We start from the raw sequence: 232,515 nt of genomic DNA on the forward strand, positions 1-232,515 counted from the left end.
AGTGTTGACATTAGGAATCTCAATCTATGTATAGTAGGATCTCGATTATTCGACACAGTTTCAGGGTTATTTGTTTCAACCACTATTCAACCGATCTATTTCAAAATTTACAGGGCCAGAACTAGGTAGCCCTAGTAACCTAACCCCTAACTTTGGTGCAAAACGGTTGAATAGGGGCTGGTAAATAGCCTCAAAAGTGTGGCGAATAATCGAGGTAGTACATGGATTGAAATTCCTAATATCAAAACTGCGGATGCACATCAATTTCTAATGGTTTTGACATTTGGAACTGAACAATCCTGTCAGACTTCCATGACATTTGAGGTAGCGAGAAGCGAAGGGGTGTAAGTGACATTTTCAATAGAGTATGTATGTCTCTAAAATGGATTCTGCATTGCAAAATATACAAACTGCATAATGAAGTTCGGCGTAGAGCTTTCATGGGTAGACTTTCTATTGGACTGCGACGAGCTTCACCATCCAGTTTGTATATTTAGCTGTGCAGAATCCATTTTTGAGACATCCATACTTTATTGCAAATATCGCTTACACCCCTTTGCTTCTCGCCGCCTCATTTCGAGAACGCCCCCCTTCCAATTCACATGAAGGGTGTGAAAAAGACGTGATTTACACGTGGAAATCACGTAAAAAAGACGTGATTTACACGTCATTTCTATGACGTGTAAAAGACGTCATAAAAATCACGTCATATTCTATGACGTGTAAAAGACGTCATAAAAATCACGTCATATTCCCGGACATTTCCACGTGGGAAAAGACGTGTAAATTACGTCATGTTCGGTGTATTTTACGGTGTTTTACACCAAAAAAACCACGTCTTTTCGACGTCGGTGTGCCGCTTGGGATCTTGATCAAAGTTTTGTTCCGAATTTTCAAGAGTTCATGATTCTGTCGTTGATAATGCAATTTAATAAAATAATTGAATTTAGCGAATTAAGTTAAGAGTTTACACAATTATCACATAGTCACTTCACATCTAATACACAGCTACTTCACAATAATAAAACTTTACTAAATATAGTGTCGTCATTTTTCGATTTTTGAAATTTAAAGTAATTAAATGTGACTTTTGCCCCTCTGTGAGCAAACGTACCATATTTTTTTCTTAATAATAATTAATTTGATAAAAAATTAAAATAATAAAAAGCAAGCAGCAATGTCATGTACACCACGTCAAGGAGTTTGATAGGGTGATATTTTCTCAATTAAAATCTTGCATTCCAGGTGCCATTTTCCTATGTCCGTGCTGTAATACCAGGTTTTCATTTACTGTTAAACGATTATCTTGACCGTTATGTAGGGCATAGTTACTGTGCACGTGTCAGGAGAGCATTCACATTACTAATGAAAACAATTAATAAAAACAATCACATGCATTGTGGAACATTTAGACGGAAAAAGGGAAATTTTGATGTTCTGGGGATTTTATGCTGCTTCAGGTTGGCAACATTGATCGGACTTTTTGCGATCTCGAAATACCATCTCGAAATTGCTAATTGCTTATCGTCAAAACAAACACATGCATGTTGTAATTGAATGTTCCCTTAAGCCTACCATTTACTGAAACAAAACATTTTTTTCTTCTCTGTCAATCAGGTGCTGTTACCTAAGGAGAAATAGCAGAACTAACTCTTGCTTTGCATCCACTATTAAAAAAAAAAAAAAAAAAAAAAAAAAAAAATCGCCATCTTCAGGATTAATACGAATTTTAATAAGGGATATGTTTGATGACATCCACATAGATGTCACTAGTAAGCAATTGGTTAATATTGAAACCGGAAGTGAAAGTCCATTTTTACCACTTCCTGTTTCAGTAGAGAGATTCGAGTGGAGATGGAATATATTCTTCGGTCATTTAATTGATTGCACAAAACCACTTATCGTTATCAATTATCGATTTTACTCTACAGCGATCAACGTTAAAACCGGAAGTGGTGTTTTTTGCTACTTCCGGTGTGAATAGAAGGTTATGGGAGAAGATAATACATATTTTTAGAACTGTCTCTCGCTGTTCCTTATCGTTTTTGCTCTATATTGTAGGGATGGCCAAAATCAGATGCTTAATTGATTACAGAAATCCGCTTCTCGCTGTCTATTACCTCGCTATTTATTCTAGAGATCAACGTTAAAACCGTTAAGAGGTTGATTTCTGATACTTCCGGTTTGACAAAGAGTATTTTGAGATGCTTAATCGATTGCAGGAGATCACTTCTTGCTATATACTACCATTTCTGTTTTATAGTCATCAACTTTACATGAGATACATAAACTTAGGCCAACTTCACATTGCCTCTACTTTCAAATTGCGATTCAAAATCCAAAACAATCGCTTGTTTGAAAAAATATAAATTTAGAGAAAAAATAAAGATTGATTTGAGTTTTGAATTGAAATTTGAAAGTGGGGGCTAACGTAAAGTTGGCCACTAACTTTATTTTGTATTATAAATATATCTTTACTTAAAAAAAAAAAAAAAAAAACTATTTTTCCTCAAAATAATTCCCGACGTCGAGATGTGGCTCCCCCATCGCCCAGTTCTTCGTAACTGCAGTCAGCCACTGGTCCTCCAGGTTGGGGGTTGTGTGGGCCGATCACCCGGCATTTAAAACCTGCGATCGAGCAAAGTACAAAGACAAGCCTCTGATGCAATGTGACCACCGCTAATACTTTCATACTAGATCTAGTACCTTTTATAATATTTTAGTGTTCTAGTACGTTCACGAAACATATCTATTACTTTTCTCTTCCTCTTCTTTTCTCATAAATACATTTGGGAGAGAAAAAGGAATATGATGAAAATTTAGCAATATACGAACATTTCACTGTTGAAACATTCTTCAGCTACAGATTTTGCTACTTCTGTTCAGTTAATCGATTTAGCAAAATCTTCTAGAGATGCATAAATATTTCCAGTGCTTTTTTTGTGAGTGAGCCCCCCCCCTATAAATATGTGAATTGCATATTAAATAACTATACACTGAACACTATATTATTTTAAACACTGAAGTGAGGCTATAAGTTAAGTGATAAATTAACACAAATCTTAAATAATTTTGGGACCTACGAGAACAACTGGGACTTCTGTTACAATGATGGATAACTACAGCTGTTCGCTTCGTAGAGAAATACGTATAGTGAGGCGAGTTTTAACTTTTGATTTTCATATTAAGGGTGTCGAGAGGAAACAGATCAATTTCTATCGATTTTGTGCTATAACTTATAGTTCATTCTATTGGGGAAAAATAGGAGGTACAAAAGTGTCAAAGAACGAAGAGTCAAAACTAACAAATTACTACAGTGGCCTAAACAATATTAAATATTTGATGATCCGTTTAAACGGTAGGCTATTAAGGAATTAAAATTTGAAGCCCATTTTATGATAAGCTACTTCTTTTTTTCTCCCGACATCCTCTATATTTATCGTACTTGTGTTACTTTAGTGGCTTTACAGTGAGTTCTAATGCGACAATTAAGCTGGGATCCCGCCTAGATTTTTAGTTTGGGGTTGTTAAGTCAAAATTAGAAGGGTGTAGGTGGTTTGCACGGTTTGTATCTAATTTTTACAGTAAAAAAAAAAAAAATAATAATAATAATAATAATAAATAAAGCTGGGAGTTCTTTCAAGAAGGTGGAAGTTATTTCCCCACCCACAGGGGAAGAGGAGCTGCCTGAATTCTAATAAGATATTAATATCATAAAATGTCATAAATAGGGTAAAACGGAAGCAGATAAAATTTTTGTACTCCCCCCCCCCCAGATCTAGTGCCTTTTTCTTCATAAGTTAGTACGAAATATTTTATCTGCTTCAGCAAAATTGTCGTCGGTAACATTCGTAGGATCCATGGTAAGGGACAGGAACAATTGTGACAGGGGTGACACGCCACCCCACAGAAAAAAAAAAAAAAACAGGACCCACTTCACGCAAGCGTATGCAACACACTAACTGGCCTTGTATTGAAAAGAGAGTCGCAAGGTAGCCTGGTCACAAAAACATAGCAGTAAAAGAGTAAAAATTAAACACTAGACTGGGGTTACACGTCACCCCTATTACCATCGTAAGGTTAAAATGACAAAAAGACTGAAACTACGTTTATCGAAGTTTGGTGACTTATCTCGTGTTTCAACAATTGAAAGTGAACATGTATTTTTAAAAAAATAAATTGTCCGGTATCTATATCAACAAATATTACAGAAGTTTTACATGAAGAAGGCTGAATGGTAAGCTTGAGATTCATAATTAGTTCTCTCAAATTATTTTAGTTGATATTTTTCTTCTCAATCTTAAAATTATATGTACAGGTATATTAAAACCCGTATATGGATTATGGAGAATAAAAATGTAACTTAATCAAAATACCAGATTGTTTAAAAAATGTTGACACTAATTGACCGAATTTGAAATCCCTTTTCAATATCAAGACTACAGGAGAGGAATCTATTGCTTAAAGTTGTATCCGAATAAAATTCAATTTTATCTTAGATTTAGTAGCTGTATTGGAATCGAACTAGGGCCGTGTGAGTAGAGACGGCTTCATTAGTGTCCCACGTGTCAATATGGCTGCCAATGTCCTGCAGTAGTTATCTTTCTTCTAAATATAGGCTGTCTTAGAGACCCTGTAGGGAGGTTATGTCGTAATGTAGGAGGATCCAAGGAATTAATTTCTCTTTGGTGACTTGTCATAGCAGGTCATGAACTTCCCCATGCCATAAGCGTCGGTGGACAATCGATGGCAGTGTTGCCACACTTGGTACAATTGTACCAAATTCAGCCCTTTTTGTCATTCATCAGTCCGTTGATACCACGCTGGCATTTTCAGCCCCTTTTGTAAAAAAGTTGGAACAATTCTGCAAAATTCAGTACCATTTAACAAATACTTGTCACATTTTCAAAAGTGTGAGTAAGACTTTTCGAACATCTCACGTTACTCATACTCTGTGTTGAACTCTTAAAAAATGTTGTTGGATATCCATTCTGTAACGTTGCACCGCGTAAAGCTACGAACTTTGTGTGGAAAATTCGTATTCGAACTATACCAGGAAACAAATGACGCTACATGGGCGTATAATATGTTGTGATGTCTTTCAGGGAAGGTTCTAGGACCCTGGACCGGTTTTACAGTTTTACAAATGTCAGTTTACTTATATATTCTTATTACAGTCTATTATCCTTCTTCGGTCGTGAAATAAGCAAGAATAAGGTGCAATGTTTACACACGAACTCGGAGATGATTGATTTGTTGTTGATGATTGATTGCTCGATATATATATATATATATATATATATATATATATATATATATATATATATATATATATATATATATATATATATATATAAGTATATATATATATATATATATATATATATATATATATATATATATATATATATATATATATATATATATATATACTTCCTACGTGTGCGAGAAAAGTTTCATCTACTTCCACGGTTGTTCGGGGTCCTCTTATTTGGATGTTTTTAAAAATTAATTTTTAAAAAGAGCACTTTCTTGATTTAGACTCTTGGAAGAGGGGCGGGGGAGAATGTTGTAGAACTTCACTTCGTTTAGTTTCGTGTTACAGAGAAACGTATTATACTGCTATAAAAATAATGAATTCAGCCCTTTTAGTTTCAACTTGGTACCATTTTTCAGCCCACTCCAGAGCTGCGACTGTGGCAACACTGATCGATGGTCAACTAGCGACATTTCCCCAAAAATTGGCGGCCCCGCAGCGACGATCTGCGATGACTACACTTCCATTTTGAAAATTATACCACCAACTGCTCACCAGCGGCAGAGACGCGACATAACGCCAATGAATCACAAAATTACTCCCCCAAAATACGTCAAATAGCTTATATGCGTGCGAACCACCGACCTTACGATTACTAGCCTCGTGTTCTTCCGACTTCACCGATGAAGAAAACACTGCTTATAGAAGGATAAATCCTTGAAATCGTTTTAATTTGGTTAATTAGAGTGCTCTAACTGTGTATATTCGACGATAACCGTTTCGGGTCAGATAAAATGCATTCGCCATGTAATTTTATAACAAAATAACACGCGTCTATTTACTTTATTTCATAGTTCTCCCACATTCACTTTCTAATGATCAACGACAGTTGTCATCTAAATTCATACAATTATACGCATTCCTTTAAAGATTTTTCACTTAATGATGTAGAGGCAGCGTTATCTTGACCCCCGGAGCTCACTTTAGGAACAATTCGTCAGGAAAAAAATAATATATAATAATAACCGCATGCAAATGACTGGCGATATTTCGTGTTGGCCCCTTCGCGATTCTCCGCGACGAATCGAAAGAGCGCGGACCAAAATGAAGTCCTCGCTGCTACACGATGCTAGCTTCAACATCCCGACTCTAGATATGTGTTTCGACTCGACGAAACCCTGCCCTCAGTGGCACATTCGCGGCAATCCTTCGACCCGTCGTTATATCGACGATCGACATTTACTGTCGAGTGGGCCACTGGGTGTTGGCAACATTTACAGCTGGAGTTGTTGAGACACGTGCATACAGTTTGGTGGTTATTTTAATCATTACATACGTATTTTTAAATATCTTGGTCAATATGGCTGCGTCTGTAAAATTTTTACTGGTGCGTATGTCATATGACATAGGGGAGAGTGAGGACATTGGAACACGGGGCACATAGGTACAAGGTAGATATTTTTCCACTGTGAAGAGGTAAATGGACAACAGTTTGCTGTTGGCAACATTGGTGACAAAGGAACATCGTGAGGTACAGTTGATGGGTGGACACAGCGTTCTCTTTTCTGTACCAAAAAAAAAAAAAAGATTTCTTAGAGCAAAAGTAAGATTTCACTTATGTTTTTGTAAGCTTGTATTTATAATAAGCACTGGATTTTTGAAAACTTATGTATGTTGCATGAAAATGCAATTCTTTTCAAATAATTTCATTTATGTTCAATTGCCTTGCGTGGAATAATTTTTCAGTTATAGGAATTAATGATTCTGAAGTTTGGTTGGGGCACATTAGTACACATACATGTCGGGTAGATTGGAACGGACCGATGTGCCCCCATTGCTCTGTACCAATCTACCCCTTCCATTTGTAGTTATACGGGTAGACTATTCTTTGTGCATTTTCCATGTATTGCAGTTTTCATTATGATTAACATCAAGTAGAAAAAGTTATTAATAATATAGGCTATCTCTTGTGTAATCGCTTGATTTCCGTAATCAAAACATAAAAATAAATTAACCAAAATAATATGGAAAATTTTCCTGTTATTATTTTCCGACATTCCGGAACTATAGGTACAGCCGATAGGTACACAAACTTTCGAATGGAAAATTATTTAACCATTTAGGAGCCTTGATAGCAAAAATGTAAAGATACTTTTCCCCAGGTCATAACATGCGAGTGATTTTAATAGGCACATGTCTAACAAAATCAACCTCAAATATATATTTGTATATGGACGCTAAAATTCAGCATGTAGTAAGCGTCATATTTATTCAACTTTCAGCAACCTATTTGAAAGTTATTCTGCGAAGTTCTTGAAACTTTACTATTATAAAGGTAACCAAGAAAGTTCTATCGCTTTTTGTGGAGGTATGTGTTCAATTGGCCCTCACACCGTGAGTTGAATGCGAATGGAGATAAGGCGAAGGTCAGTTGTTGATGTGGATATGCCAACATACTACCTGATTGTGGCAGTTCACTTACACAGTGAACTTGCGGAAGGACAGAGTAAACATGGGACCTCCACAAAGTGTCCTAAGGTCGGGTATGGTGTACGAGTTCAAACTGGGGTCAAACGCCTCTGTAGCAAGGGAGAAGATATGCCAGGCCTTTTGTGAGAGTGTCGTGACAGTGCAACGGCGGTTTAACAAGTTTAAAAACGGTGACGAAACACTAGAAAACGCACCACATACCAGAAGACCAACATATGTACAAATGACGATCTTCATACTGCAATTAAGGCAAATAGTGGCCAGACATGTGAGGAACTGAAACTACAATTTAATGTGAGTGAAGAAACCGTTCGACAGCAACTCTATAAACTTGGGAAGCACTACAAGTTGACTCGATGGGTTCCATATGATTGGATCCGAGCCAGAATGCAACCCGAGCAGATACCTGTGTTTCTTTGCTGTCTTGTCTGAGGATGGAGGAATTTCTGGAAGGGTATTAACATATAATGAGAAGTGGGTTCTGTATGAAGCTCCATGGCACCGTCATCATTGGTTAACATCCCATGAACCTGTTCAAAACAGCCAAAACCAGCACAGCACTTTGGTCCTCCTGTGTGTTTCGTGGAATGCTCGTAGCATCGTGCATCGCGACAGCTATCAGCTTGTCAGAGCATCAATGCAACTGTGTACTGTGAGCAGTTGGTTTGTATTCAAGAACAACTCAAAACTTTAGAGCTAGCACATCTGTATCGCAAAGGGGTCCTCCTGTTACAGGACAACGCTAAGCCCCACATGGCTAGGATGACCCGGGGCACCATTTTATGCCTTTTACGAAAAACACTACTGCATCATCCATACTCCCCGGACATTGCACCATCCGAATACCATCTGTTCTACCGCGATGGAATCCATGGCCTTCCAGAGCGTTGGCAGAAGGTCGTCGATGCTAATGGGACTGTTTGTGATCTTCCTGGTACGGCTTAGGTAACATATCGAAGTTCTAAGGTTATGGGTGAAAAAGCGACAGAACTTTCTTGGTTATGTTTATAATAACAAAGCTTCGCCTCCTTTGGAAACAAGGGGACGCTCGAACCAAAATTATAACATCTTTTCCAGTTAGTAGTTGAGGTATGAAAGATTTCAAAATTTTGTAAACTGTAGGTAGTCCTTGGATTATTTACATTTATTTTTCCTTATAGAGGCAGAATCTTATTTATAGTACATTTTTATTTGGTCTAGGAATTAATTCGTGCGGTTGGTACGCACACATTGAAGCTGTAGTACAAACACAAAATACATAAATACCTTAAGAAAAATATTGTCCATCGCTAGCCACCACTTTCGCCCATCTGTCAGGCAATGTACGGATTCCGTGGCGAAAGAAGTCCTCATCCTTGGAAGCGATCCAGTCAGAGACCCATGTTTCGATATCTTCTGAAGAAGTAAACCGCTGTCCAATCAAATCGTTGTTCATGCAATCGAACAAGTAGTAGTCCGAAGGAGCAACGTCTGGTGAATACGGCGGGTGGGGTAAAACTTCCCATCCGACATTTTCTAAATAGGTTTTGACCGGTTTTGCGACATGTGGGCGAGCGTTATCATGTTGAACAATAAGTTTATCATGTCTGTTCTCCCATTCTGGTCGTGTTCTGGCCAGAGCTTGCTTCAAACGCATTAATTGTCGTCGATAACGTTCTCCATTCATAGTTTCACCCGGTTGCAGCAGCTCATAGTACACCACACCTTTCATATCCCACCATATGCACAGCATAACCTTTGCACAGTGAATATCTCGTTTTGGTTGTGATGGACCTGGTTCACCTGGTTTCACCCAGGCCTTTTTTCGTTTAGGGTTCTCGTAATGGATCCACTTCTCATCACCCGTAATAATTCGATGCAGAAACCCCTTTCTGCTCTGTCGTTGAAGCAGCAATTCGCAAATGTTTTTTCGTCTTTCAACGTCTCTGTCTTTCAATTCATGTAGAACCCAATGTGACATCTTTTGAATCATTCCCATGGCTTTCAAGGGTTTGGAGACTGTTGTTTGATCAACGTCTAATTGTAACATGCTTGGCTTCTAGTGAATTCTATAAATTCAACGGAGGCCAGCACAAGGATTATTAATAGATATCGTGGGAAATATAATACTAATTTTAAAGCAACAATTTTATTAACATGGAAAGTATATGCTTTTTATACACGTTAAACAAGTAGTGAAAATGTAACGAAGAACAACAAGTAATATAAATATTCAATATCGAAATCGTAATTTAAATACGGTATCTTTTATATACTCTAAACCATTAATTTCGTAAAGTCTCAAGACAAATAACAAGTTTAATACTTTTAATTGTGAGCACAAATGATTAGTTTGCATAAGGCCTCGTGGCAGGTTAAATTTCGAAGGTTAATATAGACCAAATATATTTTTCCATGAGACCTAAATATGCCGGGATGATACCTAAAGACTTCCTTTTCCATTTACATATAGTCTAAATAAAATTGAAGTATTACATTTTTATAGATTAAATCCTTTCAATAGAAGTAACTTAAATATGTCATTACTCCTTACCTGCGAAATCCAAAGTGAGGCAAATTCGTAACGGCCCGGTTTAGTTCTCTACCGAGTACCGAGATTGCCCACCAGATGGTAGCTCACTTCAGACATAGGCCTGTCAATTATAGACTATCTCTCCCTCTATGTAGTTTTTATCCTTTGCGCTCTTACAAAATGTTCTTATACAAAATATATATAAAATATACATTTATTGGGACTATTACGTTACATAATATATCCTACCCCTCTCTCTATATAGGATACTAACCTTACTACAAAAGGAATAGTCCACAATAAATGGAATATGAATTGTTGACCAAAAATTTCCTACTTACAGTTTTCCAGAATCTTATAATAAACTACTCTCTTACATATTACATCTTATTGCCATGCCTGCTTTACAAAGTATTAGGAGGATATGGAATACTTCTCTCTGCAAAGAAAAAATAATAAACCCACAAAAATATCTAACAATGATTACAAGATAACATATACATATTAAGATTCATTATTATCAACATAAGGTTTAACATGATTTATATGTCTCTTAATGATAACATTAGGTTGATCACATTTTCTTAACCAAAGGGTGTTTAACGTAGGTTTATTAATGACCTCAAATGGCCCATAAAATAAGGGGGATAATTTAGGAGTATAATGTTTAAGTAATGAAGCCTTTTGAAACTTCCTAACCAATACCTTCTGACCTTCCGAATAATTACTAGGTTCTCTATTTTTATTATAACATTTCTCCTTTCTACGCCAGGCTTTATCAATGTTGATGATGACTCTCCTCAACCTTTCTTCTTTATCCGGCGCCTTAGTTAACTCGTCGAAGTCTATTTCCCACAACACGTCCAAAGGTGTATAAAGTTTTCTCCCAAGAAACAATTCAGATGGCTCGTATCCCGTACTCTCACTCTTACTGATGTTTAAGGTGAATTGGATTCTGTCCAACAGTTCAGCCCAATTATTTTGATGTTCATTACAATAAACACGGAGCATGTTCTTAAGCACTCTGTTCACTCTTTCACAAAGGTTACTGCTAGGATTGTACGGAGCTGTCCTCACATCCTGGATACCTAAACTAAAGAGAAATTGTTTCATGTGATGACTACAGAACACCTGAGCACGATCATGAATGATTTTCTGAGGCTGTCCAACTAACATGAACAACTTCATTAAGTGTTTGCATATAACCTTGGAATTCAAGGAACGCAAAGGTTGAAGCATGACGAATCGTGATGCTGCGTCAGTAATAACGAGGATATGACGATAAGGTCCAGAATTTGGAAGCTGGCCAACAGTGTCTAAATACCAGCTGTTATTTGGCGTAGTAACTTTCCTACTATAGTAAACTCCTTGTTTTTTTCTGTTGGTGTCCTTACAGAGTTGACATCGCTGACATCCTTTCACGTATTCTCTGACGTCACGGTATAAGGTCTTCCAGGTACATCTGGAGGCTATCTTCGCTATCGTCTTGGAATATCCAGCGTGAAATCCGCCCATCTCATCACAGTGAAAATATTTCATAATAGGATACACCATTTCCTTAGGGATGACTATCCTCCAACCATGGTTTCTTCTGCCTCGGGTCTTCTTCATTAAGATTCCGTCCTTAAGACAGTATTCATCCGCCCTTTGACCTCGCCGCACTTCTTGGATAATATTCCGTACTTCAGGATCTTCCATTTGATGTTCTTTTAACGGTTTGTTAAACAAGGGTGAACTCCAAAAATTGGCGAAACTAAGGTTGACTGGTTTCCCTTCAAATTCTTCAATTTCATTAACTGAAGGATCATTAGTATAGAATTCCACACCATTGTTCGTGCGCGAAATAAAATCAGATAAAAAGTTCTGCTTACTGCGGAGATAAACAACCTTGAAGGAATATTTAGATAGTTTTTCAATTAATGTACCATACTTACGTTGACGCTTATGATTCCGTAACAACCACGTGACTGATGAATTATCACAAAAAACAGTAAATGGTTTTATAAGATACATTTCAAATTTTTCGATAGCTAGGAGAAGAGAACGTAGTTCAAGTTCATATATGCTTTTAGACCAATCTACTGATGAAATATTCTTAGAGAAAAATGATACGGGTCTAAGAAGGCCATCATCATCATATTGAGAAAGTATAGCGGAATGTTTCTTGTAAGTACTATCCACATGAATGACAAAGGATTTATTCATGTCTGGTAATTGTAATACAGCATGTTCAACAAATGCTTGCTTAATATTATTATAGGCTTCATCTTCCCTCTCACCCCAGTGAAATTTAATTTTATTGGATCTTAAGCGGTGAAGAGGTTCCATGATTTCCGCATAATCTTTCACGTATTTTCGGAAATAATTAAAAAACCCACAGATACGATTTACACCTTTCTTATTTTTGGGCTTAGGTAATTTAAGAATTGTGTCAATCCTATCCGGATCAATTCTAGTTTCTCCCGCTTCAAATTCATAACCTAGGAATTTGATTTTAGTTTGGAAGAGTTGTGTTTTCCTTTTTGAAACTGTAATTCCCCATTTTCGAAAACGTTCAAGAATTTCCTCTAATACTTTTTTATAGGTTTCAATATCTGAGGCATGAATAAGGAAATCATCTTGAAAAATTTCAAGATTTTTACCTACTAAATCCCCAAAGATTTTGTACATGAAACTAGTAAGAACATATGGGCTCAAACGAAATCCCATTGGGAGAACTAAATGTTCTAATAAACGGTTAGGTGTACAAAATGTAGTATATTTTCTACTACTCTCAGAGATAGAGAACTGATAGAAACTTTGCTTTATATCTAATCTTCCGAAGATGGTATCCTTTCCTAAATTCGCTATAGTAGCTTCTACATGCGGGGATGGATAACTGTTAACCCTTACTTTCTTATTGATTTCAGAATATGCTATCACAAGTCTAGGAGTACCGTCCTTATTGTGAACTAAAAAGCACGGAGACGAATAAGGAGAGAAATCGACCTCACGAACCACTCCCTTGTCAATAAGCTGATTTATATAATCATCAAGAGCTTTAAGTTTAGGGCCTGTAATTTGATATGGGGGGAGACGTACTGGAGTTTCATCCTCCATTTCTATTTCATAAGTGAACCCTTTTATTGTCCCTAGTTGTTCAGTGATAACATCACTATATTTCTCACAAAGATTTTCAACATAACATGGTAAATCTGGGTATTGTTCTACAAGTTTAACTGAAAGAGAGGAAGTATTATCAAAATTACAATTGTCAGAATCACATTCATCATATATGTCATTAATGCTATTCGTTTTATTATGATAATAAACAAGGTATTCACTACCTGGTTTCTTTGTTGTGGCCTGGTCCTCCGGTCCACCGGAATCTGCTGCCAGAAAGGTACAGTGCTGTTTCTGCCGGGCACTTTGTTTATTTGTTTTTGGTTTCCAGTGTCCTTCCCGTACGATCCTTTGTCCATTACGCCTCTCTCTAGAGTGACTCCGGACCGCATCGGAGACGCTGGAATGAGATATAGGACGAGTAGTTTCCATTGGAGACAAATAATCCCTCCAAAATAGAGGAACAGTAAGATTCTTCTGTTCAATTATAAATTGTTTGGCACTCAATTTGATATCAGCTTTCCATTTTAAAAGAAAGTTATTTCCTAACAGCAAATCAAAATGTGGAGAGTTTATGATGTAAAATGTTTCACTGAATTCACAACCTTGAATTGAAAATTTAATTTCTGTGTTTTCATGAAGTTCAACCAAATGACCATCAACAGTGGTAGTCACTAATTCTGCTGAAGTAGGGTTTATAGGAACACGACACATAATTTGATGTAAATATTTTCTGCTTATCAAATTGATACTAGAAGCTGTGTCCAATAAACAAGAGTTTGTGATGCCCGCAATTAGTACTATGATGTATAATATTTGTTTATCACGCTGCATATTAATTAGTGTTTTTGAAGGTGGCACTGAGGTACGCATAATTTTTCCACTAACACAGAACCGCTGAGTATGTCCATAACCAGCACATTTATAGCATCTAATAAGATTACGTTTTTCATTTTGCAAGCCAGAAACTTGTTTTTGAATTTTAGAATGATTTTGTGTTTCTTCAAAAATGTTCGGTATATTTATAGCAGGTGGCATTGTTTTAAGTGACATATAATCTCTTTGATATTTAACAAAATGATCGTAAGTTTGCGCTATGGTCAACAATTCAGAAACTGAAGATGGTATGGCTTCCCCAAAACAATTTTGGTATATTTCTGGTAAAACCAGACTGGTTACAATATTACAAAATATTTGTTCAGTGTATGTCATACCCAGAACATTGGCAACACTGATTTTCTCTTGGAAAAATGTTCCAAGTTCTTCCCCATCATTCATTAATCGGTAGAAGAATTTTCGTACATATTGTGTGCGACCTACTGTGGATATATATTTACATAGCAAATTAGTACAAATTTCCTCCCAATCATTACAACGTGTAAGGAAAGAATGAAAGGTTCTGTTAAATTCACCCCTAGTTTGGGTTAAACTTGCTACCAAAATAGCTTCTAATTCCAAGTCATACCTCCTTATAAGCTCATCTAACCTAACCAGAAAGATGAAACAAGAATGGCTATCTGTGCCATCTACTATAGGTAATGACTTAATTTGCTGTTCCAATGAACGGAAAACACTTTGCCCTAGTAATTTATCAAAGTTACATTGAATAGCAGGACGTGCCATATTTGGCTGCATTAAATTCATCTGTGCCAATGAAGACGGCATTCTACTTTCATTATACTGTTTACACTGCGTTTCATTTTCATTCCTATAGGACACAGTTCGTTCATTTTTCATGAACTGATCCTGCCTACCCTGTACATTGGGAGTACCTTTATTATTGTGTTTTGAAAAATAAATGTTACGCTGATGTATATCTGTGCCTTGTCCAAGATTATTTTGGCCTACAGACTGTACATTCACTCCGCGTCGCATCGGAACCTTAGTCCAAGATACCTTTGATTGGCCTACATAAGGTTTACCTGCACCACTAATATTGCCACAACGTGGACATGGGTACCTAATTGTCTGTGAAAAATGTTCACTATTAAAGGGCTCACACGGAGCTTGTACATTTTGTTCAGAACAGTATTGTTCTCTAAAGGAGTGTGCATTTAATTCTGCACCATATAACCCACTGGCTGTGTGTGCAGTTTGTTCAGCACGAAATGGCTCCCATGAACCTCGTGCATTCAACTCAACATTAAGTGGCTCTCTAAAAACCTGGGCGTTTGGGTAACCCACACCAACTTCATTTTCAGTTTCAACAGTTTGATTAAATTCACCTTTATCACTTTCATTACTTTCAGTAAAATCTTCATTATCCGAGAAAGAAATTAAATTATGTTCACTCATGTTTTACACTTGATAAATCTCTAAGGTGCTCACAACTTTCAATATTTTTTTTTTTCTCCCACACGATATCTCATCAAGAAGACAGCTGTAATTTTTATGCTTGCCCACTTGATGGACTTTGGATTTCGCAGCCTTAAAAATTATGTAACATGCTTGGCTTCTAGTGAATTCTATAAATTCAACGGAGGCCAGCACAAGGATTATTAATAGATATCGTGGGAAATATAATACTAATTTTAAAGCAACAATTTTATTAACATGGAAAGTATATGCTTTTTATACACGTTAAACAAGTAGTGAAAATGTAACGAAGAACAACAAGTAATATAAATATTCAATATCGAAATCGTAATTTAAATACGGTATCTTTTATATACTCTAAACCATTAATTTCGTAAAGTCTCAAGACAAATAACAAGTTTAATACTTTTAATTGTGAGCACAAATGATTAGTTTGCATAAGGCCTCGTGGCAGGTTAAATTTCGAAGGTTAATATAGACCAAATATATTTTTCCATGAGACCTAAATATGCCGGGATGATACCTAAAGACTTCCTTTTCCATTTACATATAGTCTAAATAAAATTGAAGTATTACATTTTTATAGATTAAATCCTTTCAATAGAAGTAACTTAAATATGTCATTACTCCTTACCTGCGAAATCCAAAGTGAGGCAAATTCGTAACGGCCCGGTTTAGTTCTCTACCGAGTACCGAGATTGCCCACCAGATGGTAGCTCACTTCAGACATAGGCCTGTCAATTATAGACTATCTCTCCCTCTATGTAGTTTTTATCCTTTGCGCTCTTACAAAATGTTCTTATACAAAATATATATAAAATATACATTTATTGGGACTATTACGTTACATAATGCAGCTGCAAGTTGTTCCTGCGTTTGACACGAATCCTGCTCGAACAATGCTGTCAATTCTTCGTCTTGAATTTTTTTTGGCTGTCCAGCTCGCTCTTGGTCTGCCAAGCCGAAATCACCACTTCTAAACCGTGCAAACCACTTCTGACACGTTCGCTCAGCTAGAGCATGGTCACCATACACTTCCACCAAAATACGATGACTTTCAGTCGCACTTTTCTGCATGTTAAAGTAATGCAGCAGGACACCCCGCAAAAACACTTTATCAGGCACAAATTGCGCCATGTTCACTTAACTACAAACTGGTGTTGTTGACGCTTTAATCCACTGTCCTATACTACGAACGATACGCGATGACAGGGGTTTGCAACACATGTGTGGATACACGGAACTGTGGAACGCTCCGTTCGTTGCGCCATCTCTTGTCCACCCGCACGAATTAATTCCTAGACCAAATATCTTTGTAAATAGTTTGCGAAAGTTTTAAATTTTTTGAGAACACAAGCAAGCATTGGACTTTTTATTTTTTAAAAATACTTTGTAACAGGTAGAAGTAGATCTATTGAATTACTAAAGATTCTGACAAATCTTCACATTCTTTTTATGAAACATGTTTTTATTTTTGCTGCTGTACGCCCTTAAATCTATTGTTAAAATACTTGAGTTTTTGGAAGTTTAATTGAATATTATATTTTAAAATATTTAATGAAAAAAAAAACGTTATCTCTATTATCAAAAATGTCTGTGTGATATTTCACTTTGCTCGTACTAATCTGCCCCAAGCCAGTACCAATCTGCTTCCACATGGGGAAGATTGGTACAGAATGCAGACCTTTCGTCAGATAGGACATTAGTAGAAACAATATTGTATATTGTAAATGTAGCTAAAGAATCACAATTTAAGTAGGAAAAAAAATCATGTTTCTCAAGCTGACGATATGTTCTAAAATCTCGGGTAAGTAAAAATCGTACCAACGTCCCCCCCCCCTCTCCCCTAGCTACTATTTCAGTAACGTCATTCGAAAAAATATGGTTACATTGTTTTATAGCACGGCCAACAAGAGATGGTCTCTGACGTTTCTTACCACATGCGGTGGGACATTGCAGCCCCTACTTTGATACCAGTCTTACCAACCACGATCACTCTGTCTTATACCATTAATTAAATTGCCATTGCACCGAAAAAAACCTTGACACGCGAGTAGTGGTAATGTCACTGCGAGCTGTCAGAGACGTTCTCTTACTGGACGCACTATAACCAGTACGAATGGCAACATGGCATTTTAAAATCTCTCGGCAGCATGATCTCGTTTGTAAAATCAGAATGATGTCGTTGGAAAACATTGTGTATGCATGGACAACATGTACACGTAAAATTAAGTTAAAAATTATAATAAGTTACGTTATGCAAGTGCGAGCGATTGGACAGGAAAAAAAGATAAAAATCAAAAACTTAATTTATATTAATCATATACTCACCCAGCTGTATGCACGTAGATCTACTCATTATGGTGACTGTATCCAAGGGCGCCCATGTTGTGGTTTCCAAGGGGGGCAAGTATAGGCGACGTTTCAAAAATAGTTTCAGATTTTGCTGTAACTAATGTAAAAATTTTATTGGATTTTTGATATTCTTAAGCACGATTTCCTCTAGGGGGGGCGAGCGCCCCACCTTGTCCCCCTTTGGCGCCCTTGACTGTATCTCAACTGAACTTTTTTAAGATTTTGACACAGGGGCTGTGTTAGGAATTAGGACAGATATGCTATCACTTCATCATCTTGGGTCTTCACATCCCTCTTGTTTGCCTGTGCTTTTCCTGGCCAATGTTGTAACATTACTCTTGGGGATAGTTTAAAGTTTGTTCTCGCCAGACTAGTTAATGATACTTGCACTTGTGATTATGTAATTCAAGATGGCGTCCATACAAGGAAAGGCACAGTGCGTGTTATCGTTTCCGAAATTATGATCTGACGTTTCGGTCTAAAGAAAGTTCCAAATAGCATATCCCAGCAAAGACAAGTATCAAGGTATGAAGAAAGTTTCAAACAGTTTATGGAAAACTATCTCAGTACTGAGGCGGATCTAAAAGGCAAAAAGTGGGGGGGAGAGCCAGAGCCCAGACTATGATAGGTGTACCATGAGTTTACTATAAACTTTGAAAAATATATACAATACCTTAAATTACATTAATTATTCAAAAAAAACTTGGGGGCCTATGCCTCCAGCCTCGGGCTATAGCCGCCACTGCCTCAGTAGAGTCAGGTATCAAGGGATAGTAGGAAAAGTTCAGAGCTCCGGGAAGTGTGTTAAATTTGCCACGCGGTGGAAAAACAATCGAGGAACAATCCAATTCAGATACTGTAAAAGGAAGGCGGAACAGAGTCCAATGAAATTTCTTGAACGAAGATCCTTGGAACTCGGAAATCTGAGGTCAACGTTAGACAAGATCATATGGGAAAACCTTCCTCAAAAGAGACAATTATCGAGGGACAGTAGGAAAAGTTCAGGACTACCGGAAGTGTGCTATATTTGCCAGGCAATGAAAAAACAGGAGCAAGTGAGATCCAATTTAGAGAATGCAAGAGAAAAGCATGGAACAGAGTCCAATGAAATCGCTCAAACGTAGATCCCTGGAATTGGGAAAGCTAAGATGAACATTACACAAGATCGTAAGCAAGAAGGTGAAGGCCGGAAGTGAAGGCCCTACAAGTTAAAATTTGCACATGATTTGATAGACGAAGACTGTGATGTGCAAAATGGAATTTTGTTAAGGTGATGCTTATCTATTTACAAGGTGATTGTGACTTTTTGTTTCGAATTATGTTCTCAGATGAGGCTATGTTTTTTTTTATTATTATTATTATTCCGGGAAAATCAAAGGGATGCAACTGCCGAATTTAGGGTTGAACTCGTACTATCTTTAAAATCAAATTTAAAAAATCACAACTTACTACTAATTATTATTAGAATTATTCCGGTTGCAAAAAATCTACAATGCTTAAAAAAATCTTATTTGTACAAAAGTGGCTGTAAAAATTTTGAAGCATTAGTTTGTTCCTTATTTTTAAAGTATGTACCCTAAAGTTTCACGATTGAATTCATAAAAGCAACACTGTTTTTTTTTTGTTTTTTTTAAATGCAAGAATGGATTACTCTTTTCAGTTTGCAAAGTTCTCCAATTTATATATTTTTTTAAATCAACAATTACAAACCTAAAATAAGTAAACGCAACAATACTTTCAATTCTTACATTACCATAAAAACAATAACTGAACTAACTCTTCAACGAAAAGGATAATGCATGGTGAGTGTTAATTCAACTCTATCAAATATTTAAATTTTCCTATCTTCTAGATGATTTCAGAGGTAAAATTTAAATTTGGCGGTACTAGATATTGTGATATAGCTATAACAACTCCGTCAGAATGCATGCCTAAAAAATTTAGTGTTCAAAAATTGCGGAACTGCTCCGAAAATTGCGGAGTTTTGGAGTATCTGCCAGCTCTTAATTTGGCAACCTTGCTATACCGTGATTCGCTATTTCGATGTTTACTTTTTTTCGGTAAATTTCAATTTTAAGCAGATCGAGTATAAATTGAATCACTTTGCCACGTACTGCTTGACATGCTGTTGCTATATGGTTAGAATTCTATTGTAAACCTTAGCACAACAGCACTTAACTTGTTAATTATTTAAAATCTTCGATACACTATAACAGTTAAGTTATTGAAACAGCTCATCAAACTACAATGATATCATTTGATACGCTGTCTATCAACTTATACCATCTACACAGACACACACACAATAATTAGGAGTGTTATATTGAACTATAAAGGTAACCAAGGAAGTTCTGTCGCTTTTTGTGGAGGTCTGTATTCAATTCGCCCTCACAACGTGACTTGAATGCGAATGGAGATAAGGCGAAGGTCAGTTGTTGGTGTGAGTATATACAACATACTACTTGGTTGTTGGAGTTCAGTTACACTGTGAACTTTTATAACGACAGAGTGAACATGGGACCTCCACAGAGCGTCATAAGGGCGGGTATGATGTAGGAGTTCAAACTGGGGTCACACGCGGCTGCAGCGGTGCGAATGATATGCCAGGCCTTTGGTGAGAGTGTCGTGGCTAAGCGGACAGTGCGGCGGTGGTTTAACATGTTTAAGGACGGTGAAGAAACACTCAAAGACACCACGTGCCGGAAGACCAACACATGTACAAATTAAGATCTTCAGGCACAGGCCTGCAATTAGAGGGGGACCAGGGGGAACCTATCCCCCTAAACTTTTCATGGCCCCTCCAGACCTCAATCCAAAATACTATTATTAATACAAAAATTACAATTTAGATATTTGTAAGAGAATATTTAATGACTTGGCCCTCCCTATCTTATTCATGTCCCCCAAACTTCTGTGTCTGGTTGCGAGCCTGTTCAGGCAGCAATTGAGGTGAACAGTGGCCAGACATGTGAGGAACTGTGACTACAATTCAGTGTGAGTGGAGAAATCATTTGGCAGCACCTCCATCAACTTGGGAAGCACTACAAGTTGGGGCGATGGGTCCCACATAATTTGACTCCGGATCAGAAGGCAACGCGAGCAGACACCTGTGTTTCTTTGCTGTCTCGTCTGAGGAAGGAGCCATTTCTGGACAGGGTATTGACACGTGATGAGAAGTAGGTCCTGTATAAAGCTCCATGGCCCCGTCATCATTGGTTAGCATTCCATGAACCGGTTTCTAAACAGCCGAAACCAGCACTGCACCAGAAGAAGATTCTCCTGTGTGTTTGGCGGACTACTCGTAGCATCGTGTATCGGGAACTTCTACCAGCTGATCAGAGCGTCAATGCAACGTGTACTATCATCAGTTTAGCCGCGTTCAAGAAAAACTAAAAACTCTGGAGCCAGCTCTTCTGAATCACAAAGGGGTCCTCCTGTTACATTACAACACTAAGCCTCACGTGGCTAGGATGACCCGGGACATAATTCTACGCTTTTGATGGGAAACTATTGCATCCACCATACTACCCGGACGTTACACCGTCCGATTATTATCTGTTTCATTCCTTGGACAATCACCTTAGAGGACGCCAGTTCAAATCCCTAGTAGAGGTGCAAAATGAACTTGATACCACGCCCACCAAGTTCTACCGCGATGGAATCCATGGCCTTCCATAACGTTGGCAGGAGGTCGTCGATGCTGATGAGGACTATTTTTGATCTTCCAGATACGTCTTAGGTGGCATATCGTTGTTCGAAGGTGGTGGGTGATAAAGCGACAGAACTTTCTTGTTTACCTTTATAGCATCTATACGCGATTTTTTAAAACCAAAAACTAGTAAATCCAAAATCCAAGTGCTTTAACGAAAAATCATTCACCATAAATCTTGGACATGTAAAGAATTTCGAAGATCAATGAAAGCTTATTTCGAAAAAGTTATAATTTCAGTTTAAGTGACCTGCGATAAATGCTCCAGTGGGTGATATATTGGAACGGTTGCCAGAGACAGAGGGGGAGGGGACAGCACATGTTCTTTTATGAGATCTCTACAGAGTAAAATCAAATAATGTATTGTTTCCTTTGCCACCAAAACAGACGTAATAATCCTACTTGCGTAAAGAATTGGTATATTCTTTCGATAGCAAGTGCACAACATTGCTATAAGAACAAAATTCTAACATTAAATGAGCGTGTTTGTGACTTCATTTTAAAATATCATAAAATGATTACGTTCTAGCTGAAATTGGTTTACATCGCTGTATGCAAAATGTTAATTTAATCGGGAACAAGAGCTGCTTCTCCCCAGGCCCGTATCCAGGGGTGTCTAGGGGGCCGGGCCCCGTAAATTTTTGTTGACCCACTCTAAAATTTTCACGGTAGGCTTGCAAATGGACTATAATATGGTGATGCAATATAATATTATTGAATGGCCCCTCCCTAACTTTACCCAATGTCCCAGCCAATTTGTCTTCCTCTTCTTAATAATAGAAAAAAAATGTTCTTTTCTCCCCCCACCATTTCTAACACCCTGTCATTCGTTTCCTGCTTGACCCAACTAATTCTTTCCATTCTCCTCCACATCCACATTTCGAAAGCCTTCAGTCGTTTCTCATCCTTCTTGGGTAATGTCCATGTTTCTGACCCATACAGCACAATGCTCCACATGAAGAATTATATAAGTCTTTTTCTCAACTCTTTATTCAAGGTCCCACAAAATGGTCTTTTCTTTCTCTCAAAGGTTTGTTTCGCCATTCCTATCCTTGCTTTTATTTCACGTTCAAACTTATATTATCACTTATAATATTATCCAGGTATTGAAAACTAGTCACTTGTTCTATTTTTTTTCGTCCTCTTTCTGTATTTAACATCGACCCATTCGTTTTAATCACCATGGCTTTTGTCTTTCTAACATTTGTTTTCATCCCATATTCTTCACAGCCCTTCCTCACATTCTCTAACATCTTATTGATTTTTCCTTCAGATTTTGAAACAAGCACCATATCGTTTGCAAACCGTATACACTTAATCATTGAACCTCTCTTTTTCACGTGAACTAAATTGAGACGTCATACACTTTCAAAAGCATTTCTTAACAATATCCAAAACGATGGGAACCAGTCTATTATCACTTATAGTACGGTATATTATAAGCATAGATAAAATTGCACAGTGAAATTACGACAGTACTCTTCGATTTTGAAATAGGTGCAAAAGGTGAGAGAGAGGAGAGCTCTCTAACATTTGTATTCGCTTCAAGAAGAAAATGAAAATAACTCCCAAAATAAATCAATTGGAGAAAGCGCTACTAGAAAGCAAACTTCGTATTTCTTTTTTTTTTTTTTTTTTTATTATTAACTACACTGAGTTATCTTTCCCAACACTACTTCATATATTACTAACGGTTTATTCTTGTAGTCTGAAATATTTTATTATTAATTGTGTTTTAATACTTGTTTCTTTGTTCTTCGTTACAGATCCTCTGATACATGAAGTAATCTGACAAATAGATAGTAATCTTGCACGTTCTGGTTCCTTTTTTTGTCTGCCACAACCTGTTTGAGACCATGGGGTCTCGTGCGATGTCACGGCAGCATTTTTGGTGAGTTATTTCTTGTCAAACAAAACTAGAATAACTTCTATTTATCAAAGTAGATGAGAAATTTAAAGGAAAATGCGACACAGCCACTAGAATCCATCACCCAATCGCTTAACTTCACCTCCCTACGGAGACGGAGTCAATGATAGAGCGTTCAGCTATAGTTGGAGGATTCTCTGGATCGATTCCAGGCAGTGTGAGTTTCTGGTGGACAACGTTATGAGTTTTCTCAAAGTTTTCCATCATCCATCTCCTTTAATATAAAATGCAAAATGGTGGAACGCTGAAAGTTTAATTTCTTTTCCATTTTCCTACGTTGCCAAGTTCTCTCAAGTAGCTGAACTAGGATTTCTTATTTCAGTTTTACCTCACGCATTTCAGCCAACCATCAAGCTCAGCACTCAGGAAAGACTAGAAGGAATGCTCCCATAACTCGTTTTTGTACAACAACTTTTGATGGAAACTGATTCAATAATGGACTAAAAGAAAATATGGACTAAAAGATTTATCCCTTTTAATATTTGTTGCAGTCGAGAATACATGTGGCAAACTTGTATAATTCAGTGACTAGCTGTTCTGCATTTTTCTCTAAATTATGTTTGTTATATAGAAAGGATCACTCGAAGATCACGCACCCTGTCAAAAGAAAATAACAATGTTTTATTTTAGGGTTAGTAGAGTTTTAAATAAAAACTAGAACACTTCCTGTGTATGATTACACTAAAGAAAACAAATTAGTTGTTCCACGTTGTGATTCTACTGTAACTTCCAAACTATGAGAATTCAGCACTGAAACCGGAAATAGATAGCTCACGTCAGAGACTGAACCTATTCTTGCGATTTATTATTACACTCATGTGCAGAAGTTAATAATGTGGCTGCAGGATATATCGTACGAAGAAAACGAAAAACCAGTTGTATATTGGTGAAAGATGGAATTCCTAATGGTAATAGACTGAAAACAGAGTAAGAAAAGCCACATAATGGACAACAGGAACGAAACTGCACAGGCGCATGAAAATCAGTAAATATACGCATATGATACTAAACGAAAAAAAAAAATAGACTTACATGCAGGGACATAAATAGTGTGTGTGATCTCGCAGTGCAAAACTTGCTGCACAACATAATTACATGCTGATGTCAGGGTTACCAATACGTGGTTGGGGATGATTTCCCGTTGTTGGGTTAGTGCCTTCTTGGGCTTGTGAATGAATCTTAGAGCGACGTGAAATTCGCCTATCAAGCGTGTCCCACGTAAGTCTGGTGATCGACTGAATCAATCGAATCATCTAATATCGTGAGTCTCAAAATACTCATATGTTATTCCAGCTCAATGAGAATATACATTATTATCCTTTAGAACGAAATCATGGTCAACTGTACCCCGAAACAGACTAACATACTATGTCCAAGATTCATCCCAATCACGTGGGAAGACATGCAGGGGTGTGCAAGACTCTAGGATGATCCACCTCACACTATGGTTCCTCCATAGGTTCAAGGAAGCGTATTTCATTCTCTCCCCAGATGAATTCACATCGAGAATCAACTGGGATTCATTTGTGAACCGGACATGACTCCATTATTCCTGGATTCATGATTCTATTATTACTCCATGGTGCTGGATGTTCACTACATCAATTCAAATACGCTCTTCTTTGCAGTAGGGCCAATGAAACACGCCTTGCTGGTCGTGTGGCATACAGGTGAACCTCAGCTAGCAATCTGTACGCTGTAAACCTTGAAACGGTAATATCTGTAGCAGTTGCAAGATCCCTACCGAGATCTGAAGCGGTGCTATGTCTATTTCGCCTGGTTGTTAGACATAATAAACGCTTCTCTTGAGTAGTGGTACTTCTTGGATAGCCTCATCCGCCTTGACGAGAGATGTTTCATCCACAATCGTCAGTAGAACCTTAAGATGATATTTGGTGGGACACCAAGTTCACGCAACACTTGAAACTGGGTCTGACCTTCTTCAGTTGTGCCACGATTCTTCCACTTATATTATCAATATGATTTCTTTGCACCATTCTCCCAATACATGCATTAGCAATAAGGTCAACATTACGGCTGTGTGCATGCTGTATATGTCGGGAACGGTGTGTAGCAGTCAATAACTCATCTTGGGATAAATTCAACGAATTTACTACTCTTTTCAACAACAGTTTTATGCAATTCCACAGTATTTTATAGTTGTGCATATGAGTGTATATAGGAGCCAGTACTAAACTCGTAACTTGTGTTAAAGTTTACTACCTACGGCTTCAGAAGAAAAATAGCAACTGACATTAAGCTTATTCTTACAACGCTGAATCCATAAAAAGCAAATGTTTGCTATTTCTTGCCGTTTTTGGTTTACGGTGATCTATATTCAAATCGGAAGTGGTAGTAATTTCTACTATTTCCGCTTGCAATAGAGCAAGCTTCCTCAATCTGTTTCATATCACGGCGTCCTCTTTTGCGACATCCTCTTGCTAGCGACACCTATAAGTTCAAGGTAACCAAAAACAATCTTGTCACTTCTGACATCTCATTTGATAAACGTTCACAAAGAGGAAAAGAAGTTAGTTACGAGGCGGAAAAGCGATGAGAATTTAGTGTAACTAGTGACCTGGCTCACCTATTAGGTAGTTGAGCGCACAGAGCTCATTCAGTATTGAGGAGAAATACCGGTACAGAAATAGCTCGTTCAGGGTTGTTTGCTGTATGGCTTTAACGAGGTCTTGTCAATAGCCGCATCGAGCAGTTGAATTCGCCAGGTATTTAGAGATGATGCCATGAACGAACGCACCGTCAGGCATTGAATCCAAACGTACAGGTTGGGAGATCTGAATCTTTGTGATGAACTCTGCGGTGGGCGATCACAAGTGTTGGATGACAAGGCTCTAAATGCAGCCATAGACAAGGAAAGCAGTTAGACATCTAGTGAATTTGTCGAACGTTCCTAGGTTTCCAAGGAAAAGAAAGTCATACTTCATCTGCACCGCAAAGGAAAGCGCACAAGTTGAGCAAGTATGTGCCCCATACATTGTCAACAGCCAACAAGGAACAACGAGTGACAACCTCCTTGTCGTTGCTGTCTCGGTATTGCAAAACACCCATATTTAGTCGAGTGCTCACGAGTCATGAAAAATGGCTGCAGTATGACGAAAAGTAGGTCCACTATGACACTTCCTAACGTACAAGACATTGATGGTAACGACGTGACCCTGTGCTTGTCTCTTTCCATTTCTTGCTGTCTCTTATTAGTCTTGCTCTATAGGGATGAATATTGAAACCGAAAGAAGTCTTGAATTTCTACCATTTCCGGTATTACTAGAGAGATAAGGATGGAGATAGAATCTATCTTGGGACGCTGAATTTATTGCAGGAAACCACTTCTTGATATATCTTCCTCTTTTCCCTCTACGGTGATCAACATTAAACCCGCCACATATTATTGGGACGCTGAATGGATTCCAGAAAACCGCTTCTTGTTATACCATACAGATTCTAATTTGATACCTGTCGACAGCTAACCAAAAAGACGAACGGACGCAGCCGTTCTGTACCACTTAGGGTCACCAACTCTGAAAAATAAAGTTACCAGCACCCGTTCATAATCCCCAAAAGAGTTAAAGAATAATTGTATTTTAAATCTTGAAACGTATTGTTGAGTCTGACAAAAATACCGGTTTGCCGGTAACATAAGGGCTAGTTGGCAACTCTACTTCCCATATTTATGCAGGCTAGATTTTCCGACACGTGCACTAAACTAGTTTAAGTATGCATTACTTATCGGTACTGAAGCAGGCTCAAACTTTCCTTCATAAAAATATTTTCAACTGCCTCCAACTGTAGTGCTAATACACAAAAGGTATTGAAAGTTAAACTTAATGGAATGGAACTTAACAGAAATAAATTAGGAAATTTCTTGCTGACGAAATACAAAATACAGGGATTGCATCCGGGAAACGCGGGTGTTTGTTAACAGTTACTGGACTGTAAAAGAAAATTAAGAATTAAACACTCAAAACATAATTTAATGTAGTGCAAACTAAAAAAATTCTTGAGTAGAATCCCTTTGTGAGTAAAGTCCTAAATCTACCCCTTCCTTAAATTCAATTTTTACTTCACTCGAAGTGGAACATGCGGCTTCACAGTGTTTCTACTTATTTGCCGAGCACGAGTTCCCTCACTTTTCCCGGTTTGCAAAACAAATTAATTTATTTTATAAACTATTCCCTACCAAATAGCGTGGTAAGTAGCAAAGAGAAATGCATTTTGAGAAGTAAAAATCCGTGCTTTAAATTATCTTCAATTTCCAGGTTTCTTGAACTTTCCGTGAAATTCCTAGACTTTTTCAGGCTTTCTACGTTGGTGGGAACCCTGAAGTAACCGATGGAACTGGTTGAACATGAAAAATTACCCTATGCCACATTGTACAACTATTAATGAAATATTAACTTAGAAAATGTTAACAAAAGCGCCTGAGTTCATTTTAAGGAAATTGAATCTTAGGGTTTAGTAAATTAATGTAGGGTTTTATTTCGGGAGTAGTAAGCCTAGTAAATATTTTATTTAACAGGTGTTCGAATCTAACACTGACAACCTCCACACCATAAGGAAAGAACTGATGATTTATACTCCACAAGCAGGGGCGGATCCAGGGGGAGCGATCGATCGGGGCGATCGCCCCCCAGAAGAGAAAACTTTATTATATATATATATATATATATATATATATATATATATATATATATATATATATATATATATATATATATATATATATATATATATACATCCCAAAGTTTGGAGCCCTTAAAAGTAGCAGTATAGCAACCCCCCCAGAAGTCGGTCCTGGATCCGCCCCTGTCCACGAGAAAGTCTGACTGATACGTTTATGCACAAAAGTCTATAACCTACTCGAAAACTTGGAAAACTGGAATTCTGTGGACTTTCTAACCCCTCCCCTCAAAAAAAAAAAACTTTTAAGTTTGTAATTTCGATCCGAACAAGTTTCAACATGCAAATGGAAAAGTACCTGATTTACGAGATAGCAAACATCTATCTGCAATGCCAAAAATGCTGATGTTTGGAATCGGTGTGCTGCCTGCACATTATCCAATTGAATGTATGATACGCCATCTGATCAAGAATAACCTTCATAACCTATAGCGCGGAGGTTGATTTAATTTGTAACCTGTAATCATTCCTCTTTAATTTAATTTCATTGAGTAAATTGATATTGAAATGATATTGATATGATATTGAAAGATATTGAAATGATGTCCTACTTAATGACCCAATATAATTATCTTCCTTCGTCACCATCGCTGACAGATATTCTTGTTTTCTTTTGAGAAATTTTAAACAACATAATTTCATAGTATATATATCGAAAAATTTAAAAAATAGTGATTCTTTCTGTAGTTTCAATTTGTTTAAGTATTATTTTAAAGATCTTAAGAAATCTCTCTTTCTAAACAGGCAACCAGAGGCATCACTTATTGGATAAAAGTGTTCCCTCGAGATAAGTGTTCTGCTTAATTGAAGACCAGCTTCAACCACCAGACAACATTTCTACTGAACTAGTTCTTACCTTTCACTGAAGAAGCTTTCCTCCGTAGGGACTGAAATATTATATAATGTGAATGGAGAAAGAAGAAAATGGTTTCAATATCAAATCAAAATGCACTATCTTTTATTCAGTCTAGTTGACCAAGTGTGAAAAAAGCAGATATGAACCATAATAACCGAACTATAGTGTTCCACATGATACAGTGTCGCACCTAAATATGATATGGATTACTGACCAAAGTGTTCATGAATATGATATTCAGCAAAGACAGTTAAATGTATTTTTCACACTTACATTTTACCAGTGATTCTGTACTGTCTGTCATGCAGATTGAAACTTATGGAGCAATATTTCTGGTTTTGAGAAATTTGTCAAACTTATTTCATGTCTGCAATATGTTACTCACTATTGAAAAGCTACAAATCGCTTTAGATGGCTTCAGATAAGGACTGAATCACATTGCGAATAGCAAACCTATTATTTGTTTAACATTTGTAATCAACTAACTTGCATTTCTAGTGTTTTACTTCCAAGAAATAACCAAAACTCAGTTAAGTGTTTTGCCTTTGGAATCAAAACGATCACACATGATGCTGAAGATCAACAAGAGGACTATGGAGCGTCACAGTCCAAATGGTTGCAATGTGGATTCTACATAAACAAAGATACTTTTGTGTACATATTTTCCATTAACATTTTATGGATTACCATTTCGAGTAATTTTACATTGTCATCCAGATGAAGGCACTTCAAAATAAGACAACTCTTTTAAAACTTGGCACAGAAAATATGCAAACAAGTACACAAACATATATCCAGGACGTTTGAAATATGGATCTTCCTTGTGATAAGCAGCAAATTACTACTGGTAGCCGAGATGATGTCACATATGCTGAGTACAACGTATTTGCTCTCATCAAATCATCTGAAACTTCACGACTGTCTTCTCTTCTGGATTGTAGCAGATATTAGAAATGGTGTCATCACGTACTCTGACAATGTATATATGTTGAAAAAAGAAAGAAAAACAAAAAGAAAAGAAAAGACAAATTAATAAAAATCGGGGGAAGCTTTAATTAAGTGGGGTGGCTGGATCAATAGATGGATGGGGTATGTCTACCACCAATCTTCCGTGGATCTCTAGGAAGATTGGTGGTGACTGGATGGGCAGGCAGGGGAGTAGACTGGCGGACAGGACGGGTGTTTGGGCCGCTGGGCAGACGGTCCGGAAAGGGGGAGACGGGCAGACGGATGGGTTGAGGGGGCCTTGGAAGAAGGGAGGATGGGGGTGTGGGTGTTTGGCTTGACGGCCGGATATACACAACATATACACGTACGCACATCCAAACGCCTACACTCCTCATCACCACACACACAGATGCGGCGAGGGACCACGCGCAGCGATCCAGATGGGTAAGTATGTAGCATTTACAGACTTGTACACAATGGCTGACCATCTTCGGATAATTCCTCTGCTTGCTTCAAATGGGTGTTCAATATGTCTTCGCCCGCCTTTCTCTATATCCAACAATCTTTACTTCTTCATAATATATCTCTCTATCATAACAATCATTGGTTACGCAACCTACGTTTGTTCTATTATTTCTTCTTTCACACACTATGATAACAAGTACTCGCTTCTCTGATCAATATTGTTTGTTTCCTTTTCCACAGTTCCATTAGGGCATCTCTCTATCAGAATGTAGAATAGAGTGAAGAAATGAAGCAAAAAATATCACTGTTAACCATATTGCATATTCTACTAGAATGTTGTGCTGGGAGAACGTGCTATCAGGTAAAAGTTTAGATAGTATCCAGGTATGAGGAAATATTGAATAGTGGACATGTCCCACGGACAAAATCACTCGAAAGAACCCAATGAATACAATGGCTGTAATGTAAAATAGCAGAACGAGGAAGATAAGTGGGATGAAGGGGAGGTGAAAGGGTGGAGACAGTGTGGTGAAATAAATAAACAAAAAATATAAATAAATAAATTAAATAAAGAAATAAATTACTTAAATAGATAAGGTATAGTAGATAAGAAATATAAATAAAAAGTTAAATAAATAAATAAATAATTTAATTAATTAATCATTACCCTTCCCTCCACCATCACCATCATCATCATCATCATCATAACCCAAATCACCGACCACACGTCTCCAGTTTCCTTCCACCCGAATCTTTTATCTTTTTGCAGTATTTCATATTACAGTCGTTGTATCTACCGGCGTCTCTAGTGATTTTGTGAGTGCCATGCCTTAATTTTTAATGTTTTCTCTTCCCTTAATATCTACTCAAGACTTTTGACCTCAATACACATCCTTTCATACTAATCTTCTAGCAGAAGATTCAATATGGTGATAGTGACACTCGACTGGACTTTTGTGTAGTATTCTCCATTTTCTTGGGTCTTGGATACACTTTGGATGACGAGATTCTCAATCTTGAAAGCTAAATCCTTTATTCCTTCTGTGTGTTTTTGTTGATAAGGATCACGTACAGTACTTTTATGTCAACAGATTGCACACAAACATCATTCAACACAGAGGTGGCTCGTGAGGAAAGTCACACTGCTATAAGTTAATTTTATCGCTTGAGACTAAAAGAATAAAAGTACTAATTATTAATTGTTGTATACTACAATTAGTACTTAAAAAGATTTCTTCTTTTACTTTCAAGGGAAAAAGCGTTATTTTTAGCGGTGTAACTTTCCTCACGAACGCCTCTGTTCTCACATCCACAAACAGTTAGTGTTTCTTTTTCAGTTCTTTTGACGAAGAAGAAAGAAGAAGAAGCCTTACCACGACATATTATCTGTCTGTCTTGTTGGGCGCTTGTGCTTCTGTCTGACCTGACGCTGGGGTTCTTGATATCTGTCCTGAAGCCTGAATCCTAAATGTTGATCCCGACCTGATGCCCTCTGTGCCCTTATACCCGTCCCGAAGCCAGCCTTCTCCTCTGCCTGCTTTCCCCCCATCTATCTATTCTTTCAGCCACCCCACAAAGCTGGGTAATAAAAAAAAAGTTGTTTCGTTTTATTTCTTGATGTTCTGTTGCAAACATATTTGAGACTTATAAAATGCTGAATGGAGTACATTTAATGTGGAATAGTATCTAATGTTGACTTTTAGCTTCTGCAGTGATTCCTTCCATTTAACTAATATCTCATCTATTTTGTTTCTGAATTTGTGTTGTTTTTCCCTCAGTCCATGTTTACAAGGTGAAATCTTTAATTAATAGGCAGATTTACTAAAAATGATACAAAATTTACCATTTTTCTTTTGCTTGTTTATTCATAAGTGAAAGGAGATAATGAAATGCAACTTACCACAATCATAGATAATGTTATTCTATAACAAAAAAATATGAATCTGCAGAATTTTCAGTGTTGGCATCCACAGAAATTACAGTGTTGCCAGAATTAAATTTCCCCCATAATTTAAGTTAAAGCGTGGAATGAACTCAACTGCATTTGATTACGTATCATGTGGTTTTGGTATGCTGTGAACTACTTTTAAATAGTAGTAGTATTTATTTTGGAACCAACAAAATAGTTTTAACATACAATTATTAAAATTAAATAATAATGTTATTTAAAAAGTAGTTAACAGGATTCCAAGACAACATGATACGTAATCAAATGCAGTTGAATTCGTTCCTCTAGTCGCTGCCTTTCTATGGATGGCAACACTGAAAATTCTTCAAGTGCATATTTTTTGTTGTAGAATAACATTATCTATCATTGCGTTATTGTATAATGTAGAATAACATTATCCTTTCACTTATGAAAACATGCAAAAGAAAAATAATAAATCAGGCTCTTAAACCTCCTACGATTATGCTCTTTCCTCTAAAGGAAACGGATGAAAAGTGAAAGTGAATGATTATGGATGATTCACTCTTCAATTTCCATAATGATTTCCCTGACTTTCCAGAATCCATTACCAAAGTAAACTTTCTCTGATCTGCGATGCCGCCACAAACACTATTATTTACGGTTAGATATTTTTTAAAAGAAAAAAAGCCTGAATGATCTTCATAGCCATCCAATGGTCTTTTTATATTTTAAATATAATATAAGCTTCCTTTTAAAGTCTTTATTGTATTATTTTTAAGTCTTTTGACATAAAACTAACTATAAACATTACCATAAGCAATCGATGCATCTTCTAGGATTTCTGTACAGATTAACAAAAATACGGAACCTCTCTTCCTTAGCAACTTTCTACAAAGCAACAATTTCTCCTAAGACGGAATACTGTTCACCTATCAGCTCCTACAAACGTATCTCGCTTAAAGTCAGTTCTAAACTTCTTACTTGCAATAGTACGCTTTAGAGTACCTCGCACACGTGTGATGAACTGTTACAAACAGTAAATATTCAACTAACTGACACTCGTCATAAAATCAGTGATCTCAAATATCTGTACAAACTCACACATGGTCAACTCAAATCAGAAACACTACTGTATTTCCGAATTCTATACAGATAAACATGTAACACACATGTTTTTCATATAGCACGATCTAGACTGTCAATTGTTCAATGTTCTCTGTTCCACAACTTAAGAACGAAATGTCAGATACATCCACAGATTTATTTAATTTTGAAGCTACATATAACTCTGCACTACGACGTCATCTTAATGGATATCTATTGTCAACCTTTTTTCATTACTTAGATATTGATTATTATTATTATTATTTTATGTTGTTATCTCTTAGATACTGTAAATGGTGTTCAGCTGTATCTGGGATTATGTTCGTAAATAAATACATAAATAAAATAAATCAAACTTTCTATATTAGGAGTACAATAAAACATGTACTAAACTATAATCTTCTACGAACAATATTTTCAATATTTTGGTATTCTGAATACAATCATAAACATAAACAAAAAGCATATATGAGGTGCGACACCAAAAGGACTGGATTGTAACTCTATTACTAAAAATAATTAACGTAATGCATATTGTTACCATACCTCCCCTACCTAGTACAGTGGACTGGACTCACCTGGCCTAGCCATTCGAGAGATAAGCGACAAAGAGTGAACACATGCGTTAATGCGTTGACGTTAAATAACGAGCGTGAAGGCCCACAAGGTCCTATCCGTACAGCAATTTTTGGCTCGAAAAAACATTGCAGTGCTAGAGCACCCGTCGTACTCGCCTGATTTGGCACCCTGTGATTTTTTTCTTCCGAAAATCAAATCTGAACTGAAAGGAGCACATTTTACCTCCGTTAATGAGGTTAGAAAAAATTGGAAAACGTATTAAAGTCTCTTACAGGACATGACTTCCAGGAATGTTACATACAATGGCAGCAGCGAATGAAGAAGTGTGTTGTAGCAGAAGGAGACTACTTTGAAGGTGACACCATCGACAGGAACCAATAATGTAAGTACTCTGTATTATTACTTCCGTCCGTTTGTGTGTGCGTGTCGCACCTCGTACATCGTAATTTAGCCTATCTCTGTCCACAACCAACAAATTTGTTTTCTTTTTCTGTAGCATTTGATTTTTTTAATTAACTTGCTATTGTTCTTTCAAAGCTTGAAGTTTTAACCATTTGGCGTTCCTCAAGCTTCTTTTTGAATCCTCCTTCATTCTTTGAAGTATTCTTCGTTTCTTATAAGAGCAGCTTTAATGTTTGTTAATATTTATTAATTTATTTATTTAACAATCACCAGATACAGCTAAGAGGCCATTTTATACTAGATATCCAACAACAACAATAACAATGGAAAGGATTTGGGAAGGTATCGGCCAGGGCTTGTTTAGTAGGTACCATCCCGGCATTTGCCTGATAGGACTGAGAGAGACCCTGGAAAACCTCAGTCAGGATGGTCGACAGCGGGATTCGAACCCACGACCTCCCGAATGCGAAGCCAACGCTCTACCACTTGAGCATATTACTTAAGTAATAGTTTCTTTGGAATATTTTCGAGAAATATGATTGCATTTTCCACTGTCCTCGGAGCAAATAGACTATGTTGATATAAATTTTCTATAAATATACAATTATTTATAAAAAAACTACCATCCAGATCTTGTAACCAAAACTGGTGGAAACAATGAGCTAAAAGTGAACCAGTTATTACTACTAAAGCTGTGAACATGGTACAACTACAAAATATAATAGTGTAATATTAAATGTACAGTCAGCAACAAAAGTACCTTCCGTTTGGTAAAATTTATTTTGGAAATAACGGTGGTAGGCCAGAACGAACGTGGTATGGCTGGAATGTACAGAAAATTACATCCTTTTTAATTTACTGAAAGCTGTACTCAAATTGTCTTTCATTCTGAAGCAGTGTTTCTTCCAGACATGTTTTGGGGGCACACTGTCCCCCAGGGAGCTCTGAGAGTGCCTTCCGGAAGGAGACCAAATTATTATGTCTATAATATAATAATAAATAGAATAGTACAAGTAGTGCCACTCCGGAATACTATGTGTGCTCCCCAGAACATTGTTTCTGAAAGAAACACTGTTCTGAAGTTATTTACGAAACTAATTTCCTCAAACGGAAAGAACTTTTGTCACTGAGTGTACAAGTCAACTTGCATATTCAGTTTTCATTATAAATGCTGATTATTGCATAAGTAGTTTGTAAATTTTTAAAAAACCTCTTACTCATAGGCCTACGTGAAATATAACAATTTTTCTGATTCTCAATATATTTTAAATCATTTCCCGGGCTTTCGTTAATTTTCAAGTTCAGTGTGAACCTATTAATAGAATGAGAATGTGGAAGGAAACAGGAGAAGCCCGAGAATGCCCATGAGATGATGATGTCCACCAGTGGCGTAGGGAAGGGGGGGCGGAGGGGCCGCCCCCCCCCCCAAAGAGGTCCGACAATGTACTGTGGTACTTTGGTGTTTGTAATTTTTTTATATATTTTTATGTTTATATATTTTTTTGTTTGTAATTTTTCTATATGTACCTATAACAGCACTTGCCCCCCCCCCCAAACACACATCCTGGCTACGCTACTGATGTCCACCACTAACTTACATGGGCTATGAAAGAACCAGGGTTCAAGCACTACGAGAGTTAAGTACTCTAGCACTTGAGCCATTGTGCCCCACTACAACAAGGATGTAGTTTACACTAGAGAACAAGTCTCATTATCTCTGTTGTTTACATAGGATGAATATTAGCTAGCATGTGTGACTGAATATATGTGTAATTGAGTCAAAATTATATACGTCACTAAGGTGATACCTTTTTTTGTGTTTGACAGATAGCACCGAAACATATAAGCAAGCTGTAAATGAAGCGAGAAAGCAGTATACATCGGCAAAACTCGAATCGTCTGTTAATAAGTATAAATAAGCTTGGAATGTAATTAATACTATAGTTAAGAGTAATCGGGAGTGCGCTTACTCCCCCCCCCCACCCCATCCACAAGATTTTAGTAAATACTTCGTGAACTCTGTAGATGAGATACACAATAATATTGACAAACCTGATGTAACGGCAGTGAATCTCATGGAACGATCTGTAAATCGTATACAGGATAATTTTGTATTCAGAAATATATCACCCCAAGCAGTTCTCAACATTGTAAATAACTTTTAAGTGTTCAAATAGTACTGATCTTTACGGATTGTCGAGTAATGTAATTAAAAAAGTTATTGATTGTATTGTTCTATCGCTTTCCCATTGCATTAACCAATGTCTAACACAGAGAATCTTCCCCGAAGTTTTAAAATTATCACAAGTTGTGCCTGTCTATAAAAAGGGGCCCGAAAATTGTACATCTAGTTATCGACCATTTTTTTTTTTTTTTTTTTTTTTTTTTTTTTTGTACCAGTCTTCTCAAAAATTCTTGAAACTGTGATACATATGCAGTTATGTGATTATCTTGATAAGCATAACGTAAGTTTGGTTTTGTAACGGGTAGATCTACTGTTGGAACGATCGGTTCTTTAGTAAAGAAGGTTATTAGAGGCTTTGAAAACAAGGATTTTGTTCAGGCAACATTCTAACTGCTTGTGGCAGTTCCGTTTCAACGTGAACTTGTGTAAGGACAGAGTAAATATGGAACCTCCACAAAGCGTCATAAGGGCGTGTATGTTGTACGAGCTCAAACTTGGGTCAAACGCCACTGCAGTGGGGCGGAAGATATCTCAGGCCTTTGGTGAGGGTGTCGTGATTACGCAGACAGTGCAAGAGTGATTTAGAAAGTTTAAGGACGGTGACAAAACACTCACGATAGACGCACCACGTGCCGGAAAACCAACACATGTACAAAATGAAGATCTTCAGGTAGCAATTGAAGTGAACAGTGGAGAGACATGTGAGGAACTGAGGCTAACATTCAATGTGAGTGGAGAAACCATTCGGCAGCACCTACATCAACTTGGGAAGCACTACAATTTGAGGCGATGGGTACCACATGAATTGACTCCGGGCCAGAAGGCTACGCGAGCAGACACCTGTGTTTCTTTGCTGTCTCGTCTGCGGAAGGAGCCATATCTGGACAGGATGTTGACATGTGATGAGAAGTGGGTCCTGTACGAAGCTTCACGGCATCATCATCATTGGTTAAAATACCATGAACCGGTTCCAAAACGGCTGAAACCAGCAATACAGCAGAAAGTCCTCATGTGTGTTTGGTGGACTGCTCGCGACATCGTGCATCGGGAACTGCTACCGGCTGGTCAGAGCAGAACATTAATACGACTGTGTACTGTCAGCAGTTCAGCCGTATTCAAGAAAAGCGCAAAACACTTCTCCCGTTACTGGACAACGATAAGCCCCACATGGCTAGAATGACCTGGGACACCATCCTACACCTTGGATGGGAAAGACTATTGCATCCACCATACTCCCCGGACATTGCACCGTCCGATTCGCCTGTTCCATTCCTTGGACACTCACCTTAGAGAACTCCAGTTCAACTCCGTAGTAGAGGTACAAAATGCACTTGATACATTCTTCGCTTCACGGCAAACCAAGTTCTACCGCGAAGGAATCCATGTCCATCCCGAACGTTGGCAGAAGGTCGTTGATACTGATGGGTACTATTTTTGATCTTCCAGGTACGTCTTCGGTGACATATCGATGCTCTAAGATGATAGGACAAAAAGCGACAGAACTTTCTTCGTTAATTTTATACATACTATATAAAACTACTGTATAAGTTCTAGTATCTCGAGTTCGGAAAGTCGGAATGTCAAAATTCCTTTAGATTCGTGTTCGTTGTGGTCTACTTTACAATATATATAAAAATCAGGTTTGGTCCAGTTTGCTTCCATGATCACTATGTTCGAATATCTCGAGTTCCGACATTCGAAATGTTAAATTTCCTTCAGATTCGTGTTCCTCGTAGTCTAATTTACAAAATATATGAAAATCAGGTGGGGTCCAGTTTGCTTCCCTGCAGCCGAAAAGTACATTGGAAGTGTCATCAAAGAACTAAAAAAGAAAAAAAAGTGCGAAGGATCCCAGATCAGTATTTGTAAAAAACAAGTTCACATCAGTACTTACGGTTTAGAACCCCCCACTTTTCTGATTTTAAAATATTGCAAGCCTAATTTAGCTGTGACTTGTACAACCATCGAACTATCCCTTTCGCACAGTGCTGCATATATTACCATAATAGTCTTGGAGCAAATAAAAAAGTTAAAACACAGACATAAGTCAATACAATTGTCTTGATCGATAGATGCTTTCACAATTGTAAAAAGGTGTAATTAAAAACATCAAACATTTGTAACGTAATAGTCCCAATAAATGTTTCTGTGTTTATTTTTGTATAAGAAATATTTTGTAAGAGCACAGTGATTAAAACTCTGCACAGAGAGAGAGATAATCTAATATATGCTGACCTGTGTCTGAAGTGTGCTGCTAGCTGGTGGGCAATTACGGTACTAGAGCCGGAGCTAAACCGTGCAATGCCGATTAGCACTCACTTTGGATTTAGCAGGTAAGACATAGGGTTAGGAATAATATCCTCGTCTAATTTAGGTCTAAATTTATATAATGTTATAACTAAATTCCTTTTGTAATACAATGTTAATGGGAAAGGAAGTTCCATGGTACCATTCTGGCATAAAAAGGCCTCATTTCAAAATATATATATATATATATATATATATATATATATATATATATATATATATATATATATATATATATATATATATATATATATATATATATATATATATTTAGTGTTATTAACCTTCCAAATTGTTAACCTGTCACGAGGCCATTTACATATGAATCATTCGTGCTCACCTCCTAGGCTATTTCAAGTGTTATTTCTAGTATTAAGTATAAAGGAAATTTATGTAAATTAATTATGGTTAAGAATTATTCGAAGGATACGCGTTATCTAAATTATTCTTTTACTTGTTAATAAACTTGTTGATTTTTCAATTTCATATTATACTTCACACGATATATACTATATGACCTGTGCTGGCTACCGTCAAATTTATAAAATTTACTAGAAGCCATGCATGTTACAACTCGTCACTGGCGATGGATGTTCCTGGGTGCACAACCTTCCGCAGTGAGAAATTCAATGACAACCCTTCTGTTTCAACCGGACATCACCACTGGATGTCATGGATAGCTCAATTACTCTTGAACGAGAAGAGATAGCAAGGTGAAACAAGTGACATTCTGTAGCTTAAACATCAGTACATTAATGATAAACAGTTCAGAATGTTTGCAGTACTATTGGCCAAGTAATGGACTTTGAGGCATTACTTTCTAAATCACCCTCGTATTTAAAGTTTTGTGGTTGATCTTAATTTTGGTCTATGTCTCATCAACTATACTACATACACTCGTTTTGCGATTGTTATAATGAGGAGCTTCAACAGAATCAGTCTCACTTTGACAGGAGCAGAGGTTTTCGTTCAGTATCAATTTTTAGGTTTACAAAATAATTTTCCTCATTTTTTTTTTTTTTTTCGAAAACTACGCATGAGTTTTTACACTGCCGCATTATCATTTTACTCTACTTAGTAACATCTACTGATTAGCATGTCACATCTTTGGACATTTTCCGCCCATTAGTTACAGAATTTAAGAGAGAGACCTACATCTCTGAACATTTACTCGTACTGCTGAGGTAAGAATTTTGTTATCTATTTATATAAAAATGAAAGTGACTGAGACTTCTCTTGAACCACCCGACCAATCTCGATCACATTTTCAACATAAATGAGTTTCGGGCCTGTGATGGTTTTTATCATTTCACTTTGACGGTGCAACTTAGGGGAGGGGGGAAAGAGGCCGAGATACTTAAAAATGATCGAAAACGACCCATATTAGTGTCGAATCAATAGGTTTCGAGCTCGCTAACATGAGCAGTCATACTTCCGATGCCGTTTAAATTCAAATTCAGTCCCGCAACTTGGTAGAGGGAGAGAGATATGAAAATGACCGATATTAATGCCGAATCCATAGTTTTCGGGGTCGCTCAGATGTACGGTGATACTTCCAATATCGTTTAAATCCAAATTCAGCCCCGCAACTTGGGGGAGGAGGAAAATACGTAAGAATGATCGAAAATGACTGATATTTGTGTCGATTTTTAGTTTCTAGGGTCGCTGAGGCGAATAGTGACACTTCTGATGACGTTTAAATCCAAATTCAGTCCTTTCTGTCGAAACTGAAACTTATTCTCCGGGGTATTCTGCTAATAGTTACTAAAGTAAATTAAAGTCACTTGTTAAAAATTAAATGTACATTCATTAACAAAGTTCATATACATATATTTCATTAAGTAGTTTCTCACAATACAAATCATCAAGGTTTTCTTCCAAAAATATTATTGTATATTTTGATCACTATTTCTATACACGCAAAATAATTTGCAACAACAATGGAAACATGAAACAAAATTTCATATACAGTCACACGACCACCTGAAGGCATTTCCAATTTAGAATCTTATTACAGAGATAAGTGTAAGGATGAAGAAATATATGGCCGTTACTTTATAGAATATTATTTACAAAATACATTCTCAAAATAACACTTCATTTGATAATTGTGTGCATAACAAATGTAGCGTTAGGTAAAAATTACTAAAAATAACCAGTTTTTCAATTTTAAAACCTTTATAATAACGATACTTCTGTAAGATAGCTACCCATACATATATATACGTGGTTCTTGCATTGTCTTGTACTTGTATTTATTTTTTAATTAAGTTGCTATTTACTAAATATAAAATGAACTGTTATTTATTAGTTCAAACACTAACATTGCGATAGTATGAAGCACTGACTTCCCATATTACTACAACCACGCTTGGTGTTTTAAAATTGTTTTAAGTAAGTTTTCATTTCTCTGAGTGCGATGTCTTAGTCAACATTTCATCACAACGTACTTTAGATAACAGCTTGAAAAACCGTCATGTGCACAAGCGTAAAAACTACACAAATGAGATAGATAATTCAACAGGGTGTCCCACATAGTTAATCATCTCTAGTTAAATTGCTTGTGGGTGACAACACTGTCTCGAAAGTTGGCTACACTGCATTTTATACTAGTGTCCATTCTCTTTGTTTAGCGTTACTATTATGTATTCACTGTTAGTTCATTGTTGCTTTAAGGTGTTACCTGAATCTTGTGCGTGAAGTGTACCAGTTTTATGTGGGACACCCTGCATTATTAACATCAGACTTACGAAAACTGCTTTACTATTTTTATTTTCTTAATCCGAACTGTATCTGAGCGTACAATGGTTCAACTCACGAGGCTTCATTAACAAACTTTCAAACACATGGTGTTTATTAGTGACGTTTTTATTACTGTTCATTACTATTGCCAAATAACAGTTATAATTTGTCGAAAACTTCAGTTGTTTGTTAAGAAAATAATTATATAAGTTTCTCAGAGACCTACGAAGAAATAGACCATGAATTATTTATTACTAGCCATCCGCTTAATTATGAAATTTATCGAAGTTGTCAGAAAGTGATATGTCAGGCAAATCGTACATTTTTCTCCCCGCCCCCTCCCCTTACTCACAGCATCAATATAAAAGTTTAATAAATATTTCTTGAAAAGAGAATCTGCTGAAATGATGTTAAAAATTCATAAAACCTTTTCCTCTGGGTTTTCTAGGAAAGAAATCTTAGTATGCTCACTTGGAGAAATATTCAGTTAAATATTTAGACAGCGAAGTAATTGGTATTTAACACAGGAAATACAACAATAAAGTAAAATATACTACCATATATATTTTATAAGCTCTTATTTATAGAAAAGGTAATCCATATTTTATATCACTATGAGAGAAATATTAGAATTTGTGTATCTGTGACGCTATCTTTTTTTTTTCCTTCTGTGACGCTATCCTTTTTTTTTCTTTTTCTTTCTTGATGAAGAAAAGGTGAAATTATGGAATATCTAATGTCAATACTTGGAAACATGTAAAGTAGTAACGTAACAATCTCATAAAAGTTCTTCGCTAACAAGGCTATGCTAGAGGAATTTTATGCTAGTGGCTAATAAACAACATTCTCTCCATTTTACACATAAAAAAATATAATACAAATAACCTTTATCACCATACCAACAGTTCAGTAAGCTTCTACATACAACAAATATTAAAAACTATTTAAGATATATATATGTATATATATATAACTTAGATCAAAATACATCTCATAAAGAAAACAAACGAATGCAGCTTTTGTCAGCATATAGATATTCTCAAGAGCCTGACATACCAAAAATACAAAATTTACCATTTTCTTTTGCTTGTTTGTCAGAAGTGAAAGGAGATAATGAAATGCAACTTACCACAATCATAGATAATGTTAATTCTACAACAAAAAATATGAACCTGAAGAATTTTCAGTGTTGCTACAAATAACATTTCCCCCAAAATCTGTTAAGGTAGTGACTAGAGGAACGAACTCAATTGCACTTGGTTACGTATCATGTTGTATTGGAATCCTGCGAACTACTTTTTAAAATAACATTATTATTTAATTTTAATAACTATGTTAAAAGTATTTCGTTTACTACAAATTAAATACACCTATTATTTAAAAAGTAGTTTACAGGATTCCAAGACAACACGATATGTAACCAAATGCAGTTTAGTTCGTTCCTCCAGTCGCTACCTTAACCGATTTGGCGAGAAATGTTATTCTGGCAACACTGTAATTTCTATGGATGACAACATTGAAAATTCTTCAGGGTCATATTTTCTGCTGTAGAATAACATTATCTATGATTGTGGTAAGTTGCATTTCATTATCTCCTTTCACTTATGAAAAACAAGCAAAAAAACTATATTTTTTTTTAAATATTATTTTTAGTATGTCAGGCTCTTAATAGTTTTGCGACAACAGTTAGGCAATAACTTTAGAGATAAAAAAAAAAGCTGTTAAACAGTGTAGTAAATTCACTTTATCTGTAATATAAAATCACATTTATCACTCGTTAACATAGTTCTTTTAAAAAATATTCATTTTCTCTGATGCTGTCTCTTCAGTTTTTAATTCAAAAAATAAAGAAATAAGTGATCCCAGTTGAAATAGCTTAGTACACATTTTTTCACTACTGTCTTGTTTTCTTCTCTTTTTTATCACAAATGCAAATGCACTGAATACAGCATACACTTAAATGATTGTCCAGCAATAAGTGCACGTGAACTTTATTTTGCATTTTTGCGAACACCTTATCTGTAGTATTTCTGCTGACAGACTGCATTCAACTCCAGACATCAGCCGAATATCTCTTTTGGGCCTCCATCTTCTTCACGTAGGCCTGGGCTTCTGATTCCGTCATTTTGCCTTCTTCTTGGGCAATGCTTAAGATAATATTATGAACGTCTCTAGCCATGTTGCGGGCATCTCTGAAAAAATAACACGAAATATTATTGACCCCATATTTGATTCTATATTGATAAAAAGCAATTAAGAACAAAACATTCAATGTTTCGTATGAAGTAATACACTCTGCGTAAAGAAAAGAGACTAGAATCTTTACAAACAAACACACAAAAACTCATCAGAACATCAGCTGAGTTGAATGGATAAATAATAAGAAAATATTGTGAAAAGCATGGGAGAGAAGGACAATATGGAAGACTGTTTATCATTACCTGCAAATCAACTTCGGTATTGCAACAGACCCGCAACCAGCCACAGAGGTTTGGAAAGGAAGGGGGGGGGGGGCAAGTTATTAAAAATTATTTTACAAATAGCTAAATTGTGTTTTTTGTATTAATAATAGCATTTTGTGTTAAGATCTGAAGGGGCTACGAAAGGTTTAGGGAGGGGTAGCAGCCCCCCAGCCCCCTCTGGTTGCGGGCTGTATTGCAATAGCTGTTAATTTGAATATATATATATATATATATATATATATATATATATATATATATATACATTTCTAAAATGGACATGACAAGCGTTCTGCGATAAATTTCCTAAAATTCATCCGATTTTCCTGAAATTCTGTGAGTGTTTTCTTTGAGAATTTGTCAATAGGTCTACTGCTTGGAGCTGAAATCGGCTAAGAATATGGGGAGACAAAAGGAATGAAATGAAATCTGAGCTTAACGTCCTACGATTATGCCTGTTAACTAAGGGAGACTGTCATTAAAGCAAGTGAATAATGAAAGAATTGGTGGAATGAGAAAGTGGGAGGAAACGGAAGTACACGAGAAAACCTACAAGCATGATGTCCACCACTTGTCTGGGGATCGAACCACGGACCCCATACCCCAGAGGTAAGCGTTCTACCACTGAGCCACCCGTACCCCATTGGGAGACAAGAGGAGTATATTTAGCTTACTTAGAAAATCATATGATATATATGTGTAAATTACTAAGTATCTAGGTAACTTGAGTAAAACGTTATTCAATTTAATGGAATATGACGTATATTTATACCATATATGATTTGAGCATTATTATTTGTGTAACCGCAAGTTAGACAAAAACTATTTTTTAAAAAAAGAAAAAAACAGTAAATATAAACAATTAGAACTTTTAATTAACAATGATTTTATCATGTAGTGCAGCGTTTCCCAACCTTTTTCAACTTGCGGCCCACTACAGGTGTAACTTGAATTCTCTCGGCACACTTATGTAGATATTATTATTATTATTATTATTATTATTATTATTATTATTATTATTATTATTATTATTATTATTATTATTATTTGTATCTATAAAATACCGTGGTAATTTATTTCTGTGATTACTGATCTCCCCACAGAGAAGGAAGCCCGATGACTGGTTTTCGCTAAATTATTACGCTTATTTTTCATTCTAATTTAAAAATAGGAAACAATTGCAATGAGATATAAGACTCAGGTTTTTAAAAATACACTTTCTTTTTCGAAAACTGTATCCAACTTTTCACTAAGAAGGAAGATCACTAAATAACGAACGAACAAACAAACCTCTTTTACTTTTAAAACACATTTGTATGCATGTTTGCTTTGTCGAAAAGATTAAATGATATTACGGAACAGTCTGCAACAATAAAGAAGCAATAATAGTCATAATAATGATAACAAATACTATTTTCAACATTTAAAATGCACAGAAAAGTAACCGAGTATGAAAATTAAAATTGTAGATTCATAGTAGAGGTTCATAGTAATGTGAAATACAAATACACATTTTCTCCTATGCTTTGCAATTTGATTACCATGAATTAATAATTTTATTTCGATTTCCTCGCGGCACACCAGCGGACCATTCGCGGCACACCGGTTGGGAAACGCTGCTGTAGTGTATATAAAGCCAGGCTTGGAGAAACAACAAGTCTTCTTAAAAATTACACTTTACATAATTTCACGTCGCTTTGAGTTAAATTGTCGATTTCTTCTCCCATTTTTCTTGATTGATTTTAACCAGGTTTGAATTTTTGCAACTAGGAGCTTGTTGTTCTACAGTTATATATTTCTTTCTTTTATATATAAGAACTTTATACTCAATTGTTTTAACTTTTTTTTTCTACTGTACACACAAATAGAAATGATCACCATTACAAAGTTACTCACCCGCAAACATACAAGTGTCCGTTATTCTCACCAATCAATTGCCACACTTCCTTGCTATTTTGCTTCAGCAAATGAGTAACGTATACCTTCTCTGGCTGGTCTCTTGAGAATGCCACGTGCATCTGAAATTAGAAAGAAGAATGAGTACTGTTCTGTGTTAACACAATTCATTCTTAAATCCCATCTTCCCCGATCCCTGCCAGAATTATTCTTTAGACCCAATATAGTGCTCTATTATTTTTACAACAGTTCAGATATGTCATTAATTTTGTAGATATATGTTAATTTTACGCATTCTGCCCTAGTAATTTCAAAACTATGAACATTAGATTATGGTATATTTTAAATCAATAAATGGTTCTGGTTCATATTTATGTAAGTAACAAACTGAAAATGACAAATTACAACAAAGAGAAACAATTCTTCTATTATTAATTCGCAATAAATAGTATTAATTGGGTCTGTAAGACATAAGGATCTTCATACACACACACACATTCATCATATACTGAAGTAGTTCTAAATGGTTCTTACAGTTAATGCATCCTTCCATAACGACTAGAACTGACTAAAAGGTTAGCACTTCGCTTCTTCTGAAATCAACTTGCGTACATTCTTTAAAACTTTCATAGCGCAGTTGTTCCTCGGTAAGAGTAATAAAGGAAAACCTATTATTAACAAATTCAACCCGCTTAGTTGCTGATATCTGTTTGTGAACGAAAAACCCTGTTCCTAATTGGTGATCTTTATTTCCTTTCCCGTAAAAGAACGTAAAATTTCCGGACTTCACAGTTCCATTTCCTTCCCACCTAACTTCCTGAATTCCTACTAGATCCATCCTGTATTTCTCTAACTCACTCGTTACGAATTTTAACGCGCCTGCCCTGTAACGACTTTTAATATTCCATGTTCCAAATCTCATGTCCATTTTCTTTTGCTGATATCGTGCCAAGTTATCAGTCCTGGTCCGATGTTTCTGTATATGTTTCTGAACAAGTGACTTTTTTACAAGATGAGGTTGTTAGCCCACGCCAACCCCCACGCTGGAAGACCATTACTTGTAGTCTGCCCGCGACTGCTTATTCACTATATTCGGAACTAACCCCTATATCTAGAGGCTTTCTCCTCGACCCGCAACCTGAGGACGCGCCATGCCATGGTGACAGGAACTCACGTTACATGGAGCTGAGATACTTAAACATTTTTTTTTCTTTTAGAAGATAGAGGGAAGATGTTGGGTAAAAAAACAAAAGGATGGAAAATTGTTATAATAAATCGTAATTTAAAATAAATAAATACGACAAATTTGTAGTGAAATACATAAAATTGTTTTGGTGTAATTACCTTAATTTAAAGTGATTTATTAAATAGATTGTTATTATATATTATAGATTCGGTTGAATGAAGTTAAATTACAATGTTCTTTGCACTTTGTTTATATTGTGCATCCTGTTTGTCCAATAATTTAGCCCGCATTCATAGGAATAGAATCAACTCCTATAGTATTCGCGCCGAGTCATAAAGCTTGACCTAGATCTATCGATTTCACCACCCAATAAAACGCGAGGGTGTGTTCCAGTCATCAACCCCCACCCATCAAATTTTGTCAGTGTCTTCTCTCGCGCTACACGGAAAACATCTCCCGAGAATACAGTGTTGTCGGATTGGCGCCAAGTTCCGTTTTGTTAATTGTTTTTTCTTTTTTATTATTGCGTTATATTTTCGTTGTTACTATTCGTGTTATTGTTACCGTTTTAGAATAATTGTTACAGTGGTTATTGTTGTGCAGTGTTATTATTGGTAAGTTTTAAATGCTTTTTTAAATACTTATTTTCTATCTCTTCAAAGTTTGGCAACATTGTTGGTGAATTTCAGCTGTTTGACGTTTCCCCAAGTGTGCGCTTGGGAAGCGGCTCCACGAATTGTACCGAAGTTTTCCGATGCATCAGAGCTCAAATAAAATATTGCTGGGATTGGTTTAGAGCCCAAGCTTCACGACTAGAGGAAGTACTATAGTATGTTCAAAATGAAAAGCTACGAATAGACTCACCAATGCCTATCATTCTGAAGATACAAAACAACATTACATTTGAAACACCTACTTGCAGTCGGAAGATTTAATTTTCTTACCTTGAGAACGCCTTTTTCTACGTATTCATTCAATTCCTCTTCGTAAATGAAATCTTCAGCCTTCTTTCGACATCCGAAGTACAAAATAGTATCTCCCACTGGTTTACCTGAAAAACAGTATACACAAATATGAGAAAATTGAAGAAAAAAATTATTTTTCTTACGTTACATCCTTAATAGACACGAATTTTTTCGGTCTTCAGATTTTCAGTATACATAATCTGGAAGAGAAATTTGATTTATATATGACTAACACATTTTTGATTTTACAAAAAAGGATAATTTGGGAAAAACGAGCATTCTTTCTTTCAAAAGTTGGACATTTTATTCAGAGATTTTTACTACACGAGCATTGTTAACGCTTCATGTATTGTAAACAACAATGAACTGTATAAGAATAAACCACACAAATCATCCCATGCGCCATCCAAAAAACAAAACTATGAGATTGAGGGAAATGCAAATAATAAAGAAAAATAAAATAGCTCACAGGATAGTAGAACAATGTAAATGGCGACACAGACAGATTTGCACCAGAATAAAAAGCTTTTTCGCTGCAGGAAATGCATTGAGTCGATTTTGAGTTTAACGTCTCTTTCAGCAGCGAGACTATATGAGATAGGACCTATTGACTAACGTGGAATCCGAACCACATGAGCTCTCGCCGGGAATCGCACCTAGGTCTCCCACGCCAAAAGCACGTACATTAATAGCCGCCAAACCATATTTCGGGGTATTTAGCACCCCACTATTTGTGCTTCAGAATTATGCACATGGCGGCCAACGTGTTAACCGTTTAGCCACGAAGGAGCTCGTTGCAAAAAAGGAATGGGATCGAAAATTCTTCTGTTTATGTATACAAGATATTGAACGTACAAATAAAAACTTAAGTACTTAGGTATAAATTCGACACAACTTGATTTACATGTAAAGAGAAAGAGCTTTTAAAATAAAAAGTTATGGGCCACCGCACCAAACTATCTTGCTCCAATTTCTTAAACTGTAGCATAAAACCACGTTATGTTTCAGTAATACTGCAACATTTATTAGTGAAACACGAACAAAATTCGAAGAAACTCACCTAAAAAGTAAACTACACCTTGTGGATATCTTCCTAAGAAGTAATTCACGTAACATACATTATTAACCCCTTCCACTACGATTTATTTTCTGAATTCTGATAAATTGAAGTTATAAAAGTGTATTATAGATGGTTTATTATATAACTTTCAAAACATCAATATAGTAACCCTACGTGATGCTACAATAGTTTAAATTTTATGACGAGTGAAGTTCGTCATTGTGCGATTTGGCACCGGAAGGCCATGACGAGCTAGACTCGTCATTTAAGTGCAAGGGGTTAATGAAATATTTACTTATAGAATATGAACACAATGTACACGTTTTTCAGAAAATACCCCTCCCCCCCACACACACACAAAGAGAAAACTACTCTTTGTGGATTGTTTCATGACAAATAACTCCGTTTCATTAGTACGCACCCACTCAAGTCGTATCGACGATGACATGTGTGGGATGTCGGCTTCAAAGTTCCATATCTAATAGTGTACAATATTCTGTGTGCTCACACCCACTTGTTCTCTGTCTAGTCTTCGAGTGTTATTAATTAAGCTATAATTTACACCATATCATGTTGTACATCCAATCTCAACACTCTACGACGCTTGACGTCTTAATGAGGTGTGGCTGCTCCACGCCTTGTCATTTGATGCTTTTTTTTTTTTTTTTTTTTTTTACACACCTAACTTTGAAAGACACTACATAGTGACCTTTATTATGAACTAATTTTCAGAACATACATTTTATTTCGTACAGTAAACTAAAAGAAGTGCATTTAGTTTTCCCTTTTGCATTTTTCTTTCTTTTACGTTGCAATAGAGTCCTCGTTAACGTTTGAACATCATCCGTGGAAATAGAACCGACAACATACTCTCATGGACTTTGCTTATACGTGACGATAATGCTTCTGCCAATGAGAGTACAAATGACGAAATGAATAAAAATTTGTATGAAACGAGAGGGTTTGCAGATTACTTTTTACGCCTTTACATTTTACTGCTTTCACAAGTTCCGGTGTTCGTACTATGTGTGGTCTTCCTTGCCGCGGCGATCTTTCACAGTTTCAGTCTCAACAAAGCGCTGGATAGTACGGTGGACAAATGTTTTAGTAATTTGCAGCTACTGGAGGGTTTTGAAAATCTTCCCCTGGTGAACACTATCATGGCCACACGATTTTCACACTCACCCCATTTCTCCTTGACACATATAACTGACACCGTTACATGTCTTCAGCTCATCCAGCAATGACTCACGCTTCACGATACCACTCTTGACGTCGCTCGCTTGTACGGGCGGAAGTACAGCCACCTTCAGAAGTTGGGACAGCCCCATTATATTTACAATAGCCACTTCAGTCTTATGTCTTAGTTTTCCCGTTATGAATTTCTCAAGACTTTTATCTGTTATCAACAGTAACTTTCTGGCGATATCGAGTAGATCTATAGAATATTCTGTCCATTGTCTGTTTAAACTAATTCCTTGACAGACACATCCTTAGTCCAGTAGTTCTTAATCGATGTGTCGCGACACACTGGTGTGTCACGCAATCCTGTAAGGAGTGTCGCGAAATTTTAGAATTTAAAAATCATGGAGAATTTAATAATCATTAGTTAAAAATCGAGACAGATTGTACCAGTCAATACCTCCAGCGGTAGCAATACGGTAATGCTCAGTGCTATATAGAGTCATTATAAAAACTAACTGGTTTCGATATTATTATTATTATTATTATTATTATTTACAATAAAAATATCAAACAAGTGTCGCGATGTCCTGGATGTTCAGTGAAATGTGCCGTCAGTCAAAAAAGGTTGAGAACCACTGCCTTAGTCTCCTTTTTATCTTTCTCTATTTTTCTTCTTACATGATTATGAGTATCAGTTCAACATTGGACCATATTTTTTCTATCGACTATTCTTCCTTTAACAGAACTATTACCAGTACATTTGTAACGACATCTTGTTGAGTTGATTTTGAGTTTAACCTCCCGTACAGCAGCGAGGCAATATGAGACGTGGACCTACTGATTAACGTGAAATCCGAACCACATGAGCTCCCGCCGGGAATCGAAACCGGGCCTCCCACGCCAAAGGCGCGTACGCTAACCGCTTAGCCACGGACGAGCTCGTAACGACATCTTGTATTTTCAGTATGGGCAATGTACGATTTTAAAATATGCACTAACCAGTTTGAAGAAGAAGAAAAGAAAAGAGAATCAAAAATTGATTCTAATATGATTTTTTGTGATGAGTTTTTGTCTTTACGTTGTCATAGCAACGTTTTGTAAAATAAACGATGTAATTCAGGAATCATCATAAAGGAATGTACGCATAATAATAAAAGGTGTATACTTCTTTCAATAAGTGTGTGCCACAATAAAAACCAGAAAAGCTAAACGCAGCACAAACTGCTTAAGTGATTTTACTAATCTAATATAGCTATAATTATGACTGAGGACCTGTGTATAACGGAGTTACGTTATACATTTAATTTTGTTGCTTACATACTTGTACACAGGGGTTTGTTTCAAGCTCCTACTTGAATTATTACACCTTTAGTAAACTAATATTTGGAGTCGCCTACCTTCATCCTTGGCAACACCTCTTTCTTGGATAAACCCACGGAATGGAGCAATACCAGTGCCTGGACCAATCATAATGATTGGAGTTTGTGGCCTTGTAGGGAGCCTGCAAAATAATATTAAGAATACAATAAAATAAACTATTTTTCTTTTTTGTACTGCCTCGATGATATTAATCTTTCTTTTACGTTTACTTCAAAATAAAGCATATTTGGCTGAGACAAATAATTAAAGAGCAGCCTATAAAAAATGTACATTTAGAGGATAATCGAAAACGTAATAAATAAATAAATAAATAAATAAATAAAATGACTATTAGCTACTTAAGAGCTAGAAATAGCTCGGAGTTGCAGACAGAAAACGATTAACTTCAAGTTGGGCTAAGAAGAAAAAAAGATCGAAGGTTATTTTCTACGAACTGTATTCCAGATACACATATTTTAAGATTTTTTTTTTTTTATAAGACAGTAACGTAATCAGCTTTAAAATGCAAGCTATTTGTTTCAAATTTCAAATTCTACTAAACTCTTACAGACTTAAAATATTTTCCAAAATTTGAAGGAAATAATGTAAGATAATGGGCTTATAGAAAAAAAATATTATTATTTATAATAATAATAATAGTAATAATAATAATAATAATAATAATAATAATAATAATAATAATAATAATAATAATAAATGCTGTTTTTGTAAGTGTAAATTTACTATAGACCGTTACCAGATTTTTGATGAACCTGTAGGTTAGAGTTTGATGCAACTAAATAACAACTGAAAGCTAATATTTAAAAATACACAAATCAATAAATACAACTAATCCTTATTCACGTTCACAAGTATCAAGAACAACCTACCTGAATTGTGACTTTCGGACGTATATTGGAACGAATGGCTTAATTCCATTGTCTGGTTGCTTCAACGCCAGCCAGCTAGTTGTAACTCCCTTATTGGTGCGTCCTGTAGGTGTTTCATATTTTACCAAAACTGCGGTTATATGGATAGTATTAGGATGAACCTGCAATGGAAATTTATGACACGAAATTAACAAACTGTAATTAACTGAAACAAATAAATAAATTTAACAGAAACAGATATATACATTTGTTATATTGCACCTCAGAATAAGAATATCATAACTCAAATGTGTCAATTTTACACGTAACTTCCTCCTCTCCAAAAAAGACCGTTGTTTCTAAGGACAACTTGATTATTTTTTCTGTTTTTTCGAATTGCAACGTTACTTTAATATGTATAGTATTCTTAAATAAATACGAATTACAATAATTACACATCAAAAATTGATAACTATTTTACAACTGATTTTGAGATACGATTGTCTTATTCTGGGGTGCGCTTTCTTAAGTAATCACTAGTCTTCGCCACACGGTAGCACTTGAGGTACTTCAATCATTTCTGAACTTCTTATGTTTCCTACTGCTAACATTAAAAGAACAGCTAATTGTGAATACTGTGGAAAATCATTTTAAGCACATTTAGATAAGTGCTTTATAACTTTTATTCATTAACCTCTTAAGATCGGTATTTAAATGTTCATGCTTTACTACTTAGGGAGGCATTTAAAACGAAATCATTAAGTTTTACGTCCCACAGCTACACCGGCTAGGCTAAAGGAGGAGATGATGATGAGAAATGAGCGAAATGATGAAATGAAGAAAGTGGGAGGAAACGGGAGAACTCCGAAAATTCCACGCACACGGTGTTTCTCCACCACAAAGTTCACTTGGCGCGAACTGGGATCGAACCAAGGACCCCAGAAAAGCGTTTAAATTGACCTAGCAGCAGTTTTTAACAACATGCTAAACATTTTTTTTTATATATATATATTTAGAAAAGTACTGAAGATAATATGATGGAAGGTTTCTTACACAATGTACAAACCATGTGCAGTCATTAGGAAGGTTTTCCGAACGTACATGGCCGGACAGGGAGAGGAGGTTAAAATATGCGCAGAATTTGAATCTTCACTTTCAATAATGAAAATCTAAGTTTAGTTTTCCGACTAAGCAAGTAAACAAAGATAGAGAGAGCAATAATTACTTCAAAAGCAGTTTTCTCTGATTAAGGACTGAAACACATCCCTTGTCTTCTTGCTATACTTCTGTTATTTTTCCTTCTTTCATACCAATGCAGTTATTCTTTCCAAATTTTATGTTTAATGAATAGTAAACGTTTCCATACGAAGCACGTGCAATTTATAACCAGAATTTTGCAATAGAGTTATTTACAAATGAACGTATTCGTGAAAAGATTGCTGTTTCAAGCAGGAGTGAGTTGAAAATCCTACGTAAGAAGTCTCGAGAGTCAGTAATCACTGTAAGTCCAAAAGTACAGAAATTTGGCTTCTGTTCTTAATATAGGGATCTTGAGTAAACAAAAGTAAGTTTCAATGATTAAATCAAGCGACTGGAATACATATTACCAAATAAAATTAGTAATAATCATTTCTTGGTTTTCTTGGGAAACAATACCGAATATCCATTACTAAAGGACCGCAGAGGTTTGACATATTCAGCAACGGGATCTTCACATACTTAAAGCTTCCGACTTCTGTGGAAATCTTCAATTTAAAAAAAAGAAAATTAGCTTACTAACGGATGTTAAAATCTCTCTGTATACTTTTGAAGTGAGGGCTACCTTGTGTATGCGTTCTTCCCTTTTTGGAATTATGCTTAGTGTAAATGCACTTACCACCAACAGATTTGTACCTATTACTTTTTTTTTTTTTTTTTTTTTTTTTTTTTCAGGTAACTGCAAGTGTTTTTGTCCATTTCTTGACATAATCTTCAGTTTTCTACATACATACACTATCGTACTATCATTTCGCATTAAGTATTCTGCCTTTGGTAGGTCCTGGAACTTTTGTTTTTCTTCTTTCAATTTTAGGTTTGGGTCTGGAAAAGTTTCTTCCACGTTTCTCGATCTTCAGCTTTCTCTTTTAACTCTCAATGTTTTCCTCTATTTTTCAAATCATCAATTCCTACTCCTCGCTTTCCTTCCATCTTTCCTTCTATAGCGGTATGAAAAAGATAATTTCTTTGCAAGATGTGTCCAATCCAATTGGCCTTCCTACGAAGGATGCTGGCTAAAACCTGCCTCTTCTCTCCTATCTGTTTTAAAACATCCTCATTTGTTACTCACTCTCTCTGTCCATTTTCCTGCAACACCACATTTCGAAGCTCTCTAAATATTTCTTCTCTAATTTCCTTAATGTCCAAGTCTCCGAACCATACAGTCCAATGCTCCATATATATACATGAGGGCGGATCCAAGGGGGGGCTAAGGGGCTATAGCCCCCCTTGACGCTCAGGTTTACACTGGATAAAACGGCAAATTATGGTTTAGCTCCTCCCTTGATCATATCCTGGATCCGCCACTGTATATATATATATATATATATATATACTGTATATAAGCGCACTTACACTAAGCTTAATTCCAAAGAAGGGGTAAAATGCAAACACGGGGAGCGCCCCAAAACATACAGCAAGTTATTAAAATATTATGTCAAAATACATCACGTTCTTTAAAAACTGAAGACGATTTACACTGAAGTCGAAGCTTTAAACATGTCAAGATTCTGCTACTGAATATGTTTTAAACTTCTATGGTCCTTAATGATGGTCCTTGAGAACGTGTTCGTAATATTGGATATTATTTCCTTAGAAACACAAATGTTTATTATGTGAAGTTCATTACTTACGTCCGCATGAAACATCGCAATTAACCAATTCATTTAAATGTGAATATTACTGGAGATTTCATTTTAAAATTCTGGATACATATTGAACACACTATGTACAGTTTATATTTCTTAATGTACTTATAGTAACAAGTCTAAGCATTAGAACAAAATAAATTTATGCCTATGTAAATAGAGCTAGAACATTACTAACCTTAGGAGAGGATGAAATGGAGTAGTACCGTGCTTGCAAACGAGGAAGCAATTCACAAAGATGGTCTAATGCTGGTTTACACGACGGAAGATCTTCTAGGATATGGCAGATGTTGCGGTTATCTTTGATTATCCAATCATTGTACAACTTCTTACCTTCCGCACTCGTGCTTGACATTAAACGCAACATCTCTTGTTCCTGCAAAATAAAAATTGAAAGTAAATAAATAAAAATACATACCAGGTTGGAACAAATTACAAATACCATTACAGAAGATATCATGTCTTCTTGTTAAAACAAAAGTCTTCTATATTATTTTTTCATTATTTGGTTTTGTATTTGACAATCCTGAATATTCTCATTTATCAAAAACGTCATTTTAATTTTTTTTTTCCTTTTTTACATTTACCTTACGTCAGTAATTTTCATTAGCAGATGGAAGCTCTCTTGTGTAACAAATACAAGTATTTTACGTATTTAACCCTTTTCGCGTGAAGCATTTCTAGGCTAAATTGTGTTTAAGTTTATAACGTTCGTTCTCCGAAGAAATGCTACTAAAATACAAATGAATTTTTCTTTTTCAAGTTCTCACTGAAGCTGGCACGTCTTTACAATAGAAATGAGCGTATTTCGTTACTATCATTCGTTTCCTTCGTTTATAAGTACTACAATGTTACTTAATGATCTATAAAATATACGAAACCATGCATACTTAGTGAAAATTATCTGGAAATATTAGACTAAGTTCTACCTAAATTTAGATATGTAACAAGTAATATACAAATAAGCGGAACTTTTTCTTTTGAGAGGGATAGGAGTAATGAATGATATTTTCTTATCGGTGACTGACTTAAGAGCCAAATAAAAGGGGTGCTTGCTAAGCTACGTCACGTTTCATCAACATAGTATAAATGAAGATTTTATGAAGAACTCTTTTGTCGTCACGTACACGAAATTCCAACTTTAGACTGAATTTAGCCCTATAATCCTGGATCAATTTCAATCCTAAACAATAAGCACTATTCAAGTTTTAAAGAAATAAAGACTGCAAATTTCACTTAAAGAAACATACGTCGAATGGTAGCAGCTTATTTTTGCTCTAGTCCAGAGATTTTCAATCTGCCAGACAGTGCAAGCCACATTAACGATTTCTTATACTCGAGGGCCAATGAGCTAGAGTGTGCCCTAGACTGCGGTGTTTAGAACTGCTTGTGACCGGGTTTCCATCTGAAGTACTTAATTTCTGACAAGCGCCATGGCAAGAAGCTCTGTGGAGGCTAACTGTAGCCCGCGGGCCATACGCTGAAGACTCCTGCCATAAAATATCTGAGTATTTCTTTCTATGTACAAATTTTCTTCATGATATGTAATAAACCAGTATTTCAATTTCTTACCTTTGGTTCTTTGGTATATTCGATAAGTTCCTTGAGTACGTGAGTTCTTGGATTCGACGTGATGTCTAAGTAATGCATCAAGGCAGTTCGATATGAACAAGGACACGGGAATGGATGCCTCTTACTAGAATCCTCTGTAAATAAAAAAAAAGAAATTGAACGTTCAACTAGAAAGACAAAAACTATATTTTATTTACATTTATTTAGAGTACAAATGTTTGAAGGAAGTTAACCGATAATATCTATATTATTCATTTTAATATTTCTATGTGGACGAATATTACAGAATTTTAAACCTATCTTGTCTTATCCTCACTCGAAAGATAGTGACAATCAGGATCAATATGGTGACACCACAACGGCTTTTTTTTTTTTTTTTTTTTTTGAGGGGGGAATTACACGATTATATTGTGTTTTATATATATATATATATATATATATATACACAGGGCCGGATCCAGAATTCCCTGAGGGAGAGTGCACCAATAACTACCAGTACATTTGAATTAAATTTGAGTTTTTTGAAATGTTTTTAGGCATCCGTGATGTGAATGAGGAATTCATTTGGAAATGCTAAGTGTTTACTCTCGATGAATTCTTTTCCTTCAACCTTCAGAATATTGACAAACTACTGATTTTGCAAAACTCACTACTAGCTTCTCACTTTGGGCAGTGTATATTTACAACGAAGGGGAGTGCACGTGCACCTTTGCACCTCCTAAATCCGACCCTATATATATATATATATATATATATATATATATATATATATATATATATATATATATATATATAAAGTTTCTTGACAGCATCGAAAATTCATCATCATTAATTTAATTTTTAAAAAACAGTAATGTTGCTTATTGTTTTAGAAATCTCGAATTATAGTTTACGAGAGAATTAAAATAAATAAATAAATAAATAAATAAAAGTGCAACACTTACCATCCACATTCGTTAATGTTATCACAGTATCAAGATCCACTCCGAGTAGTTCTCCGATTCTGTTCACCACATTTTCATCATTAATTGGATATACTGCAACGTGGTCACCTGTAACAAGGAAGTTCATTTTAAAGCATTAAATTTAATAATAGTGGTAATGAAAAATTAAGAGAGGATAGAAGACAAAAATTTCAGAGAAAAGTGATTACGTCTATGGTTTATCATACTATTAATATAAAATTGAGTTCATCTATATATTAAAATGCTAGAAAAAGTTTGCTAAAAGCAGGGAATTCGTGTTACTATTCGGTTCAAAATCTCTTGTCGTCGCGAATTCTGTCGAGGAAGTTGAAGCTTAAAATATATAAAACGATAATCATGCCTGTTGTTCTGTATGGTTGCGAAACATGGTCGCTTACTCTGAGGGAAGAACATAGACTGAAAGTATTTGGGAAGAGGATCCTGAGAAGAATATTCGGACCCAAGAGGAACGAGAATGGGGAATGGCGGAAGCTTCATAACGAGGAACTACATAGTTTATACGGTTTACCCAACATTGTTAGGGTCGTGAAGTCTAGGAGGCTTAGGTGGGCAGGTCATGTAGCTAGAATGGAAGAAAGGAGAAACACTTTCAAAGTCTTGACTGGTAGACCCATAGGAAAACGACCATTAGGAAGACCAAGGCGCAGATGGGAGGATAATATTAAGATGGATCTCGCAGAGATAGGAATACAAAGTAGAAACTGGATCCAATTAGCTAAGGATAGAAGTCAGTGGAGAGCTTTTGTGAACGCGGCACTGAACCTCCGGGTTCCATAGGCCATAGAGTTAGTTAGTTAGAAAAAGTTTGTGGCCAATCGTTTCGATCATAATATTTCGAAAACCACAAGTACTAAACACGTGCAGTTTTCGCTGATCCATTCCAAATTTTCTATAGATTTGCCACTTCCCATTCAAATTTTCAAAAAAACTTGTCTTTATTCGACATTTTAGGCGTCGTTTTGGTCCTACTAGTTTAATAATGCAACTAGGTGATACCTTTGTGAAAAGCAACCGGAAGAGGAGCTACATATAGCGGGTTGGTGGATGTTTCTGGCACTTTGCTTTAATCTGAATGACAACACTTACTGCTGGATGCTGGCAACTTTGAAAGCTTGTGGACCTACAATGAGGCGTACTCGGATATGTCATAAGAAAAAATATTTGCATTTGGTATAATCTATTACTTATCCAAACTCCCCCTAACATTCTATATATTAAAATACTACAGCAATTCACTCCCTCTGAGAGTCTTTCTGTGCTTTACTTGCGTTCGTAAAGTGACAGATATAGTGAGAAGTGGAAAGGATATTATGATCTGTGCACTGTATAAATAGAGCAGGTTCAGCTAGTAATTTTTTTTTTTTTTTTTTTTTTTTTTTAAAGAAAGAAAAAAAAAGTACCAAAGACGAAGAATGCTGGAAACTCAACTGGGACAAAATTTACTCGGCAAATGGGAGACAAAGGTTCGAGTCTCCCATCAATCCAGAGTTCAGGTTTTTCTGTTTAATCCCATAATTAATAAAAATTTTTATGGTAACGAAGTTTTCCCACTATACGAAGATAATTTAGAAGTACATCTTTATTCGCACTGTTGTGGTCGTAAAACGGTGGCTCAGTGGCATAGCGCTTATCTCTAGTGTGTGGAGTCTATGGTTCGATCCTCAGTCAAGTAAATTTGTGGCAGAGAACATCGTGTCCGCAGGTTTTCTCGGGATACTTCCGTTTCCTCCCCAATCTCATTCCACCAATTATTTCATCATCATTTATGCACTTGCCTTAATCATTCATTCCTCTTGGCATAAAGGGGCTAAACGTGGGACGTTAAACTGAACGATTTTACTTTCATTTTTTATTATCGTTGTTTACCTGTATCGTAACGTATCCTGGATCCTTCGATATCGAACTCTATATGCATACACGATCTGTCTCCCTTCTTGTGAAGCTCCCTGTTCACCTTCACTGGGGCTAAGTAAGGATTCTTAGCATCGAAAGGCCTGCAAGAAAAATCAACTGTTAAGTTGGTCACAAACTATTAAAAGATAATAATCTATCATGATACAAATACATCTATTTTGTAAAGTGCTCAATTCACAAAATACTACTTCCCACTTTATTATTATAATAATACAATATCTTTTATCTTCATAGAGCTCCCTCGTAGCTATGTGGTTGCCATCCGGGAAAGCTCATGTGGTTCGGATTCCACATTAAGCTGCAGACCCAGTCTCATATAGCCTTGATTCTGAAAACGAGATGCTAAACTCAAAACTAACCAATTAAACATTTTCATGTAAACTCTTAACGGGACGAATAAGTGTTTGAACAAGACGCAAAACTAAAAATGGATCCGAAGTTTGCGATCTTGGCCAATAGTTAGTTTTTGGATCAGGGTCCAAAAATTTTTGAACGGTCCCTAAATCGAGTTTTCGTATTTTCTACGGAATAAACACATCACACTTAGTTAACTGATAGTTTGGGTTTGGCCACACTATATGTGGTTCTTCATATATAAGGTTTACAAAAAAAAAAAGTTTTGATTGAAATATATTGGATGTTTTGATCCAAAAAAGAAGGGAAAAAGGGGAGACTATAGAGGAAGGGGAGCAAGGTGCCCACAGATGAGTTTTAGAGCACAGGTTGTGCCCGTGATATTATTTGGGGGAAGAACGTAATTTTTCATTGGAAATGGTACAATCAAACTGGATAGCTGTAACTTTGGAGGAAATGAAAATGTTATTTAGGGATACAATGCTAAATTTGGGAGGTTGTGTTGAAGGCTTTGAGGGACGGACGAACAATAACCGTTAACAGGATCCTGAAGTTCTACCTTAACTTAGTGCATATTAAATAGTGCGTCAAAAAATGTATATGCACTTTGAACAGTCACAGAAAATTTATTTTCCAACTAATTTATATATTAAGGAAGAAGCAAGCTCACGGGATATTTGTCTTAATGTTATTAAAAAATGATGAAAATCGTACTTACGGTCTCTGGTTCTTGAATGAATGCAATCGTGCCACTTCGCCGGTGTAGACACGATCATTATTAACCTCTGTATGCACTGTGCACTTGTACTGCCGACTGCTGAAATCTTCTCCAATGGCCTCGATGCCGAAGTGTTCACATACTGCTGGCCAGAATTTTTCTTTCCATGTGATGAAGTCATCTTCAATGCTAAAATAAACATATGCAAGTCAGAAGTCAAACTAATCGAAACATGTGAAGTAAAATATAAGATACTTTCTTAGGAAGCTAAACGTGAAAACCTTTTTATGTTAGCATTGAATTATATAAGTTTATTATTCCGACCAAATTAATTCATATTTTTTTTTCAGAGATCGGTGGCTTAGTGGTAGAGCGTTCACCTTTGGTGCATGGAGTCCTTAGATCGATCCCAGCTCGCGCCAAATGAACTCTGTGGTGGACAATCACCGTATGCGTGGGTTTCTTGAGGTTCTCCCGTTTCTTCCCATATTCTTCATTCCACCACTTCCTTCATTTCTCACCATCACAGTCTTCTTTAGCCTAGCTGGCATAATTGTGGGACGTAAAACTTAACGATTTCATTTCATTTCATTTTTATTTATAAATTTTGGTAGAAGCATTAATAAATAAAGTTGTTCGATGAAAGTGAAAATATAGTTCAGCAATAAACAAGAGCCTAGAGCTACAATAAATTCCAAACAATAAAGCGTTGAGTTCCTTAATAACAATTTTATTGTCTTATTGTGATTGGTCTTCGGGCTTACATCACTCAATGAAAGACTCATGATTCTAAGTATAATATAAGAAGATTCTTTTTTAAACAAAATCCTACATCAAGGAATACCAACTAGTTATTAATCATGTGCAAAGAATGACGTACAGTATATAAATATATACGCGGGTGATTCAAAAAGTAATGCCTCAAGCCCACTATTTGGCTAATAGTACTCAAATATTCTGAACTGTTTATCATTAATGCACTGATGTTTAAGCTATAGAATGTCACTTGTTTCATCTTCCTATCTCTTCTCGTTCCAGAGTAATGGAGCAATTCACGGTATCCAGTGGTGACGTTCCGATTAAAACAGCGAGTTGACATTGAATTTCTGATTGCGAAAGGTTGTGCGCCCAGGAACATTCATCGCCGGCGACGAGTCGTGGATACACCATTACGAACCCGGAAATGAAGTGTCAGTTGATGGAGTACCGCCGCATGTCCCTTCCTCTGCCAAAAAATTCAACGATGTCCCATCTGCTGGCAAAGTGTTGACGACATTCTGCCTCATCCTGCCTATAGTCCGGATCTTGCACTCTGCGAATTTTGGCTCTTCGTTAAGGGCCAACGCTGCAGTTGTGACGCGGAGGTGGAAGCAGCAGTTCGGTAATAGTGTCGCTAAGAACCCACCACAATTCTTCGCCGACGGCATGAAAAACCTTGTTTTGCGTTGGCGCAAGTAATGGAGACTGTGTTGAAAAATGATGTCACCATTTGTAGCTGACATTGCTAGCTTTCCACTATTAGCTGTATCGGTGCTATGTGTCAGACACAAATAAAGGTATCACCTTCGAGGCATTACTTTGTGAATCACCCTCGTATATGTCATATGAAAGGTTGATTTGGATAAGGGGGCTACGTAACACTTTCAAAATGCGTTTTATTGAATAAATGATTATGTTTGGATAAGAATTCATATACAGAAAAAGCTTATCAACGTATACATAATGCGCGTGAGACTGTAGCCATATTAATTAAGCAAGAAAACAAAATCTGTAAAAGATGAAACGGAAACTAAAAGCCTCTCGTGTGAAATTTCGAATTAGTTACATAAATCTTATGGAAAACAACCCTACATATAGAAACCAAATGTGTATATATATATATATATATATATATATATATATATATATATAAAGATTTTAAATTGAATATCATATTGTTTTCGAATTCAAACCTAAAATTTCATTTATTTGATTCTGTAATGTGGTAGAGATGCCTAAATGTGGAATATAAGATTTTTCTTATAAAAAAAAACACTCGCTACTACATACATAAATAATTAATACGTATTTTTTCAAATAAAACTAATTTGCTATGTACAGTCCGTAGCAAAAAACCTGTAACATGAGCATGTAAGTTTATTGTGAAATGGTGAAGTCTTTTGCTCCAAAATAAGTACGCAGGGGAGAACGCCGATGTTTCTCCTGGTGTGATTCGTGACACTTAGACGTTATGTTGATTCCCTACTCTGTTAGGCGTAGTTTCACAATAAACTTACATGCTCATGTCGCAGGTTTTTTGCTGCGGACTGTACCATGGGCGCCCGAAGGGCGGACAGGAGCGCTCCCCTGGCTCACGAAAATGTACACGTAATATAGCAACCATGGAGATGGGCAACCCTAGAAAATTTTCTTCGGGCTTTTTGGTATGTACCAATTCCAATTATTTAATCTCTCTCTCTCTCTCTCTCTCTCTCTCTCTAAAAAAAAAAAAAAAAAAAAAAAAAACCTCTTTCCTGGCTATATGGTTTGCGTACGTATCCCTTTCCGCTGGTCTAGTGGTTAGTGCATATGTTTTTACCCACATGGTCCCGAGTTCGACTCTCGGTGGAAGAGCATAAAAACACAATCATTCACTTGGATTAATCGCCCATTTTCTTTAGCTTAAGGGATATAACTGTGGGTCATTAAACTCTAAAAAAAAAAAAAAAATTTTTTTGTTACCGTACGAGTTTTCGGCACTGGAGATCACGTTCAATTCCAGGCAGGAGGTCACATGGTTCGAATCCCAAATTAAGCTATAGGTCCACGTCTCGTACAGCTTCGCTGCTGAAAGAGACGCTAAAACCCCAATACAAGCAACCAAAAAGTTACTTAAGGGTCTTCATCTCGGCGAAATTAAAATACCGCTAATTTTACAGTAATTATGCGATATCTTCAAATAGATAAAAGATAATCGAAATGTGGAACAAGAGCGCCCTAGACAATATTATTTTACATGAGAAACCGTTATCACGGCTCACTTATCTGCTTTCGATTTCGAGCCATTTTGAAAAATCAGCATTTATTTTCGCGTTTCTAAACAGATGAAAACGGAAAGTCACTTGGTGACTTGTGATAACGGTACCTCATGCAAAATAATATTATCTAGGGCGCTCTTGTTCCATATTTCAATTATCTTTTATCTATTTGTAGATATCACATAATTACTGTAAAATTAGCGGTATTTTAATTTCGCCGGGATGAAGACTCTTAAGAGGGGACGAAACTACTTTCCCTACAATTAAATACCAAATTAAATATCTGCAAACACTTACTTAGCATCATCGTCACCAAGTCCAAGTTCATATACTCGCGTTGCTCCAAGTTCTGCCAGTCTTCTATCCACATACTTTCCCATTTCATTGTAATGCTCGTATGTCTTATTTCCTAGGCCAAATACCTAAAATAAATAAACACACAATTTCTTCATATTAATATATAATTTAAAAAATATTAACACGAATTGTAGTAATCTCATGTTATTTCGCTGAATATATTAAACTTGCTTGTAGAGAAATTTTCACTTCCAACAAATTCTTGAATACGTATTTAAAAAGTTTGAAGATTGTATGTAAATGATTATATTTTACTTCTTACGCAAGCTGAAGTTGTGAACAGCAGAAGCTACTATATTTAAGCGCTATTCGGATTTCATCCGAGGCGACGTATATTTCACTTGAGGACTTTATGTATTGTTTTATATACAGTGTGTTTCAAAACAACACCGACATTTGGGTGATTAATAACACCGAGATAAGACGAAACGTATAAACCAACCTGGGTGCATAAATGCTTCCTTTTGGAGTTATAGGCTGCCGAAAATATGAAAGAATGAACTTTAAATGTCCATAGCTCCAAAACTATGAGACCTACCGAAGTCGGGTCAAGATTTCACTTACGAACTAACATGTGCCCTATCCAAAAATTAATGTTTCAGAATTCTAAGATATTCACGCAACAATTTTTATAGAGGGAGTTCGTGAGTACTTCAAATTAAATACCTGTAGCCATATTCCCTCTATAAAAATTGTTGTGTGAGTTTCTTAGGATTCTGAAACACATATTTTTGGATAGCACACATATTAGTTTCTATGTGAAGTCTTGATCCGACTACGGTAGGTTCCATAGTTTTGGGGTTATGGACTTTTATGGGTTCCTTTTTTTGATGTTTTCCGCAGCTTGTAACTCCGAAAGGAAGCATTTTGCACCCAGGTTAGTCTATACTTTTTGTCTTATCTTGGTGTCAAGAGTCACCTCCCAAACGTTGTCGCTTTGTTTTGAAACACCCTGAATATTATATATATATATATATATATATATATATATATATATATATACTATGTGATCAAAAATATCCGGACACCACCTAAAACATACATTTTTCCGTGCATTGTGCTGCCACCTACTGCCAGGTACTCATTATCAGCGACCTCAGTAGTCATTAGACATCGTGAGAAAGCAGAATGGGGCGCTCCGCGGAACTCACGGACTTCGTACGTGGTCAGGTGATTGGGTGTCACTTGTGTCAGACGTCTGTACGCGAGATTTCCACACTCCTAAACATCCCTAGGTCCACTGTGTCTGATGTAATAGTGAACTGGAAACGTGAAGGGACAGTACAGCACAAAAAGCGTGCAGGCTGACCTCGTCTGTTGATTGACAGAGACCCTCGACAGTTGAAGAGAGTCGTAAAGTGTAATAGGCAGACATCTATCCAGACCATCACACAGGAATTCCAAACTGCATCAGGATCCACTCCAAGTACTATGACAGTTACGCGTGAGGTGACAAAACTTGGATTTCATGGTCGAGCGGCTGCTCATAAGCCACACATCACGCAGATAAATGTCAAACGACGCCTCGCTTGGTGTAAGGAGCGTAAACATTTGGCGACTGAACAGTGGAAAAAGTTGTGTGGAGTGACGAATCACGGTACACAATGTGGCGATCCGATGGCAGGGTGTGGGTATGGCGAATGCCCGGTGAACGTCATCTGTCAGCGTGTGTAATGCCAACAGTAAAATTCAGAGGTGGTGGTGTTATGGTGTGGTCGGGTTTTTATTGGAGGGGACTTGCACCCCTTGTTGTTTTGCGTGGCACTCTCACAGCGCAGGCCTACACTGATGTTTTAAGCACCTTCTTGCTTCCGACTGTTGAAGAGCAATTCGGGAATGCTTTCAACACGATCGAGCACCTGTTCATACTGCACGGCCTGTGGCGGAGTGGTTACACGACCATAACATCCCTGTAATGGACTGGCCTGCACAGAGTCCTCACTTGAATCCTATAGAACACCTTTGGGATGTTTTGGAACGCCGACTTCGTGCCCGGCATCACCGACCTACATCGATACCTCTCCTCAGTTCAGCACTCCGTAAAGAATGGGCTGCCATTCCCCAAGAAACCTTCCAGCACCTGATTAAAAGTATGCCTGCGAGAGTGGAAGCTGTCATCAAGGCTAAGAGTGGGCCAACACCATATGAATTCCAGCAGTACCGATGGAGGGCGCCACGAACTTGTAGGTCATTTTCAGCCAGGTGTCCGGATATTTTTGATCAGATAGTATATATATATATATATATATATATATATATATATATATATGCATGCTTCTCGAGTCCATGCTCCACCAAGAGAAAGACCAAGAACAAGGTGAAGGATAATAAGAAACAAATATACGAAAATGCGAACAATCCAGATTACGCTGCCTCAACAATGCACAGGATCCAATGTGGTCGTTTGCTTCTGCGACGATGAATCTGGAAGTTGCTTAATAAATCGAATTAATTACTTTCAGGATTATCTTTTGACGTTTTGGAATTAGTTAATGAGGTACAGCAAAGCCATTTACACAAAGCATTATATAATACTATAAAAACTTGTATAATAATCTTTTTTCTTGTATAATAATCTTTTTTTTCTATCAGATTTAATAAGCATTTGATGACCTTTATCTGGTAGTGCTACCACGGTAAATATATATATATATATATATATATATATATATATTGGATGTATTATTCAACTTTATTATCATATTTTCTTTTGTTCTTTTTTAAATTCCTATTGCCTGGTAAATAAAATTATATAACAATTTTGATTTGAACTTTTTAAATAAAGTTTTAAGTTCTTTTTCTTTTTATTATTATTATGGAAGATTCCTTCATTTCTTTCTTCTGCAGTGAAGATTACATCATTCAATGAAAGTCAATATATTTTGCAAAGTATCTTATATAATATTTTAATGTAAGTATGTTAAATACATTCCTTAGTTGGATGAACAATTACGAATAACACTTGTTTTTTGTGTTCGCTCTTTCACAAATAAAACAATATTGCACATAGTAACGTGTTCATAAACAAAACAGCAAATTTTAAGGATTGTAAATATATATTATTAGATTTTATACTCATTCAATACTATTAGATTTCACTGTTTTGTTCCCGTATTACTTTTTATCGGAGTTTCATGATAGAAGATATTTTACTTCTTTGTAATTTCAAGAAAAAGAAAAGAAAAGAAAAAAGAGCAATTGTAATAAAATTGTTTCACAAGTTCTTCCCAAAAAGGTGTCTACAACATAGTTCTGTGCAGTCAATCTCCGCCTTTCCTTAGCTCACAAAACCTTAATACTCTCAAAAATAAATCTGTATCAAAAGACTGCGTTATTGTGTGTGTTTAATATGATTTAATAAAATTTTACCTGCAAAAATGATCACAACGCAACAAAATATATACTACAATAAATACAGGGTGGCTCAAAAGTAGGTATACATCCCTGCATTGATCAAGTATAACATTCTAGTTTATGGGTTTATTTGCTTCGGCTCTTCCAAGCTTACAATAGAAGTAAAGACACATTAAGAACAAATAATCAAGAAATTAAGTCTACCTGAAGGATAACAATAAGAAATTATATAACTTGCAATAAGGTGATCAGTACAGTACTATATACCTACTTTTGGGCCACCCTGTATATAGTAGGAAAAAAAAAAACATGAAGTTAAATTATGTAATAAATGGTACGTACTGCATAACTAACTCCACTTAAATCACAGTCTCCGTTTTGTAACCACTCATAAAACTCCTGGGCGTTGTCTGTGGGATCTCCTTCGCCATACGTGGCCATACAGAACACAGCCAGTGATTTCGGAATATCTTTCAGATTCGCCAGCTCCTCCTATTTGGTAAAAAGAAAATAGCAATTAACCCACAAACACAAAAAGGAGAAAATATCACAACTGTTTGTATGTTTATTGAATTTAACGTCCCTTTTTGAACACCTAGGTTATATGAAGTGGCGTATTTAGGGGGGGCTTCCGGGCTTAAGCCCCCCCCGAAATCTTACTTACTATAGTAAAGTATATGAAATATCTTGCACAATTTTCAGATTTTCATGCAAAGCCCCCCCAAAACTTAGCAAAGCCCTCCCCGAAACAAAATCGTAAATACGCCACTGGTTATATTAAATGTGGATCTACACTTTTAACGCAAAATACGAACCACCGTAATCCATTGAAAACTCTGCACCAAAGGAAAGAAAATATTGCTGACGCTATATATTTAATTAACCTTATTAACGTTATCAAAATAATTAAGCAAACCATAGTTAAGCAATGATATACAAAGTGTGAAAAATACAGGACTAGACAGATTCCAACCTGCGTTCCCCGGCTCACCGTGGCGAATGGAGATGCCGATTCGAATTTCAGTCCAGTCGTGCATTTTTCATTCTCCATAAATAATAAAAAAATCGCATCAATAGAAGAAGACTAGACATAAAATAGGTTATTTTCTCAATTTATCAAATATAATATAGCTAAGTTAGTTCGTTTTAAATATTATTTTCCGTTTTGAACGTTGAACTACCATTTATCTATGAAATATGTTTTTTTTTTCAATTGTGATTGATGAGTGGAGTTAACTATTCCATTCAGCTGCAATGAGATGTGGACCTACACCTTAAGGTGGGATCCAAATCATATGAGCTCCGGCCGGGAATCGAACCTGAGTTTCCCGCGCCGAAGACGCGTGCGCTATGCATAAAACCATGAGTAAGTTTTGAATTATGATTAATGTCAACGTTAACGAAACATTATCCTCTCATATAAACTTTCAGGAATCAAAATTCTATTCTTTAGTAACTGAGGAATTGAAGTGGGACATTGAAAATATAAATACTGAGTGGGACATTGAAAAAAATGAAAGAAAAAGGAAATCTGATATTATACCATTACATTACGACATGCATAATTGGAGTAAGTATATTTAATAAAATGATCATGAAATACTGTTCCGATACTAGTAATTATCACAAGAATACGAAAACTTCATTGTTATGCATATGAAAATGAAATCCAATCATCACAAGAAAATTACAAAAATCTCTTATCTACTCAGAAAGGTTAACATGAAAGCGAAGTCATTCTACGTGGTAGATGTATGTTCATGCAAACATATTCTACCATAACATGCACTGTTCATCAATGCTTAATTAAACAAAAGAAATCACTTTATATGCAAAAATCTCTACACTGAAACGTATTGCACAGTCATTAGCAAAACATTCACACCCACATTTATGTTCTACTATTCACAAGTTAAGAATGAATGGACCAATTCTTTGATATAAAATCACAGATCAGTCTATGGTAACGAAAACCGTATTCAAAACAGCCCATACGGGGCCGCGGTGGCTCAGTGATAGAAAGTTTACCTCTGGTATATGGGGTCCGTGGTTCGATCCCAGCTCGCGCCAAGAGGGTTTTGTGCTGGACAAACACCGTGTGTGTGGTTTTCTCGGGATTCTCCCGTTTCCTCCTCCTACTTTCCCCATTCTACCATTTCATTCATTTCTCATCACCACCGTTTCCTTTAGCCTAACTTGTATAACTGTGGAACGTAAAACCGAGCAATTTCATTTCAGAATAGTCCATGCATTTCTAAATGACTTGGTAAAGTCACGCACGTCGTACGTGGATATACACACGCTTCTTCGAAGCTAAGCAGTTCAGTGGTAAAAGACTGAAACCCTTTGTGGAAGGCGAATAGTGTGCGCATTTTTAAGATATTGCAATGTAATATTATTCACTTACTTTATCATTTTATGAATATTTAATCTGAACTTACGACAGTTTCCTTTAGCTTCAGGGTTTAAATAATGGTGCGTTAAACTTCAGATTTCATTTCGTTACATTACATAACACAATGTTTACAAAAAAACCACATCTACATAAAATACAAATTTTAATTTACTGCACGTACTACTAAAGCTTCATTTCATCATGTAACAGCATTTCCCATGAAAATCAAAGTACGTGTAAAGAAGCTACAACTCATTACGTTACGTAAGACGAAGGGGAATCCGCTTCTGCTTGTTCTAGGCTCAAGAACACAATGAGTTTTGTTTTCCTTTCTCATTTCTATAGACTGAGTTCAAGGAAAAATGAAAAAGGACGTGAGCACAATTGAGGAAAGTAACTCTCAACAATTATCAAGCTATACTTCCAGGGTATTGGATACTACCAGTGTTGTGAACAGAAGAAGCGAGACCATTTCTAGATGATTCTGGATTCAATATGTCAAAGAAGTACTGTATGTGCATTGCTGATAGGTATGCATGTGTAAACGTCACAAAACAGATAAACAACAATACATACATCTGCAATTTAAGTTTGTATATACAGGGTGTTTCAAAACAACACCGAGACTACGTTTGAGAGGATTCCTGACACAAAGACAGACAAGAAGTATAGACCAACCTGGGTGCACAAATGCTTCCTTTCGGAGTTATAGGCTGCCGACAACATGAAAAGTTAGCTTTAAAGGTTCATAGCTTTAAAACTATGGGGCCTACCGTATTCGGGTCAAGACTTCACTTAGAAATTAACGTGTGTACATCCAAATATTCAAGATTCAGAGTCCTGCGGACCCAATTTTTATAGAGGTAGTCGGTGAGCACTTCAAATTATATACTCGTGGCCAAACTCCCTCCATAAAAATTGGTGCGTGAGCACCTTAGGATTTGTGCACGCAGGCTGGTCTACACTTTTTGTCTATCTTGGTGTCACGAAACACCTCCCAAACGTTGCCGGTGTTGTTTTGAAAAATCCTGTATAGTACATAAATACATAGTTAATACACAATCTGTTTCAGCGGGAAAAAAAGTACCAATTATTATGGGCAACCAACGATATACTTGTTTAGCGCCATATTTTTTTTTTCTTAGCATAAATTGCTCTCAAGTACGTTATTTTGTTTAGCTGGATTTGATGTTTTCATCGATATGATAGTCTTATCTCTGGACAATGTTGAAATTAAACAAAAATTGAAGTTGTTAAGAGCTAACCGAGCTAACGAGTTTTCGCTCTTCCGCAAACTTAAGGATCAGCTTACGGGCCAACGCTACAGTTGTCACGCGGAAAGGGAAGCAGCAGTTTGGCAATGGTGTCACCAGCGACCACCACAATTCTTCGCTGACAACATGAAAAACCTTGTTTCGCGTTAGCGCAAGTGTGTTGCCCGTAATGGGGCCTATGTTGAAAAAGATGCCACCATTTGTAGCTGACATTGCAAACATTCCAATGATCAACTTTATCGGTGCTATCTGTTAAACACAAATAAAGGTATTATCCTGGAATAATTACTTTCTGAATAACCTTCGTAATTAACAATACTGTACACTGTTGTCCTGCTACTGTCATAATGAAAAGGTTTATTATGATTACTGTATATTTCAGTAGCAGGTTCAGCTTAGTTAGATGCCATGGTTATCATACAGCTTAAATTTTAAGATTTTTTTTTTTTTTAAAAGAAAGTTTTTCTCAACTTTTTCTAGCTCAATGAAATTTTCAGTTAACACATGTATCATCTTTGGACATTTTTTCTCATTAACTGTAATAATACTAGAGCCGCGGTGGCTCAGTGGTAGAGCGTTCACCTCTTGTGCATGGAGTCACTGGTTCGATCACACCTCGCGCCAAGTGGACTTTGTGGTGGACAAACACCGTGTTCATGGGTTTTCTCGGGGTTCTCTCATTTCTTCTCACATTCTTCATTCCACTATTTCATTCATTTCTCATCATCACCGTCACCTTTAGCCTAGCTGGCATAAACGTGGGACAAAGATTTTATTTCATTTGCTGTAATAATACTTTAGATTAAATATTTTTATGATTTCTGTATATTCTTTATTTTTCATTCTATACATTCTTTAAATTGGACATATATTCCACTTTCAAGTTTTTTAGATGTAGATATACGTTTCACTTTCAAAACCCATAGAATATATATACAAGCCAAATTGAATTACAAGAAATTTGTTAGAAACCTTAGTAGACGTAAATTTCCCAAGTTTGGACTCAATTCATCTCTTCTATTCCTCTCCTTATTCTTGACACGATTTTAACACCGAACAGTAGGGATGATTCTTAAAGTGCATGTAAAAATAAAGGGGGCCTCTCATTTATAGATGCCAGCACGCGTCCTCCATCTTTCCAATGTACACTTATGTCCAAAATTATTGTCACATATCTAACTGTTTTCTTTTAAGAATATAATTTGATAATGATTTTGCAGGGTACTTTTAATACTGATACTATGTGTATAATCGGGAAATGTATATTTGTGGTAAATTTCATAGGAAAAGAATAAGAAATACGAAATTTAGAATTAGTAAAACAAAATGTTGCTAAATGGACAATAAAATATTTTTTGTTATATTGATCTTATTTACTGCTCTTTTGACATGAAATTTGCCACATACATGTCTTTGCCGATTATACACATACTAACATTATAGGAAATACCGGGCGAATTCGTTATCAAATTATATTCCTACAAAAACATATTTATAGACGTGCGACAATAATTTTGGACATGAGTGTACCTTTATGGAATAACATATTATTCTCCACCACAAACTCATGTGACCTCAGATCGAGCCAAGCAACCCTAGTACCAGAGGTGAGCCAGCGTTTCCCCTTTACGTTTAGTAGTTGATATATTGAAATTCATATATTGGAATTGAGTTAATATCCAATTTGAACACCGATGAACAGGTTTTTATACTTAAAGGAAGTTAGATATCATAAATTATAACTGAAATGACAACAATATGTATCAGAGATGTCAGAAGTATTTTGCACGTGATTCCACCAACTGAAGAAGGTGAGATAGTTCGTTTTGGCTCTCAATAAATAACATGTCGTTTTAAGTCATGTTGCCATGCTGCAAGAATCTTGTAGCTGTCATTAAAAATGCTGCATTCCTATCTTTCTATTTACTGTTTACACTACAATTTTCTGGAAGCAAGCAAATAAGATATCTCCACCCATGGAGCACTCTAGTGAACCTCCTCATTAAAAATTTATTTTAGCGCTCTTCCCCTCCCCGTCCAAAAGAATTCGTCGTTTCGGAAGCGGCGAAACTGTTTTCTTCTTTATATCAGTGGGAGGGCGATAGCAGGTAGCAAGCAAGACGACCCAGAAAGCTGAACATGATTTGACTCTTGCATAAAAAAAAAAAAAAAAAGTTGCATGTTCCTTTCTTATGTTTACATGGAGAAATATTGTAGGCACGCAAGATTTTTTTAATGACAGCTACGAGATTCTTGCAGCATGACAATTTCGCTTTAGATAAGCATCCTTCTCTTTAATCATAGTTACTGATTTTCCTCAAATATCCAGATGAAAATTACGCGTACATATTTTATCTGCGGTAAAAGGGTTTTCTTTTCCTTGTTCCCGCATGAACACAAGAAGAATATTATCAAGACATTATGTACACTCATGCCCAAAATTATTGTCGCATGTCTATAAATGATGATGTTCTAGGAATATAATTTGATAACGAATTCGCCCGGCATTTCTTATGATGTTAGTATCTGTATAATGGGCAAAGACAAGTATCTGGCAAGTTTTATGTCAAAAGCAGTAAATAAGAACAATAAACCGAAAATAAAACTTTGTCAATTTAGCAACATTTTGTTTTACTCATTCTGATTTTCGTATTTATAATTATTTTCCTATGAAATTTACCACAAATATACATTTCCCGATTATAAACATAGTATCAGTATTTAAAGTACCCTGCAAAATCATTATTAAATTATATTCTTACAAGAAGACAGTTATAGATACGCGACAACCATTTTGGACATGAATGTACCTAGTAAATATTTCTAACAGTTCAATTCTTACCTCGCTTTCATATTGCTGTACTATGAAAAGTTTAATACAACGCAAACATCACAGAACGTGTTTATGAAAAGATTTCTTTTTACAAAATGAAACAATTTTACATTAACGAATTTCATGAACACAATTCAGGACATCCAATCGGCTTATGGCATCGATAAAATAAAATCAAGGAATAAAAATTAGTCTCTAAATATTCTACACTAAAGGGGAAAAAGTAAGAGACATTACCATATCACATTCTTCTGGATCTGCTACCATTCCTTTGAGTTTATAGCGAGCACCTTCTTTGGCAAGTCGGCCAGCGAATTCTTCCGCTGTACCCGTTTGACTTCCATAGAAAACCACAAGACTCCTTCCGGAGCTTTTTAATTTATTGATGAAGCTGCTGTCTGATGTGGAACCAATTGGAATCGGACTGAAAAGGAAATACAAATGACAAATTACCAAGTCTGTAAACATGTATTCAGCTGATTTTACAAACAAAAGACTAATTTGTGTAGAACAATAATTTTGCAAAGAAATTTTAAAAAGTATTTGTTAAAGAAAGTACACGCATTTACTTAATCGTGGTAAAAATATAAGGAAGTTAAGTAAATATCCAGCCAAAATTCACGAAAGGGCTTGTAACAAGTAATATTTTCTATGAGAACAGCAAAGTAACTAAGCTAGTTGTCGCGGGTTACATGCGTAGGATCGAAACTGCGTAGCATCGAAACTGCGTACGACCGAAACTGCGTACGATCGAAACTGCGTACGATCGAAACTAAAACCGGCGTAGGATCGAAAACAGATAAGGTCTTATGATCGAACAATAAAAAAACAATTATTTTATAATCACAGAATATTAAGTAATAGTATTTTTTTGAAGTTATATAGGGAAAAATCGGAGTAGGATCAAAACTGTATACGACCGAAACTGCGTAGCGTCGAAACTGCGTAGGATCGAAACTGCGTACGGTCGAAACTGCGTAGCGTCGAAACTGCGTACGATCGAAACTGCGTAGCGTCGAAACTGCGTAGGATCGAAACTGCGTACGATCGAAACTGCGTACGGTCGAAACTGCGTACGATCGAAAGTGCATAGATACGAAACTGAGAAATAAAATAGTGACAAATATAATTAAATAATCATACAGGGGTGTACCCAGGAAGTTTTTCTTGGGGGACTATGACTTATTCAAGAGGACCAAAAAAGCTAAGTCTTGTCTCAGCAGGGAGAAAGGAGAATCCTCCCCCCAAAAGCCACTACTTCTGATCAAGTTGGCAAATTCCTTGTTCAGAAGATTGCCGTTAAGTTCAATTGACTTAGCTTAACATTTTCTTAGTTACCTAGTTGCTGTGAATTGTCACTTCTTTTATAGACTTTGCAGGTGGCACAATCGAAGATTCATGTAATTAGTTCAAGTTTTTGCTAGTTTGGGCTTCGTCCCAAATTTACTAACTTCCAGGGTTGTTTTGTTTAAAACAAAATATTTAAAACAAATGATTAAAACTTTTTTTAAACAATTGATTTTGTTTAAAACAAATTTTGTTTATGTTTTAAACATTTTGTTTTAAACACGTTTATTTTGAAGACTTGTCTTAAACATATGTTTATTTGATTTTTTTTATGTTCGTAAAAAAAAGAAATCTTCCAGAGCAAGAGAACTGTCCAAAAGTGCTCCCCAATCAGAAGACTATTTTCTTCCCATGTGAATGGTTTGATTTCTCGTGGCTACAGCAGGTCAATGTGGTGATCTACAATTTATTTTGTCTCTTTTCCCCCTTATTTTTAACGTATATTGTATTGTTTAAATGCTTCTCAGTTAACTTGCGAGAAAGTGTCGTAGTCGAAGGTTGGACTACTTATAGAACTGATATTAAAAAATAAATAAAATAATTATCACGGAAACAAACTGTTGTGTTGTATTCATTGCGACGTTGAGGTTCTGAAATTAAAATATCGCAAGCATTCGTTTGTACAGCGGGGGACACTTCTAAATGGTACACCCATATGGAGATTTACGGCTAAGGTGTACCATTTAGAACTGTCCCCCGCTGTACAGTACATGTTAGTTCTGTCTCCGTACAACATGGAATCGTTTAACATGGATTATGCGTGAAGAAAAGAAGGACATGATTTGATACAAATTTATTAGAGTAACTCAAACTCAATCAGGTAAGTAAACGATCAAACGAGTTTGTCACAAAACGTGTAAGAAAGAAATGGGTGGTTTAGTTCCAAGAACGAAAATCATTATAAAAAATGCAATGCTTGGTAAAAATGGAAACCCAAACAAATGGTAAAAATGTTGATCCGAAAATTGCTTCTGATGAATCTAACGTCAGTGGTGTGGCTGAGATGCAACTGGAAACTTCAGGTAACAACTAATTTTGTATCAACAATATCTTTTTCATTATATTATGAAAATTTTATTTCGTACCTCTTCCCCACCACAGTTCTAAATTTTCTTTGAAACTTTACAACTTGGCATAGCTTGTATGAAGAGACCAGGTGAGAAACGCAAGGTATGGCAGTCGATCACGTAACTAACCAAGTGTGATACTTATTATAACGTTAGTGCTGAACGTCAAGGTCTGGGACAATTTGATCTCAATTTGTTTGTTTGTATGTATGTACCACGCTACAGGGTGCAATATTCAGTCTTTTAACATTAATTTTTGAGGATAGAGACACGAGGCGTCGGAATTTGCTGTATAGATTTTGACTGCGATCCCACGTAAAATTTCAAAATTAGTGGGTCAGATCCCACTTTAAACAAAAAGCCCTGTCTAATATAGCCTTGCTACTGATGCAAGATGTAATCAATCAAACTAAACAAACTAATTTTATATGTTTCGAACAAACTTGGGTTGCAGGATAAATTTGGCTTCAACTCAACATTTAGAGCACAAGGGACCCAAGTTCATTTTCAGAAAGGTTCACTTTTGCTCAGCAAACGTAATATCTTCGTAGCATAGGGTATGAAATAAATGAAACAAAAACCACGGGAAAGCGTGTGGACTAGAGTTTCATAGGACAACCGCTAGACAAGGGCGTTGACGGAATGGGGAGGAGAGCTAATTTTCCCTTCCCCCTCCTTGCTCATACATTTAAGATATTAACATTATACTTGTATTGTGTATGTTGCAGCGTTGGAATGATTAACAAGTCAAGCTCCGAATGTCATAGTCAATGATGCATAATTACGTTACATAAATGCAGAATGTGTCCAAAAGAATACATCGACGTAAAATGTCATATTTTCACAACCACGAATCCGAGATGAAAGAAAGAAAAACTACCTGAAAAAAAGGAATCTAGAATTTTGTATGATTGCCGCTAGATAGGGGCGTTCGTTTAGAAATCATCCGTCTTCTACCCTGAATTTCAGATTTTTGGGGCAGTAATGCAGATTTAGAAACATTTTGCTTAGCAAAGTCCAACATTTAAAAATTGAAGTCCTTGCACCGAATAAATACGGATTTTGATCATTGGCCGTAAGGAGCTATAGGCCTATATTGCTTTCTTGTATAATTTTTTTACCCAAGGATTTCAAAGGTGGCTCTACTTTCGAGTTTCGGGCCTGCTTAAAATTCAGGAAATTGGACCTAAGCAACTTCCCAGTTTTAATCATCTGTATGTTCTTCGTATTTATTCGGTGTAATTACCTCAGGCTTATTCTGTTGGACTTTGCTTATCAAAAGATTTCTAAAACTGTCTTACCGTCCCCAAAATCTGAAATGCAGGGTGCGGATGAGGGTGGTTGCCCTCCTGTTCCACTGACGCCCTTACTAGCGGCTGTCATATGAAACTATCCCACGCCTTTTCGCATGGTTTTAGTTACATTTGTTTTGGATTCTTGACTGCGAAGTATTATTTTTTGAAATAGAATTCATTTGCTGAGGAAAACTGAAGTTTATTGAAAATGGATTTGGATCTATTGTACTCTGAACGCCCCAAATATTACCTTTCGTCAATAAATTTTTGACTCAAAAAACAACCAATTACATAGACTTGCAGAAAATATAAAGTTAGCACAATATGAAGTGTGCTTCAAACATTACTTTTCGAAAACGTAGCCCTATTATTATAAAATAATTTTATTAGCACCAGTGTTATGAAGTAGTAATCAAATTTTGCAACAAAAATCTCACCCGCCTCCACGAAACGCTAGCTTAGCCCCTAAAGGCATAACTACAAAACTTTTAGAAGCGGTAACTCGAAATGATTTTCTTTATGGTTAAAATAACCGCACAACAGCATTTCTGGTAAAATTCTAGCCCTCATGTAACAGGACACCATTTGCATTTGAAATTTCGAATACTAAGCACAGATGTTCGCCATGATGCTTGATAGCACCATCTGATGTGTCAGACCACTTCCAAGATTCATCATTCTCCCTCAACCCGTTGTCAACGCACAAGGATGGTGAGGACTTTTGTTTTGCCATGTATATTGATAGATTGTGTGAAACCTCTATAGTTGGTAAATTTTAAAATCTACCTTAAAAGCTTACTATATCCAAGAAAATACTTACTGTATGAGAGTCACTGGCAAGAGGGTGTAATAAAAGGGGTCGTTATATGAAATAAGTTGAAAATTACTAATCTATACGGAAATGTTCTGTACCCAACACTGTGTAGTCTTAAAGAGAATAAAATAAATGAAAAGATCGGTTGAAAGAGCAAAAAGTCTTAATAAATACGTGATTACACGATTTTGAAATATGTTTAAAATAATATTTTAAACTGTTCAAAATGTTTAAAACATGTACTTTTACTTTTTTGTGTGTTTTTTAAAACATCTTTAAAACATTTTAAACACTTTTTTCATGTTTTAAACACGCGTTTTGTTCTTTTTTTTTTTTAAAAAAAAACTGTATTTTTTCCAACCCTGCTAACTTTTGACCAAGTTGGAAAATTAGAATGCGTTGCTGCCAATATTTACTTAAAAGACTTCCGTTTCTTTCAATTGACATTTGGATTAGCATTTTCTTACTTACCCAGTTGCTGTGATTTTCAATTTCTTTATGAACTTGGCAATTGGCAAAATTGAATGTTTATATAATCAGTTTAGTTTTAAGTAGGTGGGAATTTGTCGCCAGATACAAAATTTCTCATCCTACGGCCTCGCGCCTCATAAACCTACTAACATACCAAAATTCCTAGTTTTTATTCCGATTTCAATTACGGTACCTAAAATATGAGATTTTGTACATCCAAAAAGTCTATTTAAATTACACAGTTTTTTGTCTCTTTAAAGCTGCTAAAAATGGAAAATATTCACTTTTGGAAATTTTCTATATAGTCCCAGGAGGCTAAAAACTTTGCCAAATTTAATCCTTGTAGTTCTACTGGAAGTGCCTATACTGTAAAAAATCGTTGTATTATTTCAACGACATGCCTATGTGTTAGCACGATTGTGTTAAAATATAACACAAACAAGTGGTTAGAACAACTCACTCTCCGTTTGGAGTTGTGTGTCAAATGCCGCTAGTTGAAATGACACACAGCCTGTGTGTTAACACAAGTGTAGAATCTTCGGTGTTGTTTTCTGCGTGATTGCCATATATGTTGGGTATCTAATTATAAAGGCTTATGAACTGAAGCTACAGGCAAACACAGTAGAAAGAAATACTTAAACAAATCCAAGTATACGCAAAATTTCAAAATACAAACCGCGCGATGTGTTTTCAATTGTTTTACAAAATGTTTCTGAAGAAACCCTAACAGCACAAGATGTGCTAGGCATGTACCATTTTGGTGTTCTAAATTCATCTCCCACATTTGATGCATTTATTGCTTCTTTTTCAAAGCGGTTGTGTACTAGAAGCAACAAACGCATCAACTTTATTAGATGGCAACTGGCGCCGATCATTTGAAAGTGAATATGGAAGAACTACAAAATAAAGTAAATAGACAGTCGTCATTTTGTAATAAAATTAGGTCTACATGGCGAGCAGATTTTATCCCGAACGGTTATCGTCGAATATACGCGGGTTAAAGGAGCACTCTGATTAGCCAAATTCAAAAGACCTTAAGAATTTATCCCTCTACAAGCGACGGTTTACGTGTTATAGGCTGCCAAAAACATGAAAAAAGGAATTTTAAAGGTCCATAGCTCCAAAACTATGGGACCTACCGCAGTCGGGTCAAGACTTAACTTAGGAAGTAGTATGTGCCCTATCCAAAAATGCGTATGTCAGAATCCTGAGGTGCTTCCACAACAATTTTTATAGAGGGAGTTTAACTACGGGCCTATGATATAAAGTATTCTCCAACTACCTCCATAAAAATTGTTGTGGACATCTTAGGTGAATTGAATTTTGGACATCTTAGGTGAACTTTGGACATCTTAGGTGAATTGAATTCTGTATGGAAATGGAAAACATTTCAGTTTTATTTAAATCTTGGAAAAGAAACATTCTCTGTGTGCAAGAGGTTAATCTATACACATGACGATACATCACTCCAAATGTTTTAAACATATTAACTGGCAGAGTATATAGTTATCCTGGGGGCAAGAAAACAAAGGGATTTTTACTGAAATTAAAAATCGTAGTATGGTGGTACGTACCATACGCATGAACTTACTTTGGAGGAGGGGTCCAAATTCAATGCGAAGATAAAGTATTTTCAGATTTGTCAATTTTCGAAGTTTATGTTTATAATTCCGTACCTATACGTCCGAGCGCAAGTGAACTACGTCAGTCAAACATCGGTCCTTACTGAACAAACTTGGGCACAGATCGTTGCAATTGCGTAATTAGGAGGCGCACCATAAATTCGTATTTAGGTTCTAAACATCGTGTGTGTGGGTTTTATCGGGGTTCTCCCGTTTCCTTCCACTTTTTTCATTCCACCATTTCATTCATTTCTCATAATCAGCGTCTACTTTAGCCTAACCGGCATAACCGTAGGACGTGAAACTAAAAGATTTCATTTCATTTCATTTTCGTATTAAGGTTCTAATCCTTGATTTTTCTCACTTTTATATTTACCATAATCTATTAATTTTTAATTACTAGCTTCGTTTATTCAATATCAACATGATACTTTCAGGATATATTAGTGGTGGGCTAAGGTTTATTTGAAGATAGTTGCATCTGTCTCTTAGCAGTATTTCCAGCCATAGAACTATTTATTTCCAGACTTTTTTTGGTAAAAATTTCCTTTTTTCCCTTCTAAAATTTGCCTCTTATTTCCTTCTCTTCTATTGGCTACATTGGAACGAACATACCAGATTCTGGAAGCCTCATCCTTGACTTACACAACGCACTATAAAAAGTTTCACTTGGATAATTGGGGACACTACAATTCCGGTCTTACAGTATACCATATTACATAATTTTAAGGATAATAGTGACTTTCTAGGAAAAATGATATACTTTTTAAAATTACATGCTTAATTTGAGAGATATCATCATGATACTAGCTGAATATATTATTGGTGGGCCAAAGATTACTTTAAAATTGTTTGCTTCTGAGTGGTAGCAATGTTGCCAGCTACAGAAAATGTTAATTGTAATTGTTTGTAAAAAATTTGGGAAGTTTATCCTTTCCCCCCTATTATTTCAGTGTCCTTGGCTATATTCAAACCAACGTACAACTGTCTGGAATCATTCTTGGCCTACAAAACGCACCATAGAGGAGCACGATTGAATAATTAGGGAAGACGGTGAACCACCATGTATGCTGATTTTTGCTTCTGACGCGTAAGAAGTGCCAAAATTTGATGTGTATTATGAGAGAGTTTTTTTCTTTCTCTCTTTGTATGGCAGCCAGCGACTTCAGGTTTTTACTGTACCTTGTCAACATACCAGAAAATTCTTTTTAGGTGACTTGAACCCCTGTGGCTTCGGTGTTCCCAGCTAGAAAAAATCATGAAATTCGGCTAGGGATTTTTTTTTTTTTTTAAATTTCACTCCTACATTTTTTCAATAATCCCTTCCGTTAGCAACACTGCAATCTAACTTACACCAAAAAATAGCCATGTCCCTCTTCTAAAATACAAGACGTAAACGATATCAATCGGGATAACAGTGTTTGGGCAATAAATCATTAACTGAAAGTCTACCAAAAACCCCAAAATCGATTTTGTCCCGAAAGGGTTAATGAGATATGCGCGCCAAAGATTTCGGGCTCTAATTTAACGTGAGCCCCCCCCCCCCCAAAGTTTCTGGGCTGGTCCAGAGAATGAATGGCCTACATAGTACTGTCTACGGGCTGGATAGGCTACCAAATTTCAGCTTTCGTTCTCCCATAGTTAATGTGATATAGGCGCCGAAAATTTGGGGGCTAACTTCACCAGAGCCTCCCAACTTTCTGGGCTAGTCGAGATAAAGATCGATGGGCTAACAAATTTCATCTTTTGGGCCAATATAGTTAATAAGGTGTGAAAATCAAAGTTTTGGGGCGTTAACTTAACGTGAGCCCTTAACTTTTTGGGCAAGTTGAGATAATGAGTGTACCAGGTACTAAACTTCATGGGCCTTCCAACCCATTATTATTTAGCATTTGGGGCACTCAAGGAACACAGATATAGGGTCTCCAAATGTGAAAATGAAAATGCAATCTTTAAGTTTTATGTCCGACTGTCATCCTGGGTAGACTAAAGGAGACGCAGATGATGAGAATAAATGGAATGGTGAAATGAAAGAGTTGTGGGAAAGGGAAACTCCAAGAAAACCCTCACACACGGTGTTTGTTCACCACAAACCCCACTTTGCGCAAGTTGGTATAGAACCAGGGCCCCGCAGCATGTGTGAACCCTCTGCCACTAAGCCACTGCGGCCCGGAAGTCCTCGAGACGAGACACATAGGCGTATACCTAACGTGTAATTTGTTCGTAGCGGGAATTTCTGTTATGGTATAGTTAATTACATACAATGAAAAACCGAAAATGTGATGTGGACAATCGCGAACAAGCAATAAACAATCTGCGTGATTTGTTTTAGATTTCGGAAAATAGGTTCTGCCAGATTTACGCTTATCGACTGTAATCGTTTATTTATTTATTTATTTATTTGGGAGGGAAGCAAAGTATAATACATTTCAGTCATTACACATGCAAAGAGATGTTTTATGGTAATTGTTTTTTGCTGAAATATAACTTCGGTATCTTTTATACGTGTTTAGGAGCTGAGATTATTATCTAATAATTATAATGAAGATACAAGTTTTTTTTTTTTTTTTTTTTTTTTTACGAAGATACAAGTTTTTCACCTTCGTACAACAATTCATGTTTAATAGGCGTATAGAAGGGGCTCATGCCCAAAACATTGGGACTCCATTTCTGGGGCCCCATGTTGGGGGCCCGGTTCCTGACCACCACTGTGCTGAGGGGAATCGGATCTTTCCAACGTCACCATCTGTATGCAACAACTCCATGCTGAAACGAGAAATAGAGTGGACTCAAGCCCAACATTTCGGAACCACATTTTCTGGAGCTTCGAGGCCAGGGCCCAATTTCTGACATTACCGCTTTCGTTAATCGACCCCGACCTTTCAAACGCTAACACTATAGTACAACACCATGTTAAATAGGCAAATAAAAGAGACCTGAACCCAAACTTTTGGGATCTCATTTCTGGAGTCTCAGGTCCCGGAGCTTTCCAACACCACAATATGTATCCAATAACTCCATGCTTAAAAGAAAAATATAATGAAGCCAAGCTCAAAATTTCGGGACACCATTTTTGGACCTTTGAGACAAGGGCCCAATTTCTGACGTTAACACTGTGCTCAGACGACCCGAACATTTAAAAACTTCACCACCCACCCACATACAATTCCATGTTTAATAGGCGTATAGAAAGAACCCGCGCCCAAAACTTCGGGACCCCATTTTTCTGGAGCCTCATGGCTGGGGCCCGGTTTCTGATATCACCACTGTGCTCGGGAGACCCGGACTTTTCCAATGCCACCATCTGCATCCACTAACTCCATGTCTAACACGGCTTCCCCATTGTAGGAGGATTTTGACGAATTTTCTGCAGGTTCTTTACAACTATTTACAACGTTTCAAACTATTCATAAGAAATGAAATTTCAATACATTAGAAACTATGTTCTTTTAAAATGTTCAAAATGGATGACAGCATTGATTTCCAGTAATAGTTGTAAACTTTCGTAATTTTATTCTCTATTTGAATAGTAGTTTAATTTCGAATCTTTTACGGTTAAAAATATTTTTGTGAAATGTAACGGAATACATTGAAATGCTCCTACCCCCGCGGGTACGTGTTCCAATTATAAATCGATTTGAGGTTCAGCGTACAAATGAGAAACTCCCAAAGCGAAGTACAATATTGTAACGTTGTTGACATACATATGAATAACTGGTGATTAGGTCGTTAAGCTGTACATAAAATCATATAAATTTTCATTCATATTACGCAGACAAGTACACACAGAACAGCATATGAATCTTTATCTGACTTTTGTTTCTCTAACTTTCTGATAGCCTTTAGAAATAATATCTTTACAATCGAAATATTCGTTAAACATTATTATTATTATTATCCTTCAATATTCATTATACATCATATTCTTCATTACTTTAAATTCTTCATATTACATAACTATTTTACATTATATTCCGTCGAAGCTGTTTCAAAGTTAGTATTACACTTCTGACATAGTCATCATTACAAATCATAATTGATTCTCAATCCATACGCCTGTAACTTGTCCATCCTACCTGCAGTGTGGATCCTACGCAGTTTCGATCCTACGCAGTTTCGACGCTACGCAGTTTCGACCGTACGCAGTTTCGATCGTACGCAGTTTCGACCGTACGCAGTTTCGATCCTACGCAGTTTCGACGCTACGCAGTTTCGACCGTACGCAGTTTCGATCCTACGCAGTTTAGGTCGTGTGGAGTCCATGAATATAACCCTAATTTATAGCTGCACAGGTTAAACAAATTAAAGAGAGAGAAAAAAAAATATTTTTTGAGCGCATGATTAAAACTTAAATTATTTCAGGGCAACTGCGTAGGATCGAAACTGCGTACGGTCGAAACTGCGTAGCGTCGAAACTGCGTAGCGTCGAAACTGCGTAGCGTCGAAACTGCGTACGATCGAAACAGGTTTTGAGCTGAATTTTTCGATCGTACGCAGTTTCGATGCTACGCAGTTTCGATCCTACGCCGCATTCCCGTTGTCGCCCGGGACAAGAACTCATCTTAGCGCCCCTCTGACCAACCAAACCAAAACGTTCCCTCAAATATTTGCCCAATTTTGCACCCTCCCCTAGTTACGTCACTGCATGATAATAAAATTAATGTGAATGTTTCTTGTGACCGCCATAGTAGAAGTATGGAGAAAACGGTCTAACCACCATTTTCCTCTTATTTTGCAGACTACATGAAATAGACGTCCAGGAAGTGCGAGATGAAAAAATTCACAGTTGCGCAGAGAACGAAAATTATTGAACTTCATTTTACAAACCAGAGGTCAATTGTCTTGACACAAAGAGCGCACTGCCATCAGTTTTGTATCAGGGATGTACCTTCTGAATCAATGATTCGTCGTTTGGTTGGACGTTTAGGAAAGCATGGTTCGGTAGCTGACTTGCTACGATCGGGGATACCATATTCGACAAGAACACACGCAGATGTTGAACAGGTTCGGAGGAGTGTCATAGAAGCACCGGAGGTTTCCGCGAGAAGACAAGCTGGCCACGTAAGATAGAGTCGAACGACACTGCGCCGCATTTTAAACCACGATTTACACTTGTGTGTCTACAAATTGCAACTGGTGCAACAACTACAACAAACAGATTGTGAGCAATGCTCCATGCTTGCTACGCGCATTCAGGAGTTGATTCGTGAGAACGCAGATTTTCTTGACAATTTGATTATGTGACGAAGCACATTTCCATCTCCATGCGTACGTAAACAAAATTGCAGATTTTGACACTACAAGCTATCCACAAACGTTCACCACACCTTGTGACGGTACTGTATGGTGTGGTGGTTACGTCCCAGAGAATCACTGGGTCTTACTTTCGAAGATAGCAATGGTAATGCAGTGACCGTCACCAGTTCTCGATACCGGGCGATGATTCAAAAAGGTTTTGTACCCTGCAGTAGAAAACATGCCAGACGTTTTGTTACAGAAACATGGCGCCACAGTGTACACATCCAGGGATGCAATCGCACTTCTGCGAACCATTTTTGGGCATCAAATTATTTCACGAAATACATTCTTTGACCACCACGATCGCCAGATCTTAAGGAAATCAGACTTTTATCTTTGAGGCGACCTCAAAGAACGGGTATATGCCAATAAACCTCAAACAACACAACAGCTCAAGAAGAACATTCTCACGGAAATCCAAGCGACAACTTCAGCAACTTTTGAGAAGTATAATGACGATCGTTGTAGCAAGAGTTTATGCGTGCGAACTGCATCATGGTGGACTTTTACGCCAAATGTTTTAACACATATTGCTAACGTACGCGAGGAGTTCTGCAGTTTTGAAATCATTTCGTGACTTATGGCATGTATTTACTTTATTATTAAAATTTTCACTTAAATCGCATCATAAATGAATAAAAACTCCTTTTAGAAACATGCGAAAAGAAAGAAAAAAGTAAAATCAAAGATGTGTTTGCGTTAATAAATACATCATGAAATGCAAAACAAATTGAGAAATTGCATACTGATATCTTGATGAAAAATCCCGATGACGTCAGCGGTGTTCATAATTTACCATACAAATATAAAATATGCTGTTCTATCAAGGACAATTATTTCTAGCATCTTGACGCTAAGACGTAAAAAAAAAAAAAGAAAATAAATAAATAAATAAAAAATAAAATAAAATAAGCAATACGATGAGACATTTTCCCTTTTCTTTTTGATTCTTGACAATAAGATTTTACTTATCCTTAAGCACTTGCTTATTTCATTATGGAATTGTTTCACAATAAAAGATAACTGTACTTAATTATTAAAATGCAGTATGACTCACTTAATTTAATTAGATTTATCTGTCAATCAAGTGGAAAAATAGCACGAGATTGGGAGTGCGTGCGTTATACTATAAAGGTCTCTTGTAGCGTCGAATGAAGATTGCTACAGTCTTACAGATATCAACATGGCAAAAAAAAAAAAAAAAAAAAAAAAAAAAAAAAAAAAGACTGTCACTTCCCAATACATAGTGATTTAAAAAAAAGCCAGTGAGAAGTGTCTGTCTACTACCGTATTGCCTTTCATCGGTCACATCGCTGGCAAACTCAGCACAATTCTAGCACAATTTTTGGTATAAGAGTTACTCACAAACCTCCAGTCAACATCAGATCATTACCCAAACCAGTGAAAGATGACTTTCACCTGCGCTCTCCTGGTGTATACCGTATACCATGCGAATGTGGCAGATCATACGATAGGGCAAACTGGACGTAGAATAGAACAACGATGCAAAGAACACAACAGCTACATAAGACTTAAGCAACCCGAAAAGTCAGGACTAGCAAAGCATTGTTTAGAGCTGGGCCACATACCTGATTTTACAAATACCACCATAATAGCCAAGTGCAGCAACGTTTGGGACAGAATAATAAAGAAAGCCACAGCTATCTCACGTGAAAGGAACAGTCTCAATACTACACACTGCCTATCAGAAGAGATTCAATTAGCTGGACAATGCGTGGTTAACTCACAGGGCCCTAACACCATTCTTTCTGATTTTCTAGAGAAGCTTGCTACTTCCAGTGTCGGCTCTTGAGGGAAGTTGTATCACTAAAAATTTAAAATGTATTCTTATAAGCTAAGGGAAGAAAGCGTATACAGGGTGTTTCAAAACAACACCGACAACGTTTGGGAGGTGATTCCTAACACAATTACAGATAAAAAGTATAGACCATCCTGGGTGCACAAATGAATGCTTCCTTTCGGAGTTATGGGCTGCTGAAAACATGAAATAATGAACTTTTAAAATGTCCATAGCTCAAAAACTATGAGAACTACCGTAGCCGGGTCAAGACTTCACTTAGGAAATAGTATGTGTCCTATCCGAATATCCAAGTTTCAGAATCCTGCGATACTTCTGCAACAAATTTATAGAGGTAGTTAGTGAGTACTTCAAATTATATTACGGTAGACAAACTCCCTCTATAAAAATTGCTGCGTGAGTACCTTAGAATTGTGAAACATATATTTTGGAATAGCGCACATAATTCCTAACTGAAGTCTTGACCTGACTACGGTAAGGTCCCATAGTTTTTGTAGCTATGGACCTTTAAAATTCATTTTTCATGTTTTCGACAGCCTATAACTCCGAAAGGAAACACTTGTGCTGCCAGGTTGGTCTATACTTTTTGTCTTATCTTGTGTCAGGAATTACCTCTCACACGGTTGTCAGTGTTGTTTTGAAACATCCTGTGTAATCCACTAATTCTTGTATACAACTCCCTGAAGTTTAACCAAGTTTTTTTTTTTTTTTCTTAGACTGTAGCGATAAAATGTAAATATTTACTGACATAACTTCCCTGAAGAGATGCTACTAAATACTTCATGTTTAACCCTTGCGTAGTACTGTGGGGTCTTTTTGGAACCCCAGAGATATTTAATGCACTATATCTCTTAACTGAACAAGAATATGTACAAGCCTGTTCTTGTACTTTCTCCCCAGTGTATGTTTAATATATTGAACACAAAATGTCGTTTCCTGTTGTTTTACTGTTGTGTATTAAAAAAAAAATGATTGCCACTGAGATAGTAAAAGGACCCCAAGGCAATACCCTGTAAGTAATCAATTATTTTTCTTTCTTTTTTTTTTTTTGTTGTTTCTTCTTACCAAACGAGCAAAATTAGTAGTTTACATAATGCTTATTAAAAGGTAGAAACTACTAATAGTTTTCGAAAATTACTTCATTATGGACATAATAAAGTACTTGTGTATGTAATAATAATAATAATAATAATAATAATAATAATAATAATAATAATAATAAAAGTTCTTACATTACACTACATTGTTTGTGACCTTGTCTCTTTTCTTCTAAGGTTACTGTTTGAAGCAACATATATCTTGAAACCTGCTTATATTTTTGAACAGCTTGTCAATAACAAAGTGGCTACTTTCAAATAGTTGAAGTTCGTTACTTCAAGCAACAATCCGAAGATGATGACATGACGTCACTATTCTGGGTTGTAGTTGCGCCTGTTATCTGGTGGCGAGGTCATAAGTATTCTTTTCTATTTTGGATGACGATGATTGTCAATGATATTGAGGATGACAGTCTGGGTTAGAGTGTAATGCAATACAGTACCAAGGGCGCCCATGTTGTGGTTTCCAAGGGGGAGGGCAAGTAGAAGCGACATTTCAAATATAGTTTCAAATTTTGCTGTAACTTTTCTAAAAATTCAATTGAGTTTTCGATATTCCGAAGTACAATTTCTTCAAGGGTGGCGAGCGCCCCCCTCGTAATGAGCGCCCTTGTACAGTACTGCTTTGAAATGTATCTGTATAAAATTACTGTACGGAACACCAACAATTACTTATTTTTAACTGGGGTCTCAAAGGGACTCCACAGTATGCTATATTTTTCATGGTAATACACAAGGATTAAGTAGCTCACAAATTGCCTCACAAAGTTTTCTCCTCCCTCCAAGCAGGAAACCAAGCGCACTAACCAGTGAAGCACTTTAAACCGGTTACACGGAAGTACCTTACTGCTAGCTAAATAATATTACTGTAGAAATTGGCATAAAAACTTACTGAATTGTATACGATCTTTTGGCGGGATCCTCCTCTTTCTTTTTGCTTCTCAACAACCACCAAGCCCCTACTGCTACTAAGACGAAAAGCAGAATTATGTCTAAAATCCCGAACATAGGTTCTTCCTCTACTGCTGCGTTCTCACCTACGGATTCCACCATTACATCTGCCTCTGGTTCCATCTCTGAAATGAAACATCGTTACGTATTATTAGCACTATTTTAAGGGAGAAGAAATATGCAAGAAAAAAATTACAGAGAAATCGGCGCCCTTGAGTGTATCTCGAGAAAAGTGAAAAAAATGGAGACAAAGCTAATAAACAACAAAGTATACAAATTTTGGAGTTATAAAAACTATGTTTTATTGACAATACTTGATGAGAGGGAATTGGTATATAATGTATACAGGGTTTGGGTCAAAGAAAATAAGCTCAGAAGTCGGTTATTTGGTCTTGGAGTATAACATCCCTTTGAGCATGGAGGCTATACGAGACATGAACCTACAGCTTAACGTGGGAACCGAATCTCACGAGCTCAGACCGAGAATCGAATCCAAGTCTTTCGCACCAATTGCAAGACGACTCCTCGTTAGTTTTCTTGACTAATCTATTACCAGTCGAAGGATTACCAAACACACGGATACGCATAGCTCTAATGTTGCAACCTGGCGCATTTTGACGAAGTTTAGAAGTACAAGGAGATGCAAGTATATTCTAATTATGTATTTAATGTTCTTTGTAAGTTCTCCTGTTAGTGTTGCTCAGGAGACAAGACGAGAAATAAACAATGAAATGAAATGAAATCTTTGAGTTTTACGTCCCACGGTTAGGCTAAAGGAGACTGTGATGATGAGTAATGAATGAAATGGTGGAATGAAGAAAGTGGGAGGAAACGGGAGAACCCCGAGGAGTTCACTTGGTGGGGGCTGGGATCGAACCAGGGACCCCATGCACCAGAGGTGAACGCTCTACCACTGAGCCACCGCGGCCCCAACGAGGAATCAAGTTTTCTCATCTTGACTCATAAATTTTGTAGAAATCTCGACTCGATTCTCAAAAAGCTCTTATCGTATTGTTTCGAAACTTTTATCGTAGTCTTTTGTAAATTTATGTACAAAACTTATACCTTGATATTTTTTTAGTTTCATCTACAAGTTATTAGAATTCTTCCCCATAATGAGAGCTCCAGTATGATATAAAAATTTAAACCATATTTCTTATTGGAGTACAGTGGCGTACTTACGATTTTGTTTCGGGGGGAGGGGGGAGCTTTGGCTGAAAATGTGAAAATTCTGCAAGATATTTCATATACCTTACTATAGTAAGTCGGATTTCGGGGGGGATTAAGTCCGGAAGCCCCCCTTCCTAAATATACCACTGTTGGAGTATATCGTGTAATGGATTTGCGTATCTTTAACAGTAGATAAATACTCTTCATTCTATTCGTACGATCATTTTTATCAACTTGTATTTTTTTTTTTTTTTTTTTTTGCACTATTATGGAGTATGTAACATTAAAACAGTGAGAGTTCAACAACTTAGGTTAACTGATGCTGCCCGCGAGACTCATGAAATTTTTGTCTCGTCTCGAATTTAAAGATATTTCTCGCCTAGACTTTCGTCTCATTTTTGAAATTTCCCGTTTCGTGGGTAACACTATTTCCCGTCACAATACGCTTTGGGGACACATCACGTAAAAATGTACTTTATAAACTTCAGAATGTGCATTATAATATACAAATAGATTGCTTATCAATAGATATGAAACTTTTTCGTTAATGCGATATGTGCGAAACGTTAAAACAAACAAACAAACAAAATGCGTATATGTTTCAGGAAACATCAAACTTTTCGTTTCAGAACCAGAAATTACGTTTATATTATCGCGAACTTTGTGAAATTCGGCATTACTTGTGATAAATGTGAATGAAAACGAAAACTTGGAATTCTTGTTATTCAATGCTAAGCTAATAATAACTAAAAAGTACATTTTCAATATTATTTAACTTAAAGTTGCATTTACGAAAAAAGCTCGGCTAGTTATTTGATCCAAAAACAGTTTCACTTCATAAAGACGTAGACATCAACAAAATTGAGCTGTTGTTTAAATCATTGACTGTGTTTTATGGTGAAAATGTGGTTATCTGTTGGTTGTCTACCCTGAATTTAAAAGTAATGTTATTGAAGTTCTCAATAGTAAGGATAAGGAACTTGACACTGAATCATTGTTAAACAGTTTAAAGAGTTAACTACAGGTCTTTCGCTGTGATTTGAACTTTTTTTAAAATTATTATTAGTCATTGTTAAGTTAATAAATGGGGCTGTAATTCACAAACTACAGAATCGCATTTTAACGGCAAATTCTACGCAAATGATAGAAAAACAAATTTAATTTAACATTAAAAATAAATGGTCATTGAATAAAATAGATCAGGCCGACAAAGTTGACATGATTTGCCAAAGTTCAAGGCAATAGGGAACCGGGCCATTAAATAATATTCCATTATTATTTACTTTTACAACTAATAACAAGATTTTTTTTTTTATTAATATAGCAGAGTCCCAACGATAAACATATTTTAATGAGGCAACATATATCTCGCTCTGACGCATTGTTTATTCATGGACTGTTGATAGCTCAGATGACACTCTTCCCCTCCAAGATGTTGAAGTGTATCATCAATATAGCCTAGTTATATGCAGTCTCGCGTTACGTCTTAAAAAACAGTCTTCTTACAGAAGTCTTACAGTCTTCCTACAAACACAACAAATACAAAAGACATCAAAATACTATAGTGCTGCCAAAATGTCTTGAGCCGTGGCAAAAATGCGAACTAAAGCTTACCCTCGACACACCCACACGTTGAGCCAATAAGGGCTCAGGTGTTGCTAAGCTGGAGAGAATTAGTGAAAGGGAGTGGAATTCCTTCAGTCGACAGCAGCGCTCAGAACGGAAGACTAGGTGTCAACACAATGTGGTATATCTATAGATAACTGTTATTCAAGCTATATTATTGAAAACTTGGTGTTGAAGGTTACAATATATGGCACAAGGTGTAAAATGGTATTTCAACTAACAGAAAATATGTTTTAATATCAAGACTTTAAAAAATTATAACTGTATATCTTAAAACACTCTTTTTATTTATCTTAACTTTGAAATTTATAAATTATTCATTGTAGCTTTGCAAAATTCAAGACTGCTAATAAAACTAACTGACCAAAGCAGTAAAGTTCCTGCTTTGGTCAGTTGGAGTTTTATTAGTAATCTTGAATTTTCCAAAGCTACAATGAATAATTTACAAGTTTAAGTACCTCCGATACTGAAAAGGAGGACAGACGGAGGAAGGAGATATCCAAGAGACAAAAGATAGTGTTCTTAAGGAAGTGTGTGGAGGAGAACACTACAATCAATACTGCTTTGGCCAATTGGAGTTTCATTAGTATTCTTGACTTAGCAATTCATTTTAAGAATACACGCTGACTTCTTGATTACCGCAAGTATTTTTTTTTTTTTAAATTCATTCATTTCACATTTAACCCGAGACAGCCCAAGGGGTGCCTCGGAGGCACCCTGGTCAACTTTCAATGACATCATTCTTAATAGATATTTCGTCCTGTGTCCTGCGCTCTAGAATTTTCCTATCTCTTTGAAATACTCCCTCTGATTGCGTTTCCTAAGCATTTTCTTTTACTTTACCTACGAAAATATAGGGTTATTTTTTATACTAACGTAAAGGCCCACAAGGGGTGCCTCTGAGGCTTCTATTGAAGTATGTACTTTTCTAATTATTTGATACTGTTTACTTTTTTTAAAATTACAATTGACAAATGATTTCATAGCAAAGTAATGACTAGCCTTTCCTATTAATGACGGAAAATACAAATGGTCGCGGTGAGTTCAGGTAGGTTGTATATGCAGCAGGGAGCCTCAGAGGCACCCTTTGGGCCTTTTAAGGGTAAAATTAGCATGGGCTTTCTCGGGTTAATTGGCATAATATTCGTATCACTGAATTACACAACCAAGTGTTGTATATTTTTGCTTTTAGGTGTTATAAACACGTTAATAAAGATTATTATTAACAATAATCATAATACTAATAAACATGAATTACATTATTCTGGACAACACAAAAATTTCTACATTCTTATAGCGAATCAAATCCAGAATCACTGGTGTCCATTTAAACTTCAGTTGACTAAGTTTTGACTTTCAGGATTAGGATTTAGATTTCTGGGCTTCCAAGGCATTTAGCCCGTCACGTATGAGGCAACACGTTCCTCGGCGATTACACTATCTGAAGAAAAGGAAGGATTAAAGAATTGGAGAAGGGAGGAAGGGGTCTGGGACTTGTATATTAAGTACCATCCCAGCATTTGGCTGGTATGAATGAGGAAAACAGGAAAAACTCACTCATGATGCTTGGCCTGAAAAAACTTTTACACCTTTCCGACCGAGTGTGTCTACAGGGAAACTAACTCGGGAACGCTCGCGCCAAAGGCGACAGCGTTTGCGACCATGCTACGTGAGGCCACTTTTGAGTTTCGATGTTTTTTATCGTTATGCAGGACCGAGATTATGAAGGAGGAGCCCACTCTTAACGTGGGCTTCGAACCACGACCGGAGCTTCAATCGGTACAACTGAAGACCATCATGTAAGATCAACCATCATAACCTTACAGACCGTTCCCGACGCACTATTTCGCCTGCAAAAGAGTTGGATTACAGGTGCATCTTAAACTTTAGTAAAGTCTTAAAATTACTAGAATGTTCCATCGGAATGTTACTAAAGAGCATTTGTCTTCACGTAAAGAAACATCAAAAGCGTGTCTTAAAACTTCTTCCGATACTTGCTCTTTGTTATTCTACGTAAGCTATGATTTATGACCAAGGTTTGATCACCATCCTCGCAAGTCAAAATACCTAAACCAACCACTGAACGTAGTTAACATGTACATCTGTATCGACAAGAGACTTGGCACAAATTCAAGTATTCGTAGAATGAACAGTGATTCTTTAACCGCTTCGTTCACGAAAGGAATTTCAGTTGACTCACGAAAAAGATGTTGGATCGATTGACTATCCTTTAACTTCAAACGATGCAATGCGTTATTATCAGAGTTTACGTACTTCACATTCATGATATATGTTTAAAACCACCACGAGGTATTTCATACTTTTAGAAGTTATTAGGATTGCGCTAATGGACCTTAATACATAAACTGAAAGAAATATTTTTTAATCAATTGCTAGAGCGATTAATGCGTCCGATTTCGTTAATGAAGTCAATTTGTTAACATCTTCGCGGGTAACGGTGAGTTTAAGGGAGGTTATCCATATCCCGTTTAAAATCTAATATTTCCTAGTTTCTATGCAACCTGAACAGCATTAAAGCGTTGCTGGTTGCCTATGATAAAAGGATATGCCGCTTTTCTTAATGCAATTATCTCGACAGAGTTCGTTAATGGAGTCTGTCTGTTAACATCTTCGCAGGTAACGGTTGCTGTCCATATCCCATTCATTCATAAATGTTTACTTATAATTTTAGTAGTTCTAAAATTTATTCTAATTCAAATATCTCACCCCCTATCAATAGGACTAATGCTTATTGTTAACAAAGTTTCGCGTAACATTTAAGAGTTACGGGTTGCATAAATATTTAGACATAAATACAGGATGGGTCAAAAGTCACGAAGGAGTTATGATTGTGAATATTTTATTATATGTATCATTAGTATCCATTGATATATCATAGCCTTAAAGACCAAAGATGGGAGATTGTTTACACGTATATGTGGAATATAATCTCAGATAGATGTCCATCATTACGAGTCTCACAGATACCAGCCCTGTGTAGCACATTATTCATGACAGGGGTCAACACTCCTGGTCCGAGTGGCCGTATTTCTGCACGAATATTGTCCTTGAGCTGCTTCATTGTTTGGATTTGTTTACATACATTTTGCCCTTCAGGACCGAACGTCATGAAGACGATTGGGTACCACTACAAGAAACACGTAGCGGACTACGGTCAAAAGTCGTAGTAACAACAATAAGGTTTGGACTGTCCAAGCAAGTGGCGTATGTAAGGGTTTTTCGGATTTTAACCTCCCCCTTGAGCAAATACCACGCAGAAAAAAAAATCGTATTAAAATGTGTGTTCGAAAGCACTTTCAGCTTACCTAGTGGCCAGCGCGTGTGCTTTGGTGCATGTGATTCCCGGTGGGAAAAGCACAAAAATTTAATTTCACACTCATTATTATTTTGTTTCCTTTAGCCTAAATGACATAATTGTGGGATATTAAGCCTTTTTTCTTTTAATCTCTTCATGTGTCGACGAACACCTGAAATTATACGAATTTGGGAAGTGGATCAGTGGGCCATCAGGATATGGCTCACTGCGACTCACCATCCACTCTGATCCACCATGACCCACTTGACCCACCGATCCACTCAGCTCAGTGCATTGTAAGCAGCATCTTCTGAACACTGGTGAATTTGTCTTCGATTTACCTTTTCATTTGTTTCTATTTATTTATCTGAGATAAGTGAAAAAAGAACTTCAGGCACTTTTGGATATTGATCAAGCTCAATAGTAGCAACAGGACTTGCCTTTCGAGAGAGAGTCAAATTTTACAGTTTTTTTTATTTACGTAAATCTAGTTTACCTTGATTTGAGACTCAAATTTCATCCCACTTTTCACTGAAAAGTATCTAAAAATTCAACAAGGAAATAATTATATATGATAGTTCAATTAAAGTTAATCGTAATATGGTCCATGACAAACACTTCATTTTATATCGTAAAAGTCAGATCCATCGGTATGGTAACAAAGCGGTGCTTGAGCGATTAACCGTAGAAGTTCGAACTCCGATTAGTGATAATTTCACAGCCTTGTTTTATTCCAGGAGTGCGTGGATCATGGGCCAGATTTGATGATGATGGGGTTTGGTGGGTGATGGGTCAGAGCGGGTCATGATGGGTGTTTGGTCGAAGTGGGTCAAATTTGCATTCACCCACGCCTCTATCCCTTTCCTTAGTGAACTTCTGCGCTCACCACTCTTGCTGGCCAGTGACCACAAATTTCTGAATTTAAATCGACAGCTGATTAGCTTAAGCCCTTCAGTTCCGTTATCAGAGAGTTACAAGGAACAACCTTTCGAAAACGAATATGCTTATTCACACTTGACTATTGAAGCTATTGACAAATTCATCTCTCTAAAGAAAGACAGACGTTTTTGCATTTGTATAGGAAAAACAACCAAAATGTATCTTGTAACTTCCCCAGTAGTGCCTACGTGACATCTATTCAGATATCAGCTTCATTACCATTTGAATAAGTCACTTTGAAAAAAAAAAAGCTGTAAAAGAAACTCCATACATTGTTTCTTTTGGTTAGCGGTTTCTTCTTTTCACTTTCAATTCATGCGCCTGTGTTATATACACTTTCACATTCTTAAACGCCCCACAGAGGAAAACAACACTCCTAAATCTAGATGTAACTTTGGTGAACTACGTGCAGTTTAACACGTTCAACAACAAGTCCTACAAGTACACTCTTTCTCATCCACCAATTACATAATTTTTCCTGTTGACAGCAAACTTATTAATTTATATAATTAGTCTCATTTTTTTTTCTCGCAACACCGTCTGCAATGCGATTTAATTATGAAATATTTGCATCTTCTGATTTGTCTCCTGATAGGCCAATACCTTTTGTCTTTATTCCTTCCAGTTAATTTATCACTTTTTACTTTAGTTCTCCCACGAAACGAGACGGGAAATAATATTCCTTGTCTCGTCTTGAAATTCTTCTTTTGTAAATTTATGTACAGAATGCCCATAAAGTCACGTTACCCCTGAAAATAAGTAACATGAACCACTAAACGCACGTAAATAACTACACGGAAAGAGCTGAATGACATGAACAACAAAGCTTTCGAGAAATTTTATTCAGATTTGAAACATTAAATGTCCAAAGGATCAGTCTGTCGACTGTCATTCTCATGTCAAAGGATAATACGCAACCAGGTTCTGTGCGATATTTTGCGGGGCAATGCAGGTGTAACTTGAGTAAAAACTTGTTTCACAACTTCTGTCAGTTTGGCAGTGGTATCGTAACGGTTTTGTGCAACGATGCCCTTTATGAACCCCCCATAGCGCATTATCACATGTGGTGAGCTCTGGGTTTCGTGGTGGCCAGGCAAGTGGTGCGGGCAGATCCGGACTACCACCACAACCAATCCAAAGTCCAGGAAAGACTTCCGTTGAGATATTCGGAGAGGGCATAATGGGCAGGTGCTCTATCATGCTGAACCCAAATAATAATATAACGGGAAAACTTACATTAGCATTTATCAAAGGATAAAGGGACTCTATGGCCACCCTGTATGTCCTGTTCTTTTATTTTCTAGAAGTTACGAGAATTGTTCTGCAACACGAAAAGCCTACGAAAGGTATGATAGCAACATTTAAAACATATTCTGATATTTTGATATAGGCTAGTGTAATGTCTTGTAGGTCTTTAAACGTTGATGAAATTATTGGAGATTATCAGTGCGGATTTAGACGAAATCGATCAACTATCGACCAAATATTTACCATTCGCCAAATACTCGAAAAGAAGTGGGAATACAATACCCCGGTACATCAACTATTTATTGATTCTAGGAAGGCTTACGACTCGGTTAGGAGAGAAACATTATACAACTTGGAATACCGAGAAAGCTAATTAGATTAATTAAGATATGTTTAAGTGAATCACAAAGTAAAGTCCGGGTAGGAAAATTTTTGTCCACGAGCTTCCACGTCGAAAATGGCCTGAAACAAGGAGATGCGTTGTCGCCATTATTATTTAACCTTGTGCTGGAATACGCCATAAGGAAAATCAAAGATAGCAACCAGGGCCTAGAGTTGAACGGTATTCACCAGGTTATGGCATATGCTGATGATGTAAATTTAATAGGGGATGATAGGAGAACAGTAGAAACAAATGCAGAGATCTTATTAAACGCTTGCAGGGACATGGGTTTAGAAGTAAATGCAGAGAAAACTAAATACATGGAAGTGCGTCGGGACCGTAATACGGCAAATTGTGGAGGCGTTAAAATATTAAATAATGCTTTTGATAAAGTGGATACTTTCAAATATTTAGGATCAATATTAGCAGACGAAAATCATATTCACGAAGAAATTAAATGTCGACTAAAAGCAGGAAATTCGTGTTACTATTCGGTTCAAAATCTCTTGTCGTCGCGAATTCTGTGGAGGAATTTGAAGCTTAAAATATATAAAACGATAATCATGCCTGTTGTTCTGTATGGTTGTGAAACATGGTCGCTTACTCTGAGGGAAGAACATAGACAAAGTATTTGAGATCGGGATCCTGAGAAGAATATTCGGAGCCAAGACGAACGAGAATGGGGAATGGCGGAAACTCCATAACGAGGAACTACATAGTTTATACGGTTTACCCAACATTGTTAGGGTCGTCAAGTCTAGGAGGCTTAGGTGGGCAGGTCATGTAGCTAGAATGGAAGAAAGTAGAAACGCTTTCAAAGTCTTGACTGGTAGACCCATAGGAAAACGACCATTAGGAAGACCTAGGCACAGATGGGAGGACAATATTAAGATGGATCTCGCAGAGATAGGAATACAAAGTAGAAACTGGATGCAGTTAGCTAAGGATAGAAGTCAGTGGAGAGCTTTTGTGAACGCGGCACTGAACCTCCGGGTTCCATAAGCCATAGAGTTAGTTAGTTAGTTAGGTCTTTAAACGTTGGGGGTATAATAACTTCATCAATTTATAGTTTTTATACTATGAATCATGTAGTACTTAAACAGTGTATGAGATCTAGGACTTCCATGAACTGCTGTTGCTCAGGGGCATCATTGAACTTCTCGTCTTATCTCGGAAACAGCGATTTATGCTTTAAAAAATGACAACCTCCAACGAATTGACGCAGCTAGATAGTTGAAGCTGATATATTATTTCTTCCATAGATGGGACTGTAAGTCATAAATCGCTTATTACCAGTAGCGTAATAGACTAATGTCACGCCGAATACTTTCGGATATCTTTATAGCTCCTATAACTTTCAATTATCTTCAGTTGCTTTTAGCTTGTGGACTAGTAATTAACAAGTCATAGAAAATGAAGAAATTCTCATACGATTGAAAAAAGTATTTACTCAAGAGATAGACAGTATTCTTTCTGGGAAATTTTTACAAACTTACTTTAATTCCCTACAATATTTTAAAAAGTATTGTGTCCAGACCTACAGGGAGAAATAATCAATTTGTATTTGCATTGTCTAGAACAGCGGTCCTCAATTCCTATCACGACCCCCATTCTATCACATCTTCTTGCCAGCGATCCCCTTATAATTTCATTTGTAATAAGTTTGTGTGGGATTTTTAATATACCTATTGTGGAGATCTCACGATATCCATGTATTTCTATAATAGTAGAATCCATTTCTTGCATATAGTGGATACAGTAACTTCCCTAAAAGCGAATGAATTAAAACCAAATTTGGTCAGTTTATTCATATTAGAAACATCGAATCCGATCCGTTATATAGCTTCAAAATGGAGTCCGTATGAGAATTTCAGAACTCCCTTAATTTGGGTCATATGATAAAAAATAAAGTTATTTCTAATTTTGGTTAAATTAATTTTCGAGATGCCGCCACTGAGTTCTCATATTGTTGTGAATTTGAAAAAATGAAATGAAATGAAATCTTTAAGTTGTACGTCCCACGGTTATGCCGGTTAGGCTAAAGGAGACGGTGATGATGAATAATGAATGAATGGTGGAATGAAGAAAGTGGGAGGAAACGGTAGAACCCCGAGAAAACCCACGCACACGGTGTTTGTCCACCACAAAGTTCACTTGCGGGGAGTTGTTGTGAATTTGATACATTGTTGTGTATATGTTCAGTATCACAGAAAACTGTTAAAAGCAACGTTTACATTTAAAATTAAGGAAACAAAATCACACACCAAAACTCCACCTTCATTGTGGCTAGCGTGCTGGAAGACTATTCGCTCACACACACACGTCTCTCACACTAGCTTTCAACTTTAATTGTATTTAAATATGCAGTTTTCATTAGTTTCATATGGCACCTCTTTCATTTAAATTGAGTTTTAAACAACTCTGCACCTATTGAAAATGTTTAGTAGGCCTATTTTTTCTTGTTCTTAAATGTAATCTTATAAAAATAAAAAAAATATGCCTATCAAAACAAAATTCAAAATAATATTTAATAATCTTTTCTGGTATTAGATTCAAATTATATTTATCTCTTCCGCTTATCTTCGCGACCCTCATGAAACCTTCTTACGACCCCCAGGTTGAGAAGCTCTGGTCTAGAAAGTAAATGTGACCCAAACTAATTTATAGAATGTTAAAAAAGCACTATTTCTTTAATGAGATGAATTCAATTAGAAGTAAAGATCCTGTAATGTAACGACAATGCCTTTCAATTTTACTCAAGAAAACCAAATGTCCGTGAAAGAACGCTTTAACAGAAGCTTTTAAACTGAAAAGAAATAATCTAAAGAGACTCTTGAGTGAATGTACTGTTAATAATCTATTGTAATTGATATCTTCACATAATTCATGCATACACACGAATATGTTATCAGGAAAATCCTGCTATTCTTCTATAATTGAGCTGCTTATTATCTCCCACATGTTTTTTTTTTTCTCTCCTTTTGTACAAAAGATAAAGAACGAAGTCACTATCACAAATCTGCTTCACATAGCTCTTGTCTTTATATACGTATGTACGATAAGAACATTAACTCAACATTATTCACTATGTTACCAGGAAAATTTATCATCTATTCATTGTTATCAAGAAACCTTATCTATGGCTCCATGTCATTTGTTATCATTATACAGCAATACTAACTTGCTGTTTACGTAACAACACAAAAAAAGGGGGAAAAAAAAAGAAAAGAAAAAATACTAAATCGTCATTGGTTCAAACTCCAGTACGTTTTACAGATTATTCACTATTCATCATAAAATTAGAGAATTTCATCATTCGTTAAGTGTACAATCGATTTCCTTCGATAATCACAATGACTAGAGTTATACATATTGTTACATAGACGTGTAATAATATTTTGGGGATAGACTCGTCACATCAAAATAAGAGAAAAAGTTCATACAAACCTGTGGTCGGAAGTGTATAGTTTCGGAATTATAGGGTGCCGAAAACGTGAAAAAAAAAAAGTTTAAAGGTACATAGTTCCACTACTTTAGGACCTATCATAGTCGGGTCAAGACATTACTGAGGAACTATAGTATGTGAATTATCCAAATACCTACCATTCAGAACCTCCGGTACTTGCACAATCATTTTTAGAGAGGCTGTTTGGGAGTACTTGATCAATCTCCACCGAACCTCTCTAAAAATTGGTATGCAAGTACTGGAGCATTCTTAAACAGATATTTTGGATAGTTTACATACCAGTTTCTTTGTGATGTCTTGACCGGACTATGATTGGTCCCATTGTTTTAAAGTTTACTTGTTACATGTTTTCGGCAGCCTGTAACTCCGAAACTATCCATTTTCGAGCACAGATCCATATGAACTTTTTAAAAATATTATTATTTTGATGTAAGGAACCTGTTACCAAAATATTGCGATAGTAACACCCTGCACACAACATGACGGGAAGTGGCGGCCAGATTTTTTTTTTTCTAGCTGGATGCAGGGTGGTCAGCACATCAAGTCCTACACTAGGGTGCCTACTAAAATTCCAAAATGAAATTTCGTGACTTTTTCGTGACCTTTTCTTTACCAAATCACAAAATTTCCTAACATTTTCAAGAGCGAATTTGGGTGCGAATTAGGTCGAATTTTCATCCATGCGATAGAAACGTACTTTGCTTGCGATTTGGTAGCGTCTAAAGCCGACCATAGGCATTTTTGGTGGTGAATTTTGACGTTTTATAGAACAAATTTTCCAATCTGTACTTACATTTGTACAGTTAAAAAAAATCGTGACCCAAAAGCTAAATTTCGTGACTTTTTCTTGACTTTCATGACCGTTTTCTGATTTCGTGACATTCATGACTTTCGTGACTGATAGACACCCTGTAGATTGTTAGTCTTGGCTTTGTATAGTTTTTCAGTTATTGTCCCACGATTATGCCCAGACTAAGGAGACGGCGATTACGATAATGGACGTAGAAACAAACAGAAGAACCTTAACAAAATCATGTACATGGAGTTTGCAAACCACAAACCTTACTTGGAGTGAGCTGGGTTCGAATCAAGGACCTAGTGCACCCAGGATGAGCATTGTACCACTCAGCAGGGTTGGCAAAAACCATGGTTTTTATTATTTTTTTTAAAAAAAAACAGGTTTTTTTTGGTTTAAACCTTTTTTTTTTTTAATAATTTGGTCTATGTATTTATATTACATATGGACAGAAATAGGTTTGTTTCGCCTTGATGTTATTATGCAACAACAGGATTATGCTGGAAGAGATCACAAGCTTAAAGTGGAATTCAAATGCTTCTCGGCTCACATCCGAGAGAAATTTTTCTCAATTTGGATTAGAAACCATGACTAATTAGCCACAAATGCGATCAGTCTGCCGACTCACTCACGAAGGACTCCTGATAGAAACACGTTGTACTGATCTTTACATACTTTTTAATGTAATTGTCAAGAGTTATTTCAGAAGGACAAAAAGATAAACAGTTGCTCAAATGAAATCATTATACCAGGGCCAATATACAAATTTGTGGGGGCAAGGAGGGCAACTGTCCCTCCAGGGAAGCTCCCCGCCGTTCGAGGGGGTCCCATTTTAAGACAATTTTCTTACTCCATATACGATATGAACATGAAATTATAAATGAAGCATCGAACAGGAGCACTACATTACATAAACAAAACAGCACACAAAAGGGAAATAAAACAAAAAATGAGTCATGGGCCCATTTCTGTAAAAAAATGTCTACTATTAGGGGGCCCTAGAAATAATATTTATTCGTATGGCTTTAAGATTTGTCAATAATGTACCCTTAATTAATTTGTCATGTATGGAACGGGCCTAGAGGTGTAACTAACGGCCCTGCAGACCTTGCCGTGCGGGAAGGCCCACAGGCTCCGGGGGAGGCATAAAGAGTAAGAGAAAGATAGAAAAAGAGGGCCCAAGAATTAGAAACGCAATTTTTTCTAAGGGGCCCAAATGTGAGTATTAATGCTTGCCCCCTATAAGTCGGGAAATTCCAGTCTTAGCCATTGGAAAAATCCTGTTATTACTTGAAATGCAAGAAATAACGGGGAAAATTTGTTATTGCTTTACATGTAAAATTTTATGGTCAACGTATCATAATCAGTACGCTAAAACTAAGGTATTAAATTACAAATTTAGTATGTAGAAGTCCAACCCGAGCTAATGTTGGAAGCTACGTAGGCAGTCGATAAATTTTGCCAATTCCTATCAATATATTTAAGCAACCTTGGTTTCTTTATAAAACAACAAGCATTCAAACAAGCAGAAATATACAATTTGGTTTCGTTTCGTATGATTATGCTTAACATCCTTATGTAATACCTAGGTTATTAAGAAGATATGTGGGAACGACATCATGAAGTTCACACGATTTAAAACATTTTTCGTTTCTTTTTTTCATTTTTTTGTTTAAACCAGTTGGCTTTTTGAAAAAACCAGGTGGTTTAAACTACCTTGGATTAAACCAACCAACCCTGCTACTTAGCCACCCTGGCTTTCTTGAAGTATTTCCGTTTCCTCAGTTCCCAGTATCTTTCAGAGTTCCTAGTTCCTTAAAGTATCTTCCCAATAGTCTTATCCAATTCAACATTGAAAAACCTAGTTTTCTTGGGACATTAAACAGAAAAAATTCCTATAATCCCCCCCCCCCAATCCCGGAATCGAGTACACTAACAATAGATTAAACAAATCACAAAATATTTGCACAAGTTTTCAGAAAAGATAGGAGGAGGAGAGAAACTTACGTATCTGAAAAACTAAAGCTCAGCAAAAAAGAGAACTTACAGATTCTAACACACCGTACGTAACGCATATTTACGATTATTTCGTAGTAGTTTCCCATACATTTTTTTTATTATTTATTTATTGCTTACAACAGCATATTTTCTACAGCTAAGAACAACTACTTTTTACTGTGGCCTACTTTTTTTCTTTTGTAAATCCAGAATTAGCTTGATATACAAACTGGCTGAATCCACTTTCATATTATTGAAGACTAAACTAGAAACACTAGAGTAACAATAAATGTCAATAAATCATAACATAAATCAGCGTTTTTCAAATGGTGGACTTTACTCCGATTCGTTTGCAGATACCGTATCTTACTTTATTTATGTATGACAAACCGAATACAGTAAGGAATCATCTTACGTTAGACATTTTTGAAAGTTTGTTGCGTGTATTTTGTGTTAAGGTTAATACGTATAAAGCTAACTAAAGGCCATCAAGTTCTTACGCTTCTTTTCCAATACTTGACGGACTGGAGTATTGAATGAATGCCCACACCATTGGGGACCATGGTGATACCCACACTAGTGGTGGCCACAAAAACCGGTTTTTCGGTTTTTAGAAAAACCGAAACCAGTTTTTGAAAATTTTCCAAAAAATGGCTTCGGTTTTCTTCAAAACCGGTTCGGTTTTCTCCGAAACCGGTTCAGATTTTGGTTTTCTTCAAAACCGGTTTCGGTTTTTACCAAAATTTGTTCTATTTCTGACCAGAATAGAGTTTCGTTGTTCTCCGGAAACCGAATCCATTTCCACGAAAAGAAGTCTTGTGTTTTACAAAGGTTTTCACCGAAACTGCGGTGAAAACCGAACCGGTCTTGAAAACCGAAACCGGTTTCGGTGAAAAAACCGAACCCGTTCTGGAGAAAACTGAAATGTCGGTTTTTCGGTTTTCCTGGAAACCGGTTTCCTGTTTTTTTTTTTTTTTAACTTTTGCCCATCCCTAACCCAAACCCCAGCACTGTAACAGTCAGCACCTCCAACGGCAGTAACAATACTCAGTACTATAAAGAGTCACTACTGTTTAGAAACTTTGGCGTCCAACACAAGGAGGGTTTCGAGATTGTTAACCCCCTTGAGCAAGATATTTTGGGAAAAGAAATATTTACTATGCAGTGGGTATGCTTGACACTCACTTGATGAAACTCTGCGTATTCGATTGACGTAACATTTATATAAAAAAAAAAATAATATATCAAACTAGTGTGTCGCGACGTCGTAGGCATACAGTAAAGTGTGTCATATGAAACAAAAAAAAAAAAAAAAAGAGAGAGAGATTCGCTGCACTAGTTTACCCAACTCTTACATCTTAAACACTTTTAGTATTAAGTAATTCATGTTATAACAACTGAAAATAAAGTGATTATACGAAGATAATGAGAAGTATTTATCAACGATTATCGTAATATACTCCGGGATCACTTCTGGATGAAATTAAGAAAAAAAATCAGGTCTTTTTTTTCTTTTTTACATAAATTTATAAAACGAGACGATATGGGATATCTTCAAGAATCAGGACGGAACAAACTTATTTCTCGTCTCGTCCTATAAGCACCACTATCCATGATATTCCCCTACTTTTTTGAGAGACTGTATATTTCATTAATACTAAAATTCACAAAGAAAGCTGACACATAACCACGCCGATTTTTCAAACTGAAATTTATAGACAAAATATTCTCATAACCTTCAAAGAGCCTTACACAATAAACTTTTCTCACATTTAAACAAAGAGTGTACAAGGGCAATATTTGCTCTATGTCCTCTTACATGTTCGTGACTTTGAATATTATTTGTGGGAAACTTTCCTTCATAAAAACACAGTTAAACGTTAATTACTTAAGTTGATTCTTCTCATTATAGGGAAGAATATCACCATTTTTCATTGAATTTTGTTGGCAACTTGCAAAATAACGAAATATTTTTATTTAATGCCTCACAAGTGTACTCTGTAGGCTAAAGCAGAAAGATGACTGATACAAGTGAAAGACTATGATAGAATGTGGGAGGAAACGGAAGAACTTTGAGAAACTCACATGGCCTGAGAGCTAATGATGTAACGGGTCATAGGTCACCGGCAGAGATGGAGCGGGTCAGTGGCTGGTGAGTCAACAGGATGTGACTCACTGCAACCCACCACCTCCGTGACTCACTCTGACCCACCAACCCACTTTGCTCAGTACATTATAGACAGCATCTTCTGAATATTGGCGAATTTGCCTACGTTTTAACTTTCAAGGCCTGCATTTTTCTTCCTAACTTCCTTGGCTTTCGAGTCGAATTTTATACTGTTTTTTTTTTCTTTCTTTCTTTATTATCCTACTTTACCTTCATTTGAAACTTAAATTTCTTCCTATTTTCCACTGAAAAGTATCTGTAATTCAACAAGGAAAATTAAATAGAAATTCATCGTAATATGGCCCATAACAAGCACTTTACTATTTACTACTGTAAAGATCAGATCCATGGAAGAAACGTTTCTAGGCCCAATCTCAGTGGTCGAAGTGAGACGGTATGGGGTGGTATGCCATACCGCCTCTGGGTTTTCAGTTATCAAGACATAACGTCACTGGAGAGTAGATGCTAAATACTTTTAATAAGTCCATTTTTGGGGGCCGCGGTGGCTCAGTGGTAGAGCGTTCACCTCTGGTGCTTGGGGTCCCGGGTTCGATTCCAGCCCCCGCCAAGTTAACTGTGTGGTGGACAAACACCGTGTGCGTGGGTTTTCTCGGGGTTCTCCCGTTTCCTCCCACTTTCTTCATTCCACCATTTCATTCATTACTCATCATCACCGTCTCCTCTAGCCTAACCGGCATAACCGTGGGACGTAAAACTCAAAAATTTCATTTCATTTCATTTCAAGTCTATTTTTATAGACAGTAATTGACAAGTAGTTTTGCACGTCAAAGATTCTCTTTCTTATGTAGAAATAAATTCTAAGTTGACAACACCAACATTTTTTGATATCTTTTTCCTACCTTTTGTTTTTAAAATGGGAAGTCTTCAAAGAAGTTAATCTAGTTTATATTTCATATTGAATTGTTCATATATGTGCCATATTGAATTGTTTCTTATGCATGTGTATGTCTTCTTGCCTTATTGCATATAAATGTCGTGTTTTCGACATGGGCGGAGTTAGAGGTTGTCTTCTCTGAGGGGCGGATCTTCTGGGAGTCCAGGAGTTTTTACATAGGAAATTGTTAATATAAAAACTCTGTTTTTGATCATTTTTATGAATAACCCTCTATAATACAACATTTCACAGCCTTGTTTTGCTACAAGTGTAAATTCTTTAATCAGTAGAGAGGAGGAAGTGGATTATGGGTCAGAGCTGATGACGATGGGTTTTGGTGGGTGGTCAGTGGGTCATAGGTTTAAGTTTTCATTGACCCACGCCATCTCTGGTCACCGAGTCAGGACTTTTGCCCGAGTCGTCTGGGTCTCTCGTCTCAGACGCGATGACTCGGACAAACCTGAATACTCACAGTCGAAATATCTCCTCTGCAGAATTTTATAATTTAGTAATGATGCTCACTACTCGAGCCAGAATATTCACTTCTTCAATTCCCGGCATGACATTTCTTAAATCTTAAGATATCTGTCTTGAATATTTAAAATATAATTTCATGTTGATTCGTCTTTCAACATTGAAAGACAGTACAATGATTTTTGAACATTCGAGAATACAAAAAGCAAACATCGTTTGGGTTTAGCATTATCTTTCTATATTCTACACAGCAAGTTTTCCAGACTCACTAGATTAAACATTGACGTTTACTCATAAGAAAAAAACATACAGCACAATTTTTACGTGTGATTCTCACGCGTTTATTACTTTTCAGTGCAATGCTTTAACACGCAAACAACATGCAAGAAAGAAAGAAAATTATAGATTGACTGAAAGGAAAGAATGTATGTGTAAAAACCATAATTACATAGACATCTCACTCATACTCTCATGTGTATGATATTCTTTCGTCGTTTCCGGTTCATAAACCCGGACCTGATCACGGATCTGTAGGTGTTGCTGGCTCACTCCCGGTCATATGTCTGTCCGGATCACTCGGTCTGATTACCTCTCGGTCTTCCGGGTCACCCGTTCCATCCATGCTAAGACCAACAAACCATGAACCGTTGGCATCAGAGCTGGATCACTGTCCTCGTATGTTGCCAAGTTGTCAACGCTAAATATTGATGCCAACATGCAACTACGGGAATGATATGCACTGTCGGTATTTCTTAGTTTAACGTCCCACGTTTATGCCATTTAGGATAAAAGAGACGGAAATGATTAACGAAAGTGAACGATTGTGAAATTAAATCTTTTGTGCTCCCCCCACCGGGAATCTTTTGTGCTGATACTACGTGCACTAAAGGTACACGCGCTGGCCATTAGAGCAGTGGGAAGTGTTTTACGATTCTGGGTTCGATTCCTACTGAAGGCATACAATTTTCGGTATTGAATTACCCTACGGTGACGATAGGGTCTTGAATTATGGGTAGTAAACACCAATCTTAACGAGAAATACTGGTGAAGGATGCCGAAGTGATGGCCACTCGCCACTCAACTAAGAGTAACGGGATCAGCCATAACCCTTATTGGACTAAACTCTAGGGAGTATAGGTTAAAGATGAGCATCAAATGCATTAGGTGTAACAAATGTGTTACCACTTTTTGTATTTTTGGTTTCTTGATAAACAATGCACCTTTCAACAGTTGATGATGTAGGAAATTTTGACTTTAGAAGAAATGAGTGACATAGAACAGTAGTTCCAGGGCTCTTGGTTAGGGTTGCAAACTCTGGAAAACAAAAAACCGGCACACCTCAACATTCCCTATGATATAGGTCTAAGTGTGAAGTATCTCTGTTCGGACCAATTTATGGGAAGGAAATGTACTATCGTGAACAAAAGTGCATTAGCATCTGTATTCTGCATATCATCAGTACATTCATTATTAAGCCTAATAGATACATTGTGCTATAAATGAGAAACTAAAAATCTGTACTGACCATTTTGTTGTATTTACCAGTAGCTGCCACTTCTTGAAAAATTATCAAAACAGATGAACAAAAGTATATTAATCTTTACATGACGATTTTGGATTTGGAAAATGAAATTTATTCTTTAAACTTATACTTCAACTACAGAAAGGCCTTTTTCACTCTCAATAAGTGTATAAAATTCCTTACGAGTAAATTTCAAATTTTCCCTGATACAGTCCCCGTCATTTCTTTAAAATTTTCTAAACACATAAGCAAAATATATTAATCGTTGATAGATGGTGAAAGGTGACAGTTTTAGATTTACAGAATGAAAGTTATTTTCAAAATCTATACTTTGAACTTAATGGAATTGCTTCGAACTAGATATAAATTTGAAAAAACCGGTCATAAAGGGGCTGGTAAGAAGTTTGTACCGGTCACCGGCTTTTATCAAAATAACAGCAATATTTCCGGCCAGGCCGGTGAAAAAAGCGGCCAGTTGCCAACCCTACTCTTGGTATGTAGAAAAACAACACTGCATCCAATAGCATCAGCAACGATCACAGAAGTCCACTTGGATCTATTTGCAGGTCTCATTCCGGAATTTGCCCAGTGAGGTTTATAAAAATTCTGGTTAAACAGAATAACCGGAAACAAGGACCTCCTATTTGTAGGTAAGAACATTAAACTTCGATCTATCCTCACTTGGTAATGCATACATAACTTCTACAAACAAGTTTACATATTATATAATCGTATCATATTCTGTAAAGGCATTAAGAGTTCTTGTATCGAAATTTTAGCAGAGATGGGCGATAAAACAGCCTTTATTACAAAGTTAACACTAGATCTCCTATTAATGTTGTACAGTGTTAAGCAACAAATCGAAATAACTAATAGAGCAACAAAAAAAAAAAAAAAAATTTCTGGTGACATTTTAGGAATTGGTTACTGAGCGCTGACATTTTCTAGCAAGCAAGTGTTTCACTTGCGAATAAACAAATCCGTATTTATTATGTCATACTTAGCAATAATCAAACGTGTTAAAAGGCAGATACGCACAGATTACACAGTTAATTACAAAAACAAAAAAATTGGAAAGGCACTACAAATAAAACAACGTCAGCGATTAAGTTACGCATTATGAGAATGTATTGTTAACTTACATAATTTGATATCTTATGTAACGCTCCGACTTATATGTGTCGTTCCAAAATTGTCTCTTTGTTATTCAATCGATTTGTACATTTCTAATGATATACCATATTTTTGTTTTTGTTATTAGTTAAAGAGTCCCAAGATGGTGACCCTTGTTTTAATCTTAAGATGAATAATCCCTTTCTGTTACAATTAGAAAATTTTCTCTTTTTCTTGTGAAAAAGAGATATTTTGCAGTTAATTTCGAAAGATAGAACAGTCAATTCTTTCAGTTGAAGAAAAGTTCTGAAATATTTCTTGTAATTTATATATTATACATAATTATGTACTATATAATTACATATTATATATAATTATATATATTATATAAAGTACTAGTTGACATATCCATATGTTTTCTTTGGCTACATTAGCTCGTATTATAATTCTAGTTTGGTGAGAGTAGAAATGAATACAATTATGTATCTTTGTGTGTTCAAATCTTGTCTGGCTACTTCGGTGCAGTGTTTGTTACATTTATTGTAATTGGGTAACTAAAGTAATTTCTACAACTGAACGCATGTCAAATTAATATTTGCTCCTCAAATGATGCAATGAACAAGCTTTCCAACATGACAACAATGACTTATGGATAAGTTAGATTAGGTTTTGTTTCGTTCACTTACTGTGTACAGAGGTTTGACGTGGTGGGATTTTATCGGAACTTAACAACCCAATAATACATTTGTGTTTTGGTTGTTGCATTTACATTATTGCTGTTTTCTGTGCGTATGCAAATAAATCTTTCTTTCTTTTCAATTTAACATACCACGATTATGTCCTTTAGCTTAAGGGAGACGGAAACGTCATGCAGTAATAGGCCTAACTGCTATATACAGAGTGTCTCAAAAGTACCCTGACAGGGTAACTGTTATATCAGAGTTACAACAAAATGTAAGAGGGGAAACTGTCCCCAAGTATGTTTTCAATCTAAAGTTAAAGTTTTTTATTTTTTTATATTTTTAATCGGACGAGCCGTTTGGACTGTACACTCTTTATGCGCCCAATGTTGAATGAAATGCAACGTTGCCATTTACCAGGAGATTTTGGGGTAATTCAAATTCTGGTCACACTGTAATTTCTATGGATGGCAACACTGATTATTCTTCCGATTTGTATTTTCGGGTGTAGAATAACATTATCTATTACGGAGGTAAGTTACATTTCATGATCTCTTTTCACTTACGAAAAATTGGTAAAAGAAAAAAAAAATTTAGCTTTTGAAAAATATTTAGTAGTCGAACTCCTTAAGGTCTCATCGTATCGGTAAGAATCTGCATTCTAAGTAGAAGACAGTGTGAATATTTATATATGCAATTAAATACCTACACGCAACACGGATATATATATATAGTTACGTGACTAAATGGTTAGTTCTCCCGTCGCTTTTGTTGCTGGAAACCTCTATTCTATTCTTAGTAAGAGTAAACATAAATCTGGTGTAGAGTCACATATCTCATATACTGTAGCTTCGGAAGCAAATGTAAAAGGTTAAACTAGCAACACTCTGTAGGTCGTCAAATTACAAACCCAATTATAGAGGAATTTCAAAGGTGATAATGAGGGAAAAATTACTAATTATTTTAATTTTCTCTTTCCAGCTTTTTGTATCAGATTCTGTCTTGATACACTTTGTAAAATGGATATATAAACAAAAACTAAATAAATAAATAAATAAATACAGTAGAACCCCTCTAATCCCGCACGTTTGGGACTTTGGGGGTACGGTCGGATCATCAGAAAATACAGAAAAATAAGATTTACAGTAAAATAAATAATCTCCGAACTCAAAAATGACTGTATTGTTTTCTACAGTAAAAGCAAACGAACAGTAAGCACTAAAAACAGCACAGTACAGTACAGTACAGAAAACACGCACAACGAAAGAAACGATACAAGAGATACCGGGACACTAAAGCTGACATGCGATATCAGCAAGTAAATAATAATGCCGCGACGGCAGCAGGCGACAATGGGCCTCGTGAGACACCGACGCCATTGGGACACGTTCGGCTCGAACACGGTCGGATCAACCGGAGTGGCGGACCACCCAAGGGCGGACGAGAGAGATTCTACTGTAATAGATAAAAGAAATAAGGTATGACAAATTTTTTAGATGACATACTAAAAGCACGACCCATGCCTCAACCTGCTGAAGTTCTCTAAAACCGAAAAGAAGGGAGAGATAAATAACGAATAAAAAGACAGAGGAAAAATGAAAATGAAACCTTCAGTTTAAAGCCCCACGATTATAGCCTTCAAGCTAAGGCAGACGGATGATTTAGGCAAGTGAATGCTAATGGAAGAATACGTGGAATGAGAATGTGGAAGGAAATGGGAGTACCCCAAGGAAATCAACGGATACGATGTTGTCCAACGCAAACTTACTTGGCCGAGGATCGAACCAGGATCCCCACGAACCAGAGGTAAGCGCTCTACCACTGTGCCACTGTGCTCTCCGGACAAAGGGAAAAAGTGGAGGTGAGTTACGTCTGTCATAAATAAGTCGGGAAAAATCAGCAACAGCAGAGGAAATCGGAGGCAATAAATAAATAATTAATAACAAATAGAGAAAAAAATGAGCAGATACAGTGGCTCATTGGTAGAACGCTAACCTCTTGTGTAAAGAGTCACTGGCTCGATCCCAGGCCACGAGAGTTTGTGGTGAACAATGTCGTATCCATGGGTTTTCTGTGAATTCAGTTATTCGATTTATGAGTTGAGTTGATTTTTAGTTTAGCGTCCCTTTCAGCAGCGAGGCTATATGAGACGTGGACCTACTGATTAACGTGGAATCCGAACAACACGAGCTCCCGCCTCAGTTATTCGATTTATGTGGCAAACACTGACCGCTGACTGATATTGTGAGACCTTGGCAGGATTGCGTGAAGCAATCAGGAGAAAACGGCCAGAACTTCTCACCGAGGATGTCATCTTCCCTCACGACAACGCGGGTCCGCATAGAGCCCAGAAAACCACCGCTGTGGTGAAGTAGTTTCGCTGGGACATCATCGACCACTCTCCAGGCGACTTTCACCTGTTCCCGCACTTGAAGGAACACCTAGGAGGCCGTCGCTTTGATTCAGCCGAGGAGGTAAAACATTTCATGACATGGCTAAACACGCAAGGACAGGATTTTTGCCAGGAGGGAATCTTTAAACATATCCCACGATCCGACAAGTTCCTCAAGTGATATGCAGATTACGTCGAAAAACAATTTAATCTATGCACTATCTGTTGGCTGTAATGGTTGTATGAAATAATATACACATGTTTCACTGCAGGCACCTTACTTTCTGGTCATCCCTCACAGTAATTAAGATATTGTTTTAGTGAAGAAAGCCGTATTTTATTTATAGCTTCGCATTCTGAACGACTAATGCGATACTGATACTTCAAATTGTCTAAATGAGTATCCGTACAAATGCAAAGCTATTAAACTAACCGGAAACAATGCTATTCATGTAAGGTGAGTTATGACATCGATAAAACACGTAATAGTCGTTAAAAAACAAATGCATCGGATGCATTTACTTATGCACATTTAATGTCTATTGCATAATTACTTTAAGAGAGAAGTATTATTTTACATAGCTGTAAAGATTTTATAGTATAGCAATATAAATACTTGTATTTGTTGTAAATGAACAATGTGTTCATGTTATAACTCTGAGCAAACAAATTACGAAAAAAAAAATGTTTGAGGCTTACAATATATGACAGAAAGATCATATTTTAAAAATCATAATAGTCATTAAATAATAAATTTCTTTTGATAATTAAAGCGTCATACTTTACAAAAATAAACATAATATAGCCTTCGGTTCAGACTGAGTCACTGAAATAATATAGCCTCTACTGGTTTTCTGTTCGCCAAATCAAAGGTAAACTTAGTACAGTGGAACCTGGATAATTCGAACTTCTGTAATTCGAAAACTTCTTTATTTCGAATTTTGCTCTTGGTTCCTAGAATTTTATATACAAACAATGCTAAAAAAAAAATCATGGTTAATTCGAAGTATAATCTGGATAATTCAAAGTTTTTGCCGTGTAAATCTAAAAGGAGGTCAAGTCATCGGGTCAGATTTTCCAAGAAACGGATGAAGATACGTACTGTAGCAGGCTTTCCGCCCAGCCCGCAGACTACTCAGCTTGCAGGTCATCAATGTTCATGCATAATACAGTGCTAGTGTATGTACGTACGTATTACAGTACAGTATTTTACTTCATATTGTATTAACCTATGTTTTTTCTAGTTTTACAATGAGTATATGGCACTTAAAACCCTTATTATTAGCTCCAATAATGGTCTTTATGTTAAAACCTGAAGTTTGATTGTTTATTTCAACCATTTAAAAAAAACTTTTCTAGTTCGAATTTTTGTATAATTCGAATTTCTCTATTGGTCCCTTCAGGTTCGAATTATCCAGGTTCCACTGTACTAGGCGCGTTCTGAAAGTAAGCACTGTTTTTTTTTTAATTACTAAGACAGGTTTGTTCAAGCCAAATTTATTTTTACATTAAAGAGAGTACCTTAAACTATTTTTCCACATAGTTCCCACTACTCCTCAAACACTTGTAATAGGAGGGTCCAAACCTTCCTCAAAGAATCATCACCAGTGAACCATAACTTAATAGCGTATTGTCATCATGACTTTCAAAGCGCTTACCACCGAGCTCGCACTTCACGTACAGGGACAAGTGCGATTCAGATGGCGCCAAGTCGGGGCTGTACGGTGGGTAGTCAAACTGTTCCCAACCGAACTGTCGGATTAACGTTTAGGTGGCACCAGCAGTATGGAGACGAGCATTGTCATGAAGCAATGCAACTCCTTTGCAAAGCACTCCTCTCTTTTTGTTTTGTATTGCACGCCGAAGATTTCTCATAATCTCACAGTTATCGTTCCGCATTGATGGTTTCACTCCTGGGTACTGGCGGAATGTTTCGTTGAGGAAGGTTTGAACAAGTTGGTCACCCCCCCTGACAAATGTTTGAACACTGATGGAAACTAATGCAAAAAATAGTTTGTGTGCTCTTTCATGTAAAAATAAAGTTAAAGTTAACTTGAACAAAACTGTTTTAGCGTTTTCTTCTTTTTCAAAACGGTATTTACTTTCCGGACACTCCACGTATATGTGAAAATTTAGTGTGATTTATGTCTTGAATTGTTTCCTCGACATCTGTTTTTGCTCTCGAGACAACAGAGTAATTTATTCATAATGTGCAATTGAATTCAAAATGAGAATTAGCAATACTGTATTGCACTAACAGGTCTAGAGGGAAGTCACCTCGGTAGAAATTTAAATTTTGCTCCTACAGGCTAAGAAAAGAAAGTCTACCTAATGTATTAATTCCTGCATACAGCTTTCTTCCCTTAGCTTATGGTAATTTAAATTTTAACCCATGTGACTTCCCCATAAGCCGCCACTGCTAGATCAGATATGTCACGAATGTAATACAAATTTTAAAACGTTTGGAATTCCTGCACCAACTAAAAAAAAAAAAAAAAAAAAAAAAAACTTATAAAACCCGGAGGATCAATGTCACATTCACAAAAGCTCTCTAATGATTTCTGACCATAGCTACCTGAATCCAGTCTCTCCTTTGTAATCCTATTTGAGCGAAAATCATCTTAAATTGTCCTTCCACCCGGGCCTACGTGCTCCTAATGGTCTTTTCCTGATTGGATTTCCAATTAAAATTTTTGAATGCATTCCTACTTTATTCCATCCTGGGTACATGATCTACCCACTTGAGCTTCCTACACTTAATGGCTCACGATGTTAGGTAAACCGTACAAATAATGTAGTTTCTAATTATAAAGTTTCCGCCATTTCCGTCCCTTTGGAAGTCTGTTTATTTTTTAGTCTGTGTTCTTCCCTCAAAGTAAACGCCATGTTTCACAACCATACAACACAATAGGCATAATTACATTTTTATATATTTTAAACTTTAAATTCTTCACAGAATACTTGAAGACAAAAGAACTTGGACTGAATAACACAAATTCCGTTGGGGGGCAACGGTAGCTAAGTGGTCGAGCGCTCACCGCTGGTGCGTAATGTCCCTGATTCGATCCCCGGCCAAGTAAATTTGTGGTGGACAACATTGTGTCCGTAGGTTTTCTCGGGGTATTCTTGTTTCCTCCCATATTTTCATTCCATCGATTCTTCCATTCAATTGCCTTAAGAGTCTTCATCCCGGCGAAATTAAAATACCGCTAATTTTACAATAATTATGTGATATCTTCAAATAGATAAAAGATAATCGAAATGTGAAACAAGAGCGCCCTAGACAATATTATTTTACATGAGATGCCGTTATCATGACTTACTTATCTGCTTTCGATTTCGAGCCATTTTGAAAATCGGCATTTATTTTCGCGTTTCTAAACAGCTGAAAACGGAAAGCCACTAGGTGACTTGTGATACTGGTACCTCACGCAAAATAATATTGTCTAGGGCGCTCTTGTTCCATATTTCAATTATCTTTTATCTATTTGATCACATAATTACTGTAAAATTAGCGGTATTTTAATTTCGCCGGGATGAAGACTCTTAAATCAACTGTCTCCTTTTAGGATCAAGGACATAATCGTGGGACGTTAAACTGAAAGATTTCATTCTATTTACGAATGCCCTGCCTTCAGTCGACATTTAGTTTCTCCATGCATATGGTTTTTATGGTCTGTTAATGATAACCCCCTAGACATTCCTGTATCAACAAGTAGCCATATTGTAATATTATTTTTGAATTTAAAATTACTGTATTTTCAACGGATGTAATTTTCACTAAGAAGACAATGTCCTTCTAGTTTGATCTAGTTTGTACTACAGGGTGTCTACTAAAATCCCAAAATGAAATTTCGTGACTTTTTCGTGACCTTTTCTCTACCAAATCATAAAATTTCCTAATAGTTTCAAGAGCAAATTTGGGTGCGAATTAGGCCGAATTTTCATCCGTGCGATAGAAACGTACTTTGCTTGCGATTTGGTAGCGTCTAAAGCTGATCATAGACATTTTTTTGGTGGTGAACTTTCACGTTTTACAGAACAAAATTTTCCAATCTGTACTTACATTTGAACAGTTAAAAAAAAAAAAAAAAAAAAATCGTGACCCAAAAGCTAAATTTCGTGACTTTTCGTGACTTTCATGACCATTTTCAGATTTCGTGACTTTCATGACCATTTTCAGATTTTGTGACTTATTCGTGACTTTCGTGACCGATAGACACCCTGTACTATCACCCAACATAAATGGCTGATAGTACAGTCACTGCCGGGACTATGCTTTAAGCAGCCGGAATTGTGAGGAAGGACGGAACACTAGCCCGTAGAGAACTCCATACAATGTGAGCACCATTAGATCACAGGACCTAAGGTGCAACTTTTCGACCATCATTACTGACGGTGTGGAATCTAAATGAAATGAAATGAAATTCGAGTTTTACGTCCCACGTTTATGCCGGTTAGACTAAAGGAGACGGTGATGAGAGATGAATGAAATGGTGGAATGAAGAAAGTGAGAGGAAACGGGAGAACTCCGAGAAAACCCACGCACACGGTGTTTGTCCACCACAAAGCTCAGGTGTGGAATCGAATACGATTTAAATTTCCATCATTTTTCGAACGATATTAAACAGAATCTTTCAAACATGAAAACGTGCTTCATCTTAATATTTTGTCTTAATACAATCAAAATCATCAATCCACAAGACAGCAATGTTTTCTCGCTATGAATACCATATCTAAGTTCCGTACCCAACAAGTACATAAGCAAACAAACAAGCCACTTGGCATAACTGCCGAGCTTTCTAAGCTTAGTGGCAGTCACGTCTTGTTTTCACGTGACTCCCCTGATCTACCTCACGACGCTGGGTGGACGCCGAAAATTGGGAAGCGCCGACCTGGAATCGAACCCGGGAACACGTGGACGTGAGTCTAACACTCTAACCACACGGTATCCCCACCCAACCAGTACATGAAAAGGGTAAACCTGAGGCTCTAGAGAGGTGATTCGAACTAGGGATAGGCAAAACCGGTTTTTATAAAAACCGAAAACCGGTTTCTATAAAATCCGAAATCCGAAAAACCGACATTTCGGTTTTCTCCAAAACCGGTTCGGTTTTCTCCAAAACCGGTTTCGGTTTTTCTCCAAAACCGGTTCGGTTTTCTCCAAAACCGGTTTCGGTTTTTCTCCAAAACCGGTTTCGGTTTTCTCCAAAACCGGTTCGGTTTTCACCGAAACTGGTTTCGGTGAAAACTTTTCGAAAACACATAAGACTATTTCTGTGGAAATGGATTCGGTTTCCGGAGAACAACGAAACACCATTCTGGTCAGAAATAGAACAAATTTTGAAAAAAAACCGGAATCGGTTTTGAAGAAAATCGAAACCGGATCTGGTGAAAAACCGAACCGGTTTTGTAGAAAACCGATAACCGGTTTCGGAGAAAACCGAAACCGATTTTGGAGAAAACCGAAACCGGTTTTTTGAAAATTTTCAAAAACCGGTTTCGGTTTTTTTAAAAACCGAAAACCGAAAAACCGGTTTTTGTGCCCACCACTAATTCGAACAAATTACTGAAGGGTATCTTAAGAATGGCTGACTTACTAGAAGAACTTCACTCCCTTCTTGTATTTCGAAATTATCATCACGTGTCATCAGATGCGAACATCCGTTTCTTCTTTTCCTTTCGAAGGTCACAGGGCTTTGGTCAGTTACATAATCAACTGTGGTCTTATCAACAGACATTTCTACAAATTCCTTTTATTGCGTTAGAAAATATTTCAGAGCTAGCTGATTACGGGAAACACTTCCTTTCGTTCATGCGTTCATTCTATCTACTCGAAATTTGCGATTAAACTTTGGTCTGTTCCTCGTGCCCTTAAAGCAAAGATCGCCATGTACTCATGTCCAAAATGATTGTCGCATATCTATAACTGTCTTCTTGTAAAAATATAATTTGATAATGATTTTGCAGGGTACTTTTAATACTGGGTACTATGTGTATAATCGGGAAATGTATAATTGTGGTAAATTTCAAAGGAAAAGAACTATAAATACGAAAATTAGAATGAGTAAAACAAAATGCTGCTAAATGGACTAGAAAGTTTTATTTTCGTTTTATTGTTCTTATTTACTGCTCGTTTGACATGAAATTTGCCACATACATGTCTTTGCCGATCATACACATACTAACATTATAAGAAATACCGGGCGAATTCGTTATCAAATTACATTCCTACTACAACATATTTATCGACATGCGACAATAATTTTGGACATGAGTGTACATCATCTATCGCTTCAGAGAAAACTGTACGCACCGCTCAGAGTAGGAATCCTTCTTATATAAAGATACATGTTTTTCAAGTATCTACGGCGTTAATAATAAAGCGAAGAATTAAAAAGTAACAGAACTCAAGGATTCTTTTAGAAGTAAACTATTTGTCTACTCGTTTATAATCAATTATTTGAATATACTCGAATATCTAAAGACAACATTATAGTATAGTAGTTTAACGATTATATAACACAGTGTTTAAGATGTAGTTTACTCAGTAGTAAAGGGAATGCATTGAATTTACTAAACCTAAATATGTAACTACCCTTACTTTTCTTATCAGTAAACAGAATCAGTGCCTATCACACATAAGTAAGTACTCACCCAAGTTTTGCAATTGTTTAAATGCTGCAATGCAAGCTACACGACCCACTGACCTACCACTCATCGTGACCCATGACCCACCACTTGCTGACCCCCACCAACCACGATCCACTCTGACCCATGATCCACGCCCTCCTCTCCTCTGACTAAGGAGTTGACACTTGCAATAAAACAAGGATATGAAATTATTACTAATGGGAGTTTGAATTTTTACACTCAATCGCTCAAGCACTGTTCTGTTACAATACCGATGGATCTGACCTTTACGATATAAAATGGCAAAGTCTTTGTCATGGGTTATATTACGATGAATTTCAACTTAATTATCATATATAATTATTTCCTTGCTGAATTACACACTTTAAATTGGAAAATAGGATGAAACTTGAAAGTCTCAAATCGAGTTAAAATAGGCCAACGTAAAAAAAAAAAAAAAAAAAAAAAAAAAAAAGTAAAATTCGACTATGTCGAAAACAAAGTAGTAAGTTCTATTGCTATTATTACAAATATCAATATCGAAAAGAGCCTGAAGTTCTTTTCTCACTTAGATATGGTCATCTCAGGTAAGTAAATAAAAACAAATGAAAAAAGGAAGAAAAATAGCCTTGAGACCTTGGAAGCAAAACGTAGACAAATTCACCAGCGTTCTGAAGATGCTGTCTACAATGCACTCAGCAGAGTGGGTTGGTAGGTCTGAGTGGATCATGGTGGGTAGTGGGTTACGTCCTATTGACCCACTCACAAATCTTGACCCACTCACAAATCTTGACCCACGACCCACTCCATCTCTGGAATAGGCAAAGTAAGTTTTAAAAGAAGTTTTTGTTGATAAACCAACTCCTTAAAAGATCATGAAGGACTTTCTACTAATTTTTCATGTAATTTTAGTACATGTAGAAGAAAATACACGTATTCCTTTCATAAATATGTAAACAAGAGAAAAAAGACAGCGCTGAGACTCCCAACCCAACCTTGACGACTATTGTTCTTTGAATGCCCATGTAACGAACAGGCAAAAGGGTCTTTAATCAATTACACCCTGTTGCCTTGAGTGTTGAGGTCAGTTTTTGCGTCTTCACTATTAATGTCTGCGAAAGAAGGATACTGTATTTCCTACATCATGATGATGAATGACGCCACATTACCAGATAACTCCCACATTACCATTCACAATAGACAGATGATTACACACGTCACTTCATAGTGTTGCCTTCCTGTCACAACGAATTCTACGGCAACACTGGCGCTCAGCAGTTGCAAGTGTTACGTAATACAAGGATCATGAATTATTTGACCTTGACTTGGTCAGATGGAGAGCAAACGACCTGCGCGTACTGCTTGCTGCCTGTTTCCAGATCTCTTTCCAAATAATCAACATCCAAATTTATATAGATAGTTTTACATTAAGGGTCTTCACTACAGCGAAATTAAATTACCGCTAATTTCAGAGTTTTTCTGTAATATCTTCAAAACAAATAAAAAATATTCGAAAAGCAGAAACGTAGTGAACTAGGCAATATGATTCTGCATGTGGTACCATTATCACAACTCATCTATTATTGTTTTTGATTTGCAACTGTAGATAGATTTAGCATTTTTTGCGGATTCTGTAAATAGCGCCATACCGAAAGCAAATAGGTGAATTGCGGTAAAGGTATCACATGCAAAATCGAATTGTCTACTTCACTACGTTTCTGCTTTTCGAATATTTTTATTTGTTTTGAAGATACTACAGAAAAACTCTAAAATTAGCGGTCTCTAGTGAAAACCCTTAACAGACTAAAGACATTTAGTGACAACGACCATTACAGCCAGCATTCGTCATGAGAATCTATCGGGAGTTCAAAAATTATATTCGTAACTTTACAAACAAGTTTTTTTTTCCCACATTGTTTGTAATATAATTGCAGAAAAAAAATAATTTGATGTTCCTTTATTATTTTGCAAGTTAAAAGTCAACAGTTTATTGGAAAGTCAACATCCGCCATTTGTGAAAATTGAAGTCTAGCCTTTAGCAACGAATGAATACCTTTCACATTCTCCTAATTAGTACTCCCTAGTACAAGCTAAGGCTGTCATCTCTCGGAAAGGTGTCGTGAAAGTAATGTCTCATTTGGTGGGGGCAACCTTACTCATGAGAAAGCTAGATTTGTACATATTCAGTTATCAGATCCCATTCAAGTCTTCCAGTTTAACGTCTCACAAGCATGTCCTTTAGGCTAAGGGAGACATCAAAGCAAGTGAATGACAATGGAAGAACCAGTAGAATGAGAATGTGGAAGGAAACGGGAGTTTCCCGAGAAAATCCTCGGACAATGTTGATCCCCACAAACTTACTTAGTCGTGGATCGAACCAGAGACTTCGCACACCGGAGATAAGCATGGTACCACTGAGCCACCGCTCTACCACTAAATTTGAAAAGCATCCTCGGATTCATTAATAATAATAATAATAATAATAATAATAATAATAATAATAATAATAATAATAATAATAATAATAATAATAATAATAATAATAGTGAGATAGACCTCATTTCTCAAGCGTCTGTCTGATGAACAGGTACCAGGACTCAAATTCGTTCTCCACCTACGAGAGAAAATGAAATGAAATCTTTGAGTTTTACGTCCCACGGTTATGCCGGTTAGGCTAAAGGAGACGGTGATACTGAGTAATGAATGAAATGGTGGAATGAAGAAAGTGGGAGGAAACGAGAAAACCCACGCACACGGTGTCTGTCCACCACAAAGTTCACTTGGCGGGGGCTGGGATCGAACCCGAGACCCCAAGCACCAGAGGTGACCACTTACGAGAGAAGCACACTATTCCTGAGCCAATAACCCAAATTTGTTCTCGAAGTGAATAATCTTATCTCATAAATAGCAACATCAGGCATAAACTGTTTACACATGAATTCACACATTTCTGCCAACATGACATCCCATCTGCATATTTTCTCACTGCAGCACATTAACGTTTAATGCACCAACGAAAGACGAAATCGAGACAAATTACGTGCTCCGAAATAATTTCATGGCCGTGAATTCCATTATCAAAGAGAAATCAGTGGCGGAATTAGAAGGTAAAAACTGGGGAAGCCAGCCAGAAACCGGACTATGATAGGTGTATCATGAATTTATGCATATAATGTTAGTTTGAAATCCGTTTACGCAGTTCGTTAACAGGAACTAGAAATTAAAAAAAGAAAAAAATGTAACAGTTAATTTTTGTTTCTTTTGTAAAATAAGAGAAAGCACACATCTTTGTTGCTTTTTGTCTTAATTTTCTTATGTTTTACTACCAGCACACAGTGACAACACAATCATAATCAGGGTGTCTATCGGTCACGAAAGTCACGAATGTCACGAAAAAGTCACGAATGTCACGAAAAAGTCACGAAATTTAGCTTTTGGGTCACGATTTTTTTTTATCGGTACAAATATAAGTACAGACTGGAAAATTTTGTTCTATAAAACATCAAAATTCACCACCAAAAAGGTCTATGGTCGACTTTAGACGCTACAAAATCACTACCAAATCGCATGCATGAAAATTCGGCCTAATTCGCATCCAACTTCGCTCTTGAGAATGTTCCGAAATTTTATGGTTTGATAAAGAAAAGGTCACGAAAAAGTCACGAAATTTCATTTTGGAATTTTAGTAGACACCCTGATAATTCATTCAAGAACTAATTCGTCGATTGCCTATATATGCAAATTCATTTACAGCTGATCATAAGTTCTACACAACTTTCCAACTTAACTCTCTTCCATTGGAAAAATGAAATGAAATCTCTGAGTTTTACGTCCCACAGTTATGCCGGTTAGGCTAAAGGAGACGGTGATTATGAGAAATGAGTGAAATGGTGGAATGAAGAAAGTGGGGGGGAACGGGAGAACCCCGAGAAAACCCACGAGCACGGTGTTTGTCCACCACAAAGTTCACACGGCGCGAGCAGGGATCGAACCAGGGACCCCAAACACCGGAGATGAACGCTCTACCACTGAGCCACCGCGCCTCCTCTCTCCCATTGGAGGTGACATTATGGACGTCAAGTATTGTTTTACACATTGCATAACAAAAAACTGCAACCGAAACTGTATCTAATGTTAAAAAAAAACGAAATAAAGAATAAAAGGCAATGCTTACTACAGAACTTTCAAAAGTATATAAATAATAGGTTCAATTTTTTGTATGTAAAAAACTGGGGGCTAGCTCCCCCCCCCCCGGCTCAATCCTCCACTAAGAGGAATGTCTAGTAACCAAACTACCAAATTATCTGAGTAAAAATACTTTACGTACTTCTCTGGCAAAATTTCATTCCACGTGAATACCTATTATCTACCAAGATAAAAACGTAAATAGACTATGTCGAGTCGAATTTCAAATTACTAACATCATAAGGAGCTCCCGTACCGGAACTTTCTACGTAAACTTTATTCAACCTTACTTGTAAGAAACCTATGTGCCAATACACTGGACAACGTCAAGGAACATCCCGCATTCAGCCTAATGTCAATAAACCGTTTTTGTTTTCAAATAAAGAACACAACTACCATACATGTCTTGAAACCTCTCTGGTAAACAGTGCTAACTAAAGAGATGCATGCTGCAAACTCAAACGAATTAGAAAGTTGGAAAATAAGACCTTACAGTTTGTGTGCGGATTACTCAGGTAAATAACTGTTCGCAAGTCATCTCACGTATGTCTCAACTGTTTCTTTACTTCAATCACAAGTGTCTGAATTTCCAATGTAAATGACGTAATTGTATCACCGCAACAGGATCTCAATACTCCATGATTTTCATTGGAGAGCTATTGCCATTTGCATTTTTTCAAAGCAATGTGTTTAGCCCATTCGGTTCTGCGTATCCTTTTTTATAACCAATGTCCAGCTACCACTTCTGTCAGATTTCTCACGGTTTCGAAGTTCGACTACGCAAACTGAATCATGGCAAGGTTATGATGAAATTTAAAAAAAAAAAAAAAAAAAAAATTCTTTGAGTTTTACATCCCACGGTTATGCCGGTTAGGCTAAAGGAGACGGTGATGATGAGTAATGAATGAAATGGTGGAATGAAAAAAGTGGGAGGAAACGGGAGAACCCCTAGGAAACCCACGCACACGGTGTTTGCCCACCACGAAATTCACTTGGCGGGGGCTGGGATCGAACCCGGGACCCCAAGCACCAGAGATGAACGCTCTACCACTGAGCCACCGCGGCCCCCTATGATGAAATCTACTATTAATATGAGATCCGAAAAATCACTTGATAGATTACACGATGTGTTATGCTTTTAGTAAGGGTGATCAACCTACGGCCACGTACATGAAAAAAAAGAAAGAAAAAGAAAGAAAGAAAAAAGAAAAAGAAAAAATTGTTAGGATTCGCGATTCAACTGATGCGAAATAAAAATGAATTAGGGCAAAAGGAAATGGCAAAACAATGAACACTCACTCGCAGGACACTGCCGGAAATTCACATGACAGAAATAGATATTAAATTCAGCATGAGTTTCTGGAAACAAGCTTTGTCTGGTACTTTTCGCACATTTATTACATTATTTCAAAGAAGGAAAAAGAAAAGTATAACACCAGTATTCGATAAAAGGGACCATTACAAAAAGTTGGGAACAAAAATAAACCACAACCAAGTAGCCTAATATTGAAATTATATTAAACAATAACTAATTTTATTAATTCTAGTAATTGAATTAACAAACTAAACCAAAATGTTTGGAGTTACAGACATGAAGAGAGAGAGAGAGCATTTTGGCTGCTTAATATATGACCAGCATATCAATTATTTCTAAATTTCTACATCGAATTCCACAACCGGTTAGCTCTCATTCATGATGCTCGATCTCCAAGTGCCTTGGGAAAATACTGTTGCGACACCGGAAGGCTAACCCTGAGCACACACACACACATTAACCAAACATGCACTATAAAAGAAGAGCCAGCGAAAGGTCTCTGACAACAGCATTGCCATTACTCAGTACTCACGTGTCAAGGTGTTTTTTTGGTGCATCTATAATGGCGGTTTTCTTAATGGTGTACAACAAAATGACCGTGGTTGGTAACACTAGAATCAAAGTAAGGCCTGCATTTCCCTAGGTACGTGAAAAGGAACTTTAGGGAAAATCTCATGATCACTCCTCTATAACCATACGAATATGGAGCACAATAACTGTACATATATTTCTTTTGAGATGAACAACTAGTTTACAGTTTACAGTATCCAATTTGTTCACGTAAATACACCACTCTGTTGTAACGATACAAATTTAACAATCCATCGAGTGGTATTGAAATGTTGTAGGCAGGAGCGGATCCAGGACGGACTTCTGGGGGGGGGGGGGCGGTGGGTTGTAATACTGCTACTTAGAGCTACTTTTAAGAGATCCAAATTCAGGGATGGGTTTTGTTTATATATAAAATATGGTTTGCTCTTCTGGGGGCAGAAGATCGCCCCGATCACCCCCCTTGGATCCGCCCCTGGTTGTAGGTTAGTTTAAGTATGATTAAGATGTTTAAGCAACACATAACTAAAATTGTTTCAACGGAGAAAAACAGTAATTATACGCAAACGACAAAGAGGAATTCTCCATTACTGGATGTTTCTTCCTTCTCATATACTGATTACTAAGGCCCGGATTTTTATGTTTTTACATATTTTTTCCTTTGTATGTACGCTGGTGAAAATATGAAATGTTCGCAAATTACGAAGTAAGGAGCCATATAAACCAAAATCACGTTACATATTTTTACATATTTTGAAGTCTGTTACATATTTTCCGTCTACTGTACATATTTTTAAATAAATTCAGTTTTCTGGCTCCTTTTTGCTAATTTTCTTTAAATAATACGCAAATAAAAGTAGGCTTATATATGTAATAATAACTCAAAAAGTACTTTATTTAAATATCTGTATTTTTTTCTCTCACTTTGTTCAACCGATTTGCATTGAGGGAAAGCTGGGTTAAACCAAATCGTACACTCTACAATATGAAAAAAAAAAAAACGTCGTCAGTTACCGCTTCCAATCCTCAAAAAAATTTGTTTTCTTATATATAAATAAAGAAAACAATATAAGGATTTTTGTGCTTATCGCCTTTGCAAGCAGACGCCACTCGGATGTGTGCCGACAAAACAAACTAAAACGCATACAGTTGGCTGGCTTTCTCACCTTTTTTTGTATGTGCAACCTCTACGGAAATACAAGAAACTCAACATTGTGCAGGGAGAAACAGGTGCGAAAATTGCCCGAAAGTTCCAGTCAGTTTTGAAGAGGAATCCAGGATACCTAACATTGAGGACTGCATGCAGGATATTGGATGGAGAAGAAACGGAGGCACCTGAGGAAATCAGTCCTGGAAAATGTCATTTGCTGAAGTTCGCGCCTGTCAATTCCTGCGACGTGGAGAGGCCTTTCTTAGCCTATAAAAGGATCCTGACTGACCAACGACTCTCTTTAGCTCCTGAACAATTGGAAAAGTATGTAGTGGTTCATTGAGCATCAGCAAAGTAAGCGCTTTTTTTTTTCTAAGATTTTCTTCATCATATACAATAATGTGGTTTTCATTTTTTCAGAGACAATTTCATTTGTTACTAGTAAAAGCTTGAAGTATCTGTGGCAAGTTAGAGATTTTTTCGAATACCATCATATAAAATACTTAGTGGTTCATTGTGCGCTCCGAAAGTAAGCGCTCGTTATTTTAAATATTTTTTTCTCTTTTGATATTCAATAATGTAATTTTCATTTCTCCACGAGACAATTTTATTTGTTCTTAGTGAAAATTTGAACGTATCAGTGACAAGTTAGTGACAAAGTTTTTCCATTGCGTAAAATTATTTAGTGGTTCATTGTTCGTCCCAAAAGTAAGTGTCTTTTGTTTAAATAAATATTTTTTTGTGTTTATATGTTCAATAATGTGATTTTTAATTTCTTTATACATATTTTCATTTGTTTCTTCTGAAAATTTGTACGTATCTGTAGGAAGTTATTTACACTTGTTAAGCTTTTATTACATAAATATGTTACAGTATATTAATTAGCTAAGAAAATAGCACAGACACAAAATAAACACGAAAAAATATTTTTACATATTTTCATATTTTTTACATATTTCTTACATATTTCATTGATTTTTGCTACATATTTATGTACATATTTCGGTACTTTGGACTACATAAAAATCCGGGCCTTACTGATTACATATAGCATTAGGTTCATTAGGTATTATATATTCACGATTTGAGATTTCTTATTAGTTAGCATGCGTAGGATAAGAATAAAATAATACAACTATTTTAGCTGGTACTAAAGGTTATGGCCGCCAGACGACTTATTAAATGAAACTAGTATTCCCTTGAAGCTAAAGGAGACGGATGAATAATGCAAGTGAATGATTAGAGGAATGAGAATGTGGAAGAAAATGAATCTCCCCTGAAAAAAAAGTACGGGTTCCACCACCAAATCATATAATGTCGAATCAACTACAGGTGAAGGCTCTACCACTGAGTCACTATAGCTCCGTCAGCCCTAAGCTCTCATACGCCTCACTTATGGCTTTCTCGATTCCGCTTTATGGCCACATGACTGACAGTCGTGATGTGTGTATGCATGGTCTGTCGTTCGAATATCCGATGAGGTACTAAGCTTCGGTGTAAAAAAAGAAAGAAAAAAAAAACACTCTTGCAACCATTTTTAAATCCGAGTTCTCTCTCTTTTTTGTTTTAAGTTCTTACTTCAAGTTGTTGTTCAACTGATTCCTGATTCTGAGTCAATACAGAAACTTCTGAGCACTCGTAAGAAAACTAACTCGGGACCGTGCGCATCGAAGACACGTGCGCTATACACTCTTCTACATACAACACCTAAAGACTAAGTTTAACCGGACTAATCAGTTCTCCCTCTCCCATTTTTTTTTTTTACAATTTCCTAAATATTGAGCAAATCATATAATAATCGTAAAATATTTATACCTTATGATCATAACGCTTATAATTAACCCGCTAAAAAACATTAGTTAATATTAAAAATTGTTAACTTAAAAATTTATATCGGTTAAAACAATAGTAGTTCAGAAACATGTGAAATAAATATTCTCCAAGGCATTTTAGGCGGTTCCATAACCGTAATTGCAGAATTGGGATATGTATAATATTTCTTGTAGAAGTTTAGAAGTATCTGATAGGGGGGGGGGAGTTCAATTAAAAGAGACATGATTTTCACTTAGCCCTATATAATTTTCCTGAGTTTTATGATATTTTAATCCTAACCCTTAATTATTCCAACTACAAAAATATCCATATTATTTGGTGTTTTAATACTTAGTGAAATAGTTTTTAGTTGTCGAGATCTTCCACTACCAAACAACAAGTTCTGAAATCAAATGAAATGAAATATTTGAGTTTTACGTCCAACGGTTATGCCAGTTAGGCTAAAGGAGACTGTGATGATGAGTGATGAAAGAAATGGTGGAATGAAGAAAGTGGAAAGAAATGGGAGAACCCCGATAAAACCCACGCACACGGTGTTTGTCCACCACAAAGTTCACTTGGGATCCGGGACCCCAAGCACCAGAGGTGAAGCTCTGAAATCAAATAAACAATGAGATTAACAAGAGACAGATTTCGTTAATCATTCGTTACAAATAGCTAAATACCTAATATATATATATATATATATATATATATATATATATATATATATATATATATATATATATAACAATAACGTTGCAGGCAATCTTAATGTTGACCTTAAAAAATAAGTTCGAGAATGGTATGATTTTGGTATTACTTTAGCATTAATTTAGGCGCAAAAGCTGTGTGTTCCATTTTTATCAAAACTGAAGTCTGGTAGAATATTTTCCTTCTCAATTTAATTCATTCAATTGTATCGTTCTAATCTTAAGCACAAACGTTGTCCAGTTGTTGTTGTTCAGTATATTTTGGACTTTGGGCAGAACACACACACACACACAATACAGTAAAACCTGTCTTCAATGGACCCTTTATTAAACGAAAAATTGTGTTAAATGGAAATACTTCAAGGTCCCATGAACTTTTCGGCGAATGCGCAGACAACGGAAATCAAAAAAGGCCTCTTAACGGAAAATTTAAGTTTTTGAGTGCAGCATTCAGAAAGTTTTTAGACATTCTATGACAGGTTACATATACTTTTAGCAAAAGAAGCAGTGGTGTGCCAACCGAAGTAGACACGATGGATATACATGCTTTAATTCACAATTATATGGAAAGTCGGAAAGAAGAAAAGGTGGAGAAAGAAAAATGAAGCATTGAATTCGAAGAAAAGTGTAGCCTAAAGACTTATCAAGATTTTGTCAAAAGTTGAAAGGAACTGCAACATTTGCCTTACGTCGGAATGACTCTGATATGGTTAGTATGGTTTCTTACGCTAAAGTCTCTGTGGGAAGTTGAGCAGACAAGCAGCGGTATGTACAGTACTTTTTTTGTTCGTTTTAAGTTTTGCGTGTATTAATTCGTAGTAGAAATAAATACTGCAAACTGACTAATCTACGTACAGTATCTTATTTTATCACAGCTGTATGTATGCACTTTTTCTTGCATAGGTCTACCTTCGTTCACCGGAAACCTATCTTTAACAGAAATTTCTGCGAGTCCTGTTCGATTCCGCTAAAGACAGATTTTACTGTATTTTATTTACTTAACATTTTACCCAGAAATCTGTTAGTTGGTTAGCTTCAAGTTCAACGTCCATTTCAGCACAAAAGCTAAATAAGGAGTGGATTTACAGCGTAACATGAGAACACAAACACATAAGCTATTCCCGGTGGTCTTCAGTGTCGAAAGACAGTATTACAAAAACAATAGAATATGAGAGTCCGTGGTGTGGGAGACCCGGGTTCGATTCCCGGCAGGAGCTCATGTGATCGGATTTCACGTTAATAAGTAGGTCCACGTCTCATATACCCTCGCTGCTGAACGGGATGTTAAACTCGAATAAATGAGAGTCCGTTCCTTAGAAACCAAGTTCGTTGACACTGTATGACATATATTTTGCGGGGGAGGAAAGAGAAGCGTGACCAAATTATTATTTCCTCCATGGAGTTGGCATCACTGTCTACAAACAAAAATATTTAAAGCAACTATTTCCTTGAAGAAGAAAGCTATCGTTGAGTTGCTTGAAGGCTTGAGTTGTGCAAGTGAAAGTGGTTAGCCGTCAAGTTGCTACTTATTACAGAAAAAAAAAAAAAAAAAAAAGGAAAACTGGCAAGCCAGGTGATTGCATTTCTGTTAAGTGTGTATGTGTGTACTAAAGAAAGGGCAACATAATGTAACTATAGAACCCTTGAAATCAAAGTTGCACGTATTACAAGATCTGGTTGACTGACCAGTTTCAAATATGATAATTACTTAGTTCATCAAGTTCTCCAACTTTATAAATTTTGCAAACCGGCATAAGACTGACAAAAATTTGACAGACCACGGAAGCACAATATTATACGCTCATGAATACAATGATCAAATACTTAAAAAAAGCTTCATATCAGGTAAGGCCCTACCTTAGCACTTGATAAAATAGTCATGCCATACAACACGTACTTCACTTCAGATTGTACGATATTTTACAAACATATTCTTAAGGTTGTCGATACACATTGTAGGCTATGTCCATTACGATGCATTTGAAGCGTTGACAACGATTTGTTGAACATTTACCGATGTGACAAGACTATATCTGACGCACGTTACAACCTTGGGATTCCCGACGGAAAGGTGAGTAACATTTAAGAATCAACCATACAATGGCAAAATATGCCATTTTGTCCCAACTGCCGGTCTTTAGTGATCGATTTTAACTCAACGGATTGGTAAAATAATTTTGAATCTTAACAACACCGCTATACATGTGCATAACCCATTGACTAACCGCTGAGACCTAACTGAATGGACTGATCACTCAAATGCAGTGCTTGAACAACCAAAACTAGCCACTGGTAGTTGTACAGATTTTACTGTAGAATCTACAACTAACTAACTAACTCTACGGCCTATGGAACCCGGAGGTTCAATGCCGCGTTCACAAAAGCTCTCCACTGACTTCTATCCTTAGCCAATTGGATCCAGTTCCATCTTAATATTATCCTCCCATCTGCGACTAGGTCTTCCTAATGGTCGTTTTCCGATTGGTCTTCGAGTCAAGACTTTGAAAGCGTTTCTACTTTCTTCCATTCTAGCTACATGACCAGCCCACCTAAGCCTCCTAGACTTGACGACCCTAACAATGTTGGGTAAATCGTATAAATTATGTAGTTCCTCGTTATGAAGTTTCCGCCATTCCCGTTCCTCTTGGGTCCGAATATTCGTCTAAGGATCTTGTTCTCAAATACTTTCAGTCTATATTCTTCCCTCAGTATAAGCGACCATGTTTCGCATCCATATAGAACAACAGGCATGATTATCGATTTATATATTTTAAGCTTCAAATTCCTCGACAGAATTCGTGACGACAAGAGATTTTGAATCGAATAGTAACACGAATTCCCTGCTTTTAGTCGACATTTAATTTCTTCGTGAATATGATTTTCGTCTGTTAATATTGATCCTAGATATTTGAAAGTATCCACTTTATCAAAAGTATTATTTAATATTTTAACGCATCCACAATTTGCCGTATTACGGTCCCGACGCACTTCCATGTATTTAGTTTTCTCTGCATTTACCTCTAAACCCATGTCCCTCCAAGCGTTTAGTAAGATCTCTGCATTTCTTTCTATTGTTCTCCTGGTAGCATTGAATATCGAAATCAGCATAATGCAAGGAGAAACCATGCGTGTTAAACCATCGTCTATAAGGAAGCTTCTGATGGTACTCAAACCAAGCCCACAGACTTAGAATAAAACTACCAAGTTTTCTATTAACAAATAATATCCAAACTTGTTCTAGAAACATAGAGAAACGAGATATTTCCACATGGAAAGCCACAAAGTAATTTTCCTAACAATATTCTTCCAAAATAACGCTTCGTTCAGACAAGAGTAATACTTAGCGATTACAACGTACTGGGATTGCATAAGTGAAAACCACCGTTGATTTATGTGTTTTTATAAATAGCAAATACCCAGTTTACTGTCTGTCTCTTGCGGTCACAATCAAGGACCCTTAACTACATATGCGCACAGGACGAAATACATAAATATACAGCCTACAGGAAAAGTCGTAATTCCTAATTTGTCGATATTGGAAAAGATTCAAAGAAAACTTTTTCCGATTGATTTATTTGACCCTCACCTTCCTTTCTAACAACTGTCCTGGCGTAGACAATTTCTGTAAATCTCTTTCATAAATATACCACTACCAGTTAGCTATTTGTATGCAGCAGTGTACGCAAAGAGAGCATTTCCGACTTACAACATCCTCTTAACAAGATATAAAAAAAAATAAACAGTAGCATATTAAAATATTTATACAAAAAATAAATAAATAAAATAAAATAAATTTCAAAGCTTGAATCCCCCAACTCACCGTGTATTAAACTCTGTGTACTTTATTACTTTAACACCACTACGACTTCTGTAGACAACAAAAATTGGAACTCCCAGCAATTAGAAGATAAAACGCATGTGGCAGAATGCTTACTGCTTCAAGTGTAAACAACGGTAATTATATTGGATTTATTGAAGAAACATACATTACAGAAAGCAAATCAGGAATTCTCCTTTTGATACGGATAAACGTAATGACGGCTACCACAACATGCACACTAGACCAACACTGTGTATCAAACGACAAGAATATAAACACTATAACAAATATTAATGTCTTCTTTAAGTTTCGTAAATGTAATGAAGTCAAAATGAATCAAATGACACCTAAAACTGCTTAGTCTTACACAAGACCTTTCAACTTTCTCCTAATTAGCTGCAAGTTTGGCCTCGGCCGTGAAAGTGTTCTTTTCACTAAGTCCACTTTTATAAATAACTACCTTCGGAAACTCCGCCTAACCTCCAAGCTCGCCTAACAGTAATACATTTGTACGGTATTAGCACGCTTTTGTAAAAATGTAGTAAAATGTAAAAAGTAATATAGTAATTCACAAAATATGTATTTTGTGAATATAAAATGCTTTCCGTAGAAGTGATCAAGTAACTTCTCAACATAAATGAAAGGAGAGAGAGACAGAGAGATATTAGCTTGATGACAGACATATTTTGTAGCGCAGTGAAACCTCTCAATAACGGACACCGATGGAATATAATAATTTTCAAATGAGACGTTACACAACTGAAAGGATTACTCACAGCTCATGTAATTGTACCTCGCCAAGTGAACTTTGTGGTGGATAAACACCGTGTGCGTGGGTTTTCTCGGGGTTCTCCCGTTTCCTCCCACTTTCTTCATTCCACCATTTCATTCATCACTCATCATCACCGTCTCCTTTAGCCTCATCGGCATAACCGTGGGAAGTAAAACTTAAAGATTTCATTTAATTTTTTTCATGTAATTGTATGCAGTAAATACGTTGTTATAAAAATGAAAATTAAATTAAATCTTCAATTTAACGTCTCATAATCATGTCCTTGAGGATAAAGGAGTTGGATGATTATGGCAAATGAATGATGATAGAAGAATTGGTGGAATGATAATGTGGGAGGGAACGGGAATATCTGAGAAACCACAAACTTACTTGGTCGGGTATCGAACTAGAGACCCCATGCACCAAAGGTACGCGCACAATTAGTTGTAAATATACAGTAACACTGAAATATTGTATTCTGTGTTCAAATTATTGGGCGATTAATGGCAAAATCTTCCTCATATAATAAAACAAAAGTTATTTCTGGGTGATTTGTTTCTATATGTGCTTCGACTAGAAAATAAAATCCTTTTGAAAATTGTCTTCAAGTTGAAGGAGAAAAGTTCCTTAATTCGCTGACTGACTACTGGAAGTGTACGCAATCTAATAATAAGAATATTCAAAATGATTATCATTTTATTAAATACTAAAAATTTAGACAGAGCTAACCCATCATGACTGTTTATGAATTTCTTGGGGGAAAAGTCTGTATTAGTTGTCTGCCTTGTAGTTCTGTGGACACACTGAATTAGGAAACATATTTTTGAGCTTTCGGTATCTATGACCTTTTAAGTCCGTCACATATGAAACCTAACGTTTGTAAGCGATTAAACTATAAGGTCAAAACTTAGACTTTATTTAGGAACTAGTATGTGCTCTACCCAACTATCCGTGTTTTAGAATCCTGCGGTATTTCTGCAACAATTTTTATAGAGCTAGTTGGTGAGTACTTCAAATTGTATGTCGGTAGCCAAACTGCCTCTATAAAAATTGTTTGTTGAATATCTTAGTATTCTGAAACATGTATTTTTGGATAGCGCACATAGGCCTATTAGTTCCTAAGTGAAGTATTGACCCGACTACGGTAGATCCCATAGTATTGGAACTATGGACCATTAAACTCTATATTTTTGGAAGCCTATAACTCTGAAAGGAAGCATTTGTGCACCTAGGTTGGTCTATACTTTTCGTCTTCTCTTGGTGTCAGGAATCACCTCCCAAAAGTTGTCGGTGTTGTTTTGAAACACCCTATATATTAATTCTTAGATCATAGAATAGTATTTACAAATATCGCGTTTTCGGATTTTACGAATATTCAAAAACCTTCCCTTTTAAAGAAAAATCAACATATATTAATATAAGGTTTAAACTCAGGGGAACAATAAACTCTTGTTTTACTTTCCGAGTTTGCACAAACCCCGATGAATGATTCAAACGTCACTCATTTTTATAGGTACTTGACGGATCTTAAAATTTCGGCAAGTTTTAGAATATTCCATTAATAAACAAATAAACAGTAAGAGAATAATATCAATTATGTTACAAGAGCTACAAGAATAGACATTCCAAGCAACATCCATACTATTCTTAATAGAAATATGCAACTCTAACTCTATGGCCTATGGAACCCGGAGGTTCAATGCCGCGTTCACAAAAGCTCTCCATCGACTTCTGTCCTTAGCCAACTGGATCCAGTTTCTACTTTGTATTCCTATTTCAGCGAGATCCATCTTAATATTATCCTCCCATCTGCGACTAGGTCTTCCTAATGGTCGTTTTCCGATCGGTCTTCCAGTTAAAACTTCGAAAGCGTTCCCATTTTCTTCCATTCTGGCTACATGCCCTGCCCACCTGAGCCTCCTAGATTTGATGATCCGAACAATGTTCGGTAGACGATATAAATTTCGTAGTTTCTTCTTATGAACTTTCCGCCATTTCCTAATTCACATCCCTTCTGGGTTCGAATATTCGTCTCAGAATCTTCTTCACAAATACAGTACTTTCAGTTTACGTTCTTCCCTCAGAGCAAGCGACCATATGAAACTGTAATATATTTGGAGATTTTGGTACTTTTCAAAGACTGGAGAATGAGATCAGGGAAAATCTACACATTATATACCTAGCCCTCCCAGCCCTGGGCTACATCCGCCACTGTTCTTATGATCCGGCTACCATTTAGAAATCCGCAACAGAAATAAAATCTCGCTATTGAATTTAAGTTCTGCTAATCTAGTTGTCTGGATTCTTGTTATCCCGTTCCCTAAAATCCTTCCAACTTTTTTTTTTTTTTTTTTTTTTGGTTCTAAGGTATTTTTGAAAATCGAAATCTTTTATGTCCACTTTTATGCCTTCTAGGTGACGGGGAGAGTAATTAATACAAATGAATTATTATAAAGAACTGGAAGAATGAGAATATAGGAAGAAGTCCGAAGAAAACATGGACACAAACTCTCACGACTTGGTATTGAACCAGGGACCCTTCGCACCAGACTAAGCGCTCTACCTAGGATAGCCAGATGTCCTGCTTTTGGCCGAACAGTCCGGCTTTTGCAGGTTCTGTCCCGTTTCCGGCTTAATAGTCGAGCCGGACGCCCATTTGTTTTGCTTTTCAGTTAGTCTCATTACAAATGTTTAACTTTCCATTATTCTGATAGCTCCATGGCTCAGTCTCAGACATTTCAGAATTTGCAAATTATCATCAGTACATTTTTGTAAGTTGTAAAGTAAGTAAAGTTTAGAGTTCCAAAATTTGGTAGCAAAACCATTAGATTGACAACCCTGGCCAGGTCACATCAATTATAAATATCCGTCTGCTTCATATATTCCTTCCACCTAGTAAAGTTTAATGCAAACGGGTATTTTCATTAATGAATGCTGTTTGGATAAAAGAACGCAACCGACTTAATATCTCCACAGTTAAGTCCGAACTTCAAGTTTGTTTCAACTTTGAAGGAAAAAGTGAGAACGGAACATGCAGAGACATATTTAAGGGTCTTCCCTACAGCGAAATTAAACTACTGCTAATTTTAGAGTTTTTCTGTAATATCTTCAAAACAAATAAAAATACTCGAAAAGCAGAAACGTAGTGAACTAGATAATATGATTTTGCATGTGATACCGCTATCACAACTCATTTATCTGCTTTCCATTTGCAACTGTAGATAAATTTAGCATTTTTTGCGGGTTCTGTAAATAGCGGCATACCAAAAGGGGATAGGTGAATTGTGGTAAAGGTATCACATGCAAAATCGTATTGTCTAGTTCACTACGTTTCTGGTTTTCGAATATTTTTTTTTATTTCTTTTGAAGATATTACAGAAAAAAACTCTAAAATTAGCGGTAGTTTAATTTCGCTGTAGTGAAGACCCTTAAAGAATTCTTGCAGAACAAGCGTCTATTGATAAAGCCGCTCGAGGAGCAGAGAAATATCAATGAGGTAAGAAACATGTAAATGTAGCTTTCCCAGATTGCTTGAGCCAAAGATGTCTAAATGCAATTAATTAATTGAATTGTCATATATGGGGAAAAGCTTTACATTTTTTATTTTTTTAAGTTCAGCTTTCTAAGTCAGTGTGTCCGGCTTTTTTAATCATTGCCTTGTGGCCACTCTAGCTCTACCACTGAACCATCATGCTTTCAAAATATTTTCAAGAAGCACAATATTTATATAACAGAGTCGCAGATCTGTGCATTAAAATTTGTCTGAAAAAAAAAGAAAGAAAGAAAGAACAGCGCGTGTAGGGAAAAGTGTTTTTACTGACTAGTGACATATTTTTTTTTACCATTTTCTTAGACTTGCTAATTACTTTATCACAAGTCACTTGTACTTTCATCATCTTATATTTTCAAGTGCAATTAAATTATGTTAAATGTATGATTTACAAATACGTTTAGTTTTGAAAAAAAAAAAAAAAAGTTAAAAATTCTGGAGTGGAATATGGCACTGATAATCAACAATCAATTTGCTAACAAACTTCGAAACTTCAATGCTAATTGAACTCTTACGGAATTTATCATACATACCTGGTCTAGTGTATTCTTGGATAACTTCCTTTTTTCACTTCTCGTATCTTACTATTGCATACTGCACCAACTCACAACGCGTTAGTTCAAGGGCACCCAACTCCCCGTAAATTGAATTTCCCCTTTTTTCCAGTATTGTTATTCGTACAAAAATCTATTGCACAACTAAATAAACAATTTCTCCGAGTGGCATAAAACACTGTCACAATACTCGCACAACTTACTGCCTACTAAGCAACTAATCCACTGATGCTCAAGCGAAGAAATCTTTTTTGATCTTGCAACACTAGTCGGTCAGCGATTGGTTGCTCAAGTTGACGTAACATTTTGCTTGTATCACGTCACAGAGTGGTGCCGCAGTTCAAGTGGGGGTATCAGTGTCCGCTTTTAAATCGACGAAAATATGAACAGTTCTTTTCATTGATGACACTATTTAAAACATACTTTTCAACAGTAAACTGTATCACTCGGTTTATTGACAATTTTCTTCGCTCAATTGCTAGTGAAATCCAAGCCGGAGAAATCAGGAAAAAAAAAAAAAGTACGATACATGAAAAATGCTCGTATTGATAATAATTGGTATATTGCAGTCAGTGGTTCGGACTCTCCGCAAGCGTCCTATCAATAACCCCCACTCACTCATCCCTCCAATTTTTTTTACACATTTTTTTACGTAACTATAAAGTTAAAAGCACCATTACAATTTCACAAAATAGTTCGAGAAAATGTTACGTAAAAATTAATACGTATCACAAGTTCTAATACGAAAACCACTGGCTTAGCAGTAGGAAAATAAAATGAGATCTTTAAGTTTTACGTCCTACGATTATGCGGGCAAGGCTAAAGGAGACGGTGATAATGAGAAATGAGTAAAATGGTGGAAAGAAAAGTGGGAGGAAACAGGAGAACCCCGAGAAAACCTGTTGGCTTAGCACTAGGATCGTTCATTTCTGGTGCAATGGCTCGCTCCTACTCCAATATGAGCTAGTACTCAATAATAACGTCTCTGTGGATTTTCTCGGAGCTCTCTGTGAGGAAGGGAAAATGAAATGAAATCTTTGAATTTTACGTCTCACGTTTATGCTGGTTTGGCTAAAGGAGGCGATGTGGAATGAAGAAAGTGGGAGGAAACCGGAGAACCCCGAGGAAACCCACGCACACGGTGTTTGTCCACCACAAAGTTCACTTGGCGGGGGCTGGGATCGAGCCCGGGACTCCAAGTACCAGAAGTGAACGCTCTACCACTGAGCCACCGCGGCCCCTCTGTGAGAAAGCGGTACGGTGGTTCAGTGGTAGTTATTACCTCTAGTGTATGGAGTTCCAGGGTCAATCCCCGACCAAGCAAGTTTGTGGTGGACAACAACGTGTTTGTGGGTTTTCTCGGGTTACTCTCGTTCTCCCACTTTCTCATTCCACTAATTCTTCCATCATTATTCACTTGCCTTAATCATTGTCTCCCTTAGACTAAAAGACATAGTCCTAGGACGTTACACTGAAATATTTCATCTCTGTTTCTTCCTAATTCCTCATTTTACCAACATTTTTTTCATAAATCAATAAAGTTGCATTTCCCCTTTTGTTTCTTTAAGTCCGCAAGGCAAATTTGTATGACAAACTGAAGAAAACGAAATGATGGTTTTATGTCCCACGATTATGATCTGTAAAATAAAAGAGACGTGATTAATGAAAGAGAATTATGGAAAAATTGGTGGAATGAAAATCTTAGGAGAAACACGAGATCCGAGAGAAGATCCACTGGTGCGATGTTTGACTACAAACATACGTGGCCTGGTATCGAATCAACGACTCCTCGCACCAAACGTGACCGCTCCACGACTGAGTCTTACTAAAGATTTCGTTCATGTATCATAAATATAGGAGGAACGACGACAGTAAAAGCAACTGAACTTTAAGGAAAAACTGGGGGACTTACAGGACAGAAGCAGACCACTCTACCCTGCGTAACTGGCTTTCTGGCCTGCCTAGTTACGTTATAATAAATATACTAGAAAGTCACATTGGTAACACACATAAAGGGTTGTCCGGCAAGTAATGAGACTAGCCCTCGCACGGCGCTCTAGTCGTCAACAGCGCGTTCGCCACGAGCAGAACTAGCGGTAGCGGATAGCTAACCAACGCTACCTGGATCAGTCGCTTCCGAGCTCTGATAGAGTAACGAACGCTTATCGTGCGAACCGTGTATGAAAATGACGTCGAAGTTTTTGGAAGCTCAAAAGGCAGCGTTCGCTAGAGCAACGATACAACATTAAATTTTGCTTCAAGCTTGGAAAAAACTGCTTCAGAGACGTTCATTATGATTAAGAAGGTCTACCAGGACCAAGCTCTGTCAAGAGCCCGGGTTTTCCGTTGGCATGAGATTTCAAAAATGGACAGGAAAGCGTGGAGAAGGATGAACGCTCTGGACGCCCTTCGAGGAGCTGTATGGACGAATATTTCGTCAAAATGTAAGAACTCTTGGACTAAAACGGTCGTTTGAGTATGAGAATGATGGCCAAAGAATTGAATCTATCCAAAACAGCCGTGTACGAAATTGTTAGTGAAAATATGAACATGTGCAAGATTTGTGCGAAGTTTGTGCCAAAACTGCTGCATGACGGACAAAAGAAGAAACAACCGACTTGAAAAAAACAACTACATTTTTCGCTACTATGTCCGGGAATATTGTTTTAACTAATCAGAAATCAGGAATCTACAGACGAAGTGCTATGGGATAAGGTATCGTACTTTATTTTCCTGCCATCGATACCAGCAAGGAACAACGATACTATCCCGCGAATAACATGCGGTTACTTGGTTGATATACAGTGCACGCCTTTTCTATTGTTGTAATCATAGATCTAATTAAAAAAAAAAAACTACAAATAAATTACGTAACGTTACAAAAACAGGCACTGTACCTTTTTTTTTATTGGGCCGTTTCGAAATTGTCTACTATAGTGTTCAGCATCATATCACAATAAAATGAATTACTAAAGCATATCATATACAAAACCCACCATCAAATATAGAAATCTTATTCCTTATCTTGTGCCTATATTTACGTCCAGAAGCGATCCGCCATACCCGAATGACCCTTCTGAATGCACGTTGGGACTTAAACCTTCTGTCACTCTTATGCACAGATAGATTAGAGTTACAATATTCTGAAATGCTAAAATCCAAACAATAACTTAGAATGTATTGTCCTTATTACCTGACTAATATACTGAAAGCATACACAGTATAAACACAACAGAATAACGGTGTGTCATTTATATATGACAATATGCTTAGAAAATAATGTGACAATATGTTCGGGAAATGTACGCAGACGGAAGTTTTTACTCTCAAAATGCTCACGCATGGTTTATAAACGTGATACAGATCTTAAATGCCTAATTACCTCGAAATTATACGTTGTGTGTGTGTTTTTTTTTTAAAGTATTTTCAACTTATGACTCTTCTCAGGAGTCAAATTGATGATGTGGGCGGACAGACAATACATTAAGATGAATCTTCAAATGATTACAGCTTCTTGTATTTGGGTCAAGTATACACAAGCTAAAATAGAAGGCAACGTATGGCAACACAGCCACTCAATATCGCCCTTCAGTCAAGGTTACAAGTACTCTGTTTGAAAGTGAAGTTCATGTGAATAACAACCATATAATTTGAAAAGCAAATCCGCGTCCAGCCAGTCTTTCACCTCACTTATTTACTGCCATTTTCCCCCCCATAGCACGATTTAAACAGGTTCTGTGCTTGTCTCGAAAGACTTTTTAAAAAATACACTACATTATTTTTCACGTTAAATTGCATGGACATCCATGGAGCCTAATCAATACAAACAGCTTACCAAATGAGCATTGGAACAACATCGGGTAATATTGAGATGGATTGCATGCAATGATTGCGTACTCCAGTATCCCTCAAACTAATTTCAAGTGATGATCACTTTTATTAGTCAGAATGTTCTACAGACTACCTTAATGTTGTCCCCTTCGAACGCAAATTTATTCTTAAAAACATGTTTTGAGTATAAACTAATATACTATTAAGTCTAAGACCACAAGAACCCACAATGATCAGTGGACCAGTTTGAGAAACTCTGGCAATGTGTGTATATTTTTTCTATAGATATTTTAGAACAAACCAGTTGCGAATGCTCCAAAAGCATTGCCAGAACAAACTCAAAAATAATTAATTTTCCTATTAACTTTCACAGGTTTTATACCAATTGTTCTATGCACTTTTTTTTATTATACTCATTAAGCAATTCTTGTAATATATCTATCTATTTATAATTTCCTTGAGTATTAAATTTTTTCCACATGTTTTGCTTAAGAGTACTGTTAAAACATTCTACAATATGTTGTTTTACGAAGACGCATGGTCAAGATTAATAAATTCGCACAATATCATGTCTCTATGACTTACGGTTCCCGAGATATAGCTCCTTAAATCTCCCGAAATGTTTTTTTTTTTTTTTTTTTTTTTCAATATTTAAGTTACCATTTGGTACCAGAATGTTTATACCATTCTTTTAGGTACTGGCCAACACTAGTATCATCTCTCTATGACTTACGGTTCCCGAGATATGGCTTCTTAAATCTCTCGAAATTGGAACTTTTTTTGGGCCAATATCTCGGGAACGGTAACAGTGACGCGAAAAATTCCATTACTTCTTTCAGACAGTTCTTGGTGCTCTATCGAATGGAGGGGTCAAAATTGAAAAATTCGCAAATAACAGACATAGAGAATTCACTAACAAATTTTTAAAGTTCGTTGAAAATGAAGAGCTCCCAATTATGTAAACACAAGAACCGCATAATTTGGAGGTGTTTTAGGCTACACTCCTCTACTAGTGCCGGTGAAATGCCACATTTCGGGTAAATACTGAAAAACTGATAGTGGTAGTGTTGTAGTGAGACGTTAATCTGGGATCATGAGAACAACTGAAGAGCCAAAATCTAAAACCACTGTCTCATTGGCTAAAGTGTGTTTAGGAATTTGTGCAAAACAGTTTAATTCTGACCGAGGTCATTGGGCTACATGGCTACCACTGTTTGCTATGCTCAGATTCGGAAGTTAAACTGGAAACCCTACCACTACCACTTCCTCTGAGGAGCCAGTTCTTTTACAACGCATAATCATGGCACACAGACAAGAGATATCCTTGTCACGGATAGCATTAGATCATCATGAACTGATATATTCATTAAAGGTACGGTAAAATTAGTTTGCGTTAATTCGAACTCGGTGTCCAATTAAACTGCTGCCTCTTTGGATTATATAACTTGAAAACTTTGAAATGTATCTCAGATAAGTACATTTTAAAGGAAACTAAAGTTCAACTGTTCAGAAATTGAACTGACATTTTCAGTTCAACACTGCAAAAATATACTCTATACAGTAAAAAATATGCAAGTTGTTCCCAATTCCTGATGGTTGATGGCAGCTCATGTAGTTCCGATCCCACGCTACGCTTTAAGTACATGTCTCATATAGCCTACAAAGCAATCAACCAATAGTTGGAATTAGTGCTGTAAAAAATTCGAACAATGGATATGAATATTCGTTATTCGAATAAACAAATAATATTGGAATAATTAATCATGTAAAATTATTTTAACAATTGTTCGAAAAATGAACAATTATTCGTAAACTGAAAACGAGTATTTGGATATTCGAATAATTTTAACAACGCTAGCTGGAGATTTCAAGATTGGAGAGTAGATCATTAAAAATGATCAGGTATGCAGATAATGCGATTATAATAGCTAGAACCGAAGAAGGACCACAGGAGATGGACAAAATATAGTGCAGGAATTTTGTAAGAAAAACAAAAAATAATCCATACAAGAAAGGAACTTTGCACAGTTGACTCCTTATCAATATACTTGTACTCGACTTCCTTATCAATATACTAAAAGTCTCCTAAGATTGATCTTCAGCTTCGGCTACCATATTAGAATATGGCCGCCGAATTTCAGTTTTTCGCCGATAACTTTAAAATGGGCAGATAGCGTGAACTATAGTAATGATATGTAGAGTATGAAAAATACCCATTTTGGTGTATAATACATCTCTATAGCTTTATTCCTTTAGGAGATACATAGTTTTAAGTTTCCGATCTTTGTTAATTTGTGCAGTTGGTACAGTTTCTCTGGCAGAATTCAATCACTATAGATTGCTATTACTCAAATTGTGCACTGAAATGATTTCAGTACCAATACCCTTAAACTGAAACTGAAGAATGAATTTACCCCTCTGGCTTCCATAAATGCAGGAATAAAAATCCGAGACCATAATGTAGTTATTAATAGCTAAGAATTATTCCATAGAATTATCTATGTCATAAAAGGAACTGATCAGTTGAAAGATTGTTTCAGATATGAGTTTTCCCAAAACTATTTTCATTATTTGACAACATCTCAATGAGAAAGGATATCAAGTCATCTTTAGTATCAGCTTTTAAATGTGAAGAAATCAACTTCAAAGTACCAACGAATGCTGTTCATGCCTTAGACGGAGGGCACAGCTGCATTCTGTTGTATGGCCAAGACCAGTGACATACGGTGATATTCTTGACTGCTACATGTCGTACATAGTATTCCATTACGGTGAAAATTGCATCGTTGTTTTTTATGGATATTCTGAACAGCCAACAAAAGGAATCGAGGAACAAAGAAGAACAATACGTACAACATCGGCAACAATTCAATTTGAAGAAAACTTAGTTACGACCTGTACTCAAGCTGAATTTTAAGGCAGGGGCGTCATTTAGGGGGGGGGCAGGAGGGGGCAACTGCTCCCCCAAGAATTTGAGGAATACATATACTTTAATTGATTGTCTACTAATATACTACTACAAAACGCGAAAGTCTTATGTCGGTGGTGCTCTTGCCCCCTCCAAGCGAAGCCTGAAATGACGCCCCTGTTTTTAGGTAATCGCAATAATAAAGTTGTCTTAATTAATGCCCTGAAAGCTCGTTGTAAGTCCAAAGTGAAGGTTTGCCAAGCAGAAGCTAATGTTGATATTTCAATCGTTAGCCATGGAAAATGCAAAATGTCAAGTGCCTGTTGTTGTTATCAGTCAGGACACTGAACTTTCGATTCTGTTAACAACATTAACAAAGGAAACGTGTGATTTGTGGTTCTTGATTACTGCCTCTGGGTCTAAGAAACAGAAAACTATATTTAATACTTACCAGCAACAGTTATTATTTGGGGAAGAAATATGTGTTGTACTGTTGTTCTTGCATGCATCAACAGGTTGTGATCAGATTGTGATACAACTTCGCCTATATACCGAAAGGGTAAACTTTAAGTCATGCGTCTTCTCCAGAAAGATAAAGATTTGAGGACATCAATTTTAGTGTTCAATGATCCATTGTCTACCAAAGGAAATAACAGCAGAGACTGGTGAAAGATTTCTGTTTCAACTTTATGGTGCCAAGGAAAGCTAGAGCCTTGATCAGGATCGTTATTATGGGTACAATTTTCTCATCAGTAAGCAAACATTAAATTTCAGATTTGATCTCGCAGTGCTACCCCCAACAAATGCAGCCGCAAAGCAACAACATCCTTTCCGTGTATATCATCAGATGGAGGACTGGGAAGGAAATTCATTACAGCTTGTAAATCGAGGATGGACACAATCTCAACAATTTGATGCAGATTTGCTCAGACCTAAAAACCTGCTCCTTCTGAGTTATTGCACATAAATTGTAAAAATAATTGCGTTTGTTTCAACGCTGGGTTACCCTGTTAGCCCATGTATAGTTATTGCCAGGATGTTTTGTGTGATCTACCAGATGTTCTAGATCTGTGTAACTACCCAGGTGTTTCTAATTCGCAAGGAAATGAGGGTGAATTATATGTATTTAATATTTAAATTACATAGACAAAAGAACAAACTTTAGAACACATTTTAAATAATCATTTTCAATATAAATTCTTGTACTCTAATGTATTTTAGCATCCTTAGATATAAACATATAGTGGCATCTTTGAAAATAATATAAACACTTCAGAAATATTATGTCAAAGTTAGAGTTAGTTCAGTGATGCCCACCCCCCTTATGTCCATGACGCACCCCCCCCCCGCAATTGTCTATCCATAAGTGTTCCTCCAGGAAAGAATATTTTCGATTAATTTTTACACCCCCCTCAAACATATTTATATAGATTTTTAACCCCCCAAATATTTCAATGACGCAGTTGGCGTCATAGCCCCCCCTTGTGGGCACCCCTGGTTAGTTAATAAAAATAAACTATGCTCAATAGACGTTTATGTCTACTACAAAGTAATTATATTTATTGTAAACTATACGGATCGCCTCTTGATTTATTACTGTGTGATTTACAAGCACTTATATAGATATATAAACATATTACACAAAAATCTGTATTTTTATCCTCTTCATTTTCATGTACAGTTTGAGTAAGTACGCAATTTTGTAGTGTTCGAATTCTGCCAGAGAAACTGTACCACCTGCACAAAGTAACAAAGTTTCCACAACTTAAAACTTCTATCTTCTGAACGAATAAAGCTAGAGGGATGCATTATACATCAAAACGTGTTTGTTTATTCTTTATAATACTCTTTATAGTTTACGCTATCCCTGCTCGTTTTAAAGTTATCGGCGAAAAACTGAAAACCGGTGGCCATTTTCCAATATGGCGTCAGAAGCTCAAGATCAATCTTAGGGAACTTTTAATATATTGATAAGGAGGTAAAGTACTACAACTGTGCAAAGATCCTTGCTTATATGATTTCTTTTTCTATAAACCCCTAATTTTGACCTAAATTATTGCACTAATAGTTGACACTGGGAAAGTATATGGTATGGAAATCAAAAGTCATGAGAATATCCCGTGGAAACTCGCCCTTACGGGTTAGTAGAACAAAGAGAACTTGAAGAGATCGATAATTTCAAGTATCTGGGGAGTATTCTGACGAGAGACTCTTACTGTACCGAAGAGAACAGGTCAAGAATAGCCATAGCCAAAGAATAATTCAACAAAGAAAGATCACTCTTAACTAGCAGCCTTAATATTGGACTAAGGAAGAAGTAGATCAAGTGCTATTGGACTGCATGGGTCAGAGACTTGGACATTGCAAAAGTTAGAGAAGAAATATTTAGAGAGCTTCGAGAGGAAGATGTGCAAGATAAAATGGACAGAGAGAGTAACAAAAGAAAGTGTTTTAAAACGGGTAGGAGAGAAGAGGCAGGTTTTAGCCAGCATCCTTCGTAGGAAGGCCAATTAGATTTGACATATCTCGCGAAGAAATTGTCTTCTTCATACCGCTATAGAAGGAAAGATGGAAGGAAAGCGAGGAGTAGGAATTGATGATTTGAAAAAATAGAGGAAAACATTGAGAGTTAAAAGAGAAAGCTGAAGATCGAGAAACGTGGAAGAAACTTTTCCAGACCCAATATATAAATAGTCTAAAATAAATAAAAAGTCATTAGTCCCAGCACCTGGAGAAACAAGCCTACAAATCCATGAACGATGGTTCCAATATTGTCTACTATAAACTCGTAATGGAGCTCTTGAACTGCTTCGAGATCTAGCCCTTTATGCGGACATTCGCGTTCAAGATATGGCCTCTGTGGAAGACACGACCATGCTGAGGAGAATAATTGGATAAGATGGTCTCTACCCCCAAATTCTCAAATTTACACTGCGGACGATGACGTAATTTGCAAATCACTTCAATATATATATTTAAAAAGGTCTGCAAATGTATACATTAAAAGAGGAAACGTTTTCTTCTTCTAGTTATAACCTTGAGGAACATCATTAGTTATGATTTCAAATTAAATTGCACGTTTACATATGAAATACAATTACTTCAGTGCTGAAGAAGGACATTATTATAAACTTCACAAAAACTGAACACAATCTCATATCATCCGAAATCTGAATTCTATACAACAGTAATGAAACGAAAGCTCAAAGAAAATTACTTACATCCGCCGGAAAATTTTCATTTTTTTAAAATGAAAAATGCCCTTTCAATATTTTTTAACATAGGTAAAAAAAATCTGGTTAACATTCATTGAGTGACGAAAGCAACCCTTCCCGTCCTTTTTTTTTTAAAGGCTTTGAAAAAATAAATAATACAAATTAGATGTTCCCACGTAATTATCAAGTTGAGAAATTTTCCGACCTGAATGGTACTGTACGTTACGTAACACAAAAATACTCTTTCACGTAAGCAATAATGGCTAGATACCATTCCGGATCCCGGTAAAGAACTCGCAATAACTAACTAACTAACTAACTAACTCTATGGCCTATGGAACCCGGAGGTTCAGTGCCGCGTTCACAAAAGCTCTCCACTGACTTCTATCCTTAGCTAATTGGATCCAGTTTCTACTTTGTATTCCTATCTCTGCGAGATCCATCTTAATATTATCCTCCCATCTGCGCCTAGGCCTTCCTAATGGTCGTTTTCCTATGGGTCTACCAGTCAAGACTTTGAAAGCGTTTCTACTTTCTTCCATTCTAGCTACATGACCTGCCCACCTAAGCCTCCTAGACTTGACGACCCTAACAATGTTGGGTAAACCGTATAAACTATGTAGTTCCTCGTTATGAAGCTTCCGCCATTCCCCATTCTCGTTCCTCTTGGGTCCGAATATTCTTCTCAGGATCCTGTTCTCAAATACTTTCAGTCTATGTTCTTCCCTCAGAGTAAGCGACCATGTTTCGCAACCATACAGAACAACAGGCATGATTATCGTTTTATATATTTTAAGCTTCAAATTCCTCGACAGAATTCGCGACGACAAGAGATTTTGAACCGAATAGTAACACGAATTCCCTGCTTTTAGTCGACATTTAATTTCTTCGTGAATATGATTTTCGTCTGTTAATATTGATCCTAAATATTTGAAAGTATCCACTTTATCAAAAGTATTATTTAATATTTTAACGCCTCCACAATTTGCCGTATTACGGTCCCGACGCACTTCCATGTATTTAGTTTTCTCTGCATTTACTTCTAAACCCATGTCCCTGCAAGCGTTTAATAAGATCTCTGCATTTATTTCTACTGTTCTCCTATCATCCCCTATTAAATTTACATCATCAGCATATGCCATAACCTGGTGAATGCCGTTCAACTCTAGGCCCTGGTTGCTATCTTTGATTTTCCTTATGGCGTATTCCAGCACAAAGTTAAATAATAATGGCGACAACGCATCTCCTTGTTTCAGGCCATTTTCGACGTGGAAGCTCGTGGACAAAAATTTTCCTACCCGGACTTTACTTTGGGATTCACTTAAACATATCTTAATTAATCTAATTAGCTTTCTCGGTATTCCAAGCTCTGTAAGAACGTTGTATAATGTTTCTCTCCTAACCGAGTCGTAAGCCTTTCTAAAATCAATAAATAGTTGATGTACCGGGGTATTGTATTCCCACTTCTTTTCGAGTATTTGGCGAATGGTAAATATTTGGTCGATAGTTGATCGATTTCGTCTAAATCCGCACTGATAATCTCCAATAATTTCATCTGCGTATGGGGTCAATCTTGTTAACAGAATATTTGAAAGGATTTTATAGGATGTTGACAGAAGAGAAATGCCTCGATAATTATTACAGTCAGTTTTGTCGCCTTTCTTGTGAATTGGAACAATGATTGACTCTTTCCACTCTTGTGGCAATTCTTCCTTGTTCCAGATAAGGAGAATGAGTTTGTGTATCTTGTTCCACAATTTTTCGCCTCCAGCTAAAATTAACTCAGCCGGAATTTCATCTACACCCGGAGATTTGTGTTTCTTTAATTTCTTTATAGCGGCTTCCACTTCTATTCGATTGGGTTCTGGAATATACGGTTCTGCGGTGTGTATCTCCTTTTCTCCACGCACATTAGTTTTTGGCTGCGTGTTCAGCAAATCGTCAAAGAAATCTTTCCATCTATTTAAGAGGCTATCCGTATCAGTGAGAACTGTTCCGTCAGATTTCTTTAATATATAAGCACGAGGTTGATAGCCTTTCTTAAATTCGCTGATCCCCTTATACGTGTCCCGAATATTTTTATTTCTACTATTATCTTCAAGTTCCTTAATTTTAGCTTTCAAAAAATCCCGTTTCTTTGTTCTAAAAGTTTTGGAAGTTTCCCGCCTGATATCTGCGAAATTTTGTGTAGTTATTTCATTCGGATTTTGTAGCCACCGTAATTTTGCCTGTTTTCTCTTCTCTACTAGTTTAATGCATTCTTGGTCGAACCATGGTTTGTTCCTACGTATTTCCGCGTGTCCCAGTTTTTCTATTGCTGAACTTTTAATGCTATCTCTAATTTCAATCCAAGTATCCTCAACACTAGTGCACTCCGAGTCTTCTAAAACCGAGAATCTATTCGAAACTTCAATCTGGTATTCCTCTCTTACCTGGCTCTCTTCTAATTTCTTTAAATTAAATCTCTCCGTTTTCGGACATTGAGTATTACCTTTATTCAACGATAATCTCTCCCGTATTATCGCTGCTACCAGGTAGTGATCAGTGTCACAATCAGCCCCTCTAAACGACCGGACGTCAATTATGCTAGATTGTCTTCTTCTATCTACTAAAACGTGATCAATTTGATTATGTGTTTTTCCGTCTGGTGATGTCCAAGTGTATTTATGAATGTCGCGATGTGGGAATTTTGTACTCTTCACGATTAGGTTTTTGGATGTTGCAAAGTTCACGAGTCTAACACCGTTGTCATTACTTTCCTTATGCAAACTTTTGTTCCCTATAATCGGTTTGAAAATATCCTCTCGTCCTACCTTCGCATTGAAATTCCCTAATAGAATCTTCATATGATATCGCGGGAGTTGGTCAAATATCCGTTCCACTTCTTCGTAAAAACTATCTTTTATATCGTCACCCTTATCTTCAGTTGGAGCATGTACATTTAAAACAATAATATCACACCACCGTCCCTTAAGAGTAATAAAAGAAAGTCTGTCAGTAACAAATTCAACCCGTTTAATTGCTGGTAATATTCGTTTGTGAACGAAAAACCCTGTTCCTAACTGGTGATTTTTATTTCCTTCCCCGTAAAAGAACGTAAAATTTCCGGAATTCTCAGATCCATTTCCTTCCCACCGAACTTCCTGAACTCCTACTAAGTCCATCCTGTATTTCTCTAACTCACTCGTTACAGATTTTAACGCGCCTGCCCTATAAAGACTTCTAATATTCCATGTTCCAAATCTCATGTCCATTTTCTTTTGCTGATGTCGTGCCAAGTTATCAGTCCTTGTCCGAGGCTTTTGTGAATGTTTCTGAACAAGTACCTTTTTTTACAGGATGAGGGTGTTAGCCTTACCCAAACCCCCAAGCTGGAGGACCACTCCTAGTCGTCTGTCCGCGACTGCTTATTCAGTATATTCGCAGCTAACCTCTATATCTAGAGGCCTTCTCCTCGATCCGCAACCTGAGGACGCGCCATGCAGTGGTGACAGGAACCCACGTTACACGGAAGAACTCACAATATTCTATGAAAATATGTCAAATTACTCAATTGCTGTGTACAAGTCTATGGATTCAAAATGCACAAAAAAAAAAAAAAAAGTATCACCATTTTCGAACGGCAAAAATCAAATATTAGTAAGCTGATCATTTTCCTCAATTGTTTCCGGGACGATTTATTGTTTGTTTCGCATAGTGCACATAATATAACAATTTTTCCCACTGTAGTTAGTAAATTCTGCAAGTAACAATATAAAAATACACCTTGTGCATGTAAAATATATGTTGCATCGCAGCGATAAGAATTGAACGGTAAATTGCCTGTGCGGTGTATAACCCATAGTTACCACACAATAATTTTAAAGTTCGAATTTTGGGACATGATTTGAGTTCTGAGAAAGGTTAAAGTGAGGGAAATAATACAGGGTAGCCCAAAAGTACGTATACAGACCAGCATCGATCAAGTATGGCATTTTAATTTATTAAAGTAATGAATTTATTTGCTTTGGTTTGTTTCGAGTTTAAGGTATAAGTGAAAATAAATTAAGATCATGTAAGGAAGAAACTAAGTCAATACCTGTATGGATAAGAATAAGTAAATGATAAATATCATGACCGATCAGTACGGGACTGTACACCTACTTTTGGACCACTCTGTATAACAATAAACTTATTTTAACAATAACTACTTGCTTCCCATGCTTTGTTTACGTCCCATTACACCTATATTGCACACAAACATCGCACAATTTATACAATGCTTTCAAAGTGGTTGTAGGTAGGCCTATTTGTTATTGTGTGAAAAGGATTGAAACATTCACTTTTCTCCGTGAATATGCGTAAGTTGTGTTATGCAAATGTCCAACACAGACAGAAACAAAGCTAGATTTTTAACTTTCAACTCAGCAGAGACGTATACTGTACAATAAAGACAAAAGTTACATTGTAACTAATTGTTGTTTCCAAAGATCGTCAGAGTTCTGTTGGGTATCGAGTAATACAGGTGTTTGTTACAATGTTAACAATGGAGCAACCATATATATTGGTTGGACATGTTTCATGCAGGTGACAATTATAGAGAACATGTGAAACACTTTTTATTGAAAAGTGGTCCAACAGTAATCGTTGAACAGTATCCGGATCGATAATTTTTCGGTTGAACCGTGTTTCATGCGGGTGACAAGTATAGAGAACATGTGAAATACTATTCATTGAAAAATGGTTCAACAGTATCCGGATCGATGATTTTTTGGTTGAACCGTGTTTCATGCGGGTGACAAGTATAGAGATGTGAAACACTATTTATTGAAAAGAGGTTCAACAGTATCGGGTCCAGTAATTTTTGGTTGAACACATATTTTATGCAAGTGACAAGTATAGAGAACATATGAAACACTATTCATTGAAAAGAGGTTCAAAGGTATTCCTTGAACAGTACCAGAATCGATTTCAAAACTATTAAAGTATTCATATATAATGTACACAGAATTTCTCGGTTACTAATCTTTAGTTCGGGTGTTCGCAAGAATGTGTAAGAGGATTGACCTGTGCCTTCAAGCTAAGATAAACCATTTTCAACATTTACAGCAGTGGAGTGTTTCTGTGTGTATGTTTTCGACAGAATCCACTGCGGCGCGAATTTTCCGCGTTGCATTATATACTAACTGAAATGCCAATTTTTCGCACGGGAAGAACAAAGTTTATGCAAAACATCTTCAAGTAAAAATCCTAACTATATATAAAACTACATGAACTAACATAAAATAAAGGGGTACTTCCAGTTAACGTGGAAAGTTGAAATTTGGCATGATTTTAGATTTTCGGGACTAACCAACAGGAAAATTGCCAAAACTGAATATTTCTGAGGTATAGGGGGTCTAAAGGGGGATGAAGCAATTCCCCATGTTATTTAAATGGGTCTTTTATTTATTTTCTTTTAGATCTATAATATATTTTAGGTACTAGGAATTGGAATAAACTTGAAATTCGGAATGATTGTACGTTTTCGTTATCATTACCTAAGGGACAATCCAAAAGAAATCGACCAATGATCGTTGCTGACAAAATTTAATTTTTTGTACCTCGGTTTGTAATACATTTAGGGAGTTGAAAACGGGTATTCATTTATTTTTTTAGCCACGCAAGTTTTGTTGTAGCGGCCACTTTGTATAGGCGCCTGAGCACATTTTGAACTTTTTAGTGCATTCCGTTAAGCGGTATAACTTTTAAGGTTTTAAAGATAATGAGTTCAACCCAAAACCATATGAAAGTGAATGGAATGGACAATATTTTATATTCTGTGCACATTGAGACATGCTTCAGAACGTCGAGAAAAGAAGCTCTGAACATTGAGGTGGAAACCTAGAAATTGCAATTTTGGAATGCACATTTTGAAACGAAATAAATGATACTTACCTTCAATTCTTTGTCTACATAGAGACTAGATAATAGACAACGTCCTAAACAAGTTTCAGATCTGAGAACTATATACTTGATGTTTTGGAAATTTTTAAACATTGCGAATTTTCGAAAATCGTGTATTTTCACCATCAAATATCTCAGGAAGGACAGAAGTGAAAAATCTCAACTGCACAAAATAGAATAGTTGTGCACTAAAAAGAGAGTGAAATTGCATCACTGAGACTCGAGCAGTTTCTGAGTTATAAGGGTTTTCTTCACTGGACTTAATATCATGCAAGCGCCATTGGAGTAAATATAAACTTTGTAGCAAAAGTCTAAATAACACGGAAGTACTGTTAAATAGGTAAAGTGTACATAATTTATGAATCATATCTTGTACAGAAAGCGAAACGCGTCTGTTATTTCTTTTCTGCCTGTAGCGCTTCCGTTAAGACATCAGTAAATAGTTGACTAATTTGTGTACAGAGTTTGGCACTGATATTTAATGTACAACCTGTATGAGTTATGAACTCTATGGGTGTTAGTTTCCGGAGAACCTTAGTGATTGGCACTCTCACTTTGTCATTCGTACATAGTTTAAAAGGGGTTCGTAGGCCATGGGAATAGAAAAAAAAAAAAGACCGTTATTTTCCTGACTGATGTCTTCAGTTCCTCAATCCACCATTTCTGTCATAAATACAGGGTACGGTATCATTAGGTGCAAATAACAACATGCTATGTTCTGGAAGTACTGAAGTACTGCAATCAGAAAATTCATCTGATTGTGAGTATTCATAACATCTGATTTGAGTTTTCATCAGAAATACAGATCTATTATATGATCTAGTATTAATAATTCTTTTACAAGTAGCAAATCTCGAATTTCTTGCTGTTTGACTGACTTCATCTGATGAAACATAGATAAATTGTATGCCTGAGAAACTATATCAACACAAAACCTGCACATCTGTTCAGTTTTTACAATCATGAATTTCACATCACTGCAACAACTTATAACTCAAAGACTACTCAAGTCTCACTGATGCAATTTTACTCACTTGTTACTGCACAACTATCGTCTATTTTGCGTAAATTTGGGATTTTTCACTTCTGTTCTCCCTGGGATATTTGATGGTGAAAATACACGATTTTCGAAAATTCGCAAAGTTTAAAAATTTCCAAAAAAATCGAGTATAAGGTTCTCTGATCTGAAACTTGTTTGGGGCGTTGTTTACTATCTAGTCTCTATGCGGACAAAGAATTGAAGGTGAGTCTCATTTATTTCGTTTCAAAATGTACATTCTAAAATGGCCATTTCTAGGTTTCCAACCTCAATGTTCAGAGCTTCTTTTTTTCGGCGTTCTAAAATACATTGAGACGTACTTTAGAACGCCGAAAAAAGAAGCACAGAACACAGAATATTGTCTATACCATCATCTTTCATATGGTTTTGGTTCGAACTCATTATCTTTAAAACCTAAAAAGTTACAGCGTTTAACGGAATCCTTTGAAAAGTGCAAAATACGCTCAGGCACCTATACAAAATGGCTGCCACAAACAAAACTGCGCTGGTTTTCAACTCCCTAAATGTGGTACAATCTTAGGTAAAAATAAATAAATAAATAAATATTGTCAGCAACCTTTGACCTGGAAATTGGTCGATTTCATTTGGACTGAGCCCTAAGTAAATCACCAAAAATAAAAATGTCCAAGTTTAGACTGGTTTATGGGCAATTGAAAAATCTTTCCCATGTTACTTATATGGGACATCTTCTACACCCCGAAATGTTTAGGCACTTCCAGCAGGATTAGAATGATGAATTTTGTCATGATGGTAGCCTTCTGGGACTAAACCACACGAAAACTCCGAAAAGTTAGTATTTTTAGTTCTTAAGGGGCCTAAAAGGGGCTAAAGAAATTCCCATGTTATTTAAAAGGCGTTTTCTTGGGACACAAAATCCTATCTTTTACATAGTTGAAATAGGAAAAGAAACTTGAAATTCGGTAAAATTTTGGGTTTAAGAGAGGCAAGGCCGTGCGCCGAGGAAGGGCGGGGATCTGGGGGCGAAAAGTTCTAACTGCCCGAATTCAAGAAATATTAAGAGCAAACGCACGAAATTCACTTCATGGAAATGCTCATACATAAGAGATGTGGGGCCGTAGGCCGAGCAAATGCGGGGCTCAGGGGGCTGAGCCTCAGATTGCCGAAGGCTAGTCAACTGAAATAAATAAATAACGAAAAGAAACATATTTATTCTTTCCTGTTATGTAAGCCCGCACAGCAAACATTTAATAAGGATTGCATACCAGAAGGGTGTTCTTAAAAACAGCCAGAAAATTGTATAAATTTTGACTCCCTCGCTGATCACTCTCAGAGTCGAAAATAGAAAAAACGGCTTCTATACGTTTACATCTGGTGATGATCTCTGTATATACAATTTGGTGACCCTAGGAGATTTCTTTGTATGCGAAAATATGACAGACACACACACATATATATATACACATTGCCGTATTATATTATTATTATTATTATTATATTCACAAATATATGTGCAACGGTTAAGAGAGTATAGCGTCATTTTATATATAGTGTAATAAACAAACAGGTTTATATTTTGCGGCTCAGATTTCATACGCACCATTAACAACGTGCATAACAAACTTATTTTTCAAGAACGAAGAGTTTTCGTAGCATATAGTTTACGTACACTGCATTCAGCAATAAAAATATTTAGCAAGATTATAATGTACACAATATGTAGGCCTATTCATATTGAGCCTTTTTTTTTTAAGCCTAGTATACCTACAACATATTGCAGTTACGTTATGGGTTATTTATGATTAACATAGAAGGAGACGTACGCGAGAGACTGATAATTCTTACAGTAATATTTATAAATATTTTGTTTTTGATTAAATGAAAAGAATTGAGTCTCGGATAATGATTTTAATGCGTGTAAGTTATGTTTATTTGTGTTTGCTGAAATGTTTCAACTATTAATTATGAGTAGGCACTGACAAATATGAAATGAAAATGAAATCTTTGAGTTTTACGTCCCACGGTTATGCCGGTTAGGCTAAAGGAGACGGTGATAATGAGAGATGAGTGAAATAGTGGAATGAAGAAAGTGGGAGGAAACGGGAGAACCCCGAGAAAACCCACGAGCACGGTGTTTGTCCACCACAAAGTTCACTTGGCGGGGGCTGGGATCGAACCCGGGACCCCAAGCACCAGAGGTGAACGCTCTACCACTGAGCCACCGCGCCCCCCAAATATGAAATGAGTATAATATATATATATATATATATATATATATATATATATAGAGAGAGAGAGAGAGAGAGAGAGAGAGAGAGAGATGTTTGCAGGGCCGGTCGTAGGCAATTTGCCGCCCCTCATCTTTCTCCAGAAAGAACAAATCTTAAAAGCCATGATTTCAAGTAGGCTACCCCATCATGAACAATGAAGAAGAGAAAGTACACCTGCACTCAGAAACGCCTCTAAACTCTACAAATACAATCTCGCTGTGTCTGTTTTTTCTCTAAACAATAATCTATTGTATTAGTGGAAGATCAAGTAAACACACCTGCAGAGGAAAGATAGTAATCCTTTTTATAGAATTTAATATCGAGCTTCAATCACAATATATCAGATTGCAATTGCAGTGCAACTAGCTCTTTTATCTTGATTTGTTGATTTTCCTTCTCCATCTGATAATTCTTTGAAAAGAAACTTTCTCTACTTTCAATGACAAGGAACTTGTTTGTGAGAAAGATAAGACTAGTTTTCATGTAAAAACTGTGATAACGAACTGCTGGGATTTGTTTGAGTATTTGCTTTAGCATTGTCCATGTGATCTTAAACTAATGCGATCTAAACACGATTTATGAATGTAGTATTCAAATAGAAGGCCAGCTTAGTAAATTTAACTAAAATCATCATGAAATCTGTTTCCAACAAGAAATATTTGTTTTAAATAATATAGTTATGACAGATTTTGCCGCCCCTCGAAACTTGGCGCCCCGTGCAAATGCATGTGTTGCACATAGGGGCGGATTTAGGGGGTGCAGAGGTGCACACATGCACCTCCCCCCCTTCGTTGTAAATATACACTACCTAAAGTGAGAAGCTAGCGGTGAGTTTTGCAAAATAAATAGTTTAAGTCAATTTTCTGACTGTTGAAGGAAAAGAATTCATCGAGACCAGACACTTAGCATTTCTAAAGGAATTCCTCTTTCACATCACAGTTGCCTAAAGGTATTTAAAAAAACTCGAATTTAATTCAAATGTACTGGTAGTTATTGGTGCAACCCCCCTCAGAGAATCCTGGATCCGGCCCTGGTTGCATATATGGTAGAAGCGGCCTTAGATGTTTAAATTATATAAGTTTTGTAGAAGGTTTAGGTTAGCTTTTAGGTCAGATATGATGTTTTCTCCTTGCTGTTAATGGTCACAGTGCCACGACTTGCGGAATCCAAGCGGTTTTGTTTTTTGACTAATGATGAGGTTATGCACTTGCTGTACTCGTGGTGAAATAGTAGGTACGTGTATCTATCTATAGGAATATATTTTTTCTATTGTTTGTTAATGTATGAACTTACATAATGATTTGTGTAAGGTAATTTTATATAGGCAGTGTTATAAAGTAGTTTTTATAGATAAAGAATTTGTAAGTTAATTTCAATTGAGTTTTGAATTTTCCTTTTTAAATTTGTAAGTCATTTTGAAACGCAATCAACTAAAAGTACAACTACAAACAAAAGTTTGCGAAATAAGTTTAATGTAGTCTGTAACGATATCTTCTTTAAATTGCATACATTAATAAACGCTGTTTTAAAATTAATATTATTGTAAATTAAAGTACAGGGTTAGCACCAATGATTCGACTATCTTTTCAAAAGTATTACACGCACAGACGTGAAAGATCCATGAAAAGAACCATAAATTCAACAAATTTGTATTGTGTATTCCAGGTGGCAGCAGAAGGGGAGGGGCACAAGACGGCACATCCCGCATCACTGGATTGGGCGTATTGGTGAGAATGACCTAGCTTTGTACGCATGGCCTCCCAGATCTCCTGATTTAACGTCCTGCTACTTCCTCCAGTGAGGGTACGTTAAGGATCTTGTTTACGTACCTCGACTACCACAATCCTTACTTGAGCTCAAAGAACACATGAGTGCTGCAGTGCAGACAATTGACAAAACTATGCTACAAAATGTATGGAATTAGCTCGAGTATCGTCTGGACGTGTGTCGTGTCACCACAGGGGCACATATTGAATATCTGTAGAGGGTGTATAAACTTGGTGAGTTTGTGGTTATTTTCGTGTATCTTTCATGCGTGTACACATAATATTTTTGAAAATATAGCCTTCTCAAAACGATTGAATAATTTATGCTAATCCTGTATTCAGCAGCAATATGAATCATCATAAATTTTATGATACTGTACGATTCTTGCAGTTGTAGAAATTTTCAACCTGGTCCCATCGTTTTCAAAGATTTAAGTAGTTCTCTTGTCATTGTGAGAGGGTTGATTCCGGCACGCATTGTACACTCATGCTCAAAAATTAAAGATAATTGCAGATTGTGGTACTACACAACGTGACACTACACAAAACTGGCGCTAATAGCATAGGCACATAGTGAACACAACATAGAACAAACTAAACATATCGGTACCACGGTATTGGTGATATCCACGGTATTCACGGTATCTACGGTATTGGTGATAAGTTGAGAAACACATGTGTTACACAACGCCACTGTTTCCTGCGCATGTACCCCGACATCAATATGGGATATGATCACCATGCACACGTACACAGGCCGCACAATGGGTTGGCATACTCTGGAGCAGCTGCTGGGGTATAGCCTCCCATTCTTGCACCAGTGCCTGTCGGAATTCCTGAAGTGTCTTAGGGGTTTGAAGACGTGCAGCGATACGTCGACCGAGAGCATCCCAGACATGATCGATGGAGTTTAGGCCTGGAGAACAGGCAGGACACTCCATTCGCCTGATATCTTCTGTTTCACGGTTCTCATCCACGATGGCAGCTCGGTGGGGCCGTGCGTTGTCATCCATCAGGAGGAAGGTGGGACCCACTGCACCCCTGAAAAGACGAACATACTGATGCAAAATGACGTCCCGATACACCTGACCTGTTACAGTTCCTCTGTCAAAGATATGCAGGGGTGTACGTGAACCAATCATAATCCCACCCCACACCATTAAACCACTACCTCCATACAGGTCCCTTTCAAGGACATTATTAGGTTGGTATCTGGTTCCTGGTTCACGTCAGATGATAACCCGGCGAGAATCACTGTTCAGACTATACCTGGACTCGTCCGTGAACATAACCTGCGACAACTGTTCCATTGACCATGTATTGTATTCTTGACACAAGGCCTTATGGACTCTCCTGTGAACAGGGGTCAGTGGAATACACCTTGCAGGTCTCCGGGCGAATAAACCATGTCTGTTCAGTCGTCTGTAGACTGTGTGTCGGGAGACAAGTGTTCCAGTGGCTGTGACAAGGTCCCGAGCAAGGCTACCTGCTGTACTCCGTGGCCGTCTTCGGCCACTGATGGTGCGATATCGGTCTTCTTGTAGTGTTGTACACTGTGGACGTCTCATACTGTAGCGCCTGAACACGTTTCCTGTCTGCTGGAATCGTTGCCACAATCTTGAGATCACACTTTGTGGTACACGGAAGGCCCGTGCTACGACCTGCTGTGTTTGACCAGCCTCCAGTCGCCCTATTATTCTACCCCTCATAACGTCATCAATATGCGTTCTTTGAGCCATTTTCAACACACAGTCACCATTAGTACGGCTGACAACATCTGTACACTTACACGCTGCGCCGTACTCTGACATGCACCAACACACCTCTGCGTATTTGGACTGCTGCCAGCGCCACCGTGCGACGACCGCACCGCATGCACCTCACCGAATGGTCAAATGCATCGCATGGTCATACCCCGAGGTGATTTCCAACCGAAAACCGCCCACCAGAGCGATGTTTCACCATGTATCCGCATTATCCTTAATTTATGAGCACGAGTGTATTATACACTAATATTCAGCATCGTTTCAACAGCATTATGGGCTCCTGAATAAACCAGTATGGATGCTCACACACAACCACTCCCAAAAGGTGGCACTACGACAGAGGTGACTGCAATACTAACCCAGGGATAATAAATCAGAGAGAAAAGAGAGATATCACAATGTCTATTTGTAACACAAGACCATGGCAGCAAACAGTATTTTGTAGTTTAGTATTGTCTAGACCAGTGCTATTCACGATGTTTGCAGGGGTACGTACGTAATCCTAAAATAAACATATTTCCAATATTTATTGAATGATCATAGTTGAAGAATTTATTGAATGATCAGTGCTATTTCACAACTTCTTCTATTTCCATTGACATGTTTGTGTGAACACGGTATCTCTGCATTAACATCAATAAAAGAAGGAAGTACAGAAATTGCTCGAATCCAGAATCAGCTCTGATTGTCGCATTCTCGAAGATTCGACCAAGAATCGATGAGTTGGCGTCCGAGAAACAAGCTGTCATTTCATTAAGGCAGCGTTTCCCAACCTTTTTCAACTTGCGGCACACTACAGGTGTAACTTGAATTCTTGCGGCACACTCATAGATATTATTATTATTATTTGTAAATATAAAATACAGTGGTATTTTTTCTCTGTGATTACTGATCTCTTCACAGAGAAGAAAGCTTGATCACTGGTTTTCCCCCCATGGTAAACCATTATGCATATTTTCCATTCTAATTTAAAAGTTGACAATAATTACAATGAAATATAGGACTCAGGTTTCTGAAAATACAATTTCTTTTTCGAAAACTGTATCCAACCTTTCACGAAGAAGGAAGATCAGTAAATAATGAACGATCAAATAAATCTCTTTTACTTTTAAAACACAAATGTAGGTAATTTGTATGCACGTTTGCTTTGTCAAAAGGATTGAATGATATTTTAAAATTTCAAGTTAACGAAATTGTCTGCAACAATAAAGAAGCAATAATAGTCATAACAATCATAACAAATACTTTTTTGAACATTAAAAATGTACAGAAAAGTAAGTCAGTATGAAACTTAAAATTGTAGATTCATAGTAGAGGTTTATAGTAAAGTGAAATACAAATATACATTTTTTCCTATGTCTTGCAACTTCATTGATTTAGAATTAATAATTTTGTTTCAATTTCCTCGCGGCACACCGGTTGGGAAACGCTGCATTAAGGGGTCAGTTCTTAAGTTACTTTCAGTTTTTAAATTTTTAATATTTTCCTCAGTGTATGAGTTATCAGGGAGGATGAGGGGAAAAATCCTCCTCAGAGAAACTGGGTGTCTCTCATACGTTTTGAAAATTCTCATGTTAATTTTTTCGGATGTGCACTTTATCGCCCCATAAATAGTTTTTTTTTGACTGATACACTGATTGTCCTTTTTTATTGTTGGGTCTGTATTTGCCCCCCCCCCTTTTTAATCAACAGAATATGTGTATTAAGTTTAATAAGTTCCGTCCGATTTAATTTCTTTTAAACAGCTTCAGGGGTACACAATTGGATGGTAAACTGTGTCTAGGGGTACGGGAGTTTGAATAGCACTGGTCTAGACTACTCTCCAGTTGTGTTTGTTTACAAATTACTTGACATACACAGATTAGCATGGGGGCCCCAGGCAAGTGTCTATCGGGCTCTGCAAATCTTCCAAATTACGATTATTATTATTATTATTATTATTATTATTATTATTATTATTATTATTATTATTACTTTTTCCCTTCTACAGTTATTTTTATATGTGGGCATCGAATGATCTGGAAAAGGCTTTAATTGCCCCCAAACAAGAACTGGTAACTCTCAGAATATAGCACAATTACATAATAAATACAAATAAGTATAAATAGAATCACGTAATTCAAGGGATCTATATTGTTACACACACACACACACAAAAAAACCTTGTCTGGAAAATTACAGAGAAATATGTGAATACAGCAATAGAAATCCACTTCCTCGTATTTGCTGATGTGACGTAATGCTTCTTTCAGACATTTCAATGAGGGATTACAAAACAGTAGGTTATACCAATTAAACACTAAGAACCGGTCCATGCTTTATCCTTGGATTGGTTGTCTTCCTAGTGTAACTGCACCTACTACACAATCAATGCTATTTAAAAAAGGAAAAAAAAAAAAAAGACAACTGAGCTTAGGTGAACTAGTTTCTCTCATTTACAAAAAAAAAAAAAAAAAAAAAAGTAGGACCATGAAAACAAAACTGGTATTCCACCAGCTAATTTACAGCTTTAAATAGTTTAATGTAATTAAGAGCTTATTTGAATTCCCAGCTTGATTTCTACATTATATAAAAAAAATATTATTTTTTTTAATGTAACGAATAGTTAAAACTGAATGTGATTTCTCCTATATGCAGAAATGTTCACGGTATTTACCAAAATAACGTGATTGGTGACTTAAGATAATTTTGAAGAAAATACACAAGAACAAAACGAAAATCTTTTAAAATTTACAAAGATGATATACAAGTAGAAAAGAATCCACAAAGAGAAAATGGAAATAGTTAAAAAAAAAAAAAAAAAACTACATTTAGGAAGCATAACATCCTGGGATGAGAAAATTGAAAAAAAAAAAGTTGAGAGAATGCTCCAAAAGCATTGCCAGAACGAACTTAAAAAGAATTAATTGTTCTTATTAACTTCTACAGGCTTTATACTAATTGTTCTATGTACTTTATTATTATTATACTCATTAAACAATTCTTTTATATCTATCCATTTCTAATTTCCTTCAGTACTAAATTTTTTCCACATGTTTTATTAAAGAGTTCTGTTAAAACGTCCTACGATATGTTGTTTTACGAAGACACTTGTTCGAAGTGGCGGACTCAAAATTGAAAAAATCGCAAAATAATGTCTTCTCATGGCTTCTTAAATCTCCCAAAATCCGAACTTTTTTTTCGCTAATATCAGGGGAACGGTCACCAGTTGAACGGTTACTATTTGGTACAAAAATGGTTAGCATCCTCTTAGGTATTGATCAACACCAATATGATCTCTCTATTATTTACGGTTCCCGGGATATGGCTCCTTAAATCTCCTGCAATCGAAACTTTTTTCGCCAATATCCCGGGAACGGTAAGAGTGACGTGAAAAATGCCATAACTTCTTTAAGATAGTTTCTGATGCTCTATCGTATGGAGAACTCAAAATTGAAAAATTCACAAATAACAAACAGAAACACACAGATATAGGGAATGCAATAACGAACTTTCTTAAATTCGTTGAAAAAGAACGTGGAAATTAGAATGCATTAAATTTAAGATTATGTTTTTTTTTACTCTTGTGTAGGGCAAATAGTTTAGCAACCCTTTCACATTTTAATTTTGCACCACCACTACCTTCCTCGGACAAATTTTTCTGGAAGTCTGTTCGAGATGAGGAACTAGAATACTGGGCGTTTTATGCACACGAAACAATGACTGAGAACACGCAATCAAGTGAAAATGATTGCTTCTGGGTACGAAACAGAAAACAAAAAATGTACGATCACTTTTTAAACTCTCCATTCGCAATAGACTAGCAAATGGTGAAAATCGGAGAAAGAACCGGATGTGGATAGATACTTACAAATATCCTTCTCCACACATTCTCTTGACAAAATGTTTGGGCCTTCACTTCCAAGGATTTTTTTTTTTTTTTTGAGCTGATGTTAATTCCCGGATCTGAAGTACTTTCCTTAACAAAAACCATTCAAGAATTCTTGTTGTAGCCCGCTTTCGCCCAAATTTCCTCTTCCGAAGGTGTAAGGTCTTTTCTTTTATCAATTCCTTCGCAATATGATTAATAGACGACAAACTAACTTTTGTGAACGTCAGTAACACCTCAACTTTTGTCTGTTCGGAAGAACAAATGGTCGTTGTCTCTCTATTTCTACAGTTCTAGACTAACTGTAATTATAACAGACACTGCCAACCAGTGGCGGCGATTGGATGTTAAAAGTGGGGAGGCAAGACATGATGTGAATATTTCTATATCAATGTCAGTTTTCCTGGTTGTTTCTAACACTTTGACGAAAGGTTGTATGACTAATATAATACTATATTTTTCAGCTAAAAATACCGTATATCGTATTTCATATTTTATTAAGTAAATTGATAAGAGCAACGCAAGTAGGTACTAGCCCTTTGTACTCTTAAACAGCGAAGGTGTAAGAAGAGATTTGATTCCTTGATCATGAACATCTTAAAATTCTGTCTGGAAAATTGTGTGATCAGATTATTTAATAACAAATTTGCAAAACAAATAAATAGAAAGGGTAATATTAATCATAGTAATAAATAATGAGGCTTGTTTTGTAGAAGTTATTTGAAACTAGGGATTAATGAACAACTTATATTTTTAATTCCACACATGCCATTAAATGTATGTTATCACTCTTAGAAAATGAAACACAGTAATACTACAAGCACATGCTACGACATTTAAAGAAATACGCAATTGCAATATTAATTGCTTTGAATTGCAATTAAAACACACTTCCTATAGCTTTCTTAACTCCACGGGAAGACAAATAACCAATACGCTCACGCAACGGCAAATATATAGCACCGTTTTTTTTTTTTTTTTTTATGAATCAGTAATACACACAAAAACTTTACATTTTCAAATGAAATTATATACATTAAGGGTTCGTTTGAAAAAAGTGGGGGCAACTGCCCCCTCTTCCCTTAATCGCCGCCCCTGCTGCCAACTTTTTTTTTTTTTTTTTTTTTTTTTTGCACTTCTTCATTTCGATAGCAACACTTCTTCCGCCTTCCTTAAACCCCTTTAAGCGACCTTCAACTTAGAAAATTATTTACAATATTTTTAGTACGTCAGTAAACACAACAAGCAAGGACACAAGTAACGCATTTTGTAGTGTACAGCAACATAAATGAACAGAAAAGTATGTACTTATTACATAATATTAAGACTATAAACGTTCTAAATAAACAATTATATTGTTCATGAACATTAAAACAGATCTGAGAATTTCAAGAAGTACAAACAAAACCTAACAGAGATATGAAAGAGATTACAGTCATATTATACAGGGAGCTAATAATATACCTCTTCATAAAAAAGTCAATTTCGCAATTAATTTGTAGACGTCTGTACTGTATAAGTCGGATTCATATTTTGTATGTCTTTTGAATTGGGTTTAACGAATATCTATAACATTTGCAACCTATACACATACCTACGGTTGTGCACGTTTGAGGACATTGTGCTTGAAGAGAGGTCCTTTTCACCATAGTTTTCAAGATAATGAAAATAAAAATAAAAACTGGGTTATCACAAATATTTTTGGTTAGGTGCAATACGAATTCCTGACAATTCATTACGTTATGTGGCTCGCAATCAGATTATCTGTATAAACGACTTCTCAAAAGATACTGACTATAAACGTAATATAGTTGTTTCCAATACTAGAATGCTACGTAGCCCAAATTATGATGATGCTTGCGTTTCTATTGTTTTCAACAACACTGTAAAAGGAATACCCATACAAACAGATTGAGTTCTCCGTTTAAAGCAGATCTAAATGTATACTTAAAAGAAATATAATTCATTCAAATGTAGATTTACTGCTATTTTTGGATACCAAACATATGGAAATAATGCTTTTCTTAACAACAGAAAGAAAGGTCTCTTTCAAGTCAAATATTATTGAAACGAAACTAATTCAATGACTTACACAGGGGCGTCATTTAGGGGGGAAGGAGGGGTAACTGCCCCCCCCCCCCAAGAGTTTGAGGAATGCATATAGTTTAATCGATTGTCTACTAATATATAGTACAAAACGTGGAAGTCTTACGTCGGTGGTGCTTTTGCCCCCCTCAAGCGAAGTCTGAAATGACGCCCCTGGACTTACATAATCCAAAGGTTCATCGCCACTGAAATCACATTCATCTGGATTCTATCCTCTATGATCAGAATCAAGATTGTTATCGTCTATCATCCCTAAGATTCTGGTTTATTTTATTGTCCAATCTCTTCGATCTACCCAAATGTCTCTTTCCTAGAGATTTCCCAATTTGACCTTCATAGACCGCAACCTAACACACAATCATAGCCATAAGAAAATAAAAAATAAACACACTGCTGAACAAGACTGCATTTATTTAATATAAAAACACATTTACACGTGACGTTTCGATCTTCTAGCCAAGATCCTCATCAAACGTATACTCTTATGAGGATCTTGGCTAGAAGATAGAAACGTCACGTGTAAATGTGTTTTTATATTAAATAAGTGCAGTGTTTGTTCAGCAGTGTGTTTATTTTTCAGACCGCAACCATATTGCTAATGCAAACGGAGTGTTCCTACGATCTTACGAGTACTGAAATCTGAACGCATTATTATTTGACCTGAAATACAGATGGTGACGTTCACATTGAATCACTTTATCCATTCAACTATTTGTTTGTTTATTATTTTTGAAATCATGTTAGTTTCTGTCACTTTATGCCTGGGATGCAAACAAGCAACAAACTTTTACTCGCCCAAGAAAAAAGAAATTAGCCCACATCCCACAATAGAAATCATTTACTTGCCTTCGGCATTTTATTAGTGATATTAAAAACTCGACATACCGACGAATCACTCGCCCCGGACGAGTGATTATTTGCACCCTGCTTTACGCTTACTACACCACTCCAAATATTTAAGATCACAGCATCAATTAAAGACTGAGAGGATGCGGTGGCGGATAGATAGTTTATTTTTGGTGCGTAGGGTCCTTGGTTCAGTCACAGTTCGTGCCATGTAAACTTTGTGGAAGACAAACACCATATGCATAGGTCTCTCGAGTTATCTCGTTTCATTCCAGTTCCTTTATTCCGCCATTTCATTCATTGCTATTATCACCGCATTCCTTAGTCTCGGTGTATAATCGCGGGACGTAACACTAGAAATTTTACTTAATTTCATTTCATCAATCAGAGCTTAATAATGAGATGATGTTACGGTCTAAAAGCCTATCGACTTATATATTGGCCTCTAAATTTATAAATGAACTTATGGTCTTGGAAATAGACAAGGTGCAACACTTTTATCTTAAACAAACAGCTTTTGACCTCCGATTTATATTCATATTACTACTACTACTCATCAGCCAGAATGGAAGAAAGTAAGAACGCTTTCAAAGTTTTAACTGGAAGTCCAATCGGAAAACGACCATTAGGAAGACCTAGGCGCAGATGGAAGAACAATATTAAGATGGATCTCGCAGAAATAGGAATACAAAGTAGAAACTGGATCCAGTTGGCTAAGGATAGAAGTCCAGTGGAGAGCTTTCGTGAATGCGGCATTGAACACTCGAGTTCCACAAACCATAGAGAGAGTTAGTTAATTCAGCAACCTAGCGAAGAAGGTTAGACAAAACATTTTCTCTTGAGCCGTTTGGTACATGGGGTCCTGCCTTCGATTACCTGTGGAACCCTGAACTTTGAATGCACTACGGAGGTTTGAATTCCGTCTTTTAACTGTAGATCCACGTCTCATATAGCCTCGTTGTTGAAAATGGACGCTAACTCCAACTACACTTTTCTCTTGAGTAGAAAGCTTTGACCGTCGTACATATGATAACTAATTACTCAGTTCCCCAATGAAGAAAACTGAATAACGCATAAGTGTGGACGAAGATCTCTTACGTGAAAAGTTTGACCATCACTATTCACAATACATATATTACTTATTACTCAACTACCTAATGAAGATGCTTGGACATTTCTGCCGTAAGCAACTGGAACACGACAAGAGTCTAAAAGTAAAATGTCTAAAGATGGTCCATTGCTCTGTAGCTAATTATACTGTGTACGGATAAATTATTAACACGTGAAGCAGTAAACAAATAACTGATGTCACGTTTTCCTTTCTTATCAGTAACTACGAATTCATGTGCTGGATTCCGAGGTCAAAGTTCAAGTTCTGAAATTGTGAAACTAGTTCTATATAACAATATTTCATAATTCCTTCGTTTCTCTTGAACCGCATATTAAGTTCACTACCATAAATAGACTAGACTAACCCCTACCTGCATACCAGTAATTTTAGAAGTTTTACGAATTATTATTGTAAATGAAGAACATGTTTATCTTTAAGGCAAGGTGTAATTTAGCAGTCAATGACTTTGTCTAAATGTTTTAACTGCACCGTACTCTTGCAATGAATCGAAATCTAGAATACCATCTTGTAGTTTCGTGCCAGAGTTTCAATTATCTATTTTACTTCATTGTTTAATTACAGTTACTCAATACGAACCACAAGACTTCTTTTTTTATCTTCGACACATTAACAAAAGCAGTCACGAAAGAAATTTGGAACGAAATAATACGGCCTGTATATTAAAGACCGTTATGATAGGGCTAAGAACGCACAAGATTCAAATTCGGGACTTCTTTATCATTACGTGGGAATGCCTAACCATCAACATAGCTTTAAAAAATATTCAACAAATGTTCATCAACAGCACACAATATTAATCAGTATGAGATCAGTAGCTGTTTCCATTCGTACTAGTACACCCTCCATTCCAAAAGAAACCGAACGTTTTTTTAAAAAAAACAAAAAAGCAATGTACATTTTGGAACAAATCATTTTTATTAATCAATGTATTCCCCTTCTGCATCGATACACATATGTGCACGCTCCAACAAGTTGTCAAACGACTTCTTCATGTCCTTTATTGGAATGGTCTTTAGGACGGCGGTCGTCGCCTTCTCAATGGCATCAATCGATGCGTGCCACTTTCCTTTCATCGCCAAATGCAGTTTCGGGAACAGATAGAAATCACACGGAGCGAGATCTGGTGAATAGGGTGGATGATGCAACCGAATAATGTGATTTTTGACCAAAAATTCAGTTACAAGTCGCGAACGATGTGATGGTGCATTATCGTCCAAAAGAGTCCAACTGCCGATTTCGCGATATTCGGGCCGAATACGACGAACTCTTGCCAGCAAACGCTTCATGACTCCCAAGTAAAACTCTCCAGTGACTATCTGGCCGGGCTGAACAAATTCTTTGTGGATAATTACTTTTGAATCGTAAAAACAAATCAGCATCACCTTAACTTTTGACTTCACCAAGCGACTTTTTTTGGGTGTTCCTTCATCCGGCGCTCTCCATTCAGCACTTTGCCGCTTTGTTTCGGGCTCATATTCAAAACACCACGTCTCGTCACCAGTTACAATCGATTTCAAGAAGTTTCGATCCTGCCGAGCACTTTTAACGATGTCTTTGCAATGCGCAATTCGATCAACTTTTTGGTCTTCGGTGAGTTTGTGTGGTACAAACCGCGAATTAACCTTCTTAAGGTCCAAAACTTCGGTCAAAATGCGGTATACGGTTGTTTGAGGAATGCCTAATTCCATTTCAATAACTTTCACCGACGATTTTTTGTTATGTTTGATGAATTCACGCACTTTTTCGATGTTTTCTTCCGATAATCCGGTTCTGGGACAGCCTGATCTTTCGTCATCATCCAGCGTCTCTCTACCCGATTTGAATCGCCTGAACCACTCGTAAACTTGCGTACGGGATAGACACTCATCACCATATGCATTTTGTAGCATTTGGTGCGTTTCACTAAAAGTTTTACCCAGTTTAACACAAAACTCAATTGCAGCTCGTTGTTTGAAACTCATTTTCCGACCGATGTACACAACACACTGACAGTTGAAACGCAATAACTTTGTTGCCGTGCATCCAAATGTCATGACATTTATACCAGTTGTCAATGAGGGACTACGCCATCTACCGGTAAAATATTACAACAGATGGCACTAGTGGTACTATTTGTTTTCAAAAGTTCGGTTTCTTTTGGAATGGAGGGTGTATTGTGAAACCAAGACCCTTGTTTTTAAACTTCTCAGAGGATAAACTGCTTTTCAACTAAAACATCTTGTGTTGTCTAAGAAACCTTCACTTTAGCTTGTTTAGACTTACATCCCATTTATTTTTTATAGGCTACTGAAGACATTTACTGCTAAATTCCACATTAAATTAGATTCATGTCTGATGTAGTCTGATACTGAAAGGGACTGAATTTCAAATAAACAAACAAAACAAAGAAACAAATGCCATTATTTTTGCTGGCTTTCTAGCAGATTATCTGACGTTTAACATACTGCTTCAGCTCCAAAGTTGTATAAAACGTGCATTACATCTTCACGTCAAATCCAAATCACATAACCTCCCATCAGAAATCGAACCTGGGTCTCTGTTACAGAAGGCGAGAGAGCTTACCATATAGCCACGAAAGAGCTCCTCTTAGTTTCCTAGGCTTGTAATGCAATTTAGTTATTGTTTCAGCAAGTTAGCTCCGCATCTATTCTTACGAACCCGGGTTAACACAAAATTTCTCTAAATATTTTTCTTCCTTGCTGTAGACTCCTGGAACCAAAGATGGGACTGGAAAATAAAATACTCTGACAGTTTTTGCATCAGTTTCTACCAACTGAAACATGTATCATTCTTGTTTCTGACAATAAATTGTTGACACGAAGAGTTTGATTTCACTACAGCATTCTCCTGCCCTAAATCGAATCTAATAAATTTTCTCTGAAAGTCAAATCCTATTTAATACGCTTTATCCCATCCAACAACTGTATAGCACGCTTTCTTGAACTTGAAAATTGACGATTTAATCCATTTCATGAAAATCATAAGGCAAAAACCATAAACTTCCTCTGAAATTAATTTTCTGACAGCAGCCCGTAAATACGTTTTCTCAAACTTAGTTAAACCTCTTTTTCAAATCCCAAAACTGTAGATTTGGATAATTTTATTTAAAAAGTTACACACTCAAAAGAACAAAGTAAATTAAAATTCATAATTTGTTCTATCAATAACCTCGCTCCGCTGGTTGGTTGATTAGGGGTTTATTTATTTATTTTTTTTTTTTTCTGCATCAAAGAAAGGTATACCTACAAGTGATAACAGGGTTACCGGGCTTGGATCTCCGGACTGACCCAGGGAGAGTAGAAATATTCCAATTATAACATTACATCGTTTGTGGTTATTAATGTCCATTACTCAAGCTCAAAAATTACAGATAATGACAGAACATTGCTTAATTACTTGTTTGGAGCTGCAGGACTGATGTTACATTTGCAGTTGCAATCACCTAGCAAGACTTATCTTATTAAGATGCGTATTTCCAGCTTAATATGGAATGCAATCCTACTACCTAGTATTGAATCCGGGTCTCCTATGGCGAAGGTAAGAACACAATTACGTTATTGATTGATTGATTGATTTTGAGTTTTACGTCCAGTTCAGCAGCGAGGCTATATGAGACGTGGACCTACTGATTAACGTGGAATCCGAACCACATGAGCTCCCGCCGGGAATCGAACCCGGATCTCCCGCGCCAAAGGCGCGTACGCTAACCGCTTAGCCACGGAGGAGCTCACAATTACGTTGTGTATCAACAGTTTATAGAAAGACAAACTCTAAAGCGAACCCAAATTTGCTCACATATGTTTATAAAGGGGTGTGAGAAAAAAAGGGTAGATCTTTGACAAAGAGAAAGAAGGAAATAAAATCGTGTCTCTTTGAATTACGTAAGGAGACTTAAGTTCGTGTGTTTGACGAAGTTCCTGGGTCTTTATGGACTACCAGTCTGTCTGTATTACATTGGGTCACCTGTTCCATCACCTGGAGTACACAATTTTTAGCCTGTAACGATTCTAGTTTCCAATTAGCATGATAGTAAAATTTTCATCGAAATTTACTCAGCAATTCTACATATATATATACTAAATAACCCGGTGTCCTGAGAAATGCAAACGCGACGCAAACTTAATTAAAAAAAAAAAAAAAAGTGTCATTTTTGGCTCGTAATTTCTTCAACCCCGCAAGTTGAGTTTTCGTTTGCAAAGATTTCGAAATGCTCTAAAACAGTTTCATATTTTTTTCGAGCAGTAAACTCCATATTTCTATATTCGATAACCTTCTATGGATCGATAATCAGAGAATATGTATCGATTCGATACTTCCGGTTCCAGACGTACTTCCTTTGTATTCTTCACTATATCTACGAGGATTGTCAAGTTCTGCAAGTTTGCCGAGTATCCCCCTATTCTTATCCTCTAAATCTCGTCACTCTACACTACGTATGAAACAAATGTTTTATACTGCTTCACAATTTCACCAATGCCACTACAGTGCGTTACAGATAAGATTGCCATCTTTTGAGAATGGAAACACCTGGCACTCTCCTGGAGTACGTATACTCTTAAGATTGAGACATCATCGCTCGTCAAAATTGTGAAAACCTGAAAATGGTTATTTCTAATGGTGGGCACAAAAACCGGTTTTTCGGAAAACCGGGTCGGTTTTTCACCGAAACCAGTTATCGGTTTTCTCCAACAACAGTTCGGTTTCCAACGGATCCGGTTTCGTTGTTCTTCAAAACCGAATCCGTTTTTTTTTTTTTTTCAAAAGTTCTATTTCTGACCAAAATAGTGTTTCGTTATTCTCCAGAAATCGATTCCGTTTCCACAAAAATAGCTTTAAGTGTTTTCCAAAAGTTTTCACCGAAGCCAGTTTCGGTGGAAACCGAACCGGTTTGGAAGAAAACCGAAACCGGTTTCGGTAAAAAAAAACGAAACTGGTTGTGGAGAAAAGCGAAACCGTTTTCGGTGGAATAACCGAACCGGTTTTTGGAGAAAGCCGAATTGTCGGTTTTCGGGTTTCGTTTTTTCTAGAAACCGGTTTTACCCATCCCTAGTTATTTCACATAAAATTGAGCGTTTCGGACTTTACATTTAATAACTTCAGTTACTTTTAAAGTATTTATTAAACTTATTGACTGAGTCGCCACATGCAATTTTTATAGTCTACCATCAATAATACATCATATTTAAGACAGAAAAATAAATATAATTGACAATATAATTATGGCATACACAAAATATACTTGAAACATAAGTCTTACGAGCTTCGCTGGGGCTGGTAATGTGTCATAATGCCTACATAAATTTTATTGGATCTGGATGCCTTATTTAACCGGAAGATGTAACAGAGGAGCTGCGCTCTTGAAAATGTACTTTTGTTGACCGTTTGACAGTTTTGATAATTTCAGTAAATTTTCTTCTGTCTTCAACTCTTCAGCAAAATTCCGTGCACAACAAAGTCGATATCGAAGCGGATTATAAGCTCTGCTTTAACCAGGGATGCGCTCGAGTCGAGTCGAGACAGAATTTTCCTGACAAAATTCGAGTTGAGACACAGCTCTTTCAATAGAAAAATATATATTTTTCGAGTCGAAACATCACTTTTACAGCACATTTTCGAGACGAGACAGTCTCAAATCTTGTCTCGTGTGCATCCCTAGCTTTAACCATGTTCATCGACAAATGGTTCCTTTCGTCACTCCAAAATAATCTGAATAGAACAGAGAATAAGACTAGTAAGAGGAAAAATTACCGGACCGGTTTTGAGGTCGTACCGGTAAAAGGAGGTCAAAATTCCAATTGTCCGGTAAAATACCGGATGGTCGGCAAAACTAGTTACAGAAAACATACGTGATGGTTACAGAAAAGATGTGAGGTTATAGACAACAATTTCTAAATGTTGTGTCAACACATTTGACATGACGCAGACCAAGACAATGAAAAGTAACTTGAGCTTCTTCTTCTTCTTCTTTGAAAAAAAAGCATACAAGAAATTCTTCAGTAACATTCTAGATTTATCCTGATAGCTTCTCACTATTGTTATTTTTGCAATTATGCTTAGCGACAAATTGTTTTCACGAAAGATAGCAGTCATCAAAATCCCTCGGACTTATTACAGAGGTAAATGCACTTCAATTGTCTGGACTTTACAACAATGATAGTCTGCAATAACTTAACATAATGCTAACATATTCATTTTATTACTGCAGTTACATACAAATTGCGTCAACATCCGTAATAATGCTCATTTTTCTAACACCGTTGAATTTCAAGGTCGGTTTTTTACCTTTGATAATAATCTACATGAACGTCAAAATTTTATAAACTCGGTGACCTATACGTAAGAGACAACTCAGGCCAATAAACGTTTTGAAGTTGCGTGTTCATTTTTTTAAAGTATTGTTCTCATTATACTAATAATAGTCGCATGCACAAATGATCTTAAGAGTCTTCATCCCGGCGAAATTAAAATACCGCTAATTTTACAGTAATTATGTGATATTTTCAAATAGATAAAAGATAATCGAAATATGGAACAAGAGCGGCCTAGACAATATTATTTTACATGAGAAACCGTTATGACGACTTACTTATCTGCTTTCGATTTCAAGCCATTTTGAAAATCGGCATTTATTTTCTCGTTTCTAAACAGCCGAAAACGGAAAGCTGCTAGGTGACTTGTAATAAAGGTACCTAACGCAAAATAATATTGTCTAGGGCGCTCTTGTTCCACATTTCGATTATCTTTTATCTATTTGAAGATATCACATAATTACTGTAAAACTAGCGGTATTTTAATTTCGCCGGGATGAAGACTCTTAATGGTGAAAATAAAATCTTTCAGCTTAACGTCCTACGATTATGCCCTTCAGGATTATTAAGACTACTGAATGATGGGAGTCGGTGGAATGAGAATGTGGGAGAAAACGAGTTGAGTTGAGTTAATTTTGAGTTTAATGTCCCATTCAGCAGCGAGGCTATATGAGACGTGGACCTACTGATTAACGTGGAATCCGAACCACATGAGCTCCCGCCAGGAATCGAACCCGGGTGTTCCACGCCAAAGGTGCATACGCTATCCGCTTAGCCACGAAGAAGCTCTGTGGGAGGAAACGATTTAGAATTTTAGATTTCTGGGCTTTCGGTATTTATGACCATGCGTCACGTTTGAGGGATGATGTCCCTCGGCGAGCACACTATCCGGGGAAAGGGAAGGAAAGAAGTGGCCTGGGAGTTGAGTGCCATCCGGCATTTACCCGGTGTGAATGAGGAAAACCCAGGAAAACCTTATTCAGGGTGGTTGGCCTGAAAAAGCTTTTTACATTTTTTCGATCGAGTGCGCCCATCGGGAGTGGAGGAAACGAGAGTACCCAAGAAAACCCAGGGCATGATGATGTCCACCACGAACTTACTTGGACGGGGATCGAACCTGGGACCCTACACACCAGAGGTAAGTACCCTTCCACTGAACTACCATGCTTCCCACAATCTTAATGGTAATTTGGCACAAACAATGAGTGTACAGTCCCTCATTTCCTTGTAATGATCTACAATAGTAATAAAAGATAGATAACAGACAGAAGCAACAAAGATTGTGCGACATCTAGGCAATAAAACGAGACAAACGAAACAATTTAAATTCTACCAAGTCAACGACTGCAAGCACACAGTTCATATTGTAGAACGATGGTTGCTCACTACTATACAATTGCCCAAAGGTGCTCCATTTCCCTCCCCAGTCCCTAGTACCAACCTCACAGGCCCGTAGCCAGCCCAAAAATTTAGGGAGGGCCCGACCCAATCTTATTATACTTCATTACCATATTATAGTTCACTTGCAAGCCTACCGTGAAATTATATGGAGGCCAGCGAAAGTTTAGGGGGGCCGTTCCCCCTAGCCCCCCCCCTTCCGTGGATACGGGCCTACAACCTCATAAAACATTTGTGGGATAAATTAGAAACAGAACTTTGAAAGATAAAAGTGCACCTGAAGAACACGCGTCGACAAGGGTGGATCAAGATTACTGCCGCATATATCAGTAAACTTATGAACAGCATGTCAAACAGACTATAAGCAGTTCTTAAACATAAAGAACTGCCTACAAGATCTTATGTTCTTTGTTTTTGTCAAGAAATGTGATTTCTTTTCGAGTCTGAATATTTTTGCATCATCTGAATTTCTATTGTATTCGTTTTTATTTCGATACTATGCATTCTTTGTAATGTCTTTTTTTTTTTTTTTTTTTTTTTTTTTTTTTTTTTTTTGAAATGCAAACTGATTATGTTAGCTCGACGTAACAAAAAATGATTAATTTGTACATTTGCCTCTCGTTTGGGATAAATCCCATATATTGTACGAACACTACAGTCTCCGAATAATTCTGTTAGTCTCTACCAGTTTACCCAATTTTCACCATCAACCGCATATAAGATATGATTCAATGTAAGATCCGAACCGTATGTTTCACCAAGATAGAACCTGGGTCTTCCCGTATCAACGATGAAGACATTAAACATTTAACAATGCGGAAGCTCTATAATGTTATATAATCCAAGAATAATATTAAGCTTTCCAAGAAACTATTAAAAATTATATTAATGATTATTTAAATTAATGATGTACAATAATAAACAACTGAAAATGCACACTGACATAATATTACTTAGTCCAGTGGCGGCAATTGGACGTTAAAAGTAGGGGGGCAAGACATGATCTGAATATTTGTATATCAATGTTAATATACAAATTTCCCTGGTTGAAACTATATACATTAATAGGCCATTTCAGAAAAGTGGGGGGAAGGCAACTGCCCCCCTTTGCCCCCCCCTAATCGCCGCCCATGACTTAGTCAGATGGCCAGGAATAGAATGAAGGACGTTTCGCAGCACAACCGCACTGCAAGTAAGTGCTGTACCAGTGCCAGACTGTCCACGTTAGCTACTTAGCGATTGCCAAGGGCCTCGCAGGGATCACAAAGCGCAGGGCCTGTAGGCCTTGGGCAAATTTTCTCGATCGCAAATACTTTCTTGAGTCTTCCAAGTCCAACCGAAAACACTGCGGATGCCTAAGTTTGTCTTTCCGAAAGAAGTTTTCTCGGGCCACACTTACTCATATCAGTATGGTCCGTGAGCCAGTAAAACTTCGTACTTAGCAAAAGACCCCTTCTAGTCCTTAACGCGCCCTTGCGCTTACCCTCCCATGGTACTCACGTCACATGTGAGAGTAGGGATGCACACGAGACAAGATTTGAGACTGTCTCGTCTCGAAAATGTACTGTAAAAACGGTCTCGACTGGAATTCTGTCAGGAAAATTCTGTCTCGACTCGTCTCGTGCGCATCTCTATGTGAGAGAGCATTTTCTAAATTGAAAAGTGTTAAAACTAGACCAAGATGTACGATAAGTCAAAACCATTTGTCTCCTTTACTTTTTACGCATACAGAAAAAGATTTATTTCAGATCTAGATAAAGAAAAAGTAATTGATTTGATTACTGCATCAAGTGAAGAACTGCGTAAAAACTGCCAAAGTAACTGAAGAAACTTCACAATTACGTTTGATTGTCTCAGTATCATTGTAACTTTTCCGATCTATTTGTACTACATATTTATCAATACAAAAATTATATATATATATATATATGGGGGGGGGGCGAGGTGCCAAGGGCCCTCAACTTGGCCAGTCCGACACTGGCTGTACCACTAAAAGTCTAACACTATGCAACCGAGCCATTTTAGTATACTTATTAGAACCGTAAACCAAAACTGATAAATTATTTAATTAAAAAATACACGAACAATTTGGAAAATTATATATTCCTACCTGGCAAATTAAGATGGTCTACACATATTCGATAAGGTCCTACACTTTTACTACTTGTGTTGAAGATGAAAAATGTTTCCATGGTCGCACCGCCGATATTTCAACTCAACCCTGATATTCAACTGTATATATATTTACACTAGTTTTCAAGCTGTTCCTTGAATATTGAGAAGTTAATATATGTTTCCAGTAATTTTGAATAAACAATTATAGTTCATAAAAGAAGAAAGAATACATGTGTCTTGAAAGCTAACTGGTTTAACTGCGGCCGAATAGGCCTAGTAGATGTTGAACTTTATACGCGAGATAGAACGTAAACAAACCTAGGAATACTAAAATAAAATCGATTCTCGGAACATTTACATTTAAATATCATAGATTAATTGTATTAAATGTCACAGATAGATACGTATTACAATATTTCTATACAAATCAACCAAGATTAATCAGGTGAATATCTGTATTCCAGCTATCGTCATTGAAAACGAAATTTCACTTTTCCATCTAAAAGTGATAACCTTTCTTTCCATGTTTGTTTGCTTTGTCTAGTTAAACGAACGTATGTATAATTCTTGGAAGTCCTAAGTCATTCAAAACAATTCTGCTTACCATGGCGTACGGAAGTTTTACATGACTTGTCATTATTTTGATTACTGATAAGAACTCAAACACAAGGATAAATACTATAACTACACATACACCATAATGCTGAAGGACAAAATATTAAACTAACAACGAAGGACTTCACACGACAGATTATAATCACACATTCTGAGTTTACCATAAACATTAACAGTTTTATAAAGAATCATGTGCAGATGGTAAACATGTAGTCAGAAGAAAGAGACAAAATGAAACCTAATCGTATACTTATCAAGAATCCTGCTCGCTTATCTCCACTGCGAAAAAAAAAAAAAAAAACCTAATCGAATTAAGTGAAGAAGTAACGATAATACACACTTAAATAATAGTCACGTGATTTAGGATAGATTACAATATGACTACCTTTCTTCTAATTATCAGATCACATGGCGAGCAAATGAAACACAAATACAAAAATATGGTCCACAGCACTAAACATTCTTGCTCCAATTCCTTAAACCGAATCATGTTGTGCCATTGTTGTTATCAATGAAACATTTTCTTGTGAAATACGCGGAAAATTTCGGCCGAAGAGAGCTCACTCCTAGAAGTAAACTAACTACCCATTGTGAATGTTTTCTTAAGAAACGACCTATGCCATATATTATTGGGGTTATTAAAGAAATGCATAAAGTATCAACAAAATCGCGTTAAGTCGTATTTGAGAAGATCGTATACACAATATTGTTTTGTTCGATATCGAGAACAAAATGACCTTTGAACTGTATCTGGTGATTGTTAAATAAATTTCTTTATGAAACATCAACAAAATCGTCAGACCTGTTTTTCAGAAAATCGTATAGAAAACATTTCGAAAATAAACTATCCCTCGTATTTTTTTTTAAGGACAAACGAGTTATAACCCAGTATCGGGTTGTTAATGGAATATCCTATCCTAACTATATATAAAACTACATGAACTGACATTAAATAAAGGGGTACTTCCAATTGATATGAAAAGTTCAAATTTGACATGATTGTAACTTTCTGGGATTAGCAACAGAAAAAAATTGCCAAAAGTGATTATTTTTCAGTTTTAGGGGGTCTAAAGGGAGGGTGAAGAAATTCTCCATGTTATTTAAATGGACCTTTTTTTGGACTTACAATCTCGTTTTAGGTACTTGGAATTTAAATAAAAACTTGAAAATCGGTATGCTTATACGTTTTCATCAGCGTTATCTAAATCACTAAACACAAATATTTTCAACTTCAGAGTGGTTTTAACGGGAACTGAAAAATCTTCCCCATGTTATTTATATGGGACACCTTGTACACCCGCAAATTATTGGGCACTCCCAGTAGGGCTACAATGATTAAATTTGACCTGATTATAGCTTTTCGGGACTAACCGACAGAAAAATTGCCAGAAATGAATATTTTTAATTTTTAGGGGGTTTAAAGGGGATAAAGAAATTCCCCATGTTATTTACATGGGCATTTTTTTTTTTTTTTACATATATTATCATATTTTTACTTGGAATTGGAATAAAAAGTTGAAATTCGGTATGCTTGTACGTTCTCGTTAGCGTTACCCAAGAAAATCATCAAAAACAAAAATTTCCAACTGTAGAGTGGTTTTATGGGGAACTAAAAAATCCTTCCCATGTTATTTATATAGGACATTCCATGTTATTTATATAGGACATCATCTACACCCCAAAATGTTTAGGCACTTCCGGTAGGATTAGAATGATGAAATTTGGCATGATCGTAGCCTTCCAGGACTAACCGACAGGAAAATTGTCAAAAGTGAATATTTTTATTTTCTAAGGGGTCTAAAGGGGTAAGAAGAAATCCCCATGCTATTTAAATGGGCGATTTCTTGGGATACAAAATCTTATCTTTTAGGTAGTTGAAATAGGAAAATAACTTTGAAAATCGGCAGAATTGTGGGTTCAAGAAGTTCGAGGCCGTAGGGGTTTGTGGGCAAAGCCCTCAGCTCGTAAAATTTAGACGAAATTCACTTTTGATGCAAAGGCTGATACATAAGAGATGTGAGGCCGTAAGCCAAGCAAACACGGGGGACTGGGGGTGGAGCCCCTAGCTAGCCACAGGCTAGGATATATATATATATATATATATATATATATATATATATATATATATATATATATATATATATATATATATATATATATATATATATAAATTAAATCGGTAGAAATGCTTTCGAAAAAATCCATGGTTTTATTTTCACCTTCCAATATATTAGCCTTATTTTGGGAGGTAGGAAAAATTGAAAAAATAAACCCTCTAGAGAATGTTATGGAAAATTTAAGTTTAAAATTTGATACGGATAAGTTGAAAGGTATGAGCTCTACGCGAGTGTACATACATCGAGACGAACGAACGGATACAAAACATGTAAATGCGATTAATCTCAAATTCGATTTTTTCATGATCACTGTTGGCACAATGGATAACTACCGTGAAAGTCACCGTTATCGTCGAAGATTTTAACGGGCAAACTCCATTAATAAGCTCAGTCGAGATAACTGTAGTATGAAAAGCTACATATCATTTTATCATAGGCAACCAGCAATGCTTTGCTACTGTTAAGGTTGACTAGGAGCTAGGGAATAGTATAGATTTTAAACTAGATATGGATAGCCATCGTTGAAGTCACCGTTACCCGTGAAGATGTTAACGGGCTCACTGAATTAACAAACTCTGTCGAGATAATTGCTGCATATCCTTTTATCATAGGCAACTAGCAATGCTTTGCTGCTGTTTCGGTTGAATAGAAGCTAGGGAATGTTATAGATTTTAAACGGGATATGGACAGCCACAGTAAAAGTCAACGTTATCTGCGAAGGTGTTAATGAATTGACTTCATTAATGAATTCCGCCGAGAAAATTCATACTGTACAGTTCTATAATCTATCTACCGCAAGAAACAGAATTTAAAAATTTGCTTTCATTCAAGAATTATAGACTGGAGTAACGTCCGTCCATTCGTACTAATATTACAAACTTGTGAAGCCCACTTTCGTAATACTAATAAACCAGTTGCATTCCATTATTCCACTATTATTATCTTATTTCAATTGCACTCTATTCCCACACAACACAGGTAGTTTCCTTTGACAAAATAAAAAAAAATTATATCTAATCTACAATACAAAAAGAATCTTGAAAATATACATCACCTGCCGATGTAATTACGTCTTAAATACCACATGCAAGAGACACGTAATTTTCGAAAAGGATACCAAACCCAGTGCAAAGAGGACATTATCTGTTACAACTATCAATCTCGTTAGTTATTAGTTTTTGATGTAAAAATACTACAATTATTTCTATACCTTTCATAATATCTTCTGAATGTTCCCTTGACTATGATGCAATGATGCTCGTTTTCACTTTAAGGACTTGTATCCAAGGTTACACGTTGTAAGGAAAAACAATATTTTTCAATCACAGAACATGCAAGAAAACGCCTAATTTCCAACGAATGAATGTCAGTGCAGCATAAGGAAAAGACTAACTAAAAAAAATCTCTCCCAAGCCTGGTTTTGTTATCGTTGTTCGTCACTGTAAACCAATCGATTCTCATCATTTCGGCAGTGGAAACAGGATGTGATTTCACTCTCTCTTCACTACATACAGCAGCGTTTCCCAACCTTTTTCAACTTGCGGCACACTTCAGGGTAACTTGAATTCTCGCGGCACAAATATTATTATTATTATTATTATTATTATTATTATTATTATTATTATTATTATTATTATTATTATTTGAAAATATAAAATACTGTAGTATCTTTTCTGATTACTGACATTCTTCTTACAGAGAAGAAAGCTCGATTACTGTTTTTTCCCCCTGGTAAATCATTATGCTTATTTTTCATTTTCATTTAAAAATAGAAAACAATTGCAATCAGATATAGGGCTCAAGTTGTTAAAAATACACTTTATTTTTCGAAAACTGTATCCAACCTTTCATTAAGAAGGAGGATCACTAAATAACAAACGAACAAACAAATCTCTTTTACTTTTAAAACACAAATGTAGGTAATTCGTATGCATGTTGACTTTGCCGGAAGGATTGAATAATATTTTAAAATTTCAAGCTAGGAAATACTGCAACAATAAAGAAGCAATAATGGTCATAACAATGATAACGAAAATACTTTTTTTTTTCAAAATTAGAAATGTGCAGAAAAATGTTCTACAGAAATTAAAAATGTTCTACAGAAAAGTAATACAGTATGAAACTTTAAATTTTAGATTCATAGTAGTAATGTGAAATACAAATATACCTTTTTCTCTATGTCATGCAATTTGATTGCTATAGAATTAATAATTTTGTTTCGATTTCCTCGCGGCACACCGGTTGGGAAACGCTGACATACAGTATGTGAAGGTAGCGATATTCGTCCTACATGTTTATTGCTTTCGTTACATGTCCTACCCTATCTAGGAAAAATGAAATATTTCAGTTTAACGTCCCACGATTATACCCTTTAGGCTAATGGAAACGACGATTAAAACAAGAGAATGATGATGGAAGAATTGGTGGAATGAGAAAGTGGGAGCGTCCCGAGAAAATCCACGGACAGTACGTTGTCTATCACAAACTTAATTGGTCGGGGATCGAACCAGGTTCCCCATGCACCAAAGGTAAGCACTCTACCACTGAGTCATCATGGCCCCTTACCCTATCCAAGAGATGGTTCGGCTGACTAATTAGTGTTGCCCACAAGACGACATACGAGATGTGAAGTATGCGTCACGTAGAAAACTTTTTTTTTTACGTGTAATTACCCAATCCTGATTATTAGACATATCATACATTAAAAAAAAAAAAAAAAGATCCGACTGCAAGTACAACCATATGAGTTCTTAAGACTCTATAGTGTACAATTCTCTATTTAAAATCAACTGTTTCTCAGGCGCTGACAAACTTACAAACTCAAGGAATTATATATATATATATATTAGGGTGGTCCTTAATTTTTGATTTCCTAATTTCTTTGGACTCAACCCCTAAAATAGTTCCATATGGGACTAAATTAAGGAAGGAGAAAAATTAACTTTATTGAATAATATTAAATGGTGCCCCAAGCGACCTCAAATTTTGAATCCGATTACAGTACATAATATATGGGAAAAATCTGGAATAAAATCTTGTAATTTAGAAACGGCTTAAGCGAACGCAAAAATACAATGGATAATGGAACTAGAGAAAGAAACACATCTAATGTTGTATGGTATTGTCACAGCGGCCATCTTGAAGTCCGCCATATTGGATTCAGATCAAAATTTTCAAATAGGAAGAGGGTCATGTGACATATCTTTTTGAGGCGGCGTTTCACCAGAAACACAAATCTGGCACTATTTTAAAGATAGCCTTAGTCGTCTAAGAATTATTACCTGTAAAAATATTTCTCTTTTTCACAAGTAATAACTCTTACACAACTAAATGTAAATACATGAGTTTGGCTCGAAAAGAACAAGAGGGATATGCGCGGTTTCATTAGAAAGAGGAACGCAAAAGAAAAATGCAATTCTGAAAATGATTTGTATGAATTTTACACCAAAATGCACGGAGGTAAGCATTTCAAGAAATGAAGAGGAAAACCCAGTTGAGTATGTAAGATAAAATGTAAATATGTGCCTGTGTGCGCCCGGACCCTGAAAGAGATGTAAAAGGGGAAAAACTAATTTTAAAACTCCAAGACAGGTTGCTGCTCTTGATCGATACAAGTCCACTGATAGAACGAGAATACATATTCTGACAGCGACTGCAGAAACATTAGGTCATAATGTAAAGGAACTAGTAATAAATATGCATCGATGCTGAGAGAAAATCCGTAGCGAAGTTGCATAAGACCACAAAAACAATTTCGGAGTGCATCAAGTGCGTTAGTTGTACAGCGGGGGACACTTCTAAATGGTACAGCTATATGGAGATTTACGGCTAAGATGTACCATTTAGAAGTGTCCCCCGCTGTACAATGAGACGGAAAACTACTGCCGAATTTGACTGGTAGAGAGACTATCGATGGGTTATCAATATTTATTACAGGAGATGCTCATGAGAGGCTAATTGGTGTTTTCAGTTTGTCATCATGAAGAGGAGAACGAACATATTATTTCTACTAAAGTTCATTAGTTTGAAGAATGGAACTTGGTAAAGTTCATGCAGGTAGTTTGTTGTCACACTATTCCCTGCAATATGTGTCATGTGAACGGTGCTTTCATTCTGCTAGAGCAGATGCTCCAAAATGACCTATACCTTCCTTGTAGACACTACATTTATGAATTGGTTTTAAAATATGTATTTGACAAGTGTTGTGTTTCGTTTGCATCTGGACCGGACGTTCCCCTATTTAGGCATTTTCAGAACGATTGGTCTAAAATAGATTGTACTAACTTTATTCCAGAATTGATGATGATAATGACGTAAGGAACAACATTTCAGATGTAAGAAATGAAGTACTGAATTTTGCTATCAAACTTGTAGAAGCAGGACACCGCAGAGAAGATTACAGTAAATTTTTAGAACTGACACTCTTGGATGGCATACCTCCTCGAAGAGTTTTCTTTCGTTTGCCTGGAGCAATTCACCATGCAAGGTAAATGGGAAAAGCAATATACTGTTTAAAAATATTTCTCTTTCGCCAACATTTTCGTTTAACGAAGCAAATAGAAACGGGTCTTCGGAGAGCATGAATTTTTCTGATACGACTATATGTCCAAGCTTGATTTAAATGTGATCAAGTATCCCATTCATCATTACTACAAGACCTGCAATTTTTGAAAGCTTTGTACAGTTATAGGCAAATAGATAATGAATTATCTGAAGTGGCTCTTTCTAAATTTTCTCGGCATCTCTGGTACTTGAAGGAGGAATACGTAGCATTGGAGTTTTTTGATGATGAAGTTAACATAGTGGAAAAACAAAAATTGGTTGAAAGAATTAAAACTGTAAGGAGAAACCGTGAAGCAGCAAAGAGGCTTGACGCAAGGATAATACCATAAAAATTCTTGCGAAAAGAGAAAACAGTGATTTTGATACAACAAACAATTTTTTCTCGTGAGATTTAAAATACCCAAAGGGTTTCTTGAGTGTGATCCGATTTCATGGTCATATAACAATGACTATCTTCAAGGAAAGACAATAGTTAAATTCATCTCCGTAATAAACGATGCAGCAGAAAAGGGAGTGAAACTAACAGAAGATTACAACATCGTTTTTACGAAAAATGAGTATCAGAAACAGTTTCTTTTGCACATAGTGAATTCTCATAGATAATCTTTTCCTAGATGTGACAAAAGTGAACTGTGTAGTATATAAGATTGAAAACCTATTGAAAACTTACTTAAAAGCTACAGTACTACATAAATAAGGGATATTTCAATTTATTCCATGTTATATTTTTGCTTTTTCCTCATAATGGTCTATAAATCATCTTGATGGAAAAACTTATTGATAGTTCATGGGGAAACAAAGATTTACCTTTCTCTAGCAGTTTGTTTCCAGTTTATGTAAAATACTTCCAAAACTCTTACAAATCTGTGGTCCATAGCTACAATAAAATAACATTACATCGAAGCATTTCGTTTTTCACACGTAATAACTCTTACAAGATTATTGGTAGCTTAAAAATAATACGAGATTTGTGCTTCTGGGAAAACGCCACCTAAAAATGATATGTAACATGACCCTCTTCCTATTTGAAAATTTTGACCTGAATTCAAGATGGCGGACTTCAAGATGGCCGCCATAATAATGCTATACAAAATTAGGTTGTTCATTTCCTCTAGTTCCATTATCCAAGATATCTTTCCATTCTCTTAAGCCGTTTGTAAATTACAAGAGTTTATTCCAGCTTTTTCCCATATACTATGTATTGTAAACGCATTCAAAATTTTAGGTCGTTTGGGGCACCATTTAAAATTATTCAATGGATCTAATTTTTCTCCTGGCTTAATTCTGTCCCATATGGAACCATTTTAGGGGGTGAGTCCAAGGAAATTCCTAAATTTATTTTTCCCGATATAAATAAGGACCACCCTAATATATATATATATATATATATATATATATATATATATATATATATATATATATATATATGGTGTGTTTCAAAACAACACCGACAACGTTTGGGAGCTGATTCCTGACACCAAGATAAGACGAAAAGTATAGACTAACTTGGGTGCACAAATGCTTCCTTTCGGAGTTACAGGCTGCCCAAAGAAACATGGAAAAACGAACTTTAAAGGTCCATAGCTCCGAAACTATGGGACCTACCGTAGTCGGGTCAAGACTTTATTTAAGAAATAGTATGTGCCCTAGACAAATATCCATGTTTCAGAATCCTGCGGTACTTCCGTAACAATTTTTATAGAGGTAGTTAGTGAGTACTTCAAATTACAAGACCGTAGCCAAACTCCCTCTCCAAAAATTGTTGTGTGAGTACCTTAGGATTCTGAAACATGATTTTTTTTGGATAGAGCACATATTAGTTCCTAAGTGAACTCTTGACCCGACTACGGTAGGTCCCATAATTTCGAAGCTATGGATCTTTAAAGTTCATTTTTTTTTAATGTTTTCGGAGGCCTATAACTCCGAAAGGAAGCATTTGTTCACCCAGGTTGGTCTATACTTTTCGTCTTATCTTGGTGTCAGGAATCAGCTCCCAAACGTTGTCGGTGTTGTTTTGAAACACCCTATATATACACACACACAATAGAACTAGGATACACGAAATGAAGAACAAGCATTCCTTGAGAATAGAACGGTCACTGCAGCTGCTTTTACTTACAATGATGTGTCAATCACTTTATGAGAATTCCAAGATTTTTTTTTTTTTTTTTTTTCGCTGATACACTTTGTTTTGATACAAAGGAAATTTCCTGATCAAAACGGGACTGGTAGAAAATATTTGTCTTGAGATATTGCTTCGGCCAATCGCATCGGACGATTTATACTTCCAACACTATTCCCACAAACCTAAGGGAACAAAATATTTTGATGACTTGACAGGGTTCACAATGCATTTATTCCATCAGATTACGTTACTAACGTTATTTGGCTAATGTTTGTTAATAATACAAATGTCTTAGCTCACGAGACACGTATTGTGGGCATTCTAAAGAAGATAAAAGCATGGGTTAAAGGAGACCGAAGTTGGTTATGACAAAACCACGATAAGTTGCCTTGTAGACCAAATTTTATTCAATTTCAAAAGCATCACTATGATAAATCAAAGCTCGATTCTAGTATTTCAATTAAAAAATGTCCTCCAACAAAATCTCATCCGCGAAACCTAAAACCTGTTTGTGGGCACCCTTGTATCATCAGGGAACAAAAAAGAATAGAATTAAATTGTCTTTATAAGAGTAAAAATGTAATAGAAGATCAGATCTTTGGCCCACATCAATCATTTCTTGGTTTTATTAAGAAGGTGTACAAATGTCTGTCGAGTTACTAAGATGGGAGGGCATCTGGAGTGTGTGATTCCTCGTTATTGCGCCCCTAGTGCTAACAAAACAAGTATTAAAAAGTTCCGATTTTTAACGGGGGTCCAGACCCGACCCCGTGCATTTTCTCCATGGGTGCGCCCCTGCACAAGTCTTAAATCAAGGATTAACACGATTAACATCCAATGCTGGAAAAGGAAACTGATTCAGGAAATGAATATCATTCACTCTCCAGGAGAATAGTGAGGTTGATGAACCAAATAGATGAAGTGAAGTTTAGAGAAAAATACCTTACTTCTATTTTGAACACTGAACCACGTAAAATCACGGTTTGTAGTTCAATAATATTTATATAAATGTTTCCGAGTAAACTTCTCATTATGATTGTTTTTATGCTTCTAGAAGGTTATATTACACGCTACTCATTCAACGAACTCTCTAGGATTTTGGTAATGTAGGTGCAGGCAGGCTAGGATGGGACAACACATCCTAACATTGTTGCCAGAACGCTCTGTACTATTGACACTTAAGATCTCAAAAACAATCTCTAAGTTGTACTTTAAAAATCTAGAAATACGTTGTATGATAGCAAGTATCTTATGAGTAGAGACCGGATGTTAGGCAAAATGCCTATTCTTTATTATTAAAGATATGATCAAAAATAACGTTTTAAAGTTTATATGGGGGTTTATACTTTCGATTTAAGTCAATTTTATTTTGCCTATTTTGTCTATTTTGACCTTTAGTGCCTAATATTGCCTATTCTATGCATTTTCTTCAAAATAAGCCTTCATTGGGAAAATATTTAATTTATATAACATAAATAATACGCACATATTAAGTGTTTGTAAACACGAGCACGTGGTACGTTACGATATATATACATGGTGAACTTCAAAGATGTGCACATACTTCGGGAGGTGAGTAGTAATATCAAAAGAAGACAAAATGTTTTCTTGTATTTTGTCGAACTCCGTGTCTTCTACGACTGACAGAGTGCCAATCTGGTATTGAAAATTGAATCCTGACAGTTGGAACGGAACCGAAAGATGCGCACATACTTTGAGAGGTGATTCGTGATATGAAAAGAAGACAAAAAGTCCTCTTGGATGTCACGAATCACCTCACGAAGTATGTGAACACCTTTATGGCTCTTTCCAATTGTCAGGATTCGATTTTGGATTCCAAGTTGGCCCCCCTGTCACTCGTACACGACGCAGAATTCGACAACATGCAACAGGACTTTTTGTCTTCTTTTGATGTCATGAATCAGCTCCCAAAGTATGTGCACATCTTTCAGATTCACCCAGTATGTATGAAATGCGTAACAAGCTTCGTTTTTATATATACAATAAAAGAAGATATTAACAAACAAGTATGTTTCTATATTCTTTGAACATTATCTATGACTTGAACCTATTTTTTAATGATATTGAGTATTCATCTTCATTATTTCGAGTTACATTTGTGCCTATTTTACTGCCTATTTTTAAATTTTAGTGCCTATTTGCCTGCCTATTTTCCAGGTTTTTAGTGCCTAAATATCCGGTCTCTACTTATGAGAGAGTTAAGAAGTTACTCAAATATATCCAAACACGGGAAACAAGAAATATACAAAAAAGAAAGGATTAATGTAGGGAATCTGAAAATCGAAGTTAATGTGGGTGCAGCTGCATTCACTGCACCCATTGTAGCGCCGCCTATGCATGTAAGTAGGACTGGATTAACCCATCTGGAGCTCCGGGAATAGAAAAAATATGTGGGCCCTGTTGATTTCACCTAATACATTTCTGTGAAAGTACAGTAGGAAAGTTAAGGGAATATGTTTCATATTTTTTGTCATATTTCATTTTATGATTATGATTGTATCTTCATGATTCTTTTTAGATAGCCAGTTGAGAGACCACCTGGAGGCACAGGGCTATATTCCTCCTTACACCCCCCTTAATTCGACTCTGCAAGTAAGATATATCAAAACCATGTAAGTCAAGTGCAATCAAATCATGAAAGAATATACTGAAAAAATGAAGATCAGACATGGATAACTGAATTACATTTGTTTCAACACTTACATTTATATATATATATATATATATATATATATATATATATATATATATATATATATATATATATATATATATATATATATATATATATATACACTACGGTATGTGTGATATTGATCAAGCATTGTAATTATCTATCTTTCGAAAAAAAAAAAGTTAAAAAAAAAAGAAATACATGAGTTCTAAACTTGTTGCCACGTGTTCCTCGATGTAACCTTGACTTCTTGTATTGAAACACCGGTTATTACATGTAACCCTCAACGTCAGCGCCGCACACACATATTAAGTAATAATGTTCATTTTTGTGATATATCATTTTTTTTATGCATTGAGCTGGTGTCCTTGTATAACACAGACTCGACTTCCGTATTTTAGTCATATATCAATGAGGTCTATGCAACTACATTACCGTAATATGGTAACACAAAAGGCTAGGCATTCAAGAAAGAAAAAAAAAAAGCTAGTATTAGTTGGTCATTTCTTTTAACGACCAATAAATATCAGTGGCGTATATTGGTTTCATGGCTTGGGCTACCACTAACCTTTATAACACTGTGCATTATTATTATTGTTGGAGTTTAGTTTCCACGTTATTATAGAATCTTTAAAATAAGAAAAACCTTACACAACACACTTTCCTTTTATCAAGTAGATAAATATGATTTTCTCTTCACTAGGAAGATTTATATTATCTTATTAGTACTATGGAAACACAATTGTATATTTCTACTTTCCTTTCTTGCATGAAGTATCCCTACATTTTGCATTGGATAGGTGGTAACCCTACTCACCAGAGTTAATGGAAGCTGTTCGAGTAATAATGTTGAAATAGGCGATTAGCAACGAAGGAGCCTCAGTCTATAAGAGCCTTCGCAACGAAACGCTAATAGTGAAGCAAGTATTTAGAACACCTATGCTAACTATCGCAAAATACTGTAAAACACAAAATTTTCGTTGCGTTGGCACAAACCGCTATGGAAAGAGGCTTAAGATGTCCGAAACAATTCCCAGAGACCCTCAAAATGCACTGTCATTACTAGTATAATTTCCCTTTGCTCTTCGCTTATGCTCAAGAAACAGATTTCTCTAGAGGGGTCATTCCACCTCAGTTCAACCACCCCCTCCCAGTGACCATCATGGATTTTCATGAAAAGTTGTACACATAAGCTGGGTAGTATTAAGAGATAAAATACCAAATTTAAAAACATTTCGGTAAATAAAACCAAAGTTATAACAAGATACGCACCACAGTGCGTAGGCCCAATATTTGTCGAAATAAGCAATGTTGCCTGCGGCACGTTTTCAGAGTCCCACAACTTTTTCATTATAAATGACATCAAAGTGAAATTTACAGGATGTACAGAACTAAACACATAGTTTGTACTAACAGCAGCAGAATGAATTTCCAGCACCAATTCTGGCTGATATATTCATTTCAAATCAAAAGAAAAAAACGAAATAGTAAAATGTTACAAAGTTCAGCATTTTTTTATGGGAAGAAGAAAGTAGGTGGGGCGAACCTCTGCCAGTCCTTGGATACACCACCTTGCCGACTTTCAAACAGGGTAATAACAAAACAGTTGGTTATTTACTTTTGTTGTAATTTAACAATGGAAATGCGAAAAAAAGCAAAAACGACGAAAAATTACACAAGTTGGCAACGCTGTAGCACAATTCTGATAGCTCGTACGAACTTCTATACTTGCATACATGATGACCATAACATAGCGTAAATGTCACATAAATTACATCTTGTTACTCCAAGGTATGTGGGAGTTACGAATCAGTAAAACATAACTGATGAATGAAAAGCTCGTACCGTAATATGCCAATATATGGTCGACAATTGACTATGTGCATAAGCATAAATATGAATATTCATAATGTAAATTATTAACAAGAAACCTGTTGCAATAGCGCTGGACATTAGTAAGCGTTATAACAGTAAAGTTTACAACCCTGTGCACAATTTATGTTTAAATTTGAACAGTGGTTAGGCAGTATTTACGTGATAGTACATGTATATCTACGTGGTTGTACAGGCATATCATATTCTTACACTTGGAAGATTAAAATAGAGACGTTTTCGCCTTTAAATTACTTATATTTCTTTGTAAACGAGTCCCACTTTTCGCAAATTTTTGTGTTGATGCCTTGGTCAATGTAGTACTGCTTGCCAGTGGCTGTGGAGGGAACTGGTAATTCCATTATGATATGTTCAAAGGGAACCCAGCGTTCGTCAGGAAACTGAGGCCAAGCAAACGTTGTAGCAGGTCCGGCTGGTGTCATGCAGTTCACCAAGATGTCTCCCTCCTCTTGGCAATACTGAACTATACAGCCCACGTACCAATTGCTGTCATATGCAAAAGCAACATAACACCCTGGCTTGATGCTACTCAGAAGTCTTTGAAAATCAAGCTCTTGCTTAGTATCTACACGGACACGCACGCAGTACCTGAAGTTGTCTCCAGATAGTCTGCTCATTTCTAGTTCACTGCAATTAACAGGACGAAAATAATGATGACTTCTGGTTCCGGCAACAGTTCTCACATGTTGCATCCTGCTCTGTTGCACCAATTCACACTTTCTTACATCATCTGCAGAAACAAAGAATAATTTGATGCCATGAATGTTTTCGTCCGCCCATTTAAACAACTGTTGGGGTGTGAGAATTTGCCCATCAGTTGTGTGTTGAAGACTTGCTCTTGCTACTAGTCTTTTAATTGTCCCACCAATACCATCACAGACATTCTTACCGTGACTAGTAGCGAAAAAATTCCACTCAGCTTGCAAATGAAAATCACTGTAATGCATACATAAGTTTTTAAAACTCTTACAGTTTTTGTAATGGCTAGCTGCACCATCAGTAAAATATTTCACCGATCTAACATGGGGCATTTTTTGTTTGATGTAGCCGATAATAGTTTCGATGTGTACATGCACTACTGTTGAGTCATGTACTAAGTGATCACTAATAATAGCAAGACTTAGCACTGCCAGTTTGCCCTGTTCATCTTTGTAGTATATAGCAAAAGGGTGAATTGTAGCTTGACTGTTGTTCCAGTGAAACCCCTGAACTTCATCCTGGATGATGAAGGAATAATTTTCTGAAAAATCAAGTATTATTATTATTTCATTAGTGGCTAAATTATCTTTGGATTGTCTAAGGTACGATGACTGGGCTGCCGCTGTAAAACTGTGAACAGTTAGCTTATCTACTTTTTCACAAAGTGAATGTACGAAATCTGCAACTGTGTCTTGTTTGGTTTCGAGAGTTGTATGATCAGTATGTGTCCACTGTTTGAATGTGACCATGTCTTCCTCATCCATACACAGTTCATTGAACATGATATTTTTTACATATTTCTCGAGTTTCCCTTTCCCTGGACACTTTTCACATCTGTGAATCATGCATGTATACGAATTCGAATCGCAGGTTATTACCTTCATTGCCTCTTGATGGTCTAAATTTAACTTTACAGCAGACAGCATTAGCTTCACATTTTGGTGTGTCTGGCACACACACACATTATGTGTACCTCTCGCACCAGCCAAAATTACCCATTTTGGACGAAGACTATAAAACTTGGACACACCCACGTTAACATTGGGATACTTTTGCTTGAATAACACGTACAATTCGGAGACATTACACAACAACAACCGTTTTTGTATCTGAATTTTGTCTCCATTAACCTTCACTGATATATAATCTTTTTTGCCTGGACACATCCTACTATTCTCATCGTCTTCATAAAATTCCTGGACCACCCGTTCAGTTTCTTGACTTACAGCCTTTCCTATTAGTTTTGTAGGATGTGCTAGCGGTCCATCGCTCATCTTTAACTTTCTAGCCTGTTTGACGAGATAATGTGACACCTGAAATTCATGAGCAGTTTTTTCTATTGACCAACTGTCTGGAACTAGAGTAAGTACTGTCATTTTTTCCTTACGTGTTGACATTGCGCATTTCTTCTTCATGTCCTCCAATATTTTATCAAGGTCTGAACATTTGTCACATTTGGACTGCTCTTTCGTTATTGTTAATTCATGCTCATCAATCGCGAAATCCTCACTTAATTTACGTTTTGCCACTGAGTCAACCTGCCGTAGTTTCTTTCTTGCATAACTACCTCTGTCTCTTACGCTAACACTTTGGGGTTTTATCGGTGAAATACCTAAAGCACTCACTGATGTCTGTAACTCAGGAGATACAAATGGCACCGTAGAGGGTTCATAGTCCTCATCACTGTTGTCCACACTATTTTCTTCCTTTAGTCTAACAAAGCACTTGGAACACAGTTTCTGGCCAGGCTTCATGTCCACCCCTGACACCTCCTTCACCTTTAGAACTGAAGGCTACGTTTGATGACCTTCTTGTGCACTTTGAAGGGATCAACACAATTCCTTTGAAGAGAAGGAAAGTAATCCACATACATCTTTTTGTGGTGGCAGCACACAGTCATACACTCAGTCATTACTGAACTTGACCCAACTGTCTGCATACCACTTCTCCACAACAGTAAGTTTCTATCAGGCAAAGGTAAGTCAGTCACATGTATCAAGCCACATTTAGAAGTATATACTGTTCTGTGGCATTCATCTTGAACAAACACACCAACACTACATGTCTCTAGTGCAGATTCATTGCAATCACTCAATGCCACAGCCATCTTACCGGTCACAAACACTCTTAATTACTAAGCAGAAAGAAAGGAAGCATCAACAGTATGATCATACTGATTGCACCACATCAACCAAGTCCTTTCTCAGAACGCATGGATGTCATCACTCCACAGTCACATGTCTGCCGTTCTGAATTTTCCATTGCAAGCATTTCCAGGTGTACGATTCTGCAATAAACAGCAGCAGTTCGTTTGGTCATGATTTACATTACAAGTATTCACAGTTTTGTTTATGGGGCCGCGGTGGATCAGTGGGTAGAGCGTTCACCTCTGGTGCACGGGATCCTTGGTTCGATTCCAACTCGCACCAAGTGAACTTTGTGATGGATTAACAGCGAGTGCGTGGGTTTTCTCGTCTCCTCCCACTTTCTTCATTTCACCATTTCCTTTATTTTTTTATCATCACCGTGCCCTTTAGTCTTGCCGGCATAACTTTAGGACATAAAATTTAAAGATTTCATTTCGGTTCAGTTCAGTTTTGATTATACATTTTGTCAATTGTTGACTTCATTATTTTATTTATTATTTATTTGCTAACAGACACCAGGTACAATTCAGACACCATTTTACACTAGAAACCGGTATAGAACAATAAAAAAGGGAAGGAATTTCTTAAGGTATCGGCCAGGACCTGTATGCTAAGGTACTATCCCGGCATTTGCCTGATAGGACTGAGGGAAATCCTGGAAAACATCAGTCAGGATAGTTGGCCGCGAGACATGAACCCGCGGCGTCCTCCCGAACGTCAATCCAACGCGCTCCCAAATGCGCCACGGCGGCTTGGTGCAAACGTTACTGTTCGAGATTTAAATCAATTAGTTAGATTTACAGATTCATAACTCCCACATACCTTGCAGTAACAAGATGTAATTTATGTGACATTTACGCTATGTTATGGTCATCATGTATGCAAGTATAGAAGTTCGTACGAGCTATCAGAATTGTGCTACAGCGTTGCCAACTTGTGTAATTTTTCGTCGTTTTTGCTTTTTTTCGCATTTTCATTGTTAAATTACAACAAAAGTAAATAACCAACTGTTTTGTTATTACCCTGTTTGAAAGTCGGCAAGGTGGTGTATCCAAGGACTGGCAGAGGTTCGCCCCACCTACTTTCTTCTTCCCATAAAAAAATGCTGAACTTTGTAACATTTTACTATTTCGTTTTTTTCTTTTGATTTGAAATGAATATATCAGCCAGAATTGGTGCTGGAAATTCATTCTGCTGCTCTTAGTACAAACTATGTGTTTAGTTCTGTACATCCTGCAAATTTCACTTTAATGTCATTTATAATGAAAAAGTTGTGAGACCCTGAAAACGTGCCGCAGGCAACATTGCTTATTTCGACAAATATTGGGCCTACGCACTGTGGTGCGTATCTTGTTATAACTTTGGTTTTATTTACCGAAATGTTTTTAAATTTGGTATTTTATCTCTTAATACTACCCAGCTTATGTGTACAACTTTTCATGAAAATCCATGATGGTCACTGGGAAGACCTTTGAAAATTGGTCGATCTGAGGTGGAATGACCCAGAGGCAACTGGTGATACCTGGCAACCCGTTCGTATGCTCTGGGTGGAGGTCTGCCGTGTCGTGACAAAACGCTGTAACTTGAGTTACATTGTTTTGTCGCTATAAGCATTTTTGAATTTCCCGCCACCGATATTTATGTTCACCAGGCCCAGCATTGAGCTGTCAAATACTTTTGAAAATATACCAAAAAGAATTTCGATCTAAGTAGGAAATTAGCCGGTCTGTTGCGACTTTACGGCTCTTTTTCTCAAAACTGCTCCGCCAGAGTTACAGCGTTTTGTCGCGACAAGGTAGAGGTGGAGCAAAGGGGAATGCGCTGATAACTACAAGATTGTTGCTGCAGTAGAGTAACTAGAAATGTGATGTGGTTTCTGCTGTGTTGCCATATCGAAGACCTCTTAAGGAAGTGAGACAGGCTGCGTGCAAAGAAGTTAGTGAATGTTTCTAAATACATACAATTCTCAAAAACTTGTAGCATTGAAACAAACTACTAAAGTATAAATTTATCAATATAATTACTTTATATTATAATAACTTTATTTTGTAATATTCTAGAGCTACCGCTGATAGGCCTGGTAGCCCACAAAATACGCTACTGATAAATATTTTCTTTAATGACACAACAATATCTTGAAACTTTCTACCATTTTGGACACAAAACTCTGTTTTGAAAACAGCACAAATAAGACTAATCACTGAATAAACTTTATTTTAAACGCCGTTTGATTAACGAAACAAACAAAGACGCATTTCTTGTAACTTACTGAATTTTTCTTGAGGGTCTTCCACTACGTTTCTCGCAACTTTCTTAAATTTTAGTGATGCAACTCATTGGTACCCACACTTTTTCGGTTCATGGTATCCTTAACACTTTGTACTAATTTGTTTAAATCCACTGAACGCTCTTCTATTTTACCCTAAACTAAGAACGCATTTTGTGCTAGTGAATAATTACGGTTTTGTCACTAGGTAAGTCTACATACTATTTTGAAAATATTCGTATTATGTCATGAGATTTATAAACTGTAGAGAAACTTCAACCCTCACACCAAAATACATTTCTTCAAAAGATAAGAAGACACTAGGATTTCGATAGTCTATCATTTTGACTCCCTGTATCCTGAAGGTGCACAGCTTTAAGTAGCAGTCAAGACTGGCTCTCAAAGAAGCAGCAAAATTTATGCGTAACATGAGTGTATAGAGACCTTCAGTCAACTTCAGTTTCTTTAAATTAGTGAATAAAGGTAATACACAATTAAGAAAATCTATATAGTTTTGTAGGACTTACTCTCTGAAGTGTTGTTATTGCAACCAAAAGTCTATCTCATACGGTACTAGCGAGACATCAGGAGACGTATTAATTTTCTTTTTAATTCCTCAGTAGATCAGTACATAAACTGAAAATTCAGATCTACTGAAAAAACAGTAGGATTGGTAACATGGCCACAAGTGGTCGCGATAGAAACAGGTGAGGCTAAGACGAAAGCAATTTGAGTGGTTAGGAAAATCGGCGCCCATTCTGGTAGTCGCCATCTTGAATCCACATTGCATATTTTACTTGAAGAGTTTTGGTGCCTTGGAGTAACTTCAAAACATGAAAGCAGTTTAAAAAAATAGAAAGCAACATCTACAAAACGTCTGCAAAATGCTATTAAATGGACTAAAACCAGTGGTGTTGTTCTGTATATATGAGGGAGAGAGAGAGAGTAGATGAATAGGTAGGTAGATAGATATAACTGTCCTACGAAACATAAAATGCAAGGTAGACAAAAGCAAGTTTTTACTGGATACCACATGTGGCAAGTAGCGACCTACACAGCATCCTAATACATGGTGGTGTTATGAAATTCGGTAGCACTGCGAATATCTTGAAAACGAATTATCCAAGATAGATGGTTGTCAAAAAGTATTGGAAAGACCTTCATCCAGCAATGGATCTACAATGCGTTCCAAATACAAGTATAAATAACACTCACCACTACACTCATGTGATCCCAGTTCTCATTGTTGATATCTGAGCATTTGAGATTAAGAAATAAACGCTTTGATCTTGTTCTGAGAGATCATATGTTTAACCCTGTAGCTGTAAGAATTTCTAAAAACAAATATAGTTAAACTAAAATTTACTGTTCCTGGGTATAACTGGTAAAATTTACTGTTACGCCTGGGTATAACAAATGGTTCTGCGAACTGGAAATGTTTTAACAACCGGTTCTAGCGAACCGGTGAGAACCGGCTGAATAGCACCACTGACTAAAACAATAGCTTCTCTTAGAAATCAAAAACCTGCGGAAGCAGTTTATGATATTATAATAATTGACCTGTTAATGGTAATAGAATCAATTTTCCCGAAAGAAAACTATTCCGGATGCGGAACGTAACGAGATTTTTAAATATTTACATATAAGCAAGGGAGTATAGTTTCACAGTGTGAAACTAAGACTTCTAAACTATGTGAATTCAATATTCAAACATGATGTAACACATCTATAAGTACTGGTTACAACAGAATAATAAGATCAAAGGTAGAACCTGCTCCCTGAACGCTGAATCCATAACAAAAAGCTATTAATGGTCGATGATTTGGCAATCGAAGATTTGGTTGCTCATATTTTTTATATCGATGAATTGGTCGTCAATAATTTGGGTTTCGATGTTTTGGATGTCGATGATTTTATTGTTAATATTTTGGCTATCGATGATTTGGTTGTCGATGTTTTGGCTATCGATAATTTGGTTGTCGATGTTTTGGCTATCGATAATTTGGTTGTCGATGTTTTGACTATTGATGACTTGGCTGTCGATGTTTTGGCTATCGATGATTTAGTTGTCGATGTTTTGGCTATCGATGATTTGGTTGTCGATGTTTTGACTGTCGAAGATTTGGATGACGACTTTTGATTGTCAAATGGAAATGTACCGTCGGTGAAATGCACATTGATGTTATTGGGTTGATGTTCTGCGGTCAATAATTTGACGTAATATCAAGTTAAAATCAATTTTGAAACAAAGGATACAACTGACGCCCACAAGACTACCATGAATGTTCAATTCTGCCCTAAGCATGTTGTGGCGTTCAATAATCTAACGTGTGTCAGAAGCCAAAAATGAGTTCGGAAGCACTGATCTATACTGGCGAGATGTTAAATTTTCTTATTACCAGACCAACCCATGATAATAATGTGGACTTGTTTTCTGACTCACAGTTGGTGGAAAAGTGATTTTCATTCAATTAAAAAGGAGAGAGGAACAGTGTTGCCAAAAAAAAAATTAACATAAAAAGTAGCTAAATGGGTGGTGAAATGACTCCAATTTGAGATGAAAAGACGCCAAAAAAATTATATCCCGACTCTCTTTTTATCTCTGTCACTGGCTATATAATATAATTCAGATAAGTGTACCTTGGCAATAATCTCTTTTTAGTACAATATATATGTTTTACCTTATGATCAATTTCACTTCAATGAAATCAAAACTGTTTAGAAAATACATATACAAAGAAAAATAACTTCACCGTTAACTCAAACTTTCAGAAATAATCGGTAATGTTGTATTATTTGTGCACCTCAACGGAAGCTCTGCAGACTAAATGAAATTGAACATTAAAATTGTTCTCTGTTACAGGGCAAGATGTAGCTTATCAGAAAACAAAGCGGAATTCTGAAGATTTCACACGCAATACATGTTGTATATTTGCCGAATTCATTGACGCTTGGGTTGATTCAAATAATAAGTAAAAGGAAAACTAACATACAAAAACTGCTTCCAACTAATAGTGCTTGATTTGTTCACAATACAAAAGTAGCTAATCGGAAATATTTTTTGTCGCTATTTTGGAAGTCGAATCCCCTAGATTCAGCGACTTTTTCCCTAAATTGGCAACACTGGAAAGGAAAAAAGGTTCAGAATATAAAGTGAAAAGGAAAGTTGTTGAGTCTCAAACTAAGTTTCTTTTTTCTCGTATAATGCTTTATCTATTGTACACATATTCGTATTTCTACTAGTTTATCCTTATATTTTTGTTGTGTTGTATTGGAACATTATTTTTCTGTATAACTTTTTTTTTTATTATTGTTAGTCTCTCCCTTGCTTAGGAAACAATACATGAGCTGACATTGGTTTCCCTTACAAGAGTAAACAAACGATACTCCCTCACGTGTTGTGCCTTCTAATGTAACATAAACAACACGTAATTATTATGTTAATGTCGCTGCCATATTGACTTAGCTACCATTTGTCATCTCCCTCTCATTGTCACTGTTCTGAGTGGAACAGCTGACATTGTTATTTAAACGAGAAACCCAATGAACTTCTAAAGATGATTCAGATTTCAGATTTAATTTTGACACAGTTCGGAGGTCAGGCCGCTTATGAATCACTAAAAAAAGCTATCTTCGATCAGCTATACATATTTTCTCTCAAATAAAGGAAGGCAGATATATAGTGAATGAACTGTACAATGACACGCACACAACGTTCTAGTTAAGATTTTATCTATGATATTGATACAAAGCTGTTTTAAATGTCATAGAAGTCGCTCTGGGACATAGAAATATACATAATTTGAACTAACTAAATATCCTTGGCGTTACAACCTACTAAAATGTCACAGCCGGCCAGACTGTTTTTATTTAAACAATGTGTGGTAGGCTCCAATGTTACCGCTTAATTCAAGTTGCTTGCGAATTAGAGATCTCCAACCTTGCGAGCCCGAGGCTAACAACTCAGTGCACGCACTGTGCGCAAGTCGATAGCGAGTCCCACTGAGGATAGTGATGAACCCGATTTAAACGAGGTAAACGGGCACGAGATGGGGCCCATCGTAGATTGCAAGCCAGAGCTCGAAAAGTGTAACTCTTGAGCTAGTATAAGCCCCGACTGGAAAATCGGCCACCTATTCATTCCCAGTTGTATCATCATGATGGGCTGACATCGAAAACTTTACACAGGCATCGAAGTTCGAACTCACAATCATACGCATCAAAGATACGGAAGCCAATTATCTGGCTACAAAGCAACATTGTGTATTTTAAAATCGATTTCGGTAATGTTGGTCTGTGGACAACAAATAATGATCGAGGCTTGCCCTTGTACTCTTAGATTGAACATTAGCTGAAAAAAAGACAGTAAAACAAAATTCAAATTAAATTACGTATAACATATCGTCGCGGAAGAACCAGAGGAACGTAACTCCATTTTCGTAGGTTTACAGGCGAGAGAACAAAAATATTATTTTCTTAGAGAGATGTGTTTTTAATAAGATGGTAATTAAGCTTTGTTACAACAGATGATCGACAAGGAGAACAGATGGCATTACGTTCCATTTGCACCAAGCGGGGCTTTCAAAATTATGTCCAAACATGAAGAAAGCGAAAACCGCATTTTTGGAGTTAAGTTCCTCTGGTCCTCACGCGACGATATAAGGATCCCATAGTTTGGAACTTAGGTAACGAAGTGTCTTTTACTCTTTACTCCACAACGGACATTTTATGAAATTTATTACTCTGTCTACGCTATGTTCTTCATAGCCTTTAATTATTAAAATAAAAAATGAAGTCCAACGGTTATGCTGGCTAGCCTAAAGAAGCCGGAGAAGATGGGGAATGAATTAAACTGTGAAATAAAGAAAGTGGGAGGAAACGAAAGAACTCCGAGAAAACCCACACTCACGGTGTTTGTCCACTACAAGGTTCATTTGGTGAGAGCTGGGATCGAACCAAGGACCTCATGCACCAGAGGTGAATGCATTACCACTGAGCCATCGCAGGCCCTATTAAAAGAAACAATATGCATTATTCCTTACTAATACTAATATACAATTACAGGAATTATAATTAATATATTAAATATTATAATTAATATATTAAATATTAGTACACTGACATCAATACATGCCCTAAGGATTCTTTTTAATGATAAATCTCACTTGAAAAAAGTTTAAGAAACACTGGGATACGCCATTCGCTTTATGAAAGGATATATAAGCAATACTGTATTAATCAAGCACATAATATTTCTTCCGAGTAACTGTTTCTGAAGAACGCTATGGACTTAATATATTGTCTGGAAGATCGGACTTGCACAATAAAACTTAATGGTCATTGTAGTGGAATTAGATTTTATGTTCATAATAAATTCACTGTAATCTCTGAAGAAAGGTCAACGAGAACGCCAGCACAAGCACTTTGCGTGATCCTGGTTGTAAGTCCCAGCTGTAATAGACCTTCGACTTCGCTCCAAGGCCACTGGCAGAGTGACAGTGTCATGTGAACAATATTACGTTATATCATCAGATGATTGCACGTCGTCTACCCACAGCCAGCCCTTCATTGCATTAAGCAAACGCTCATTAACATTAACGACTGAAAAACCATCCAAAATAACCCTCTTTATTCAACCGTCTTACACAAACAATGTTCAGTAGAAAAATCTTCAATATGGTAATGGAGTTCACGTGTCTTCTTTAAAACATCATCCACTCCTTATCCATACTATTTGTTTCCACCACAGTCTTCGGCCGGCTGTACATTGTGGGCCTTATGCAGAGTTGTTCTGAAGGGTGATTAGTGCTACACTAAAGATTTCGACTAACACGTTTCTTGCAGTAGTCAGGCCTTTACTATGACACTAATCATAGGTCGAAACGACTCTGCATAAGGCAGTGTACGTTTAAATCGTGCTTAATCAAACGTTCTAACCGTTTCCATTTAATAAATTTATGTGTTTTAAGTTTGTCCAGAAACTAAGTTAGAAATATTAGTGCTCAAATCTGAATATGCTTATGGTCCTTGTCTTAATCAGTAGCGTATTTTATGGGCTACCAGGCCTACCGGTGGTAGCCCTAAAATACAGTAGAGCGTCGATTATCCGAACGACCGCTTAACCGAACTGTGTACTCGCTCGCAGCTGTTACTCTCCCACCCTACCGTCCATCATCCCCCTCACTCCCAAACCAAGTTTCCCCACAGTAGTCGCCGCACTGAGCCACCGCTGGCGGAACATTGCTTCTAATGGGGCCTTCATAAGGCGCTGCTGACCGGCCAAGCCGCCAGTCGCTGTGTTTCAACAATCAGCACACTTCTGTCGGTTTGGCACTGTCTGTAGAAGTAGCGGCAGTATCAAAGCTGTTCACAGCAACAGCTGCGCCAGCTTAGAGTTGAGGCGTGCCGCTCCGCGCATGGCAAATAAACATGTACAGTTCGATTATCCGAACAAACCAGTTTTCCGAACACCCATGTCCCCCAATTACTTCGGATAATCGACGCTCTACTGTATTACAAAATAAAAGTTATTATAACACAAACTAAATTATACTTATAAGTTTTACACTTTAGTATCTTCTTTCAACGATATAAGTTTCTGAGAGTTTACGTATTTAGAAACATCCACTAACTATGCGCATTCTGTCTCGCTTCCTTGCGAAGTCTTCGATATGACAACCCAGAAGAAACCACTTCTCTACTTACTCTACTGCAGCAAGAATCGTGTAGTTAACAGAGCTTTCCCCTTCGCTCCACCTCCAACCACAGCGTACGAATGGTCTGCACACCAGTTGCCTCTAGAAATATCGATTTCTTGGGAAATTATACGAGTAATGAGACTGAATTTTGGGAGTCTCTGGGAACTGTCTCGGACATCTTGACCCTCGTTCCATAGCGGTTTGCATCAATGTAACGAAAATTTTTGCTTTACAGCATCTTGCGACAGTTGCCTAGTTGTTATAAGTACTTGTTTCATTATTTGCGTTTCGCTGCGAAGGCTCTTACAGACTGAGGCGGCTCCGTTGCTAAACGCCTATTTCAGCCTGTTTACTAAACGCCAGGGTTGCCATCTATCCAATGTAGAATGTAAGGATACCTCATGCAACAAATGAAGATTGAAATGTACGATCGTTTTTCCGTAATACTACTAAGATACTATGGGCCTTATGCAGAGTTGTTCTGCCGCGTGATTAGTGTCATACTAAAGAATTCGACTAGCATAGGTTTCCTGCAGTAGTCAGGCTTTTAGTATGATGCTAATCATTCGTCAAAATGTGGCATATAAGTCCATAAGGCATATAAGTCTGCATAAGGCCATATAAGTCTTGAAAGTGAAGTGAAAATTATATTTATCTACTTGATAAAATGAAAGTGTAAGCTTTTCTTATTTGGAAAACTGTTTAATAACGTGGAAACTAAACTCTATTAATAATAATAATAATAATAATAATAATAATAATAATAATAATAATAATAATAATAATAATAATAATAATAATAAAGCCACTGGTCTTAATAATAAACAGTAAAGTAGGTTCATGCCAGGGGCGGATCCGGGGGGGGGGAGGCCATCGCCTCCCCCAGAAGAGGAAACTTACTTATTTTATATATATAAATAAAACCCATCCCAAAGTTTGGAGCCCTTAAAAGTAGCAGTATGACAACCCACCGCCCCCCCAGAAGTCGGCCCTGGATCCGCCCCTGGTTCATGCTTAATATTATCTCCATCCATCCATGGAAATAAATACAAAGAAACAACACAGTTTAAATTAAATTAAATGATGACAATATATTACTATAGAAACACACGAATAGTATTAAAGTAATGCTTAATTCTAAATATACACCGTGTAGTTACGCATCTTGTCCTATTTTGAAATTGAAACAATGTAGATTTCAAATTAAAATCAAATCGTCACAACAGTTTTAAGTCCACACATGTCCTACACGCTCCAGACATCTATTGGCGTCAAGCAGGAAAGCGATAGCGAAGGTAGCCGCATTCTGTGGAGACACTCGGGCGAAAAGTTGTGAAAAGGTGTAACAGAAGTCTTAGGTGTTTTCCTCAATCAGACCAGTCAAATCCTGGGATGTTAGGTAATATACAGATCCAAGCCGATCACTTCCTCCCACCTTTTCCGGACGACGTGTTTGCCGAGGAATGTCATTCTCCATTTATGACGGACTTATGCCCATAGATGCCGGTAATGCCCAAGATATATTTTTTTTTTTAAAGAAATCATTGTCGAAGTTTGACGTTTATAAATAGGATTCCCATGTAACTTTCGGATATTTCTAACAATAAGGTTACCATTTGACAGATTAAAAAAAGGATAGATAGATATATAGGCCTATATATATATATATATATACACTGATGGGTATCACCGGCATCCGTGGCCTTCAAAGGCGTCATGTATGATGGATGATGTCTCTCGGCGAGCACACGATGCAGGGAAGTGGGGAAGGAAAAAGAGTCGCCTGGAATCTGTTATATTAAGTACGATCCGGCACCTTCCTGCTGTGAATTAAGAAATCCTTACTCAACATGTCTAGCCTGAGAAAGCAGTTATATTTTTTGGTCTAGCCTGAGAAAGCAGTTATATTTTTTGGACCGAGTGCCCCAATTGGGAATTGAACCTGGGACCGCTGAGGGAATTTTTAGATTTCACGGAAAGATTTACATTACTTGACAGATCTCCTAACGACATAAGAAGACAACATAATTTATACAACTGATCTTTTACACTACCGATTATAGAAATACTTAGTTTCTTTCCTTCGCGCTTACAGCTGAATGTGTCGTATTTCCTTGAAAACTAAACGATGCATCAACATACATACATACATATACATACATATATATATACGGGGTGTTTCAAAACAACAACCGACTACGTTTGGGAGGTGATTCCTGACATCAAGACAAGACAAAAAGTATAGACCAACCTGGGTGCACAAATGCTTCCTTTCGGAGTTACAGGCTGCCGAAAACATGAAAAAAGGAACTTTAAAGGTCCATAGCTCCAAAACTATGGGACCTACCGTAGTCGGTTCAAGACTTCACTTAGGAACTAGTATCTGCACTATCAAAATATACATGTTTCAGAATCCTGTGGTACTTCCGCAACAATTTTTGTAGAGGCTGTTTGGCTTACGCGCATACAATTTAAGTACTCGCCTACTACCTTAAAAAAATTCTTGCAGAAGTATTGCAGAATTCTGAAACATGGATATTTGGATAGGGCACATACTAATTCCTAAGTGAAGTCTTGAACCGACTACGGTAGGTCCCATAGTTTTGGAGCTATGGACCTTTAAAGTTCCTTTTTTCATATTTTCGGCAGCCTGTAACTCCGAAAGGAAGCATTTGTGCACCCAGGTTGGTCTATACTTTTTGTCTTGTCTTGATGTCAGGAATTACCTCTCAAACGTTGTCGGTGTTGTTTTGAAACACCATGTATATATGGAGTAGCCTTCGGCTGAGGACTTGTCCCCAGACTCCTGCATCTGCTCGGCCTTGCACTTCTCATATCCCCAAGATGCTTCTAATCTGAAGGGATTTGGAGATATGGTCATCTTATTATAACAATTATAATTCCACCCTACTCTTAAGATATTATGCACTACAAATAAACTGAAAATTAACACTATGGAAGTAGCACTACAATGAATGCGAAAAGTTAAGCTTGGACATAATAATTCTCCGAATCCGTAAAATATGACAACACATACCCCTGCAATAAACCCTTATTCAGCCTTACTACTAGTTCTTGTGGATTCTACTCTCACATCCACGGGTATGTATTGAGAAGCACTAGTAAAAGTTACCGGTTCTGCATTGGAAGAGTACAATTGAGGTCAAATATTTGAAAATAAATAAATACCCCCCCCCAAAAAAAAAAAAACGAGTTAAATAAATAACGAGCAATGCCATCGACGTTGCTTTTCTCGATTCCCGAAACAAAACACTCTCACCCGCCAAATGTTCTCTCGTGTTTAATTGAACTAAACCTAGGCTTATATACCATCGGGTGTGTCATCAATTGGCTTAGTGACCCTGAAAACTATGGAATAGACACTAATCTCGTCACTTTGTACATTTTATTTTTAATCCCTTCTTACATTCATGACGATGGGTCTGAATTTGGACTGAAACGGCAAGAGTGTCATTATTCATCTCAGCAAGTCCGAACATCGGTCATTTTCAATTATTTTTACACCCATTTCCACTCCGACAGTACTTTTTTTTTTTTTTTTTTTTTTAAGATTGTGTACTAATTTTGGTTGAAACTGTTCCAGGTGTTTCAAAATTATAGTGGAGCATATCGATACACGCATACATCCATTCATATAGACAGATCTACGAAATTGTGTTTTCACAATTACACGTGTTTATATGGCTAGCACACGGCCTTCGGCGCAGGAGACCTACTGCCTTATGCAGAGTTGTTTTGACGTATGATTAGCGTCCCACTAAAGGCCTGACTACTGCAGGAAACATGATAGTCGAACTCTGTAGTATGGCACTAATCACGCTTCAGAAAAACTCTGCATAATGCCCCTAGAGTTTAAACCCGGTGTGAGACATTTAGTTCGGATTTCTTTTTTGAGCTGTAAGTCTGTACATTCTCATACGGCTTGTACTAAAAAGGATGTTAAACTCCGAATCGAGCAATAAATTACCATTCCTTGCTGCCAAACAGCCGGAAGTTTACCAAAAAATGCAATGATATGCGGATTGTCTTGACTGAAACACGTATCTCACAATTATTTCGATAAGAAAGAGAAACATTCAGAAGTAAGGTGCGTAGTGTATGAATTTCAGATGACAACATCAATTTTTATCTCTACAAATAAGTTTCGGTGAATTTTGTTGTGTCACACGGAACTATCCACAGAATTTTACGTAAGAGAAAAGATAAATCGATGGCAATTAATTTTGATATCTTTTTCAGAGATAAACCATGAACAAACACCAAAACTTACGTTATGTTCATCTTACAATATTATGACCAGACACGTCAGATTTAGACATGTAGGACCTTATGCAGAGTCGTTCTGACATATGATTAGCGTCATACTAAAGGCCTGACTACTGCAGGAAACATATGTTAGTCGAACTGTTTTGTATGGCACTAATCAGGCGTCAGAACGATTCTGTATAAGGCCCAGACAGATCTAGATAGTATGATTATAGTATAGAAAACTGTTGAAAGTCTACTAAGAAGCATTGCATAATTTTTCAATGCTTTTTTCTTCCTAGTCCACAATTTACTCGATCTTTGACAACTTTATCAACACTGTAATTGTGTTTCTAATTCCTTGAATTTTGCTTAAAATTGGCCAAATTCGAATCACCATCGATTTCTGTCTCTCGTTCACGATGGTTCTTCTTAATATTCTAAAACCAATTACAGTCAAAAGTTTGCTAGTTTTCACCTTCATTAACACATTGCAAACATATACTTCCATAGCCGTAAGACCATGCGACTAAAACAAACATGGATATTGCTGTTTTCTATATATGCATGTACGAGAAGTTTTAATCACTTCTTACATTGAGAAAATCAAATGTCAGTGAGATACATTTTTGTGTGGGGTGTCACATGAAAGTTTCGGCGTGAGGATTCCAAAAAATTCAAGGAAATTCTATCATGAATGACAAACGGATATATCAATAAGTAACTTCACTAAAAAAAATTTTAAAAAACGCTGGGGAAATTACAACAATTTTGACACACTTCTTCCTACAATTGATTCGCACAAACTCATAATCATCATTAGCTTAAGGCATTCAACTCATTATTTCTTGAACTTTCGCTCGAACAGGTCATCTCATGTAGGATTTCCAGAATTTTCTATCCTTGTATCTGTCTTCTTCCTTCATCTCTTTCCATTATCTTCTTTTCTTCGTAATACCTCCACCAATCTTCTACTGCTCTAAACGACATGCTATGTATCTCGGTACAAATATGTGGTTACCGGCTGACATAAAAATTTCTTAACTTTTGTATTAGCACGCAATCTAATAAACTATCACTATCGCTGGATCTCCTGGTCGCACCGAATGAAAACTGCATGTCCAAAATCCGGTTTTCTTCATCTTCTTTGATAGAATTTTACTAACTTGTTTAATATGCTCGCCGGGAATCATTTACAGTTTCATTCAAACGGGTTTCCTCTGTTTGTTTTAAAATTAAAAACTGATCGCGCTTTTTACTTTTTTCTTTATTTTGCTTTCCTCTTTGTACTACACACATAATAGTAAATGTCTTCCCGAAAGAAATCACCTAAAAACCTAATTTCCATCCTTTAACAGATAAGGTAAGTGGGGGTAATTATGAGACAGATTTCACAACTTTTCCACGTTACTCAGCTTACATTAGTTTTGAAAGCAGTTAATCTAGGCAGCAGTTTATGGTGCCAATAGTGTAACAATTTGTTGCCAAGAAATTTTCCATCATTTCATAAGTTGATGAGTAAAGTCAAATTTGTGCTGTCTCATAATTTGCCTCCAAAAGGGTAATTATGAGAAACTGGGTGGGTAATAATAAGACACTTGTTGTCCCGAGCTTTTTGTATGTGATATTGAGGTATGAAGCAATACAATTTTGGAACAAAGAAGTTTTCGTTATTTTGTGTTTATTACATAAAGATACACAAATATTTGGCTGAGTTACAGGAAAAAACTAAGAAAGAAAGTGGAAATCGCTACTGGTATTATTCTATCATTTTTGTGAATTGACTATAATAGGCCTATAGGCTAACAACCTATATTAGTTTTAGGTTACAAAAGAGGCTTATGAAACAAATTTAGACAAGTCCTAGGCTGTTCACTAAAAGCAACTCAGGTTACTTCTATTTCTATGCGTTTCAGTACATTGATATGCAGCCTAGGCTATTTTCAGCAAAATAATGTAGATCTACAATTTTGAAAGTTACTACGAAACAACATTATAGGACTGCCTAAACTACAGAATACAAGTTATAATTACACTGGGCGCATGGGGGGATTTTCAAAATTAACAAAAAATTGGCTACTCACCAATGAATCCTCCCTTGAAAAATTTAAAGATTTTTGACGTTTCGAAACTCTCAGCTGGCTCCTTCCTCAGTGGCAAGGTAAAAAGGATTAAAATGGAAAGGAGATAAAAGGAGTACAACCAGGAATACATACCACTATATAAAAGTAACGTACAAAAAAGATCCTGAGATGAACAGAGCAGAGTGAACAGCCGAGAGTTCTGAAACGTCAAAATCTTTAAATTTTTCAAAGGAGGATTTATTGGTAAGTAGCCAATTTTTTTGTTAATACAGAATACAGGTTCTTTGAAACTTAACATACTAGAATACAGAGACAGATTCCAGTTATTTCTCAAATACATTAATCTAGTATGCGTCTCATACTACCCTCCATATAAGCAAAATGAGATACAACAACAACAAAAATCTGTTAACTCTGAAACGAAAGCCCAAGATACAAACTCAACTCAACCTATAACTGCTGACCTACCAGGCTTCCACCAACGCCCATTGGTTTTACAACAATGATAATAATACACGAGCAGATATAAAAGTTAATGATAGGATTTCAAATTTCAAAACACATTTTTTTTGTGAATGAGTTTGTTAAAAAAAAAAAAGTACATTCAAACTTTTGTAAACTGAAACTTAAAAATGTAGTCAGAGCATTGTGAAGGATGTTACTAAATGCCTGTGTTCTTAATTTGTATTTATCCTTCAGTGGTTGAAGATCAGTGAGAGGTGTCTCATAATTACCCTCTATAGGCAGTGTCTCGTAATTATCCCTTATTGATCCTATCTTTTTTAACTGTATCCGCAGGGACCTATAAATTTTGGCTGAGGTCTGACTCACGGCAAAAACGTTCATTGGAGGGCTCTTATCAAGTTTTAGATTATTTTCACTTAATCCCTGGCATGGTCAAACGGTTTATACCATAAAGGTTGGCATTCACAAGACGTTTCTGCAGTGGGTTCGAATTTTGCTGAGGACATAGGTGGTACGTACAGTCTGTGCATCATTCATTTTATTACTATTATTTATATACTGATGTAAACCTAAAATAATAATAATAATAATAAACATATGATTTGAGTCTTTTCATTCAGCTTGTCGACCAAAATCTTGGTAAATCTCTGTCAACACAATACACCACGGGCATTTCTGTGTAACAGTACACAAAATCAAACAAAAAAGTAACGTTCTATCGCAAAAGTATGCTCATTTTTTAAAAACAGAAATATCACAATATGTTGCAATTACAATCCGAGAATTACAAACTACGTCAACTGATTATCTGTTTGTATTATTCGGCCTTCGATCCCATTCCAATAACAGCGATAACATTCATAGTTACTGCCACATAAAACAGTGCGTGGACTCTCAGCAGTTGGTTGGGAGTGCGGCTATCTTGGATTATACGGAACAGGAGACTTACTAATGTTTTTACAGTTTCATAAAAGTAAAGTACAATATATATATATAGTTAATATGAAACTGATTATGTTTGAGTAAAATGAAAAATTGAAAATGCAATAGAAATTAAATTATCCGACCTATCTCGATCAAATTCTCAACATAGATGAGGTTCGAGCCTGGGATGGTTTTTATCATTTCACTTTGACGGTATAACGTAGGGGAGGGAGAAGAGGAATTCTTTTTTCCACTTTTTTTTTTCTGAAACACACAATTTGGAAAATTAATGTTTTCTTTTGGCAGCTAGAATTATATTCTTATCCTAGAGTTCCTCAAGAACATTATACACCTTCCCTTCGCTTACACTTTGGTTAGTACAAATTTTATTTGGAATAAGACATGACAGACTTCGTACTATTTTGTATTTCAATGAACATTTTTCAATAATTTTTGACAGGGTTGGCTGGTTTAAACCAGCTGGTTTTTTTTAAAAAAAAAAAAAAAACCAACTGATTTAAACCAAAAAAAAAGGAACGAAAAATGTTTTAAATCGTGTGAAATTCATGGTGACGTTTCCACATATCAAAGCATCCGCATTACGTTTAACTACTTGTCACCTTTTAATCAAGGGGTCCCGTGTTCAATTCTCGGTCGAACCACAACCCATCTTTCAAGTGTACACCAAGTAGCGATTCGAGGTGTCCCTTTAAGCGAAAGTCTTCTCGGTGGTAACCTTGGTATTTCATAAGGATGTTAAGCCTAAACATACGAAATGAAACCAAATTATATATTTCTACTTGAATGAATGCCTGTTGTTTTATAAAGAAACCAAGGTTGCTTAAATATATTGATAGATATTGCCAAATTTATCAACTGCCTACGTAGCTTCCAACATCAGCTTGGATTTGACTTGGTTTTAATTTTATTGAATGATATCTACATACCAAATTTGTAATTTAATACCTCAGTTTTAGCGTAGTGATTATGATGCGTTGACCTTAAAATTTTACATACAAATACATTTAAAGTAATAACAGGATTTTCCCAATGGCTAAGGCGGGAGTTTCCCGATTTATATATAATTTTGTATAATGTTTTTACTTGTGTAACTGTTTATCTTTTTGTCCTTCTGAAATGACTCTCGATAATTATATTAACAAGTAGGCCTATGTAAAGATCAGTACAACGTATTTTTATCAGGAGTCCTTCGTGAGTGAGTCGGTAATCGCACTTGTGACCAATTAGTCCCGGTTTCGTGTCCAAATGGATAATTTCTCTTGGATGTAAGCCGAGAAGCGATTTGGATTCCGCTTTAAGCTTATGTGACCCCTTCCAGCATAACCTTGTTGTTGCATAATAACACCAAGGCGAAACAAACTAATTTCTGTCCATATTTAATATAAATACATAGTGTAAATTATTTAAACCAAAAAAAAAAAAAAAACCTGGCTTAAACAAAAAAAAAAAAGGGTTTAAACCAAAAAAAAAACCTGGGTTGTTGGTTTTTTTCAATAAAAACCATGGTTTTTGCCAATCCTGATTTTTGAAGTTGTGCTTGCCACAAAGTATACAAAATTCCCTGACATTTCCAAGTTTTCCAGGTCGCTGGCAACTCTGTAAGGAAAATATCGCAAAAAAGTAGATGAAAAAGCTGGGGCACCATCGCGAAACAAAATCCCCTCCCCTAAATGAGCAAATATAAGCTCTCCAATGTTACTTACTTTACGAAACATACCTGAGCGAGCGGTAGCAAGTGAAGGGGATTAGAAGCTCCGAACGGCTCGGTTTAGTATTGGTTTTTATGAATGTTCTGCACTTTTGCCAAAAAATGCTTAGATTCACTCGAGCAGACGGTTCTATCGAAAACAAAATTTATAGGTAAAATGCGATTGAAACAGTTTTCGTAAAAGAAGTAGAGTGTGAATATAAGTAATTTCTGTCATTCGATATCATATTGAAATACATTTTGAATGGTAGTGAACGTATTTTAACTGTAACTAAGCCTACTTACTAAAGCGGAAGGCGAAATGCGAAAATAAACGGCGAGAATGTTCTGATCGTGTTAGCAATGGGCGTTTGCGATGGATATAATGCAAACATACGATTTTATTACAAAGAATCAAGTGATAAAGAGCGTCATATTATAAAGCTTTTGCTGCGTCCTGGTATGTTGAAACCTAAAATCAACTGTGCGAAGTATGGAAAAGAAGTAAAAACTCAAAACAGACGAATTTCTCCTCGCACCGGGCCATTTGTACCAGGGAAACCTGTGAAGGCTTTTGTGAATGTTTCTGAACAAGTACCCGGAACAGTTCTCACTGATACGGATAGCCTCTTAAATAGATGGAAAGATTTCTTTGACGATTTGCTGAACACGCAGCCAAAAACTAATGTGCGTGGAGAAAAGGAGATACACACCGCAGAACCGTATATTCCAGAACCCAATCGAATAGAAGTGGAAGCCGCTATAAAGAAATTAAAGAAACACAAATCTCCGGGTGTAGATGAAATTCCGGCTGAGTTAATTTTAGCTGGAGGCGAAAAATTGTGGAACAAGATACACAAACTCATTCTCCTTATCTGGAACAAGGAAGAATTGCCACAAGAGTGGAAAGAGTCAATCATTGTTCCAATTCACAAGAAAGGCGACAAAACTGACTGTAATAATTATCGAGGCATTTCTCTTCTGTCAACATCCTATAAAATCCTTTCAAATATTCTGTTAGCAAGATTGACCCCATACGCAGATGAAATTATTGGAGATTATCAGTGCGGATTTAGACGAAATCGATCAACTATCGACCAAATATTTACCATTCGCCAAATACTCGAAAAGAAGTGGGAATACAATACCCCGGTACATCAACTATTTATTGATTTTAGAAAGGCTTACGACTCGGTTAGGAGAGAAACATTATACAACGTTCTTACAGAGCTTGGAATACCGAGAAAGCTAATTAGATTAATTAAGATATGTTTAAGTGAATCCCAAAGTAAAGTCCGGGTAGGAAAATTTTTGTCCGCGAGCTTTCACGTCGAAAATGGCCTGAAACAAGGAGATGCGTTGTCGCCATTATTATTTAACTTTGTGCTGGAATACGCCATAAGGAAAATCAAAGATAGCAACCAGGGCCTAGAGTTGAACGGCATTCACCAGGTTATGGCATATGCTGATGATGTAAATTTAATAGGGGATGATAGGAGAACAGTAGAAATAAATGCAGAGATATTATTAAACGCTTGCAGGGACATGGGTTTAGAAGTAAATGCAGAGAAAACTAAATACATGGACGTGCGTCGGGACCGTAATACGGCAAATTGTGGAGGCGTTAAAATATTAAATAATACTTTTGATAAAGTGGATACTTTCAAATATTTAGGATCAATATTAACAGACGAAAATCATATTCACGAAGAAATTAAATGTCGACTAAAAGCAGGGAATTCGTGTTACTATTCGGTTCAAAATCTCTTGTCGTCGCGAGTTCTGTCGAGGAATTTGAAGCTTAAAATATATAAAACGATAATCATGCCTGTTGTTCTGTATGGTTGCGAAACATGGTCGCTTACTCTGAGGGAAGAACATAGACTGAAAGTATTTGAGAACAGGATCCTGAGGAGAATATTCGGACCCAAGAGGAACGAGAATGGGGAATGGCGGAAGCTTCATAACGAGGAACTACATAGTTTATACGGTTTACTCAACATTGTTAGGGTCGTCAAGTCTAGGAGGCTTAGGTGGGCAGGTCATGTAGCTAGAATGGAAGAAAGTAGAAACGCTTTCAAAGTCTTGACTGGTAGACCCATAGGAAAACGACCATTAGGAAGACCTAGGCGCAGATGGGAGGATAATATTAAGATGGATCTCGCAGAGATAGGAATACAAAGTACAAACTGGATCCAATTAGCTAAGGATAGAAGTCAGTGGAGAGCTTTTGTGAACGCGGCACTGAACCTCCGGGTTCCATAGGCCATAGAGTTAGTTAGTTAGTTAGTTAGAAACCTGTGAAGTCATTTTGAAGGTACGAATTATTACGATGATTCATGTTTCTGAAGGTAAAAATTATTGCGGATATTTTATGTATTTTTCCACTATCCTCACTTATGTGTATCCCACAGTCGCTGACGCGCCTGCTCCCTCTCGAAAGCAATCCGTCGCTCGGTTTGGACCCGTGTTGCGCTCCTGCTCTGACTGTTAGATAGTACTCGTGCTTTTTAGTGGCCACCTAGCACAAGATAATTCATGGTTTATGCACTAACTTTTCATTTGGTGCATGTTCTGTAAAAAGAAAGCTTAAAATGCAATAAACGTGTGAAAATTTGGTAGAATCGTCTGTCGTATAATATATCCAATGGTTGTCTAATTTGACGGGTTATTTTCAGTTTGCATAGTTCTTTCAACAATTATCTGATAGCCTGTGAATTTCATCTATAATAAGAGGGTATTGTCATTGTCGACTATCTACATTCTTTTTGGAGTACAAGGAAAATAATGAATTATATAACTTTTCAACAATTATTTCGAGTGGTGTACCTAAACTCGACCTGTACGAAAACATCTATTTAATTCCTAGTAATATCTCAATCAATAAGTAAACGATGACAATAAGAAAATATTAGATATATATGCTGACAACTTACCTTCAGGCAGTTTTCGGATTCAAGATGGAAACAGTGAATTATCAAGTTACACTACGAACACCAACAACAGAAAATTACGCAGGTTCTTGCCTGATATATGTATGTGCATAAAAAAACAAATTTGTAATAATTAATTATAACTAGTGTGTTCTTTTTCAGGTGCTGTTTCACTAACAATGTAACCACCGACAAGGAAGTTAACTCCAACAGAAGCAAGGAAAAAACTTCGGGAATTTAATAGACGGTTTCAGCGCTTCAGTTGTTTCTCGCTAATAACGCTATATGTGGACATATCTAAAACTAAACTTATTTTGTTAAGCCTGGAATTTCATTGTAAAGCAAAATAAAAACACTTGTTCAGTAATCGTTTGCGTCAATCCTATCCAAAATTTGTATTTTAGTTTCCTATTGGTAGAGGTCTGCGTGGATGCGGATATCTGCATCAAAATGGATATTTGCGGATATATATCTCTTTTCTGTGCGGATAGCGGATAAAGTTGCGGATAATGTTTCCTACATTTTTCTATCTAAAAAAAAATGCTGTGAATTTTCTGATAATGGCGGAAAGAGCACTAGAAACGTTCGTTTTGAATTTAAAGTTTTAAAACCAGTTAAAAAATACTAATATCAAAATATAAGTGTGTTTGAAGCTTGTGACTCAGTGACAACAGAAGGACAAAAATTGACACAAGAGAGTTGTCCTTTTATTGCTGTTTTCAATATTTTTAGCAGCCGTTTTGTAGGTGAATGATATCTCTGACCTAAACAGAAAGAAACGATAGGCCCCATCGCTACTCCGCAAGTACCGCTATTTGCTGTAAAAAAAAAAAAAAAATAAAAAATAAAAAAATAATTGCTGCCAAAGCCCCTCTGTTAAAGCTGAAAATTTTCAGACCATTCGCCTTGAAGAGGAACCTGAAAGGTCAGGAACCAAAACCCTAATTTAAAACACCGCATCCCCTTCTATATACTGAAAACTGGACAGCAGAATTACTTTCATTTTTGTGGCAAACAGGAGAAGCGCGTAGGTCACCGAAATAGTAAACAAATCACATCATACGCTCATCTTTCTCTCTCCTTCTCTCTTAAAAAAATCCTCACTGTTTCCTTTGAAGTACAGTAGGTACTGAATGCACAATTGCGACCCCACAGATTTCTCTTTTCGGGGAGGTGCCACGGACCTCAATCAACATTCCGAGGGATTGCAGTTTTATAACAGCAATTGTTTCTCTCTCTCTCTCTTCTTATATATATGTTCTGGCCTTCTAGTAAAGAAAGAAAGAACAACCAATGTGTTCTTTCTCCTACCCTAAATGTGTCCAACAATGACTGGGGGCTTCAAAGAAAAGCAGTACATTCTAAACTTCCTCTATTGCCTCTTCCCGATATTAACGGTATAGACTTCCTATTTGTATTCGAAGTTATTTTCACTTATAGTTTCAGTAAAAGCGTGGTCGTGAAAGCTTGAGTTTAACGCTCCCGTCGGGAATTGAACCCGGGTCTCCCACGCCAAAGGTGCATACGCTAACCGTTTAGCCACGAAGGAGCTTGGTCGTGAAAGCATGCATTGTATTGCGTTGTTAGTTTCCTCACTTATTTTTTAAATTTAGTGCAATTACTGGTGCTAGTGTCAGTTCGGGATGTGTGGATGTGTTTGCGGTTCTATGATTAATTTTTATTGAGCTGAGCGAAGCGAAGCTCTTATACTCGGGTTAGCCGTTTGGTTGTCCGCGAACTCCTCCTAGACCGTTTGGCCGATCTCAACCAAACTTAGCACGCTGATAGAGTATGTCGTGGTGAGTGACAACATAGGTCGAAATCAAAAATCCGATGTACCATCGAGGAATAATCACCGAAAAACGCTTCCTCCTAGACCGTTTGGCTGATCTCAACCAAACTTAGCACGCTGATAGAGTATGTCGTGCTGAGTGAGAACATAGGTCGAAATCAAAAATCCGATGTACCATCGAGGAATAATCACCGAAAAACGCTTGCATAGACTTAACATGGGGGAAGTTTTCACGCGATTTTTTTGTCAACAATTAAAAATGGCATTTATTATTGCATAATGGCCAGGAATGATTACGTAGTTTAAGCTCGCTCAGCTCATTTCATTGCAATCGGGTACATCCATTGCATTCCTAGTTTCTTAACAACGATTATTTCTATTTCGCCTTTGTGTTTAGAACAAATGCCCTCTTTTTTTTAAAAGAGTATTGATGAAGTTTAAAAACTTAGTGACGTGCTCTGAAATTAGTCGATTGTGGGGATATTACCTACGTGGCATTTTTTTGGTCCGATATCTGCATTTGAAGATCTTTGGTAAGTACATAAATCGTTCATTAATTTTTAATTTGTATCTGCACGATTTATATTGCATTTTATTTATCGTAGCTGGTATTTGATCACGAGGAAACTGATATAATATATTGTTTCGTTTGATTCAGAAAACTACGTGTATTATAGAATATGTAAGTTGTATATATTTGCTACCTCATTATCTGCGGATGCGCGTGCGGATAGAGATGTTGCGGATGCGAGTGCGGATAGAGATGATGCGGATGTGGTACGGATGCGGATGCGATATTTTGTATCCGCGCAGACCTCTACCCATTGGTCTTAAAGAAGTTACAATTATTTGTTGTATTATTCGCGTTGCGTAACCTGGTAAAATAAATCATCATGAAGAATAAGAATGCGGATACCACTATATAAGAACTATAAGTGCGATGTTTTGCTCAAAAATATTTCCTAATGACACAAGCGCTTACTTTATTGATAACTACTCATTTTACTATAGCTTGCTGACCTCAGAGTCTCGAAATTATGTCTTTATCTCTTGTGAAAATATATAAAAGTACTTTATTTGCGGATTTTTGATTATGTTAATTCTACTTAATAACTAACAATTTGAATAATTTAAAACTATCGCATCCATAAACACTTCTTAAGTACTTAAATTCGAGAAATTAATTTTAAGCACTAGATGTAAAAGATTTTTGACCTGGGATTTTGAGAAAATACCCTGACATGTAAGGCGCACAAGAATAACGATTAATTAAAAATGTGCGTTGATCATAGCACACAAACATAGTGAAAATGTAGTTTAAATTTCAAAAATGCATCTTATATGTTCAAAATATATTTGTAGCCTACTGAAATGTATGTCCGGGGCACGAGTAAATTAAAAACTGGGTAAGAGAAGAAAAAGAAAAAGAAGAAAGCATGTGCGTTTGCAGTGAGTGAATGCGTTTTAAGTTTATGTTTATATTTTCAATAGTATTAGAGTTGTAGAGCTCGATAGTGACAAGAAAATTAGATGTAACTATTTGCCGATATCATGGTCAAAAGAAAGGGCTCTGGAAGTGTCAAAAAGGGAAAGTTTTCATCGTTGCCTAATGCAGATTCAGATGATGATTTCGAGCAGGGAGATACAGGCATATCCCTGTTCGATGAAGTGGATCAATTTGAAAGACAGGACGATAAAATATTACTGGAAAGGACTAAGCAACGGGAGGGTTCTGATGATGAAGAAGAGGGGGTGTTCGATATTGAATCAGAAGATGATAAATTTGATGGTAATGCGAGTGAAGATTTGGTAAGTGATATCGACGAATCTGCAGGTCTGCCAGATTCTAGAGCGTGGGGCCGTAAGAAAAGCACGTACTACAGCACAGACTACGTGGATGATGATTTCGGTGGGTTTCGAGAAGGAGAGCTTGAGGCAGCAGAATTAGAAGAACAGGAAGCAAGAAATATTCAGCAGCAGTTAGTGGAACAATTGGAAGAAAGAGACTTTTCCTTAGACCTTTTGGTGGGCCAGAAAAAAGAACAAGAGGTGGAAAAAGTGAAAGAGGTAATTAGCACTGATCTAACGAAATTATCCAAACGACAGAGACTTGAAGTGTTTCAGAAAGAATCGCCAGAATTTTTCGGACTTGTGAACGATTTTAGAGATAAAATGACTGAATTATGTGATGTGTACCAGCCATTGTTTGAACTTTTAAAGCAACTAAATGTGCCGGTTTCACCTGCTGTAGAGTACGTGAATACAAAATATCATTTGATGTTAAATTACTGTACGAATATCAGTTACTATCTTTTGTTGAAAATTAATCACATTCCAGTTCAGTCGCATCCAGTGATTCAGAGACTGTTCCAGTTCCGCCAGTTGCTGAAGAAGCTGGAAGAAGTTGACGATGAGATGAAACCACAAATTGACAGGCTATTGGAAATGCATAGAAGAGGACAAGAGATAACTCCAAAACGTGCAAGTGAGCAGGAAGTAATAAGTACAAAGAAGACGACAAAGCTTCTTAAGATGATGTCCAAACAAGCGGATGATTTAAAGAAGGTTGTTACCATCGAAAAAGACTTGCAATTGGATGAACGTAGTGAAAATTTGGTTGGAAGTGAGGTGTTCAATGCAGTGGACTCTGATGGTGAGAAAAATTCTGAAGATGCTGAATTAGCGATGGAAGATAGTGCGACAAAAGAAGCAGAGGATGGTGAAACGAGACGTGGTATAACATATCAAATAGCTAAAAACAAAGGTTTGACTCCGCATCGTAAAAAGGAACAACGTAACCCTAGGGTGAAACACAGGATGAAGTATCGTAAGGCCAAGATAAGAAGGAAGGGTCAAGTAAGGGAATATAGACCAGAATTACACAAATATGGTGGTGAAGTATCTGGAATAAAAGCTAGTGTTGTAAAGAGTGTGAAGTTTAAATGAAATTTGTGTCATACAGAATATTCACTCGTGTACAAGAAAAACTTTCGTTATGTTTGATTTAGTGTTTCTTCTTAAGAAGTTTTTATTCAAGAGAGAGATTTTACATTTCATTCATTTATTTTACCTACAAATGCTAACAGTGTATATGTGTTAAAAGGTCCAATCCGGTATTTGCCTTAACAAAATGAGAGAACTCAATTTGGTCAGCCGCAGAATTTACGCGAACTCTCTTTGTTGAGATCTGACGGTGTAGATTTATTGTACGGATCCAAGTCCTCGTCTAGTTATGGCGCAACACATTTTGGAAGATTACAGGGTTATAGTTAAGGAGCCGTACTTCCCATTTAGGGAAGGACGAGAAACGCCATACTTTCAGGAATTATTCATTGACTATCTAGGATGTTAAAAAGTAGTTAATAGACTGAGTTCTTGCCCTTGTACTTAGGGTGTTTATGTAGTGCAACAGTAAGATGTATCCTCGTGCACGGGAGATGAGAAGTAGCTGTTCTTAACTATTACCGATTACAGATAGAATTCAATCCTTTGCATGAAAAGACATGTCTATAAGGAACAAAAGTTAAATACAAAGTATCATAACTGATTTAGGGTTACTAGTGTAGAATCATTACGAGTGCTTTACGATGGATAAAATAAGTGAGTGCATATAGAAGATGATTCTATTACGTACTATTTTCCACCGGCTGTGTAATTCTATACAGTGTACAAAACCTATATTTTATATTTACAAGTGGAGCGTTATTAATGTGAAACCGTGACAAGTGCTGTTGAAACTCATACCATTGCCAAAACCTACTTCTTTTCACTACTCACGATTATGTGCATACGCACCATCGCTGACTCTCCTGCTCCCTTCGGATACACCCCTACACGGGCCTACCATTTTCGCCCTGCTCTGACTGGGTTGAACAGCATTCATGCTTTTTGGTGGCCACCTAGCACATATTTGGGCATTAGTGACGTATCGCCCGACCACTTTGGAAACTGAAAAAAGCACCAAAGTGTACTGCATTCGGTTGTATTCTGTTGGATTACATTAAGTTACGTTGGATGGCGTTAGTTTATGTTAGGGGCATATAAACTACAGTCCGAAAACCAACCAACCTGTGGTAGGTGGCCACTAAAAGCACGAATGCTGTCTAACCGAATCAGGACAGGGGCGCAGCAAGTAGACCCGAGGGGGTAGTCCGAAGGAAGCAGGCGCGTCAGCGACGATAGTTATACGCGTAAGCGACGGTAGTGACAAATTGTGGGTTTTGGGGGTCGTAAACATTTCAATAGCACTTGTCATGGTTTCATACTTGCAATGTTTCACTAGTTAAGATAAGCTATTGTTTAGCTTTGGGGGGCCAGATTTTTAACAGACTTTTTTTTTTTTTTTTTTTTGCGATATTCTATTCATATTCGGTTAGGTTAGGTTGACATTTAATTCAGACAGTATTGCCGAGCGAACGTTATCGAGTGAAGGCGGGTTAGAGCCCCGCAGGGCACGTTGTGTTCTATCTTCGTTAGTATTGGCCCCCCATTACTAAACAATTACCTTAACATACAATGCAGCTTCTGTTCACTGCAGAAATGCATTCTCGTTCAGTTAGAAGTCATTTACCTTCAAAAGGCTTGTCAGGAAGAAAATCGTGTATAACAATTTCCACGGGTTTCTTTTCCTTAAATAAATACTCCGCTAAATAGCCCTCGAAATGCTCTTCCTTCTTCCCTAACGCCGTCCCTTTCGTGCTACTATATAATAGTAAATAGTCCTTCCGCCTCCACATACTGTGCCGCTTACGACATCAAAAACAACTTTCTTCATTTTTGCTTAACGCAACCTTAAATAAATTCTCCAATTGACCCGGTAAATTTCCTAAAATTGATACGGCACTTAACCCCAGATTTGTTTGTTTTTTGCACTAGTTTTTATGCCATACATCCAGAAACCGTATTTGTATGCAAGTCGTAAAAGTATTTTAAATTTTCAACAATTACTTCTGGTGGTCCCTTTGAATGTTATCTGTGCCAAACGGTATATTTTTATGTCGCCCAGCGGAAACCTTTTGGGGGTGGTGGTATTTTTCAACAACTCTTTATACTGTTGCGCCAAAAGTAAACCAGTATGAGGGTATATACTCAAATTCATCGCACATGTAGTTGTTTTTCAGTAAATAGATTCTTTGTATCGTCGACATTTTTGGTTTGTGACCTTGCATTCCTCTTGCAGATAAGAGTCTAGAGGAATGCATTGCAGATAAGAGTCTAGAGTTTTGCAAGAACTATTGTGCAAAACTCATTAACCAACTTGTGTTAAGTTAATACTAAAAACCGCGGGCTGTCACACTGGGTGGCCCCGAAATACAAAATCTGTGGAGAAACTAACGGAATCAGACGAAATATCAGCATGGGGGTAATAGATTAAAAAAAAAAAAAAAAAAAAGTTATTTATAACGCCCGCTCCAGCAGGTATACTCACTCAGAAACGAGAAATTACACCCTAATAATTTTATAAAAATTATCAAAACTTACCTAATCTTAAGCCAACCCGTTCCTAACCCCTGCCCTACTTATTTCTATCTTACTCTACCCTACCCTACCCTACTCTGCTCTGCTATAGTTTTCAAAAAGGGCCGTACTTATCGATGCGTAGCTGGAGCGTGTCTTGTAAAGTTTACCCAAAAAAGTTAATAAAGTTCTACAGTGTGAGGTAATTCTATAGGGAGAAAAACAAAGTTAAATTCTGGGTTATATGAGTTTGTGATAATGCTATATTAGGTAATCAGGCAATAAAGCATGACAGTTTCAAATATGCTGTCATTAATTAACTTAGGACATGTATGCTGCAGTAATGGTGGTAACTACAGTAATATGGAACGGAAACTAATAAAAGGAAAGTTGTACATGAACCAAATATGTTGAAATTAGAGAATATTTTTAATAGTATCCCTTTTTAGAGAGGCATAAATTTGTAAAATTCACGGAATAAATGTTATCTGGTTTCTCAATAAGATTGTACAAGTGGTCCAACTATATTTAGATTTTACCTCTTACATGTATAGTAAGTGGTAGAAATATGAAATGTGAAGTGTGTTAACTTTAGCACATGGTGTACTCCATAGGAAAGACATGATGAGGTCAACTCCCATTTGATCCCAGTGTACAAAGTGAGCAAAGAAGTGCGCAAAGCTGTGCTGCACGCAAGGCATGTGATGTTATATGCCATGTAAAGTGTTTTTGCCTTATCCTTCGTTATGCATGTACCATCGTCGTAGACGCGCCTGCTCCTTACCGACGCACTCGTTGGCTAGCATTTGGGGTCGCGGTGGCTCAGTGTTAGAGCGTTCACCTCCGATGCTTGGGGTCCCTGGTTCGATTCCAACTCGCGCCGTGTGGACTTTGTGGTGGACAAACCGTGCTCGTGCGTTTTCTCGGGGTTCTCCCGTTTCCTCCCACTTTCCTCATACCACCATTTTCATTCATTTCTCATAATCACTGTCTCCTTTAGCCTAACCGGTATAACGTGGGACGTAAAACTCAAAGATTTCATTTCGCTTTTTTACGTTGGCTAGCACTTAGGCATCTTTACTGCATTCCTGTCGAGATTCGGTTAGATGGTATTTGTGTTTTTAAGATGCTACGTAACGCAAGTTTGTTTGTAAGTTAATATTTGATGAACATAGGTATTCCCTTGTCTAGCAACCTAGAAAGAGGAAGTATTTTCGTATGTGTATTGTAATTTTTGATGTTTTAAGAACAAGATTGTTACGGGGTTCTGCCCCATATCCCCGTTCTGAAAGTTCATTTACATAATAATTGTAGATGATTTAAAAACAAAAATAGTGGTGGTTAAAAACATAAGAACGTGAGATTTTTTTTTTTTTTTTATTAATAATGCGTAGTTTGGAACACTTAAACAATACAGTCAAATACCTATGTAATAAAGAGCAAAGAGAGCCTAAAATAAGAAACATTTGTGATTAAAGTGAACGACGGAAATGAAAGTGGAGAGATTCTTGGGAAGGTATATTAAAGAAATAAATAATAATACAAGTCGAAGAAAGATCCGGGTAGAAGCGTACCAGGGGGACACGCGCGGAGTGCGTCCTTAGGGAGCAGGCGCGTCTGTGACAATGGATATACTTATATGAGATTAGCGCAAAACAATGTATATGGCATAAGGAGACTTATCTTACATGTTGGGTTATGCATTTATAATTTACTAAGAGCGTTATAGCTACTATCTAGATATATTTTCATTGCTTCGACATTTGTGTTCCACATTAACATACATATTACTAACGTAAATATCACAAATGTTGTGGATCCCTTAACTCTGGGACACTTCTATGGTTGTGTATCATGAGTTACCACAGTGACATATGATACTTCACTTCACTTTGTGTAGTTAATGGCTTCCTTATAAGCGAGTCCTTTGCTTAATAGGTTACATATTCATGTATATCTGCGTAGATAAGCATCTCACTGATCATAACACAACATATTTCGATAATTTACACACTGATCTGTTAAAATGTTATTACAGTTTTGTTCTGTAAATTTTACAAATGTGTGATCCGTACAGTAAATCTACACCGAAGCGAGGACGCCAACAGTTGATCTGGGTTGGCTCTGTAGATTTGTAACAAAACGCAAATGTTTATTTAAACTTGACTAGTAAGTGGACCTTGTTTTTGGTATTTTCTGCAAAAATTCGTATGTTTTGTAACTTAAATATATCATTCTGTTAACATCTATACTGATACAGATTCGAAAGTTGGTTGGAAAGGAAGGGTAAATTTTATTCGGAATAAAATTCCTAAATGAGTGCTTCTAATTATCTGTTTTGGTGTAATAACCTGTGCCCTTGTATACACGGACCTCAAGTTTAATGTTGCTCTTTGTTTTATTGTTTTCCATGTAATTCATTGGCTGATTGACTTCAGAGATAATTAGTTACGTTAAACCATCAATTATAAGGGTACTTATCGAACTAAGCAATAGTAAAACCGCAGACATTTCCTATATGCAAAAATGTCTCAAAATTGACAAGAAGAGTTCTCGCAAATGAAGAAGAAGTATCAGATCATATTGACTACAGGGAAAAGTAAGAAATTGAGACTGATGATTTAGAGGAAGGAGTCGAGTTGTTAATGATGGCACGTGTCTCGGGTGATTTATGATGAACTTAAAAAAAGCAGTTGGAGTTAAAAACAAGTTTGGTGCAATAGAAAGAGTTTTAAAAAATAAGATACACGCATTTTTTTAAATCTTTGTAGCCCGTCTCGTTCAGCTTCTATAAGCGTTTGTTTTTGATGAATCGCAAATGCTGACGTCACACGTGGGCTAGCAAGGAATTCAACGTGAGTCAGCAAGTATTCACTTCTGCGTAGCTCATAAATCTAGTGGAGTGGATTATAAATAGATTGTTTAGGATTCGTTAGCAGTTTTGCTTTATATTGAATTCTTGAGGGGCGTTTTTATTAGTTGTTTTCCCTACAGCATTAGTATTAAAAAGTAGAGAGAGCAGTGATTATATAGTGTTGTGCGAAGCAGTGTTTCTTACATATATGTTTTTGGGTCGGAGCTCTGAGAATGACCCCTCCCCTCGGAGGAGACTTAAATAATACGTCTATAATATAATAATAAATAGAATAGTACCGTGTGAAAATTATATGTGCCCCTCCGAATACTAAGTGTGTCCTCCGAGAACATTTTTTCCTGAAAGAATCACTGGTGCGAAGTAGAAAACACGTGTTAGTACAGTGTGTGCTGGTTTTTCGATTGTAATTCTCGTGCAGTTAAAGCCGAGGGACATAAGTATCTTTTTTTACGTTTCCAAGTCGTGAGAAATCATCAGATAGATATAAATTATGGCTCAAGAAAATCAGTAGCACAAATTTTGTACCAAATAAAAACACTCGTGTTTGTTCCAAACATCTTGAAGAGTCCGACTTCGAGCAGTTATGTTTACTGAAAGAAAAGCTAATGCCAAAAGAATCATTTACCCGCAAAGAAAGAAAGAATGCTGTTCCAGGTATATTACTGAAAGGTTTAGAATCCGAGCCATTTAACAAGCGCTGATGTATGTCCAATTACCTACGTACAAGACGCAATTGACGGTTGTAGTCAAGATTGACGGTCGCGATTAGAGGTTTTAGAGGTTAATAGCGACGGTGTCATTCATGATTTTGAAGGTACTATTTTAGAAATAAATGTGTGAATTGGAGTGAAATATACCGGCTTGTAGAAGGAATCAGTGACAATAACAGTGTTCCTCAGGACATTGATTCATCGTTCAATTTTTCTGTATCAAGTGACAATGACGACGAAACGGGTAACGAGAGTTGTTCGCAGAGAGCAATACGAATAAAATAAATTTAATCGGTAAAATATTTTTCATATTATGGCTAACTTTAAAGATGTTATTTAATTTTTGCCTCATATGCTATGCTCTATACATACCTTGAAGCACAAAATTATAGGTTCATCATTAAAAATCGGAACCATCATTAAAGAAACGGTACGTAGGTGTTGTAGCAATCTCGCCCGCAATTTGTTTAAATGGTATTGGTTACGATACTTTTAGTTCCTTTTGTAAAACGCCAAACTTATGTTTTGTAGGAAAAACTTCGTTTTTTAATATAAAGATTTTTGTGTAGCCCACCATCAGATATTATTTTCTACATGCAGATGTCTTGGCAATCAGTTCTGGAAAAGGAATTCGCACTTTAGAACGTGCCACCGCACCACTCACAAACGAAATGCTTGGCATTGTGTGTATGGAAGCCTCTTGCCCACGTGACATCATCACAATTTTTTTTCCTCTGTTACTCGCTAACGACTGAACGTATCGCGATCAAATAGACACCATTCCTTTTAGAATTTTCAACTCTACAAATGGAAATAATTTGTAAATAAATGCATTTCTAAGTCGAGCTGCTCCTGTAATGTATTTCAGTCGAGTAAGTTTATGTAATGTGAATTCCCCGACTACATGGAATGGCTTACGTAACTGGTGAGATTTTGAAGCTTCGTCCTTCGCTGTCTCGTATGATGTCCTTCGGTTCTGTTACACTCTCTTTCCTAGCCAAAACGGACCATTTTCGGCGTTTCCAAAAACGAAAACAGGATCATCTGAAAAATATTGCACATCTGTATTCCTTGTTACATTCGTACTTACGTTTTTTGGACTCTTTTTGTTTTCCGCTGAAAACCTCTTCAAAACACTTGTTTTCCGTTGTGAATTCATAACTTCCAGGATATATATGTACAGGTATATACAACTCACGTTTTTTCATCGTACATTCGGGAAGATTGGCAAAAAAAAACAATAACGACCTGCTGAATTTTCAATGAAAGAACGTGAGTTATATATATCTGCTGAAATTTCACAACGGGCCGCGGTGGCTCAGTGGTAGAGCGTTCACCTCTGGTGCTTGGGGTCTCGGGTTCGATCCCAGCCCCCGCCAAGTGAACTTTGTGGTGAACAAACACCGTGTGCGTGGGTTTTCTCGGAGTTCTCCCGTTTCCTCCCACTTTCTTCATTCCACCACTTCATTCATTACTCATCATCACCGTCTCCTTTAGCCTAACCGGCATAATCGTGGGGCGTAAAACTCAAAGATTTCATTTCATTTCATTTTTGAAATTTCACAACGGAAAACAGGTGTTTTACGTGCTTTAAAGAGCGACTTACAAAATACAATAACAAAGACTTTCTAAAAAAAAAGATCTTTCCACGAGAAGAACAAAAGAATAGAAAACATATGTAAGTACAAATGTAACAAGAAATACACCAATAATGTATTTTCAGATAATCTCGATTTCTTACAGCTTCAATAGCGTTTATATAAATAATAGAGGACTAGAGGAGGACAGAGAAAGAATTGCTGCTTAAGAAGGTTCCGACATCATTTACAAACAAAACTAGCGACGACATACAGAGGTCGGGTAACAATCATTATATAATCTGCTTCCTATACGATCTAGTTCTGAATATTGTTCCTGTTCCTCGGAGCATTATTAAGAGTTATTCGCTCTTTTATTTTTAACGTACAGTTTAGAGAAAAAACTTACAAGCAACTTGGATAAACTATTTCTTGATAAACTACAGCACGCCAATACATAAATATATATATACATATCATTGCTGGTGTGATAAAGGAATCGGTACAGTTAATCATCTGATTTTCGAGTGCGAACTACTACAATCTTTTCGGTCAAATTTAATTGTTACATGGTTACGCTCCTCTTTCATGTAAATGTGTTTTGGTAACTACTAATTGGTATTCAATCAAACTTCTTTATAATTTTTGCTGAACTCAGGTTTAATCTTATTTTTAAAAAAATTCTTTTTCAAAATACTAATATATCACAACTTTCTCCTGACTGAAAAGCATATTTTTAAACGAACTAAAACGTAAGTTCTCATTTTTATATATAGTAATATAAAATTCTACCCTTCGGAAATTTATATTTCAACGAAGTAATATAAATATTTAAAAAGAGTTTGAATCAAACTTCATATTAAAGCTGGATAAAGAATGAGTTTACTACTGATTTACCAAGTCAACAAATATTTTTAACTTCATTGCATTAGATTATTTCCCTCGCTCTTAATTCACAAAATGACATGAATTTCCTGTTGTTAGTGTAATCATTCTTTTTCTGCAATTTTAGCATAGTCTACAGCCTGGTGCTCTTAATCACCACTATTAATGAGTAAAGTGGAAGTAAGTAAGTAAGTGAGTGTAGGGGGTTAATGGGGACGTCAGCAACGAAGCTATATGTCCCCGTCACGATAAAGGGGAAGTATACATTGATATAATATATAAATTCGGTTATGTTCTATTTACAATACTTTAAATTTTCTAACTTACCATTTCGAAATACTTTCGTGTAGTCGATACAGAAAGAAAATCACTGTAATTACTTGCAATAAGAATTGCAGATAGTAATTTGTAGTTACTTAGGAATAAAACAGTTACCCTGTCAGGGAACTTTTGAGACACACGGTATATAGGGGATGGGAGAACCATGTCGAACATCAAAATCTTTTTATTGAGCGCGTCTATACATGCTTTCCCCGATTTCGCGTTGCCTTCGGTGCGTAGGTCTCGCCTAATGTAGCCCCAGCACCAGAGAGGAAGCTTATGCTCCAATTAATCTCTTATATAGTCTCGGGTGTTGGAAAAGAACTTTCAATCAAATAAGTCTTATATAACCTCGGTGCTCAAAAGAAACCTTATGTTCCAATCACGTTGTCGTTTCTAACGTATTTATAAATGCATATATAAAAAGAAAGAAAACAAAAACATTTGACGTTACCATTAACGAATTCTCTCAAGAAAGAAAAAAAAAGGGAAAAGTATGTCACATAAAATCAGCTCATCTCCATTAGCCTAGCTGGCATAACCGTGGGACGTAAAGCTCAAAATCAGCTCAATTCATAATTAAATACCGATTTAGTCCTTAAATATGATCTATACTGAATAATCTTACTCTAACCGTTCTCGCGCCACAGACATTTTAATTTTAAAACAATCAACCAATATAGTATGAAAATAT

General features: G+C 36.5%; 2 protein-coding genes and 1 long non-coding RNA gene across 6 annotated transcripts; 2 read left to right on the forward strand and 1 right to left on the reverse strand.

Moving 5' to 3' along the window:
- The first annotated feature begins 23,509 nt into the window (after positions 1 to 23,509).
- On the forward strand, positions 23,510 to 31,519 carry LOC145693893 (uncharacterized). Its single transcript, XR_014132841.1, has 2 exons — positions 23,510 to 23,632; positions 29,108 to 31,519. It is a non-coding gene; the product is annotated as an uncharacterized LOC145693893 (long non-coding RNA).
- Positions 31,520 to 40,902: 9,383 nt separating this feature from the next.
- Cpr (Cytochrome P450 reductase) lies at positions 40,903 to 218,463 on the reverse strand. Of its 4 annotated transcripts, none has more exons than XM_081770604.1 (15): positions 218,208 to 218,463; positions 90,239 to 90,422; positions 74,754 to 74,940; positions 68,357 to 68,506; positions 64,601 to 64,725; positions 61,287 to 61,475; positions 60,167 to 60,294; positions 58,259 to 58,366; positions 57,315 to 57,448; positions 55,921 to 56,118; positions 52,861 to 53,021; positions 52,009 to 52,112; positions 48,346 to 48,452; positions 46,216 to 46,337; positions 40,903 to 44,052 (listed from the first exon to the last, which is right to left on the reverse strand). In XM_081770604.1, the coding sequence occupies exons 2-15, from the start codon at positions 90,418 to 90,420 to the stop codon at positions 43,908 to 43,910; spliced, it is 2,040 nt and encodes a 679-aa protein (XP_081626730.1). In that variant the 5' UTR covers positions 90,421 to 90,422; positions 218,208 to 218,463; the 3' UTR covers positions 40,903 to 43,907. The 4 variants fall into 4 exon arrangements, with proteins under 4 accessions (XP_081626730.1, XP_081626727.1, XP_081626729.1 ...); XM_081770601.1 differs by lacking the exon at positions 218,208 to 218,463 and adding an exon at positions 180,002 to 180,098; XM_081770603.1 differs by lacking the exon at positions 218,208 to 218,463 and adding an exon at positions 139,514 to 139,764.
- A 2,952-nt stretch (positions 218,464 to 221,415) lies between these two features.
- On the forward strand, positions 221,416 to 227,782 carry Sas10 (UTP3 small subunit processome component Sas10). The gene has a single exon (XM_081770605.1). The coding sequence runs from the start codon at positions 221,548 to 221,550 to the stop codon at positions 222,940 to 222,942; it is 1,395 nt and encodes a 464-aa protein (XP_081626731.1). The 5' UTR covers positions 221,416 to 221,547; the 3' UTR covers positions 222,943 to 227,782.
- The last annotated feature ends 4,733 nt before the right edge of the window (positions 227,783 to 232,515 follow it).

The sequence above is a fragment of the Thermobia domestica genome, chromosome 9 (assembly GCF_964235325.1).
Source record: "Thermobia domestica chromosome 9, izTheDome1.hap1.1, whole genome shotgun sequence".
NCBI classification, from domain to species: Eukaryota; Metazoa; Arthropoda; class Insecta; order Zygentoma; family Lepismatidae; genus Thermobia; species Thermobia domestica.

What these genes read in the sequence shown, in the direction of transcription:
- Cpr (XM_081770601.1), bottom strand. Translation starts at nt 180,083, where the DNA reads ATGGAAACATTTTTCATCTTCAACACAAGTAGTAAAAGTGTAGGACCT. An exon ending in AAAAGATCGTATACAATTCA is followed by an intron (nt 74,941 to 90,238) that starts GTAAGTTTTTAT and finishes TTTCCTTTTCAG; the next exon opens with TCCGATTCCAATTGGTTCCA. An exon ending in TAAGTGGAGTTAGTTATGCA is followed by an intron (nt 64,726 to 68,356) that starts GTACGTACCATT and finishes TATTTATTTTAG; the next exon opens with GTATTTGGCCTAGGAAATAA.
- Sas10 (XM_081770605.1), top strand. Translation starts at nt 221,548, where the DNA reads ATGGTCAAAAGAAAGGGCTCTGGAAGTGTCAAAAAGGGAAAGTTTTCA.